The following is a 288358-nucleotide window of genomic DNA, read 5'->3' on the forward strand; positions in this document are numbered from 1 at the left end:
ATTTTATATTGACCTGTCAATAAAATTGGTTTTAATCTAATATGTGATCATGTGATTAAAACTAATAAACCAATGAAAAAGGAGGCGACTTATGAATTCTTAAAAATACTATCAGTAAGGATTTGTTCTTCAAGACCCTGTGTACACAAACCTATTGTGTATGACTTACACTGCCTGGCCAAAAAAAAAGTTGCGTTGTGCAACAAGGTACCGCTCCACCCCTGATATAATTATGAACTGTTCATGACAGGAATTTGCATATATAATTGAATATATATAATTGAGCTGTAGCCTGTCAAGTGCAGATCATAATTAAAGGTGTGAAGCGATGTCTACCAATGGAAGAGCTACCAGAGGAAGAGATGTTAGTGCCTTCAAGAAGGGGCAAGTCATTGGATTGCATCAGGCCAACAAATCGACCAAGGAGATAGCCGAAGTAACTGGTATCGGACAGAGAACTGTTCAGCGTATCGTACGAGCATGGCAAGATGGTGGAGAACCCCCTCCAACCGTGGAAAGTGTGGGCGTAAGACTATACTCGAAACTCGAGGTCGTAGGTCCCTAAAGCGACTGGTGAAGAATAACCGCCAGAAAACCACCTTTGAGCTCACACAGATGTTCAACTCGACGGAGCGACACATTTCGGAGCAAACAATACAACGAGAACTCAAAGGAATGGGTCTCAACAGTTGTGTCGCCACATGAAAGCCATTGGTGACAGAGACCAACAGACGTCGGCGCCTGTCATTTGCAAGAGACCACAAGGATTGGACCCTAGAGCAGTGGAGAAAGGTCATGTGGTCAGATGAATGACGTTTCACATTGTTCCAGAGTGATGGTCGTGTCTGGGTGCGACGAGAAGCACACGAAACACTGGAATGTGCTGGAAAGGAACCTGTGCTGTCACTCACCACCCCCAATGAATCTGCGCAACCTGGGCTCCCTGATACTCGAGAAATGGATCAAAATCCCTGAGTCTATACTACAGAACATTATAGACTCCATGCCGAGACGGATGCGTGCTGTTATTTGTGCTCATGGTGGCCCAACTAAATATTAACACTCGTGACTTGTATCTATTGCATATGAATCCACAAGAGGAAAATTGTGGTCTGTTCAATTGTATGCTATATTGCAGAGGTCCAGTGGCTTTTATGGGACTTTTTGGGAAATTTATAAATATCCCCAGTGTTGGTGAAGCGTGCATCTCATTTATGATAAGGCATTCGACTTTTCATAATGAGGTATACAGCCCCTCAGGCCAGGCACCTGGAGTGAAATTTGTACCAGGTCATAGCTAGTAGGGCTGGGCAATTATGACCTAAATCAAAATTAATTTTAATTGAGAAATTACGATTAATGGTGAATATGTAAGTCACACAACATTTAAAAAAAACACTCCTTTTACTGTTTGAGCATGTGTTGGGCAAACCTCACGAGATTTATCTTGTGAAGTTCATCTGGCAGTTTCATTCAGACTGAATGTGATCAACCATTATAAATAGTACAATTCATCTCTCCTGGGCTTCAGCCCTGTCCTCTTCAGCATTTCTTCCTGATGTGAAGGACCACTGAGCTCTGTGATTGGGCCTCAGCAGTCCCTGATGTCAGGGATAGCAGGGAGTCACGCTGGAGACCAGGGTAGGTGAGTAACACTGTTTTTTAATCTTTGATCACCTCTCTTAGGCCACTGCTTATTATACTCTGGAGTCTGAATCACGTCGGTTATCCTGGTTTATGGTTGTTGTTTTTTTTTTGTTTTGTTTTTTTTTTACAAAAGGCATTTAAAAAGTCACAAAATTGAGAAATAAAAATGCATTGATACTTACCCAAATCTTCCCCTCAGTTCCTGTACTGGACCAGCCATCTCCCCTGCTATGCTGTAGCTGCAGCAGTGATATCACTTTGATGAGACAAGCATTCACTGCTCTGAGCTGTATACTGTGCTCATTGGCTGCAGAGATTCTGTCAATGTGATGTCATCGCCGCAGTGGCTCTATATACTAATAGAGCAGCAGAAGAAACAGCGCTGGAATGAAGCGGTGAATGTATTTTTATTTTTTACACCTCTACTGTTGCCTTAACATAATGTCCCTTATATAAATGATACCCCTTTACTGTAAATTGTCACTGCCCCCGATGACCCCCGCTATAGTCATAAGGCCCCCTAAATCAATATTGCTGGCATATCCATGACTATCCAGAATGTTGTGCTGCCAATAATATGCATCTTTTATACAGGATAAAAAGATGCAGAATATTGGCAGCACATCAGTGGCCTTTGTATATTCCCTGATCTCTCGCTTCCCGGAGACTCTAATATTCTGTAACAATTTTCTGTCAACTAACTTCCATTCATTGCAGTTTCCATAAAGCACACACCCAGTGCTGTACAGGTAATACGGGGACAGGATCCCTCCAATATAGCGGGCAGAAATAAATATGTACAACATTTAACATTTTACAAAGCCAATCATTATCTTCTATATTCTTACATCAGTTTCTTTCTTTAATATTAATGTACCATATAAATACTGTATAGCCCAAATAGGATAAGAATGAAATGCTCTGTAGAATTTTCAGGGTTTTTATTTCATTTTGAACCTGTATGAATATAGTAATTCAAAATTTGTTCACCTATTGACAGCGAATTAGCATACGTCTCCCACGGCCATTTGTTCAGATGTCTCAGATCTTTTTTTTATACACTTCTCAATTGGGTCTGTGGTGAACATCCAATAAAATGTAAAAAAAAAAAAAAATACATATAAAGAAATAATTTTATTTGTGTTCTGCTTATTATCATTACACGTAATTTAATGTGCCTTGCACAGGATTTAGTTCATGTTACTTCTCCTACAAATTAGAATAGTTCCTCGGGTGAGACACTGATTTTTGTTTTTGCCGGTTACATGAACTGAACCTTTAAAGTTAATTAGAACATGACAGCGAACTGAATGGCTTCTAACTATGGACTAATGCAGTTTTCATCTGTAACATGGATACACCTATTAGATTATCTTATATTTCTCATACTAACTCTAATCCATATTATTTAACTTTTGTTTGGAAACAGGACATTCGAATATTTGCAATATACTTAGAATTTCTCAGTACATGAACTGACAACATAACAAAACAAAAAAATGTGTTAACATGATTTTGCTTCCATAATAATAAGATAATCCTTTAATAGTCCCACCTTGGGGAAATTTCAGATGCATATTTAAACACATATTTACAGTTGTATTAGTGTTAGGAATAAATCTTATTGTTAGTGATAGGCAGTGATTTGGACTGTCTCTAGGGGAAAGCAATGGGTGCCACCAATTTTTGTAACTGGGAAGGGGGCACATGAGTAGCAGGATTCCTTGGTCATCAAGTAGTGTGCTTATCATTATGTGTAATCTTATTGTATTACATTTTAAAAGAAAAACAGATACAATATATCATTGTATCTGTTCATCAAACATTTCCAAGCATCAAATGTATAGACAGCAATACTAGAAAGCACAAACAAAATTGTATGGTATTTACGGTACTGACCATAAGAACCAGAGAGATTTCAAGTTTCTATGTAAAGGCCATAATGATATTAAAAGTCCAATATATAATCTGATGTGAGAAACTAGAAAAATTACAGAAATATTACTCAGATGGTGTGCTGATAAAACAAATGGAAGCAAGTGAAAAGAGTACCTTGTATGAACCACCTCCAAGCTCCATTTAGTGTGAAGGTCTTGACAAATCCACTACCCTAGACCTCAGGAAAATCTATCAAGCTACTACCCTACCCTAAACAGTTATCAGCGATTAATCCATCTAATACATCTAATTGGAGCACCACATAGCTACTAGTTTAAACCAACAGGGATAAAATAATAAACTCTTCATTACCCTTCAACACCAAGTAAGCCTACATTTCAACTTGATCACCAGGAAAGAAATCATTAACGCCTCCAAACCAACAAAAGAAGTTTAAATTAACCATATATTCCACATTAAATCAAATCAAAGTCGTGGTTAAAGGGATCCTATCATTCAATCACTTTTTCTCCATAACACGTTGTAATAGCCTTAAGAAAGGCTATTCGTCTCCTACCTTTCGTTGTCTTCTCCACGCCGCCGTTCGTCTAAAATCCCAGTCTTTCTCGGTATGTAAATGAGTTCTTTTGCAGCCACTGGGGGCGGGCCCCAGCGCTCAAACAGCACTGGGGCGTCCCCAATGCTGCCAGAGAACTCTCCAGCACCGCCTCCATCTTCTTCTGGAATGAGGTCTTAACCAGGTCTTCTTCCAGTGGCGGCTTCTAACTTCTAGGCCTTGGACCTAGGGCAAAGCCAACTGCGCATGCTCGCTGGCCACAAGAAAAATGGTGGCTTACATAGTATTCAGGAACTTTGAGCCTCCTTACAATATAATGCTCTACATGGTATATAATACAACATAAAATGCTCCCCTGAGCCCCTGCACAGTGGCCCCACATGATATATAATGCTATATAGTGGCCCCACAAAGTATAAAATGCTCCCCGATCCCCCAATAGTGGTCCCACATGATATATAATGCTCCCACACAATATAATATTCTCCCCAGAGGGCCCCCAGTATAATACTCCACGGTGTCCGCCACACAATATAATATGCTCCCCAGAGGCTGCCCCAGTATAATATTATAATGCTACGCAGTGGCCCCACACAGTATAACATGCTCCAAAGAGACTCGAGCCTAATCCCATCAATGTTACTAGGTTATAATCTTTCTATATTATATAGCAACGCTCACAGTATGTTGCCAGATGAAACAGTTGCTGCATACGTATACTCTTAGCTATTACCATTACATTTTTGGTAAAGTTTAAAAAATGTAAAATGTTGATAATCTGTCATTTTGATCTTTTTGGTGCAGTACAAACCACTAACACAATTAAGCGAACAGCGATGGGTCAGGTCATACAGTATAAGGGTCAAAACTAAGTTTTTAAAAGATGGAAATCCCATGGAATCACCCCATTTAGTCTTGTGGCTGAGAACCAAATAGATGTGGCAGAACATATATGTGTATATACAGTGTTGGCCAAAAGTATTGGCACCCCTGCAATTCTGTCAGATAATACTCATTTTCTTCCAGAAAATGATTGCAAGCACAAACTCTTTGGTATTATTATCTTCATTTATTTTGCTTGCACTGAAAAAACACAAAAGAGAATGAAAAAAAAGTCAAATCATTGATCACTTTACACAAAACTCCAAAAATGGGCCGGACAAACGTATTAGCACCCTCAGCCTAATACTTGGTAGCACAACCTTTAGGCAAAATAACTGCGAACAACCGCTTCTGGTAACCATCAATGAGTTTCTTACAATGCTCTGCTGGAATTTTAGACCATTCTTCTTTGGCAAACTGCTCCAGGTCCCTGAGATGTGAAGGGTGCCTTCTCCAAACTGCCATTTTGAGATCTCTCCACAGGTGTTCTATGGGATTCAGGTCTGGACTCATTGCTGGCCACTTTAGAAGTCTCCAGTGCTTTCTCTCAAACCATTTTCTAGTGCTTTTTGAAGTGTGTTTTGGGTCATTGTCCTGCTGGAAGACCCATGACCTCTGAGGGAGACCCAGCTTTCTCACACTGGGCCCTACATTATGCTGCAAAATTTGTTGGTAGTCTTCAGACTTCATAATGCCATGCACACGGTCAAGCAGTCCAGTGCCAGAGGCAGCAAAGCAACCCCAAAACATCAGGGAACCTCCACCATGTTTGACTGTAGGGACCGTGTTCTTTTCTTTGAAGACCTCTTTTTTTTCCTGTAAACTCTATGTTGATGCCTTTTCCCAAAAAGCTCTACTTTTGTCTCATCTGACCAGAGAATATTCTTCCAAAACGTTTTTGGCTTTCTCAGGTAAGTTTTGGCAATCTCCAGCCTGACTTTTTTATGTCTCTGAGTAAGAAGTGGGGTCTTCCTGGGTATCCTACCATACAGTCACTTTTCATTCAGACGCCGACGGTTAGTACGGGTTGACACTGTTGTACCCTCGGACTGCAGGGCAGCTTGAATTTGTTTGGATGTTAGTTGAGGTTCTTTATCCATCATCCGCACAATCTTGCATTGAAATCTCTCGTCAATTTTTCTTTTCCATCCACATCCAGGGAGGTTAGTCACAGTGCCATGGGCTTTAAACTTCTTGATGACACTGCGCACGGTAGACACAGGAACATTCAGGTCTTTGGAGATGGACTTGTAGCCTTGAGATTGCTCATACTTCCTCCCAATTTTGCTTCTCAAGTCCTCAGACAGTTCTTTGGTCTTCTTTCTTTTCTCCATGCTCAATGCGGTACACACAAGGACACAGGACAGAGGTTGAGTCAACTTTAATCCACTTCAACTGGCTGCAAGTGTGATTTAGTTATTGCCACCACCTGTTAGGTGCCTCAGGTAAGTAACAGGTGCTGTTACTTACACAAATTAGAGAAGCATCACATGATTTTTCAAACTGTGCCAATACTTTTGTCCACCCCCCTTTTTATGTTTGGTGTGGAATTATATCCAATTTGGCTTTTTGACAATTCTTTTTGTGGTTTTCCACTGAAGACAAATTAAATGAAGATAATAATACCAAATAATTTGTGATTGCAATCATTTTCTGGAAGAAAATGAGTATTATCTGACAGAATTGCAGGGGTGCCAATACTTTTGGCCAACACTGTATATATATTGTAAGCCGATGGATGGTCAGGTAATGGAGGGGGTGTACATCTCACCCAGACAACTCAGGTTGGTGAAATGAGAAAACTCCAGAAGGAATGTTTGTTCTCAGCAGACAACTTTCTTCTGCTGAGCATTTTGGTAAATGCTCAGTATTGGGCTGGATTTTTAGGAATGACAGGTAGGTTGGTAGTGGGACCTGTCATTCCACCCCCCTCCAGTCCACACTTTGGGGATGTTCCGGCAGTGACTCAGCTGTTGAGAGTCTGCTCATCAAGGAGGCTTAAGAAGCCAGCTCCAGCAGCAACACTTTGGCAGAGCTTGACTGGAGTGCCAAATGGAGAGGTCATATTTTTGGAGCTGTGTCCTGAATGATTCTACTGTCTTTTTGATTTCTGTTATTCTAGGTGAGGTAACCTATTCTATGTTTAGTTAGAGCCTAGCTGGGCAGGTATTTATCTTTGTATTGTTTCCTTTTGTTGCTGCACTACCTTTTTTGAGTGAAAATAAAACTCTACTATTGTTTTGGACTAAAGAAACTGGACTTGTGTGTCTATGCCACCCTATCTAGCAACCCCAGACCCTGACTATATATATATATATATATATATATATATATATATATATATATATATATATTTCATTTATAACCATAAGTATAGTTTTAAAGAAAAGCGCAGAATGTCAAGCAGGCAGCAGAGTGATGAAATATGCACCAAGTACATGAGGAAAGTACATTGTTATTATATTTTAATCAATTTATTTACAGCCGAGTATGTGAGAAGCAGTTTGCTTTATTCTGAACAACAAATAATAACAACTCCCATTTGTCTTCCTGCACAAAAGCAGAACGATATTTTGCTCTGGGAGTGCATATGAATAGAAATATTCATTACCTTTGAAGTGTATTCTTATTTAATTCAATATAAACTGACAGCCCAAATGCTAATAAGACTTCAGTTTAGACATGAGATGGAATGACTAGCATTTGTATTTACGACTGGTACTTTTTCCTGGATTTCCTTCAGTATATTTTTCAAGGTTTTAAATGATCACATTCAAATTTATGGCATATCTAACACAGATCAGGCGTGTTACCATTTATTAGGTACTTGCTGAAATAAAAGAGACAAATGTGCACTGTGATCACCCTGCCTATTGCATCGCGGTTCTTTTCAATTCAACTTGATCATATTTATTTACATTTTATGATGATGTTCATGGTTCGGTCTGTTGTTTTGCTCTATCGATTTTGCATTTGTGGGGTTTTATTCTTTTTAATAAAGTAGAAAGAGTGCTTGTATTGATTTACATGGAGAATAAATAGGACATAATGTAAGGAAATCTAATAATAACTGGCAGCAAATGCAATCTGAAAGTAAAGACTAGAATAAGTCATGCACTTGTATTATAAGCATTTGCCTGATTTACTGCCTAAAGAATTATTTTTTGTGTGTTTTTATATATTATATTATATTTGTATTGGTTCACAATAGAAAATCAATTTTATTGTGCAAAGTGCTAAAATATGTTCCTGGGGTGCAGTGGGAAGGGTTGAGTGCTAGGGCCCATAATAAACTATGGCCGACATCAAACTATGACTGACTTTTAAAACCCCATTGCTCATCTAGTCTGCCCCATTTATAGTGAGAAGAAAACAGGCCTTAAAGGGAATGCATAATCATTTAAAAAAAATATATATATATATTAGGTGACTGCTGGAAAAAATCCTTACATAATTGGCGTCAGGCTATTATTTGGCTTAGCGACCAGAGCGAAAATTGAACGATATAGTGCTTTTTCAAAAATATAAATAGTGACATGGAAAATTCTTTAATACATCATGGAACATTTGTTAAAGGATATGTTTAATGTGAAAACTTGTGTGTTTTTTTTTTTTTTAATTACAATAAAAATTGTAAAGTATACCACAAAAAAGAAACCCACACAAATCTAGGAAAAAATATGAATAAATTTATTGATATACAATAAAACAAATCCAACACAAATAAATAAGGCACAGGATTGCACACAAAATAGGGAGGGACTTGGATACCAGAAATACCATAGATCATGGTGGAGAGGGACAGTCAGGGGTGAACCTACCCATTTCGTTGCCCGAGGCGAACTACAGAAAGCCGCATTGTAATACATTGCATTATTGATCAGACCCTCTGGGGTTCAACACCCCTAGGGGGTCTAATAAATGCAAAAAAAAAATTAAAAAAAAAAGTAAAAAAAAATATAAAAATTTAAATTACCCCCCTTTCCCTAGTACACATATAAAAGTAGTTAAATACTGTGAAACACATACATGTTAGGTATCCCTGTGTCGAAAATTTGAATAAAAAGTGATCAAAGCAATAGCATTTCCCAAAAATGGTAGAACTAAAAAGTACACCTGACGCCTCAAAAAAAGACGCCCTATGCATCCCCATACACGAACGTATAAAAAAGTTACGGCTGTCAGAATATGGCGACTTTTAGAAAAAAAAATTGGGAAAACCTGATGCGGCCCAGCCTCACCCAGACTCTACCTCCAGCGTCCCCGGGGTACATTGAGTTTGAGACCCCTGTTATAGGGAAACCACCATTGTTTCCGTAGGTATAATTGACATGTTGTGATTTCCAAAACTGCAACAGTTTTGGAAATTTCAGAGCGTCCACTGCGTGTATTTTTCTGCAAAGTGTGGATGAGATTCGCTAGAATGCAAGGACTATAAAATGTTGTGTTTTTCTGTGGCATTTATGCCACGTGCCGCCCTGGCTTTAACCATTTTTTTAATGAATTAGCTATTATAAATTAGCAGACAGCTTTATAGTCGCATTGCTCTTAGTATAAAAAAATACCCTCTACTGTATCTTTGTATACAAGCCTTCTTTTTTTTTATTTCATCTGTTGGGAATCCACTCCCAGCATGCCACTGGCTGTCAGGGCAGTTTTCCAACAAATGGTGGGTCTCAGCTGGGAGACTACAACTCTAGGTAAAGTGGATGTCACCTTATTACATAGTAGTTACAGGCCTGAGTATAATTCATTAAACATGCTTCAACCTAATTTGTTACACCAACATACAATTGTATCCAATGAACAGTGGATACAATAAGTAACTACAGTATAAAATTAATATTGAGGAAATACTTGAATGTTAGACGTACTGAGCAGAGTCATCAAAATAACAGTATATTGTACAAATGCATTTTCTATTCATATTCCAACAGACCAAGAGGGTTGGATAGAGTGGGTTGAAGAGACTAATAATTGCATAAACATTGGGATTTTGGATCACTAAGATTTGTATATATTAATTACTTTAATACATTGCTGAAATGCTTTCAGATTCATTCCAAGCAATTTAATTTCATGTTCCAAATTCACTCTTGAGGACATCTTTAAAATGCAAGCACTATTTAGAATGACATGCATTATGATGAATAATATCAATGCAGTTAAACATCTCCTCTAAGTAAGCTAAGCAAGTAGCTAATCAAATCATTATGCTCACTGATTTAATCTGAGCTGAATATTTATCAAGGACACTGTTTATATTAAGAAAAGCCACATGCATTTTAGAAGAGAAGCGAAATAATAAAACAAAAAAAAAAAATAATTTCATTAGTTACTAATATACGACAATTACATAATGATCATTTGAAACATATGTCAAAATACCGTGTTTAATTGCCACATTTAATCACATGTCTACAATTTAATTAAAAAAAAAAAACAATATTACTTTTGGGTTTTTGATAGACAATTAACCAACAATAAAAATACAGTAAGTAATTAAACGAAGAACTTCCAACAAGGGCAGATCTAAGAAACCATATATGTGTTACACCACCTTAGCTTGATAAATGTTAGGCCTTATTCACACATCTGATAGTACACAAATATATGCTCTCCGTGTTCTCCTTGGACAGCACAGAATAATTGGCGGTATGCATTGGTCTGTGGAAAACTATGACTTATACTGAGGCCACACTTTGAGGAAAAGCATCAGCCAGGTGTGATTTAGCAGAAGAGAGAAGTAATAACTTGATTTTCCCCATTACCTTTAAAGCCACTTCTGGCTTAGATTTAAAACAAACAAACAAAAAATCTGCAGCAAAAGCCAACAGCTTTTCCATCTGTTTTGTAAACCAAACGCTCATTGAAGTCTATGGGTCTATGAAAATCACAGACAACACACAGATGCCATCTGTATGTGGTCCATTTTTCACAGACCCAATATATTGAAACGTATTTAAAGTTGTATAGTGGTGAAAAACCATGAACAAAACACATCCTAAACTCAGACTTTGGCAGATCCAAAACTCAAATGAACACGACAAACCGAAAGTGTCAGGACTCCTTCAGCTCTGAAGGAGTATGTGCGCTTGGGGTCACCCACGGTTAAGTCATGACTATGAGTAACCTCTGGAGTGCAAAGAAAGGGTTAAGTTCTGACTGCAATTAACCCTTTCTTGTACAGGCATTACTTCAGCTCTGAAGGAGTGTTTGAACTTGACTTTATCATGGTCTAGTCATGACCATGGATAACCTCTGCAGGTTGCAGTATAACGTTTAGTTTAGCCAAAGACTAAGCCAACATTTTCCAGAGCACTGTACAGATATTCTCATCTGTCACCATACCAAATATGTTTTATAAACTAATAATTCCCTATCACTATGTCTTTGGAGTGTGGAGGAAACCCACACAAACACATGGAGAACATACAAACTCCACTTATGTTGTCCTAAGCTGGATTCAACCCAAGGACCCCAGTGCAGAGTATGATCAGATTCAAGTTGAAGAATGCTATCCTCTGTAAATAAGACAACAGTATTATGCATATTACAACATAACATGCATGCATGCACACAAACACAGACTCGCTACAATCACACCTTACATATATGCATGTATACTTACACACGCATAAATCAATAATAAACTGCCATTAATCTTATACATTTCTTTAGTTTGGCTTGCAAGAGGAGGGTTAGCAGTGTTGAGGTTGCAGATAGTGTTAGGTGGATGAGGAGATAGGCATAGTGGTGAGTTGTTATTTTCTTAATACACCTTTATGGTAGCCAGCTGTCATAAATCATCACTAGCTGCCAAGCATTATATACATGTTAATATAACAAGCTCAAGTATATAGTGATAAGTAGACACAGCCTTATGCCCAGATGTGGATATAGAGGTCACCTAATGGTGTTATATTTGAAGGTCAAATGTCTCTAGGGATATGTGCTTTAGGGTACGCCTTGGCAAAGGATCAGAACAACTGGCTGAAAAACTGTCCGAATGATTGATGTAAATGGAAAACTTTCCATTTCTTATCAGTCATGACTTACTGCCATGTTAAGAAAATAGAAAAAAAGGTCCTTTCTATCTGTAAAACGATAGTGTCTAAGACACCTAGAAACAGCAATAATGCTATACATAATCTAGATTAGCTATAGGTATATATGAATAAAATGCATTTTGTCAAATGACAAATGGTTAAATATCACCATATTTATCACCTATACCTTAACTTATTATATAGAGATCTCGTCTGCCACCTCTAAGGTAACTCTAAGGTAACTAATAATAGATAATTATAATCAAACCCTGATAATTGTGTCCGTTAATATGTCAATCGATGGGGTTCCTGGATTGTTAACTGTTTTTTTTTTTGGTTTTTTTTTTCGGTAAAATGAGACACAAACATCACACTGTATATTAAAAGGGGCGTGCCACCCTCTGATAAAAAATTGGAAATTGCATAAGCTGTTGTACATGTAATTAGTTAAACAGGAGATAGTTTATGTCCAGACTAAATGATATCCCTGCTTCTTTTACTGGGGATGCAGCAGAAGCTGTACTGTAGTCTACTTAGTATGTATAACTTACAGAGCCTCACTATAATGACATGCACAGACAGGGTGGAAATGAGACGGAATCCACAGCAAGGAGGAGAACGAAGGCGAGATCAAGTTGGCCTCTATGGAGAACCACTGTGTGTTGCCATGGTAGCGCCAGTCAAATAGGCGAAGCAGCACCGAGGGGCAGTAATATAGTCGAACGTCTGGCATGGCCCGCGCCCCCTCTATGCTTGCATCGAGATAGAGTACGATAATTAAGCCTACTCCGCGATACGCCCCACACAAACCTCCCAAATAACAACTGGACCCAGGCCAGAAAGTTGCGCGGGAGCGGGATGGGAAGCTTCTGGAACAGATATAAAAACCGCGGAAGCGGGTTCATTTTGAGGGCGTGAATATGCCCGAACCAGGAGAGGGACCGAGCGCTGTAAGAGCGCAGGTCAGAGGTGACCTTAGCAAGGAGCGGGAGATAATTAAGCCGGAATAGGTGGGAGGGGTCAAGGAGGATATTTATCCGCAGGTATTTAATGGAAGTGGGCTGCCAGCAAAACGGGAAATTACTCACGAGGAAGGCGGCCTCCGCAGGAGGGTGTGAGACATTAAGAGCTTCGCTCTTGGAGAGGTTTACTTTGAAGTTACTGAGGAAACCGAAACGATAAAACTCACGCAGGACGGCAGGAAACAAGACACGCGGCTGAGAAATATACAAAAGGAGATCGTCTGCATACAACGCTGCCTTAACTATACAGGTGCCCATATGCAGACCATGGATCTCTGGGCAGCGCCAAATCACCATCGCCAGGGCATAACTAGGGCATAAAGCAGCGGCGACAGTGGACAGCTCTGGCGAGTGCCATTTCAAACCGAAAAAGGGTCCGTGCGCCGTCGCGTCGCCATAAAGAGTGAGCACCTTGCTCAAAAAGCCAGGGCTGAGAGAGTCTCCCAGAGAAACCCCAAATGCCTTTTCAGTGTCGACCGAGAGCAAACAAAGGGACGAATTGGCAGAACGAGCCACCGAAATGGCCAAGACAGTCTACGATACAACCCCTTTAATAATTATTTATCAGACATCCTAATAAATGATTTTTTCTAATACAGTGGTTCCTTAGCAACAGGCACAGTCTGCACTGGGTGACAATGCTGTCTTTCATGATACCTTGGAAGAATATGCAAGTCTTTCATGATACCTGCAGAAATTAGTATAGCTCTCCTCCATTCTATTGAATGTCTAGTGCAGAAGTCAGCAACCGTTGGCACTCCAGCTGAAGTAAAACTAGAACTCCCGGTAAGCTCCATTTACTTCCATTGGAGTTCCAAGAACAGCCAAGAAACTTTGCATATAGTTTCACAACAGCTGGAGTGCTGAAAGTTGCTGACCCCTGGTCTAGAGGTGTATAATGCTGACATCCTAGGGTCTGTTCTGGGAAGACATATCTTGCTCCACAGCATAAGATATACATAGAAATATATGTTTGTTTTATTACAATTGGTATGACTGCAACATGTTCTCTATGTACTCTATGTACAGTAGAATTCTTTCTAAGTTGCTTTTCACTATATTTTTTGTTCCAAAGAGTAAGTCGTTGTTATTATTAGAAACAAAGTTAGCAGCAGCACTAAAACAGACATAGACATGAGCAGGAGTCACAGAATTGGGAAACACCCAGACAGTAAGCAGAACTGGAGTCAGAATGTAGACAGGAACAGTAACCAGGAGACACATAGGAATTGCAACATGTACAAGACAGGTACATGTATTAGGAAAATACTATTATACGGAAATAAACATTGCAATAGCTTCTACCAATACTCTGAGGTTTAACCTCTTCATGTCTGTGGTACTTCAGCAAAACCATTTCATCTAATTGACTCAGCCAACATTTTATAATTTACAGTTGTTAAAGACATTTTCAGTCCTCATGCTAAGTAACTGGTGGAACCTCATGATGGGCGTAAATGCCACCATGCCACCGCTGATAGTAGGCAATAACTTTACTACTTCACTTGGTAAAACCGAAGGCACTTTTGTGGAAATATGAGCATCGATAAAGAATGTTGTGTAACTTTTTTTAGGCCTTATTTATGAAAACCATCTCCTACTGAGACTGTTTTTGTTGCTCACCACTACCAATCACAGTGAATATAGCGAGAACCACAAAATAACTCAAAGAAATTGGGTAAAAGTAGCAGGAACTGCACTCACCCAGAGAAAGTAGTATAATCCAACAATCCTTAATTAGTAATATCACTGTGACCAAGAATGTTCATATAATCCTTTAATCTTCAAAGGCCATGTTCATAGAGGTGGCACTGAAGCAAGTGTAGCTTTCCGCCACTTGCACTTCCCCTGGGGGTTCCAGGCCGATTTCAGACCTAGGACATAAGATTCGAACCAGCACCCAGCACCTAGTTATTATTATTATTATTATTGTTTATTTATATAGCACCATGAATTCCATGGTGCTTTACATTTGAGGTTTACATACAGTACACAAAATATATAGGTAGATATAATACTAACAATAACCGACTGGCACAGTGGGGTAGAGGGAAGGGGGTAGAGACAGAAGGAGAGGGGGAGACTGTACAAATGGCAGTGAGGTGATAGTGTTATTGGGGGTTGTAGGCCTTCCTGAATAGGTGAGTCTTCAGGGCCTTCTTGAAGCCTGTGATTGTGGGGGTCAGTCTTATGTGTCATGGTAAGGAGTTCCAGAGTATGGGGGATGCACGGGAGAAATCTTGAAGGCGGTTATGTGAGGAGCGGATGAGAGCAGAGCAGAGTAGGAGGTCATTGGAGGATCTGAGGTTACGTGTGGGCAGGTAGCAGGAGATTAGTTCAGAGATATATGGAGGGGACAGGTTATGGATGGCTTTGTATGTTAAGTTAGTAGCTTAGCAGACGATGAGGATCGGGGGGTGAGGTGGATTAAGCGAGCAGCACAGGTTAAGGTGGACTGGAGGGGGGTGAGGGTGTTAGCTGGGAGTCCATGGAGAAGGGTGTTGCAGTAGTCTAAGTGGGAGATTATGAGGGCCTGGACGAGCATCTTGGTAGATTCCGGGGTGAGGAAGGAGCGGATTTGGTGGATATTCTTGAGCTGGAGGCGACAGGAGGTGTTGAGGGTTTGAATATGTAACTTGAAGGATATGTCAGAGTCCAGGGTTACTACAAGGCATCGGGCCTGTGGGACAGTGGTAAACCTAGTTGCGCCACCTACTCTCTCCTGTTTTCACCACTAGTTACTTATGAACATTCTTGGCCACAGTGATATTGCTAATAAAGGATCGTTGGATTATATTACTTTCTCCGGGTGAGTGCAGTTCCTGCTACCTTTACCCAATTTCTTTGGGTTATTTTGTGGTCCTTGCCATATTCTTCAGCGATGACCTAGGATGATGGTGGGATCCTCCTGCTGACGAACCTAGAGAGGAACCCTCTAAATAATGGGTTCCAATGTTCTTCATGGTGGTTGTAGCTAATTTCACAACCCATTAAGGTGAGAGTTCTACCTATACAACTTATTGTGTATACGTCTCATTTGCGGTCTTACACTATGCACTGCTCAGTGCTCTGTTTGGGTTTTATTTGAGCTTATCAATCACAGTGAGGCTATCATTTCTGAAATTGCTCTTAAAATATTAACACTATGCTGTAGTTGGCAACAAAGAAAGTTTTATTGTTAGACAGTTTTGATAAATTAGCCCAAATGGTTCAACTGCAACTGTACCAAGAGTCTCTGACATTATAAGTCTTGGTTCACATTTTTGCTATACACTTCACATTTTTGGTATACATTTTTCTTTGAAAACAGGAGCATGAACTGTTTAGTAAAAAATGCAATATGAAACTAGCCTAAAATGGAGCCTCCCATACATATATCTATGCAACTGCATGCACTGACAAATTGCAGGCACCGGCATATCAACACTACCTGCCAGCAGTCATAAGCAGCTTTTAAAGGAGAAATTTTGACCACTTTCATACCAAAGAGTGTCAGTATTCCATATACTCTGTTATTACAGGTTTATTTATATTATTCTATCATCATAATCCTTTTATATATGTGGTATTTTCAAAACAGTTTCCATATGAGAATAAACCACAATTGCGGTTTTCTTAAAAAGGGCTGCTTCATGGAAATGAAAATATACTTCAAAGTTATTCTTGGGGTCCTAACATAAAAAAATTGTGTCTCTCACTGATCCTTTGCTTCTTCAGTTATGATGCTGGCCATATCCCTGCTGTTCTGCACTTTCTCATGTCTATTGACAGCAGTGACCCACCTCAGACAGAGAAGGCATCTCCAAATATTTTCTATGTGTGTGACAGAAACCAGGATGTAAGGCCAGTGGGGGTTGTGATAAAACCTTTATTATCACCTTTCCTAAGGCTTGGTTCACATTTGCATTCTTTATTCCATTCGGGGAGTCCGCATGATTCGTGCGGACACCGAGCGGAAACCACACAGACCCCATTATAGTCTATGGGGTCCATGTGGGGGTGTTTTCTGGCCATGGATCCAAAATGTCAAGATTTTGTTCACTGAGCCACTTAGTTGTTACTTTTGCCTTGTGAGGCAGGGTTGACACCAGTTCTTGTACTACGTTCTGGGATTCAGTTCCCCTATTTGCATTTTTTGCCCTTTTCGAGTGGAAACCAAGCAGAAACCATGCAGACCCCACTATTGTCTAAGGAGTCCACGAGTTACTGCGGGTAACCGCTTTTTTAAGCGGATTAGGTTTCCGTTCAGGGGCTCCCCATGCGGACCCCGAGAATGGAAGCTCGAATGCAGATGTGAACCTAGCCTGATATGGTGCTTCATCATGCTGGAAAAATTATTGTTCATCCCCAAATTTCTCCTGTATTGTTGGGAGAAGTTGCTGTTGGAGGATGTTTAGATACAACTCTTAAATCATGGCAGTGTTATCATTGTGAGTGAACCCAGTCCTTTGGATATAAAGCAACCAATTAAATGGTCTTAGGATGCTTTACTCTTGCCATGACACGGAACTCATGGTAGTGATAATCGTTTCTACTCTGGATGATCAACCATTGTTCAAGAAGCCATTTCTTTCCACGAAAACCATCAACGACAGATTGGCAAAAGCAGGAAGTACAGGAATTGGACTGTAGAGGACTGTGGTAAAGTTCTATTCTCTGATGAAGCCCCTTCAGACTGTTTGGGATATCTGGAAGAATAATTTCACAATATACTATACAGTTATATTGCAGTGTATTGTATGAGCGATGAGACCACATAGGGTTCAAGTCCCCAAAAAATAACAGCTAAAGAAAGTAAAAAAGTTTAGAAAAAATAATATATATAAAAATTAAGATGCCACCTTTTCTTAGATCACATTAAAAAATAAATAAAATAAACATGAACATATTAGGTATTCCCACGTCCGAAATCCCTGAACTATAAAAATCCCAAATATTTATACCATATAGAGAACATCATAGCAGGAGAGAAAAATTAAAGTGTCTAAGGGCCTGTTCACACGGGCACAGAGGGGGCAGATTATGATGTGGATTACAATGGTGGTCTATGGAGACCGCTAGCATTCTTTTTTCCGCTAGCGGCTGCCCTTTCTTCAGGCGAATTGTCCGCCTGGCGGCAGCAACCTCCGGTGTCGGCCCATTCATTTGAGCTGACTCCAGAGGGGGAAACCGCGACAGTCGTGGCAGGCGGGTTTTGACCAGAAAGTGACACGGCTCCCCGAGTCACTCTCGTTGCCAAAACCCCCCCTCCCCCCATGTGAACTAGCCCTAATATTTTCACATTTTTATTTCCTATATATATATATATATATATATATATACAGTCCTATGAAAAAGTTTGGGCACCCCTATTAATCTTAATCATTTTTAGTTCTAAATATTTTGGTGTTTGCAACAGCCATTTCAGTTTGATATATCTAATAACTGATGGACACTTTCAGGATTGAAATGAGGTTTATTGTACTAACAGAAAATGCGCAATATGCATTAAACCAAAATTTGACCGGTGCAAAAGTATGGGCACCCTTATCATTTTATTGATTTGAATACTCCTAACTACTTTTTACTGACTTACTGAAGCACAAAATTGGTTTTGTAACCTCAGTGAGCTTTGAACTTCATAGCCAGTGTATCCAATCATGAGAAAAGGTATTTAAGGTGGCCAATTGCAAGTTGTTCTACTATTTGAATCTCCTCTGAAGAGTGGCATCATGGGCTACTCAAAACAACTCTCAAATGATCTGAAAACAAAGATTGTTCAACATAGTTGTTCAGCGGAAGGATACAAAAAGCTGTCTCAGAGATTTAACCTGTCAGTTTCCACTGTGAGGAACATAGTAAGGAAATGGAAGACCACAGGGACAGTTCTTGTTAAGCCCAGAAGTGGCAGGCCAAGAAAAATATCAGAAAGGCGGAGAAGAAGAATGGTGAGAACAGTCAAGGACAATCCACAGACCACCTCCAAAGAGCTGCAGCATCATCTTGCTGCAGATGGTGTCACTGTGCATCGGTCAACTATACAGCGCACTTTGCACAAATAGAAGCTGTATGGGAGAGTGATAAGAAAGAAGCCGTTTCTGCACGTACGCCACAAATAGAGTTGCCTGAGGTATGAAAAAGCACATTTGGACAAGGCAGCTTCATTTTGGAAACAAAAATTGAGTTGTTTGGTTATAAAAAAAGGCGTTATGCATGGCGTCCAAAAAGAAACAGCATTCCAAGAAAAACACATGCTACCCACTGTAAAATTTGGTGGAGGTTCCATCATGCTTTGGGGCTGTGTGGCCAATGCCGGCATCGGGAATCTTGTTAAAGTTGAGGGTGGCATGGATTCCACTCAGTATCAGCAGATTCTTGAGAATAATGTTCAAGAATCAGTGACGAAGTTGAAGTTACGCCGGGGATGGATATTTCAGCAAGACAATGATCCAAAACACCGCTCCAAATCCTCAGGCATTCATGCAGAGGAACAATTACAATGTTTTGGAATGGCCATCCCAGTCCCCAGACCTGAATATCATTGAACATCTGTGGGATGATTTGAAGCGGGCTGTCCATGCTCGGCGACCATCTAACTTAACTTGAATTGTTTGTCCAAAATACCTTTATCCAGGATCCAGGAACTGATTAAAAGCTACAGGAAGCGACTAGAGGCTGTTATCTTTGCAAAAGGAGGATGTACTAAATATTAATGTCACTTTTCTGTTGAGGTGCCCATACTTTTGCACCGGTCAAATTTTGGTTTAATGCATATTGCGCATTTTCTGTTAGTACAATAAACCTCATTTCAATCCTGAAATATTACTGTGTCCATCAGTTATTAGATATATCAAACTGAAATGGCTGTTGCAAATACCAAAATATTTAGAACTAAAAATGATTAAGATTAATAGGGGTGCCCAAACTTTTTCATAGGACTGTATATATATATATATATATATATATATATATATATATATATACAAATAAAAGCTCTATACATAGAAACCATACAGGTGTCACACAAATACATTTTTCTATTGTTCAAAGTTTATATTATCACGTATTAAAACAAAGACACGTAAAAAAAAATTTGGTATCACCGTTGTCACGATGACCTCCAGACTCTAAGTCACGTGTCACTTTCACCACATTTCCAATGCTGTAAAAGCAAAATTAAGAAAATGGCATACTTACTTGTTTCCAATTCCACTCCATCCTGAATTTATTTTACACATTTCCCGTACATTGTACAGAATGTTAAATGGTGCCGTTGTGAAGTACTATTTGACCTGCACAAATTAAGCCATCTTACGGCTCTGTGAACTGAAAAATAAATAAAATGATGGCACTTACATTTGGGGGAGGAAAAAACAGAAATATGAAAATTGGCCTTATCCTGAAAGGACTAATTGATAGTGGACAGATTCAGATGGAGAGGAAGGAGAGAGGGGATGCCAAACTGAATCTATTTCTCGGGTGAAGAAAAGCCTAGCTAGGCCTCTGAAATGAGACACTATCATGTATAGTATTCTTATACAGTGCATGGGCCGTCTACTACCTTTATATCAAGGCACCTACAGTATTATTCCATTTGTATGGCATCAGAAAAATAATTGTGTTGTTTCCATAAATGAAGATATAGATATAGATGAAGTTCAATGAAGACTGTACAGCAGTGTATAAAGGCTGTAGGACTCCATACTAAAGCTGTACAGATTACATTCACCGGCCACTTTATTAGGTACACCATGCTAGTAACGGGTTGGACCCCCTTTTGCCTTCAGAACTGCCTCAATTCTTCGTGGCATAGATTCAACAAGGTGCTGGAAGCATTCCTCAGAGATTTTGGTCCATATTGACATGATGGCATCACACAGTTGCCGCAGATTTGTCGGCTGCACATCCATGATGCGAATCTCCCGTTCTACCACATCCCAAAGATGCTCTATTGGATTGAGATCTAGTGATTGTGGAGGCCATTGGAGTACAGTGAACTCATTGTCATGTTCAAGAAACCAGTCTGAGATGATTCCAGCTTTATGACATGGCGCATTATCCTGCTGAAAGTAGCCATCAGATGTTGGGTACATTGTGGTCATAAAGGGATGGACATGGTCAGCAACAATACTCAGGTAGGCTTTGGCGTTGCAACGATGCGCAATTGGTACCAAGGGGCCCAAAGACTGCCAAGAAAATATTCTCCACACCATGACACCACCACCACCAGCCTGAACCGTTGATACAAGGCAGGATGGATCCATGCTTTCATGTTGTTGACGCCAAATTCTGACCCTACCATCCGAATGTCGCAGCAGAAATCGAGACTCATCAGACCAGGCAACGTTTTTCCAATCTTCAATTGTCCAATTTCGATGAGCTTGTGCAAATTGTAGCCTCAGTTTCCTGTTCTTAGCTGAAAGGAGTGGCACCCGGTGTGGTCTTCTGCTGCTGTAGCCCATCTGCCTCAAAGTTCGACGTACTGTGCGTTCAGAGATGCTCTTCTGGCTACCTTGGTTGTAACGGGTGGCTATTTGAGTCACTGTTGCCTTTCTATCAGCTCGAACCAGTCTGGCCATTCTCCTCTGACCTCTGGCATCAACAACGCATTTCCGCCCACAGAACTGCCGCTCACTGGATGTTTTTTCTTTTTCAGACCATTCTCTGTAAACCCTAGAGATGGTTGTGTGTGAAAATCCCAGTAGATCAGCAGTTTCTGAAATACTCAGACCAGCCCTTCTGGCACCAACAACCATGCCACGTTCAAAGGCACTCAAATCACCTTTCTTCCCCATACTGATGCTCGGTTTGAACTGCAGGAGATTGTCTTGACCATGTCTACATGCCTAAATGCACTGAGTTGCCTCCATGTGATTGGCTGATTAGAAATTAAGTGTTAACGAGCAGTTGGACAGGTGTACCTAATAAAGTGGCCGGTGAGTGTATGTTCCAAGGTCCATGAGCCGTAAGGATCCTGTCAACTAGGTAAATATAAATACCTGCCCTTCTGGTATATGCTTATTCCACAAATATGTCATATAATAACATAATAATAGTAACAATAATTTCACTGGGAAATGAATGCTCTGATGCTTTAGCCAAATGTTCTCAGGGACTAAGAGGAGAAGTAAAACTGGAGTTTCCCCATAAATATACTGTATGGGTAATATATGTCTTTAGTGAAGATGAGGACACATGCACTAAATTAGCACTTGTGTAAACTGTAGACTTTGTATCACAAATCGACTTATTCATTATTACTTTTGCCATCTCCAGATGTTTTTTCATGATGCTATATGAATATAATTGTCCTGGTTCCTCCACTCAGTACCCACAATTAAATACATCATGACACCCTTGTGTCTTATGTATTAGATGAAAGTACATTGCACTAATGGCACAATCCCATTTACTGCTAACCAGCGACAATTGGAAATGGTTAAACTGATTGAGAAAGAGTCTGAATGCTCCTCTAGACTTTAAAGATGCAACTTCTGCCATGAAGACACATTTGTGCTTAAAGCGCTATCAAAATTAAGCAAAGAAATGTAAAAATTATAGTTAAAAGTTAAACAATTTTCTAATATTATCTAAAATTATCTCTTATCTTATATATGTTTTTGCACCAATTCTTCAGCTTTCAAGATCTGAGATTAAAGTCATTGAATTGGGACCTTTACTATCTATTTTCGAGGGGTCCGGTTGTGCAGTGATGTTATGAGGACACACTGCACGGTAACAATCCATGCACCCGACCAGAACTGATTTGGGCCTCTTAGTAATAATAAATATTATTAATATTATTTGCTGAAACTGGAATCCCCAGTTAGGTTACATGCACATGTAAGGCGAAGGCCCCACGTTGCGGAAACACAGCGTTTTTTGTTGCTTTTTTTTGAGTCAAAGCCAAGAATGACTACAAAAGGAATGGGAAATATATAGGAAGTTCTTATACTTCTACCATCTGCTTAATCCGCTCCTGGCTTTGGCTCAAAAAACGCAACAAAATGTGCATGAAAAAAAGCTGCATTTATGCAACACAGGATCATAGCCTAAAAATATTTGCTCCGTAGTTTTTGCACCAAATTATGCAGCAAAAGCTGTGCAAAATCCACTTATGTGAAATCCGCAGAAAGAATTGTAGTGTGCTGTCCATGCCATATATCAATTTCCACGCAGAATAAACTGTAGTGCATGTTATATTAAGATAATCTCATTGATAAGATAAGATATTCCTTTAATAGTCCCACAATGGGGAAATTTCAGTGATACAGTTTCATAGATGGTACAGTAGTATATAACAAGAGAGAAACACATAGAAGCTCATCGCAGATAGAGAAATCCTAGGAATCATAGCAACTAAAAAAGAAAGAAACAGACACACTGTAGGATCATTTAGTTCTCTGTGCAGATTGGTGTTAATAATAATAATTATAATAATAATAATAATACAGCCGACTTGGTTGTAGGACACGAGGAGGGGGGTCACAGCATGTGGATATAAAATAAACAAAACAAACAAACTACTAAAACATACTACTGTATAACGCTGTGGATTTTCCACAGGAAAATCAGCTTGGAAAATCTCTACATCACCGGCAATGTGTGTATGTAGCCTTTTATTGCACATTAGTCTTTAAAATGGGATACGGAGATAAAAAATTGCTAAATAAGATTCCTGCCATATATTATTCACATGATTTCTTGGGATTGGTGATAAATGTTTTTTATGACGTACCCATATTCATTGACGCGGACAGAGGACTCCTACGTCGATGAACCACATATAAGAATTGTGTGTAGGATTGAAATGAATTTCACAGATCTTTGTAGATCCCGGATATACCAAGGGTTAAATAATTGCAGAGCTGGGAAGGAACATCCTGAGTGTGTGCTACTGTGCTCAGCATCCTGAGTTCCCATAGCAACCCCAGTCTTTCTGTCATACTCCTCTGCAGCTGCAGAATATCTGAAGTGCAGCACACTGGGCTTTTCTCAGTTCCAAATGCAGCACTGGTCTCTCTTGAAGCAACCATTAGTCTTCCCTGGAATGGAAATTGCCTCTAGGGAAAGGCTGAGCGGTATTATGGCTCTTCTAATTTTGGAATTCATTAGACACATCACCTCGCTCTGTTAAAAAGATGCTGCACTGTCAGTTAACTAAACGCATAGGGATGTATATGACAGCCATGCTGTAAAAGAAAATATCACAAACCAGAAAATTGTATACTAAATATGAAATTAGAATCTTAGCTGCATTAATACTCCGTCTTAAAAGATTTGTTGAAGTAATCCCTTAAAATGTAAATGCCTATGATTAGTATAGGAATCTTCCTGGCAGCAGAACAGGCTCTACCATAAGCAGTGCAGTGACTGTGGCAGGAATTATAGCACTTTATTAATTTGTTATGTCCCACTGCTGAAGGTTATGTAATGTATAGCTATTTACATCCATAAACGCAGTATATAACCCTGTGTCTGTGCAATAGCTCGGGATATTTGAAATTATTCCTGCCTGCCCCGTTTCCTTGGTAGTTCTGGGCGGAAAGCCAATGTTGTGTTAGGAATGTCAGGGCCCCAACTGGGTCAGACATATGCAGGCTCCCAAGTTAGGACACCAAGGAGTGAATAAGCCATTCGAATGGTAATAAGCGTAGCCCCCAAAAGACTTGCAGGAAATAGATCTGGGTACCATGGCCAAAGTGCAAATATGTGGAATGCAGATCTATATCGACTGTCAACAAATATATGATGAACTTTCCTGTGTGGGGCCTGTACTTACTTCTCTATTTGTTCTCATCTGCTGTACTTTTCAGGAGAGCAATAAAGTGCATTGCATTAGTTGAGTAAAAATGATATATTCTGGATGCATCACTATGCATAACAGAAGTCTAAAAGAAAATAGAGTACACAGAATTCTCTTCTAATCTGATAGAAGATTTACAATAATTTCTGAGGGGCCAAGAGTCTAGAAACCTGCTGAAAGCTGGAACACAATCGCTTAGGCACTAAATGGCCGGGATTACACAGGGTATTTTAGACCGGAGGCCGCCTCAGGTTCCAGTCCAAAATATGGGTAGCCACGACTGGATGCACCGGCATCCAGTCGCGTGTTCCGCTCCAATTTAGGCCCAATGAATGGGCCTAGTCGGAAGTGTCTTCAGGCGGATTTGCGAGGAGAATGAGCATGTCACTTCTTTTATCTGGGACCCGGAACAAACGGCTCCTGGAAAAAAGAACTGATTGGCTCCCATTAATTTCAATGGAAGCTGTCTTTTTGGTCAGGATTTTGAGGCGGAATCGACCTCAAAATCCTGACCAAAAAACTATGTGTGAACTCAGCCTATGGGCACTCAAATATTGTCTTCATTTCACTATTTTCATTTTGTAGTCCTCTGCTTTAGCAATTGTTAGGGTACCACTGGATCACCAAACCTTTCTCCATGACACTTTCAGACATGTCTCTTCACTGTTCATTATGTGACAGGTAGGGGTCAGTTTACTGAACTCCTCAGAGATTTGGATAATTGGGTTTCTTGACCACATCTTCACAGTAGGAAAGCAGGTCCTGCTTTTGCGTCACCCTCCATTGTGGTTGAGGTTTATACAGAAAAGGTGGAGCAAGCTTACCCTGCTCTCTATTAACCGGTTAAGGACCAGGCCTAGAAGTACATTAAGGACCGGGCCTCTTTTTTCAAAACTGACATGTGTCACTTTAAATGGCAATAACTTTGAGACGCTTTAACTTACACAAGGGATTTTGAGATTGTTTTTTCGTAACACATTATACTTCATGTTAGTGGTAAACACTAATCAATATTTTTGTATTTATTTATAAAAAAAACTAGCAAATTTGATGGAAATTTGGAAAAAATTGCAATTTTCAAAATGTGAAATTCTCTGCTTTTCAGGCAGATAGTCATACCATTCAAATACATGAATAAATATTATCTCCCATATCTCTGCTTTATATTGGCATCATCTTTTGATTGTCTTTTAATTCATTTTGGATGTTACAAGGCTTACAAGTGTAACAGCGATTTTTCAGATTTACAAGAAAATTCCTCAAACTAATTTTTTAGGGAACACTTCAGTTCTGAAAGGAATTATAAAGGCCTATATAATGGAAACCCCCATAAATCACCCCATTTTCAAAACTGCACCCCTCAAATTATTCAAAACAGCATTTGGGATGTTTGTTAACCCTTTAAGCATTTCATAAGAATAACAATAATATGGAGGTCAAATTTAGACATTTCATTTTTTTTCACTAATACATTCATTTAGACCTAAAATTATCACATTCACAAAGGGTTAAAGGAGAAAATGCATCTCACATTTTGTTATGCAATTTCTCCCATGCACAGAAATACCCCACATGTGGGTGTAAACTGATTTTTGGGCACACGGCAGTGCACGAAAGGGAAGGAGCGACACTGGGTGTTTGAACAGCATATTTTGCTGGAATAATTTTCAGGCACCATGTCGCATTTGCAGAGCCCTTAGCGTACCAAAACAATGGAAACCCCCCAAAAGTGACCCCATTTTAGAATCTACACCCCTCACAGAATTCATCAAGGGGTATAGTGAGTATTTAGACCCTACAGTTGTTTCACAGATTTTACTAACATTGGGATGTGTAAAAGAAAAATTACTAAAATGTCACTTTATCCCCAAAGTTTTCATTTTCACAAGGGGTTAAAGGAGTAAAAGCCCCCCAAAGTTTGTTAAACAATTTATCCTGAATACGGCAATACCCCATATGTGGCCATAATCTGCTGTATGGGTACATGGCGGGGCTCAGAATGGAAGGAGCGCTATTTTGCTTTTGGATGGCAGATTTTGCTGGAATAATTTTTAGGTGCCATGTCGCATTTGCAGAGCCCCTAGAGAACCAATACAGTGGAAACCCCCTAAAAGTGACCCCATTTTGGAAACTACACCCCCCACAGAACATATCAAAGGGTAGAGTGAGCATTTCGACCCTACAGCTGTTTCACAGATTTTATTAACATTGGGACATGAAAATGAAAATTTACTTTTTTTCCAACAAACTGTCAATTTAGCCCCAAATTTTTCATTTTCACAAGAGGATAAAGGAGAAAAAGCTCACTACAGTTCGTTACACAATTTCTCCTGAACACAGAAATGCCCCATATGTGGCCATAATCTACTGTATGGGAACATGGCGGGGCTCAGAATGGAAAGAGCGCTGTTCGGCTTTTGAAGGGCAGATTTTGCTGGAATATTTTTCAGGTGCCATGTCGCATTTGCAGAGCCCCTAGTGTACCAATAAAGTGGAAACCCCCTAAAAGTGACCCCATTTTGGAAACTACACCCCTCATAGAATTTATCTAGGGGTTTGGTGAGCATTTTGGCCTCACAGCTGATTCACAGATTTTATTAACAATGGGACGTAAAAATGAAAAATTACTTTTTTTTCCAATTAATCGTCCATTTAGCGCCATATCTTTAATTTTGCAAGTAGCTGAAGAATTAAAAAAAAAACCCAGAGTTTGTTACACAATTTCTTCTTAACACGGCAATACCCCATATGTGGCCATAATCTGCTGTATGGGTACATGGTGGGGCTCAGAATAGAAAGAGCGCTATTTGGCTTTTAGAAAGCAGATGTGGCTGGAATAGTTCTCAGGTGCCATGTCGCATTAGCTGAGCCCCTAAAGTATCAATACAATGGAAACCCCCCATTGTGACCCCATTTTAGAAACTACACAGGTGACAGTAAACTAGAATTCACCAAGAAGTGACCCCATTTTGTAGAGACAATTTTAGGGCCTCTGCAAATGTGACGTGGTGTCCAAAAACAAAGAATCTAAATCTGCACTCCAAAAGCACATATCGCTCCTTCAGATCTCCGTCCTGCTGGGTACCCAAATAGCGGTGTATACCCACATGTATGACACTGGTGTACCCCGGATAACGGACTTAATGCCATATGTGGGTATAAATGGCTGTTTGGGCACAGCCGGGCACAGAAGGGAAGGAGCGCTTTTGGTTTTTGGAGCATAGTTTGGTTTTTGGACGTCATGCCACTTTTGCAAAGCCCCTGAATTGCCAATAAAGTGGAATCTGCAGACATGTCACCCCATTTTGGACACTACCCCACTCATGGGATTTATCAAGTGGTGTAGCGAGCACTTTTAACCTGAGTGTTGCATTTATTTAGTTTCCAGAAATGAAATCACAGCTGATAATGAGAAGTTAAAAATGAAAATTTTCCAGAGATTCGTCATTTTAGTGCCCGATATGTTGTGCCCAACTTATGTCAGCAGAGACACTCCAAAAACTGGTAAGCGGGTATCCTGGGCACAACAGCTTTTAGAGCGTTCATCTCTGATACAAGATGGGCACAACATGTTACGCACTGAAATGACGGATTCCTGGAAAAATTGTCATTTTTCACCTCTCACAATCAGCTTCGTATTCATTTATGGATAATAAGTTATAGCAACACTTGGGGGTTAAAAATGCTCTCTCTACCCCTGGATAAATCCTTCAGGGGTGTAGTTTCCAAAATAAGGTCTCATATCAGGGGATTCCACTTTACTGGCGCTTCAGCTCTGCAAAAGTGTCATGGCATCCAAAAACCAAACCGTCTGTGCTCCAAAAACCCAATAACCCTTCTTCCCTTTTGCGTCCAGCTGTGCCCTAATATCAGTTTATACCCACATATGACATTACGTCCGTTATCCTGGGTACACCAGTGTCATACATGTGTCATACATGTGGCATAAACTGCAGTTTGGGCGCACAGCAGGGCGCAGAAGCGAAGGAGCGCTATGCGGCTTTTGGAGCACAGATTTGGATGTTTGGTATTTGAACGCCATGTCATGTTTGTAGAGCTTGTAAGGTACCAGGAAAGCGGATTCCCCAAAGGAGTGACCCCATTTTGAAAACTGCACCCCTCAAAGAATTTATCAGGGGGTGTAGTGAGTATTAGTATTGCAGGCGTGACTGCACAGCGGATGGCGAAGAGGGAATATATAAGCTGTGTGGAGAACATTGCAAACACCAAATTCCCTACTATGTCCCAGTAGCTCCTATGATTGGGGGAGTCACTCTGGGGGTCACTTCTGGTGTCTTCTCCCTCATAAGCTGTAAATCTGGGGTGTCCCCTGATATTCGCTCGCACAGCTTATATATTCCCTACCTGCCGCAGTCAGTTGTGTTCTAATAATTTGGCGATTTTTGGGGGTTTTTGCCTTGACATTGCTAGATGCTATAATTTCTTTATTTTTCTGGTGACGCGGCCATATAAGGGCTTGTTGTTTGCGGGATGAAATGCATTTTGTAATGACACCATTTTTGGGTGCCTACAACTTATAGAATACATTTTATTAACTCTTTCTTGCTGGATTAAAAAAAAAAAAATCAATCCTGCATTGAGTTTTACCTTTTAAATTTTTCACCATGCAGCGTACAGTATAAGTGACATGTGTCCTTTATTCTGCGGGTCAGTACGGTTACGGCGATATCTCATTTATGTTATTTTTTTATGCAATACTAAGTCTGCTGAACAAAAACACATATGGGGACATAAATCAATGTTTTTTGCATCGCCATCTTCTGAGAGGCGTAACATTTTTATTTTTCGGTTGACAGTGTTGGTTGAGGGCTTATTTTTTGCGGGAAAATGTGCACTTTTTATTGGCACTGTTGTGGGGTGAATATGACTTTTTGATCACTTTTTATAGCATATTTTGTAGGATGAGATGACAAAAAATCATTACTTCCGGCGAGTTTTTTCCGTTTTTTTTTTCCGACGTTCACCATGTACATTAAATATTATTTCAGTTTTATTGTACAGGTTGTTACGGATGCGGCGATACCAAATATGCATTGCTTTTTTTAATTTTTAGTGCTTTTTTTATATAATTCATTTTGTATAGAAAAAAGAGATTTTTGGACTTTAGAACTTTATTACTTTTTTCATACACTTTATTTTTTTTTAACTTTTTCATGTCCCTTTAGGACACTTGAATCAGTTGATGCTTTGATGAAAGCATCAACTGATTCTGCACAATAGCAGACAGGACACGAGCAGGACATGAGCCTGCTCGTGTCCTGTAAGCTGCAGAGGAAGTGAGACACATCGCTCACTTCCTCCACCGCCTGGCAGGATCACCAGGTATGTGGGGGCTCCGGTAGTCTGGGGTCACTGGCCAGACCCCAGACTACCTTTTACTGACATCGGCACCCCCCGATCTCGCCGCGGGGGGTGCCGATCCCTTTCAATTGTCGGCGGATCCCTTTCGATCGCGCCGTGATGTTTGACGGCGCGATCGAAAGGGTTAACACGTCCAGTCGGACTCAGTTCCGACTGGACGTTATGGAGGAAGGGGTTAGGTGTTAGTAACACCTAACCCCTGTCCCCCCCGGACCCCTCCCCCCGCCAGAAAGGTACCTAAAGGCCGGACGTATTTCGGCAATAGTCCGGTCTTTAGGTACATGAGGCCGTAAATTTACGTACGGTGGTCCTCATGTGGTTAAGACTGTGAGATCTGCACCACCCTTTCTTATTTCTATGGATGTTACAAAGGTTGAGTGCACTTGCTTTAAATCAGTATGCCATAAATATTATATGCGGTAAATAAAGCGCTGAAGAGGACTTGCCAATTCTCCAGACATGAAATAACAATTCTGGAGCATCTTTTCATATAATTTCACTGTAATATAATACTCAGAAAGAAGAGAGGTCTATTCTATCTGAGTATTATATGACATTTATGGCACGTTATACCCTTTATCTTTTATGTTTTCTATCTTTGAATTTCATTGTAGTACAATGACTGCAGATATGTGTGAATAAACTGACAAGTGAATATAACCAGTTATATGGGGTGTCCCTTCATAGTCTAACACTGCCCAGTCAGTTCTCAAAACTGTTCTCAAACTTTGACAAGGAGAATGATAACAACCAGTTGTTGCTTCATTAAAAAATAAGATTAATTAAAGGAATAAGAAGAATTGTACAAGGAAGAACTATTTTTAAAAAAATATTTACTAAAATAGATAAGTCAGGAGCAGAGACTTTCACCGCCTCTGCCAAGTCTAGTTCTCTGCTACATTTAATAGGTACTGCTCCACTGAATCTGGTACAGTTGGAATCATGCCTCTATCCCCCACCATTCCCAAGCTCATATTCAGTATAGGCTCTCTAATGTCAGATGGTTGATGTCAGACCGGACCAGGCAACTGGTGTCATTCTGTGCTCTAAGGACTCGTTTACATGGCGTAAAATTTTTCCACCGTGAGTTTTTCTGGGGCGGCTAGCCGCGACAGGATGCCGATGCAGTGCATTGGCATTCTGTATTGGCATCCTGCTACTGATTGGGCCTGAATGAATGGGCCTAAACTGGAGCGTGTCTTGGGCAGCAGACGCCGCAGCTAACTCAGCTGCGGAATCCGCGGCAAGATAGGTCATGTTGTTTCTTTTTTCTGCTACTAGCTAGCAGAAAAAAAGTAAGTGGCTCCCATTGAAGTCAATGGCAGCAATTTTTGCAGGCAGATTTTGAGGCAGATTCTGCGTCAAAATCCGCCTGCAAAAAATTCCGTGTGAACGTACCCTAACACTCTCTGGCTTTCATTTCAGCTCTGAATAACACCTCTTGCATGTTCCTGAGTGACACCTACTACCTTACAGTACAGTACAGCAGGAACATCACAGCATGCAGCACTATTTTTGACATCAAAATGATGGTAAGATCATCTGAACTTGGACAGGCCCTATTGTACGCCATCTTGGGTCCATAAGGTGCTACTGAGATCTGCATGGCATTAATATAAGGTCTAACGTTGACATTTATATGCCATTTGGCAGCCATGCTGCTGAGAATGGTGCGTTTCTTGAAAAGTTACCAAAAGTTACCATCAGGCACCAACACTAGCTACACTGATACAATGCTACACAGGAATGGTAGGAGCTAGAGAAAAAATTCCAATGGTGCCAGAATCAGTTGAGCAGCACCTATTAAAGTACCTTTCCAGTTCTTTGTATCCTTCAATAGGTACTGCTGAATCCAGTATAGCTGAATTTTTTTTTTAGCCTTCACCATTCCGGAGCAATCTGTGCAGTTAGATTCAGTTCCTGCAGAAATCAGTGAATGGACACCTATTAAAAGATGAGAAGAGCTCAAGTTAGTGGAAATGGTGAAAGGTTCTCTTTAACAAATGCCAAGAACTGGAGTTGGTAGAGGTGGTGAAAGGTCCTCTTTAAGGCCTCATTCACATAAACAATGTAAATATGGACACATCATATAGACTATTTTGAGCATATTACCTTCCATATTTATGCACGGACTGATTTTTTTAAGATCCATGTTATTTCTATTTGTTGATGCCTTATGCCAGGGGTAGGGAACGTATGGCTCTCCAGCTGTTGCAAAACTACAATTCCCAGCATGCATACTTGCTCTGCTGTTCTTGGAACTCCCATTGATGTGAATGTAGCATGTTGGGAGTTGTAGTTTCACAGCAGCTGGAGAGCCGAAGGTTCCCTACCCCTGCCTTATGCCCTTTCTTTAATCCTTTAATAAAGTTTTGTTGATTTAAAAAAGATCCATGTTATTTCAGAAGCATTTTAGCTTCTTTTTTTTTTACATTGTCTATTCGCTAGCATGGATCAAAATGGACATAAAATAAAGATCTAAATAAAAGTGTAAAGGATGTATGGATGTAAAGTACAATACAATAATGCTGGTCATACACTTAAAGCAGTTGTGAGTTGAAGGCCTGTTCATCCAATAATTATCTTACCTAACTCATCCACACACAACGCAATAATTATTTTGCCTAACTCAACCATGCACATGCATTCCTGGCTTGGCCAAGCAGTATGTGTAATGAAGTAGAAGAGTGGATGCCTCTGGCAGTGGATTGGGGATTGTCTGGCCCCAAAACGATATTTCATAAAGATGACCAATCTTATCCTGTGGATTGGTCATCAGGATTAAAAATCGATCTGTTGCCGGACAACCCCTTTAACTGTCTGATTCTTATCTCCTCTTTCATCAAGGGAGACAATTAGTGTCACGTTTAAGGTCTTTTAAATATATAAGGCTATGTTCACATATGGATCTCGAGTTTTAGGATCCGCCACCTGCAATTTCATCACCTTTTGCAGCAGGAACATCACAGCATGCAGCACTATTTTTGATTTCAGAATGATGGTAAGATCATCTGAACTTGGACGCCATCCTGGGTCCATGAGGCGCCATTAGGAACTGCATGGCATTAATATAAGGTCTAACGTTGACATTTATACGCCATTTGGCAGCCGTGCTGCGGAGAATGGTGCGGTTCTTGAAAAGTTAGGAAGTATATTTGGGATTGATCTTGAAGGCAGACTGATCTATAAGGTGTAGTTGTAGCTTAGTAATTAAATTAGCACAATAATATCACAACACAGTTACGTCCTCTTACAATGATGTCAGCATGATTGCGGTATATGGCATATAATGCCTCCAGTATGTATATACACCCGGCTACTCACCCCTATGATATAGGGGAAGCTATACAGTGCTATCTGCACTTCATGTTATTTATTAGATCACTGTTGTCACTTTTCTTCTAGTAAAAGCTGCTTTTAAAGGAAGTGCTGAGGATAAATAAATGTCTATGACAGTGTGTATGGGCAGCAGTAGCAGCAGGACAGCCTTGACATCTCCAGGCGGGCATTCTGTGGGTGTAGCCTCCTACTCCTCAGGGTGGGAGCAGGGAGGGGTTCACTAGGAAAAAAGGGGATCTCGGACAGCAGCAGCAGCGACCACTCGGCTGAGCTAAATGCAGTATATACGGGCATATACTTAGGCGGGAAGGCTCCTGCGGCTCCCTTATACAGACTGCTAGAGATAGAAGACATCCCTGAGGTGTCCAGGCCACAGACAAACCCCTGCACCGAGGGCTCAGCGCCGTGGGCTGTCTGCATCCCCCCAGGCTGGGGGTCCCCGTGTAACTCGATGCACGCTGCTAATGCTCCCAGTATATTGTCCTCTCTTGTTTATGAAGCCTCCACCCACCGGCCCACCCTAGATTTAGCAGATCACGTGATCCCGGTAAGTCATTTGCAAGTACAACAGTTCTCTGTGTGCCCCCATTCATTTCCTGAGAACTGCATTGAGCAGCTGAGGGAGTCTCTGTATGTGTATGTGTGTGTGTGTGAGAAAGGCACAGAGAGGGGATTCTCTATAAGGCACACGAAACCCTTTCTACTGCTCTGCAGCTTCTACTCAGGTCTGTGACTCTTCCATTTCTTACCAGTACATGCATTTACATCTGTGCCCGAACACAGTCATGTTCTGTTCTCCATACCTGTGTCATCATTGCACTTGTCACTGACCAGATCAATAAGTGACAATATTGTCTTCTGCTGATCATCTGTCATTATGGTGCTGGGCATGGTGGAAACTTGCAGATCTGCTCATTTGCATCCTCTGTCATCTGGGGACTGGGTAGCCTTAGCTCTATGGGGTCACCAAGGGCTTAGTACTTTCTTGTTGTGTTTTGGAAGAAAGTGCTGCTGACCTGCTTGTCATAAGCACCCCTCCCTCACCCCCCCCCCCCTACTCATCATTGTCTGCATGGTAATGATGTAGAACTGTCACTTGCCTCATAAAAGTAGTCAGAGGGCTGGCCTATGGCAGTAATTCTCTATTAAGGTGGAGGTGGTCTGAGCTGACAGCTTCTAAGTTTGCATGTTGATTTAGCATGGTCTTCTTAGGAAGCCAGGACTATACAAAGAGCAGCTGCTGTCCTGGCTCTATAATGAGACCACCGAGGACTGACCCTGTCACATTAGTTGGTGGCACTGTGGATTTGCTGAGAAAAAAGTGTTAGGTGCATCTGATCTGTGATCTTCCTTTGTGTGCACAGAGGCTGCTTGTGGCTTTCCTTCATAGGGATACAATAAATTCTGTGTATTTTATGTAGCTGATATTTATTTACTATGTGTATGTTTGTTTTATCGAAATGTAGCCACATTTATTTCAAGAGATGCATAAATAATCCTATATGCAGAATTGATGCTATTCTAACTGTTACTGTGTAAAATTCTATACTGATGCACTGAAAAAGTAAATTCTGTATAATATAGGAATATAGTTTATATCATGTGCTGCACACTGTTATGTTGTTATTGTTACAATGTGGCTTCTTAATGATCACTAGTGGCTAGCATATAAAAATGACCACAGCTTTATCTGCATGACTTCAGCCTTGTGGTGACATCATGCATATCATTTCTAATATTCATCCAAGGACGTATTTTCCAGTGCGTGGAGTTGTTGGTTTGCTTTGCTTTGTAATTACTGACGTAATGTCAAAGTTAGGCATAAAATAAGAGGTAGAAAAACATTGGATGGTGTGGGGAGTGACTGAGCCCCCATCTATTGTATATAGCGTACAAAGAGCCATTACAAGGCAACGGACAGTATCTTTATAGATAGCAAACCCTGCCACAGTACATAGCCCTGGCTGATCACCTTAAGTGTTAGCTGCTTATAGTCAGCTGCTAAAAGCTGTGTTCAGTTTGAAGCATTAACACAGACAGAAATCTGTAATCTGGATAAAAGGACATTTAGCATAGCTGCTTGGTTGGAGATATTTAAAGGCTGCCTGTGTGTTGAATGGATATTTAGTAGTCTTGACTAATGATCTGTTTAGCAGCAATAGCTATTGGTTATAAGATTGTTTCCTCTCCATCATTTGCTCCTGTCATGGAGAAAGAAAAGAGCCATTTACAATACAGGCATGTGCAATGCTAGTCCCAACACAGACATCTGTCACTCAGGGAGACGTCACCGGGCTAATCCATTGTGACTTCTGCATTCCTCTTTCTCCCCGCTTTTTACTCAGGTCTGTGTCGTCATGGATCTGTTACTATATCTGTATGTGGTGCAGAGCCATGTGACGGGTTACACATTCTATTGCATGCACTGCTGTAATGAATATAAAAATCCAACATTGCACTGGAATCGCTTGGAATTTCTTCAACAACGTGTGTTTGTTTACAAGATATGGCTGCCTTTTAATAGGGACAATCTTTTGTGAAATATGTTTGCCTGCCATATAATTGCAATTTTAATTTTTCAACTTTTATACGTGTGTTTTTCTTTACTAGAATCCTTCAATAATAGAAATATGTTGACACTTGAAAAGAAACATCCATAGTTGCAGATGTTTATACATTGTTTTTAATCTAACGTCTGGATAACTATTGGTTACATACATTTTCTGTGGCATTTTTTTATGTTGGTATGGACAAGAGATTATATTTTTAAGTTAATATGTATGGAATGGAAAGATGACCAATATGTTTAATACTATTTTTAGAGAAATTTTGGTTATATCCAAATACATTTTTTGTTAGGTATGTATTCGCCATATCTGCAGGGCTTGTGGACGAATTTAAAGGGGTGTTTAAGGTATTTGATTAGTGATGACTTCTTCTTAAGATAAGTCATCAATATCAAATGTTCCCTCAAAATTTCCAATGACTAGCTAATTCATGGACCTACCAGTGCTAGAATTCTACAGTAGACAAAGCCTGAAGCAGATGACTCCATCCACTGTGTAGTGACTCTTTGTACTTACTGCAGCTCAGCTCTTCTGCCAGTGAATGGGATCCAAGCTGGAGTAGCTCAACACTGCAGTTACTCAGTGGCTGAAGCAATGTGCTTCCATGAATAGGAGCTAAGCTTCAGTAACCTGGCCCTATCGCTAGACCGTGGATGGATCAGTCTGTTTTCAGCTCCACCCACACTATAATTCCAGCTCTCTCCGGATGAGCTGATTGGTGGAAGTAGTAGGAACCACTTATCTCGCTGATCTGATATTCTTGATCTATCCTGAGAATAGGCCATCAATATCAAATACCTGGAGAAGAACCCTTTAAATTTCCCTAGATTAGCCCTTTACTTCCTGGCTTTCATAGATGAAATGGGATTTGCCATTAATAATAATATATAAGAGAAATATTATACATTCAGTTCCCTGATATGTTTCTTATAGAAACCTAAAGGCATGTTGACACTATGCAAATTTGTTGCAGAAATTTCTGTGATACATAGTCAGTTCCTCATATCTGAATGAGGTTGTGTCTGCAGCATCTGCATGAATTTCTTCAAACCCCATTCAAATGAATGAGACAGTTGCAGACATTTTTGCAACAAATCTGCTGTGTGTAAACATAACATAAATGTAGGGCTCCACTTTATAGAATAAGGTCATTTAAGACTGCTAACTCGTGAGAACTTTAGTTTGAGGTTACAAGGTTTCACCTACTGCTCACATCTGTACAATAGTACAGGTAGTAAGAAACAGTGTAGTAAAGACGTAATGTAATGCAGTGTAGTTACAAATTTGCAGATGTGTAAACTTAAAAATACTGTTTAGAGGACGAATTCTACCCAAGTGCAAGCGACTTTCATATAGGAACAGTACTAAACCACACTAAATAGTAAAAATACAAAAAGTCTACTAAGGATATGGTTTACACCATAGTGTTAAGTTTTGCAGCTAGTGCACATTAGTATCTCCGGTGTTGCTGACAGTTGTGCAGCCACATACAGTAGGCCTGAGAGCTAAATGTGGCTCCTGTATATTGCATTATATTAACAATATACATATGATTAAAGGAGTATTATTAATTTAGTTACAGGTATCTTCCTTTTACATATTCAGTAGCACTTTACAGATTTTGTCATCACTCAATGTCCCCAATAGGACTCACAATCTAAATTCCCTATAAGGCTAAGGCCCCACGTAGCGGGCCACAGCAAAAAAAAGCACTGCGGGAAAAACTATGGCGGTTTTTGTCGCAACATTGTTTACAGAGACTTTCTACTTCAATTAAACCTATAGGGAAACCAATGGTGTTTCCATAGGCATAATACACATGACAGCATGCCCACTGCATGTATTTTTCTGCAATGTGTGGATAGGATTCACTAGAATCGCATCCACTATGTAGGGACTGTAAAACACCTTTTTTTTCCCCGCCATGTGGGGCCCAAGCCTTAGTATATATCTTTTCAAATGTAGGAAGAAACTGGAGTAACCCGAGGAAACCAACACAAGCACAAACATACAAACTACATGCACATGTTGTCCCTGGTCGGATTCAAATACAAGATTTCAGTGTTGCAAGGCCACAGTGCTAACCACTGAGCCACAGTAAATATTATTTAAGCGTCCCATTGCCCTATTCAATTACACTTGACCAAGAGCTATGTAACGTGTATGATGAGTTTAAGTGATGCAGAAAACTGATGTATATGGTCCTGTTTGTCAGACACTTCTATAGTGTGATAGTTGTCTTATTCTTTAAAATATGTTCAATCTTCTCAAGTAGATATTTCTGTGATTTGTTTTACCAGCATTATGAAGTTGGTAGGGCAAGCTGCCGACATTGACTCCTGCTCTGGCTTTAATTCCTTCATAAATGGCTGACAGCCATGGTCAGTCACAAGCAATAAAGGTCCTGTAATTGGTTTAAAAAAATGGGATTGAATTCAAGAAACTATTAATGAAACCAATTATACAATATTAATAATGACTTAAAAATTTTATTTATTTTATTGTAGATTGTGAGCCCCATATAGGGACCACAGTGTACTTTTTTCCCCCTCCTATCAGTATGTCTTTGTAGAATTGGAGGGAATCCACACAACAGGGGGAGAACATACAAACTCCTTGCAGATGTTGTTCCTTAATAATTTTATGTTGAAGTTGGAGTCATTAACTTTCTTCTAAATTCAGCCAAAATTGGTCCTGACTCCAACTCCACCATTCTGACTCAACAGACCTGTTTTTTTTTTTTTCATTCAAGAAAATTCCTATCTAGGGTTTATGTAAGTGTAATATAACTGTATCAATCAATGTTTTGTACACAATATGTAATGATATGTTGTTAGGTGGGTAGCAGATGGTGAGAGCAAGTAAAAGGTTCATTTCTATGGTTGCGCAGTCCATCTCCAGATGGATAGGGCAGTAATTTTCAGAGTGAAAGTCAGTTTATTAGAAGGAGAGGGAAACTTCCTTATATGAGCATAAAGAGGCATTTCTCTCTGATAGGATGTATGACAAAGTTTCTTTTAAGCACTTGTATTATTTGTACCATTCATCCATGCAAAATTAAAATGACAGGGCCTATTTCAAGGGATAACATTTGACAGGCAAAACCAAATAATAACATAAATGTTACAGTACTGTGAAGAGACATTGCACCATATTCTTAGTTTTCCCCTGCTATTGAAGTGGAATTAAACAGAATTTACAGCCAAATGTAATAATGACATGTTAGGACTTGCATTGGTTGAACTAATCTGTCCATGTACTCTTGTTAAAGGGGTTATGTAGGGAATGAAAACTTTTCATGGTGTATTCTCTGCACTTGATAGCCATCCTAAAGATGAGGGCACCCCATTTATTAGATTTGCAGAGTGCAGCAGGTGTGCCAGGAGTCTCTGTGCTCAAGCGTTATGCTGACATTGTGACTCTCGGTCCCATGACCCACTCTGCACTACTCTATATAAAAGCAACAGGAGAAGAGTGGATTCAGTGCACTCAAAAAGACCTGGAGTAGCAGCAGGGAGGGCTAAGTACAGGGACTTATGCTCCCCCTCCTACTGTCCCCTCACAGATATGTTGGCCATATTTTGTCTTGTATAACCCCTTTAGGATTGTGCGTCACACAAGCACTATCCTGTTTTCAATTAGCAATTAAAGGTAACATAGACACAGAGGAACAGAAAGAACCATTGTAAGGATCTGTTTGGAGTCATCTTGCATGACAGTGTATAGTTACATGTGAACATGTTTTCTATAGATGGAGTTCCCTGGTGTTCCAAGTATCATCCTATTAATATTATAAATGTGAAAGTTTGTGAGTTTGGATGATTGTGGGTTTGTGTGTTCGGATGTTTGTTAGTCAATCACGCAAAACCCGCTCGACCGATTTGGCTGAAATTTTCCACAAACATAGTTAATACACCCCATTGCGCAATAGGCTACTTTTCATCACAATAGCGCACATACGTTTTTCCCAGGACCCCCACAAACCCCAAACTCACACCACCATCTCTGCAATCTCACACACTTTGGACCATAGCAAGCCACAAAATTCACATTCCCCCCCCCTACAGCCTCGCCCCTAACCCCACACAATCACATATACATATACTTTACCACTTTGCCCCTCAACTTAAAGAGGACCTTTCACCACTTTTGGGCACATGCAGTGTTATATACTGCCAGAAAGCTGACAGTGCGCTGAATTCAGCGCACTGTCGGCTTTCCCGATCTGTGCCCGGTGTGAAGAGCTTACGGCCCGGTACCGTAGCTCTTCTATGGTCAGAAGGGCGTTTCTGACCATTAGCCAGAGACGTCCTTCTGCCTCGCGGCGCCAATCGCGCTGTGCTGTGGAGTGGGGAGGAACGCCCCCCTCCCTCTGCTCACACAGCTCGTCCGTAGACTAGCATTATCAGGAGAGGGAGGGGGCGTTCCTCCCGGCTCCACAGCACAGCGCGATTGGCGCCGCGAGGCAGAAGGACGTCTCTGGCTAATGGTCAGAAACGCCCTTCTGACTGTAAAGCGCTACGGTACCGGGACCGATAGCGCTTTACACCGGGCATGGATCGGGAAAGCCGACAGTGCGCTGAATTCAGCGCACTGTCAGCTTTCTGGCAGTATATAACACTGCCTGTGCCCAGATATGGTGAAAGGTCCTCTTTAAGGATACTCCAGGAGGCTCTCTTTAACGCTACTGAGCAGCCATGTTTGCCAACCCCCACCTCTATGACAATCCGCGACACCGCCCACCCATGTCAATACCCCTAGGCGGTCTAATAAATGCAAAAAAAAAAGTTTAAAAAAAGTAAAAAAAAATATTAAACAAAAAAAAAGGATTAAAAATTCAAATCACCCCCCTTTCCCTAGAACACATATAAAAGTAGTTAAAAACTGTGAAACACATACATGTTAGGTATCCCTGCGTCCGAATTCGCCCGCTCTACAAAGCTATACAAATATTTTTCCTGTTCAGTAAACGCCGTAGCGGGAAAAATGGTCAAAAGTGCCAAACCGCCGTTTTTTCACTGTTTTGATACTGATAAAAATTTGAATAAAAAGTGATCAAAGCAATAACATTTCCTGAAGATGGTAGAACTACAAAGTACACCCAGTCCCGCAAAAAAGACGCCATATACATCCCCATACACGCACGTATAAAAAAGTTATGGCTGTCGGAATATGGCGACTTTTCAAAAAAAATTTTATTAACAGTTTTGGATTTGTTTTTAAGGGGTCAAAATGTAATTAAAACCATATAAATTTGGTATCCCCGGAATCGTAACGAAACACAGAATACAGGGGACATGTCATTTTGGTTGCACAGTGAACGCCGTAAAACCAAAGCCCGTAAGAAAGTCGCAGAAATGCATTTTTTCTTGAAATCCACCCCATTTTGAATTTTTTCCCTGCTTCCCAGTACATTATATAGAATAATTAATGGCGGCATCATGAAGAAAAATTTGTCCCGCAAAAATTAAGATCTCATATGGCTCTGGGAGCGGAGAAATAAAAAAGTTATGGGGTTTAGAAGGAGGGGAGTCAAAAACGAAAATCAAAAAATGCCATCGGCGGGAAAGGGTTAACTTCAAATACCTCTGTCCCAAAGTCACTATGTAAAGTTTCTCACAACACTGTATATATAGCAGCTCAAATACAAATTAACTTCAACACAAAAGTCTCACGTATTCTCAGAATTACAGCAAAAACAAGATACAAACTTACACTTCATATCCCATACCTTATACACACTACGAAAACCTTACCCGCGCCTGTATATACCCACTGCTACAATCACCGCAGACGAAGTCACGGGTACCAGCTAGTAATTTATAACTGTAGATTTACACTGTTCATTTTCCATAGAGACTTCATCGAGAATTTATGTAGCATCTTCCTAGTTCTGTTCTATAGCTAAGGGTACAATGAGTACGTGAAGTACATAGTGAGACTGGGGTACAGGTATTGCAGAATGGCCATTATTGTTAATATTTGAAATGTTTTTTTCCTTAAACCCCCAATTTTTAATCAGCTCTGTAATAACTGACACGTGACATCGATAAATCAGTTTTTGCTTCTTTGATTTCTTTCTAGTATTGCTGCTGTTGTTCTAGTCTATGTGACTGCTGAATAACAGGCTTATTGTACCAACAGACACTTATTGCTATTATTATGTCTACAAACAACCTAGAAATGTGAAAATCTGCGGCATGCACCACAAAAATTGTTACTGAATAAAAGTGACACATCATGGCTAGAAAATGTGCGTTACATGTAATGTAATATATACCGCCATTTAAAAATTTTGAAGAAGTGTTCCCTATTTAGAACTTTGGCCAAAACTAAAAAGCTATCTCTGTCTGGAGGATGAGGCACACCTATGCATCCATATATACAGCCCATTGACACCAGTAATATGCTGTATAATACCTAATATCCAGGGTGTTAGTAACATTTAAAGATAGCTGAGGCAATGGCTCCATCTACATTAGTGCCTTGGTTGAATTAGTAGTCACCTGATCATCAGCCCCCTTGATCTACTAGTTATGGTCCTCTACTAGTTATGGTCCCTGCACAAGTACCTCGCTAGTATGTTTAGTTTTGCTTATACAGTCCTATGAAAAAGTTTGGGCACCCCTATTAATCTTAATCATTTTTAGTTCTAAATATTTTGGTGTTTGCAGCAGCCATTTCAGTTTGATATATCTAATAACTGATGGACACAGTAATATTTCAGGATTGAAATGAGGTTTATTGTACTAACAGAAAATGCGCAATATGCATTAAACCAAAATTTGACCGGTGCAAAAATATGGGCACCTCAACAGAAAAGTGACATTAATATTTAGTACATCCTCCTTTTGCAAAGATAACAGCCTCTAGTCGCTTCCTGTAGCTTTTAATCAGTTCCTGGATCCTGGATGAAGGTATTTTGGACCATTTCTTTCTACAAAACAATTCAAGTTCAGTTAAGTTTGATGGTCGCCGAACATGGACAGCCCGCTCTCAAATGATCTGAAAACAAAGATTGTTCAACATAGTTGTTCAGGGGAAGGATACAAAACGTTGTCTCAGAGATTTAACCTGTCAGTTTCCACTGTGAGGAACATAGTAAGGAAATGGAAGAGCACAGGGACAGTTCTTGTTAAGCCCAGAAGTGGCAGGCCAAGAAAAATATCGGAAAGGCAGAGAAGAAGAATGGTGAGAACAGTCAAGGACAATCCACAGACCACCTCCAAAGAGCTGCAGCATCATCTTGCTGCAGATGGTGTCACTGTGCATCGGTCAACTATACAGCGCACTTTGCACAAATAGAAGCTGTATGGGAGAGTGATGAGAAAGAAGCCGTTTCTGCACGTACGTCACAAATAGAGTTGCCTGAGGTATGAAAAAGCACATTTGGACAAGGCAGCTTCATTTTGGAAACAAAAATTGAGTTGTTTGGTTATAAAAAAAGGCGTTATGCATGGCGTCCAAAAAGAAACAGCATTCCAAGAAAAACACATGCTACCCACTGTAAAATTTGGTGGAGGTTCCATCATGCTTTGGGGCTGAGTGGCCAGTGCCGGCATCGGGAATCTTGTTAAAGTTGAGAGTCGCATGGATTCCACTCAGTATCAGCAGATTCTTGAGAATAATGTTCAAGAATCAGTGACGAAGTTGAAGTTACGCCGGGGATGGATATTTCAGCAAGACAATGATCCAAAACACCGCTCCAAATCCTCAGGCATTCATGCAGAGGAACAATTACAATGTTCTGGAATGGCCATCCCAGTCCCCAGACCTGAATATCATTGAACATCTGTGGGATGATTTGAAGCGGGCTGTCCATGCTCGGCGACCATCTAACTTAACTGAACTTGAATTGTTTGTCCAAAATACCTTTATCCAGGATCCAGGAACTGATTAAAAGCTACAGGAAGCGACTAGAGGCTGTTATCTTTGCAAAAGGAGGATCTACTAAATATTAATGTCACTTTTCTGTTGAGGTGCCCATACTTTTGCACCGGTCAAATTTTGGTTTAATGCATATTGCACATTTTCTGTTAGTACAATAAACCTCATTTCAATCCTGAAATATTACTGTGTCCATCAGTTATTAGATATATCAAACTGAAATGGCTGTTGCAAATACCAAAATATTTAGAACTAAAAATGATTAAGATTAATAGGGGTGCCCAAACTTTTTCATAGGACTGTATGAGTATCTGAACTGAAGCAGCTCTGCAAATAGTTTATTAAGACTCTCTTACTGTATTAGGTTCTGTTCACATGGGGAGTGGAAGGGCGGATTTTAGCACTGAGACTGACGTGGGGAGCCGCGTCATTCTCGGGCCAAAATATGCCTGCCATGACTGTCGCGGCTTTCAACAGTCGTGTCTTCCCCCTCCGGAGTAGGCTCAAATGAATGGGCCAACCTGGAGGTTGCTGCCGCGAGGAATCCGCTTGAAGAAAGGGCAGCTCGCTTCTTGTTGCTGCATAGACCATCATTGTGAGGGAGCGGATTATGACTTGGATTCCGCGCCATATTCCGCCCCCTCTGTGCCCGTGTGAACTAGCCCTTATGTCTACAGCTCCTATGCAAACCTTTGTCTTTCCATGGTTATAGTCTCCAAAGAAATCCTGATCTGTTTGATCCTGTAGTCGTGTATTTCTGATATCTATTTCTCTGCTACTATTGTAGTTATTGGAAAATCACAGGTTGGCTTAGGAGCTGTGGACGTAAAACAGTGGAAGAGTTTTACCCTGTTCAGAAGGTTTTTTTTGCTTCTTATTTAGAGGCACTGGGGCAGTAACACAAAGTGGTTCATATCCTGAAAACAACTGTGAATAAGTAAATGCTCATTTATTGGTTATCCTGCTAACGTATAGTAGTGAGTGAGTATTTTCTAGTAATTGCATTACTGTTATTCAATTGCTTTAGGGTCAGCATAGTAAAGCGCTAAACAGTCTTTTACCAGGCAACATGGAAGGCCACATGATAATGTGAAGCTTTTATCATAGCAGGATATGCAAGCTACCACATCATAATTGCTTGTCTGTAAAACCATAATGCATCCGGGTGTGTATCTGTGCTCATTGCCATTTATTATAATGGGCTGTGTGAAATCATTGACAGATAACTGTGCATTTGTTATTGATCTGCTATGTGTTTATCTCTACATACAACACTGTTCATGTATAGTAGAAATAGTGAGTTTAAGGACGTAAGCGGAGAAAGCAAGAGGAGATCTTCTGTATTATATTACCAATGCTATTCTTCCTAGGTTATACATTTCACTTTCTTCTATTTACCCTGCTGCTGGAAAGATATCTATTTTTAGGCCCGCTGACCTATGTCCTCTGAAGTTTAGCTTGTTCTTTGTCCTACTTAAGTTCATTTAGTTGCATTTATACAGAAATATGCATAGTGTGGCAGGGTACTTTCTTCTTTCACGGAACCCTTGTGTTTCTATAGTTGAATATAGTATTTTACACATGATATTCCAAATTGCTGCATTATTAATATTACTTCCAGATAAACTAATAGTGACCGACTAATCGGAAGTAAAGGCCTTTTGCCTCCTGCCTATAGTGAAGTGGAGGGTCACAGACAATTTTAGACTACTGAATACCACAATAAGTGTATTAAAGGGATTGTCAATCAAACAATCCTAAATTATAAACATTCAGTAGGTTGTACAATAGTAAAAGAAAGCATACACATCTCTCACCGCTCCCTACTGTTCTGGTTCTGAATCTCCACTAACCTTACTTCCTGTTGTCTCTGGACACAAAGGAATTGACTGAAGATGTCCTTTTAGTCAGTCATTCTTTACACTTCACTTGTCTGTGCATGGTCACTAGGCAGTGTACAGAGCTTTCTGCTTTTTAACTACAAACACTGCAGATGCAGAGACTGCAATGGTGGATTGGCAGGGGTGCTAGGTGTTGTTCCCCCACTAATTTGATATGGGTGACCTGTCCTAAGGAGAGACTAGTGATATCTACTCTTGGCCAACCACTTTACGCGAACTCACCCTTAGTTTATGTGCGTGTACACATTGGACTGCCTGCTGGCTTTCTGAAGAATTGATTGGCTGAACAAAAGTATAGAAATGATCCTTGAATCAAGAGCTTGTCGGTTTGCCAATATATATCTGCCTGGCAAACTTCAAAATCACTGTGGTTGAAGACACAAATGAGATTATGAAATGTGTTCAAGGCGTGTGTTGTATTGGTCTTGCTTCAGAGAACTTTAAAAATAGTTCTTTGGGCTGTATAAAGTATATTGTGTAGCTCACTGACTACTTTCTGAGGAGAGATGATAATGTGAATTGGAATTGAAGAGGCATAGTGCTTTTGCCAAACTTCTGTCCCCACATTCTCATGATTTGTGGGAGTAGCGGCAGCGAGACCCAAACTTATATTATATAAAATTGTGACATGGCAAAGATACATCTGAGTGAGAAGTACTCTTTTACATGTGAATAAGAGTCTTTTTTTTCTTTTTTTTTTTTGTCAATGTGTTGCTTTAAAGGGGTATTCCCACGTCGCATACTCACCAGTCTTTGTTGCTGTAAATTCTTCTGTCTTCCGGCTTTGTTGCGTCATTGGTGGGCGGGGTTACATATGCAAAGTCAAGCGGCGAGATGCCGCTGGCCCTGCGTGCACGCTCATAGATAGTGAGACCAGTGTAGCCTTCACAGTGCGACTACAGACCTGGCATCCGCTGTAATAGAGAAGCGGATGCCGGGGAGTGTAGACGCCAAAACGGATGCCTGCCCTGCATGAAGCCAGCAGCGGCAGGAGCTCCTGTTATTCCGCTCCTCCGCCCCCCCCCCCCCCTCCCCTCTGAACTAGCAGCATCGCTCCTGCCGCTGCTGGCTTCATGCAGGGCAGGCACACAGCGATGTTGCAGGCACCTGTGCCGGCGTCTACACTCCCCGGCATCTGCTGTAATAGAGAGGCGGATGCCGGGGAGTATAGACGCCGACACAGTCTGTATTGGTGGCCCCTTCCCCCCAAAGGGTAAACTACACCCCCCCCCCCCTCCAGGCTCGCTCCCGTAGCCCCTCCTCCCTCCCCCTGAGAGCAGCAGATACATCACTTGACTTATGACCAGATAAGTTAAGGGATGTGTAAAAAAAAAAAAAAAAAAAAAAAGAATAAAGTGATATAGTGCACAAACAAAGCAGTTTTGCTGAAGCAATATATTTAGGAAAAGTCTTACATCCACATTATCAAGCAGTATAGATAGGATCCTTGTGATGGGACAACCCCTTTAATGTTTTTGTGACAGTTGAGCTATTAGTAGACAGCCTTAAAAAAACATGACTATTCATTTCAGGCCTATAAAACAAATTTCTAACATCCAGACCAGAAGCATAACTTTATTTCTCCATGCAAAATCAGTGAAAAGGCCCATCTAACCCTCATAAGGTATTGTAGTACTAATATAGTCGGTGTGTGATAGGGGGTCATTAGTCCTCGTATTATACGAGAGCCTGGGTGTAACTTCTTGACTGCTTTGGCTCAGACCCAAGCCAGCATCTTACAAGAGGCAAGATAGGTCGCAGTTTTTTTTTTTTTTTTTTTTTTTTTTTTTTTTTTTTTTTTTTTTTTTTTTATATTTTTTACTAGATAACTTAGTGGCTCGGGGGAGTGTAAAGTAATATATATATATATATATATATATATATATATATATATATAAAAAAAAAAGTAAAAATTTAAAAAACAACCCAAAATAATATACACTTATCTCAAGTTCTCCATTCAGGCTGCACATCCCTAGTCCCTGGCCAGCTCAGAAGTGCAGAGGCTAACATGACTGCTATGGTTGATCACCATCGTCCGTGGTCACAGGTTGGGTACTACTGACATCTCTTCTTTTTCTGTATGAGTAATAAGACTGTGAAACTCTGCTTCCTGGAATTTTCTTGTTTGGAAAATGCGCCTGTGATGTTGCTGAAGGTTAATGGAACTTTTTGTTGCCATATTCCCTCATAGATTGATAGCTGGAGGACCAAGCAGTGAGGCCTCTACGTTATCAACAAGGAACCTGTATAACAAAATGGGAGCAACCTCAGCTATTACAGGCCTCAGTATGCAGTGTATCCTGACTGGTGTCAGTATATAGAGGTTAGATCTCTGCTGATCAATAATATGTGTCACAGCCTATAAATGTGTTATGATTTACTATAAACCCTATAACCAGAGGGCTATAGTGCTAACAAAGCACATTGGCCCCTTTTTAATTTTTTTTTTTTTTTTCACACAACACCTCTACTGAACTAGAACACAAAATCTACACCTCAGCCCTTTTTCTTTTAAATGGGGCTTTATTGCAATTGTACACACAATGCCTAGTAGTAAGTGGCACCTTGCAGAAAAAAAGCCATCCTTGATAGTTGTAAGAAAAATAAAATCAACTCTTGATAAGTTAAGGACGATCATGCTCATGTGTCAATCTATTTTTGTCAGGCTTCAGATTCTCACCCTTATGTTTACTTCCCATGCAGACTGATCTAATACTCTATGTCCACTGGCCCTGACTAAGATTTCATGTTTGTATAAAATTACATGTTATCTGCCACTTTGCTGTTACACCACCCTGTGCATTTCAGTCAGATGTTCTAGTATCCCTTTCACTTGTCCATTAGTACCCCATCAAAATTGTGTTACCACATTGAAGATTGGATCTTACTGTTAAATGTGAATTAAAATAGTGAGGATTATATATATATATATATATATATATATATATATATATATATATATATATATGTTAAAACTATATGTAAAGGTGTATTCCTACTTTGCACATCTATGGTATATCAATAGGATATGTCATATGTGCTTGTTGGGTACAGCTCTCATCAGAAATCCATTTAGGATAAATGCAATAGGTTTATACACCCAAGGAAGAAATTGGTGTTTTATATTTCTTTAGCTCTTCATTTCAGAAGTCATACTTTAAAATTTAAAGTAAAGGCTAAGGCTACATGTAGCGAAATACAAAAAAAAAAACTGCTGCAATCCCCCAAAAAACATGCATTTTTTACTGCTCTTCCACTATGTTTTGCAGCATTTTTGCCATACCCCTTATCTAGGAGGAAAATGCAGAATTTTTGCAGAATGGTAATATTACAAACATTTTCAAAAAATGCACCAAGATTTTCAGCCATGTTTTTTTCTGCAGTGTGGTGTTGAGATTAAATGTGATCTCATTGCTGACACTGTAAAATGCAGAATTTTTTCCTGCTGCGTTTCTGTAATCCACAAAAATGCTCTTCAGCATAGGCCTTAACCTAAGGCTGAAATTACACATGGTGGATAAGCTGTGATTGACTGGCAATGTTTGTTGTGGTTTTTTGAGTCCTATTTACCAGAAGGAAAAAAGTATAAGCGCTTCCTATTAAACCACTCTTGGCATTGGCTCAAAAAACAGTAATATCCTTTATCCACAGCATAGGACGTAAGTGTCTGATCTCTGGGGGTCCTACTGTTATAATTCCTAATGTGCCCGTTTCCATATAGAACGTAACACATCTGAGAGGGCACCCTACCAAGATATATACATATTACCATTATACGGTGACTGTATAATGGTAGATACCATATATAGTGACTTACAGATGACATCTCTGGCTACAGCAGCTCACCCGGGGCGCCACGCGTCGCATATGTGGCCTCCTGAACATGCCGGCATTGGAGGAGGCCGGCGAACATCGGTAAGTCCGGCCGGGGAACCAGGAACTGGCACATACCTCCCTAAAGAGCCGTCTACCCATGGCGCCCCGTGCATGGCTGTAGCTTCTGCGCACCACAGTCAGCACATCCTATGCGCACACAGTCTGGGGGTAAACCGGGGTTGTGGCAGCGGTAGGGGGGGAAGAGGGGAGGTGAAGTCGGCGTTGCGGCAGTGGGGAGGGGGGAGACAGAGGTCACCGAAGGGGGGCCCAGGGTCGCGGCAGTGAGGGGGGGGGAGCAGGGTCGCGGCAGTGAGGGGGGGGGGAAGCAGGGTCAAGGCAGTGGGGGGAAGCAGGATCAGGGAGGAGGGGGGCGGAGGTTGGGGCAGGGTTGCGCCACGGGAGTGGGGTTTGGGGGTGGATGGCCACAAGGGCTGCGGCTGGGAGCCATGGGGAGGGGGAGGCCGTAGTCGGGGTACAAGTCAGGGGGGGAGGAAGGGGAGACCGGGGTGGCGGGGGTGAGGAGCACGGGGTTGTGGGTAGAGGCGGGACAGGGGAAGTGGGAGGGGAGGCCGGGGGGAAGGGGGGAGGCAGGGTTTTGCGGCAGGGAGAGAAGAGGGAGGCCGGGGTAGCAGCAGCCGTAAGGCAATAGGGGAGGGGCCAGAGCCGCGCTACAGGTGAGCCGCGCAAGGAGGGAGGGGGTCACGGACGAAGTTGCAGGTATTGCTAGTAAACATTATAAAAAATCCCCTGGAAATGAATGATAATTCGTGTGCATATTTAAATTAATGATGCCTCTGTATGTCCCCATTAATAATGCATCTGTAATTAATAGTGTTCCCTAATTAATAATGCACCTGAGTGCTACATTAGTACTGCTCAATTCCCTAGACATTAATAATACCCCCTTATATTAACTATACCCCTGATGCTTACATAAATATTACCCCCTGGAAGGGGCTCTATCACTGGGAAAAGTCATTTTTAACTAATCACATCCTTGCATAGCCTTTAGAAAGGCTATTCTACACCTTCCTTTAGTATGTAGATTGCCTCAGTGGTTTCTGAATAAGTCCGTTTTTATTAATATGCTAATGAGATTCCAGCCAGCACAGGAAGTTCCCAGCTGCACTGGTTCCTCCTATTATCTCCTATGTGTGTGTGCAAACAGGAAGCTGAGTCATCATCAGCAGCAGCAGCCTCCCATAGAAAACAATAGCAAAGGGGTGCACGATGTATTGTGCACCACTCTAATTAGCATATGAATAAAAAACGGTCTTATTCAGAAACCACTGAGGCAATCTACATACTAAAGGTATGTGTGGAATAGACTTTCTAAAGGCTATGCAAGGATGTGATTAGTTAAAAATGACTTTTTCCCCAATGATAGAGCCCCTTTAATATTCCTCTTATATTAAAGAAGTTATCTGCAATTTTTTTTGTTATGGGTTATCCTTAGGTTAAGCCACAAATATCTGATTATTGGGGGGTGGACAGTTGACTCCTGCATGGATCAGTCATTTAGAGATGTATCCGGTACCTGAAGTATACAGTGCATGGAGCCAGAAACTGATAGCTCCGTATGCTGTATAGTGGCCCAGTGGCATGGCTGCATCACAGCTTCTTCTGATGTCACTAGGAGCAGTGATGCAGTAATGCCGCAGGGCCACTATACAGTGGCTGTGGTTAGGACACCCTGTAGGCCACGTGTCTGCAAGTAGCAGTGGTAGTAAAGGAAACCATTAGAGCTTCCTACTCTACCATGCATGACCACTGTATTGGTGTAGTTGTAGACGCTGGTATAGTTGAAATTGCTGCGGCTCCAGGGTGGGTACTACAGAGTAAGGGGGCCACATCTGCGGCCTCCTTTGTGCAACCCGCTAGCCACGCCACCAGCCTGAGATATAACTGTTTTGAAGTGATCCTCCCCATCCCTTATTTTCTCTTTATTGCACATAAAGATAGGGATAGCCTGCAATAGAGAAGTTAGGAAAAGAATAAAAAATTGCACAATTTCACAGAAAGGAGCCAAAATATATTTATGAAGTAAATTACAAAATTTATTAATAACAAGTTTTCCGAAAGTTTAGTTCCGTTTTAATTTATCTGTATGGAGAACACAATATCACACCCTTTTCTAATATACATGGATTTAAAATTTTGCTCCCACATCTTTATTTTATCAGCACAGTAGTCTGTCTCTAAAGGAAAAAATGATATGGTCTGTTTTTAGTTCTGTGAAATGCATCTGTAGAACTGAGACAGGCTCACACGTGTCATGTAACTGCCTGGCAAATAGTGAATTGTCCAAAAGACAAGTTATTAGTAGTATATTGAGGTGCAGACCAGAAGAAGTATTACTACAGGATCTTATTATCATGTCTGTCAAACTTTGTTAATAAAGTATATTACAAAATGTATTAATGACAATCAATGCTTTTCTTGAACAGAAAAATATTACAGGTTACAGGTGTTAGATTTTTGGTGAGGAGAAGTTGATCTGAGGTTTAAGGCCTGGTTCACATCTGCATTTGGTATTCAGTTTGGGGAGTCCACATGGGTACCACCTGAACGGAATACTGAACGCATTGACAAGCGGTGAGCAGTGAAAGCACGCGGACCCCATAGACTATAATGGGGATCCTCTGCTTTTCACGCAGAGTCCGCACCAGTCATGTGGACAGGAAAGTAGTTCATGAAGTACTTTCCAGTCTGCATGTTCTGTGCGGACACGGCGTGGAAAACACACAAACCCCATTATAGTCTATGTGGTCTGTGTGCTTTCATAAGCTCACCACTTGCCAATGTGTTTGGTATTCCGTTTGGGGGTCCCCATGTGGACTCCCTGAACGGAATACCGAACGCAGATGTGAACCAGGCCTTATAATGATTGCTGGATTTAGAGTCAGAAAGCATTTTTTCCCCCCCTGCCATGGGGCAATTGGCATCATCTTCATAGGGTCTTCCTCTGAATCAATATTAGTCACCCTTTAAGGGCCTTTTTACACAGACAGATGATCAGATTATCTCATTTCCAATAACTGACTTGAGTAAAAGCTCATTTTGTGGTCATTAACTGTGTTACCCGGAATGTGCTGCCAATGAAACTGGTTGGGGCTTACCTTTATTGTTGCTTGATCAATGTGGTTACGGGGCAGAATATCTGCCCATGTATAAATATAATTGACTCAGTGGCTAAAGATGCCATTGTGTGATATGCTGTTTTATCTGCCTTGCATTATTTTATTAGAAGTGAATGTGCTACCTGACACAAAATAGTTACGCAGTTTACAATTGATGTAAAGGAGCAGCTCATCGAGGTGAACATCTGATATGTCTAGCAGTAAGCACTTAATGGCAATAGCGGTCTTAGTACTAATGTCCTCAATGACTGAAGTAGTAATCCTAATCGTACGAACGAACGCTGAGTAAGAACTGCCTCACATTTATGTAAGGACGATTGACCAGTTCACATGGGCTCTATTTCTGTGTATTCTTCAACCAGCAGGGCACAAAGGGAGGTAGCACCCCTGCCCCTGGGTATACTTTAAAATGCTGCTGTATACAAGAAGTAATGGAGGATGTACAGAAATCAGTCAGTGTATAACTTTGTCAAACTCTTTAAAGGGGCTCTATCAGCAAAATATGCTTGAAGGCTATTCAGGCACCGATAATCTTATTTTTATCCCCCCCCCTACATTTTAAAATAATACCCTAAAAACGAATATGCAAATTATACTTACTGTGCACGGTGGGCGGTCGTGCACTGACGGATGTCATCTTGCTGTCACGCCTTCCTCTTCTTTCTTCTTCCATTGACGTCCTCCTGTCCTGGCTCTTCCCCGCCTTGATCTTCTGTTCTTCTAGCAGGTTTGGTTGAAATCCTGCGCGTGCGCAGTAGCGCTCCCTTCGGAGAGCTACTGCGCACACTCCAGGGCCATTTTTGTAGTAGTTCTAAGTTCCCCTTAGAACTACGCAAGCTGTGCAGTACGCTCACGAACCTCTTCTTTCCGGAAGAACAGAAGAACAAGGCGTGGAAGAGCCAGGACAGGAGGGCGTTGCTGGAAGAAGAAAGAAGAGGAAGGTGTGGACAGCAAGATGACACTGGACAGTGCACGACCGCCCAACGTGCATGGGTAGGTATCATTTTCATATTTGTTTTTAGGGTATAATTTTAAAACGGGAGAGGGGGAGTAAAATAAGATTAGCGGTGCCTGAATAGCCTTTTTAAAGGCTAGTCAGGCATATGTGGGGCTCATACAGCATAATTTTGCTGACCGAGCCCCTTTAAAGTACTGTCTGCACTAACTTATTCTCAGAGCATTGATGTCTGTGTCTCCAGCTGCAGAGGAAGTATCTGCCCATGGAGGAGTCATATATAAACAAGTACTGTGTATGGGCTGATTTACTTATATAACTCTCTCCCCAATGTCCATGTTATGGAATTAGGACCTGATTTGTTAAATCAGTCACATCCACTTTCTTCCTCAGAAGCCCTCTAATATGATACACCATTTCTACTGTTACCTAATTTTTTACAGCTTGTATTAGGCCCGGTTCACACCTGCGCATGGGTTTCCATTCGGGGAGACCGCTAACCTAATCTGCATAAAAGAAAGCAGTTATCTAAGGAAACCTGCAGACCCTACAGACTATAATGGGGTCCATGTCGTTTCTGCACGAAAAATGCAGAAAGAAAAGTGCTGCTTTTTCATGCGGAGAGGGGAGCGGAATGGCCCGAATGCAGATGTGAACCAAGCCTTAGTCTTTCTTTGCTACAATCAATAAAAAGACAATTTCCTTTTTAAAGTTTATAAGGATGAAATACGTTGTGTGGTTGAAAGTACCAGACCTGACAGGGATCCCACAGTGTAGAGCTGGCTAGGGAGCGGAAGGGGGGTATAATTCATTGACATTTATAATATATTCCCTTACAACAAGACAGGTCTGACAAGGAGATGGTATGTGACGCACCACTGGATTTACAGTATTTCTTCATTAGTTACTGGTGCATATAATTGTGGTATGTAATATGCAAATTATTATTGTTGTGTCTCGGTTTAAAAAAAAAAAAAGGGAAGATTTGGACACTTTGAATTGCATTGGGAAACTCCGTTGTTTTTGTGACATTTTTCTAAAAGTCTTCTCTAATTTTAAGGACCTATTTATCAATGTAATAGTGTTTTCAAGTGAACTATACCGGGTTCATCTGCTGTACTACTGTATTGGTATGTTGCAAGTTTTGTATACCATGCAATGTTAGGTATTCTGTACGCAGCTATGTGGTGCATTGTCTTGTGTAGATTTTTTTGTCCTAGGGAAAAGCTTAGAGATATATTTGTTGCCTGCTTATACCTCTATTTGAATAAGCCAGTATTCTTACTATGTACATATTACATCTTCACTGTATGTAGTAGGCAAATGAAACGTGAAATATAAGTTTTGCAACATAGTACTTACACCTTATCTATTTTAATTTCAATCTATATACTCTTAAGAAAATTCACTGTTATTCTGCAAACAGATTTTATAACATTAATAAATGTATCATGAACCTCTCAATTTCCATTTTGAATGAAACAAACATTAATATATTTGTGTTGAGATAAATCCTTGTTTGTCATATTGAGCATCCTAAGTCATGTCAGACTACCTGTGATGTAGGATGTATGCGGAGCAATTCTGCGACCAGTTAATGAGTCCCACGAGATCCCAGTTCCCATGTCTTCAAATTAAATCATCTTCCTCCATTATATTCCCACTCCCCTTTAATCTAGCCTCTCTCTCCAGTAAATGTGCTTTGTGCTGCAATTGGCTTCACTCTCATTTGGATGTTTAGTGTACTAAAAAATATTTAAGATATTCAAAGCACTGATGAAAAAATATTTAATATAAACCCCTAAAAATCAGGACTATTCATATACAGTACGAGGGAACCACAATGGTGGAAATATTACCAATAAACGGAGACAGGTGGTATTAAGGCAACGTCACAGGATGCAAATACAAATTGGTTCAATCTTACCCCTTCCGACGTCACCAAAGGTCCCAGTATACCTGAGTTTCCCTGTGCTCACCCTGAGAAACTTTCCCTGCGGACCCCAAAAGAACTCCTGCCCTTACAAGGGCAGAACCAAATACTAAAACCCTATTTATCCCTATGTTTCGAGGTACATAGGTACCTCTCATCAGTGGACCTTTCTAAGCTAGTATTTAGAATGACTTTCAAAATTTGAGAGGTAATAACGCATGTCAAGTAGATATATTACCAGAGCACAGTGGTGCAAAGGCAAAACAAACTCCAAGAGTTAGGAGTTTAACCAGACTAGTGTGAGGATGCTGTCCTTTGGTTGGGAGGGGATATTTGGTTCTAAGTAACTCCCCTCACTCCTATCATTTGGAAAAATCTTACTGATTAATAAAAAGCCTGAGGCCTCATTCACATCTATGTCGGTAAACCGTTTCAGGGAGTTTGCATGGGGACCCCCCCGAATGGACTACCAAACACATTGGCAAGCGGTGGCCAATAAAAGCTCATGGCCCCCATAGACTATAATGGAGTCTGTGTGCTTTCCACACGGTGTCCGCATGAGTCATGCGGAGAGGAATGTAGACTACTTTTCTGTCCGCATGTTCGGTGCGGAAAGCACATGGACCCCATTATAGTCTATGGGGGCCATGTGCTTTTACTGCACGCCTCTTGCCAATTTGTTCGGTAGTCCATTACCAATGCAGATAAGAACCAGGCCTCGAGTCTTCATTTTGTGGCATGTATACTTATGTTAAAACCCCTTTTTTGAAAGACATAGCACTGACATACATTACTTAGCATTATACTGGTGCTAACGTGTATATCAGTGACATACTGTATGCGTAGTCTGATTCCTGGAGCTGTGGGTCAGTATATTGTGACCCTTTACTGAAGATATAATAGATCTCCTAGATCTTCACTGCTCACATTTTGCATGTTTGATTTTTATCTTTTGGAGATGATTAATAATTGTACAAGTAAAACCTCTCAGTCATGAGGGTTTGGGCAAAGTCATCTCAACTGTCATTTTGAGCAGCGATTCTTATCTCATATGAACAATGTATATGCAGCTTATGACTGCTGTAGCTTTTCTTTTCATTCAGTGTACTACTATATGCTGTGGCTTATATGCCTTTTTCTCCTTCCTATTAAGCAACTAGTGAAAAGAAAATTGAAGGATGATGCAAGAAAACAGTTGGATCTAAAGCCACTGTGTTCTCATTACTTCGCAAACCAGCTGGGCCTGTGCATTTTTGCAAATTTGTCTGTATCAGTTATTTCATTAAATATTGTCATGCTATTTCCATACTTTGTTGGATTTTAGCCATAAAATGTTTCTACTGAAAAACAATCCTATATGATATGATCTACTGTATATACAGTGCTTTCCCCCAATCTGATTCACTCAGCTCTTGTAAGATACTGTATACATGTGAGTGTATTCTATGTGAATGCGTATATACTGCATATATACGTGGGTTTATATGAATATACCCATACATATACACAGCAATGTACAAAAGTTATAGGCAGGCGTGGAAAATATTCTGGAAAGTAAGAATGTTTTCAAAAATAGAATGAATCATTTATTGTTGTTAATTAACAAAATGAAGGAAATGCATAAAAAAGAAACCTATTTCAAGTCAATATTTGGCATGACTACCCTTTGTCTTTAAAACAGCATCATTTTTTCTAAGTACACTTGCACACAGTTTTTAAAGGAAGTGGGAGGTGTCCTGCATCTTGGAGAATTAACCATAGATCCTCTGTTGTAGGCTTGCTCAAATAATTCTGTATGGACATGGTGGCTCAGTGGTCCGCACTGTTACATTGCAGCACTTACCTATTTATTTTGCTTGTATGGTACCATCATACAGCGCTTTACAGACATTGTCAGTCACCATCCCATCACTCACAATCTACATTCCCTATCAGTATGTCTTTAGCGTGTTGGAGGAAACCAGAGTACCCAGGAGAACATACAAATACGGAGAGAACATACAGACTCCTTGCAGATGTTGTCCTTGGAAGGAATCAAACCCAAGACTCCAACCCTGTAAGGTTGCAGTGCTAACCACTGATCCAAGTCATGGTGGTGCACTTGCAGTTCAAATACAGCCAAGGACAACCTCTGCAGAGGCTTTAGATTGTGAGCCCTATATTGGACAGCATTGACAATATCTGCAAAGCACTGCGGAATATGACGGTGCTATATTAGTAGGCAAAATAAATAATTCTGCTTCTTCATGTAAAGCCAGACAGACATGATATTGAGGCCAATTCTCTGGGGGGCCATATTATCACTTCCAGGACTCCTCCTCCAAAGGGCAGTCACACTGAATATTGATTTGAATTACAGTTGTCTTTTGTTCATCTACTTAAAGAGGACCTGTCACGTCCTCAGGGCACATGCAGTGTAATACACCGCTAGAAAGCTGACAGTGAATTCAACGCACTATCAGCTTTCCCGTTCTGTGCCCCCGGTAAAGAGCTATCGGTGCCGTTACCGTAGCTCTTCAGTGTCAGGAGAGCGTTTCTGACAGTCAGTGACGAACACCCTTTTTCACAGTAGCGTCTATTGCGCTGCACTCAGAGAGGGGACGTTCCTTACCGCCCAGCCATGACGCTGAGCAGTGAGGAACACCTCCCACCCCTCCTGATAGTACTCATTTCTAGATGAGTACTAGGAAAGCGTTCCTCATCGCTCAGCGTTATGGCTGGGCGGTAAGGAACACGCCCTCTCGTAGTGTAGCGCAATAGACGCTACTGTGAAGAAGGGCGTTCCTGAGAGACTGTCAGAAACGCCCTTCTGACACTGAAGAGCTACGGTACCAGCACCGATAGCTCTTCAGCAGAGGCACAGAACAGGAAATTCAGCGCAGTGTCGGCTTTCTAGTGGGGTATCACACCGCATGTGCCCTGATGACGTGAAAGGTCCTCTTTAATTTATTTTTGGCAATTAACAAAATTATTATCACTTTTACTTTTGAAAGCATTCTTGTTTTCCGGCATTTTCTTTCCATTCTTGCCTAAAACATTTGCACGGTTCTGTAGTACGCTGGTAAGTAAAGACCATCGGTCTGTACTTGATTGAGATCCAATCAGAAGCAGCAGATTTTATTCTGGGAAATGACATTAGAACAGCTTGTGTTGTAAACCCAATATTCTAGTACTATATACGAGTAGATCACGAATTCCACAAAGCCTGATAGGAAGCTCAAAAGACAATTGCAAAGTGAGCCAGTGCTATAGACGGATATTAATACCTGCACATTCATATTTGTAAAAATACATACATAATAGGAATCAAATGACACTCAGTGTAGATGAATATTTCATCAGTCCTGGCTTTCATACAAGGCGACTCCTTTGCACTCACTCAGTATTCTTTTGTACAACCCAGCAAATAATGTTCTGTGAACTCTACTGTAAATGACCAGTTTCCTAAACATGTAAAATTAGGGCATTTATACCAGTGACAAGTAGACAATGCGCCAGCACAGTTAAGTGAGAGTAGGAGTATGCTAATTCCTTAATTATGTTTTATCTCGGATCATGTCTTATTTAATTGGTTTAAAATGGCATTTTATTGACTTTAATGGATTGGTACTGACTAATATATCAGAAAAGGCAAAGAGGAGAGAACCCAGGGGGCTCCGCGTCACGCTGACTCTGTAAACAGCATGTGCCAAATTATTAGATTTTCTTGTTGTATTCATCGTTCAACTAGAGAAAGTTACTTTTTTTTTTTTCAGGTGACTGCTTTTCCAATAGTTTTTGTCTTATTTAAATGTTTCATGTAGACTCTGTAAGTCGCTGAATGACTTTATAAAAAATAATTGCTTTTTTTAGTATTTTATCTTTGTGTAATGTTTTAAAGGGAACTTCTAAGGACTGTTTTAGCTTCGATACAGTATATTTTAGCAATATAAACTCTGTTTCATGCAGACAAAGCATGTACAATTTAAAGGAAATGGTTACATAGACTCTCTTGTTTGGACATAAAAACAGATCTAATGTCACAATAGTCCATACTGGTGAATCACATCAATGGGTACACAGTAGCTAACTCCGGAGAACAATGGGGCAGATTTAACAGTCTCCTACGCCAGCTTTCTGAAGTTAGAAAGCCCTGCGGGTTTGCAAATTTTTAAACACCATTACAGAAAAATTGTGCAAATAGTGTTTTTTGGCTTCACTTGCCACTTGCAAAAAGGAGGCGTTGTGTGGGCCACGGGGTGGGACCACTGGCCCTGCCAGGTTTATAATTTTTTTTTTACACTTTTCATTAGTAAATGATGGTGAAAAAATGTTTCTCCAGCAAAAATAGATAAAATATAACTTTTACTTAAAATTTTTAAAAACATACATAAAAACATGTACAAAAAAGTGGATCCATATAAAAATAGAAACAAGCCAGTCAGCAGTCCAGAGTCTCTATATATACAGCTCATGCATATTTATATATACACCAGTTTTGTAGTGGTAGAGCTTCACCAATATTTTCTATATATTAGTAAATGATGACTGAAATGTACACCAACTACAAATTGGGGTAGATTTCAGCCTAGGCACACAGACTGGTAGAGAATATGCTTAAAGGGGTTGTCTGGGATAAACTAAAAAATTTCCCTAAACCATACTCCCTCCCTGCCTAACTTTTAATATACTTGTGTAAAAAAAAAAAAAAAAAAGAATAATTCCCTACTTTATTGGGTAATCCTGCAATGTCGCTTTCTAGTAATCCGGTGACATTTTGTTTCACCGCTTACGAAATGGAATGTCACCAGTGCTCTCTCTCTCCCCCCCTCCAGCCCCATCAATACTTATGTGTCTTCCTGTGTCCAGGAACGGCTCCTCCTCTACTCCTCTCTTGAAGCGCCTTTGCAGTCTGGAGGTGAATGCAAGACATGCAGTCGAGATGGCAATAGTAGTTAGTTACTTGAGAAGGACTAACAGTGGGCAGGATAGCTTAGCGTAGCTTAGCTAGGGAGACAGGTAGGGGGTGTAACAGAGTGAGAGAGGAGTGACAGGGAGGTAGTGTTACATAGTAGGAAGCTAAACATGTACACAAATGCAGAAGATGCCAGGAGCTCTCACAGAAACCACTCAAAACACTGCTAATAGAAATATGGGTGTAATTTTAACCCATTAATAGCACTAACAGACTTTAAAAAAAAAAAATATATACAGTATATAGTCTAAAAACTCCATTAATTTATGAAAAGGTGTGTAGTATTAGGCACATCCTCTGGTGGTGGTATGTGTATATGACATTCTCCCCTAGTGATTCACAGGGCATTTTGGCTCACTTGTGCTTGCCATTGTTATAAGAGCACAAGGTGTAATCAGAGCAGACTATCCATGATACATCCACACTGTTCCACCTTTGCCATGGATGATGACCACCGTTCTAAAAGATAAAGTTTGTGAAGCCCCTGACTAAACCTTTTTTATGTTTAGGTCATACTCGTGTGATAAAAAGTTAGCAGCCTTGGACTAAGGCTTAATTTGCAATTGTATTAGGAATTCTATTTTTCTGTTCTGTCATAGGAGCAGAAAAAAACTGAATTCAAGCATGTTACTGTAATACAGTAGTATCCATCATTTTACCATAAAAAAAACTGTGATGTGTGCTTTTTCTCTGCAAACGACTTCAGGTGCTATGTTCACAACTTCATTGGGGGCTCCATTTAAACCTTTTGTTACAGATTCAATCAAAAAGCAGGAAAAAATAGTGTAGCATGCATCACGCTACAACACCACAATGAATACCCAAGAGTGCAGCATTCATATAACAGAGTCTTGTCTGATCGGGATCTCTTTCTGGATTTTAATGTGCTGTAAATAAAATTCAATACCACTTTACCTAAGTAGTGGACTGAAATTTTGTCCTATTGACCATAGTGGACATCTGATGAACCCCATGAGAGTTGATGTATCCTATTGGGTAACCTTGGTGTCCATCCTGTAATGGATTTGGCACTACCATTGCTGGAAATAGAAGCACATCTGTGGCCCTAGCAATAGACGAAAGTGAGCAGAGTGAAGTCACGTGGAGTTGTGGCTATGTGATGTGGGCACCGTGACTGTCATTCCTATGACTATGGGGACATAGTGGCTGGTATTATTATAGGTAATTGCTGTTTTTGTGTCAACAGTAATATCTATCCAGTTTGTTCTTAAAAAAATGTTTCTGTACTGTTGCTTGAGGAAATGAGGACGTCATGATTGTGCTATAAATTTTCCATACTTTTGCTATATGGACCATGCTTGCTGCTTATTTCTGCATGTTTTCATGTATGTACTGTAGCTCGTAGTTAAATTAGTAGACAATCATATGATTGTAGACACAACGTATGGATACACATAGTGTACATGGTTACTGCAGGCCTATGCAGCTTTGCAGTCATCTACCATATTATTACATCTGTGATGTTCTTATTCATCCTGTAATTGCTTGAATATTTTTTTTCTTCTCTCCCGCTTGAAAAGTGATTACTTTACTGATGTGCATGTGTAATGGATCCAGTTATCTTTTGCTACTGAAATGTTCCAAGCAATGAGCCATGTCATTTTGTCTTCTAAGATAATCACTAATCTTTAACTGTAGATCTTACACTTGTGTGTAATGTGAATTTCATTGCTATCATCTATATTGTACTTTCAGACTGTCAAGTTAATGCATATTTGTATAATCTGGTATTATTGAAAATCATACGAGATATTTCCCACACAATGTTTTTTTTTTTTTTTTCTTTTATTTAGCAATGCAAAAAATAGAAATGGGGGAATTCTGATATACATGTCATGTGATCTATATAGACTATGTTACAGTAGTGTGTAATAGAGGCCCTGAGACAGTGATCAATCGACCTAAATCCAAAGGGTCACTGGTAGACGACTGATTTTATTTGGCTTGTTTGGGGTCTGCTAGTTTTGAAGGCAAAGACAGTACTACAGACCATGTTATTATTGCCTTAAAAATAGTAGTGGAACGATTGTCCGGACTCCTGATGCAGAGTTGAAATCCAGGATTTAATAGAATAAGTAGTCAGTCACGCGATATACTGATCAGCTGTTATATACATAGTGTGCGTAGCTGGAGAATGATGACTTTATACACTTACTATATAGTACTGTATTATTATTAATGCTCCCATTCACTTTCTCCTTATATTCTGTAGATATTAGCTGAACGATGGCCTGCCAGGTGCCAGACTCTTTCTTATCCAGTACTGATGATCTATTATAAAGATACACCATTCAGATCTGGTTGTGACCAACCCTTTAACTACAGCTGTGGCTTTGGCACGCCAAACCACAGACTCTGACTACTCCATTTTTCCACAACCCAACTCTGACTCCCGCACTGACTCCGTCTCTTAAATGTCATAATTGGCCATGCTCAGTCAAAAGCAAAAAAGAACTTTTATTTAATTAAAAAGCCCATGATTGAATTCTTATGAAAGTAAATATGTAGCAAATGCTCCATCTAATTAATTGTACGATATTAATAATCATATGAGTAATTAAGCATTATTAATTTTATTTTGAAGCCAGAGCTGGTAACTCCATGACTTACTCCACAGTCCAGTTTTCTAGTATCCATCCATAAGAACTTTGTTACCCCCCCCCCAAAAAAAACAAAAAAAAAAACAAAAGTCCCCACTTAGCAAATGAAGCTAAAAAATTCTGTGGATATTACTTTTCCTCTTGATATGTTTGTATTTGATTTGGTTATTTGCTTTTGCAATGGCTTAGGGTGGGTTCACTCCAGTGCCGGTCTCCCCTTTGCGGGTTTCAGTCTTCTGCCCCAGAAACTGAACAGGAGACGGAAACCCGGCAGTCAGTTTTCAAACCCGTTCATGTGAATGAGTTTGCAAAGTGACCGCCCATGAGCTTCTTGTTCCTCTCCGTGGCGAAACCATTTTTTTTTTTTTTTAACTGGGCACAAAGCCCTGCATGTCCAACTTTGTGTCTGGTTAAAAAAAAAATGGTTTCGCCGCCAGAAAACGCTCATGGGTGGACACTTTGCAAACCCATTCAAATGAATGGGTTTGAAAACTGACTGCCGGATTTCTGTCTCCTGTCCAGTTTTTCTGGGCAGAAGACGGAAACTGGCAGGATTGGCTAAAGCGGGCGCAGATGTGAACCCGCCCTTAACATGGTTCTTATTTGCTTTTCCCTTCAAGTTATGTCTTATTATTGTTTTGTAATGATCTTTAGTTGCATTTCGCTATGTTGGGCCATCGCCCATTTTGCTTTACTCTTCCTCTCTCCATCACTGCCACTTTTTTACCATGTGTATTGAATAAAGGATGGTTTTTAAATAACATTCATGGTGAGTGCCCCTCTATTTTTTTTTTTTTTATCTCTTCGAATCATATTGTGTTTTTTAGACTAGTTTTACTGGGGTGTCTATTTATAATGTAGGTGCACCTCCTTGTGAAACGTGCATTGTGTTAGTTTAGATGTGTCTTTATAAGGGTGAATTCACACTGAGTAAACGCTAGCTTATTCTGAACGTAAAACACGTTCAGAATAAGCGGCGTCTAAAGCAGCTCCATTCATTTCTATGGGAGCGGGGATACGAGCGCTCCCCATAGAAATGAATGGGCTGCTTCTTTCACTCCGTGCAGTCCCATTGAAGTGAATGGGGAGTGCCGGCGTGTACGCTCCGGCATGAGCAGAGCTTGCCGTATACGCCGGCACTCCCCATTCACTTCAATGGGACTGCACGGAGTGAAAGAAGCAGCCCATTCATTTCTATGGGGAGCGCTCGTATCCCCGCTCCCATAGAAATGAATGGAGCTGCTTTAGACGCCGCTTATTCTGAACGTGTTTTACGTTCAGAATAAGCTAGCGTTTACTCAGTGTGAATGCACCCTAAGCTAGCGTTTACTCAGTGTGAATTCACCCTAAGTTTGTCGCTTTTTTTTTTGTATATAAAGGTGTAATTACCCCTTTTTAATGATGTCTGACCTGACTTTTGCTACATATTTGCTAGATTTTTTACATTGCCCATGTACTGCAGTGCGTTTGACTTTTTTGCTCCTTTTTAAAGTTGCAAGTGATAAATTCTGTGCTGTGCAATTACTTAAGGTTTTTAGTGGTTGGTGTTGTTTTTTGTTTCTTTTCTTGCTGATGAATTGTGACTTTACACAGGATGGTAAAGCCTGAATATATATATATATATGTGAGTGGCCAGTGTGGTTATGTCTCCTGGCATTACCAACACGTATTTTGCCTTTTAAACCCAGTAAAGAGAGCTTCTGTGTGGCCACAGTTGAAACAACATATTCTAGTTTCAGAGCAATTTGCTTTACAGCTGGTGCTGCTAAATACAAGCCAGGAATGCTTAGAAAAACAGTCCCCTCAAGGATATTTTCTCTACAAACACTACAAAAGAAGAATTCCTTTAAAATGCCATCTGCATTTAAAATTAGTTTATTTAAAAATTATCTTATTTTACTTTATTAATTTTTATTTTATATACTTTTTTTATTCTTCAGGTCTAAATGGTATGGTAACAAGTATTACCAGGTAGTAAGGGTTGCTATTAGAGATGAGCGAGTAGTATTCGATCGAATACCTCCCCTGCATAGTTATTGGTGTAATCGGTCAATTTCCAAGGGGTTAAACGAAGTAAAAATTCGATGCCCCTCCCACCTCCCCTGACGCTTTTTTACACCAATAACTATGCAGGGGAGGTATTCGATCGAATACTACTCGCTCATCTCTAGTTGCTACCTATTCCTTATGGGATTTTCTGATCTAGACAATCCCTATTGAAATGACTTATTAGGACATATTGTCATGAAATATGGACCAAAGAGGTTATTATGGTGGCAAACTGAATCTAGGTATAACATGTAATACTACGTGTAAGTTAGCGGTTTTCTGGAGGTCTGAATAGCTTTTGCCGTGACTTTTTGTCATGCCATATTATAACTTTGTATTGCTATTGATTTAGGGCATGGGATTTCACCATATGAGGGTAACCATACCCTTTGGTATGATTTACCACTGTCTGATATAATTATGTATCTATAGATTGTATTTCATATCTATAGCATACATTGATTTTCATAGATCAAGGACAACTCCTATTAACCCCTATGAACATTATTTTCCAACATATTAAAGTGTACCTCCATTTAATAACATAGAAGTCTATGAGAGAGGTGGGGGAGACTGCTGGAGAAGACAGATATATAGGCAGCTTCTAAGTTCTGCTAAACTTTGTTACCAAGATAACTATTTTGATTCCATCTACTATATCTAGTGAGATTATCTCCTACAAAAGGGGCAATACATCAATTACTAGCTGCTAACAGCCTCCCCCTACTCCATATTTATAGACTTCTGTGTATGGGGCTGGATTTGGATACAGGTGCCATTAGAGATAATAGTCTGATTGAAGAGATGGAGGAGGAGGAAAACGGCCTGATAAGTGGAGAAGGAAACCTTATTCCTTACAAAGATATATCATAATAAAGCTGGACTGGAAAATCTCTTTAATGTATTGCTGCAGTGGTGATAGATTTAAGGATGTGATCCTGCTAGTTTCCATACAAGTACATTACATTTGTGATCTGTGTTATTAGCCTGTAAAACATTTATTCTTCTTTGACATATTCTAATAATAAATGTGATAGAATATTCAAATTCCAAACATACTAGACGACATAACTAAACAATAAGTAAATATATCTACACCAACATTAAACATTGGATGAATACTAAGGGTATGTTCACACAGGGGGAATCTACTACGGATTTGAGAGCCAATTCTTGAGCTTGAAATATATACAACCATACATTGATGGCTTTGTGGGCATTTGAATATTAGTGTGGTTATAGATCATTCACACTTTATCTAGTAATACTCCTGAGAAACATCATACATCACATTCATACAGTACGTGTGTGAATCTATCTATCTATCTATCTATCTATCTATCTATCTATCTATCTATCTATCCATCCATCCCTTGGGGTTTTGTTTTGTTTTTTATCAACAAGTGGGAATTGCCATCCAGTAAGATCTTTGATATATACAAGTATGTTTAACGTTTTCTCTGAACTGTGGGAAAGTCTTGGAATAACACAATTTCACTTGCTTCTCTAGTCATTTGTTTCAGTTTTGAGCTAACAGAAATGGGTGATCTGTATTCTGATGACTGAAAATAAAATAAGATAATCCTTTATTAGTCCCACCATGGGGAAATTCAATGTATTACAGCAGCAGTAATATATTACAAGAGAGAACACATACAAGCATAGCAGATAGAAAAAAGTTACTAGGAGTCATAGCAACTAAGAGGAAAAGAAAGACTTCAGGAGCATTTAGTTCTCTGTGCAGATTGATCTTTGCTTGGCCTGATGTTGATTATACAGCCTGCGGTTGGGAGGAAGGACCTCTCACGTTCCTTCTCACACTTGGGGTGAAGCAGTCGGTCACTGACGGTACTGCCCAGTGCTATCATGGTCTCATACATGGGATAGGAGTTGTTCTCCAGCATGGAGCTCACCATGGACAGTATCCTTCTGTCACTGACCACCTGTACTGGGTGCAGGGGGCTCCCCAGGACAGGGCTGGTCCTTCTAATCAGTCTACTTCTCTCCATTGCTGGTATGCTATTCCCCCAGCAGGTCAGTCTAAAGAAGATGGCTGATGTTTAACATGTCTCAAGATTTCCTATAATATAACAAAGTGCTAGCATTCCATAGACACCCCTATTCTTTAGATAAGTTTGGGGACCCACATCTATCCATATGATATGCCAAAAATGTCAGAGATGGGAAAACCCCTTAAATATAGAACATAACAAATCAAACTCTTGTCTTTTGCTTCTGTTGGGATACACTACACTGCTGTAACAATTAGGTTACCAGATCTAGGTGCTGCCAAATGATTTTTGCTATTTTTGATAGAGCCCACTGAAGCTAGTCTTTAAGGTGGCCATGCATGTTACATAATTGTTAGCTAAAACTACCAATTTCGGCAGGACCAGCCAGCCTTCAAATGAGTATCCTCTCATGGCAGATGTTGGGGAAGATGAGATCAAGGCTCTGATTCCAACTGCCCAATCCTTATGTTCTTAGAGAGATAAGCTGCCACCAGAGGAGTGAAGCAGCTGCTTTCTCTACTCTCCCATTCAGTACATATGCGCTGCTTGGCTAAGCAGAGTATACGTGTGTATGGGAAAATCGGCCAACAACTGTGTTATGTGTATCGCCGGCTGTACTTCGTCATGTGGGAAAGCAGAAGTTACATGATAAAAAGTTAAGTAATGCACTTTTCTAAATGTAGCAATTCTTGTTTACATGCTGCAGACTTAAATGATCATGACGGTAATAGGTTCACCAAAAATTACAAACACATGGCGCCATGTAATGTGAATATTATCAAATTAATACTGGAACTAATAGAATGGAAAAAATCACGCTATTACTAGGAAAGTAAAAGGACATTTATGCTGTTTATAGCTTTTCATGAAGTTATTGTATTTATTAAAACCATGCTCTTATAAAAACCATGCTACTCAAGTAGGATGTGTGATGTCATAGTAGTGGGAGGATCAACTCTCATTGCATAAGGTGAGGTGTTAGGAGTCTGAATTGCAAAAGCAGTGCAACCAAGGCTATAGGCTGGGGAAAAGGGAAAGATGGGATAAGGTTTTTCAGTGAGGGCACCAGAAGGGGGACATGAAATGGTGGAGGCAGAAAACTGAAGGGGCGATCAGGAGGGTGACTTGACACTGTGGGGGCAACCTGGTTCAGGGTCATGAAACTGTGGGGGCAAACTGGAGAGTGAGGAGACATAAAGCAGTGGGGGGGGGGGGGGAACCTGGATTGGGGGCATGAAACTGTTGGGAAGCCTGGAGGTGAACATTATAATATAATGTCTGAGGGACCACGGTGTGAGGGAGGGGGAGGTGGGACAGGTTAACGTCTGAGGGGTCATGGCAGTGGGAACAAGTTGAAGTGTTATGCATGCAGGGGCATTTGATTGTAATGGGCCACTGAGCCATATTATATTTTATGGGGCTACTAGTGAGGTATTATACTGTGTGAGGGCTGCTAATGGGCGTTATACTATGTGCAGGTCAGGTATTCCTAAGTGGTGGTGTTGGGGGGGGGGGCACTTATGAAACTTTTGCACAGGGCCCACCAATATGTTAAAGCGGCCCTGCTGGCAGCCATAACATGTCTATTTTGCAAAGACAACCTCTGGATATGACGTTGAGCATGGGCTTTCAACTTCTTCAGTTGACCACATCGAAGCCTCTTGAGAGTGGAACTTATCTTGTTAAACCACAAGGTCTTGGCCACCATGCTGCAGCTCAGTTTCAGGGAGTTGACAATCTTCTTATAGCCTAGGTCATCTTTATGTAGAGCAACATTTTATTTGAGATCCTGAGAGAGTTCTTTACCATGAGGCGCCATGTTGAACTTGCAGTGACAAGTATGAGAGAGTTTGAGAGTGATAACTCCAAATTTAAGACATTTGCTCTCCATTAATACCTGATACCTTGTAACACTAATGAGTCACATGACACTGGAGAGGGAAAATGACTAATTGGCAAAATTTGTCCATTTTCATTTGGAATGTACTCACTTTTGTTGCCAGGGATTTAGACTTTAATGGTTGTATGTTGAGTAATTTTCAGGGCACAACAAAATTACACTGTTATATAAGCTGTATGCTGACTACTTTAGATTGAATCAAAGTGCCATATCATGGGTGTTGTCCCATGACCATATATAACGAAATGATTACAAAAATGTGAGTGGTGTACTAAATTTTGTATACTCTCTACCAGCTCACCTGTTACACTAGTCTGCATGGGAGTGAAGTAACATTCTGCAAGTCACACATCCACACACTCAGCTACCGTTACTCGCCACTGAAGAGTAGATGAGACACCAGTATACCCAAACCATGCACAACTAGCATCCAAAAGGGTAACACAGCTAAGCAGTATTTGTCATTGGAATTATGGGCACAATTAAAGCCAAAAGACAATCTTATTAACTTTTCAATTTATTATACAAAGGGTACAATGCTTTAATAAAAAAAAAAGCTGTAAAAAAAGACACATACATAGAAGCAATGTCAACTAAAAAGGAATAATGTGCAGACCTGTTTGTTTAAGTATTGCAGTGGAGCGCTGCAGAAGTCACCCCAGATGTGGCTCCAAAGAATCTGACCAAGAGTTCCAGTGCTTCATAGCTTTTTATGGATCCCTTACCCCAAGCTTCCACCTTAAACTTCCTACCTGTGACTAGGCTGTCATAATTTTCCTTTGTTGGAAATGTTGGGCTTTTGATAAGCAATCTCTCAGATGATCCAGAGTTGCAATGTCTGCTACGATCAGCTCATCTGGCTTGCTAATTAGAGTGACCACAATATAATTAACACCGGGGACTTATTAAAGGGATCCTATCACTTACACACAATTTTTTGTAGGTACCACGTCGGAATAGCCTTAAGAAAGGCTATTAGTCTCCTACCTTTCGTCGCCTTCTCCACTCCGCTGTTCGCCTACAATCCCTGTTTCTCTCGGTATGTAAATGATCTTTCTCGCAGCACTGGGGGCAGCCCCAATGCTGCGAGAGAACGCTCTCCAGTGCCGCCTCCATCTTTGTCAGCAGCGCTGTCTTCATCCTCTTCTTTTGGCACAGGTTTCCGACTTCTAGGCCTCGGGCCTTGTGCAGAGCAGACTGCGCATGCCCACAGGCCACGAGAAAATTGCCGCTTCCACAGTATTGTAAGCGGCCATTTTCTTGTGGCCTGTGGGCATTCGCAGTCTGCTCTCCCCAAGGCCCAAGGCCTTAGAAGTTACAAGCCACCGCTGGAAGAAGAGGCTGAAGATGATGATGATGCTGCTGAAGAAGAGGAGGCGGCGCTGGAGAGAGTTCTCTTGCAGCATTGGGGCCACCCCTAGTGCTGTCTGAGCGCTGGGGCCTGCCCCCAGTGCTGCGAGAGAGCTAATTTACATACCGAGAGAAATTGGGATTGTAGGCGAACGGCGGCAACGAAAGGTAGAAGACAAATAGCCTTTCTTAAAGCTATTCCAACGTGGTACCTTCAAAAAATTGTGTGTGAGTGATAGGATCCCTTTAACTATCTGTATCCTGTGGATTGCGAATTGTAATTAATGTACATAGGAAATACTCTAGTTTATCATATACTTTCTGACATATTGAAGCAAAACCCCCACTATGACAATGCACACAATAGTTTAAAACATAACTAGACACATAACTTATTGAGTATAATATATACATATTTTATCACATACAGTATGTATTATTGGGTCTCCTGCCTATATAAATTTAGTATTTCCTGTGTAACAATAAATACAAATACTGCCTATTTTAGGACTGTTAAATATCAATCTAGTTAGTAGTGTTGTCAGGATAACCATATCTTTATAGAGTTAGCAGTGTCATGCTGTTAGCACCCTGATGAATTCTCACCAGCTCTTCCTTTTTGTTAAACCTTCGGAGCTGTTACAAAGCGGAGAACCTCTTTAATTCTACATTTGATATTGCAGAGCATGTCCATAAACAAGGTATAAATCTGATTATATCTGACATCTAATTGTATTGACTTTGCTCTTTATGTTTGCATAAAATGGAACACTTTTATCCATCAACAAATAAAGTATTAGTGACTATCTCATATAATATAGATGTAAAGTTTATCTTTACTGGAAACAATATTCACATTCTGCTACATAGCAGCATGTGTGAGTGAGGTCATCGCTCAGCTCTATTTTAGGGCACTAGCTCAGTGCACAGAGACAGCTTGTGCTTCATGCTGGAAGAAAAAATAATGCGGAATAACATCAAGACAGGGAGGAAATGAGGGTAAAAAAAACACAACATAATAATGACTTCACTTTCTGACATTCAGTCTTATTGAAACAAAATAATCTCCCCTTCTATTGCATTGGTTGACTGTAAAAATGTATCAATCCCATAGAGAAGAATAGGAAGGAAGGAAACAAATAGCTCAGGTGCTTATCCATGTGTATTACTGTAGCTGTATCCTTACTTTAAGGTTTGCTGTAGATGATTAATTACATTCTTGTCCTTTCTTGACAGGATATAAACAGTAACTTTCTACATATCTGCCATGTTTTTTTGTTTTTTTGCAAGTAAACGAAGTGAAACATAAGGTTTTTGTAGGAACACTAAAGTAAAAGAGAGCTTTTTCCATGTATGTTTGTTGTCTGGAGCAGTTTTGAAGATGCTGAATAAGGCCTTATTCACACATCCTCATATCATGTACACGTGACATGCAAGTTTTGCGCATCCTTTTTTCACTGATGAATCATGGATTGATCACATTAATGAAAGTCTGAGTCGGTGAGAGAGACATACATATTCTAGAAAATGAACCACAGTAATAGGATGGGGTGCTGTCTGTGAATAGCACAGATTTCACATATCCACAGATGCAGATCTGATGCACAAGCTTTTCAAACTTCAAGTTGTACAACCATTAACTGATGTCCCTAGACTCCAATGGGACCCTGTAGTACCTCTTAGTTTACCTAAAAGTTGTGGCATTTGGAAATTTATACCACTTACTCCACTTTAATAAGCTAGGTATAGCCTGTCTAGCTGACTGCAGACAAGATTTATCAAATGCAACCTTTTGCACATTAACTCCAGTAAGGGTCAGTTCACACAGAGGTTCTTGACCCGGTATCCGCCTCAAAATCTGCCTCCAAAAACTACCTCACAATAGAGTCCTATGTAATCTGTTAGCCTTTTTTTACACTAGCGTTTTTTTTCTGCTAGCAGAAAAAAGATACGAACTGACCTTTCTTCAGGCAGATTCCACCTGAAATAACCAACGGTAGTCAATGGGAGGTGGAAAAACCGCTAGCAGTTTTTGACATGGTTTTTTCAAGGTCCATACACTGTGCTGGAGGAAAAAACAAAACAAAAACTTAAAACACCTCAAAAAACACTGCAAAAAACCATTTCCTAATTCCTGAAGCAGATTTTTTTCCTCTCCAAAATCCTCACCAAAAAACTCTGTGTGAATGGATCCTGTGAGGGTGCATTCACATAGAGGAAAATGGTGAGGAATTTGGTGTGGAATTTCAGCGCTGAAAAAAAAAGCCTCCCATTGACTGCTAGCAGAAAAAGGAAACCAGTGAAGTCAATAGCAGGCTTTTTTTCTGTGTTGAAATTGCACACCAAATTCCTCACCATTTTCCTCCATGTGAATGGATCCTAAGGGGGGGGGCATGAGAAGTGGATTAACTAGTAAGTAAAGATAAGCCTCATTTTTCAGACCTCTCCTGACATTTAATAAATTTGCAGCAAAACTGCCTAAAAGAATACCCTCCTAATTCATTTCTCCAGGTGGCTGTTAGGTATTACATAGTGTGCCGTGTTATAATTCATCACAAAGAGGGAAAAGAAGGGTGGTTGACCTTTTTGTTTCTGCATTGAGGGAGAATATCTGGCAGCAAGTGTTCAGTTTCCTTGCAGTATTGCTGCAGGTGACATGACACGTTATACAGTTGAAAATATAGTAATGGGCTATCCATGATAAACATGAACATGGTAGAACCTGCGCTTACTAATCCTGAAATTCATAATATAATATTCTGAACTAGCTCTTCGTTCAGTCTTACCTGAGGACACAGGTGGTTTCATATGTTAAAGTGATGAAGACTTTATTTTTCAGTTGTAAAGAATTGTCCTATGGGGAACTGCATTGTGGCTCTGTATGTAAAAACCACAGGTGTTTTCTGATATGTGTTTTTTTTCTGTGGCTACAAATATGATATGGCTCAGCTCTAAGCTGCATATTGCAGGCAGGATTTCAATAAAATATTTAACATCTGGTCGCTGTGGTTAAAAAAGAAGAGAAGCTCGCACTGCCAGAGCTCGCTCAGATTGAGGCCTTATTGTAATTGTATAGAAAATTGAAAACACAGTTGTAAAGACTTAGAATAAAGTTTATTTTCTTAAATATGTCATTGCTGTAATAATCTACTTATAACATATTTAGTGCTCCAGTAAGCTGTAAACCCTGTGCATTAAACTATTATATTTATATATAACCTTCTATTTTGGGATCTTTTAGCTACTAAAAGGATGTGTTACACTTTGAAATCACTTTATTTAAAGGGAGTCTACTATTAGAAAAAAACCTTTTTTATAACTAATGGCAAGTAGGAATAGCCTTTAAAAGGGCTTTTCTACTCCTACTTCCCATTCTTTATTTCTCTCCATTGTTTCTGATAAAATCCGTTTCTTCTGCTGTGCTAATTACAATCACTGAGCACCTGGGGAATTCTCCTGTGCTCCGGGCACCCCCTGCGTCATAACTTTCCACCTTCCCTTAGCTCATTGTGTTCACTCCCTTCTTCCTCTTCTCCGTATCTTCTGCCTTTCGCAGGCATTGGATGTAGTGCTGTAACAGACCATCAGAAATGCACAGTCGGCTCTGCTCGGGCTGCCATTTTCCGGTGGTCTGTTACAGTGCTGCATGCCATTAGTTGAAAGTTAGTAATAACATTATTTTTAAAGATGTAATAGCGTATAAGATTGCACTGGGGCTGAGGGATGGTGCTACTTCTGGTCTTTCCATGACTACATTGCAGAACTAGTCTTTTCAAAAGTGTGCTTTAGTCTCCTTAATCCGCAAAATACCTGCAATGTGCTGGTGACCTCTCACCCATTGACTTACATAGGAGCGGTTCTGCTTCCGACCTCATAATTAGTATACGGTTTTTGGCAGCTACATCAACTGATAGGTTTGGGCTTTGGGTGCCACACCCCGACCAAATCTGTTAAAACACCTGTTACTGATGATCTAGTCTGTTACTGATGATCTAGTCCATGGATAGGTCATCAGTATCAAAAACTGTTCAGATCCTGGACAACCCCTTTTAATGTCTGTTGCTCTCATCTGGAGGGGCTTTGTCTGTGGCCATTACTGTACTACTGTTGATGTGATCCTATGAGGGAGGACATCATGGACTGTAAAAAAAAAAAAAGGAAATGTGATTATACCTTTAGATTTAAATGGAAATTGAGATTGAAAACCTTTTCATCTTAAGCAGAGTTGAATTTAGGCTTTCTATAACCTTAGGTAAAAAATCTGTTCGCTTCCCTAGCCCTGCACGCAGTACCAAAAGCAGATAACCTGCAAGCCATCACCATCTATGTTCCTGCTCTCTGGCTCCCTTGTTAAGTTGGCAAACACCAGTACTTTATTGGGATATGCTTTAACTGGAAGTAAAACTCCTAAAATTGTAAAGTAAAATGGCTCACTATGGAAGAGAAGGGTAAATTGAAGGCTAGATGAAGAGTTAGCCAAATATACTAAAATAAAATGAGGATTCATTGTGAGAGGTTATGTGCTGTTTTAAAGTGCCAGCATATTTACCTTTTATCACTTTAAGCAATCTGCTGATGTGCTGACATGTCCAGGAAAGTCTGACAGTACATTGGAACAAAGGTTGAAACCGAGCAGTTTTAATAGATAATCTAAAGCAGTGAGCCAGAACACTTTACACATGGCTGAATGGAGCTACAGCAACTGCAGATGGACCTATATAGGATTGTGCATGTAATCAGAATGGCAGCTGACCAAGCGGTGTGCTAAATACTTGCAATGTATAAAACGGGGCAATAACAAACAGGACCCCCTGGTTTACCACAGTCTACAAAAACAGATTTATATACACTTATTATTATTATTATAGTGTCCAGAAAATATTTCTATACTTCACAAAATACTTCCATACTGTGTCTAAATAATATTACTGTATAGTGCACAAATAACACTGTCATATGTTTCCCAAAATGCAGCATCCAAATTATTCTCTTTTAAAAAAAACGGTACTATTCCGTTATCGGGCCAGCAGAGCTGTTCAGCACTAGTATCGGGACAGCAGCAAGCAAGGCCGCATACCCGCATCGCAGTACAGTTCCGGACAGCATCGCGCATCGCAGATGAGTTTGGGACAGCATCGGGTTCAGCAGCATTCACACACACACACACACAGCTAATTGTAAGTGGATATACTTTATTTCGTAATTGCCGGCAGAGATGCTCAGCACTAGTTATCGGGACAGCAGCAGCATCGTAGTGAGAGAAATGGACGTGTCGGGCTGTGTTATATAACTTGTCTTAAACAGGAGGCATGAAATTAGCGATCTCTTTTAACAAATCTGTGAACATTGTTTCTTTGGAATGATTTTGTCGCCACATAAATTCGGCTAAGTATGACTCCAGATGCTGGCGGGCTGTTCCGCGCTGTCTTTTATTGCGCCATTTAGCACTTCCCCACAAACGTTCCACATTTTGCGTGTGGCACTGAGTGTTTGGGTCAACAAAATTGTACTTGTGGTTCACTGTTAAATGGTCGTAGCCAGCAGCTTTTAAGTCTGTAGTATTATACCCCTTCCAGCAATCAGAGTATATTATACTCCCATCTGCCACGTTGGCTTTAATAGAAGCTATCAATGTTGTAGCTGATCTTTCTGGGACTGCAACAACAAAACACTCCTTAGTCTCACGGCACAATCCTCCAAAGATCCATTGTGGTGGCAGAACCCGGCCGCTGTTGTTTTTCCTTTTTGTAAAAAGGCTTTCATCCACCTCAACCACTTTGTTTAGGCCTCCTATTTTTGTAGAAGGTCGGGATATTAAGGCACTTGTACACACTTCGCGGAGGTAATTATTCCAATCTACGAAGGTGTTGTGATTCATCTTCAATTGCTGTTCACAAAACTCTACGGATGTCAGCTCTTGGCACCAACAATATATGAAACGGGCAGCCGTAAGAAAAGGAATGCGTGAGTTGGCAAACCAAGTTTGCGATCTCACACCCTTTTTTTCGTCACACGGACGTTTGCTGCACCGCCATTTTGGAGATGCTTTGGCCAAAAAACACATTTTCATCTGGTGGTTACGAACACAAAACCGGCTCTTATGGATCAGACCATTGGCTTGGAACAGTTCAATTGCTGATTTTTCATCTGCAGGTAAATCCCACAGCGTGTAATCCATCTGACAAAACTGCTGAGAACTGTGACTGAAACAATGGTGAGTACTGTGACTACAACTACGAACACACTAATTTGGCGCCCAATTTTTCTGTCAGCATCGGACCAGCCCGGCACGTCCATTTCTCTCACTACGATGCTGCTGCTGTCCCGATAACTAGTGCTGAGCATCTCTGCCGGCAATTACGAAATAAAGTATATCCACTTACAATTAGCTGTGTGTGTGTGTGTGTGTGTGAATGCTGCTGAACCCGATGCTGTCCCAAACTCATCTGCGATGCGCGATGCTGTCCGGAACTGTACTGCGATGCGGGTATGCGGCCTTGCTTGCTGCTGTCCCGATACTAGTGCTGAACAGCTCTGCTGGCCCGATAACGGAATAGTACCAAAAAAACTTCATGTTAAAGGGAGTGCCCTCTATTGGGTTGCATGACTGAGGCTCTGTCTTCTTAATTACATCATGGAAGTCAGATTTGCATATTCTTCCCATGTTCCTTTGTACAGTGGAGCACTCATGGCTTAATAAGACTCCACACACCTAAATGGTGATCTCTCCCTATGGAGTGACGATATCCCCCAACCCTGTCTAGAAGCCTCTCACCTCTGCCAGGTCAGTCCTCTCTGCGCCAAGCTGACGAGATGCAAGAACATCGAAACAGCTGTCCTTGGCTGAGAGACTACCTGGAAAAATCCCAACATCATTGTAAACAAAGGCCTCTGAGAAGGTCGGCATGATGTTAAAGGGAGCACCCTCTATTGGGTTGCATGACTGAGGCTCTGTCTTCCTAATTACATCATAGAAGATAGACTTGCACATCCTCAGGGAGCGCCCTCTATTGGGTTGCATGACTGAGGCACTGACTTCCTAATTACATCATAGAAGTCAGATTTGCATATTCTTCCATTGTCTAATATATTCATGTAGTTTCGATACAAGGAGGTTGAAAATGTTTCTGCCTCCATCTCGCAAAAAAAAAATGAACACCAACTTTCTATATACATGAAATTTCATGCAATATATGCCTTATAGATTGTACTGCATCTCACCAGATAAATACTATTCATAGTATTAGGCCCTTTTATTTAAATATGAAGTTATGCTTTACCTTTGAGGTGTGTTCATTGTATCTGTTATGTAATGTTAAAGTAATGTAACAGCTTTGGAACAAACATGGGACTAATGGACGTCATGCCACATGTATTGGAGTGGAAATACATCCCTTGGGGAAGAAATGCCTCATGCAAGGTGCCATTGAGTAGCTATTGTGGAGTATGAGTTACTGTCAGTGTAGGCCCAGGGTTTTATATTGTGTGCAAAACATTAACGTATACTGTGCTGGATGGTGTTGCACCACCTCTGGCTTTTATAACTGCTTGCAGTATCTGAGACATTGACTTAATGAGTGATGAACAGTACTCTTCAAAGATGGGATTTATATACAGAAAAGCTAAAAGAAAGCCATCACTAACACCTAAACAGAAAAAACAAGGTTACAATGGGCTAAGGAAAGGCAATCGTGGACTGTGATGAAAGTCATATTCAGTGATGAATTGGGCAAGGTGATGATGCTGGAACTTTTGTTTGGTGACCTTCCAATGAGATTTATGAAGACTACTGTCTGAAGAAAACATGCAAATTTCCACAGTCATTGATGATATGGGGCGGCATGTCAGGTAAAGGCACTGGGGAGATGGCTGTCATTAAATCTTCCAATAAATGCACAGGTTTACATTGAATTTTTGCACACTTTTCTTATCCCATCTATCGAAAGGATGTTTGGAGGTAATGAAATAATTTTTCAAAATGATAATGCACCTTGCCATAGAGCAAAAACTGTGAAAACATTCCTTGGAGAAAGACACATAAGGTCAATGTCATGGCCTGCAAACAGTTCGGATCTCAATCCAATTGAAAATCTGTGGTGGAAGTTAAATAAAATGGTCCATGACAAGGCTCCAACCTGCAAAGCTGATCTGGCAACAGCAATGAGAGAAGGCTGGAGCCAGATTGATGAAAAGCCCTGTTTATCACTCATGAAGTCAATGCCTCAGAGACTGCAAGCAGTTATAAAAGCCAGAGGTGGTGCAACAAAGTACTAGTGATGTGTTGGAGTGTTATTTTGTTTGTTTTTCATGATTCCATAATTTTTTTCCTCGGAATTGAGTAATTCCATAATTTTATTCCCTGTGCTTGTTCTAAAAATCTAACTGTTACTGGCTACCTTAATTATTTTTCTTGGTTTATTTTAGTGTTTCTTTAAAGGCAGAAAGTTTCCATATGAAATGCCTTTAGTTTTTTTTCATAGCTGTGATCTGCTTTTTTTTCTACAAAATTAAACAACTGAAGGAACATCCTCAGGGACTGGTGATTCCATAATTTTTGCCAGGGGTTGTATACCATTGTTAGCTAGCAAGTGTGAGTAAGTATCACTGTTTCAATGTGTGCCACTGCAGGACTTAAATGGCGCCAAAAAAAGAGTAATAAAGTTACAACCTGAGCTGTAGTTGTAAGTCTCATTCCAGGTGAAGGGGATCATCCCACCTTTGCCAAAGTATAGCGTGTATCTGCCAATAAAGCAAAGTGAATCCATGTCTGAGAGGCAGTGTGTAGTCAAGCCAGAGCTGAAGCCTCAGTGTGAAGTAGAGTGCCACATCTGAGATGGCCAGCGGACTGTTGCCTGTGTCTGAAGGACTGTGCCACAATGACTGGGAAAGATTGATGGAAGTGTACAGCACTTCTAGTGGGACTGCATTGTCCAGACCAATGTTTTAATGCCAAGCAAGGGTGTCTATGACAGACAGGTTGTGGCCAGCTTGAGTATAACAATGACCTGCTGTTATAGGGACTGTCATAAACTAAGGAGTTGCAAGTGCTGGGACTGTGTCAGAACTATCTGCAAAGTGTTTCAGGTACCTGCTGCCTCTTGTAAATTTTGAAACCACCACACTTCCCTGGCTTGCACACCAAGCTCCGTGCCTACTTGTGAGTGTAGTTCTCCAGTTAATGTCTGTGTTTCAGCAGAGTCTTTATGCCAACCCTGTGAGGAACCAATCTACAACCAAGAGGTCATTTTAATTGTAATTGTTAAAGAGGTAACCCATCCCAACCAACCAAGCCTTCTACTTCAATAAAATACTGTAATTTGGTTCTCATTGTCATTGTACAGTGGCAAACAATGGTTAATTTTATGGGTTAATTCTAATTTATTGCCACGTAGAGCATGGCCAGTAGCGTAAAATATTTCTCCACTGTCTACTGTCCAGCCATTGGGGATTCCAAGCATTGCCCAGTTTGTCCTCATCCTTACAGTACATAGATACCTGTACAGGGATGTTTTATTCATAGTTTTGATATTATACAAGATTCATTGCAAATGAAAGTTATGCTTAGGTTGTTTTTCAGTAATGGTTTTGTTACAAAAAAAAAAACAGGTCACAACAAATTTGACTTATTTCTAAGCTATTCAAATTCATTCTGAATTGTGCCACTTTTTATTACTTTTAATATTATTTTTTATTAGTCTTCACTGGTTCTGTTGTGATCTTGAGTGTAGTCAAAAACCCATCTAAAATGTAAAATGTCATTGTTTTCTTACCTGTAGTCCTTTTTACATTCTAACCAACCTTTTCTGAATTGTGTTGGTCCCTTACATCAGGAACAAAAGATAAATGAAAGCCAATGCTCGCATCTGTTAAAGTGCTCCTAGGGGTTGCCATCCAGCTTTCGGTAGGCACCGAAGGACATATCCCGTATATACTCGAGTATAAGCTGAACTTTTTAGCACAGTTTTTGTGCTGAAAAAGCCCCCCTTGGCTTATACTCGAGTCAAGCAAAAAATTTTTTTTTTTTTCAGAGAGGGGGTCTATGACCAGCCGCATAGAATCTCCCATAAAATAGTGAAAAAAAAGAAGCTTTAAAAAAATATAATAAAAAAAATAAAGTAAATAAAAGTTCTAAATCCCTCCTTTCCCTAGAATACATATAAAAGTAAAAAATGACTGTGAAACACATACACATTAGGTATCCCTGTGTCTGAAAGTGCCCGGTCTACTGAATATAGGGTATCTGCAGTGCTCCTGTTCCGTCGGGAAGGGGTTACTAGGAGCACTGCAGATACCCTATATACAGCCAGGCTAAATTCCAAGTAGGGGAAAAAAAAACTCAGTCCTCAAGCTCAGCGAAGGGGCAGACAGACAACCAAAACACCCCCTTCCCTAGCACCCAGCAACTACTGCACCCAAAAACTCTGACCATTTTAATTTTTGAAATTTTCCAGTAGCTGCTGCATTTCCCCCCCATGGCTTATACTCGAGTCAATAAGTTTTCCCAGTTTTTTGTGGTAAAATTAGGGGCATCGGCTTATATTCAGGTCGGCTTATACTCGAGTATAAGTAAATCTACTTCAGGGACATAACATCTGCCTTCATGAGTGCATTTGACTTTTTGCTTCAATACATAACACAAGGTCTCAAAAGCAGGATATGCTTTAGGATAGTATGAAAGCAGAGATGGAAATTTTATTACATTCGATACACAGAAGCTAAAATTCTTTGCAAAATGTGAAGTTAAGCTGGTGCTGCTGCAGGAAGCGTGTCTGGTGAGAATCACATACATAAGGAGTGGGTGTACGCTGCCTCATTACAGTGGAAGAGTTATCACTTCTAGACAGTGTTACAGGCCAAGAGCATGCGGGTGCACTCAGGGGTCATGACAGCATGTCATGATTAAAACTGACTGAGCAATGAGACTATAGCGACAGGAAGTTACTTTGTTTACAAGAAGTCAAATAACCGCAGTCTTGAGTTGAAATTCCATGGCTGCTTTCGTTTTGAGTAGCAGAAAGCTGTTTCACACACCGAATAATGCCAGCTCATAGTCTTCTCATTAGGGTTTCCTCTCACAATAACTTATTCCTCTTTTGACATGTTCCAGATTGAGATATTTTTTGTGTATTTTTTTTACAGTTGCTGTAAAATTATATCAGTTTTGTTACTGTAACTTTTTATTATGTCATAAGTAAGACAAGCAAGCATTTTTACATTATTATACATTTTCCGATAGATAGATAGATAGATAGATAGAACAGATCTATCTATCTATCTATCTATCTATCTATCTATCTATCTATCTATCTATCTATCGTGGTACTTGAAAATTTGTGAACTCTTCACAAGTCAAAAGTTTTCAATTAGATAACACTCAGGTGTGAGAGGGTGCAAAATGAAAAAAAAACAAAAACAAATATCTGCTCACCCAGTCACAAGATGTGGTAGTAAGCTTATTCCAGTGATCCATGCACAAAACTTTAATCTGGTTGCAGGTAAATGCAATATAGAACAAATGGTGTAATTTCAGCATCTAGATAAGTTATTGTTATTTAGTCATTTTATTCCAAAAAATATTTAAAATACAGGCCTTACATAGCAAGACAACATACTGTACCATTGCCATACCATGGATCCCCCTTCTGATATGCTAGACTGTATCTTTTTACTTTGTATTCCTAGTATAAGGCCGACCTGTTTTATTTAAAGAACAGGAATCTATCAAAGCTTGGTTTTCACAACACGCTTATGAAAGTGTTTCATGGCACGAACAAAAGAGATTTTTGAGAACCTGAAAAGAAGAGTTCTCATCAGGATGGAAAAAGGTACAAAACCATCTCTAAAGAGTTTGCATTCTACCAACCTACAGTCAGAGACTTTATGGAGAAAAAGAGGAAATTCAGGAACATTATTACCATCCCTATGAGTGGTCAACTAAAAAGCATCACACCAAGAGTAAGGTCTATAATGGTCTGCAAGGTCACAAATGAACCCAAGGTAACCTTTAAGCAACTAAAGACCTGTCTCGTTAGATTATGTTAATGCTCAGAAGTCCATCATTGAAGAAAATTGAAGAACAATGGTGTGCATGGCAGGACTGCAGAGAAAGCTGACTCTGTCCAAAAAACCAAAAACATTTCTACCCCTCTGCAGTTATCTAAAGGTTACTTGTAGAAGTCAAAAGGCTATTAAAACAATGTTTTGTGGACAGATGACACCAAAGTAGAGCTTTTTAATTGAGAAACTTTGATGGGAAAACCCTACATTCCAGTATACCAACCTCATGTGAACCATGATGGTGGCAGAATGGTTTGAGCTTGTTTTGCTGCATCTGGGCCAGGACTGCTGGCTATTATTGATGCAACAGTAAATTCTGTATTATAACCGCAAATTTTAAATGGAAATTTCAGGGCATTTTCTGTTAGCTGAGTCTCAGGAGAACCAGGGTCATGCATGAAGGACCCTAAGCACACACGTTGTTCTACAAAAAAACATAATTAAAGAATAAAGTTAAATTTGTAGAGTGACCAAATCCTGACTTTGATCTAATAGAAATGTTGTGAATGGACCTGAAGTGAGCAGTTCATGGGAGGAAACCCAACAACATAACAACAGAGTAGAAGCTGTCTTGTATGATGTAATAGGCCAAAATTCCTCCAACCTGACGTGCTTCATATCTATTCTGTATATTCCTTTGTATGTTGTATACACTATGTCCATAGGTGATGCAAGTAATCTCTACTTTAGACATTAATTCGGTTTTAAAAGATTAGACAATGGATTTTTTTTTCTTTAATAAGAAACAGCATTGTATTATTCGCTTTTTGGGGACTAATGGAGCTGGCCTAGTACAGCATTTGTCCAGTCCAATAGAAGTGGAGTGATGTTCATGCTTGTGCAAGCACTAGTTAAAGCCCTATTAACTTTTATATACTGCACATGTATTCAGTAGATAGGAAGAGTATCCTGAAGTTTACTGTTCAGTACAATAAAATAGCAAGTGTTAAATGCCTTTATCTCCGAGTAAATATTCACTGTGGTGTTGTGAGATGAGGGGTTATTTTTACTCATTCCAATCAGAACTAAGGAAAAACATTCCCAAAGGAAATGTTTGTATGTTTTCCTTTTTCTGGGATCCTTTCCAATACTGTTTACATAGAATGGAAGTATTAATGCAGCCTTACAAAGATACTGTAAATCTGCACTAACTGCAAGGTCATAAAAGTCATAGCCCAAAACACTGGAGAAGAAAGTATCAGTCACTCAAACTATGTATACTCATTGCTGAAATGTAGTCACCTACTTGCTCTTGTACTTTATAACCTGTCCTCTTAACAATGCCTTATATGCTGTCCAAACAGACGCGAAAAGTTGACACAGCCAAGAAAGTAGGAGAGAGTACAGACCTTGTTTATATATTTCTAGTCTTCTCTCTGAATAAAACCAGTGGTAAAGTATGACATTCGGAGCACAGGGCAGGAAATCACTTGTATAGAATCTGGTGTATCTGTGTAACCACTGAAGCTCTACAACCAGAATCTAGACTTCCCTACATTCCTCCAAAAGAGTCACAGTGAAATGAAGAATATTTAAGAAATTAAATTTTAGCCTGGACTCTCCCTTTAGGGGAGTATTCTGGGACCTAGAACCCCTCTTCATTATCACTCACTGTCCAGAACAAACAATCATTCAATATAATTGATATTAACAAAAATGTACCTTTTTACGCGCAGTGAACCTGTCACATAAATGTCCACCTTCTTCTCATATCTCTCTCAATGAGTGTCTCCATCTCAGTATATGGCTTTGCCTCCCACACATAACTGTTGACAGACCTGTTATATCATAGCTCTGCTATAGCTGTACTATCTGTCTTAAAAGGGTTGTCCCATTACAAGGATCCTATCTATACTGCTTGTTAATTTGGATTTAAGACTTTTCCTAAATACACTGCTTCAGCAAAACTGCTTTGTTTGTCCACTATCTTAATTTATTCACGTCATTGTTGACACTGCGTTTCTATGGACCTTGGGATTATCTGCTCAAATGTCAAGTGACGTAGCTGCCTGCTCTCAGGGGGGAGGGAGGAGGGGCTAAGTGCACGGGAGCGAGCCTGTGTCTGTAGCTGTCCCTGTGTCTGCACCACACATGTGACCTAGCTTCCTGCTCTCAGATAGAGGAGTGCTGCTTTCTTATATAACACAGTCTAAATCCTAGTGGGCTAAAGGACCTGGTCCCTCTGCTCACTAGGATTTAGCTTTCTTATATAGAGCAGGCTAAAAGCTAGTGGGCAGAAGGACCTGGTCCCTTAGCCCACTAGGATTTAGCCGACTATATATAGAACAAGCTAAATCCAAGTGTTATAAGACCTTTGATGACATCACAGGCCCTTCAGACGTCCCATAGGATCACGCTATGTGGTGGGTGGAGCTCCACACTAATTTGGGGGTGGAGCTAAACTGAAGGTAGTCGGACAGTATGGCCTTGCATATTAAACCCGCCCATCAATTGATGTCGAAAACCAGGAAGACAGAAGTCTTTGCAGCAGCGAAGACTGGTGAGCAAGGGACATGGGAATACCCCTTTATCACAGAATTTCACCAAAAGGCCCAAACATCTGGGTTTCTTTGTAATAGAGGACAAACAGCAGTGCTCGCCCTTCTTGCTCATGGAGAAGGGTTCTGAGTGGGCGACTCTCCTCCTTTGTGTGTTACAATAGGGGATGTGGACATGGGTTGTCTTTATTAGAACTCCTTATTTACCTACGGCAAAGGTCAATGAGGTGAAAACCCTGTACTGTGCTACATTAAAGGGCTATGCAATGGACATTATTGATGCACCATCCATAGAGGATAAGTAATTTTTCCACATTTGAATGTAAATAAACACACATCAAGGTAATTGAAAGTCTAAGTGGTTTAACCCACAATGATCAGCAATTTATCCCCTATCCTGTGACTAGGGAATAAATCATTTTTGTGGTTTAAACCCTTTAAATATTAATATAAAAGACCATGACCGTAGTGACTGATAGAAATAGAGAAATGGTTAATGTAACGCTTTTCAATTCCATATTTTACTTTCTATTTATATTGTTTTTCTTTCTTTCTTTCTTTCTTTTTTTTTTTTTTTTTTTTTTTTTTTTTTTTTTACTATAAGCATAGGGAAACATTGTACGCTGGAGATATTTCTGTGCACAGATAGGGGGCTGTGAGATTGCGTACTGTGAAGTGAGCTGTTTACAGTTAGGTATCTCGCGTATAATTTATTGCTATACAGAGATGTTACAGCCAATGGAGTATAATTCTATTTGGGAAAGGTCACATAAAATACTAGTGTACCAACTGCAAGGACCTTTGAAGTGACCTAGATGTGCCAACATTAGACTATTCCCTGCATCCGGAAACTTCATCTGACAAGGATTAGCAGGAGAGTCTCCCATAGTCAGGAAATAGATGAAGCTGAGGGGTATGCCATGTTCATTTGGGAGCTTCCTCTTGCCTCTGTTTTTAGCTGTGTAGTGTAATGTTACATACTTCCCTTTAGGCACTTCAAAGTTTCTTCTGTCTTTCTGATGTTCCCTGTAGTACAGTACAAGCCAAATCAGCTTTATACTGTAACAATATTGAGCTACCGTGGATTTAATAATAATCTGTATATAGCTCTAGCAGATCATGCTGCACTTTACCACTGGGAAGTAACAAACCAGTAAAATAATAGGAAGTTGTTACAAAAACTAGGTGACTGAAATAAACTTTTGCAAGAGAATGATAAGTGCTCACACCACACTGAAAATCTGTTCCAAAAATCTGAATTTCTGGGTTATCCCAGTAACAAGCACATTCAGTGAAATACAGTATATAGACAAAAATATTGGGAATGATCAAATTCAGTCCCATAGCCACAGCTACATAAAATCCAGCTCCGAGCCATGCAGTCTGCCTTTACTAACATTTGTGAAAGAATAATTCTTTCTAAAGACTGATTCCAGCATGGTACCGTAATAGGATGTCACCGTTGCAGCAAGTCATTTTATGAAATTTCTTTCCTCCTACATATTCCACAATCAACTATGAGTGGTATTATTGTAAAGTGGAAGCGTTTAAGAACTACAGCAACTCGATGACTCCTCTGCCATTAACATCAGCACAAAAACTGCATCTGGAGATTCATGGCTAGGATTTTTATAGCCAAAAGGCTGAAGCTAAATCTTATAGCGCCAGACACGATGCCAAATGTAGTGTAAAACCAGTCTACGTTACGAGAATGCCAAGAGAACATTACTTACGGTCATGTGAATAGCCCCCATTCACTGAAATTGTGGTTAATGCTGCCATGTGACGTCCTTTTTATAACAGGTGACCAGTATTCACGGTCTTGCAAATGTAGCCTAAGGGCTCGCTCACACGGAGTAAACGCGCCGCGCATTGTGGCGCGTTTACAGTGCGTGTACGCCACGTTTTTTTACGGTGCGCGATTATGCCGCGTTAACGCCGCGTTTACGCGGCGTAATTGCGCACCGTAAAGTAACACGGTGTACACGCGCCGTAAACGCGCCATAATGCGCGGCGCGTTTGCTCCGTGTGAACGAGCCCTTTAATATACAAGACAGTTTGTGTATGTTTCCAGTTCTTCAGGAATAGTTTGGGGATGGCTATTTTGTATTCCAGTATGATGGTGCACCATGCAAGGTCCATAAAGGCATGGTTGGTTGAGCTTGGTATAGAAGTTCTTGTCTGGGCCAGAGTCGTGACCTCAACCCCACTAAACACTTTTGAGATAAATTAGAATGGACAATGTAAGTAGAAGTGAGCAGACTGATTTGTTATTAACGAAGTCTGACCCGACGAGTCCTTGTTTTTAGTTTTTATTTTGCTTACTTATATAGCACCATCATATTCCAGAGTGTTTCACAGACATTGTCAATCGCTGTCCGATATAGGGCTCATCTGTGAGGTTTTTAACTAAACCCAACAAATACTTGCAAACTAAATTGGCCGCTGCCTCATGTGTTGCACAAGAAATATATACAGTCCTATGAAAAAGTTTGGGCACCCCTATTAATCTTAATCATTTTTAGTTCTAAATATTTTGGTGTTTGCAACAGCCATTTCAGTTTGATATATCTAATAACTGATGGACACAGTAATATTTCAGGATTGAAATGAGGTTTATTGTACTAACAGAAAATGTGCAATATGCATTAAACCAAAATTTGACCGGTGCAAAAGTATGGGCACCTCAACAGAAAAGTGACATTAATATTTAGTAGATCCTCCTTTTGCAAAGATAACAGCCTCTAGTCGCTTCCTGTAGCTTTTAATCAGTTCCTGGATCCTGGATAAAGGTATTTTGGACAAACAATTCAAGTTCAGTTAAGTTAGATGGTCGCCGAGCATGGACAGCCCGCTTCAAATCATCCCACAGATGTTCAATGATATTCAGGTCTGGGGACTGGGATGGCCATTCCAGAACATTGTAATTGTTCCTCTGCATGAATGCCTGAGGATTTGGAGCGGTGTTTTGGATCATTGTCTTGCTGAAATATCCATCCCCGGCGTAACTTCAACTTCGTCACTGATTCTTGAACATTATTCTCAAGAATCTGCTGATACTGAGTGGAATCCATGCGACTCTCAACTTTAACAAGATTCCCGATGCCGGCATTGGCCACACAGCCCCAAAGCATGATGGAACCTCCACCAAATTTTACAGTGGGTAGCATGTGTTTTTCTTGGAATACTGTTTCTTTTTGGACGCAATGCATAACGCCTTTTTTTATAACCAAACAACTCAATTTTTGTTTCCAAAATGAAGCTGCCTTGTCCAAATGTGCTTTTTCATACCTCAGGCAACTCTATTTGTGGCGTACGTGCAGAAACGGCTTCTTTCTCATCACTCTCCCATACAGCTTCTATTTGTGCAAAGTGCGCTGTATAGTTGACCGATGCACAGTGACACCATCTGCAGCAAGATGATGCTGCAGCTCTTTGGAGGTGGTCTGTGGATTGTCCTTGACTGTTCTCACCATTCTTCTTCTCTGTCTTTCTGATATTTTTCTTGGCCTGCCACTTCTGGGCTTAACAAGAACTGTCCCTGTGGTCTTCCATTTCCTTACTATGTTCCTCACAGTGGAAACTGACAGGTTAAATCTCTGAGACAACTTTTTGTATCCTTCCCCTGAACAACTATGTTGAACAATCTTTGTTTTCAGATCATTTGAGAGTTGTTTTGAGTAGCCCATGATGCCACTCTTCAGAGGAGATTCAAATAGGAGATCAACTTGCAATTGGCCACCTTAAATACCTTTTCTTATGATTGGATACATCTGGCTATGAAGTTCAAAGCTCACTGAGGTTACAAAACCAATTTTGTGCTTCAGTAAGTCAGTAAAAAGTAGTTAGGGGAATTCAAATCAATAAAATGATAAGGGTGCCCATACTTTTGCACCGGTCAAATTTTGGTTTAATGCATATTGCACATTTTCTGTTAGTACAATAAACCTCATTTCAATCCTGAAATATTAGTGTCCATCAGTTATTAGATATATCAAACTGAAATGGCTGTTGCAAACACCAAAATATTTAGAACAAAAAATGATTAAGATTAATAGGGGTGCCCAAACTTTTTCATAGGACTGTAGAAGAGAACTTGTTTTTTGAGTTTGTGTGGTATAATAATAAAAAATAAATAAATAAAAGTTCTGACATCAATAGCAAATAGGCATTGGCAGGTGGATACCTCACTGTCCTGATGTCACATACACTATATAAGGTGCTGTGAGCATGATCACAAAGCATTTGCAGTGATGGTGAAGAAAGAAAAGGGATCTGTGATTCATCTCACTGCATCCTACCGAGAATTTTGAAAAGCTTACAATTGCAAGCAATAGAATCTTAGTAGTAGGATAGTTTAGTTAGATAGAATAGTGATAGAATAATAGATATTAGGAGTGAGGGAAAATATTTGTGTCGCTGTTGCTGCACTAATACCCATACCCAGATATTGTATGCTATGCAATAGAGCAGTTTCATAAACACTTCGGAGTATTTAAACATAATTTTTACCGACAGTCAGTTCTGCTACTGAACAATCTTTTACTTAGGCTTTTTTGGCAAGAATTTATTTATTTTTATTAAACAAATAGAAACTGCTCTTCTAATAGCAAATCTCTGTTATTTAATACTGGGGTCACACCTGTGCCTGTTCTCTGTTCCATTCCCCATTCCGTTTTAAAAATGTGGAGAGAAAAGTTCTGAGGTCCAGGGGTCTCCATTGGTAACCGCTTTTTTAAGCGGATTAGGTTCCCAAACACAGGTGTGAACCTAGCGTAATTTTTTTTTTTTTTTCCTGCTCTGCTAATCCAATACAAAGTGTGATGGTGTGTGCTAATGTAAAAAAAAAATATTCTTAGCATATGAGAGAGAGAGAGAGAGAGAGAGAGAGAGAGAGAGAGAGAGAGAGAGAGAGAATGCAGCCTGCACTAATACAAAAAAAAACCTAAGGTTTTTAAGACTGATTGACACAGTTCTAATAGTACCTCCCATAGGTAAGACATGGACAGTTTATTGCCGTCCTTGCCTTCCCGATTGCTGTATGCACATCTATGGCAACTGCTAGGATGTAATTCCACTTCTGGCCCTGCAGTCACTTGACTTCTAGGGCCCAGAACCTGTGTGAGTGTTAGAAGACCCAGATCAGGTCTGTAGTATAGCATAGGAGGCTGCAACTGGGACTAAAAAAAAGTACTATTAAAATGTTCCCCAAAAGTCTATTATGACCATATGGGGATACAATTGGGGATACAATTTATAGAAAATGAAATTAAAAAAAAAAAAAAAAAGATAAAAATACAAAAAAACAAACAAACATGCCTGTATCATCCCAGTTGTAGCCCCGTACCTGGAGAAACAGCAAAAGGATAGGGAAAACTATTTTAGGCTAAGGCCCCACATAGTGAGCTGTAGCGAAAAAGCGCTGCAAGAAAAAAGGAAAATGCATTATGGTTTTTCCCATAGCTATAGGGAAACTGGCGGCGTTTCTGTAGGTATAATTGGCATGCTGGGATTTCCAAAAATGCAACGCATTTCAGCTGCGTGTATGTTCCTGCAATATGTGTATGAGATTCGCTAGATTCACTTTGCAGAGCCTGTAAAACTAAGGCCCCATGTATTGAACCGAAGCCAGAAAGCGCTGCGGAAAAGACCGGGCTAGAAATGCATTGTGATATATTTCCGCAGTACTTTTCACAGAAAGTCTGCAGAGTTTTCCACTGTGGACTTTCTGCCCCAATTATACCCATACGAAGAACTTCAGCGTTTCCTTTGGTATCATTGACATACCGCAATTTACAAAAACACAACGATTTTTGAAATTACAGTATTTCCGAGTAGATATTTTTCAGAAATGTGTAGATGGAATTAGCCAGAATCCCATATACTTTGCAGGTACTATAAAACGTGGCGGTTTTTGCTGCATTGTCTGACATGTGGATCCACGGCCTGAAAAATTTTTAGTAGCACTTTTTCAAATTCTTCTTCCTTCTTTATTTAAATTTTCTCGGATATGAAAATAAAGCAAAAAACATGTAATAATAAAAAGAGACAAATAAATCCCTGTGTGTCACCAAAAAAAAAAGACGCAAAATTTATTTGAATAACCCAAAAGAACAAAAAAATTATAGCCCTCAAAACTGCCTGTACGAAAAACAGCAAAAATGTGTTTGGTCCTGCACTCGGGAAATCAGGCCGGTACCCCTGTTAGTAACACCTAGTTGTCAATTTATCTACAAATTTCTTGTAGGTATGGAGAGGATCAGCACACTGCAGTGTTCTAAAAATAAATGTTCTCAAATTTTTCTTTTATGACAAATATGAGTTTTTACGAAAATAGACATGTCAGGAGCGATGACATTTATTCATGAAATATTCCATATACATAAGGACACCCTTTCAGGTACGCTGATGCTGTTTTTGAAGCCAAACCAGGAATGGATTGAAAAAAAAGAGAAAAGAACTGCATACCTTTTTTTAGTTACACATGTTACTATGCATTTCACCTAATGGTCATAAAACGTAAAACCTCTGGTTTACTGGCATAGTAAAAATGTGCTACAGAGCTGAAATGCGTAGTAAAATGTGCTACTCATTACTGCAGTTAGAAATGTTACAAAAAAACTCATTGTGTGAACCCAGCCAAAGGCCTCATACACACATCCACATCCGCGTCCTGCTTTTCACGGACAGCACATCACCTTGCTGTGCTGTTTGTTGATCACATTTTTTTCATCATTTTCTATACTTTGTATGTCTCTAGGTCCATGAAAAACAGATGACAAATGTCATCCGTTTTTTTTTATCACAGACCCATAGACTTTCATTGTTGTGCTGCATCAGCATCCATAAAAAAAGGACATTTCAGTGGACCTACTGTCTGCAATAAAATACTACCATCTGAATAAACACATTAACATGAATGGATATGTATGACAAGTGCAAACAATGCATGTGTATAAGGCCTAAGGCCAGGACCCCACGTTGCGAAAACGCTGGGCAAAAAAAAGGTAACATTTTACATTACCTGCAAAGTGGATGTGATTCTGGATAATCCCATCCACACATTGCAGGAAAAAATTAGCAGCGAAAAATCTGCGTTTGCTAAAAAAAAACCTGTCAATTATGTCTATGGAAATGCTAGTGTTTTCATAAAGGTGTAAGGGTGCATTTACACAGAGGAAAATGGCGCTGAATTTGGTGTGGATCTGCCTCAGATTCAGCGCTGAAAAAAAACCTCCCATTGACTTCAATGGGTTCCTTTTTCAGCAAAATAAGGCACCCATTGAAATCAATGGGAGGCTTTTTTTTCAGCGCTGATTCTGAGGTGGATTCCATACCAAATTCAGCGCCATTTTCATCCGTGTGAATGCACCCTAATAGGAACAGAAAGTCCGCTGAGGAAAACGCAATGCATTTCCAATGTGGTCTTTTCGGCAGCGTACTTTCCACAATTTGTGGATTATTATTTTATTTAAAGCTTTCTAGATAATAGTTCTGATTATCTCATATTAATGTAATGCATATTTTCCCAGTTCAGAAAATTACAGCATGAAAATACTAGAAGACTTCTGTGATACTTGGATCCATATTAAAGTAACAGATATTGAAATAGCATAAACATGGGATTTACATATAGATAGAGTGGATTTTGAAGGGTTAAATACATGTTTAGTCATTGGTGGCGGTGCTTATGTGTTTTTTTTTCTGCGTTTGCCTTGGTCATTTCTCTTCTTCTGAATAATTCTCAGTATTTTTAGATCCGGTGATGCGTTGTCTGACATCTGTATCAGATGTGCGGTGGCGTGTACTGCATTTGCATGATTAATCTGCATACAAACAGCTGACTACACTTTTTATGTGCAATGTAACTAACAAGTATTCCCCCATGACTTCAACAGGCGAAAATCCCCATTCTTGAACCGCCCTTTAGCAAGAGCTCTAGTTTATTTGTTACCTAAGTCACTCTGGGAAGAGAGATTGCAGGGATGGACTGCGTCTGCTAATATGCTGCCCTCTGCTGTCAGAAAAGCTTTTTTTCCTGATGATAAAGTGATCTTCTGCCCTCTGCCTTACTAGTTCCAAAATTCTTAAGTGAATCTGCAGCAGTTTCCTGATCATCTTTTCTTGCTGGAAGTTTAGTATACTTTACAATCATTCTATCCTTGTTGTAATTTCACTATTTATGCACCGACTTTCTGGCAAGCATGTGATAGATTTGTATTTGTATACAGCAGCTAGTAAGACCAGGCAGAGCCAAAAGCAGAGGAAACAGCAACTGGAACCAATGAGACAGGAGGTGTGTCTCAGACTACTTTACTCTACCTGTACAGACTGTAGCTAAACTATAATCAAGAATCACAGGGCTGCCTTAAAGGAGATGAGCTACAGTACACAGCATCCAAGCAGCAACATCTGAATTGAATATATAGGAGGCATTCACCCTTTATGAGCACCGACTTATATCTAATTTTTGAAGATATAAAATGGACAGTCACTTTAAAGGGATCCTATCATTCAGACAACATTTTTTCTAAGTACCACATCGGAATAGCCTTAAGAAAGGCTATTCATCTGCTACCTTTCGTTGTCTTCTCCGCGCTGCTGTACGCCTACAATCCCGATTCTTGTCGGCATGTAAATTAGCTCTATCGCAGCACTGGAAATAGGCCCCAGTGCTCAGACAGCACTGGGGGCGGCCCCAATGCTGCAAAAGAACTCTCTCCAGCGCAGCCTCCATCTTCGTCAGGAATGGCCTCTTCATTCTCTTCTTCCGGCAGTGTCTCCTCGGGCAGAGCAGACTGCGCATGCCCACAGGCCCCAAGAAAATGGCCGCTTACAGTACTATGCAAGCGGCCATTTTCTCGTGGCCTATGGGCAGCCGCAGTCTGCTCTACCCAAGGCCGGAGGCCTTAGAAATTACAAGCCACCGCCGGAAGAAGAGGCTGAAGATGATGCTGCTGAAGAAGAGGAGGCGGCGCTGGACAGAGTTCTCTCACAGCATTGGGGAAGCCCCTAGTGCTGCCTGAGCACTGGGGCCCGCCACCAGTGCTGCAAGAGAGTTAATTTACATACCGGCAAGAACCGGGATTGTAGGCGAACGGTGTCGCGGAGAAGACAACGAAAGGTAGGTGAAGAATAGCCTTTCTTAAGGCTATTCCGACGTGGTACTTAGAAAAAATGTCGTCTGAATGATAGGATCCATTTAAGTTCTTACCTTTCACTATATAAATGTGCATCTGTCTATAACATTTAGCAACTAATTTTCTCTATTCAGACAAATATTGTGTCACGTTGCGGAAATGCAGATTTTTTTGCATTGTTTTTTTAACCAAAACCAAGAATGGGTTAAGCAAAAGGTAGAAATATAAGAACGTCCTATATATTTCCCATTCGTTTTGTAGCTATTCTTGGCTGTGGCTCAAAATCTGCCCAAAAAAAAAAAAAGCTGCGTTTCCGCAATGTGGGGCTTTAGCCTTAGGCTAAGGCCCCAGGGGCCGGAACTACCGCGCTAATGCGCTGTGGGAACAACTGTGGCGTGAATGCATTGTGGTTCTTCCCACAGCACTTTGAAGAGAAAGTTCACAGAGTTTTCCTCCACGGACTTTCTGTTACAATTATATCTATGGGAAAGCTGCCGGCGTTTCCATAGATATAATTGACATGCTGCGATTTTCAAAACCGTGACAGTTCTGGAAGACACGCTGTGATTTTTTTTCTGCAAAGTGGGCATAGGATTCGCATGAATCCCATCCACTTTGCAAGTACTGTACAACGCCACGATTTTTCCCATGGCATTTCCGCCGTGGCCAAATCGCGGCGTTTCCGGCCCTAATGCTGTTGAGGTAGTGACCTCCGCCAGAATACTGGTCACTTCCAGTGGTCAGTCACCTGCTCCAAATCAATCATGCATGTGCGCGCTGATTAAGATGAACTCCGACACAGAAGTCAGTGTTAATCCCAGTCCATGCAACAAGGCGCTGTGCCTGCTCACACAGTACTGAGGTTTATTGAGAAAGTCACAAATCATATACAGGAATGCAAGAAAGATAAGATAACGGCAGTCTGTAAGCATATACGTCTTGTATCCGAATACACTGGCGATCAGTCATTGGCTTTTAAGTTTCAACATCTCTTAGCTTTCGATTTCCAGAGAAATGATACTGTCTTTCTTGTAAACCACATGACGATCGTGTGCGTCAGCCTCTGGGTGCGGTACCGGATACAGGCGCCATCTTAATGTATATAAGGTGTAATAAACGTTGCACAAAGAAAAATATAATTTCTTAAGCAGTATAAAGCATGTATAAAAATAAGAATGGACATGGTTTACCTTCACAATGCAAAGGGAAGTGAAAGCTTCCTAAACATGTCCTTATTTATATTGATGGGAGGCATTTGGATGGTAGCCAAAATTATAGAAATGAATTCCACTCATTTGTGTGCGCTTTGTAAAGAGGTTTTTCAATGCTAAATACCGTAAATAAGGATTGGAGACCATGGCATAATATAAATGTTAGACATTTCTATATGGTAGAGCCACTAAACCTCAATTGCTGGTATATCCTGCACCTTTTCTCATGCCTGTGGGGTTTTATCTAAATTACTTCTGATTCTGTAGTGATGATGTCCTATCAGCGAATTGCTGATAACTTAGTTTCATAGTCTATAATATGGATCCAAACCACAGCTTCCTCGTAAGTCATTAAAACAGCACTGCATGAAAGATGTTCCATATACTAGGTGCACACTAGCAGAGCAGAGATGTCCTTCCTCCCATAAAAATACAAGCACTCACGAACCTCTGGTGATAACCATAACCTCACATAAATCAGTATTGCCCTATTAAATAATCTTCGAGTGTGATCTTTGGTCAACATGATTTACAAATGAGATATGAAATAATTTGAAAATTGCTTTGCTTTAAGTGAGACGCTCCAGGAGGATCTGCTTGAAATTCCTAGCACATTCAGGTCTCCGGAATGAATCACCAGTTATCTGATGTGCTTCTGACCATTCATTAAATCTTCTTTGTGCACAGGGCAGTGACAGGTCACCATAGGGCAAGCATTCAGTTGAGAACCTGTCACATCTTATTGATCTGCCTGTTATTTGTTTCAGCTCAGCTTGACATTATTTCCTCATAAGCAGGTTTGCTGCAGTCCAAGTCTTTAGTATATAGACATAAGTGGTATATAATTTGCTTTGTCCATTAGTGTAGAATTAGATGCAGAAAAGTTCTGCCTAACATTGAAATATGGATCAAAATATAATGTATAGAAGTGAACAAATGACTGTAGACTTTCGGAGCCTGTTAGACCATTCCAGAAGTCAATTTGATTTATCTCCAGGCAATAAGAACTATAATATATATCATATAAAACTCCTTGGTGAGAAGCCAGATCTCTAAAAAAAAATTGTAAAAATGTAATATATTTAACTTGAAAGTTTAGTTTTGGTCCCATGTTATGTCTCACTTTTGGATCCATTATGACCTGTGCATAGGCTGGGCCTCAATGATATTGCACCCATTGTAATCTTATAATGGTCACTTAATTGAACTCCCATGCTGAAGAATAGCTTGAAGTCCCTGGCCACTACCTACCTTGTGCCATTCAGAATAGTGGTATATTTTATGTGACAGAAGGACCATTAGGACCCCCTGAGGGTCCAGCGCCCAGTAGCGACTGCTACCTTTGCACCCCTTATAGTTATGTCTCTGCTCCCATGGTGGTAACGTTCAATTCCTCACTGTGATGTTTTAGCTATATTAGATATGTATTATAAATTGTAGCACTTAATGGAATTATATGTTGGGCAGGATCATATAATGTCATAATGACCAATGTGACTGTTTCATAAATATTTTCTTAGATAAAAAGATCACTTTTTATGCACTCTGCATGCTGTACTATTCTAGTTGCCATGTAGTTCACTAACTTATCCATAGGATAGGTCCCTAACATCAGACCAGTGGGAGTCCCAAAACCTGCTTACTTCCTTTTAAGTTTTCTGAAGAGACTGCAGCATTTAGATGAATGATGGGGCCACTTCACAACTTATCGGGCTGTGCAACCAAAGTCTTATGGCCTATCAAGTGGAAGCATCATTCACTGGAATTCTGCTGATATTTGGGGGTCCTAAGTATCAAACCCCCCAATCCAATATTGACAACCTTTCTATTGGCCCACACTTGAAGCCATCACTAGGAAAAGGTAAACGTACCAGACATTATTTCTGTTGTAAGTGGGAAGGGAGAGGAAGACTCACATCACAGTGACTGGCATGGAGAGGAGAAGAACCAATAGTACTCAATGGCATGGCCCCATAGGAGCTAATGTTGCTGATGAGAGTTCGCTTCCTATTGTGTTAGAAACTCAAGTCTAAAGCACATATGATTTAGCGGCATGGGGTTATTACATGTAAGGATTTGGAAGGACCATTAAGTTATCCTGTTTGGCAGGAGGTATAATTTTAGTGATAAGACAGAAAATTGTAAGTCACAACAAAAGTTCTGGGAAAAAATCAACAACAAAACACTTAAGTTAAAAGTAAATGTATAAAACATTGAAATATAGCATAAAATGGCAAAAATGTATTCCTTTTCTTGGAGATATTTTTTTTTTGAAAGGTGAAACCTTGCCTACAGCACATTGTTAACATCACAACCAGGACATAGACATTTTGTTCGTTCAAGATTAAATTATATCTCTAGAAGAAGGGACAGCAACAGAATGCCTTTAACTACATCATGTCTTTGTGATACCTCTCGTACTGTGTGATCACACCTGTATTCACAAGGAATAACCTTTAGAGTTCTTGCTGTACATACATAACATATTTCTTGGGAGGACTTCATAAAAGAAAAATGTTTCTAGTGTTTCTATAACTTTTCAGAAAATATTTATTCTAATATTTATTCACACAAAACCAGAATTGTAAAATAAAACATCACAATAATAATATGCCCCATACATTATACCACCGCTACTTATAATAATATAATTTTCTGAAATAATACAACTGCAATAATGCGTAAACATCACCTTCAGACAGTTTGATTCAAGCAGAGCTTGGCACGTAGAATCAAAAAAAAAAAAAAAAAAAAGAAAGTTCAGGATGTGCAGAGTTCACGTGTGTCACCTATACAGATATATTCTTATTATATGCACCAGAACTAAACTGACCAAAAGCCCTTGTTATTAAGAGATGATGGTAAAAACTGTGATCTTCGTTCCAGATTTTAATTGGAGCTTTCCCCTTCCCAAACTTCCATTACACAGAACCGGGAAGTTAAATTTATAGTTGCATTAGTATGAAACTATAGAAGAGGACAGTACTACTTGTAATGGTCAAAGGACCCTGGACTTTCATCTGAGATACACATTTGATGTCTAAACCCAAGGGTCGATTAGACTGTGTTATTTGGGCACTGTATAGTTATATTGTGTGGGTATTATAAGATGCACCATAAGTGGGAACATCAGTAGAAGCAGTGATGTAACTAGGAATGGTGGGGCCCCGTGGCAAACTTTTGTCATAGCCCCCCCAACCGACGCCCACTGAAGACCCCAACTGACCTCCCCCCCCCCCTGCATTCCTGCGCTCTCTATTATGCCCTAGAGTGGACCCTGCACACACTATTATGCCCCATAGTGGCCCTTGTACACACTACTATGCCCCATGGAGGCCCCTGCACACATTATTAGGTCCCATAGTGGCCCCTGCACACACTATTATGGCCCACTGTGGACACCCATGAACAGTTATTATACTATGGGGTCTTTTCAGACCCCAGAGTATAATAATTGGAGACCAAAGGGGATATCAATATAAAAAACAATGTTGCTTACCTATCCCCAGCCCTGCTGCAGTCCTCAGTGGTGTCGGCCATCTTCAATGACGTCCAGGACGTCACGTAACCCGGGACGCAGGCCCCAGTCATGTGACGTCAGGGAGAGTCACAGAAGTAAGTCCGAAGCCTGCCCGGAGAGGTAAGTAACATGGTTTTTTATGTCATCTTACCTCCCCTGGACCTCCGATCATTATACTCGGGGTCTGAAAAGACCCCTGAGTATAATAATGATGTTTGTGGGGCCCGTGGCGTTATTTACCGATCTCAGCCACTGCCAGGATCAGTAAGTAAATAGAGCCTGTTACTGGCTGGAGTAACTCCAGACGGTAACGGCCTATTAAGAAAAGAAAAAAAAAAAACGCAGCGGTAGTGGCTGTCATGGGCCCCTAATGTCCAGGGCCCTGTGGCAGCCGCTACCCCGATAGTTATGCCACTGAGTATAAGGTACTGCACAGATAACTAGCCAACCCAAGGCTAGTCCTGTTTAGAAGTCTAATGGAAATTAAGTTATAAAGGTTTAAAGTTACCTAGTTATAAGTTATTATTCTGTAAATGTATTGTACAGGACATTCTAATGTGTAGTGAACACTGCAACCACTCACTTTATACAGGTGCATAATGGTTCCCCCTGCTGGATATATGGTTGACAGTCTGACCTGCTGATTCACACTCCATCCCTAAGTCACATTGTTAGTTTATGAGTGCCCGGTTGTTACGTTCTAATAGACTTCTAGAATTACAGCGCTTAGAAAAATTGACTTCCGACTATTGTGTGAATTGGCAGGTCGGTCTGATCACATGACCATCTGGGGCACCTTTACTGCACATGAATAAAGTGAACAGTGTGCCCAGTGAGCGAGTGCATTGTTCAGTATGCTCTGTACTACAGGCCTAGAGAATAATAATAAAATACAATAATACATTTTCCAAAAATCATCAATTCACTCAATAGAAATTAGGTCCCTGTTCAGAAGAGCTAACAATCCAAGAGGGAAAAATAAAATTTGCCGGACTGGGGCTTTAATGTAATATGTGTGATGGAGTCTTGAAATCACCCAATCACAGTTTGGAACCTGATACATCCAGTATTTTATATGCCTCCTTATTGAAACAGCAATTCTTAGGAATTTCTTGAATACAAGCTGATATACTTCAGGATGCCAAGACCTATCTTTTCTGCCAAATGTGTGCTTTCCGATACACCAAGTCCTGTGCACCAGAAAGTTATGGTAATGGAGAGATGAAAGGGTTAGTTGAAGATTTACACTTTTGAAACTCTTACTTATATTTGAAGCAAATATTGTTTTCATTGGAGAATAACAGTGCTTATAATAAAAAGTGTTCTCTGTGATTCAGACTCAACAATGGAAACTATTTGCTCCTGATCCTCTGAGCCGTCTACACACTTTACAAAAAACAGTCTCTGGGGCATCTATGAAAGATGAGAAGACTGGATTGATTAGCTGTGAAATGGATTATGTCTTGTAACACAACATGCTTCATGACCGTTCACCAGATATTACTGTAACTGAAGTAGTTTCGTTACTGCAAATATGCAAAGCATATTAGAATAGCTAAACAGGCCTGGAACCAGGAGCCTAGGATGTAGCTTCCTCCCTTGCCTAGGTGGTGTGTTATAGTACAGTGCTCACCTGCTGCTCCTGATATTCCTATGTGAGTGCTGTTACATAGTGATCAGAGAAGAAACAGAAAATTATATGAGAATCCCATTTATCTACTCATATATTGCTTCCTATTTTTAGAGGTTTGTTAAGGATAAGGCCCCATATTGCGGAAAAGATGCTTTTTTGTTGTTGCAGATTTTGGAGTGTTTTTTGTTTTTTTTTTAGCCAAACTCAAGACCACCTACAAAAAGAATGGGAAATACACAGTCCAGTCACATTAATGTGACCACCTGTGAAAATCCAGAATAACCACCTTTCACAGAGGGGACCGCTGCGAGAAGTGCAGGAAGAGAGGGGATATTGTGATGATGTTCACTGGGATGTTGAGCCATGCCAACTCCAGTGCCGTGGCCAGCTGGGCTAGGTTACATGGTTGAGCATGCATTGCACAAACAACCCGATTGAGGAGGTCCACAGATTCTCGATTGGGTTCAATTCTGGGGAATTTACTGTCCAAGGGAGTACGGTAAACTCATCCTGGTGCACCTCAAACCACACACGTACACTGCGAGCTTTATGACACGTCGCATTGTTCTGTTGGTAGATGCCATCATCCTGAGGAAAAACATTTCGCATGTGGGGGGAACATGGTCCGCAAGGATTGATGCATACTTGTGTTGCTCCATCGTGCCTTCCACAATGATGAGTGCACCCAGATGGCTGATGACACATGCCTTCTGCGATTGGTTATTTAATGTTAACATCAAAAGTAGGCGGTGGTCACATTAATATAAAGAAAGCACTCACACTTCTCTCTTCTGCACAGTCCACTCCTTGATTTGCCTCAAAATCACAGCACAGTCTGCAACAAATGAAAAAGCATCTTTTCCGCAAGATGGGGCCCAACCATTCGGTTTGATCCAGAGGAAAAAATAGGCGATTGCATATTGCCCCATCACAGGAAAAAAAAAATCATTCCCTACTTCCCATATAGCAATTGGATGAAATTCCTGGATCAATATCTTATTCCAAATTTTCTAGCTCCCAAAACCTATGATATTTTTCTTTTCAAGAAAGTCATTCAGACCCATCTTGAACTTTTGCAAGTTATCAGTCATCACCACATCTAGCAGCACTGGATTCCATTGTCTCACTACTTATTATTTAATTACAGTATACGGTGGCATTTATAGGTAAGGGATAGTGGTACAGTCCTATGAAAAAGTTTGGGCACCCCTATTAATCTTAATCATTTTTAGTTCTAAATATTTTGGTGTTTGCAACAGCCATTTCAGTTTGATATATCTAATAACTGATGGACACCGTAATATTTCAGGATTGAAATGAGGTTTATTGTACTAACAGAAAATGTGCAATATGCATTAAACCAAAATTTGACCGGTGCAAAAATATGGGCACCTCAACAGAAAAGCGACATTAATATTTAGTACATCCTCCTTTTGCAAAGATAACAGCCTCTAGTTGCTTCCTGTAGCTTTTAATCAGTTCCTGGATCCTGGATGAAGGTATTTTGGACCATTTCTTTCTACAAAACAATTCAAGTTCAGTTAAGTTTGATGGTCGCCGAACATGGACAGTCCGCTCTCAAATGATCTGAAAACAAAGATTGTTCAACATAGTTGTTCAGGGGAAGGATACAAAACGTTGTCTCAGAGATTTAACCTGTCAGTTTCCACTGTGAGGAACATAGTAAGGAAATGGAAGACCACAGGGACAGTTCTTGTTAAGCCCAGAAGTGGCAGGCCAAGAAAAATATCAGAAAGGCAGAGAAGAAGAATGGTGAGAACAGTCAAGGACAATCCACAGACCACCTCCAAAGAGCTGCAGCATCATCTTGCTGCAGATGGTGTCACTGTGCATCGGTCAACTATATAGCGCACTTTGCACAAGGAGAAGCTGTATGGGAGAGTGATGAGAAAGAAGCCGTTTCTGCACGTACGCCACAAATAGAGTTGCCTGAGGTATGAAAAAGCACATTTGGACAAGGCAGCTTCATTTTGGAAACAAAGATTGAGTTGTTTGGTTATAAAAAAAGGCGTTATGCATGACGTCCAAAAAGAAACAGCATTCCAAGAAAAACACTTGCTACCCACTGTAAAATTTGGTGGAGGTTCCATCATGCTTTGGGGCTGTGTGGCCAATGCTGGCACCGGGAATCTTGTTAAAGTTGAGGGTCGCATGGATTCCACTCAGTATCAGCAGATTCTTGAGAATAATGTTCAAGAATCAGTGACGAAGTTGAAGTTACGCCGGGGATGGATATTTCAGCAAGACAATGATCCAAAACACCGCTCCAAATCAACTCAGGCATTCATGCAGAGGAACAATTACAATGTTCTGGAATGGCCATCCCAGTCCCCAGACCTGAATATCATTGAACATCTGTGGGATGATTTGAAGCGGGCTGTCCATGCTCGGCGACCATCTAACTTAACTGAACTTGAATTGTTTGTCCAAAATACCTTTATCCAGGATCCAGGAACTGATTAAAAGCTACAGGAAGCGACTAGAGGCTGTTATCTTTGCAAAAGGAGGATCTACTAAATATTAATGTCACTTTTCTGTTGAGGTGCCCATACTTTTGCACCGGTCAAATTTTGGTTTAATGCATATTGCACATTTTCTGTTAGTACAATAAACCTCATTTCAATCCTGAAATATTACTGTGTCCATCAGTTATTAGATATATCAAACTGAAATGGCTGTTGCAAATACCAAAATATGTAGAACTAAAAATGATTAAGATTAATAGGGGCGCCCAAACTTTTTCATAGGACTGTATATACTTTGATGTACGGTATATCAGTAAATATCTATATGGATTGTGTTTGATATGGAGGTGGGTGGCAGCCAATGGAATTAAGTGTAAGTGGGGGAGTCTTCTAACTGAATCTTTGCTCTGGGTAAATGAGAACCTAATGACACCTATGGTATAAACAAATGCTAATTTTTAATAGAGATATAACCTATACCATTTAGCCTTATACTTGCCTGTGCTAGTTATAGTTTTGACCTCTTCTGAGAAAAATGAGTGATAGTCAATGTGCTGGTATCCCTCTGAATTTTCACACTGATTTTCCATACTCTTGAATGGAAAGTCTGCCTAGTAGAGATGAGCGAACACTAAAATGTTCGAGGTTCGAAATTCGATTCGAACAGCCGCTCACTGTTCGAGTGTTCGAATGGGTTTCGAACCCCATTATAGTCTATGGGGAACATAAACTCGTTAAGGGGGAAACCCAAATTCGTGTCTGGAGGGTCACCAAGTCCACTATGACACCCCAGGAAATGATACCAACACCCTGGAATGACACTGGGACAGCAGGGGAAGCATGTCTGGGGGCATAAAAGTCACTTTATTTCATGGAAATCCCTGTCAGTTTGCGATTTTCGCAAGCTAACTTTTCCCCATAGAAATGCATTGGCCAGTGCTGATTGGCCAGAGTACGGAACTCGACCAATCAGAGCTGGCTCTGCTGGAGGAGGCGGAGTCTAAGATCGCTCCACACCAGTCTCCATTCAGGTCCGACCTTAGACTCCGCCTCCTCCGGCAGAGCCAGCGCTGATTGGCCGAAGGCTGGCCAATGCATTCCTATGCGAATGCAGAGACTTAGCAGTGCTGAGTCAGTTTTGCTCAACTACACATCTGATGCACACTCGGCACTGCTACATCAGATGTAGCAATCTGATGTAGCAGAGCCGAGGGTGCACTAGAACCCCTGTGCAAACTCAGTTCACGCTAATAGAATGCATTGGCCAGCGCTGATTGGCCAATGCATTCTATTAGCCCGATGAAGTAGAGCTGAATGTGTGTGCTAAGCACACACATTCAGCTCTACTTCATCGGGCTAATAGAATGCATTGGCCAGCGCTGATTGGCCAGAGTACGGAACTCGACCAATCAGCGCTGGCTCTGCTGGAGGAGGCGGAGTCTAAGATCGCTCCACACCAGTCTCCATTCAGGTCCGACCTTAGACTCCGCCTCCTCCAGCAGAGCCAGCGCTGATTGGCCGAATTCCGTACTCTGGCCAATCAGCACTGGCTAATGCATTGTATTGGCGTGATGAAGCAGTGCTGAATGTGTGTGCTTAGCACACACATTCAGCTCTACTTCATCGGGCTAATAGAATGCATTGGCCAGCGCTGATTGGCCAGAGTACGGAACTCGACCAATCAGCGCTGGCTCTGCTGGAGGAGGCGGAGTCTAAGATCGCTCCACACCAGTCTCCATTCAGGTCCGACCTTAGACTCCGCCTCCTCCAGCAGAGCCAGCGCTGATTGGCCGAATTCCGTACTCTGGCCAATCAGCACTGGCTAATGCATTGTATTGGCGTGATGAAGCAGTGCTGAATGTGTGTGCTTAGCACACACATTCAGCTCTACTTCATCGGGCTAATAGAATGCATTGGCCAATCAGCGCTGGCCAATGCATTCTATTAGCTTGATGAAGCAGAGTGTGCACAAGGGTTCAAGCGCACCCTCGGCTCTGATGTAGCAGAGCCGAGGGTGCACAAGGGTTCAAGCGCACCCTCGGCTCTGATGTAGCAGAGCCAAGGCTGCACAAGGGTTCAAGCGCACCCTCAGCTCTGATGTAGCAGAGCCGAGGGTGCACAAGGGTTCAAGTGCACCCTCGGCTCTGCTACATCAGAACCGAGGGTGCGCTTGAACCCTTGTGCAGCCTCGGCTCTGCTACATCAGAGCCGAGGGTGCGCTTGAACCCTTGTGCACACTCTGCTTCATCAAGCTAATAGAATGCATTGGCCAGCACTGATTGGCCAATGCATTCTATTAGCCCGATGAAGTAGAGCTGAATGTGTGTGCTAAGCACACACATTCAGCACTGCTTCATCACGCCAATACAATGCATTAGCCAGTGCTGATTGGCCAGAGTACGGAATTCGGCCAATCAGCGCTGGCTCTGCTGGAGGAGGCGGAGTCTAAGGTCGGACCTGAATGGAGACTGGTGTGGAGCGATCTTAGACTCCGCCTCCTCCAGCAGAGCCAGCGCTGATTGGTCGAGTTCCGTACTCTGGCCAATCAGCGCTGGCCAATGCATCCCTATGGGAAAAAGTTTATCTCACAAAAATCACAATTACACACCCGATAGAGCCCCAAAAAGTTATTTTTAATAACATTCCCCCCTAAATAAAGGTTATCCCTAGCTATCCCTGCCTGTACAGCTATCCCTGTCTCATAGTCACAAAGTTCACATTCTCATATGACCCGGATTTGAAATCCACTATTCGTCTAAAATGGAGGTCACCTGATTTCGGCAGCCAATGACTTTTTCCAATTTTTTTCAATGCCCCCGGTGTCGTAGTTCCTGTCCCACCTCCCCTGCGCTGTTATTGGTGCAAAAAAGGCACCAGGGAAGGTGGGAGGGGAATCGAATTTTGGCGCACTTTACCACGCGGTGTTCGATTCGAACATGGCGAACACCCTGATATCCGATCGAACATGTGTTCGATAGAACACTGTTCGCTCATCTCTACTGCCTAGTAATGCAAAGCACCATGGAATTAATGGTGCTATATAAATAATAATAATAGTAATAATAATAATAGTGTCCAGCATTAATAGAACTGAATTATCAACAAGTAATTTCCTGGTGCTTCAGATGTTTTTAATGTTTTCATTTTATTTTTTTATTTTTATTTTCTTAATCATTTGTGAGTTGATAGATGTTAGAAGCCAGGTCACAAGGTCAACAGTTGTTTCTATAACTAACAATGGCTTGTACGCTTTGTGTTCTTGCCTCACCATTCTGTATAGTTCTCTCCATTAGTGCCCATCTATTTTAGAGGAAACAGGTAACCGCTGCTAGTTAGGCAGGGATTGGTTACAGCGGATGTTGTTGAATACCCCTGTGATGGTCTTGTTCACGGATTTCATTCTGATAACTGGTTTAATTCTTCTGAACCTAGGAAGAAACCCTAGACAAATTGGAATTGCACAGCCCTGCAGGTTTATTCGAATTGATCATACTTACGGAGAACAATTTCTAATATTTGTATTGTAATGGGAACAGCTAATACTGAAAATACTTAACATAATATGAAAGTGACTGCAAATAAAACCTTTGATGGAGAGGTGGCAAGTTTAAGGTAGACAAATATAATAAATATAAAAGGTAAAATACCTGTTAAAGCTCTGTTTACACCACCATCAGACATATTGGACCCTCTGTTGGCTGTTTCAGCAGACTTCATGGGGTCATAGTGCTGCATTCAGTGCTATTCTTCCTGTCACATTTATGGAAACCAAGATCGAACTTGGCGGACCATTGTAAGTGAACAAGATCCGTGGGGAACCAGTGGTGTCCATTGTATAACTGATCCAACAGAACAGTTACTTTTCTTATAAATGCTAGCCACAATTGTAGTGCCAAGTTCCAACAGAGCACAAAACTAATACTGAAAGCCTTTGGGATAATGGTAGACATTAAATGTGACTTTAGCAATCAATGCCAGTCAGCTCTACCAAAGTCAAATAAAATTGTTAAATGCATTAAAAGATCTAGGTGCACATGAAAAGAGAACACATGTAATATTATGTATAGATTTGTGCACTAGAGTCTACTGGTTGTTTATTATTATTATTATTATTATTATTATTATTATTATTATTATTATTATTTATTTATATAGCACCATTAATTCCATGGTGCTTTACATTTGAGGGTTTACATACAATACACAAAATATACAAACAGATATAGTACTAACAATGACCGACTGGCACAGTGGGGTAGAGGGCCCTGCCCGCGAGGGCTTACAGTCTATAAGGGAAGGGGGGTAGAGACAGAAAGTGAGGATAGAGACTGCTCGGATGGTGGTGTGGTGACAGTAGTGTTATTGGGGGTTGTAGGCCTTCCTGAATAGGTGAGTCTTCAGGGCCTTCTTGAAGCCTGTGATTGTGGGGGTCAGTCTTATGTGTCTTGGTAAGGAGTTCCAAAGTATGGGGGATGCACGGGAGAAATCTTGGAGGCGGTTGTGTGAGGAGCAGATGAGTAGAGCGGAGTAGGAGGTCATTGGAGGATCTGAGGTTACGTCTAGGCAGGTAGCGGGAGATTAGGTCGGAGATGCATGGGGGGGACAAGATGTGGATGGCTTTGTATGTTAACGTTAGTAGCTTGAGCTCAATACACTGGGCAATGGGTAACCAGTGGAGGGACTGGCAGAGGGGAGCAGCTGATGAAGAACGGTGGGGCGAGGTGAATTTGCTGGGAGTTCATGGAGAAGGGTGTTGCAGTTATTTAAGCGGGAGATTATGAGGGCATGGACTAGCATCTTCGTATTTTCTGAGGTGAGGAAGGAGCGGATTCGATGGATGTTCTTGAGTTGGAGGCGGCAGGAATTGTTGACGGTTTGAACATGTGACTTGAAGGATAGGTCGGAATCCAGGGTTATCCCAAGGCATCATAGATAGGTCAGGTAGATGGGCTGTATGGGGTGGGGCGAAGATGATGAACTCCGTTGTTTATAATTTCTCCAAGTATTGATATAGCTAGATTAGTATATAGTATATTGATGACATCATATTGAGTTTAAGGGCCAGGATATCTCGTGCAAAAATGCACATTTCAAATTAAAGTGATAGTTATTTTTAGTAGCATGGGATGACTTTGAGGTCAGTTTCCTGTGAACTGCTTTAAAAATAAGACTTCTTGTAGTTTTCACTTGAAAATCATTTAAGCTTCCGTGAGATTTTAATAATTTTGTCCCACCATTGTCTTAAAATTATAAGTAAACAATCATTCGCCATGGAGGAAATTGTCTTGGTGGATTTTTTCAACTGTTGTTATCTGAATCTATGTGTTAATCGCATGATGGATTTATTAATCATTCCTCACTGTGCAAGACCGCTGGGTCCTTGTGTTTTTTTTTTTGTTTTGTTTTTTTTTTGTTTTTTTTAAACTCTGTTCCAAGATCTGCCAGTTTCATTTGGTTTGTTAATGGCTGGATCATTTAGACCACCACTCCAATGTGCAATACAATTGATGGCCCATATTCTGGATAATGCTGATCTTATGTGTCTGGCCAGCTTTAAGTTGATTTCTCAGGTGTTTTGTGAACGTTAGTGTTACAACAATTTAAAGGGGTTATCCTGTTTTTAAAAGTATGGGCCAAATAGCAGGATACATTAATACAAAACACTTTCTAATATATATCCTGTTTAAATTAAGCACTGTTTATCTGATTTATTTTCAAGTGGTTGACCTCATCTGTGACATTTTGTTTGCAAGCTCACTATTCCTCCCTGTGAGCAGTTCAGACAGCAATCAAAATATCTAATCTCAGCAACACAAGACCTCAGATTCAGGAGTGGAGAAAGGAGGGGTACACAGAGAGTTAGAGCAGGCAGATGAATCATGGGAAATGTGGTTTGTCCAGTTCACTGCACATAAATAACAGTGATACAAGGAGCAGCAAGTAAAATAAAACCAAGCAAAGGGTGCACAAGGCAAAAGTGAATATTTAGCACTGCTGTAGATGTATTAGCAGATCATTTTTGAAAGCTGGATAACCTCTTTAAGGGAATAGAGTTGCATTGTAACCCTGAGAATACTGCAACTTCTATCCACAAAAAATCCAGCAGTGTTCTGACTAGAAGTAAGGGTTGCTGATTCCTTGGGTTGAAAAATATGTCTTTTCACATATATTAGTAAAAGATTTGCATGGCAATAATGTCATGGTCCGAATTATTGTATAGTCCCAGTCTTAAGCAGTCTTGAAAATTTGCACCTATAATCTGTGACTGCCATTCTACTGACACCCCGAGACAAGGTAGTGCCAATGTTCATGTTCACTACTAGTGTGTATATTACATTGATTTTATCACATTTACAGCGAGACAATTTAAATGTAAAAACTCTACTTGAAGTCACTGTGAATGACTAAACAAGAGAGTAATGAAGACTTGTGTGACCTATAGGGTCAGTCATGCAGGAGATGAATGACTATAGGACGAGGATCAAGAGACTGTGATGCTCGCTTGTACTTTAATTGCTCCACTTATAATTGAATAGCGGGATGTTCTCGAAGATAATGCTTTATGTCTGTTTTATAGTACAAGAGGGATATCTAATGTGCAAGAAATAAGATGCCTTGTAAACACTTTGGTAGATTCTCCATTTAATGTTTTGCTTGTAGGGCCGTCAGCCATATATGAAGCTGGTAAAGGTATATTCCTATAATGAATTGATAAATTATTTATTTGCCATGGGAAATATGTGGTTAGCCACAGCATAATAGAGTACTGAGAGATAGATGTCTGGTTTTAGTCAGATAACAATGTGCTCAGGCAGGTATTGAATTCTTACATAAGATGTATTGACATGGGCATGTCTGCCTCAACCTTTGCATTTCTCTTGCCTTTAACATTTATTTTCTATTTAACTCTTTCTCCCTAACCCATAATGCAAAGCAACATCAGATGAAAACACCTAGCGATTGGGTGCCTGAGGTCCCCACAGATTACTAGGCTAAGATTGCTTAGGGTGTTGCTCCTTTACACCTTTTGATATGGCACATTGGCTCTCCTTAAATAGATGAAATATACTGTATTGGTGTGCTCTGAAAAGGCACAAAGCTCAGATGAGTACTTCTGCTTCTTCGTTCTAGTGATCAGCAGGTGTCCTGACATTTGGATATCCACCAATATAATCCTTTGATATCCCTCTATAATATATACAATAGCACCTATTAGTGTTAAAAACACTAAGTCAAAAGCAGTCCCACGTTTGACCCATTGTGAGTCTTCCACTATCTGATGCATTTGTGTATCATCTTAATCTGACACTTGGCAGCTATTATAGTGCCCATAGCAGACCCAGGTATCCATACATTATGCCACTGGTCCTAGTGTCAGACATATGAACAAGTAAAGTTTGAATGCACAGTGTCTTTGGTTTCGCCCAGATAGGGGTGTCATGCAGTGCATGGGGAGGCAAGATGAATTGCTATCATTAGCTAAGCAATGGAGTATATGTTCCTGCAATTTATGGGATCTCCTGGAACTGGAGATAAATTTGGTGTCGTGTGAAGGATTAAAATTAGAAATGGTATAAAACAAGATAGGACTTTATTATAATGGCACATAACTACTAACATTGCCCTAGCTGCTAATATGCATCATAAATCATTTTTTATGCTTCTCTTTGGTAATTGCATATATGGTTAAAACATGCTGAACAGTCTAAATGGCTGCTTGGCCTCTAGTGAGTCACCTCTGGAACTAGAAAACAAAGACCAATAATAGGTTCATCTGTCAAGCATTGCACCTGCAAGTATATATTAAGCCTGCTGCGACATTGCTCTCCTGTAGTGCAGGGTTACTAGTTTGGCCTTCTAGCTACTTGTAAGCGTCTGGCTATTTCTCCAAAGAAAATAACATTTAATTATACTGGGAAAGAGAACGCTTAATGTCACCACCATTTATGCTATGTGTACAATAGAGAATTGTTGGAGTCTTCACTTATACTTTACAACTGTAATAAAAAATGTATAGGATATTAATATGACCTCTGTAGACATGGCTCTTGCTGACTGAATTCCTCAGGTATATGAACAGTGTAGGATGTACTTGTGCAATACATTGTATCATGAGGTAAATCATGTCACCTCTAGACCTGTTGTAGTCAGACATTGGATATCGGCAGGGTTTGTGTCTCCCTAAGGAAACATTGTACCCCTTCTGACATAAGATTACTACTTGTACTTCTCTTACCATTACTTCATAGAGGAAAGAGAACACATACTATGGCGTCTATGACGTAGTGAAAGATGGCTGTATTGTATGCAATGTGTGTATGGTACCTATGGATTAAGTGAATTCAGTTTGCTAACATAAATATACATACTTGTTCAGCATCTTCATATGTAATGATTCTTTTAGCAGACACCTTTATGCAAAGACTATCAGTAGACTATTGTCTTTTATTCCAAATAATTTATTGTTTTAATTGATGTAGATGTCAGTGATGTCAGAGATGCCTCGCGAAATCCACCTGACGACACTCCCTCCCGATCAGGCCCATTCATTTGGGCCTAATCTGGAGCGGAGCGCACGACTGGATGCCGGTGCACTGCATCAGCATCCAGTTGCAGGTACCCGTATTTTGGACTGGAACTTGAGGCGGCCTCCACCTCAGCTTCCTGTCCAAAAGACCTTGTGTGAACTTACCCTTAATGGTCACCTTTTGGGACCTGATTACAAACAGGAAGGATTGTCATTGTACTGTATAGCAAAGCATGTGTGTGTGTGTGTGTGTGTGTGTGTGTGTGTGTGTGTGTATATGTGTGTGTGTGTGTATATAGTGGATTCTTCTGTTACTCGTTTACTTCATCACCAGAGTCACGTCTCTTTTTAAAAGGGGTTTCTCGGATATCATTTTTGTTTTTCATTTAACCCTCTTATTAATTAAAAAAATCCCATCAAAAAATGTTTATCGTTTACATAATGTAAACTGTAGTGAAATCAATCTTCTTGTGGTTGTATTTTCAGGATATCTAATTCATTCTTTCACATGACCAAAAATAAGACTCTCCACTGTACACACTGGGATAGATTTGATACTCTCCAAAGCTAAGGCCCCATGTTGATGCAAAGGCCCCATGTTGATGCAGATTTTTTTTGTTGCAGATTTTACTGCAATTTTTGAGCCAAAACCTGGAGTGGATTGAGCAGAATTTAGAAGTAAAGTACGTCCTAGATATTTCCCATGCCTTTTGCCATCATTTCTGGCTTTGGCTCAAAAAATGAAGCAAAATCTGCAACATAAAAAGCTACATTTCCGCAACATGGGGCCTCAGCCTAAAAGTTAGACAGTTCAAAGTTAGTTTAGACAGACTTAAATGTTTCAGATTTCTCACAGTGGTGATCACATGTACCCAAATACCAATGTCACGCAAGTGACAGTTCGCAGTTCACAGAGATAGTCTGCTGAGTGTTACAATATATTAGGTGTCCTGTACATTGCTCAGAGTGAAAGACCATGTACAATCCTAAGCACAGCTGTTATAATTTTATGCTGCTCACTCAAGTCAGCAGGAGGCTTTTTTTTTTTTTAATTTTAATTATTTTTTTTTTAACAAATGTTTCGGGACAGCTCTTTTATTCCTAATGAATAAAAAGGCTACATAAGAAAATTTATATCACAGACAATGCTTAACATCTTTCCTTAGTGGTGACCTAAAGGTCTTAGTATATATAAATGGTACAATGGCCTACTTATTATCCTAAACCATGGATTTTTTTCAACAGATTAAAAACTTAGTCATAAACTAATACAGATTTTTATTACTAATTACATTAATTCACCATTTCAAAGAATTGCTATTCCGATTTTCATCAGAATCATTATGAAGAACATTTCATCAAACATTAAGCCCATGTATGGCTCTGTGAATGGAAAAATAAAAGTTAGAGAGTTTGGAAGGCAGGGAGTGAAAAATGAAAATAAAAAATGACCTCCAGTGGGACGGAGTTAACGTGTATTCTCCCGACAGCTATCTTACCCAATTCTCTGACATTCATTCACTTGTGGATTTACTGATCAGTACATGTGAACTGCACTGAAAGAGGGGAAACGTTGTTGCCAGACTTTTCTGCCAGGGCTTTATCTCTCAGAGAGCGAAAGGATTGGCTAGTTAAACCTCATCTGCATGATCCTTACCTCCCTTGACATTGGATATTGAGGGAGAGTCAGAGTCCGCCCTACACATTGAATTGGTCAAAGTCAGTGGGTTTGGAGGATGGGTATGGCAAGCTTTAGACTTTACTATAAATGCTTCTAGTATATTTTGTTATAGCCTAACCAATAGTAGTAGAGAGCTGTACTGTGTTATCAGTGACTACAAACAGGACAATCTAATTAAGTGATGCATTTATTGACTAAAGGAATGGATTAAAGGTGCATGTTTTTGAGACCACTCAGGTCAATTTGTCAAGTACTGAGTGGACATGTGTCTTGCATCTTTAATCTACTTAGGCATTAAAAAGCATCACTTCACTTCAATTTCTAAACCTGAACCAATACTTTTAAGAATGTAGTTTTCAATGTATAGTAGCATATTCCATTGGAGAATTTCTTTGTTTAAAGGGGTTGTCTGACTTGTTCATGCAGGCTGCAAATAGTGTGAATTAATAAAAAAAAAAATAACAAAAAAACCAACAATCACTGGCCTCAGCAGTAACCTGTACAGAAGTGGCATATTACTGCCAGACCAGTCGGCCATGTGCCATGTGACCACAGACCAGTCGGTCATGTGGCATGTGACCATTGAGGCCAGTGACTGAATGCAGCATATATAATGTATTCAAGTTTAAGTGTTGTGATGAAATACAAACCACGTCTTGTACATATGACAGATGCTACTATTGACTGACAGGCATTATTGGCTTATAATACGGTCTGTCGAGTGCTGTTGTGGGGTTATTTTGATGAATAATATAGCGCTCCATGCAGCACTATTTTTGCTGTCAAATATGGCCTTCAACGCAAATGTAAACAGCTTAAACGTAGCCCATGAAAGTGCAATGTAATAAAAAGAGAACGTTCCATAATTAAATATGCTTTTCTATCAAGAACCATGCTGTTTCTTTTTCTAACCTTATTGGTATTATAGTAGATGACAGTAAACGAACAGTTAAGCTTTATGATTAGTAAATAGCCACAAAATACTAAAAGGCACATTAAGCGCTAATCATATTCTACCAGTTCATTAAACCTGCCTTTTCTGAAGTGTTCTTTGTGTCTACTTTATCTCTTCATTGTTCCAGCACAAGGTAGGATAATCTGTGTGCTATCTAGCCTTGGCCTCCTCTGGGACATATAGCAGCCTTTGCTCATCCTTCTTTGTCTGCAAACTAGTCAGCCGTAGGGATGTTTTATTGCATTGTGCCAGTGATCATGCAGTAAAACTTCACTGCACTTCTTAAATCACATGTAAAAAACGGTACTGTTCCCATACACTATGCTGTCGGGGCTTCCAAACCGCCAAACGGTGAAAGTTTAGTTTTTTGGATCACACTAATATGCGGTACTATGCGAACACTAATGAATTGCTAGAAAGAGAGTAAATCAGCAATGAACTTTGGAGATTACATTCTATACATCAAGGCCTAAAAGATCCGCTTCTGGCATAAAACACTGTTCAGTACAATGTAAAGAATTATGCTGCACAATATGTTTATGCGTGTGACCTTAGGCTTCGGCAGTAGTCAACGTTAGACTGACCCACCAGGGTACCAGTGGGGTTAAAGGTCCAGCAGAAGTCAATATCACCTAAAGCTGATTACTATTACTTGTTTTTAGGGGCATTTTTTATGGAGTTACTGTATTTTAATGCTATGATCTGTATGACCGCATACAGATGGTACAATTTAGGATGTCATTAAATCTAGACATACTGAGGCACATTTACTAATGCGGTCTAGTTTTGCCACTTTTTGTTACATTTATAGTCATGTCCTCATTCCCATTAGGGCATTCCCCTTTTCACTATGTCACACTCATTATCAGACAAGTTATAAAAAGTTTCTCAAATGATTGATTTCTGTAGTGCATGGCAAGTACACCAGAATTCTGGGTTTGTAGGGGCATTTGCTTAACTAGTTTCTGGAATTTTCCTTATCTATGTATTGACTATTAGGCTGCAGTAAACTCACTGAGGCCGAGGCCCCACATGGCATAAATCCTATCCAAACATTGCAGAAAAATAGGTGCAGCAGTTATGTTATGATTTTGGAAATCACAGCATGTCAAGTATACCTATGGAAATGCTAGCGCTTTCCCTATAGGTATAACTGAAGCAGAAATCAGCAGAGGAAACTTTCTATGAAAAGCTCTGCTGGAAAAACCGTAATGCGCTGCTGTTTTTCCGCAGTGTTTTTTTTTTTTTCCTGCGGCCCGCTAAGTGAGGCCTTAGACTAAATGACAGTGTATAATAGCAATCTCTTGTGCTGCTGCAGAATTATTCAGGCTCAGTATAAATGGAATATTCTGAGTGAGACTTTATTTTTAAGCTTGTTACAGCAATGATGTTTGTATTTCTTTGCTTCCTTGCAGATAACTAGATTACCAGAGACATGAAAACAATACTGTGCTGGATAAAAAGTCCATTCTTTCCGCACAGAGCAAATGACTGTATTACAATTACCTGGCTAAGTGAAAGGGTGATGTAAACTGAAACACCTAGTAACAGGCAGCACCAAGTAAAATGACATAGATTATGTTACCCTTTGTGTTGTCCTGCAGGTGAACCATTCTTGCTATTATTCCAGTGACTCCTTCATAATAGGAGGATATATTTGTTTGTTGGTGTATGAGATAAAAATCTAAAATATTATCATAGGAATAAAATGTAGAGTGACTAAAACATATGCAGTGCACCCCAAAGGGAAATTGTTATATATTTTTAATAATATGGTTAACCCAGCTTTCTACTGTCTGTGCTGTTTTAATACTGGTTATGGTCATACAGTATCCTGTGTATGCTGATACCCTGTTTCCCCGAAAATAAGTCATCCCCCAAAGTAAGACATAGCAGAGGTTTTGTTGAATTGTCTAATATAAGGCACCCCCCGAAAGTAAGACATCCCCCAATAATAATAATCATTCTGTGCAAAGATTGTATGAAGAAAAAATTGCAGCCGGCTGAACACTGTGCGTGATGTCGCTGACGCTGCTCCGATACGTTGTATCCACTGTTACTGCTGCTGTAGGATGAGCTGGGAGATGCCCGTGGACATACACTAAGCATCGTATGCAGTGGGGGGTCCACTTTCCCAGCTCATCGCACAGCAACAGGAACTGTGGATACAATGTATCACAGCAGCGGCACAGAATGTTTTTCTTCATACAGTCTTTGCGCAGCAAGCACATCTCAGCGTAGTGCGGTGGTGGCAGTAGCACACAAAAATAAAACAAGACATCCCCTGAAAATAAGATGTAGCATATCTTTAGGACCAAAATTTAATATAAGGCACTGTCTTATTTTTGGGAAAACATGGTAGGTATAATGGACAAGCAAAAAAGCATAGCAGGTGACACTATGTTAAAGTAAATCACTACCCAATAGAATTCTGTAATAGAGGGACGCTACAGTTGCTATGCATTTACTTTATACGTTATATCTACATTGTATATTACACAGTCCATTATATTACTTGTGTTTATGAATATAAATGTTTCTGAATTCTCAGCCGGTGTCTTTAATTGCAAAAGTAAGCTCCTTTTTTTTTATTTTGAAAAGTCCTTTCAGTTCAGTATGAAAGTCTTATTTGTAATTAGTTATTGTTTTATATGTATATGTGTAATGGTTCTGAAGTACATTAAAGATGTTGGATCAGCAAAACAGAAAGTTTTGTGGCCAGGGTTCATAAGTGAGGAAATGCACAAGAATACTTAGGTCTACAGGTCCTGTTCTTGAGGTCAGAAGCTCCTTACTGCTAAACATCTGCTTCACCAACTGTATAGCCTCAGGACATGCTGAACAGTCTGCAAGTGAGCTTAGAAAGACTCACCTTATCATGTCCCCTATGTATGTGCCCAATAGGATTTTTGCAAAATTGCCACAGATATACATTTTTTTTTCCAAATGTAACTTCTCTCAGCACTAACACTTATATTAAATTAGGATAAAACCATTGCAAATAGGAGTATACCCTCTTCTAGATCCTTGCTGCAAGTATTGAGGATTGCCTAATTTAAGGGGAGAGAGGTAGGTCTTAGATGTATGTGATATGAGAATCCAGGTGCAACATTGAGTAAATCCCCAATGAAAACCAAAATACTATGTAAACAACTAGTTAAAAGGGTTGTCCCATCACAAGGATCCTATCTATACTGCTTGTTAATGTGTAAGACTTTTCCTAAATACACTGCTTCAGCAAAACTGCTTTGTTTGTCCACTATCTTACTTTATTCAATTCATTGTTGACACAGCCCTTGACTTATCTGCTCAAAAGTCAAGTGATGTATCTGCCTGCTCTCAGGGGGGAGGGAGGAGGGGCTAAGTGCATGGGAGCGAGCCTGTGTATCTAGCTATTCCTGTGTCTGCACCACATGACCTAACTTCCTGATCTCAGATAGGGGAGAGGAGCTGCTTTCATTTCTGAACGTCTTCTGTTCTCCCAGTTATCAGGCTAGCTAATTCAATTGTGTTCATTATAGCAGAGACAGGCAGTGTCTGTATGTAACACAGAATGGAGTTGCTCCTGCCTGTACTTCATAGTCCAATATTGTGATTATAGTGTTTAAGGACCTTTGATGACATCACAGGCCCTTCAGCCACCCCATAGGATCACGCTATGTGGTGGGCGGAGCTAAGCGGCAGGTTGCATGTGAAACCCCGCCCACCAACTGATGCAAGAAACCAAGAAGAAAGAAGATTTTACAGCAGTGAAGACTGGTGAGTATGCGAAAGTGGGAATACCCCTTTAAAAGATTTTCCAACAGAGAAAATTGTTTATAATTAAATGCCTAGATAGCTGAATATTCAAAGCCTAGATACCTCCTTTAGAATGCCATTGCCTGCAGTTTCTATAAATAGCCTTTAACAGTAAGGCCAGGGCACCACTGGCCAGAAACTCCACGATTTGCCCACAGCGGAAACACCATGGGAAAAATCACGGCGTTTTACAGTAACTGCAAAGTGGATGCGAATCCCATGCCCACTTTGTGTTTGAAATGTGGTTTTGGAAATCACAGCATACCAATTATATCTATGGAAATGCTTTCCCCTAGATATAATTGTAAGGGTCCATTCACACAGAGGAAAACGGTGAGGAATTTGGTGTGGAATTTTAGAGCTGAAAAAAAAGCCTCCCATTGACTTCAATGGGTTCCTTCCTCTGCTAGCAGTTCTGCTGAAGTTCCACACCAAATTCCTCACCGTTTTCCTCCATGTGAATGGACCTTTACAGAAAGTCTGTGCAGGAAAACTCCATGAACTTTCTGTTCAAAGTGCTGCGGTAAGAACTGTGATGCGTTCCGCACTGCGGTTTTTCCCGCAGACCTTTAGCGCTGTCTATTGTCCTGTGGGGCCTTAGCCTCAATGTGCAAAACATGCATCCTCAGGAATACCTAATTAAGTACAATTGCAGTAATGCAATATAATTCTCTTATCACTTGCTGCAGTAACGGTCGGCTCACCACACAAAGCATCCCACTTCATAGTTGTTGAAACCAAGAGAGAAGTAAGACTAAGCATGTGTGTCCACCTCGGCACATTTATGGACATAGTAAAGGCTCTTCATACAAACAGCAGGTGGCGCTATTTGAACTTTATTCCTGAAATACCTAAGACAATAAGATTTTTTATTTTTTTTTTGAATAAAAACAATATTTGTGAACTAGAATTGTCTATATAAAATATTCATAAGACAACACATAACTAAACTGTACAATGTCAGTTAGTTTAAGTGAATCTTCAGCAGCCGTCGGTGTAATAAATAATACAGTAAAATATTGAATGATCTTAATATAATGGTAGTTCGGTGAAATAAGTAACATATCAGTGCTGCTACTTATCCAGATTTTTTAATGATGACATTTTTGATCCTGTTCAATATGCAGAGTAGACCTAAAATAACCAATGACCTACTTCACTCTAAAATCTGTCGACCGTTGTGATAAATTTAGAAAGGTCAACAGTTAAAGCAGATAAAAATCTTGCAAAAACTGAGAGATGACTTGATGAAGTTTGTGCAAAATAAAGTGTCCCATTTAAGGCTTAATTGAAGAAGCAGAGAACAGGATGTGAAGCCAGAATATTAAGGTGAGATAGTGTCTGAATCAGGTCAAGTCCCTGAAATCCAGCCAAACTTGCAGTGCTGAGTTGTCACATTGTCAGGGATATTAAGCTCTTGCTAAGACATGATCGCTTTGGAGTAGATATATAATTGCCGTTCTGTAGCACACTGCCTGTGAATTATGGGTGCTGTACACTTGAATGCGCTGGTACAAATTACTGCAACCTCCCATTAAGTACAAATAGCAGATAATACAGAGCTCTCACTTTATATTGCCAGCTTAAAGCATCCTCACTGTGACATATAAGGGTGTTCACTTGGATTGCGTTTTGGTGTGCTGCAAGATATCTGCTAGGAAGAGGGTGATGTTAAGGAAATGGTTTGATATGGGTTTCTAGAGAAAGAACATTTTCTAACCTAAGGTTATCAGTAAGAAACATACAATCAGAATACAAGAATAGAAGGGACTACTCTCATCCCGCCAGGACAACATTACCATCATTTAACATTCTGGCATATTATGTAGATGACCTTGGATAAACTCCAATAGACTCTAACTGCTCCAGCTTTTTGGAATAGAAATCTGCATCAGCACTTGCTGCAACTTTTAGTTCTAAATAATCATTTTCTCAACAGTGCATTCTGTAGTTCAGTATTATTTCATATGCATATTTTTTTTTGTCTTGGTCATTGGCTGTGCATGCTAATATTGTAATGTGCCAGTGACAGCTAAGGCACTAAGTCCATGTATGCCCGCACTAGTGCTTCATGTGTTGCCTTATGGTGCCTCCTTGGGTTATTTATTCTCTCCAGGGCATCTAGAGGAAATACTATTCCTTTTCTATAAAGAAAATCTTTGTATTTCTCATTTCATGACATCAAAGACACATGGAGATACAGTATGAGCCCATAAATTAGTTGGGGAACTATGAATCCATTCAACACGGATATATAGTGCTGTCATTTGCATTAGGATGTAGTGGTCACATACAGAAGTCCATATTGATTGTTACAGGTGTCTACACTGGCCATACATGTTCAATGCCCTTGGGAGAAGAGGGAATTCTCTTTCTGGAAACATAAGTTTAACCACTTTGTGATCGAGCCATTTTTCCTGGATCATGGCTGGACACAATTTTGTATTTTTTTTTGTACATGTGGATTTGACGGCTGTAACATTTTTGGGGATTATTGTAATAATTTTTGCTTTGTTTTGGTGATACATAGGGCTTTATTTTTGTATAATTTTTAGTTTTTTTTCTTAATAGATCGGAAAGTGTACACTGTAAAAGTATAAACATGTCTGGTGTTCACATTTTTCATGTTTTCTTTTTTAAATAAAAAAAAAATAAATTTCTTTTTTGTTTTCCTTCTCCTTTATGATAATTTTTATGTAGTTCACACGCATTATTTTTGTTGCAGGGACGGAGCTAGAACTTGTGATGTAGGCAATGGAGAGACATTTGTAGAGTTAGGCTGGGTTCACATGGGTATTTTTGGACTGAATTTTACCGCAGAATCTGCCTCAAAATCTGGTCCAAAAAAACACCTTCCATTGACTTCAATGGGAACCATTTACTTCTTTTCTTCACTAGCAGTTTTGTGCTGCTCGCGTACAAAAGAAGCAACCTGTTCCTTCTTGCCACGGCGTCTGCGGCGTGAGACCTCCCTCCAGACTAGGCCCATTCATTTGGTCCTAATCTGGAGCGGAATGCCGCAACTGGATGCTGGTGCACTTTTTTGGACCAGATTCTGAGGTGGCCTCCGCGTCAAAATCCAGTCCAAAAATCCTCCTTGTGAAACCAGCCTAATCACTGGGAGCTGGCTTACAACACACAGACACCCCATAGAGAGGGCAGTAACAGTTTTAGACCATCCAATTGAAATATATACAATGCTCAATGTATGGGAGCTGCCATAAGGCAGCCTCTGTTCTAGTCTGGAAGTCATGTCATCCGCTGGGTGCCAAAAACTGCAGGATCTGTTGGGTCCTAGGGGACCCAGATCTGCTTTGCAGTGTGCCTCCAGAGACTGTATTCCTCCTGTAACTGAGACTAATACAGCAGAAATCAGTATAAATTAGTTTATTAAAAAAAAAAATTAAAATGCCCCCAATAGGTTTAACATGACATATTAACGTGTAAAAATGAAATAAATGCACCACCCTGGCAACAAAAAAAAAATGTGTCAATTGCATAAACATTACCATAACGGAGAGGGAAAAAAAAATAAAAAAAAAAATTTAAGAGCACTTTTATGCTATTAAAAACATGAAAAATGTGAACATACTATCTTTACACTCCTTTATTGTTTAAATTTTCTGATATAATAAAAAAAGAAATAACCCAGCATAAATATAAATGATATAAAAAGCTCTATGTATCACCAAAAAAAGACTCCAAAAGTATTTGAATAACCCAAACCAAAAAATGGTGCAGTTATCACACCCACATGTACAAAAAAAAACAAAAAAACAAAATTGCGTCTATCAAGAACCGGGGATAATGGCTCGATCATAGTCAATTTCTTTCCAGACAGTGAAGGTCTATTATTGGTTGGCTAAAATGTTCATTGTTAAATTTCACCAACAAATGATTGTTTTCGTTAAAATTCTCAGACCCCATAGACTATAATGCGGTCCGTGTGCTCTTTGCAGTGTCCTCATGGAACACACACGGACAGAAAAGTAGATTGTGTTCTACTTTCATGTCTGCATGATTCATGTGGGCAGCGCGCAGAAAGCACACGGACCCCATTATAGTCTATGCGGTCCGTGTGCTTTCACTGCACACCACTTGCTAGTGCATTCAGGGAGGGGGGTCCCCATGCAGACTCTCCGAATGGATTACCAAACGCAGATGTGAACGAGGGTTACACTAACGCCCATGGCCACCATTAGGTCACTAAATTGGACTAATAGGTGTCATTAAGGCTAAGGTCCCACGTAGCAAGCCGCACCCAAAAAGCGATGCTGGAAAAACTGTAGTGGAAACGCAAACACATTGAATAGATGGCATTAGCCAGAACCACATCCTCTTTGCAGGTACTATAAAACACTGCAGCATTTATTCTACATTGGGCCCTTTAAAAACAATCTGTTCTAAACTGTTTCTCTCTATTACATGTTGCCTATAGGTTGGTAAATCCATGAATAACATGCTGTGATATTGCAGAGTACTACACGTACATTGTGGAATAATAATGTAGAACAATGCGAGAAGGGTTATTCTGAAGAGTTAAATGACAAGTTGATGCTTGTACTTGGAAGAGTTTGTAGATATGATTTATTTTACAAAGTTAAACAGACAGTTAGAAAATTCTATTTTAACTTGGGTATTGATGTAACATGATCTAGTCTGAGATATTTCAAGTAAACACTGTAAATCATACTTTAATATGCATAATGGAAAAAAATCCCCATGGAGTTAGAGTTGCAGTATTGACTTGCAGTGGAAGTTTCCATAGTCTTTTGGCAGATACTCCGAATCCATCTTTGATACATGCTGTTGATAATCCAAGGAAGGCTGGAAATGTGTCCTTAACTCACACAACGACCTCTACATGACATTGAACTGAAATTTACATAACATTTTTAGTTTTTCACTTTTTTTTTTATTACTCGATAAACGTATTGGTTTGCTGACATTGTATCTATTCAGTAGTGCTTGTTTTCTATTATGAGGTGGGATTTTTAACCATTTGTGTTGCAAGTGCAACATTAATATTTCAGCTAAGGTCAGTTTTGCACAAGTAAAGTGCTCATGTATTATAGCTGAGTAGGGGTCCTGGCCTGGCTGTGGACCTAATGATTTTGACTTAAAGGGGTTGTCCAGGTAAAAATGGCCAACTCTTTTAACTTTTAAATCAGACAGGGCATGAATTTTCTTAAAAAAAAATTCATATTCCCCTATCCCTGATGCACTGGTGTCCTCCCAGCACGTCCAGGTTCTTCTGTTCCAGCGGCTTTCCTGGGTCTCTTCCGGAGTTCTGCTGAAGCTGCTGATTGGCCTCAGTGGTCACATGACCGCTGAGGCCAATCAGCAGGCTCAGCAGGTCTCAGGATGTCACATTGCATGCCATTCCCTGATTGACCTCCGCCTAATTTGTGCCTGGACAACCCCTTTAAAGCAACATAGTGGGTTTTTTGTTGTTGTTTGTGTTTTTTTTAAGTTCGGGTCATTACACCCATGTTCAGGTACGGACTTCTGATCGTATTATCAGTGCTCATAATGCGCTCAGGTGAAATTGACATAAAGGATGAAATATACTGTGTCAACCTCCAGAATGGTGCAGAATTCATTGGTGTACCGAACCAATGCAAGAGAATGCACTTATTTGAAAAAAATAATAATAAAAAAAAACTAAAATAAAATATATATGTTATTGGTATATGTGTGTATAATATATGGATTTAAACGGATCTAAACTTTTCATTTGTGTGGCAAAACAAAGTCTACGCTTTGGCATGTTTTAGGTAATGGATACTTTATACATTGACATTCTTTTTTTTCTCTCTCAAAAAACCTATTGTGCCGTTGCAATTCATAAGCATGGTGGGAATAGATCCATATCCTTGGTGTTACAAGCATTTCATAATACAGTTACTGATTATTATATTAAAACAAAAAACTCATCTTTTTTCAGCTTCTTTTATCTTTTTATTTCAAAAATATTTGAATGAAGTTTAGATGAAATATAGAATGTAATACAGGACATATTGGCTGACACGATTCATTTTTGTGCCTTGTAGAACAGACTTCTTTGAAAGCAGAATGTTAATGCTGGACGGGATGCCGGCAGCAAGAGTCAAAACCGAGCTATTGGAATCCGAGCAAGTGGTAAGTGGATACTGCAGTCTATTGTACAGGAGCTGCCTTGTTTCTGTGTGTATAGTATAAAATAGTGACATTGCTGAATGAGACCAATGAGAGACCTGCTTCTGTGTATACTAGTGGGTGCTATGGGTATAGCTAGTGCAAAGTGCCCTTTTTCTTTAGCTAAATTTGATTATCTGGTCATTAATTGGTTCATTCAAGGTCCATTAACAACTACATTTGGCAATTGAAAAATTCACCAGGGGAAAAAAGACAAGTATATTTTTTCAACAGTTTTTGCCAAAAGTTTGTGCCCATCTTCACATGGAGATGAGCATTGTCATGGGGGATATATTTGCTATAGTTTTCACCCCACTATGTGTGTTATAGGCTAATAGGACAACGCAGTATTATGTGAATGGATTAACACTTAGTATTTTAGCAGTGGTAAAACGCTGTTGTTGTAACACTGTTGTAATTCAATCTTGGGTATCCCTAGGTATTTAAAAATAATGAAAGTTTTCCAGATTTTGGTTACAACATGTGGAGAGCATTATAGAAGCTTTGTATTCTGCAGATAAATTATTTTAATGTATCCACTAAAATATTATCATAAGAATTTCTAGGGTTTTTTATCAGGACTCTTGAGTTTAAGATTTCTTAAAGGGGGTGCTTAAACTAAACAAAAGTCTGCTTTTTCACAGAAATAGCCCAATTCTTGCCTATAGGCTGTGCTTTGTATTTAAGTGAAGCTTAATTTGAGTGAATGGGGCTGAACTGCAATAAAAGATGCAGACAATGGATGAGCGCAGTAGTGCCAGTTCTGGAAATAGAGTAGGCCCTTGTGTACACTCAGAATATCACCAATCCTCATAAAATCATGCATAACTTCATTTAATAATACTTTAGTGGTTGCATTAACCCTCTAAGGACATGCACCATGCTATTCCAGCCTTTGCACTATAACGGATGTCAGGGTTTTAAAAATGGTGTTCGCGCAGGAGCTGAGAGGCCTTAGTAGCTCTCGGGTTATTTCATGAATAGTTTGCTCATATATGTTTTTTCTATTAGGCCTGAAGGCTTGAGAATGATCCTGCAACCTTACTATAAAGTTTAAATCATATCTGAAAAATTAATTTTTATTGATGTCAATTAGAAAAAGGCAAATATTACATTTTCCAGATCAGATTTGAATAATTTTAAATGGAAATGACAACATCTATGTAGGAAACTGTATCTCTACACTGTCTTTATGAGCATTGATTTACTTTGATTCATTTCTTATCATAAAAGTATAATTTATATGTTTCCATATCCCTTTCGTGAGGTATAAATTCATGGGCTATAAAGTTATTTAATTTATTTATCATTTGTTGAGATGGGAAACCAGCAGTGTTAAGATAACCACATTATATGGCTTTCCTGGTACAAGTAAGCTTAAAGTGGTAGTCTTGGCGTTTATATAGAAGACCTCCAGCAGGAAAACAATGTTTCCATGTTTTCTGTCCTCACATTGCTGTCTGTCACTCTCTGCACTTCTTCCATCCATACTATATTTAGTTTTTGCACTGTGGTCTTTACTCTACTTCTAATCAGAGTCTGCCTTTAGATTTCATTTGCTTCTTCTCCCTATATGCTTTTCTATCAATCCCATGATGCTTCATCACAATATCACATCTGCAGCTAGATCCTGTACCATCTCTGCTTGCTGAGGGGACAGTGTGATTATCCTTCATTTTATAATCTCATGAACAAAGAGAGCCTGTACTCAGTTGATGTGTGGGGTATTGAATCCCTATAATTCACGTAACAATGACCTGTCCTAAGGATAAGTCACAGTGGCTCAGTGGTTATCACTGTAGCCTTGCAGTGCTGGAGTCCTAGGTTCAAATCCTGCCAAGGACAACATCTGCAAGGAGTTTGTATGTTCTCCCCATGTTTGCTTGGGTTTCCTCCGGGTACTCCGGTTTCCTCCCACACACCAAAGACATACTGATAGGGAATGTAGATTGTGAGCCCTATATGGGACAGTGACTGACAATATCTGTAAAGTGCTGCGGAATATGATGGTGCTATATAAGTAAGCATAATAAATAAATAAGTCATCCATATTTAAGTGCTGGAAAACCTCCATAGGCTGAGGTCCCACGTCCCATCCCCACTTTGTGATAAAATAAGTATAGTTGCGGTTTTGGAAATCGCAGCATGTCAATTATACTTATGGAAATGCTGGTGGTTTCTCTCTCAGTATAATTGAAGCAAAGCACTGCATTAGAACCGCGATGCCTTGCCGCCCCTTTTTTTCCCATAGTGCTTTTATGCTGTGGAACGCCACGTGGGGCCTTGGCCTAAATGTCAGACATATAGATACTCAAAATCAAGAGATGGATATGAAATTTCTATTGCTTTGTCTTCAGTATGTGGAGCTTCCAGTGTAACTATTAAACTAGGTATTAATGTGCAGCTGGGAAGGATGGAAATGAGGATCATGCATACTTAATCAGGTTATTTTCATCACGGTTGTGTGGCGTAAAGTATTTCATTGTGGTACTTTAAAGAGGCGACTTAACTGTGCCTGAATTGCTATTTATTACAGGCGGAAATAAGTGTTTTAATAAGTCATTATTTAAAGCTGACTGCCTTGATGGGTTTCCCTCTCGCCCTATTACGCTATAGACATATTAGAAACTTCCAAATAATTTCCTCAATAAAAAAAAGCCCATTTATTTCAATTTTCTGAGCAGTAAATATATGTTTAAGAATGCGCAGTAGATGGTAGCCTGGTTGTAGCACTGAGGAAGCTCATTACACAGTAACATCTATTGAATTTTATTGTGATGTAAGAAGACTTATATTATTTTACAAATAATAGGGAAACAAACATACCAGAACATAACCACATTTACATTACAGAGAAAATGGCTTTTGCATAAACAGAAATTATTTTTTATCAAATAAATCAACACTGTGAGATACTGATAAATCTAAGGAGGAATGTTATAACTTTGATTTCATGAAATATACGTTATGGAGGTTTTATTCTTGACTTGTACACAGATTCTACTTTAAAACCAAAATGAAAAAGTGGACATTTATTTTGAAGGGGATTTCTCAGTTTAGCAACTTAACCCTTATCCACAGCATAGGGGATAAATGGCATATGGATGGGGTCCAACTGTTGTTACACCCACTGATAATGAGTACAGTTTTGCCTCCCATTCTGAAAGATGTGGTGGCGTGCTTGTCTGCTCAGAATAGCAGGCACAACATTTATTTCTTGTAATCTGTAGTGGCGCAAGCGGTCAGACCCCCACTGATCTGAAACATATCCCAACATTCTTTGCTGAATGATTTCTTAATATATCTTTGGAGCTCTGTTTTTCAGAATAGATCCAAATCTTCAGAATAGATATAAAGTCGATAGACTTCTGCCATAACTAAGCAGAGTTTAGGAGCTTATTCTGCGTTTATATTTTAGACAGCAGACTCCTAAGCTCCCCCTAAGGGCTAGTTCACACGGGGGGCGGTATGGCGCATCTTGGTCGGGAACATGCCGCTCACGGAAAAAAGTAAGCTATCGGTCTGCATAGACCTCTATTGTGAGGGGGCGGATTATGACGTGGATTCAGCGCCAAAATCCACCCCCTCCTGCCCTGTGTGAATGAGCCCTAATGATTACAGAATATTAAGTATTTCACTTCTATGGTTGCACAGGATACAAAACTGTTCAGATGACTTTTCAGAATAAACGGTTTGTGAAATGAAGAGTACGGCTGCATTTCACATGAACATGTGCATCGTAGGATCCATAGACCAAAATAGGACCTGCCCTGAGTTTTGCACCAGGGCTCACATCCGCCTACATGAACCCATGTTAATACACGAGTGTGTGTATGGGGCCATAGAAAATAACTTGTCAGTGTGCTAACTGTGAAAAACACAGTTAGCACACTGACAAAGCACACTTTCATGTGCATGTAGCCTAAAAGTGTTTCTGGACATTATATAACTTGTATTCTCCATTTTGTTAGCAGTCTTCAAACTCCAGCTCTAATTCTCAGTTGTTCCTGTTGTGCTATGATGGCTCCAATAGACCAAACAAACAAGAAAACAGGAACTCCTGCTCCCTAATTCTTTCCCACTCAATCAGAACAAGCATACTTAGTGGATATTATAGAGTAGAACAGAGCAGTATTTATATAAATAAACCCTGGACAAGATAGAAAACTTATTGTTAGCTGCAGCAGCACATCTATTGTTGTCTATGTGACTTGACTTCTTCTCCTCCATAACATAGTCTTCTATGGTCCGCATGTAATCTTTCCCTCTGAGAGCTGATTAGATGTGAGCAGTTTAGAAGGAGGGAGCAAAGGATGCTGTTTTTGCCGATAAGGTATATAATTAACTATAGACTCCATATCCTTGTGCCATTAATTTATGTAGAAATGCAATGAAACAATAGCTCACAGGTCTGTCAGTCTAGCCCATATCCAATATTGCATGGCAGACACATGCCACAAAAAATCCAACGCAATAAATTTAGGTACTGACCAACTTTAGATGATGGTTGGCTGCATGGGACAAATTGTTGTAGGTTTATATACAACCAATCAATAACAGAAAGTCCAAAATCTGCCACTTTAGTAGTCTAAAATCTAATGTGTGGCCAGCTTTACCCATATTTCACAAATTACATTCAGAAATATGTATAATATCTGCATGGAGTTAGTTTAATTCGCTTAAAAAATGCTTGTATTCTGTAGAATGTCCTACCCAGCATGTAGTATAGCACATCCTCGGATTTACAACCACATGATGGGTAGCCTAATTTTATGGTATTATATTATGCTGTTTTTGCCGATGACACTGCACTAATTGTTGCAAGTAATATTCTCTTCTTCATGTCTTTTCCCTTCCTTCGTTGTCCTAAAAGCAGATTACTGGAGTTAACATATTTCAGATAAGGGTCTTAGCAAAGGAGGGAGCATTCAATTCTATGTACATCATATTTCCTCTGTTTAAGCCTATTACTAGCACAGGGAACATTTCAGAGAGTCCAAACTAACAGAGAACAATAGCTTAAACTTAGCAACAAAATCCAAGAACTATAAGCGTTTGTTCTATCTTTTTTAATATCCTTTACATTTTGGATTGGTAACCATTATGACTGTTGCTTTCTAATGAGGTTTTTCTTACATCTTAGTTTATTTAAATATAGGGGCGGCAGACAGAGTCGGGTTGGGTGGTAGAGGAGGAACAAGATGTGGGTCTATCGTCTTATCACTTTAAGGCCCTGCATTTATAGCATTAAAGGGCTGTTCCATTATTCCCATATAAATAGGGGAGAGATTTCAGAGACTATGCTATATGATAATTTTAACTTATATAGGGAGTACTGCTTCTAATAAATATGTATTTTTAGGATATTGTGATGTGTACGGAATACATCCAGGGGCAAAGGTCAGCGATTGAGAGTGAACAGTTTGCACATTTTCCATGTAATAAGGTCTAGCCTTTATGTTCAGCATTATTCATCATTTCTTGCACTTTTGTGTATACTCAAGTTAAAAAGCAGTGGTTTTACCCTTCAAATATCTATTAGTGGAACAACATGAGAGAGGAAATGTCTGCATGTAATAGACAGATTGTCAAGAGAAGACAGGCATGGAGGAGAATTAGTCACAGACTGACAGCTCAGCAGAATAATCTATGTACTATGATACAAGGTCTTCAGAAAAGAGTTTGGGGATAAATATGATTTTAGGAACTAAACTATAAGAATCTCTATATGGCTTCAAATGTATTAAATTTAGTTTAGGGAATATGATAAACTGAAAATTACATTTTGGTATGTACTATGTTCCTTTTATTTAGTATACAAAACACAACAATCTAAATAAATTACAATAAATATAAATGAATACATATATGTATAGATATACTGTACTTATGTAGTTTGGTACACCTTGTAGTGTGCACTGACAAGAGATACCATATCATTTAATATCAAGAGCCAACACCACGTCTGCCAGACACCAGTGCCAAACTATTTGTATTATATGCTGGATTAAAGGTATTTCTGGACCAGCAATTCGTAGGTTATCACTCTGTACTTAAAGGGGTTTCCAAGACTCAGTATACATGGTTTCTCCTTGAAGTGACTGTGCCATACGGGTTGTAGCTGCGCTCCCATTCAGGTAATCCGGATTTACCACTATGCACTATATGAAGCCCACAATTTCTGTTTCTATACACTGTGTTAAAAAAAAGGAGATTGATTGAGTTCCAAGCATCCAGTATTGATGAACTATTCTAAGAACTGGTCAACAATATTGAGTTGCTGAAACCCCTTTAATAAAGGACCTTCCACCAAGTCCAGTTCTTTGTAGCATGCCAATGCATTTCCTGAGAAATAAATGCAGTTAGCTTTGGTGGCTGATATGGTGATTTGTCTCATTTGTCAGGTGAGCGGTATGGGGCAGGACGAGGCGAGGGGTTTTGATTCTGAGCTCTGACACTATTCAATTCTTATTAGAGCTCTGAATATTGCTCCATTTCCTGCTGTTGCCTGACACTGCCTACCTGGCAGTAGAGAGCCTATTGTGCAACTAGCAGCATTGATTGCTCAGGAATAGTGGGGGCTGGAGAAAAAAATTCCAATGTGTCGAACTCTTGAGCGGCGCCTTTTACATGATGCTAAGAACTAGAGTTGGAGGAAGTGGTGAAATATCCTCTTTAAATGAAAGATCCTTTTAAAAAGTAAAAAATTCCATAAATCTCAGTCCCTTATACCCTATTATAATCTCTAGCTATCATATCATCTTGTGTCCCCTTTACAGATTGCAGGCTGCCATTTTCAATATCCTGTAGTCACCAGACTGCAGAAAGAAGCAGAGGGAATTTGAAACTCCTCATTTTTCTTCATGTTAATACTGCAAGTCTTAGGTAGCTAAAAATAACCCTATTATAGGGGATTTATACTTATGAAATTCCTGTATGAGTGCGCCAAAGGCAGAGCTTCTCTGTCTATGCATTTCCCTCATGAAATAGCGAGATCTGCTGTAGAATCCTGTCCCTGTTTAACTTGCATATGACTAAAGTTGAAGCACCAACAGCTTTAGAGTTGGTTTTGAGGAGGCTGAAACGTAATGTACATGAACAGTTCTAGGGTGGGATTGCGTTCCCATGGAAACAAAGTAGTTCTTTAGCTAGAGAAAATCTGCAATGACGAAAAGGGTGGGAAGCAATTAAATAAAATCATATCTTGTAAGGGAAAAGGAAGCACACGGTTTTAATAATCTGCATTTCCTTTGTGATTTAAAGCACAGTTTCCCCATAAATCTCATGTATGAAAATCTCAGTACTTTAACTCAGTTCATGAAAAATTAAAAAAGCATTTGAGGAAAAAAAAAAATTATGAAAGGAACATTGGAAAGTGTTTATGTCCTTTTAATAATTTATTTGCAAGAGTGGTTTGGAATGAAGTGAGAAGGCTGGCAAATCCTGGGAACACATATGCCTGGAGTTTTCTCTTACATCTGTTTTTACACTTAGCCTTACAAGACAAAGCAACAAACAGACTAGCAATGTTGTCTGGCATATGTCAGCAGGATAAACCGAATGTGTGCGCCATTCAGTAAATGGAGATAAAGCAGTAGTTACTATGAGTAGGGTTTCCTCATCGTCATACAGAAATCTGGAAATCCTGCTGTAATTGGCCTGCAAATAGAATATTTATGTGGGGGCTAAATGCCTGGTTTTTGCACTGTATTTTCTAGAGATGAATAGTTTTTCCATCTAGTCACTAGTTATACAAGAATGCTATAAGTATCCATTAAAAATAGTTTTAGACTTTCTTTACATTGTTTCAGAATTCTGTGACAATGATACTTTGCACCTGTTTAAGCTTGGGTGGGTCTTGAAGTCTCCTATGAAGTCTCCTCCCTCTCTATTACATCCATATTCCCTCATTTTACATTCTTAACATATTTAGCATTTGTGGGTGTGTAAAGCTATGACAGCGCAGACTTTTATACCGTGTCACCTTCAGTTTTATCTGTTAATAGAAAGCATGCTTAGACCTCATATGTAGCTTATTGATATATGTTTGTGTGACCATTGCTGTAAAAATTATATAATATTGCATGTACATGTAGTGTATTCCTATGGACTGCAACAGCTTAAATGGAAATCTAAAGGTCTGTATACTGGAGTAATATATCTGCTGTATCATTTTAGTTTAAAGATCTGCCCTTCCTTAAAGGGAGTCTGTTAGCAGGAAATCCTACTAATATTATAAGTGTGAAAGTTTGTGTGTTTGAATGTTTGTGAGTTTGTTTGGATGTTTGTTCCTCAATCACGCTAAAACGCCTGGACGGATTTGCGTGCAATTTTCCACAAACATAGTTTTCCCTTAGGATTGAGTCACAGGCTACTTTTGGTGCAACTAAACAACATGGCTTCCTAGCAGGAGACTCACAAAAGCAGGACTCCTAGCCCCAGCTATAGACTCACACACACTGCCTGGCATTTCTTGCCTCAACCTGCCTGCACACTCCTTACTGTCACCTCAGGAGAAGCCCTCACTCTACTCACTCACATTTACATATAGGTTTCCACTATATAACAGATCACATTGTCTGTATCACTACATACACAATACAACGCATCACATTGTCTGTATCACTACATACACAATACAACGCATCACATTGTCTGTATCACTACATGCACAATATAACACATCACATTTTCTGTATCACTACATACACAATATAACACATCACATTGTCTGTATTACTACATACACAATATAACAGATCACATTGTCTGTATTACTACATACACAATATAACACATCACATTGTCTGTATCACTACATACACAATATACACTACATACACAATATAACACATCACATTGTCTGTATTACTACATACACAATATAACACATCACATTGTCTGTATCACTACATACACAATACAACACATCACATTGTCTGTATCACTACATACACAATACAACACATCACATTGTCTGTATCACTACATACACAATACAACACATCACATTGTATCACTACATACACAATACAACACATCACATTGTCTGTATCACTACATACACAATACAACACATCACATTGTCTGTATCACAACATACACAATACAACACATCACATTGTCTGTATCACAACATACACAATACAACACATCACATTGTCTGTATCACTACATACACAATATAACACATCACATTGTTTGTATCACAACATACACAATACAACACATCACACTGTCTGTATCACTACATACACAATACAACACATCACATTGTCTGTATCACTACATACACAATATAACACATCACATTGTTTGTATCACTACATACACAATATAACACATCACATTGTCTGTATCACTACATACACAATACAACACATCACATTGTCTGTATCACAACATACACAATACAACACATCACATTGTCTGTATCACTACATACACAATATAACACAACACATTGTCTGTATTACTACATACACAATACAACACATCACATTGTCTGTATCACAACATACACAATACAACACATCACATTGTCTGTATCACAACATACACAATACAACACATCACATTGTCTGTATCACTACATACACAATATACACTACATACACAATATAACACATCACATTGTCTGTATTACTACATACACAATACAACACATCACATTGTCTGTATCACAACATACACAATACAACACATCACATTGTCTGTATCACAACATACACAATACAACACATCACACTGTCTGTATCACTACATACACAATACAACACATCACATTGTCTGTATCACAACATACACCATACAACACATCACATTGTCTGTATCACTACATACACAATATAACACATCACATCACATCACATTTGCTTGCCCACCAAACTTTGTAAAGCACTTTTACAGTTTCACACGTCTGTGTCCGCCCAATTCTCAAATCACCGCAGACGAAGTCGCGGGTAAAAGCTAGTTGGTTATAAATCTAATCCCAATACCTTGTAGAAGTGACTCTTCAGTTTGCAAATATGTCTCTGCTATTCAGCTTTATAGCCCCATTTTCTTGTAATGTTTTGTTATGGGGAAATTGCTTTGCTAGAAAATCTAAAACTGAGACTGAAGTCCAAGTGAGCTAAGCATGGGTTCACACCAGCACATTCCGTTCAGAATCCAAGAACTTTTCTCTTTGTATTTTTCAGGTGGAAACCCGGCAGACCCCATTATAGTCTATGGGGTCCACGGGTTTCCGTGGATAACCGCTTTGTAATCAGATTGGTTTTCCATTTTTCAAGTCCCCAAGCAGACCCGAAGAATGGAAACCCGAGTGCAAATGTTACGCATGCTCCTAATGGTTATTTTCCTTAATTCTTATATGAAAAAAGCCAACTACGTACATGAAAATGTGGTCCAAAGATGAATGAAACTGTAGAATCACCTCTACAAGTTACTGTGATTAAGTTTGTAATAAATTTACTGCTTACAGACTCCCTTTAACCTGTCATCATATATGTATCACTAGACCAGCTTTTGAAGACAACATGATTTTGTGATATTGTGTCATGAAGTTATAAGCTGTATATATCTATGGGGCCACCCAGAGTTTGTTGCGTAGACGTTTGACAGCATGTTGTGTGTTACTGAATTAAATTGGCTTTATGAGAAATTGGCGTTCTTAACCAAATTCAAGCTAAATTGAAGGAGTATTCCAGTTTTAATTTCTTAAATATACCTGTGTATAGATTTATTTATTTACAATTCTGCTCATATGCATTTATTATATATGTACTGACCTGTCTTCATTGTAGATTTATATAGACTTGTGTAATGCATCCATAAGCAAACAGAATAAGACTACACATGATGTCAGTCGTGTGACACATCATGCAATCCTCTAGAATTTAGTAAGTCATATTTGTGTTCTCCGCACAGATAAGTTAGGTCATAAGACCACGAATACCTCTTTAAGGGTTAAAATCCTACAGCTGGGGCTACATAAAGATGTGGGTAGCACTAAAGGTTGGATTTTAACCGTTGTACAAAATACATAAAAGTTGATTGTCACTCTATCTTGGTTAAGTTCTTTAGGCCTCGTTCACATCTGCCTCGGTAATTCATTTGGGAAGTCTGCATGGGGACGCCACCGAATAGACTACCAAACACATTGGCAAGCGGTGTGCACTAAAAGCACACGGACCCCATAGACTAGAATGGGTTCCATGTGCTTTTCGCATGGTCTCCGTACGAGTCATGCAGACAGGAAAGTAGATCGTGAACTACTTTTCTGTCCGCATGTTCCATGTAGAAAGCACACGGACCCCATTATACTCTATGGGGTCTGTGTGCTTTCACTGTACACCACTTGCCAATGCGTTCAGTAGTCCATTCAGGGGGGTCCCCATGCGAACTCCCCCGAATGCACTACCAACGCAGATGTGAACCAGGGCTTACATACAGGTGGAATCAAGAAACTGAATGTTACGACGATTAGGGCAATTAATTGAAAAATGACCAAAACCGAAAGTCAGCTCAATTAATCAATGTAAACTTAATCTGATCGATTATTTTATATCCATGACATCCTGTCTGACACTGCCATTGGCTAATGGATATGTCACTAACTGTACACTATCCAATCAGGATTGATGGTAGGTGAATAACCAAAAAGGAAAATCCAATGACATGGTGTGACATTTAAATATAAATGGAAGAATGGACCAGCCTTACAGAGGATAGGCAGTAAACCAGCGCTCACCCAATTATAAATTCAGAAGACAACTTTATTTGGGGCAGGATTTGTATTGCACTTGAGAAAGGGCTCCAATCCCCGGAACGCGTCATGCCAAATAATGTTGTCTTCTGAATTTATAATTGGGTGAGCTTTGGTTTACTGCCTATCCTCTGTAAGGCTGGTCCATTCTTCTATTTGTTCTGACGTCCCCATGACAGTTAGCAGCTGCCCTCCAGTACCAAATTGGTTTCTTGGTTATCACGTCCATTGGTTGTTGTGTCACACACAACCAAATCAGGTGAGCGGAGGTGAGTCTTCCTATCATTTCCCTATATACTAAGGGTATTACACAAGGAACGGCTCGGTGCCATGTGTTTTTTCCTTTTTGACATTTAAAATATAAGGCATGTTTTGTAAAGAGGGAGTTTCCTTAAATAACCGTTCATTAATCAAAATTGAGGTAAAATGTTCAATCAATTGTGATTTTTGATTTATCTCATAATTGCCCAGTCCTACTGAATCATTTATACTGATGACCTATCTACAAGGTACCTCCAGGAAGCTGCTAGTGGGGCTGGTAGGTGGGGAGCACATGCACCACTGCTTCTATACAAGTAATAAGAGCAGTGCTGCATTTCCCTGCAACCATTTCTATAGAGTGGTTGGGGCTCCTGCACTGTTCCTATTACTTGAATAGGAGTGGTGCTGCGTGCTCTCTATCCACCAGCAGCTTCTAGACTGCTGGGACAGCTGATCTGTGCGGGGTCCTGGTGTCGAACCTCACAGATCACATACTAATGAATTATCCTATGGTTAGATTCATCGGTATAAAAAATCAGTTTGGGCCCAGAAAGCCCATTTAATGGGCTACTTATTTGAACTTCAGCTTGCCATAAAATTGAAGTGCAGTCCTAGTAAGAGCCTGTGTAGCTCTAGGCTTGGGATGGGGCCGTACAAACTTTTTGTAGCCGGAGAGATCCTATTTACACACTGTTGATTTCAACATACACTCACCGGCCACTTTATTAGGTACACCATGCTAGTAACGGGTTGGACCCCCTTTTGCCTTCAGAACTGCCTCAATTCTTTGTGGCATAGATTCAACAAGGTGCTGGAAGCATTCCTCAGAGATTTTGGTCCATATTGACATGATGGCATCACACAGTTGCCGCAGATTTGTCGGCTGCACATCCATGATGCGAATCTCCCGTTCCACCACATCCCAAAGATGCTCTATTGGATTGAGATCTGGTGACTGTGGAGGCCATTGGAGTACAGTGAACTCATTGTCATGTTCAAGAAACCAGTCTGAGATGATTCCAGTTTTATGACATGGCGCATTATCCTGCTGAAAGTAGCCATCAGATGTTGGGTACATTGTGGTCATAAAGGGATGGACATGGTCAGCAACAATACTCAGGTAGGCTTTGGCGTTGCAACTATGCTCAATTGGTACCAAGGGGCCCAAAGAGTGCCAAGAAAATATTCCCCACACCATGACACCACCACCACCAGCCTGAACCGTTGATACAAGGCAGGATGGATCCATGCTTTCATGTTGTTGACGCCAAATTCTGACCCTACCATCCGAATGTCGCAGCAGAAATCGAGACTCATCAGACCAGGCAACTTTTTTCCAATCTTCAATTGTCCAATTTCGATGAGCTTGTGCAAATTGTAGCCTCAGTTTCCTGTTCTTAGCTGAAAGGAGTGGCACCCGGTGTGGTCTTCTGCTGCTGTAGCCCATCTGCCTCAAAGTGCGACGTACTGTGCGTTCAGAGATGCTCTTCTGGCTACCTTGGTTGTAACGGGTGGCTATTTGAGTCACTGTTGCCTTTCTATCAGCTCGAACCAGTCTGGCCATTCTCCTCTGACCTCTGGCATCAACAACGCATTTCCGCCCACAGAACTGCCGCTCACTGGATGTTTTTTCTTTTTCGGACCATTCTCTGTAAACCCTAGAGATGGTTGTGCGTGAAAATCCCAGTAGATCAGCAGTTTCTGAAATACTCAGACCAGCCCTTCTGGCACCAACAACCATGCCACGTTCAAAGGCACTCAAATCACCTTTCTTCCCCATACTGATGCTCGGTTTGAACTGCAGGAGATTGTCTTGACCATGTCTACATGCCTAAATGCACTGAGTTGCCGCCATGTGATTGGCTGATTAGAAATTAAGTGTTAACGAGCAGTTGGACAGGTGTACCTAATAAAGTGGCCGGTGAGTGTATATGTCATTTATTTTTCAGCCAATATCTTTCTTTACTTAAATTCGTGTTGGGCTATAAAAAAGTCTGCATGTAACCCAATTGTAAAGATTATCAGTCATAGTGACATATCTCAAAATTTATGTATTGCATAGAAAGCTCATATAGTGCACATAACAGGGAGCATTTAGTCAGTTCTCCTTTAAATGAAATGCTAGTAATACGATTTCCATTGTTAAAATCCGAAAACAAGCAGCAATCGGGATGTATAATGTGCTATAAATACCCAAATTGTTACCAGAATGCTTTAAATAATAATACACTCGCATTAGACACTCCTGGCATTAGTAGAGATAAATGAGTTCACAAATTTAGGGAATTTTTAGACAATTAGGACTGAAGAGATTTCCATAGCAACAAGAAGGTGTTTACCGATGCCTCTGTTCCTAAACTTTAAGCAGGTTATTATAGGTTGCTTGTTCTCCAATCTGTAATTATCATCAGGTAAAAAAAAGGTGCTGAACGTGGGTGGACTGTTTGGCTGGTATTTTTTTGACTGATTTGTTTAGCCATCTTTTCAGATGCAAATTTCGGTGAATAATATAAGTTGCTTTTAGATAAAGCCAGTTAACTATTCCTGTACTTTATAGTACCAGTTCTAGAGCACTCAGTGCCTGCACAGGAAGGGCTATATGTAAAATATCCAAAAGTGCAAAAACTGTGTACCTTCTGAATGTAGGATCTGAGGGAGTATGACATCATGAATAAAACAAAGTATAAATGGCTAAAAACTCATGTCATATTAAGGGCGGGTTCACACCAGCGCCTGTTTTCCGCTTTAGCCAATCCGGTGGGTTTCCGTCTTCTACCCGAGACACTGGACAGGAGACGGAAACCCGGCGGTCAGTTTTCAAACTCATTCACTTGAATGGGTTTGCAAAGTGTCCGCTTGTGAGAATCTTGTGACTCTCCGTGGCAAAACCATTTTTTTTAACCGGACACAAAGTCTGACATGCAGGACTTTGTGTCCGGTTTAAAAAAACAAAAAACTGTTTCACCGTGGAGAGGCACAAGAAGACGGAAACTGGGAACTGGTGTGAACCTGCCCTTAGTTATTTGATCTTGTCATATCTCATATTGCAATCAATATATGAAAAAGAATAAAATGAATCCAATATTGTTGTATCTACCGCATAGTTACCAATAATTAATAGTTACCTATAGTTACCTATTATTAATAGGAACTTTTAAGTCTCAGTCTATTCCAAACTGGCTGAGACCTGTGTGGGCTGGAGTTCTTCTAAGCTGGTCAATTCCGGACATTTGGCATCCACACTGTTTTGGTTTTACCTCCTTTTCACAACCTCAGATCATGGTAATTCAGAACACAAACAGTTTTTGCAATGTGAACTGATCAGTTTATTGGTGTCCAGTGTCAAACTTAATATGTACATTTTGGGTCTTGATGTACAGTGCCTACAAGTAGTAGTCAACCCCCTGCAGATTTAGCAGGTTTACACATTCAGAATTAACTTGGCATTGTGACATTTGGACTGTAGATCAGCCTGGAAGTGTGAAATGCACTGCAGCAAAAAAGAATGTTATTTCTTTGTTTAATTTTTTTTTAAATTGTGAAAAGTTTATTCAGAGGGTCATTTATTATTCAACCCCTCAAACCACCAGAATTCTGTTTGGATCCCCTAAAGTATTAAGAAGTAGTTCAGGCACAAAGAACAATGAGCTTCACATGTTTGGATTAATTATCTCTTTTTCCAGCCTTTTCTGACTATTTAAGACCCTCCCCAAACTTGTGAACAGCACTCATACATGGTCAACATGGGAAAGACAAAGAAGCATTCCAAGGCCATCAGAGACAAGATCGTGGAGGGTCACAAGGCTGGCAAGGGGTACAAAACCCTTTCCAAGGAGTTGGGCCTACCTGTCTCCACTGTTGGGAGCATCATCCGGAATTGGAAGGCTTATGGAACTACTGTTAACCTTCCACGGCCTGGACAGCCTTTGAAAGTTTCCTCCCATGCCGAGGCCAGGCTTGTCCGAAGAGTCAAGGCTAACCCAAGGACAACAAGGAAGGAGCTCTGGGAAGATCTCATGGCAGTGGGGACATTGGTGTCAGTCAATACCATAAGTAACGTACTCCACCGCAATGGTCTCCGTTCCAGACGAGCCCGTAAGGTACCTTTACTTTCAAAGCGTCATGTCAAGGCTCGTCTACAGTTTGCTCATGATCACTTGGAGGACTCTGAGACAGACTGGTTCAAGGTTCTCTGGTCTGATGAGACCAAGATCGAGATCTTTGGTGCCAACCACACACGTGACGTTTGGAGACTGGATGGCACTGCATACGACCCCAAGAATACCATCCCTACAGTGAAGCATGGTGGTGGCAGCATCATGCTGTGGGGCTGCTTCTCAGCCAAGGGGCCTGGCCATCTGGTTCGCATCCATGGGAAGATGGATAGCACGGCCTACCTGGAGATTTTGGCCAAGAACCTCCGCTCCTCCATCAAGGATCTTAAGATGGGTCGTCATTTCATCTTCCAACAAGACAACGACCCAAAGCACACAGCCAAGAAAACCAAGACCTGGTTCAAGAGGGAAAAAATCAAGGTGTTGCAGTGGCCTAGTCAGTCTCCTGACCTTAACCCAATTGAAAACTTGTGGAAGGAGCTCAAGATTAAAGTCCACATGAGACACCCAAAGAACCTAGATAACTTGGAGAAGATCTGCATGGAGGAGTGGACCAAGATAACTCCAGAGACCTGTGCCGGCCTGATCAGGTCTTATAAAAGACGATTATTAGCTGTAATTGCAAACAAGGGTTATTCCACAAAATATTAAAGCTAGGGGTTGAATAATAATTGACCCACACTTTTATGTTTAAAATTTATTAAAATTTAACTGAGCAACATAACTTTTTGGTTTGTAAGATTTATGCATCTGTTAATAAATCCTGCTCTTGTTTGAAGTTTGAAGGCTCTAACTTATTTGCATCTTATCAAACCTGCTAGATCTGCAGGGGGTTGAATACTACTTGTAGGCACTGTAAATGTCTTAAAGGATAAGATCCAATTGCTCCAGCTAATGAGCTCCAGAGAGCGAGGCTACATTGCAGAAGGTTCTGGCTCCCAATGCTGTGTCCTGGGGTATGGACAGTTTGTTCAGTTTGGTTGATTTGAGTATGGCTATTTAAGTTAATTAATTCTAATTACGTTAATTAAGTAGCTATGTTAGCCCCACATTGCGGCAATGTAGGTCTTTTCTTCTGCTTCACATTCAACATGAGCATAGCCAGGCTGAATGTTGGCAGGACTGGTGGTGTTTGGCGCTCCCATTCAGTTCATGCCAGAGATAGTTGGGTGCTGTTCGATTATGTTTGGTTCTCCCATTAAAGTCCAGCCCACATTGTGCCTGGCTACACTCAGGTTGAATGTGGAGCAGGAGAAAGGTCCTGTAGATTTCTCTTCATGGAACAAACCCTTTAAGTCTCTGAATTAAGATGTCATGGTCAGCTGTGTCAAATGTCTCCTATAGATGTAAGTGTTTTAGGATGGTGTATTTGCTCCAGTCTCTTGCCATCAGTAGGTCATTTAGTACTTGTGTGTGTGCTGATTCAGTTTTTGTTTTTTTTTGTTTTTTTTCCCCTAAAGGACCATCACTGGATTATTAGAAAGTGTCCCTGGGGTAGTCACATGACCGCCCCAGAGATATGAGTAATTATAGATTTTTTTTTTTAATAGAAGTAAATTAGAGGTTAGGTAGGGGGAGGAGGTTTAGTTTAGGGGTTAATTCTGATTTTATTCCGGACAACCCCTTTACCCACATTTTTAATATGAGGCTAGAAAAGGTGGAAAAACAAAACAAAACCTAGTCACCTGTCCTTGGTTCTCTGGTGTCACCCATTCCATGTCTTGCTTTGGTGGAAGTCAGTACTGTGCTGGGAGACACCTGAGCACCGGGGACAGGTGAGCAAGGTTTTTTGGTGGAGGAAAACATCCTGCACTGAGGACTTTTTCCTTTGCCAGTTTCAGTTTAAAAACAAGAGATCTCATTGTAGTCAATAGGCTCTGCCGGGCTCTGTGTGTAACCGTTGTTTTAGTAATTGGACCCGAACAACGGAGATGCACAGCTATTGTGAATCTAGTGTAAAATGAGCTGTAACACTAAAGAGCTGAAATGCACACGAGGAACCATAAGGAGTTCTGTCCCAGCAATATTTACTCGAGCCATATATTCAAAATCTGCAATAAAAAGGTGAATATTTGGGAAGGATTTTTGTAATTGTAATATGACTTTTAAGGGTTTCATTTGTTTGTGTAGAGAACAGGATATTCACATGACATGTATATACTGTATACTGACATGTCTTTATTTTATCAGTGCAGTAGAATGTCTCTTAAGGAAAAAAAATGGTCTGGCCCATGTTTAGTCCTGTGAAATACATCTAAAGGAAAACTGGATAAGACTAAACATGGAGACGCAAATACATCTCCTCATCATATCTGTGGAGCAGAAAGTCTCATATACAGTATCTTCTTATCTCTCCTCTGGTCATTTGATTTTTTTTTTTATTTTCAGTTAACTTTATTAACAACATTAAAATTTTATCTAGAGACAAACAGCAACTTGTTGGAACGCTGTAGGTCTTCTGTAATTTTGCTATGCAAAAGTCTAAACCATCAAAAGAAAGATCGAAAACCACGGGTGAAATTCACAGCTATAATTGATGTTCCCCCACACGTATAATAGCCCTTTATGTCCCTATAAAGTATAACAGACCTCTTGGCCCCCATACAGAATAATTATCCTCCTTATGCTCCTGTATGGTACAGTGGTCCCTTATTTCACCATACAGTACAATGACCTTCTTATGGCCCCAAATAATGGCACCCTATGCCTCCATACAGTAAAATGTCCCCATATAATCGCCACTTTATGCCATGTTACGTAGGGTTCACTACACAAGTCTTATATGTGGGCTTTAACCAGGGGCGGATTGGGATCTGAAAGTGCTCCCATTTTATAGCCAAACTCATGACTCCTCAATCTAGAAGCTCTCAGGATTTGGACAAACTACAGAGGGGCCTGTGGCAGATGAACCATAAAAAAAGAAAAACATACTCCCTGGTACTATGGTGTTCACTGTCACAGCCCATTTGATCGCACACTCTACTTCGGAACTTATGCACCCCACCTGACCATTGAGGCCAATCGACAACCTCGGCCTTCTCTGGAGAGGGGCTGACAAAATATTTGAGTGATATCACCGGCCCCTTTCTGGTCATGTAGGGTGCAGGGAAAATAAAGTAAAATGCGCAACTGAAAGGGCTACAGAGTCATACACTAGACAGCTAAGTATGTTTTTTTTTTTTTCTTAATGTTACACCTGACGCAGCTCCTCCAGAGTTTTTCCAATTCCTGGAAATCCTCTTTAAGAATAATGTTCCATAGTGCACAAAGTATAATGTCTCATAGTAGCCCCTCCACACACTATCATGACAAACAGTAGCCCCTCTACATAGTGTAATGTCTCATGGTGGCTCCTCCACACAATCCTTTCATGTCCGACTCTGTGTCCGGTTCAAAAAAAAAACTGTTTTGCCATGGAGAGCATAAAACGCTGACTGGCGCTCACGGCCGGACACTTTTCAAACCCATTCAAATGAATGGGTTTAAAAGATGCCGGCAAGTTTTCATCTCCTGCCCTGTTTTGTGCAGGAAACGGAAATCTGCATAACGGAGTCCCGGGCGCAGATGTGAACGAGCCCTTAGCTGTGGCTAGGTTCAGATCTGTGTCAGAGTCTCTGTTGTAGAATCCGCTGCAGACATTACCAAAAATTGGTAGATAGAAAAGTCTTGCATAGGGACTTTTCTCTCCGCCGGTTCCAGTATAAAAATGACGGAAACCCAACAGACAACATTATTGTATATGGGGTCCACAGGTAACCACTTTTTTAGCTACCAGTTTTTCCGTTGTTCAGGTACCCTGGGGGAATCAAACGATGGGGAGCCCAGCGCAGTTGTGAACCTAGCTTTACATGGGTTCCACTTCTGTAGCTATAAAATCAACCGGTGACTACGACATCAGAAATGGAAAACTGGATGGAAGACCTGAAAGGTGACTCTTCCGCCTGGCACAAGTACTAGGGGTCAGGCTGTAGTATGCAAAGGATATACCTTAATCGGCACAAAAACATCACCTGGTGCAGTGGCAAATGGCGCAATAGAGTTCCTACTCTTTGTAATCATCACAAAGCCCTCTTTGTAGAAAAAGCTACATGGAAGAAGGTGCAGTGACTCAGCAGCATACATTTTAAGTCACATTAGCGCAATATACACAATGCAGCAAAGAGTCATCCTGGTTAAAGCATGTAAACAAATGCACATTATGCACTGTGATTTACCTCTCTTACCTTATCTCATGTATAAGCTTTAGATGACATCTGTGTTCATTACCTTTTTTCTGTTCCATTATCGGAGAGAAAGAATGGAAATGAAGTGTCACCACAAAACATACACCAAGTCCAGTCAACAAACCCATTCACTTATAATGGGCTCAAAGGTTTAACTTGAAGCTCCTGGACCCCAGGGCAAAATATGTAACTAGGACCTCACTAAGCATGTGCTGTCTTTAATGCTATTATGGTCTAGAGAAGCCTCTGGTCCCTTAACCAGTTGTTTCCTTTGCACCCCATATAACTACACCTCTGAATGGGTTAATCGGGTTCTGCTGCATTGTCCTTCATATTAATGGAAAACATGACAAATCTGTGACTCCAATGCAGTTGTGGACACCATGTGGAGTTTATGATTTTCCATTCATTCCGTTTATGTGGCTGAGGACATCAGTTGTTAAAGTAAACTGATGCTCCTTCTCCCATCCCAATGAAATGGTGGGCTTTAACCTCGGGAGCCTAAAAGATGGCTGCTGCTAATTCTGCTGGGTGTAGGTAATAAACAAGCTGTATTTACAAACAGACAAAAATACCAGGCACAGGTTGTTTTTTTTGTGGATTTTCTGTTTTGCTGAATCTCTCTTCACTGAAGTATCAACATATTCCGTTTCTAAGTAGGATTTCATGGGTTCTAGAAATAACTTGAAATCATGGCTAAGCAGTTCCTGCACAGAACAAGCCAGAGGATATTTATTTCTTTGAATTTAGCTGATGTTATATAGATCTGTGTTAACACTTCCAGCAATAGCAACATGCAATGTATATAGAATATTACTGCATACAGAGTATATAGCAATTTTCAGGATTTAACACTAACAGTCCATTTAAAACTATTTAAAGGGGTAGAACCAAGTTACCAAATTACCACAAATCCACAGTTGATGTAACACCTATAAGTTACATATCAATAGGCGACACTTTGCTGATCAGTGGGACCCCTTGATCCAGGGAACTGGGTCCATTTTCCCCATATAAATGTGCTTGCAGGTCTTTCAGGCACATCACCACTTTATCTATAGGGAAATGCCAGGGATAGCAGATTGCGATCTGCTGTTCCATTCAAGGTTTTTTTACCACATAAACGTCTGTAATGACTGTATAGGTGAAGAGATGTTCATTCTCAATGTGTAATTTTTATTTTGGTACTCATTGGCACTCTCCCACAGTCAGCTTTGATGGATATGGGAATCCTCTCTTATTATATCTCTTAGCCCAGGAGTCCTGGTTATGCAATAAAGGAAGTCTGTCGCTAGAACCCAGCACATCAACAATGCAGATAGATAGTTTAGGATCCCGGAATCAAACAGTGTGAACCAGGGCCTCAATATGACTGTTTTTGTCGTGCAAATGAGCACTTTAGAGAAATGAGGTTGTGGCTGTTGATCCAAAAAGCAGCAACATCCCATTTGCTCCAAAGAACTCATTTGGATATTGACAAAAACAGTGATGTCTCAATAACAGTCGTACTGATTCACAAGTGACCTATGCATCTGTGGGGCTGGACTGGTGTGCTGGGTTCTGGTGACAAAATATCCTTTAACCTGCAGCCTCCAGTGCTGGAGTCCTGGGTTCGAATCCCGCCAGGAAAAACATCTGCAAGGAGTTTGTATGTTCTCCCTGTGTTTGCATGGATTTCCTCCCATTCTACAAAGACATACTGATAAGAAAAAACTAAATATCCTTTAACATATAGTGCACAGGCCCCTTGCAGGCGGTCTGTGTGAGATATCATTCAGTGCCAGGATGAAAGTTATATATTCAGATTTGGCGTTTTTTCACCTCTCCATTCCTTATGGTGGTTTGGGGGGAGACAGTTGTGCCATAATGACAGACTATATTTAAGTTGGTCATAAAGTTGTTCTGTTATATATAAAGTGAGTTCATATATATGAATTGCTATTTTTCAGTAAGACGTCATACTAAGGATTATTGCTGATTTGTAAGTGGTCTGTTACTGCAATGTTCTGTGAATGTAATATGTTCTAGCTCCACCAAGTGTTTATTTAACAGCACTACAGCATGTCAACATTGTTTTGTTATGTTGGTAGGCTGACAAATCGAGAGGTTGCTTGCTTTATGTTAATATTATAGTTTTGAAATGAAGAAAACACCATGACCAAACAAAATCAAGTATATTAAACACACAAGACATATCACAATTTCTGTGTTATTTCTTTTATTTTTCTAACCATGTGACTTCTTAATGTTTTTTTTAATTTCTATTATTATTATAGCATGACTTACTATATATACCTACATATATATATATATATATATATATATGTGTATATATATATATATATATATATATATATATAAATATATATATATACATATATATATATATGTATAATATATATATATATATACAGTCCTATGAAAAAGTTTGGGCACCCCTATTAATCTTAATCTTTTTTAGTTCTAAATATTTTGGTGTTTGCAGCAGCCATTTCAGTTTGATATATCTAATAACTGATGGGCACAGTAATATTTCAGGATTGAAATGAGGTTTATTGTACTAACAGAAAATGTGCAATATGCATTAAACCAAAATTTGACCGGTGCAAAAGTATGGGCACCTCAACAGAAAAGTGACATTAATATTTAGTAGATCCTCCTTTTGCAAAGATAACAGCCTCTAGTCACTTCCTGTAGCTTTTAATCAGTTCCTGGATCCTGGATAAAGGTATTTTGGACCATTCCTCTTTACAAAACAATTCAAGTTCAGTTAAGTTTGATGGTCGCCGAGCATGGACAGCCCGCTTCAAATGATCCCACAGATTTTCAATGATATTCAGGTCTGGGGACTGGGATGGCCATTCCAGAACATTGTAATTGTTCCTCTGCATGAATGCCTGAGTCGATTTGGAGTGGTGTTTTGGATCATTGTCTTGCTGAAATATCCATCCCCAGTGTAACTTCAACTTCATCACTGATTCTTGAACATTATTCTCAAGGATCTGCTGATACTGAGTGGAATCCATGCGACCCTCAACTTTAACAAGATTCCCAGTGCCGGCATTGGCCACACAGCCCCAAAGCATGATGGAACCTCCACCAAATTTTACAGTGGGTAGCATGTGTTTTTCTTGGAATGCTGTTTTTTATTTGGATGCCATGCATAACGCCTTTTTGTATGACCAAACAACTCAATCTTTGTTTCAAATGAAGCTGGCTTGTCCAAATGTGCTTTAGCATTCCTCAGGCGACTCTGTTTTTGGCGTGCTTGCAGAAACGGCTTCTTTCTCATCACTCTCCCATACAGCTTCTCCTTGTACAAAGTGCGCTGTATTGTTGACCGATGCACAATGACACCATCTGCAGCAAGATGATGCTGCAGCTCTTTGGAGGTGGTCTGTGGATTGTCCTTGACTGTTCTCACCATTCTTCTTCTCTGCCTTTCTGATATTTTTCTTGGCCTGCCACTTCTGGGCTTAAAAAGAACTGTCCCTGTGGTCTTCCATTTCCTTACTATGTTCCTCACAGTGGAAACTGACAGGTTAAATCTCTGAGACAACTTTTTGTATCCTTCCCCTGAACAACTATGTTGAACAATCTTTGTTTTCAGATCATTTGAGAGCGGGCTGTCCATGCTCGGCGACCATCAAACTTAACTGAACTTGAATTGTTTTGTAAAGAGGAATGGTCCAAAATACCTTCATCCAGGATCCAGGAACTGATTAAAAGCTACAGGAAGTGACTAGAGGCTGTTATCTTTGCAAAAGGAGGATCTACTAAATATTAATGTCACTTTTCTGTTGAGGTGCCCATACTTCTGCACCGGTCAAATTTTGGTTTAATGCATATTGCACATTTTCTGTTAGTACAATAAACCTCATTTCAATCCTGAAATATTACTGTGTCCATCAGTTATAAGATATATCAAACTGAAATGGCTGTTGCAAACACCAAAATATTTACAACTAAAAATGATTAAGATTAATAGGGGTGCCCAAACTTTTTCATAGGACTGTATATATATATATATATATATATATATATATATATATATATATATATATATATATATTAGTGTTATAGCCTCCCTTTTTTACATTAGACCAAACAATGTACGGTAATAAGCTGAGCCCCATGGAATGAGCCAGGGTAGCATTCTTTTCTTCTTACCCTACATTATTAATGACATGAATTCTGCTGGTAACTGAGCAGTGAAGGGCCAGCACCCTGTCTATTACACTGTAAAGTCTGAATGTCATAAGAGTTGTGTATATCTGTATGATCCACCTTTGCAAAAGGACTTGACTAAGGACTGGACTTACCACTGTATTACCTGGGAACCATATTTTCTTATTGTATGGAGTATGTGCCAGGACTGTGGATTTGGAGACTGGGTCTGAGTTGGGGCCAGCTTTGGGTGGAGTCAGAAAAAGGTTGCAGATTGGCTTCAAGATAAAATGAATAATTATTTTAAATGGTATTATACAATTAGCGGTATTTTATGATTATATAGATCCATAGTTTGTTGCATATTTACTTTATCATGAATTCAGCAGGTTTGGGGCCCAGCCACCTACCCAGACCAGTCAAAGTGGGATTCCAGCCCAACAGAGAACTTCCACCTGGAGTTCTGCAAATACCTGCTCCATGTCCATCGCAACACCACCAACATGGCCTGCAGGGCTGAGCTAGGCAGACTCCCCCTATGGCTCATCATACAGCAGAGGGCGCTAGCTTTCCAGGCACACATCCAGGGGAGCAAGCCCGACTCCTACCACCACCAAGCATGGCTAAGCCACCTGAGCAAACCAGACACTCACCAACCAAACAACAGCCAACCACCAAACCAAAACACCAACAGACGATAACCAAGGCCGAAATAAAGGCGACCACAGAGGCAAACAGAGAGCGGTACATTGAAGAATGGAGAAACGAAATAAATAACTCCAAGAAACTCACCGTGTACCAATCCCTACAAAGAGACTACACCATGGCCACCTACCTGGAGAGAATACGCCACCCCAAGCACAGACAGACCCTGAGCCGGTACAGACTGAGCGCCCACAACCTAGAGATAGAGACGGGGCGATACAGGCAGACGTACAAGCCACGGGAGAACAGACTGTGCCAGCACTGTGACCAGGGGGCCCCAGAAGACGAGACCCACTTCCTGCTACACTGCACCAAATACTCAGCTGTGAGGGCCGTCTACTACCAAAGACTTTCTGCCCACATCCCAGACTTCATATCTGCAGACAAGAAGAGGAAACTCTACATCCTACTTGGAGAAGAAGAGGCCACTGTGGAGATCGCTGCCCAATACGTGTCCAGCTGTCACAAAATAAGAGGAAAATGAGACTCCACGGACTATTATATTTATCCCAATACCCCCGCCCCACCCCCACGTCACCAACGAAGAGGAAGATGAGACTCCACGGACTGTTATACCCCAAACCAACCGCCCCGCCCCACCCCACCTCCCCATATAACGGTCACCAACGAAGAGGAAGATGAGACTCCACGGACTGTTATACCCCAAACCACCCACCCCACCCCCACCATACCCACCACTCACCCACCCGAGTCCAACTCCCCCCCCCCCCCCCCACTTTACTAGCTTTGGCAATGCCAAATATCTATTCGGATGTGCCAATAAAGCTTTTTTTTTATTTTTTTATTTGATTTGATTTGATAACAATCTGCAATTAATTTATTAAATAAACCACACCTTACATCCCCTCTGCGTTGAAAGTTTATGCACTGCACTCTGCTCCGAAGCATCATATCCTGAATGTATGAAAATTTCCATTAATAAAATGTAATGTAATTTTATTTTCATATGAATTGTACTTCCAGAACATCTAGAGCTGCTTCAAGCCCCAGTAAATGTTTATTGGGATGTATATATATTGCGCATAAAACATTAACTTAAACAAAAAAGTGACCCATGTGAAATAAATCCATTCAGGTCAATAATGCTTACAACTGCGCTGAGTCCACTTGCTGATATATTATTGGTCTTGTGATAATATTTTTATCGTGTTTTTAGATAGTTAAATACAAATGATTATAAATATTCCAATTAATTAGATGATTTTTCATATAACTGTCATATGAAACTGCACGTAATACAACCCTTCAAGTTTTATAGGTTCGCTTGTAGGCCGTCTAGAGAACAGTTATATAATCTTAATTACAAGCAATATAAATCACCACTAATAAGATTTTTATTGGAACTTTTTCTGAATCCTAGATATGATATTAATAAGCTTATGCTTTTTCTGTGGTATATTGGAACATTGACTATTTCTAATAATAATCTTTTTTTTCCTCTTTTATTCCAGTCTCCTAAAGTCCACAGTTACCAGGATATGGAAGCTGTCCCCCTCCTCCTGAACAATGTGAAGGCAGAACCTCCGGAGGACTTGTTAGCAACCGACCATTATCAAACACAGACAGAACCAGTGGACTTGTCAATAAACAAAGCTAGATCCTCACCAAGAGGAGTGTCGTCTTCTCCACTTTCCATTACCACTTCAGTAGCCTCACCTTCTTCTAATTCTTCATCTTCATCCAGCCGTCCAGCTTCTTCACCAACGGTGATCACATCTGTACCCTCCACAGCATCTGTGCCAACAGTATTGACTCCAGGGCCCCTTGTTGCTTCAGCATCTGGAGTTGGTGGACAGCAGTTTTTGCACATCATTCATCCCGTCCCACCTTCTAGTCCTATGAACTTGCAGTCTAACAAACTAAGTCATGTTCACAGAATACCGGTTGTCGTACAGTCCGTTCCTGTTGTTTATACGGCTGTGAGGTCACCAGGAAATATGAATTCTACCATTGTGGTACCTCTGTTGGAGGATGGAAGAAGCCATCTTAAAGGTAACTACCACAGATAAGCCTTTAATATGGAAAAGTTGCTTATATTTCTTAAATATTGGATAGTATAATATGTTATGTAAACATAATTGTAGCATGAGTCCAGGGGATAAGAAGTCATCTGGTCATCCAAAGAAAAATTTCAAAATGGTTTCCATTAGCCTAAATTATATTGATATATTTTACATTTATACAGCTCTAAGTACATAAAATAAAAGCTGCCACATTGAATATGCAGTTTAGTGTAATCTGTGGGCAGCATGTTATAGAGCAGGAGGAGCTGAGCAGATTGATGTATAGGTTCTTTTGGGAGTAAAGGATTCCACGTGACCAGTAATTTATTCATTTATATATTTGCTTTTTCTTTACTTAGAATTAGTTATCTAGCCAATGGCAGTAATTCCATGTATGACTGGGAATACAGAGATCACTGTCAATCACTCCTAGGATCACCACTATGGCTCATTGACTGTTTCTAAGCATACAATGAATAAAGATTTAAATGAATAAATGACAAATTGTACTGAATCTTTTCCCACAGAATTATATATATATCAATCTGCTCCGCTCTCCTGCGCTATGACATTCGGCCTGCAGATTGCATTGCATGATCAATGTGGCAGGTTCACTTTAAACAAGATTTCTGGGACTTTAACATTGATGACTTTTCTTTAGGATAGATAATTAGATCAGTAAAGTCTGATACTTGGGACCCCTGTCAATTAGTAAGATATTGTGGCATTTGGATGCGCTCCTCTTCCTCTTGTCAGGAAAGTTGCATCACATCTATTGGCCACATGGCCATGCTGGATGGTGCTGAGCTGCAGTACCAAGCACTGCCACTGTACAATGTAGTGTGCTGTGCTTAAGGCCTCGTTAACATCTGCGTCGGTAATCAGTTTAGGAGAGTCCGCTTGGGGACCCCCACGAACAGAGTACTGAACGCATTTGCAAGCGGTGTGCAGTGAAAGCACATGAATCCCTATAGACTATAATGAGGTCCGTGTGCTTGCCGCGAGATCTCTGCAGGGAACATGCGGACAGGAAACTAGTTCACAATCTACTTTCCTATCCGCATGGACCCCGCATGGGGTCTGTGTGCGGTCCGTGTGCTTTCACTGCACACCGCTTGCAAATGCATTGGTTAGTCCGTTCTGGGGGTCCTCATGCGGACTCCCCGTACGGATTACCAAATGCATATGTGAACCAAGGGTAACAAGGAGTGAAAGGGTCACAGCACTTACCCAAATGCTGCAACCCCTTTATAATTCGCTAATATGTGGGGGTTCTAGGTCTTTCTTCTGCACTGAAATAATTCATCACTAAGCACAGGTGATCAATGTAATCATCCTGGAAAAACCTTTAAGGTTAATTTCACATGGAAGAATTTTTTAAAGGCTGAAATTCAGAAGTAGAATTTTTCCGCTTTATCTTATCAGTTGCTGAAACTGCTGCGAAATTCACCATTGAATTTGCAAATTCTGCATCAAATTCTGCCATGCAGTGTTTTTCCACCTCCTATCCATTTGAAAGGGAGTACTCTACCTGAAGATGATGATGAGCATGATGCATGAATATACCCATAGGGAGCTGGGAAGCAGTTCTCAGAAACGAATGCATTGTTAGAAAAGTACAAAGGAGGATTATATGAACAAAGGTGATCTGTATAGTCAGACCTATAGTAGGAGTCAAGTCTTTTGAAGGTATTCAGTTTTCCATCCCCTTTTAATGTATCTCTGTCCATTGCCTATGCTACAGTTCTTTCAGAGGCTTTAGGGCTAGTTCACACGTGAGTATAAGGGGAGGTTTTTGACAGCGGATTTCGCGTCCAAAACCTCCCCTTATAATGGTGGTCTATGGAGACCGCCGGGCTTCTGTTCTCCGCTAGCGGCGAGCTGCTGCTAGCGGAGAAAAGAAAGGACATGTCCTTTCTTCAGGCGGAAGCCGCGCTGTCTCAGTCGCGCGGCTTCCGCCCCCGGCAGCTCCCTCCTATGTCGGCTCATTCATTTGAGCCGACAGCAGAGGGTTAAGCCGCGACAGCGATGGTCGCGGCGGGCGGGTTTTGACAAGAGAGAGACGCGGCTCGCCGCGTCTCTCTCTGTGTCAAAACCCGCGCGGGCAGTTCACGTGTGAACTAGCCCTTATCCTTCCAATAAACCTTTAGCCCCTATTATATATAATTCACCAATGTTAGCCATTACTCATTGACAAATATAAACAATGCACAATAAACATTTTTTATAAAAGTTATGTATTATATGGTAAGCGTTGTATTGGTTTGTGTGAGGACAATGTCAATGGTGTGTTATTTAGCACAAATACTAGTTTTAATAACTATTATTATTATTATTATTCATAATAATAATAATAATAATAATAATAATAATCATTCATTGAACATATTGTGTCAGCAGTCATTCACCATGGAAGCTTGTATCGCATATTAAAGTAGCAGTAACCTGTGACTAAGATGTGAATTTTGTTCCTATATTTAGAGTAGGTGTAATGGATGATTTGTGCAGAGCTGGCAAAAGAGAGCTAGGGATAAATCATGACAAAGGCTGAGCATTAAACCTGGGGAATTGACTTTCATTTGCAGCTTTTTTCTAAAGGGAATATTCAGAAGATGTGTGTTGTGATACAATGTTAGAGATCGATTAATACCAACAGGAATTTTCATGTAATCTGAGGGAGCATTGTACTTGTAGTGCCAACCTAAGTGAAAACAGGGCTAAATCACTGTGGACATGCAGAGACATTTTAACACTAATTTCTCATTGCATATATAGACATGACAGTGTTTTTCCCTTTTTTCATTGAATGGGTTGGAAAGAGACCTGTCAATTCAACTGAGGTCTAGACTTCACTCCATGGTGTTAAAGGGGTGTCCAACTTTCTTAAAATATTCACATTCCACCAGTGAGTGAGGTCATCTAAAAATTGTGGGGGTTGAAGGGGCAACATGGTGGCTCAGTGGTTAGCACTGCAGCCTTGCAGTGCTGGAGTCCTGGGTTTGAATCCTGCCAGGAACAATATCTGCAAGGAGTTTGTATGTTCTCCCTTTGCTTGCGTGGATTTCCACCCTTGCTGCAAAGACATACTGATAGGAGAAAAAAAAGTACATTGTGATCCCTATATGAGGCTCACAATCTACATATATTTTTTAAAAAAATTCTAAGGGTTGTATTTCTATGGTGCCCAACTTGGCTAAGGTTTTTTTGTAGGCATTGGCAATGATGAGCATAAGTATGAATAGGAACGGTGCCACACTAGTGCTGGTGAACACTCCTGGTGTTCAAAGCATTCCTATGTAGCTTTAAATTTCTGTTTTATTCCTATTTTCCTTATTCCGTATTCCAAACTCCATTTTGTTGTAGCTCTCTATATAACTAAGCATACTGAGCAGTATGCTTATTTCTATAGAGAGCTACAACAAAATGGCGCTCCGACATGCGCAGTACTGCTCTGAACGGAGCGGAACCGCGCATGCCTGAGAACTCAAATGCAACAGCGAGATCTGACTGGAAGAACATCCAGGGAGGAGGAGGACAGATGGGGAACAAGTAATGGTGGGGTGTGAATAAAGGTATGACGTGGGGGGTGCTTGATGGGCTCATTTACATAAAGTAATTAACCAGGATTACAACAGAACAGCGGGGAGAATCGAAAAAAAAAGAAGGTAGTAGTAGAATAGCCTTTTTATAGGCTATCCAGGCATGTCTTTATCTCAAAACCACTGACACCAATGAGACAATCCCTTTAAGAGACTGATGTAGGTGACTGCTGAAAATGATGTTGTACAGTTAAATGAATTGTAGGCAGTAATATACATTTATATACAGCATTGATAATATATTAACTGTAGTTGATCTAAATAAAATATTCATTCCTTCTAATACAAAGATTTTTTTTCCATGTTACTATATATAGATGAAGTGTAAAACAGCCTTATACATGTTGTCTGCTTTATTTCACATTTGAGAGGTTACTGAAAACATGATTGAAGTACGGACCCCCAAGGCTATCTTTTTCACAGAATGTCTTTTATGTTTGTGTTTCTCAAGTGGTACAGTGCACACCACTGGGTTTGATGTGTTATATAAGTTGCTTCTAATGCAATGCTTTATGTTGGTTTTGAGAACAGTGAGTATACTGACAGCAGCGGTTACAGCATCACTATTTCATGTTCTCATATCCATTTATGACACTTAAAGGGAAGCTGTCACATCCAACGAGCAGTCCTATCTGTAGGCCGCATGTTATAAAGCAGGGGGAGTTGAGCAGACAGATATATAGTTTTATAGGAAAATATTCAGTCTAAGTTGCAATTCATTCATTTAAACATCTGCTTATTCTGGGCTCATTCTTAGTCAAGTGGGCGGTCCTTGTAGGAGTGTGTATACAATGTATGAATTGCACATTTTTCCCTATATATCTATATATTAATCTGCTCAGCTCTCCCTGCTCTATTACATGCTGTCTGTAGAGTTCACTGTATTTTCAGTGTCAGTGACAGGGTCACTTTAGGCAGTTTCCTCAATGGTGAATTAGCTGGAACATTCACATATCACATTGATTTACATTAATAGGCAGCAATAGAGGGCATAGAAGACTGTGTATTGGGACGTGACAGAATAGGTACTCATGGTACAAAGCCTTGCAGGAGAATGTGCTTTGTGCACTTAACAATCCGCTGAGAAGAAGAAATAAGCTACATTGGTTCCATTTACTGAGCTGGTGATTGCACAACATGTAAAGAAAGATGAAGCCCTGGCTTCCTATACATACACTACATTCTATCTATACACTGTACACCAATCTGGAAACAGCAGCCCGGGGGCACATGTTCTCGTCAAACTATTTTTAGGCCTCCCTTGATAAACTAGAAAACATTGCACAACTGCTGGGCTCTCACATCTGACAAATAAGTACAAGCATTGAGCAGTGTGTATGAACACAATAGACTTGCTTTCAGAGCTGGTATAGTACATTAGCAGAGCAGCTCCAGCAGTGTACGTATTATTGCACCGGACCTGATGTAGTTGTGTATGGAGGACCAGATTTTCTGGACATCCCCTATGAGCACTTCAAAGTTACCATCAGTAGTTATCATGTCACCCAGCATTTTGGGATGCCTAGAAATGTATGACGGTTGTCTATGGCATGGAGCCTCTAATAGCGACAGTATATTGTTCCAATTAGCTTGCAAAGGGTAAATTTTATTGAAAAAAAACCCCCTTTTTCTCTAATTCATGCATTACCCTAAGTGTTTACAACTGTGTCAGCTCTTTATTAGAATGCATAAACACACTCCATTAAATTGCGATGGGTCACTGAGTATTTCATTTAACATGCTTGTATGGATTATGTATGGCAAGTATGTACTTACATCTAAACAGCACAGAGCCATTAAATACAGCCACAAGGGACAGCAGCGCTTCCTATTTACTTGTTATACCACTATCTCTTATTTATAAGCGCACAGTCTGCACATTACAACCAGTCACTAGTAATTTATGCGTTGCTTTTTCAGCAGCAATATAATATCTGTTGAATAAATAAGAAGAATATAAGGCTATATACATAAGGCCATACAATTGCAGTTTACCTGCCAGATAACCATGCAGATATTGAAAAGCAATCCCTGCCAAATAACCAGATACTCTAAAATAGTCAACAGTGTTGGATGTAGTACCTTTTACAATTAAGGCTATTTTACAGATGTTCTCGTCAGGTGCAGAAGTCCTTACTAGTAACATATTATCATTTTATTCATACTTTATCTTTGTCCTACCTGGGACCTTCACAATAGCTCAGCTATTAAGCTTTTGTCTACACAAGACTGCAAGTCTCAAATGAAATATAAAAAAAACAACAAAAAACTTGCAAGTCTTCAGTGGGTGATACCTTTTTTTTAATGGCTAACTCATAATGATGACAGAATATGATGTTTCGAAGCTTACTCTGGACTTCTTCATCAGCTATATCTAAAAACACTTTCTGCAGGCTGCATATTTATGTATAACTGGACACATAGGGATAGGATTACAGGAGGGAGGGGGGGGAAAGAGGCTTATTACTATATACATATAAAAACAAATAATCAATTCCCAGTTCCCAGGTTCTTTATCTTTATGGCTGTCTTAGTTCAGTGATTTGTATAGAATGACATGAACCCAAGTGATGTATTCATTCCATTGTCCAGAGTCTTAAATAGGGTCATGCACTTGTATTCATAAATCAGTCGCTGTTTTCTTGATTTAAAATTCCAACTTAAAATCAAAATTTTCATGTCACTGGTGATATTATGATCTTCCTGGCAGAAATGTTTTGGCACAGGAAGGTCTATTCTCTGTTTAATTGTATGGCGATGTGAATTAATTCTCATTCTGAGTTTCTGGCCGGTCTCTCCAACATACAGATTTTCAGTGGAACATTTGGTGCACATTATCAAATACACTACATTAGGTGTGTTACAGGTGAACATACCTGGGATTTTATATTCCCTGTTAGAGTTTGGTATCTCTATCCTGTCAGTGGTCAGTATGTGAGGGCAGGTTTTGCACCTGGGAACGGGGAATTGATTATATGTTTTTATGTGTATATAATAAGCCTCTTCCCCCCTCCCTCCTGTAATCCTATCCCTATGTGTCCAGTTATACATAAATATGCAGCCTGCAGAAAGTCTTTTTAGATACCGTATTTTCCGGACTATAAGGCGCACATAAAAACCTACGATTTCCTCAGAAATCGTAAGTGCGGCTTATAGTCCGGTGCGGCTTATATATGGATGGAAGCGGCGGCAAAGTCTGCGTGCCGCTTCCATACATACATAAAAGGCACCGTAAGGGTGCATTCACACTACAGAACGCCGGCGTGTATCACAGCCGTACACGCCGGCGTTACAGCAGGGCTGCCGGACACTTCCTATTCATTTCTATGGGAGCCGGCATGCGAGCGCTCCCCATAGAAATGAATGGACAGACACTTCCCATTCATTTCTATGGGAGCTGGCATGCGAGCGCTCCCCATAGAAATGAATGGAAAAAAGCAGCCCTGCTGTCCGGCAGCCCTGCTGTCACGCCGGCCTGAAACAGACCGTGAAACTTACCCAGCGGTGCAGGGCGGGCGGGCATTCAGGCCTCCTCTTCCTCCGATGTTCCGTCCTTCTCCTCCGGTGCTCGCTGATAATGGCCGGGGCGCATGCGCAATATCATAATGCTTCTACTACGGCTACGCATGCGCCCAGGCCATTATCAGTTAGCGAGCGGCGGAGGAGGAGGACGGAACATCGGAGGAAGAGGAAGCCTGAATGCCCGCCCACCCTGCACCGCTCGGTAAGTTTCACATTCTGTTTCAGGCTTTTATTTTAAAGGGGGGGGGGGGGTAGTTTAATCTAACTTTTACGGTTGGGCTCTATCAGCATGATTTTGCTGATAGAGCCCCTCCTCGCCTGCCGAGCGCTTCCAATAGAAGCGGCTGGCACGCGGGGGGTTAAGCGGCCGCTGGCAAAGTCTGCCTGCCGGCGCTTTCAATAACATATAATGCGCACCGGACTGCACCTTATAGTCCGGTGCGCCTTATATATGAACCGAGACGGACTATAAGGCGCTCATGGGCAATGCGGCTTATAGTCCAGTGCGCCTTATAGTCCGTAAAATACGGTATATCTGAGGAAGAAGCCCAGAGTAAGCTTCGAAATGTCATATTCTGTCATCATTATGAGTTAGCCATTAATAAAGGTATCACCTACTGAAGACTTGCAAGTTTTTTGTTGTTATTTTATATTTCATAACCACTGGCTAACACGGTACAAAAACAAACATTTTCCTAGTCTCAAATGAGTGAGTCTCGCAGTAAATCTGGACTGTGTAAGAAAATAATCATAAGGGACATCCCCCCCCTTTATCAATTGTTCTGGGGATCGGGGATCACAATGGTTGGGCCCCTACTGTTCAGTAAGAATAAGCATAGTTTAGTGGTATGGAGTCTCTTACATTGATGATAAGTTTTCCTTCTTTTTCTTTCTTACACCCTCAAGTCACATTTACCATTTATAGAGCAGGTACCCTCTACCTAAACGTTGGAAGGAAGGAGGGCAGTGGCTGGAGATGGACGTCTTACACATCTGACCTCACCTGGCAAGTACTTGTGCACCTGAAGAAGAGCTTGTGGAGCTCGAACCGCTATGTGCAGTACATTTTTGTCCAATAAAGGTCATATACTTTATTCACTTTGTCGACACTCCAATCTGTGGACCAGAGAGCACAAACTTCCATCTCCAGCCGCTGGCCTCCTTCCTACTTACATCCTGTGGCTATAAAGAAGGCCATGCAACATACTGGCATCATGTTCTAGAGCAGCCGAGCAGCTAACAAAGAGTTCTGTTGGATTCAGAATAACTTGTAGCTTATTGACTGAAACCCCTGCTCATTCTTGAGTCTACTGTTAGAAAAGCATATTACATATGTTGTTTCTATGCTTAGGAGTCCAGTGGGTGGTCTTGCACAATGATTGGCAGCCTTCCCTATATGAACTTGTATTCAGAGATAGCAGGTAATCACTGACCACCCACTGGACCCCTTAAGATAAGTCATACACAATCTTTTACAATAAAACTATACAACCATCTGCTCCACTCATCCTGCTCTAAAACATGAGTCTGGTAGATCAGACCGCATGATAGCTTTGCAACTTATCACCTATCAAGAAGATTATGACAACGGAGTCCCATGTCCCCCATTTGAATGGAACGAAATTCATACATGCATGCTGCCATCAGAGTCTATCAAGATAACCTAGCATTGTACTTGGAGAGACTGTGAATGGAGTGACAACACGATGCACAACTCGTGCTGTATTTAAATGGCGGGGCAGGATCTCCCTTCCAGAAATTTGTAACAAATTGTAGTTTCTTACTACACTACACACTACACTACACTACACTACACTATACCCATTCGTTATAAACTTATCCTTATACTGTATTTGTAGGTATTTTACAAATTAGACTTACAAGCAGGTTCCCGTCATGCAGTACTGCATGCTACAATGCGGTTTTCTAACTATAGAGCAGTTTTTTTTTTTTAACTAGCAGAGCAAAAAATTATAGCTCTATGGAGCCCAGAAGATGGTGCCTATAGGAGGGTATATAGGAGGCTATATTATAACTGGGGAGCTTCTAATAAGCCTTATTATGATAGTAGACAGTACTGTATGACAGTGGCGGATCCAGGGTTTGCGGGGCCCTGGGCAATTGACTTTGGCGGGGCCCTACGCGCAGCGTGCCACAGCAAATTAGTCCCCGCCCACTTTTATGTTGACTCCGCCCATTCTCATTCATTTTTCATGTGATTCCACACAATATAATCCTCCTACAGTCACCCGTAAATTATATGTCCCCCCTCCATCTCTCCCCATTTTCATATACACCCTTCATCGACCCCTAGTTTCATGTCCCCCCCTCTATCTCTGTCCCCAGTTTCATGTCCCCCTCTCAATCTCTGTCCCCAGTTTCATCACGTTCTCCCCCTTCATCTGCCCACAGTTTAATGTCCCCCGTCTCTGCCCCAGTGTCATGCTGTTCCCCCCTCCCCTTCATTTGCCCCCCAGTTTCTTTGGGCCTCCTCCATCTCTGTCCCCAGTTTCATGCCGTTCTCTCCCCACCCCCTTCATCTTCCCCAGTGTCATGCCGTTCCCCCCTCCCCTTCATCTGCCCCAGTGTCACGCTGTTCCCCCCTCCCCTTCATTTGCCCCCCAGTTTCTTTGGGCCCCCTCCATCTCTGTCCCCAGTTTCATGCCGTTCTCTCCCCACCCCCTTCATCTTCCTCAGTGTTATGCCATTCCCCCCTCCCCTTCATTTGCCCCCCAGTTTCATGGGCCCCCTTCATTATGTTCCACCTTAATATTTAATACAAAACAAACACACTCACCTTCTATCACTCACCTTCCATCGTTCTCCTGACGCTCCTCTCTCTCACGCCAGTCACATACGCGATGCAGGAGCTGTGACCTCAGCTCCTGCTTAGCTGCGGCCCGGCTTGCGTGTGTAAGCGTGATGTGATGACGTCATCGCGCCTACACACGCAAGCCGGGCCGGAGCTTTAAAGCAGGAGCTGAGCTGACAGCTCCTGCTTTAATCGCGTATGTATTCAGCTCATCGGCGGATGGACGCCGATGAGCTGAAATCGTGACAGGCAAGTGCCGGGGGCCCCCAGAGGCTCTGTGGGCCCCGGCACTTGCTCGACTATGCCGAGCTGACCGGGACCATTTTGTTAGGGCGGGGCCCTGCTAAGCGCGGGGCCCCGGGCGGTTGCCCGGCTCGCCCGGCCCTGGATCCGCCCCTGCTGTATGTCATACGTTGCTTAATTTGCTGAATTTTCATATCTTGCTGGAGTTAATTTTTGTATAAATTCATATACAAAATGTACTTTTAAGTTCATCCCAAAATCTGAGTTACTGCAACAAGGGACTTCAGTGACTGTTTTTAATATATCTAATATACAGTTCACCATACACTTACTATTTTTCTTTTATTTTTCTTCAGCACATGTGGATCCCCGGGGATTGTCTCCCAGACAGATAAAAAGTGATAGTGATGATGACGACCTGCCAAATGTAACCTTAGATAGTGTCAATGAAACTGGATCTACAGCTCTTTCCATAGCACGGGCAGTACAAGAGTAAGTATCATATTCTTACACTGAGATGGTGATGACCATGCCTTCTGAGGCTTTGGGAATTGGAGACTCTACTGACCGCAGAGTAACCGTAACGGGAATGTTTACTGTCACTAGATAAGAGATCTGCAGTGAAAAAAAAAGTATTTTCAGTGATCTTTTTTGGCAGATCTGGCTTCTCATTGCCCTTAGTTTAGGAATAACTGAATTTAGACTTGCATGTCCCCTGCAGTTGCTGCACTAGCTCTGCCACAGCAGGAGTAAGTTCATAGTGGCTCTCTGTTTTACCACGCACTGAACTCTGAGTGGGTATCCCTTCTATGAAATGTATATGCACTAACAAAGCATGGGGCAGGGGTCACATCTACTGGTATGGGTAGTATATGGAAAGGGGTCACATCTACTGGTATGGGTAGTATATGGAAATGGGTCACATCTACTGGTATGGGTAGTATATGGAAAGGGGTCACATCTACTGGTATGGGCAGTATATGGGAAGGGGTCACGTCTACTGGTATGGGCAGTAATCAAATCAAATAGGCTTTATTGGCACGTCCGAATGGATATTTGGCATTGCCAAAGCTAGTAAAGTGTGGGTGTGTGTGTGTGTGTGGGGGTGGAGTCGAGGGGGAGAGTATGGGGGGGGTGGGGTGGCTGATTTGGGGTGTAGTAGTCCATGGAGTCTCATCTTCCTCTTAGTTGGTGACCGCTCTATGGGGAGGTGGGGTTGGGTGGGTGGTTTGGGGTATAACAGTCCGTGGAGTCTCATCTTCCTCTGGTTTGGTGACAGCTGGACACGTATTGGGCAGCGATCTCCACAGTGGCCTCTTCTTCTCCCAGTAGGATGTAGAGTTTCCTCTTCTCATCTGCAGATATGAAGTCTGGGATGTGGGCAGAGTGTCTTTGGTAGTAGACGGCCCTCACAGCTGAGTATTTGGTGCAGTGTAGTAGGAAGTGGGTCTCGTCTTTTAGGGCCCCCTGGTCACAGTGCTGGCACAGTCTGTTCTCCCGTGGCTTGTACGTCTGCCTGTGTCGCCTCATCTCTAGGTTGTGGGCGCTCAGTCTATACCGGCTCAGGGTCTGTCTGTGTTTGGGGTGGCGTATTCTCTCCAGGTAGGTGGCCATGGTGTAGTCTCTTTGCAGTGACTGGTACACAGTGAGTTTCTTGGAGTTATTTATTGCGCTTCCCAGTATATGGGAAGTGGTCACATCTACTGGTATGGGCAGTATATGGGAAGGGGTCACATCCACTGGTATGGGCAGTATATAGGAAGGGGTCATATCTACTGGTATGGGCAGTATATTGACGATTCCTTAGTCATCTCTAGAGATGAGGCCCATCAGTTTGTTGCATACAGATCTAGCACTTCTGCTATTGGTTAAACTGCTGTAGCATGATACTTTATTACATAAGACTACAAAAAACAACAAATTAATATTTTTAGTAACCTTGGATTGCTTTTTGTTGTTTTCCGTGAATTCATATTATGCAGCTGCAGTTTAATCAATTTCACAAGTTTGCTATATTATTATCTTATTATCTTATTAATAATCAAGTTAATCTTAGGTTCACATCTGATGTGGAGTCAAATACTGTGTCACTTCTTTATTTATTACTTACTGAACACATTACATAGAGTTATTTTTACTGAGACATTTAGGAAGCCAATTAGTGGTAATAAACTACAGTTATTAGCATCATTAAGAAGTATTTACCTGTACTTTATAGAGTTGAGGTTTTGGCACATATCCTACAGCGGGGCACCGTTTGATTCCAAGAAGAGCCAGGTCTATTGGTAATTTAGTGTCTCCTATTGTTTGTAACACTATGTCGGTGTATTCTAAGTTTAGTTGGCTTGCTACAGTAGAACCATGTAAGTGTGGTGTAAGATGATGTCGATTATGTAACTACTGTAAATGACGGAAGAAAAAAGTGCAGCATACAGTCCTTTATCAATGATGCCTCTACCCATGTACTTTATTTGGCTACTTGTTCAGTGTGCCAGTTACAGTACATGCCAGAACAATGCATGTCTAATTTGTCAGGACTATCCCAACTTTTTTTCCTGTCATTAAAACAATGTCACCTATTTGGAAATTTCTGGCATAAAAGGGTTAAGCCCCCTAAGTGGAGTGGGAACTGGGAGCTTGGTATTCACATTAGAGAAGCTTTTGGTTTTTCCATCTGGATACTAGAACACCCAAACTTTGAATAGTAAAATCGACCTACAGTTTTATTGTGGCTTATTAATGTTGCTTGAATATACTATTTGTGGCCATGTACAATGCATATTACAGCATATTGGGGTCATGCCACAGAATATAAAATGTTTTTGCTGCTTTAGTTTGTACTTTACTCTTAGATTGTAAGCTCCTGTGCGCCCGTTGTGTGAAGTGACTATTTCTTTGTACTGTATCTCTTTGTCTGTACTTGAACCCTACAAATTGTACAGTGCAGCAGAATATGTTGGCGCTATAGAAATAAAATATATTATTATTATTACTTTAACCATGGCATGAACTGGTGAATCGGTTAGAAACGCATTGGTTTTAATGACATACATCCATTTTCTTAAATCTCCATGGAATAAATTTATAGGTATTGCCTAGGTCTATACTGTACTTGCATAACCAAAACCATTTCCTATTTCATTGTATGCACTTGCTTCACAGTTTTCACACTAGTATCAAATGGGAAAATAAAAAAATCCAATAAAATTCCCAAGTAGTGAATATTGAGTATTCAGTAGAATATCAACATTACAGCACAGACCAATGTATCACATTTTAGATATTGTTTATGTATTCAGTACTTTTGTTCTACACAGCAAGCGCTCCACCTAGTGGCTACATTCATTACTACAAGGATCATACTATAGTCTAGATGAGTATCTATTAAGTCACCTGACTGTTTTGAAGAAAATACATTAAATACATATAGACACGTCCTTTCCTTTACATAATTGATTGCTGAGGAAACCTGAAGTATGACAAGAAATATGGCCACAATAATGAATGATGAAGTACTAAGATATAATATTAAAATATGTTCTTTTGTTCGTTTTAACTTTACTGAATGGTTGTCTTTCACCCATGCATTTGGAAATGTGTGAATTTGCCCTTTGTAGTGATAGCTACAAACAATGTAGTTATATATATTTATTGCTACTATAGATAATGTAGGCTACTAGTCGTCCTTAGACCTGAATGATAGACTGCAAGTCCTCGCGGGCAGGACCCTCTAACCCACTGTGCCAGTGGGTCATTGTTAGTATCATGTCTGTTTGTACATTTGTGTACTGTATGTGAACCCTCAGATGTAAAGCACCATGGAATTAATTTTGCTTATTATTAATAATAATAATAATAATAATAATTAATAAAAATGATTCTGACACTAAATTTGTTGCAAGTGTTCTAGAAGAGAAAGAGAAGACATCTCTGACTTAAAGCGTACCTCCAGTTATACCTTTCCATAAATCAATAGTACAGGTTAAAATATGAAACTTATATCTTATTAACTCTTTCCCGACATCTGCTGTAAAAGTACGCTGTACGATGTCAGGTATTTAAATATGGCAACTACCATTGCCACTGGGCATTAAGGTCCCTGGTCCCTCGATCATAACTGACCGAGACGTAATGTCCATTCAACAAACTTGTAAAAGTATGTTTCCCATATGGTGAATGCCATAGTAGGGAAAAAATCAAACTGCCCAACCATCGTTTTTCACTGTTTCACCTCACTTACAAATTTAGAAAAAAAGCAATCAAAGCATTAGACATTCCCCAAATTAATATAAATAAAATGTACATCTTACCCCCCAAAAGAGAAACCCACAGGAATATTAAAAACAAGATACTGGTGTCAGAATATGGGAAAAACAGGAATTTTTTTTATGCACAGTTTAGGATTTTTTTTTTTAAACTATATAAAATTTGTATCCATGGCATTGTACTGACCCATAGAATACAGGTAACATGTATTGGCTGCACAATGATAAAAAATAAATTAAAAAAAAGATATGGGGTTATTGTAAGTCAATAATAAAAATTAAGGAATGTGTTGGGAAGGGGTTAAAGCAATATGTTTTCATCTCCACTTTTCAGGGAGTTACTTTCTCTATATTAGTCTATGTAGAGAGGAAAAGAGATAAAAAGACACTGATATAATTTTTGCTGATACACTCTATTCCTTCCTTTTTATTGTAGCACTGTTATGTTGTAGATAAGAGGCTGTGAGAGCAAAAAATGAGGCAATAATTGAAGTATCCAGAAGGCAGGAGAATCTTACTCCCTCCTCCCCTCTCTATAGAGGTCTATGTGTGAGGCTGAATACGGAGATGAATATAAGGTACACATAACAGTCAGACTGAAGATAAGTGGCAGGAGAATAGCTTAATAAGTGCTGAAGGAAACAGTTCTCCTTAATAAAATATATTACAAAGTTTCTTATTTTCACCTGTATTATTAATATATGAAACATTGTTTATAACAGGAGGTAACACCATGAATGGTTGGCATGCTCTGCTGGGAACAGAAGGTTCCATTGGCATCACTTCAGTAGAATCTGATAACATGAAGTTTGTGCCCAAGAGAAAGAGGAGACCAAACATATAATCTGATTTCTAGCAATGATATCAGCGGATCATCTCTCTCTTAATAACTTGTAAAGTGATATAAAGGGGTTACATACAAAGAGCTCACAAAATCTAATTTAGATGTTAAGCTTACACCATGAACCTCCACAGCAGAGTAGAGGACAGCAGTGAGAAGAGGTTTCAAGAGGTTTTCCCATGAACATAACTGTATTGAAATTGGCAGACGATTAGAAGTCACACATTTTTGCAAATATAAATAATTAAAAAATGTTGCAGAGTTTTAAATTTTTAAATTATGATGGATCCTTGGATGTGAAGAGCTCCGTCCTGAGAACTGTAGCCGCTCCTGTATGACTGTAGCCAGTCCTTGCTCTCTTTATGTCTTGACCCACACTGTGTAGACAATGGTAGAAGAGTAAGGCTAAGGCCCCGCATTGCGGAAACGCAGATTTTTTTTTGTTGCAGATTTTACTGCAGTTTACAGCAGAGCCAAAGACAAGAATGGCTACAAAAGGGATGGGAAACATATAGGACGTTCTTTTACTTCTCCCTTCTGCTCAATCCATTTCTGGCTTTGACTCAAAAAACTGCAGCAAAATCTGCAACAATAAAAGCTGCGTTTCCTCAATGTGGGGCCTCAGCCTAAAGGGGTTTTATAGGCTTTTAGTTTTTTGAGAGGTTTTTAGTTTCTTTGTAAAGCCTTATGCTAGTTTCATACCTGCGCCTGGGTTTCTGGAAAGCTAATCCACTTAAAAAGCAGTTACAAGTGGAAACCTGCACACAGTGGCGGATCCAGGCTTTGCGGGGCCCTGGGCAATTGACTTTGGCGGGGCCCTACTTACCGGGAGGTCTGGGGGTATGGAATACCCCCCAGGGGAACGGGGGGGTCTGGGAATCCCCCCCCCCCCGTTTTTTTTTAAAAAAATTGCCCTAAAAATGCCCATAAAAGTTTTTGAGGCATTTTTTTAACTAGTTAGCTGTGTTTGACCAACTGGGAGGAGGGAAATGGGCCAAGTACACGGGAGTGAGCCTGTTCCTGTGTCTGCACCACACATGTGACCTAGCGTCCTGCTCACAGATAAAGGAGGGGGGAAATGAGTGAGGTATGTGAAGGCTGGGGGACTGGTCTCACCATCTATTTATAGAGCTGTATGTCTGATGCCTAGCTTCACCTATAATTAAAAAAAAAAATGTTATCCTGCACACCCCCTTTAATGTTCCCCAGGCTATTGGCTTCCATCACTGCACTCCCATGGTTTAATGTCCTCCTGCAGTGACCCCCATTATTTAATGTCCCCCTCCAGTTTTCTCCAGTTTAATGACCCTCTTAAAGAGGACCTTTCATCACTTTGGGCAAATGCGGTTTTATATACCGCTAGAAAGCCGACTTTCATGATCTGTTCCCCATGTGAAGAGCTATCGGTGCTGGTACCGTAGCTCTTCACAATCAGAAGGGGCGTTTCTGACACTCTGTCAGGAACATCCTTCTTCACAGCAGTGCCTATAGCACTGTACTGTGAGAGAGGGGAGGAGCGTTCCTCCCCACGCTGCTGTGAAGAAGGACGTTCCTGACTGACTGTAAAGAGCTACAGTACCGGCACCAATAGCTCTTCACCTGGGGCACAGATCATGAAAGCCGACTGGCTTTCTAGCGGTATATAAAACCGCATGTGTCCCAACCCAACCCACTCTTTAATGTCACCCACATTTTAAGTGCCCCTTTCATCTGCCCCCCGTTAAATGTCCCCCTCCATCTCTGCCCCCAGTTTCATGTCCCCCCTTCACCTCTGCCCCCAGTTTCATCCCCCCTTCAGTATTATATACTTCACAGTGGCCCCTCACACAGTATTATATGCTCCATTTTAGGCCCCGAAACAGTATTATATGCTCCACTTTGGGCCCCCACACAAAGGGTTATATGCACCACAGTAGACCCCCACATAGTATCCCACTCAGTATTATATGCACCACAGTAGAGTCCACACACTCAGTATTATATGTACCACAGTAGGGCCCCACACTCAGTATTATATGCACCACAGTAGGGCCCCACACTCAGTATTATATGCACCACAGTAGGGCCCCACACTCAATAATATATGCACCACAGTACACCCCCACACAGTATCCCACTCAGTATCATATTCATCACAGTAGGGCCCCCACACCCCGAGAATTTTACTTACCTGAAGTTCCACATGACATGTCCCATGAAGAGCAGCCAGCGTCCTCCTCCATGTTCTGGCTGCAAGCGCTGATGACGTCAGTCCCTGGCAGGCGCTGCATCAGTCACTCTATAGTCCGTGCAGGCTGTGGGCCGTGCGACCACAGCCTGCACTGACAGCTTTCAGCGGTATGTGCATTTGCACATATTGCTGAAAGCAACGATCGCTAACTAATGGGAATTCCAGTACAGAATTCCCCGTTAGTTCTGTGCTGGGGCGGGCAAGTGTCGGGGGCCCCCAGAGGCTATGTGGGCCCCGGCACTTGCCCAACTATGCTGTGTGCTGCCGCTGGCAATGCGACCTGTGTTTCGGGCTATGCCGCGGGGCCCCTCCGGGCGCGGGGCCCCGGGCGGTTGCCCGGCTTGCCCGGCCCTGGATCCGCCCCTGCCTGCACAACCCATAGGCTATAATAGAGTCCATATGGGTTTCTGCCTGAAAAATGTGGAGAAAAAAGTCCTGCTTTCAGAACTTTTCTCGGCGCATTTTTCAAGTGGATTCAGGGACGGAAACCCTGAAAGTGAAATAGGCACAGGTGTGACCCTAGACTTAGTGAAATACATTCCATCTGATATCTCATCCATGGGACCACATTGTTCTGAATGGAAACAGTGACTACAGGACAAACATAGATGTGCTAAAGATGGACATACACATTAGACAAGAGTAGGTTGATGGTTTAACAGTTATTGTATGAACAGTTGTTTGTTAAATGGTTATTTTGCTGACGCTGTGGTATACATTTTATTCCATATTAGACATTAAAGTTGTTCAAACTGCTCACATTAGTTCAATGACATCGGGCAAAGGGCAACTTTTTTCAGTAAGTGTTCTTTAAAGGAAATATTGTTCTTAGATGCTTACAAAACATCTTTTGTCCCTACTGGGCAAAAATCTCAAAAATGGTTGACTTCTTTCCAGTCAATGACTTCTTGTCATCAGTAAGCTAAAACGATCACTCATTGTTAGATTTCACCATAGCTGTCATAAGTTTTGCAGCAACACATCTAGTGACGTTTGTCCATTTTTGTAGTTTAATGTGTACTGGCTTGCTGATTTGTTCCAGCAACTATTCTTTCCAACTTCCCCATACACATGCACACTTCGTTCAGACGAGAGTGTATGTTTTCTTCAATGGAGTGAAGTAAGCTTCTCCCAGAAACTTTTGGCAGCTTATCTCCAAGGAGAAGAAAAGATTAGGGTTCTTGAATTCCAGAAGCTTTATCTTTCTATTCTCTGACATCATCTTTCAGACAAGAAATGGATGGCTCCCATATGCATAAGATAGTTGGCTGATCCTTCTGAAATCAGAGGGTTTAGTTGAATTTTCTCTAAAGTATTTGGGGGCATTAGGAGTCAGAGCTCAGAGTCATAGTGGTCACAAGGGGATTGTTATTGTTTATACACCACTACAAGATTGTATACCTGTATGTTGTGTCGAAAACTGATCTGAATACCCCTTTAACTACATTTACATATGCCCCATGCCAAGACTGTATAAATATCCCACATGACATCCTAGATCCGTGGTGGTGAACCTATATCACGTGTACCAGAGGCAGCACTCAGAACCCTCTCTGTGGGCACACGTGCTGTTGCCCCAATCAGGCTCCTGGATCGCTCGATAATGGGGAATCTGGCAAGCGCTTCTTTCAGGTGTATTAGTGTAGGCCGCTGGTCTGTGTGCCCCAACGCAGGCGTGATGTAGTCATTCATCAGTTCTTGCTTTGCGTTGGTGGGAGGCTGCCCTTCTCTACGTGGGAGTGCAGGTAAGTACAGGAGCATGTTATACTGTGTGTGGTCTACTGTGGAGTATATTATGTTCCACAGTACCCCGCACACAGTATATTATACAGTGTAAGGGCCACAGTGGAGTATATTATATTGTTCAGGGTTAATGTGGAGTATATTATACTGTGTGGGGGTCCACTGTGGAGCATATTACACTAGGTGGGGCCATTATAGAGCATATTATACTACATTGGGGGCCACTGTGGAGCAGATTGTACTATGTGGGGGGCATTGTGGAGCAGATTGTACTGTGTGGGGGCCACTGTGGAGCAGATTGCATTGTCTTGGGGCCACTGTGGAGGAGATTGTACTGTGTGAGGGCCCTTCAATATTTATTTCATACAGTATCTATTTTATAACAGACATAATTTTAGTACAGGCTGTAGTAACACTGCACAGTCACTATAAAAGAGATTCTGTGTGATGTAAATAGTGAACATCAATTGTGCAAAAACACCAAATGCTAATATTTTCAGTACAAAGTTATTTGTATTATTGAAAGCTCTGTAAAGACCCATTCACACAACTGTATTTTGCGAGTCCGTAATTGTCTGCAATTGTGCATCCGCAGAGTATTAAGGTTAAATTGTCATTATGGCACTTTAAGAATAGTTAGTGGGTTTTGGTTTGCAGTTTGGGCACTCGGTCTCTAAAAAACAAAGAGTTGTGCAAATGGTAGATAGGATTAGAGAAAGTCAGTTTGCAGTTCTTATGTTACTGTACTGCATGTGTTGTGCTTGCACTTTTCTGTGGATCTTTATTGACTTTTTATTGCTGTTTTGCAGCTCCGTCTCACCATTTAGTATTGAAAGCACAAGACGCCAGCGAAGGTCAGAATCTCCTGACTCCAGGAGGAGAAGAATACATAGGTGTGATTTTGAAGGATGTAACAAGGTCTATACAAAAAGTTCTCACTTGAAGGCACACAGACGAACTCACACAGGTAGGTACTATCTTCAGAATCAGTCTTATATTTCTCCAGCATATATAAACTTTTAATTAATGGTGGCTAATTGGATTTGAAGGTGTTCAGTGTTCTTGTTGCTCTGACAGTAAGTTTGGAAGAATACTGGGGCAGATTTACTAATATTGTTTAGGACAGTGAATATTTATACTAGACAGTGAAGACATAGACTAGACAGTCCTAAACTGCACCAGATTTATCTCAGTGGCTGGTTTGTCAAATCTGAAGTATCTTTAGGCTGTCTAGTCTAACTTTACATCACTTATTAGTTGGCTTTGTTTGCTACAAAACATTTCTGAAATAACACACCCACATGACAGACAAGGCACACAAACTATGTGAAATTGTCAATGCTCAATAAATGAGGTGTAAGGTATATACATCAGGTTTTTTTAAGAAAATTCCACCAGAACTCAAATTATTAAATACAGTACTGTGCAAATGTTTTAGGCAGGTGTGGAAAAAATTGCTTCAAAGTAAGATTGCTTTAAAAAATAGAAGTGTTAATATTTTTTGTCAATTAACAAAATCAAGTGAATGAACAAAAAAGAAGTCTAAGGTTGAGGCCCCACATTACAGAAATGTAGCTTTTTTTTTTTTTTTTTTGCGTTTTTTTTTTAGCCAAAACCAAGAATGTCTTAAAACGAATGGGAAATATATAGGAAGTGCCTATACTTCTCCCTTCTGCTCAATTCACTCCTGGTTTTGGATCAAAAAGCCGCAACAAAATCTGCAACAAAAAAAAAAAAAGCTGTGTTTCCGCCTTAATCACATTAATATTCGGTGTGACCACCCCAGAGAGAGCTCAGTATTATCCAGTCTGTCTATAATTACATGAAGAGAAGGATCTGAGTAAGCCAACATCCATAGAAGATCTGGACTTAGTTCAGGTTCCTTCAAAAACCGTGTGCAAATATACCTCGAAGAACTGATGCTGTGTTGAAGGTAAAGAGTTGCTTCTTGCAACACTGGAGGCGTTCCCCAGTACTCAAACAGCACCGGGGGCATCCCCTGTGTTGCTAAAAACTCTCCAGTGACGCCTTTGTCTTCTTCTGAAACGCTTCTCGCCACATCTTCTTACACCACTAGTCTTCAAAATCCTAGGCATGCAGAGTTGGCTCTGCCAACGGGTGTCGGGCAGAGCCGACTGCGCATGCATGCGGCCATTTTCTTGTGGCCGCTTACACGAGACTACTGTCTAAAGTCGATGATGCAGTAGATTTATAGCTGTAAAGGTAGTGAAATGAAGGCAATGAATAGTATATGGTTTGATTATGAAAGTGGAATTGGCCAGCGATGCCCCCAGAAAACACTTTTATCAAATTAAATTCTTTGCTAGAAAACAGTGCAATGACTCCATCTGCCACTAGATGGTGAACTAGAATTACATATGATAGCATAGTGTTGGTTACAAGAGGTTTATTTTGATACTGAAACAATAGGGTTTTTTATTTTAATTATTTTGTTTGATCTAATTTTCTTACATCATTGCTATTTTTACTGAAAACATCAAACACGATTAGGCAAATACATAATGCTGTGAATGCCTGGGGTTATATAGTCATTTTGAGGTTACAAATTCCTTACCAGTCCATGAGAATGATCTCTTCAACTCACGTGTCTCTTTTCCTTGCTTTTATTTCTAGCCTGTAATGAAAAATAAAAAATAAATCAATAACCTGTTAATGGAGATGTATTTAAGAAAGCAGAAGAAAGCCGCAATGTTCTTAAATAACAAATGCTTTTGTCCATTCACCAGTTTTACTGTCTGCTATTATTTTATATTATTCAAATTAAAATTCTCGAAATTCCTTTTCATTTATTGAACAGTAAATATCCGGATCCACAATAATACTTAAAGTGTAGCTAAACTTTATGGCAGCTTTTGATTTTCTGGCAGCATTTGTCATTAATAAATTTTGTAATATACTTTATTAACAAAAGTTGGCTCCTTTCTGTGAAATCCTGCATTTTTTTTCATCCTTTCCCTTGCTTTTCTATTGAGATCTGCCCCTGCTTCTTATTGTGTATGGAGTATGGGGCTGTGTGAACTAAAGAGAAAATAAGGGTGAGGGAGAGTCACTTCAAATGACTATATCTCAGGCATTATAAATGTAGAAACTTGTTTTTGTTGCCATATGACAGAGGAGATTCTCATCTTTCATATGTCACTAAGTATAGATATAAATATCCTATTTACGTCTGTATTTTCAACACAGTGATATCTCTGGAAATCATACAGGTAGAACTGGATCCTTAGTGTAATGGAATATGAGAATTTCCTCTTATGACATCAAAAGCTTCTATTGTATATATTATAATGCCTGAGATGTAGTCGCCCGAAGAGACTGCACCCCCCCCCCCCCCCCATTTTCTCTTCGCCTCACACGGCCCCTTCTCCCTACACAATAAGAAAATGAGAAGCTGGGACAGCGCTCAATTGCGAAGCAAGAAAAAAAACAACGAAAAATGCAGGATTTCTGAGACAGCTTCCAAAATTTGTTAATAAAATATATAGCAAACTATGTTAATGATGCAAGTGCTGCCAAAAAATCAAATTGTCCAACAGTTTAGTTACATTTTAAACTAATGTGATCTTCATCTTTAATAACAATTTTTCTTGTCTGTATCTGTGGTAATGATGTGCATTAGATTTAGCTGTACCATCAGAACTGACCTTTCATCTTGAGATTATTATCTACGCCTTAATGTTTATAGGCTTACATCTTAAAGGGATATTCCCATTTTAGTGTTCAGCACTTGTGCTTAGTTGTTGGAAGAGAAAGGAGAGAGCTGAGTGTGCATTGCCACTTCTCCATGTACAGCAATTGTGGGACAGGGGGCTGGAGACCTCCATTCTAGAGGTAGATGCAGGTCTCAGAATTGGACATACCATAAATGCCTAAGATGGAAAGATCTAAATGGGTTCTAACTAGTTCTGCTGATAATTTCTTTCTTATTTTTTTATAGGTAAGTATCAATTTTTCAGGTACAAAGGTCTAAATTCTCAAAGGGGTTGTCCAACATTGATTGATATTCTATCCTTAGGATTGGTCATGAATAAGATAAGTAATTAATAACAGGTTGGTGGGGAGTCAGGATTTTGGGGGTCCACTGGTCACCTGAATCAGCTGCTGTTGGAACAACAGAGTATGCAGAGCCAGAAGCAGACTTAGGTGAATGAAAGCTAAGTAAGGTAATGTGCCACAGATTCTTATGAGGCGCAGCATTTAAAGAAGACCTTCCACCACCTCCAACAAATCTATTTCTTCACATCATTTAATAGAACGCAGCTCCACTGATTCCAACATAGTTGGAATTTTTTCTTTAGCACCCATCTTTACTGAACAACCAATGCTGCTATCTTTGTTGTATGATATGGTATTTAGACTCTGTACTGTCAGGAGGATGGTGTCAGGCAGGATCAAGCAAGGGGCCTGAGCTCTGACTCTTGCTGCCTCTGATTGGAACTCTGGATCACACCTCTGTGCCTTAAACCGACCTTCTGACAGCAGGGGCTTAAATATCACTTCAGGCACCAAAACTAACTGCACTTGTTGTTCGGGAACTGAGGAGGACAGAGAGAAAATTGCAACTGCGCAGGAGTCAATGGAGCAGGACCTATTAAACAGATGCTAAGAACTTGAATTGTGATGGTGGTGTAAGGTCCTCTATACGTAGATGTTTAATAAAAATGCTTTTTATTGGGGTACTCATCTAAGGATGGTCATGTACAGTAGATGTTTGGCAAGTGCACTAAATTTCGACAGCTTGCCCATCAAAGTTGATCTTGTTTTGTTTAGTTCACATAAAGGCTGATATTCTTGTAAAATCACCCACAATAAAGACATTATCTATGAAGCTGCATTGTCATTAAAGGGATCCTATCACTCAGACACGAAGTACCACGTTAGAATAGCCTTAAGAAAGGCTATTCTCCTCCTTCCTTTCATCGTCTTCTCTTTGCCGCCGTTCACCTACAATCCCGGTTCTTCTCTGTATGCAAATTAGATCTATCACCGCACTGGGGGCGGGCCCCAGCGCTCAAACAGCACTGGGGGCGTCCCCAGTGCTGCGAGAGAACTCTCTCCAGTGCCACCTCCATCTTCGTCAGCAGCGTCATCTTCAGCCTCTTCTTCTGGCGGTGGCTTGTAACTTCTAGGCCTTGGGCCTTCGGCAGAGCAGACTGCGCATGCCCACAGGCCATGGGAAAATGGCTGCTTACAATACTGAACCATATCTCTGGTTCTATGGATGTGTATTCTAGTTCAGTGGCTTTATGCCCTGTTCATTGATTACTCTTTTTTATAATTCCCTAGTGTATAATGTCTTTTTTCCTCTCCTGAGCTGATTCTGGTATAAAGATTTTGCCACATTAGTATGTTCTTAAGGGGGTTGTCTAGGCAAAAATGGACAATCCTTTTAACGCTTAAATGTACTGGGGGCAGTGACAAAATAACAAAATGCATACGCACCTGTCCCCAATGCTCCGGTGTCCTCCTGTTCCTCCCAGTTCTTCTTCTTTGGCGGTGTCTCCCAGGTCCTCTTCCGCCGTTGCGCTGAGGCCGCTGATTGGCCTCAGCAGGCCTCAGAAAGAGGACCCGTGATGTTACAGTTAGTGACATTCAGGCCCTTCACTGATTGGCCTCAGCAGTCTGGAGACCGCCTTACTGGATTAAGCAGAACTCTGTAAGACACCATCAGAGCAGAAGAACTGGGATGCGCAAGGGGACACCGGAGCAGTGGAGACAGGTGAGTATGAGTTTTTTTTTTTTTTTTTTCACTAACCCCAGCTGATCTAAACATTAAAAGGGTTGTCCATTTTTGCTTGGACAAGTCCTTTAATGTCAACCTCTCCTCTCTGTTGGCTGAATAAACTGCATCAAAAAATGCATGGTTGGCTCAGTTACTGTCAGTCACATGTACACAGTATGCCCACCCTTGACATCAGGTCTGACCTTTATTATTGCATTTTTCTGCACACTATAGACTTTATTATGTAGTTTTTAGAATACTGTAAATCTGAGCATAGTAAAACTCCCAGCACAACTTTCTGATATGTCTTGGTTGTGATGACAACTTGCAGTAGTAGCACATGGTTACAATGCTTGTAATACAACTGGGAATAAATATACTGTACTTGTGTTGATATGATATATCAGTACAACACCCTTCTTATGTCATTTTTATCTATCAACATTAAGCACATTGAAATAAAGCCAAGGCAGAAAAACAACGGCTGAAGTTACATTTAGAGACAGACCTAAGTACATAGACGTGAAGTCGAGTAATTAGCAAAAGTGCTATTAACGCATTAAATATAATATTAGAAGGAGGGTGTGCCGAGCCATATAATCATATTCCTTTTCTTCATTTAAAAAGACACAATTAAGAAGAGCATCCCTAATGCTCTAAAAGGATACAAGTGCTACCACTGAAAACCTTTTATGTCAACTCTCCTTTCTAGAAGATCCATTAGCAATGTTTTGTAGAACTGTAAAGCTTTGGCTTACGTATTGTTCAAGTTAAGTAGAGTTATTTATCACTAACCCATTCACTTTGCCTCCTGCATATGAATTATCCGAAATAAAGAAATAAAATGTATTTGTGGTTTTTGTTTTGTTCAGAAATCTGTTGATCTGTTTTCAGCAGTGAATAGTTATACTGCTCACAGGTAAATTAGTAGTTATTAGTATATGTTGTTCTCAAGGAACCCCAACAGTACATGACATGACGTTTCTTCCTTGTAATGTGCCACACATGTAGTAATCATTGATTTTGCAATACTTAATATATCATCTGTGCCAAGAAATCCTCACAATAAGACCTGGTGAGGTTCCTTGAGGCCTGGAGTTGAGAAATCCTATCTTTAGTGACAGATTATATTATCAGAGTCTTTGACAATGACAATCCATTCCATGTACATGACTCTATTCACAAATATTACTAAGGTCACGGAGAACAGCACAGCAGATCAATCATTAACTGTAACTTTTTACAATTCGCACATAGTTATACTGTAATGGATTTTACGTTAAAAAAATAAATAAAAGATACGGTTTTGTAGGTCAAACTAAAGTGTGGAAATAGTATATAGATTATTTTCTAAAGCATTGCTGCTATCTAACCTGAGCTGTAGGCCACTTTACCCTGTGCTCTTAAGAAACTGTCCTTCTCCTTGGCTTTGTCTACATGAAATTATGACAAGTAGTGTTCATATCTTAGGTTTCCAAGGAGACTCTCAATAGTTTATGTATAATCACTCCTAGACTGTTGGTACTGTTAGGCCTAGTGCACACAAATGGGTATAATCCATTCTGGTTTTCATAGACCTCTGCACAACAGACGTGTTCATGTAGCTTTTACAGTAACTCGAATTCAGAAGCTCACAACAGAGTTTGGCGTCGGCCACCCCACAAAGTGGGAAGTAAGTTTATCTGTAGTAATGGCAATTGCTTTTCCTGAGCACCATTAAGGGACCTTATTAATGTCATATAGTAAATATACAAAAGAAAATCCACATAAGGCTGAGTGCACATCGGGTTTTTTGGTCCAGAACCTGAGGCAGAGGCCGCCTCAGGTTCCGGTCCAAAATACGGGTAGCTGCAAATGGATGCCAGTGCAATGCATTGGCATCCAGTCGCGCACTCCGCTCTGAATTCGGCCCAAATGAATGGGCCTAGTTGGGAGGAGGGAGTGTCTATAGGCGGATTCACCTGAAGAATGAGCATGTCCGTTCTTTTTTCCAGGAGCTGGAACAAACGGCTTCCGGAAAAAAAGAACTGACCGGCTTCCATTGATTTCAATGGGAGCTGTCTTTTTGGTCAGGATTTTGAGGCAAATACAGTCAAAATACTCTGTGTGAACTCTGCCTTAAAGAACCAGAAAGCAAAAAAGAAGAATCTGGAATTACATATGGTGGCAATGTGGGCAAAGGCAGTCACCTGGAAAGGTGCAGAACTAAATAGACAACACCAAGTGTAAACTTTAAGTATACCTGAGCTCAGCGTTTTCTCACAGGGAGGTTAAGTGCTTGAATGAGTCTAAATGCTCGGGGCGCACTTAGCATTAATACCACGATTTGGCCGCAGTGGAGACTGCGGCAGAAACCTTGGCATTATTCAGTACCTGCAAAACAGATGGGATTCTGGCTAATCCCATCCACTCATTGCAGGTATTGTAAAATATCCAAAACACAGCAATGTAAACAATCATTGTGTTTTTGTAAATCACAGCATATCAATTATACCTACGGATATACTAGCGTGTTCCATATAGGTATAATAGGGACAGAAGGTCCTCAGAGGAAAACTTGGCAGACTTTCTGTGACAAGAACTATGCTTTTCCGCCACATTTTTTTCCACAGCGCTTTTTGCTTCTGGCCACTACATAGGGCCTTAGCCTAAAGGGGTTTTCCAGTCCCATATTAATTTTTCATACTGAATGCACAGATGGCACACATTGTGGAATAGAGCTAATTGTAAACAATGAATGCAATGGTGTCTCAGAAACAGTACATTACAAGTAATGTAAGCCCTTAGTACAAACTCATGGTTTCATCTAAATCAAGATGGTTACAAGGATTTCAGATGCCGAGATGGCAGGGAAACTTTTCATACAGTATACTACAGTTGTTGTTCCCATCCTTAATCCCCACTTTCCTTATTTTATAAGACATTCTTTGTTCCCATGTTTGACAGCAAATGTATTCATTCCCAAAATTTCCATTGGCTTATTTTATAGTAGCCTCAATCTTTCATTTTTTCAGCGATGTAACTCCACTTCTTTAGCAAGCTATGCTGCTTGTACAGCCGATAACAGATACACAGTATAACACACCACGCATCATAAGACTGTGCCTAATGCATCTATTCTCTGTTACCACTTAAGGCCCCATGTGGCGTAAACACCATGAGTTAGCCATGGTGGAAATACAGTGGAAAAAAACCCGAATCTAGCGAATCCCATACACATTACAGAAAAATACACACAGTAGACACGCTGTGATCGTCAAAACTGTTGTGTCTTTCAAAATCGCTGCGTGTCAATTATTACTTCAGAAACGCTGGCGGTTCCCCTATAAGTATAATGAAAACTCTGCGGATGAAAAGCAAGTGCAATAAATATTCCACAATTGTTCATGGGTTGTGCGTGGCACAACAGTGCACAACAGTACACAGTTGTGCACTGTGTAACAGTGCTCCATTGAAATAGGCCAATCATGGACAATCCCTTTATATAGTATATCTGTTTTCATACACTTGACATTGGTGATCTTTTATAGCAAATGAATCCTTTATTTACATACAAAGGCACTTTTATATGATCAACATGACACTGTAAGTAAATGTTATTTTCCTATATCTATAACGCCCATGATCTTCCATAGGGTACAAGTTACTGCACTTCTCTTTTTGCCCGCATGTAACAGCTCCAAAGTTTCATCACTTGTTTGAGAACATTTCTATTCTTCCTTATTAATTATATGATAGTCTTTTTTGACCTGCAGGTATTTCTGTACATTTTAGGATTGCATGTTTTTTCGGCATAGGCCCAAAATGTAATTAACATTGTTTTTCTGCTCTATAGCTATGCGACTCCCTGCCCAAGAGCCAAATCTTTGTGTGTGACTAGATTTTACTACTTAGAACATCATTAAACAGTGTCAGTCATCTAAGATGTGGGAGATCTGCAGAGCTACTTTATGTTCAGAATCTGACTGTTTTTTTCTATTGTGTCAGACATGAGAATCTCAGAGTTTTTCCCTGTTTTTAATGAGTCTGTATACAGCCGGTGCCAGGATGAAGTTAACTGTAGTGTTTGAGTTGCTTGTCAGGCAGTTTAGAACCATTTCTTAGCTGTAGACTTCCATGCTGGGACAGGTTTTAAAAAAACAGCCCGTGTTTGCTTTCCTTTTATTACACAGTAACCGCACATATGTTAAACAAAGCTAATGTGTTTAATGCAACCGAAACCAAACTTTATTGTAAGACAAGACAGCGGCTTTGTTCAGAGTTTTGAGTAACCCTTTCCTCTTTTATGGGTGGCTATAAAAGCATCGCGCCATTCATAATATCAAGTAGTTTGAAGACGATTATATGCAATAGGTGTAACCAAAATGAATGATGGCACTTGAAGTAGCCGATCTGAACGTAGTTAAAAGTGTATCCAACTGGAGAGTTAGAACACTATGGGGACAAATACCCATGACATTATATCAGCTTGAACTCATTGAACATTAGAGTATATCCTTCAAACGCAAAGTCTTAGCTGTGTAAAATGTTGTAAAATCCCCTACCCCAATGATAGCATAGAGGAGACAACAAGGTGGTGGTGTGATCTGCCCTGTCCTCTGTATAGAAAAATACTTGTGTAATATATAAACTCTGTAAAGTATTACTCCACTCCACTTTCTCCAGCAAATTCCCAGGCTCTAATATGACAAAAGGTTATCTATAGCCATCATATGGGGAAGCTCAAGCTGTAGGATAGTGACAAGGCATTGCTATTATGTATTTGTAGTCACAATATTACTAGACAGTCTGTCATACGTAGTGTCACTAATCATCACCGATTGCCCAAACATGTGTAATGTTTATTAGATGACAACTCTGAGAGCCACAGTTTAGAGTATTCCGGGACTATAATACTGAGATCTACTTCCTCTTTCTAGGCCAGTGACCTCACGTGTATTGGTGACATGTCCGTGCTGCAGCTCATGTCTATGTTGCAATACCAAGCACAGTCACTATACATTGTACAGCATTGTGTTTGGTATATAGTGAAGTGGCCACTGCCATAAATATTATAGTCCTAGAAATCCCCTTTAAGGCTTAGTCACCATGTAGCGGGCCGCAGCAAAAAAATGGTAACACAGAGTTTTTCCCATAGTGCTTTTCAAAGAAAGTCCGCAGAGGTTACCTCTGCAAACTTTCTGCTTCAATTATACCTATATGGAAACTACAGGCATTTCCATAGGTATAATGGACGTCCTACGATTTCCAAAACCGCAACGCGCGTAGTTTCCCGCAGTGCATGGATGGGATTCAGTAGAGCCCTGGCTTAAAATTGTAAAGTATATTGTCAAATTAGGCTTTTTCTCAAGAACACAGATTATAGCAAGACATAAAATATTCTTGTATCCAGTCGTATTCTAAATGTATATATTTAGTAGTAGGATCAGATGATACAATGAAATTCACTGATTTGCTTTTACCAGTGATATTACTACCCCGAATCGATGAGGGATTTTATAATATACTCTGTATATTCTTTGATATAAAACATCATAATTCTTTTCATAAATATGATCTTTGACAGCTGAATGTTTTATGGTGGCCAGCAGCTCAATACAGTATAATACACCATTGATGTCTATTATATTTTAAGTGTAACTAAAATGTTATCTTTCTTTCCTTTCCTCCTCCTAGATTTTACCTCCTCTTCTGTCAACCTGTTTTGGGGTCAGGGTGTGACTTAGACTACTGTTAGTTTTAAATGGAATAAATAAAGAATAGTCATTTTAATTGTCCTCTTCAGGCTATATATTAGCTCTTGTTTGAGCACAATAATACTTCATGCACTTAAAACATGTAAAGTTTATATTGGAAGGAACTGATAGATTTAATCTTTAATAAAAACAAACAGGCCATGTGAACAGATAGACGGATTTACAGAATGGATTAGTGCAAACTCTTGTACCTTTTGCAGTGCTATGATGACAATTATTGGACAAGGCCTAGATAAAGAAGACCTATCAGTTCTCCTGACATATCTGTTTTAGCAAACACTTGTATTTCCAATAAGTCATCAATTCTAGATGATCTTTTCTAAAACTTGGCGCTGTATTATTCCTTGTAGGAGTTTGGAAAAAGTTAAAGGGATTCTACCATTAAACTACCTTTTTTTCTAATGAACATGTCGGAATAGCCTTAAGAAAGGCTATTCGTCTCCTACCTTTAGATGTGGTCTCCGCCGCGCCGTTGCGTAGAAATACCAGTTTTAACCGGTATGCAATGAGCTCTCCGCAGCAATGAGGGCGGGCCCCAGCGCTGAAAGTCCGATGAGTGCATCTCCATTGCTGCCCGAGAGCTCTTTCCTGCGTCGCCTCCTTCTTCTGCAGCAACTCCGCCTCTTCTGGCTTCTCTTGCTCTTGTAGTTCTATAGAGGAGCATAGAGAGGCCACCCCAAAATGGCCGCTGGCTGGCTCCTGTATTGAACTGCAAGAGTGGCTACCCAAAAATGGGCGCCGGCCGGTGGCCATTTTTGGGTAGCCGCTTTTGCAGTTCAATACAGGAGCCGGCCAGTGGCCATTTTGGGGTAGCCACTCTTGCAGTTCAATACAGGAGTTGGCCGGCGGACATTTTGGGGTAGCCGCTCTTGCATTTCAATACAGGAGCCGGCCGGTGGCCATTTTGGGGTAGCCGCTCTTTCAGTTCAATACAGGAGCTGGCCGGCGGCCATTTTGGGGTGGCCTCTCTATGCTCCTGTATCGAACTACAAGAGGAAGAGAGGCCAGATGAGGCGGAGTTGCTGCAGAAGAAGTAGGTGGCGCAGGAAAGAGCTCTGGGCAGCAATGGGGACGCGCTCATCGGTGTTTCAGCGCTGGAGCCCGCTCTCATTGCTGCGGAGAGCTAATTTGCATACCGGTTAAAAACGGTATTTCTACGGAATGGCGCGGCGGAGACCACGTCTAAAGGTAGGAGATGAATAGCCTTTCTTAAGGCTATTCCGACGTGTTCATTAGAAAAAAAGGTAGTTTAATGGTAGAATCCCTTTAAGAACTTGGTGTTACTAGTAGGGGTGTGTTCCTATACAGACTGACACTGTTCTATCAGGCATGAGAGGGCAGGGACACACCCCTTTGGCCACACCCAGTTGTCAGGTTATTTTTCAGTTTCTAGGAGGAACAACAGGGGAATGTAGAGTTCTAAAAATATTCCAGAACCATTATGTCAAGAGAAAAACAACAATTTAATAAAATAGATGTCAGAAGAGCCAACAGGTCCTCTTTAATGGGATATTGTTAACTTATACATTGATATGCATAATAAATTTTAGGAAAACAAGTAATATTTTTCTTTTTTTTTTTTTTTTAAGGAGAGAAACCTTACATGTGTACCTGGGAAGGATGCACCTGGAAGTTTGCACGCTCAGATGAACTAACAAGGCATTACCGCAAACATACAGGAGTGAAGCCATTCAAATGTGCAGACTGTGATCGCAGTTTCTCTCGCTCGGATCACTTAGCATTGCATCGACGGAGACACATGTTGGTCTAAGCCTACAGTCCTTCCAAACATACGGAAAAGCGGGTTCTTTTCTTATTAATCTATTCAGCAGGGCTGAATCCATCTACAGTGTTATCGAAGCAGGATGCCCACAGGTGATCCAAAGTGAAGGAGCATAACGGGAAGTGCCCTGCTGCTCTAGTTTCTAAAGAATCAACTCCAAGCATGGAATCTCCAGTACATGTCCATACCTCAGATCCAGAGACTTTCACACTGAGGACACAGGCACTTTTTATGGGCCATGACCTGCATCATTTTACACAGCATCTATTGTACATTTCCCTTATATATGGACAGATCTTTTTGAAAGATTTTCTCCTAATTTTCAAAAATGATGTATCGTAGACTGTTTTCAAGATCATGAAATGCTCAATTGATTGATACTTTTTTTTTTTCTTTTGGGAAATGTTTTTGTAAAGTAACCATCAAATAGTGGACTATTTGCGACAGGTACATGTATAGAGTGGACTGACAGCAAGTTCCTTCATCAGAACATGGGATTTTGCAATAACCGCGATGGTAATGAGATGTCCCTCATGATTTCCATCAAGCAAAGCGGGCATAATATCATACTCCTTCTTTGAGTATTCAGATTTTTTTCTCTTTCTTTGTTGTTTGTGAAAGTATATAGGCCGGTATCTTAAGTGAAGTACTGTTTGTGTTTGTGAATTGACTTGGCCTTGCCTAAAGCCTTCTTATATTTCCTCCACATTTATACATCAATATCCAAAACAATTGCACAGGCTCTCAGTATTATTCTGTTTTATAGAGTTAAAGAACACAATGTGAGGTATTATGGCGGAGTTTGGCCCCATCCTAAATAGGGATACGGGGGGAATCAGATAGCACAAACTGGAACGGTTGCACTTCTTGCTGCTATTTAGCAATAATGACTGTCTTATATGGATTTACTATAGATCAAGTACTTAAACTGCATTTTTTACCACATCACAGGAGGCCTTTGTCGAAATATATTATATTAGATATTAAAACCCTAACACAAGTTTAAAAGGCTGCTCATGGTAAAATTTGACAATTTCAAATGTGAATAAAATGTACAGATAAACCATTATCCCATCAAAGTCAGTTGGAGTCTGGCCTTGAGATCAAATATATTTTGTAGTTTTTCTGCATATCAGAATTTTTTGTGGAAGAAAAGGGAACATTCACCAGCTTTTACCTAGGAAGCAATGTATTATTTGCTTCACAATGGCATCATTATTATTCTGCAGTTTGCTCTGTATCTGTAATGGCTTTATGTTGAGTGAGAAAGCAAGCAATATAGGATCTGAGTAAACTGATACATATAATGTGATCAATACCAGTATTAATTGCAAATAAATGCATGGTCGTTATATGCATTGAGATCTATTTTTAGTATTGTATAGCTATATACTATCAGTATCGGAAATGCCATATCATAAACATTCAGCTGTCTAGCACTAAATTGAAGATTGTATTCTTCTACAATATTAAGCACACTCATTCCTTATTATGATATTGTTTTAGTGACAAGCAATATGGTTATGGTAGTTTAATCTATATTACTGACAACCACATTATAGCTCATACCAGTAATGATGGCCCTGTCGTCCCGGAAGCTTTACTTGGAGGTTTTGTATTCTAACATCCAGCTAGCCTGCCCCATTACACAGAGGAAGGGGAAAGGGTTAAGATCCTAAGAAAAAATAATTGACGTGAAACATTAAAAAGATGTAAGCATGTACAGTATATGTCGGTATATACAACTTGTTTTATAACTGATGGGGTACATGTGTTTTAAAGTTTGTTTAGTGTGACTATTTTTTTTTTCTACTTGTGTTCAGTGATGTTCCTGAAATGAAGTTTTGTGTTTTATGTTTGATGCCTCTTGATATTATCTGTAATTCAGAATAGCAAAAACAACAAAAAAAAACTTCTTACGAAATAATATTTGCACACAGTGTATAGCTAACCGGATATGAATTCTAACAATGGCAAATGAAACCCTCTTCCTTCAAGGATGTCTAGAAAAGATATAAAGGATGCAGCAGAGCTGAGCTTAGCACTTTGACCAAGGGGGCCATTAATAAAACATACTAGTACAATTTTGTTGTTATGTTGGTGCACTTTCTTAATAAGACACGTAAAACCAGTAAACGTTGCATTACATATTCAGCACTTTGTCAATACATCCTTTCATTAGGTATGGGGATATTCAGTAGTTTTGCAGCAAAGGTGTATACCAGGTATCTGTTGGTAAAACAAAAGTTTAGTTGTACCTGTCATTGTTTAGACAATTATTAGACATTTTTGGGTGTTAATGACAGATTGCAAGCTTTCGAGGCTCTAGGCCTCTTTCTCAGGCATAGTATGAGCCTCGAAAGCTTGCAATCTGTCATCATTTTTAGTTAGCCATTAAAAAAGGTATCAACTACTGAGGACTCTCAATTTTTTATATTTCATATCCACTGGCTAACACGGTACAAAGATATTTTTTCCTTATCAATAATTTCTCATAGCTATACTCTTCTATGTAGTACTTGCACCAAATGCTATTTATAAGCACACCCCTAAAATATATGTCAGAGTCTTTTATAAATGAACCCTGTTGTGTTTTAGGATAAGTTCAGCTCTTCTGCATCTGTAGGAGGAAGAAATAATACACTGATTCTCAGTTGTTGTCTATTAGGGCACAAAGAATACAAGATTTTGTATGAAAAGTTTAGTATAAAATCTCTTATGTATTTACCGAATATTTAAGAAAATAAAGCACAACAGATGATTTTAGATCTATAGGAAATGTTTTATGGAATATTGTATTGATAAATGTATGTGAAAAGCATTTTTCCTGTTTTTGTTATTGCAGTATATCCATTTTAATAATACTATACAGTGAATAACTCATGAAGCATACCCAGTAATGTAATAAGACAACTATGTATAGGATAGCCTGTGGTATATATTCAAAGAACTTAGACTCATTTTACCAGGTAGACTGTGAGCCAGTTCATTATGTATAAATAATGATTCTGTATATGTTGAAGGGGAACCATAAACAGTGTTATGCAGCATAAAGTTCCCTATTATCATAACATTGTTTCTTCCTCAAAACCTTTCCCTCATGACAGTACTCCTGGTCTTGTGCTTCCTCCTTGCTGAGTTGACATAGGGAACCTTACGTGGATGCAAATCATGAACCACATCAGTATTCACATTATAGCACACAAAATCACTGATCACAGGGTCAGAAGTGTTGTCGCCAGTGATGTGGAAGCCATTAAAGCCTTTACGTCTATACTTCCTATACGACTTCTATAAATTACATCTCCATGCAGAAATATAGTATTAAACATTTTCACAACTATACAACGACATTCCCACCTTCTTTCCCATTTTGCAGAGATTTGCAATTGAACCCTATAAAGTGAAGGAGTCACAGCTCATAACTAGAACTAGGGATTTTGGAGTCCTGGCACTTTTTCCTGAACCAGTTAGGAACTGATCTCATATTCCAGCAATATGTCTAATAGTATTGCTGTTAAGTAGGGTTGAGCGATCGGGATCAGAAAAGATAGGATCCTGATTGGCGATCGAGTCAATTTTACCATCGTTCGGGATCCGATCCCACCTAAAAAAGATCGGGAATAGAATTCTGATCCCGATTACTCAACCCACTTACCTGCACAGAACTGCTGCCGCTCCCCGGAGCTCCGGGCCGTTGTTCTCTCCACTCTTTCTTCGCACGCTGGCAGAGCGCTGTGTGCGCCCCGCCTACCTAGGCTAGTGGTACTGCTGGGAGTAGGCGGGGCTTGTTGTGGCTTAGGAGAGTGTGGGCGGGTACAGGAAGGGGAGACATGAGTGATGCACTCACGTCTCCCCGCCCTGTACCCGCCCACACTCTCCTTAGCTACAACAAGCCCCGCCTTCTCCCAGCATCAGTCACACCAGCCTAGGGAAGCGGGGGCGCCCGGAGCTCCGGGGAGCAGTGTATACAGTGGGAGAGGAGGCGGCAGCGATTCTGTGCAGGTAAGTGGGGAGGACTAAGTTGCTGGTGGATTTTTTAATCACTACACAGCATGGAGTCCAAAAATTGAAGCCTTCCATTTTTGGACTCTTCGCTGTGTGTAGTGAACAGGATAGTTTTTAAAATCTGATTTTTGGTCAGTAAAAAAATCCCATTGACTTACACTAGGATCAGAATTGGGATCGGGACAGGGTTCAAATGGAAAATGATCGGAAATCGGATTTTAAAATCGATCCTGAAATGTCAAGATCGGCTCAATCCTACTGTTAAGGAATATGGATATTTTCCACATGGAAAAAAAATCTGAGTTTCATGCTGCAATATTTTTGCTTATTTATTTACAAACCTCTGATATGCAGTTTGCAACTTGTGTCTAGTTTCTGCTTCTGATGTTCATGTGGTCCCTTCTAGTAATACATGTGGGATGTGAAGTCTGTGTATCCAGGATGCTGCAGCCATGAATAGCGCTAATATATCAGCTCATCTTCATTCTTGTATTTATTTTCCCTTAAGTGGGATCCCCTCTCTCTTTTGCTGGCAGACACTGATGCTAAGAAATGTGTGGTTTCCTTCAATATCCCACTTGAGTCTACCATCGGTGCCCTCCCAGCCTTTCTACATATACACACAAGCTGTGTACCCCTATAGACTACACATCAGCTCTCTTTCCTATCTATATCCTGATTCAGTACTGTGTTTATTGTTTACCCTCTCTACAGAGTTGTATGGATTGACCTCCCTCAATTGAATGATCTGCCACATATATTGTTACTCCATCTTCCTGCTGCTACCTCTAACACAGAGAATGGAGAGCAAGTCAAAGAGGGCCAACCAAGTCAAGAGCTGTGTTTTGTCAGGTTCACTGTAAGTTAGAAGCTCCAGGACAGCCAGTTATATGAAGGTGTTACATAAGCTCTACAGCCGTAGTTAATATAGACCAGAAAGCAAACTAACAAAAAAAAAATTCATTGCTTAGGAGTCAATAGCCTTAAAGTACAGTTTAAAACTGAAAAGTTAATTGATTCTCAGATATATAGCACATTAATATTACTAATTTTGAGCACAATGAGTATTAAAATGTGATTATCATGTAGAAATTGTAACATCCTTCTTCAGTAAACAATTCCAGACTTGGGAATCGAACACATGCATAGCCCTACCACATATGTTTGTGATAGAACCTATTGACCAGAATGTCTGGCTACAAATTTAGCCCACACAGGACAACTCCCAATGAGAATGAAGACTTTAACTGCAAACTGATATATGGCGAGTGGGTGGATTGTCTCTCTGGGGACAACTAATATATACAATTTGCATCAGCTGCATCAAAAAACATTAACATTCATGTCTTGAGTAGCTGAAAGTAAGAACATGGTGTGCTTGGAGAATTAAGTTATTGTATAAAAGATAGCACTTGGTGGCCCTATCCGATAATATTTGTGGATTTAGTTGTGAAGGCACATATATGACCAATATTATTAATAACAAGGCACAATTGCTGTAGTCAGCATATGACTGGTGGCAGGTATCAGTGGATGATACTTGTACTTTTCCAGGAACAGTATGTATAATTACCAGTACTATTTTATCACCTATGGTCTTTGCTGTGCTTTTAAGTAGGAGATCTTCTCCTTTGTAAGGTGATTTCTCTTTATTAATAGGTCTTCATCAGTACATTTATAATAAGAATATAACAGGAGATTAACTGAGATTACAATCAAAGGATTCTGATGTATGATCTTTTTGTATAGTAACGTGATACCATTAGTATTGACCATATGCCATATTACTCCATGCCTTGGAGTTAAAACAGAGGTGCTTCAAATAATGAATGGCCCACTGGATATACTACCAACAGGATTTGATCTGTCCTAATATTTCAATAAATTAACTCACACATGTAATATGGTGAATTTTTTTACATATAGATGGGAATATAACTTAAGCAGTGTACACGTTTTATAAAGTGATTCTAAAGGTCCCATATACATAAAAGAAAAGTCTGTGAAATTTGCAGATTTTAGCAGGACCAGCCATCTATATTGTGTTTGGAGACCTCCTAATGGAAAATGTTGGGGGAAAGAAGGATCAGACATATTGAATATTACCCTTTGCATTTCCAGGTGATAAGCTGCTGCCATAGGTGTCTGCCATTGACTTAGTCTATTTCCCCTATTAAAAATACATGCTTCACTGACTTGTGTGTTGTATCTGGTTGAGGAACTGTCTAGCTGACAGCAATTGAAAGTGTATTGGGACCTTCACAGCAAAAATAGAAGAAGATTCTTTTATTATTATTCACACAATATAGTTTCTAAATTTAGGAATAACATTATTGTAATGGCTTAGAAGAAGCATAACCATAACCAGATATTCCGCATGTTAAGCATATTACAACAACCACCATCATATTGGGTTTATCTAGCACTTATCTTAATAAAGAATCCCCTTTTTAAAAGTTCACCTTAATATAGTTTTACATTTCAGCCCTTTTCTCCCACATTTGTCTATGGGCTATAGTACATACGGTATTGTTTGTTAATATAGATTCCACTCTTAAAACTTCCAACCATACAGTGATTTTATATTTCAGCCCTTTTCTCCCATATTTGTTCATTGGCTACAATATATCTGGTATTATTGTTCTGCCTCCTTTATTTCATTCCAACTAACCAATCCAATGGAATTGGAGATATTGTTGGAAAGGTCCCTTTACATGGTTTGAGTTCTGAAACCACTAGTGATTGATCAATGGTCGGAACAGGCGGTGAGGATCTGATGTACAATGAGCAATATTCATTGCTTAGGGAGGGCCTAAGATGGGTTCACACCTTGCACCCAGTCTCCGCTTTGCAGGAAACAGAAACAGGGCAGTAGATGGAAACCCAGCAGTCAGAGTGTCTGCCCGTGAGCGCCTTGTGCCTCTCCGCAGTGAAACCGTTTTTTTTAACCGGACACAATGTCGGACATGCAGGACTTTGTGTCTGGTTAAAAGAAAAATAGTTTCACCGCAGAGAGACACAAGGCTCTCATGGGCAGACACTGACTGCCGGGTTTCCGTCTCCTGTCTAGTTTCACAGGCAGAAGACAGAAACCCACAAAGCGGAGACCGGGTACAGGTGTGAACCTGCCCTTAGTCAAGAGCCTGTGCTGTAAAGCTGACTGTAAATATCAGTAATTGTAATACTTATTTGTATTTGACCAATATGACCAATCAGTATATCTTTTGTCATTGAGCTTTTCCCTGTATTCTGATTCCCCAGTGATATTTGGTTAATGTAAAACAGGTATTCCCATTTTAGACATTTATGTCTCTCTCCATTCATTTTTATGGGGCGGATAAAAACCACTGTGTCTTCCATGGAATTGAGTAGAGAGAGCTACACACATACATATCCACCTTCCATTTCACTCTCCATCTATGAAGCAGCCAGTGGCTCCTGTTATGGGTATAGGTGTGGATCTCCAGTAATAGAGCCCACATGTATCAGATATTTATGTCACATTGTATAAAAATGCCATAAATGTGTAAGAATGGGAATACCTCTTTGAGGTTGTTTCCAAGATTGTTAGGTTTCCTTGTGCCTTGACTGTTTAGGTGTGTTTAGAAGTCAGTGATTTCGTTGTCCTTGCAAATATGGTCTCTAAATGCAAAACAATGTTACCTGCGATATGGTTACAATCTATTAATAGGTTTCTGTCACTAGAAGTAGAAATATTTTGACAAATGTGACTTGTATGTCATCCATTGCTCGCTTTGAGTGTATGTCAACAGACATGGATTGGTCTATTTTAGCTGGTCTACAGGCATTTCTCTGTCAATGATTTGCTACCAGTCAAACTGGAATGGCCCGGTCTTTTTGTTGAATGGAAGCAGGTGACGTGTGTTACTGGACCTCATTCCAAAAAAAGTCACTCGGTCTTACAAATGAAACTATGTTGTTTGAGATTTATGTACTGGTCATGGCACACCCTGAAAAAAAATATTACTTCTAGAAACCCACAATGATAGTAATACAGTGCTATATTAAGTCATGTATAGTGCGCATATCTTAGATAAACAAACTTTTGTACAATCTTTGGCACAACCTCTAACTTACTACAGTAGTTAACAATATAAAAATTGCTTGTATTGAAGTTGTTTTCTGCGTCTGGATAGTGATGGCCAATCCTTAATCCCTTCATCACCGAGACATTTTACCTAGTTCATGCATGTCACCTTATTTTGTGCTTGAAAGCTATTTTTATTGTTATGGTTGGAGGTACATGTCTGTTTTTCACATATTTCAGGTTTTTATAAGTTCTACTAAAAGGGTTTTTTTTTTTTAGATAGTTGACCCCTCCACTATGATAATTTTTATGTGGGTGGCACATAGTTTTGTGTTATTGGGGTGAGGCTAGAGCCTGAGATGTGATCATGGCAGTGGTGTTCTTTTTGGGAGTTTTATTTTGTTTTACAGATTATACGCCCCCCCCCCTAAAAACCCCCCAACATGCTAGACCTTGGGAGGGGGCATTTCAACAATACATTTTTTTGTCTGCTGATTTCTCCTGTAACTGGGGTTGATATATTAGGTCTGGTTACAGTATTAATATTCCCTTGTAGCATACACCTCAGAGCTGATCTGTTTCCTCTAGAAAAAAGCAGTCTTTCCAATGTCCATTCAGTAGGAGAAAGCTGCAAAATGGCAGGCTCCATAGCTGTATACACAGTGCTTACTGAGTACTGAGTCCCGCTGTCACTGACTGTCAATTTCCTGCTCCTGCAGCTGTAAATTTCTTGCACCTAAAAACTCTGCAAGTAAGTATCAGTATGTCCTTGCAGACTTATATGCCAACCCCATGGAGGTATATAGTCAATAGGCTGTTGGCAAGTGCTTAAGATTGGTCATCAATATCACATCTGTGGGATTAATCATCCAGCACCACCGCCGATCAGCTGTTCAAAGAGCACTGTAAAGAGTAGGAAGCAAATGGAACAGGAACTGCAGTGATGTGATGCAACATCTACACAGTGTACAGAGCCATCTTCTTCTGACTCCTTAATACTTGCTAAGAGCAGCTGATCGTTGAGTATGAAAGAAATTAGACCACCAACGATCTCATGTTGATGGCATTTCCTTAAGATAAGCCATCAAGATCCAGTCATGGAGAACCCCTTTAACTAGTGATTTCATGGCTTCCAGGAATTAGTAGACATATTATAGCCAGCATGGTTTCTATTATATAACATGCAACAGTCGTATACAGTATTGAAAACTGTAGTTAGCTAGGCCTGAAAATTGGTATTTTCTATATAAACATTGAAACACAGTGTCCAGAAACCAATGTGTATAATTTACTATAAGTAGAAAGGGGCAGTAACATAATTGAACAATGAGGTTTGAGTTAGATCTGTCTTATTATGGATATATATGCAGTGATCACTCTTTGTACACAGACACAAGACGTCAGTGACGGAGGAACATGGCACCCTTTTAAAGGTTCAGTTAGATAACTAGTTTTTGCATAGGCAGCAAGTACAAGACAAAACAGCATTGTCTTTAAACTTTGCTTTTCTAGAATTTACAAGCACAATTTTGCTGCAGCTTATATTAAAGTGAAAATTCTGTAAGAGACTCTGTAGTACGTTTGTCATCTGAATTGTGCATACAAACCTTCTTGTATCTAATACATTTATAAAATAACCAAATCAATCCCGCTGGTAGATCTATTACATTTTCCAGCATTACATCACAGTAGCTTAAAAACTAGAAGATGACATATGAAGCTATACATCATCATCTACCTGATATAAAATGTAATGCTAGACTAGGAGGTATAAATGGGTATAAATACTTGTAATAATTGGAATAAGAATACTTTCATACAAAATGTTATTGCCGTGGAAAATCATCTTTTTTTGCATGGCAATAAGCAAAGCACAAAATGACTGCGACACAAAATATTTTCTTATTTAAGTAAGCACATTACGTTAGATTGCTGAGGATTAAGTTATGGTATAAGAATATTACTAAAGGAATTGTCATTTTATGCTATTGGATATTGGAAGTTAGTACTTTATAATTAAAATGTCTTTTTATTCATTTGTCTTTAAAATTTTGAGATATATTTCAGCTCATATGGTTTGCGTAAATATTAAGATATTGCCATAGAAATATTCACAACCAAATTATTACGGTATTGTTTATTAGCTCATTTACAGTGAAATGAAACGTCTATCTGAAGGTCTAGAACACCTATTGTAATAACCTAGTTGTTAAATAAGTCTCCCTTTAACATCTCTAGGTTGTGTGAGCGGTGAAACCCTTTGGTCTGCCAAAATGTCTTTGAAGATGCATATATTTCTTTCATGCACAGAAACTTTGACAACTTAATTAGATGTCACATTTATTTCAATAAAAATCTTATCCACAGTAACTTTGCTCTAAAAAAAATATGTTCCTATATTACTTTGATCTTTGTGTTTGAGATCTATTCCTAGCACCTTCTCTTAAGAGTATGCCCTGGTACCTTCCCTTGAGTTCTCGTGCAGATACCTTCTACCTAGTAAATAAAGCTCATGCCAATTACCTTGTAACTTCTCTACAGTTCATGTCTTTATATCTTATAAATTATACGCTAGTACCTTCTGCTAATTCATTTTATTAAGACTCCACTGACCCATTGACCTGTGTTTGTGGTCGAGTTTGAATGTCGAGTTTGGGATGTTATCTTGGTAATCTCTAATGTAGAAATACAGTTTTTACATAAAGAATTATTGTTACATGATAGTGGGAAAACCAGACTGGACCCCAAAATGAATTAAGACCTCTAAATTTATTTAGATCTCGGAGTAGACCCTTAATCCCATTTATACCCTAGATTATACCCTAGAACATACCGATAAAATGAATTCAGGCCCCAGGATAGTCTACTAAAATTAACTCATTGTCCAGACCAGACATCAGAAAGGAAATATGTATACTGTACTTTAAGCACCAAGTTCCTATTAACTTCACATTACATAAGTTTTGACAGGACCTTTGGGTATTGGGTTGTGGTGCTACTTCTTCTCCAGATGTCAGACTTGCTTTCGTATCTATGACAGGGGATCTGCTGGATCTGAACAAATGGAATCTCATGTCTGGATTTGGATTGTGGTCCACCAGTTTAGATCATTACATCATCCCTGTCTTCTAGCTGATCCAACAGGATCTTCCCTATAGGTGATACTATACTATCTTCTCTTCAAGTCATAGATATTATGGAGTGACAGATATTTTAAAGAGCGGTTCTATAAAAGATCATAACACAATTAAAAGTAGTACAATACGTATCTTTGTAGCAAAGGATTGAGTACAATGACCACATAGGCACATATTCATATACATATGTACAAGTCCAATTGTAACCATTACAAAAAGAAAATCATAATTCCCCAAGTCTCTGTAGCCCAATGAAAATCTGTCGAGGGAGGGTATACTCTCTCTAAATGTTAAGCTTTTCTCTAGTGGTGGGTACACATACATCTTCCACCGAATGATCCGGAGATACATCTCACTATGCAATGGGGCTTCTTAGACAATTTGTGGACCTTGACAACTGCTTTATACTGGTGACATATGGAAAAAGGCCTCTTGCATATCAGGTGCCAAATTTTAGGATACTTTTGTTCTGTAGGCCAGCTCTAGCGATTGAGCTCTTTCCACCATAGAGAAAAAAGAAACCTTTATATCTGTAGATAATTGTTCAATGGCTAACAAAAAAGAAATATATCGGAATCCAGTATATGATAAATGAATACTAAAAAAAGCTTTGTATACTATTTATAAAAGCGGTTAATATGTCCTTAAAATACTATATAAATAGAGAAGAAATCCTACCAAAGTGTTAACGTAGACAAAAAGAAAACCCATAACTGTGTTCTTACCTAATTTTAGAACTTTAATGTTAGATAGATAGAATATTAATTTTTGTGCATAGGTCTATAAAGATTGCAAACGTCTGATCTGTCGTCTTATTTGAAACAAATATATGGACAAGATAACAAGCACTGAAAGCAAAAATAAAAAAAACTATGAAATCTATCATTTTATCTTGCAAGACTTCTAACTCCATCCACAATGGAAATCACCTTACTTCCGGCCCCGTGTGTTTTCTCTTCTCATCATATACTAAGTAGAATTTAGGCAATACCTTTGCTCTAAGTTAATAATATGATGTAAGTGTTGTTCTTGTATTTATGTAAAGTGTACGTATTGTAAATAGAATAAGACTTCTTTTTCTTTTACTGTACTATGGTGATTTTGCCCTATGTCACTGTAAAAGGGACACCTATTAAAATTCTGTCAGAGGATGAAATTTCCAGTCTCTGCTCTGAGACTTTGATGAACAAGTGTTATCGTTTTACATAGTGTCTCAGACCTATTTTGTTGGTGCTTTGCTTTTCTGTATTCAACTTTCCTATGGATTGAGCTGTGAACTGAAATCTAGTTTAAACACTTTCAATGTATGCATTTGTATAATTATTTGAATGGAGGCATGAAGGTAAAACATCATTTTGTATTGAATAAAATTAACTTCTCTGAACGGTTTTATTGTTTTTTTGTGTACACTTGCATAATGTAGTGCATGATATCAACTTGAGTGTGGAACATGTATACATAGCTTTTAATTTCTATCATTCTGTCTGCATATCAATTTGTAATATGCATTTTTCTAAGTGGCTACTTATACACTTGACAAACATGTCACATTCAAGGCAATGGTATAAGCTATGCCGATCACCTACTTTAGCCATACACATTATCAGCTGAAAGCCTACTTTGGCAAGACCAGCTGACTGTGTAATGTAAGAATGATCAGATTTGTTGGATTTCAAAATGTCCTATCCTATGAAGTACCTCATTAGATATAGATATTGCTTTTACCATCAGAAATTATTTATTATGATTGTTAGAAATCTATAATAATCCAGATCCAAGAATATGCACAAGATATGTATATCACTATCATGGTAGAGTTCCTTGTGAAAATTTCAGAAAATAGTAGGATCTGGCTGATAACAGAAAACAGTAGAATGAGCTGTCTAAATCCTATACAATGCTGAGAGATAGGTCCAGAAACCCAAACGCCCTCACAAGCATCAGCTGCAAGGCCAGGTGGAGTTTACTGAATTTGGGTTCAAGTTATCACCACCAGAAACTGTACAAGAAATAAACACTTCACTAATTGAAATTAAAACCAGAACCCATGAACTTACAGGGCCATGCCAATGGTCAATACTAGGAGGTCACATCAGAGGCAGAATCAGGAAACAAATGGATAACCAAAAACAAGCCTAGGGTCAGAATACAGCAGTCCAGAATACACAATCTGGGTAAAGCGTCTAATTTGAGTATAACTAATTGTAACTATTCTGGAGACTCGCCTCTAAATCCACTGTTTATGCAATGGTCCAGAAGGTATCTCTAAAACCTGAGACAAGCTCTAGCATTATAAAAATGATGAATGATCACCAAAGAAATTTGGTCACCCAGGTGGAACCTGAAAATCTGTGTGGAGCCATCTTTCAGCACTTAATCAGAAGAACTGTAACTGTTTTTTTCAGTTTTTCTCCCTTTTATTTTACAACTGTTTGCTTGTTGTATGTCACTTTTATTTTGTTTGGTTTTGTAAGCGCTGAACCTTTTCGTTTTAAAGTGTTCACTTTAATGTTAGTCCCTGTATGACCTATGGATCTATTGCCTTTTAAGTTTGTTTGCCATGTGACTGCTGGGAGCAGTGAGCTTGTGTAGGTTGTATTCATATTGGTCCTGAATGCATTAGATGGTGACCACATGTATCTGGGGCGTGTGGACTGTGTTGAGTGTGATTTAAAATTAGCAGCCTGGGTGGAGGGTGTACGCAATATTGAGTGCAGAGAATTAATTCCTTACAGCCACATCCACATCATGTGACACACGGGTAGGATTTGTTAAGAATTATTCTTGCTTCACAAAATGGGCATAATAAGTCCCTTCCAGACTTCTCTTTCCTGATTGTGATATAGTGATAACTTTGCCTGCACACATATACAGGACTTTTGCTCACACCATACCCATTCTGTAAATGGACCTGCCAGGAATGTCCCCCATCACCCCTGTTTTTGACATAGCTTTGGATCCACTGGTGCACAAATGGGAGACAATCATAGGGAGCCTACGCGCGTATCACATTAAAAGCAATAGGTAAAAAAAAAGCCTCCCATTGATTTAAATGGGTAACGCGCGTATGCAGGCATTGATAGAATGTTTACGTTCAGAATGAGCGGAGCGTAAACTCCGTGTGAAGGCTCCCTCAATTTAAGAGGATTGCAGTGGGTAGACATAAGGTAAAGCCCACTTTTTTTTGGCCAGCAAAAACCTTCTGACCTTCTCTAAAACTTACAGGGAGCTCTGGAGAGAATTCTTTAGGCTGTCAAACATTTTGGCAGCTTCTCAAAGGGTTAAATTTTGGAGTTGAGCACCATATACCCCTTAATGTTTTGGGAATTAAAAAAATATTAGTACATTCTTGTTTTAGTACAATAAATGCTTTCTATTTATCACTCATTTTATCCCATATCATTTTAGTTAGCTACAATGGATTTCTATGATTTCTAACACTTATTACAATGAGGTATAGGTTTATCACTCACCCTAGTTAGGATGTTTTTGAAAATGTTATTTTCTTTGTACTTCCTTCACTTTGAGGACGTTGTCCCTGTTTATGCTCTAAAGATCCGTTCTTACGTACTAAACATCTAATAAAAGTGTAAATAAAAAGTTATTATGTTGTGTCACTATTACCTGGATGACCACCAACTTCCACTTTTGATAGTCTGTAAGGTTGTAAAAGGTGATTGTCTTGTTTAACTGACAAAAACCTGTTCTTTTTGTTGGCCCTGCAGGTTTCTACCTCCCAATTTATATCTGGGTAGTTGGAATCCCCCATAATAATGACCTTATTATGTTTTCCAACCTAATCTATTTGTCTTATTAGTAAGACAAATTATTATTGTAACAAACTCCTGTGATTTTATTATTCTTTATCCTTTCCCTTATTTCACCCATAAGGGCTCTGCATGTTCATTTTCCTTGCCAGATTAAGCCAGGATTTTATATATAAGCAAATTCTTCCCACTTTCCTATTTGTACACTCTATTATTAGCAGACTGTACCCCTGTATTTTGACATCCCATTCATAGATAGAGCCCTATGGTTTTAACTTCTGCTGGGATGAATGGCATGCCCAAAATGCAACAGATATGTGGCATGGAGTGTGGTCCTGTATGCATGCATACAGATTTTGGAGGGTGGTGGAAGAACACAAATACAGTCTGGAGATGAACGCTACGGACTCATTGGAAGCATTGGGGTCACCCTGTATATAGGCAATGGAGGTCACAGACACACTAATATTATCAAGTGGTGGATATAACAGAAAGGGGAGTTCCTTGAACTTCCGACAACAAATCAGATAGCCCTATTGAGTCAAGAATACTTGTATGGAAGGTTCTGCTCTCTCTCTTCTTTTCCCCTAATTTTCCTCTTATTAACTCATGGGGGACACTGATGGTCCAGGTTGTGATAGGCCATAGCGCAATGTATAAAATTATATTGACCTGCTGTGTAATAGTTTTACTATGTTGTTTGATTTATTCTGTATATTTTCCCCTTTCTCCCTCCCTTATTTTTCTCTTTCTCTTTGGTTCCTCTTTATTAATTTAATAAAAAGGCAAACAATAATGATAGAATTGTATGTTTGTATTGTATTGTTGTGCCATAATGACTCAACTCATGTAAGAGTTAACTAAAAAATGATGGTATCATTGCTGGTTGCAATTTTGGGGGAACATTTTAGCAGAGCAGCTTGTTGTACAGCAGTGTTGCCTTATAGTGCTGGAGTCCTAGGTTCAAATCCAACTATGAGCAGTTTCTCTAAGGATTTTGTATATTCTCCCCATGGTTGCGTGGGTTTTTCTGGGTACTCTGGTTTTCTCCCACGCACAGACAGTTTACATTATGAACCTTTTATGGGACAGTAACTGATAATGTCCATAAAGTGCCGTGGAACAAGCTTGTGCTATACAAGTAAGAGAAATAAATAAAATATAGTGCACAGATGTTACAGGTTAGTCAATGGTCCTATTTGCATTTTGCAGTTCATAAACATTCCTACAAAACCTTATAAAAAAACTATTGAGGGAATTTATTGAGAATAGAGTATAGTGCATAAAGTTACAAAACACAGTGGGGCAGATTTATTATGCCTTGTATGTCAGTTTTCTGTGCCTTTTGTAACGGGATTAGCTCAGGGATCGCCGTCTCCTCAGATAGACGAGCACTTTTTGGCACAATAATGATAGTCCAGTCCAGCCAAATGTGGTGCAACTGGCCAGAACCAGTTTTCCCCCTACGCCCAAACAGCAGCACAAGATGGGGTATTCCTGCCCCTGTGTACTGTTAGGACAGGTGGAACTTTTAATAAACTAACAAGTTCCCTCCCATAAAAGGCCCAGGAGACCTCCCCCTCCCTGTGTTTTTTTCTGTCCTGTTACCAGGACAGGTGGAGGGAGAGGTCTCCTTTCCTCTCCCACAATTTAAATTTTTTTTCTTTTTGAGATTCCTAGGGTCCCCCCCCCTTTGATCTTACCTGGGGTAGGGGGATCCTTTTCTGCTCCGCTCGTTTTCTGCTCCCCCGCCGCCTGGGTAGTGATGCCCCGGCGGTCGGGGGGGAGGAGTAGGGCTTGCGGCGCATCCTTCTATTCTGCGGGCTCTGCAGTCTGTGCCCGGCGGTCTTCTGGCCCGCCGCGCTTCCCCCGCCGCCTGGACGTGGAGATGCTCCAGCGGCTGGGGGAAGAGGAACCTTGCGGCGCTCTGTGGTTTCTGCCGCGGGCACTATCGGGTGCGCCGCGGACTTCCGCAGTTCACCGCGCATGCGCGGGGGGACTTGCTTCGCGCATGCGCGGCCTTGCCGGCTCGCGCATGCGCACTTCAGGGCGCTCCGTATCTGCGCCCGGGGCCTCCTTAGAAAGGGTTTTCTGGGGGACATAGCCTGCCTCTGTCTTGGCCATATTAGGCTGGGGAGGTTTTGGTAATCCCCAGCCTTGGTAGGAGGCAAGAGAGGTGGAGAAGGCGGAGCTAACATAACTCCGCCCCCCCTTTCCCTTATTTAGCTCTGGTCTGCCCAGTGTAGGTTGCCTGTCAGCTCTAGCTTGCAGGTTCCTACTGTTCCTGGGCAACCAGAACCAGAAGGTTGAATTTCCCTACGTTTGGAGATTTCTGAACCAAAACCAAGGTGATGTATGCCCCCTGGTGGGGCCTGAGGGTAGAAGCTGGAAGGTAAGAGAAATAATGAGCAATATGTTTCTCTTTAGATGTCATCTTCCTCCTCTGTTGCTGAGAATCCTAGGAGGAAAGCTTCCAGCAAACGTCGTCACCTTGCCTGTATTAAGTGTGAGGTGCCTTTACCGGACGGCTACGCCTACCAGTGTTGTCGTGGGTGCCGAGGTCCCCCGTCAGAAGACACTTCGGTCCGTGACGTGGTTGGTTGGGTGAGAGAATTTGTTGAGGAGTCAATGAGAGAGATGAAGGTCTCAATCTCTCAGCTGTCCAAGAGACCGCGTATGGAGTCATCACCCCCTTCCCTTCCACCAATGGAGGCGCTGCAAATTTTGGATGAGGTTTCCTCAGAAGAGGACAACCTGGACCCAACTAAGCCGGTCTTCTCGGTGGATAAGATGCCCAAGTTGCTTAAGGTCTTACGGGCCAAGGAGATAGAGGAGGCTACTGAGGAGACTCCATCTACCTCCCTCAAATCCTTTAGGGCCAATTCTGACATGGTCAAGAGGTTTGAAGCTGAATGGAGGTTCCCTGAGCGTCCATTCAATGCTTCTAGGCGCTTTAGGGCGCTCTTTCCCTTGGCCGAGGCCCAGTCCAGCTCCTGGGGCCCCCCGCCCAAGGTCGACATAGCGGTCTCCAAACTATCTAAACGCACCGTAGTGCCAGCGGAGGATGGCTCTAACCTCCAGGATGTGATGGATCGCAGGGCGGAGGGGTCCCTGAGGCGTATTTACGCCTCCTCTTCAGCCCAAGCCTCGGTGGGCATCGCGGCTAGTGAGGTAGTCGCTAGACTGCGATCGGAGGTCTCAAATCTGGAAAGGGACATCGACTCCGGTGTCCATCGGGACGATCTGTTAAAGGCTATGACAACCATTAGCCTCATGTTCGACTACCTCTCTGAGACCGCTTTCTATCAGACTAAGCTGGCAGCGAGAACCATGGCATTGTCTACCGCTGCGAGGCACCCCCTCTGGCTCAAGCCCTGGAAGGCAGATAACGCCTCAAAATTCAATTTATGCGCCCTGCCCTTTGAGCCAGGCAGGCTATTCGGGAGTGAACTTGACCGGATAATGGAGGGTTTGGCCGATTCAAAAGGTAAGAACCTGCCTCAGTCAACAGGATCCAGGCAACGATCCTTTCGTGGCTACGCCCCCGCGAGAGGCATGTCAAGAGGCCAATTTCGAGGGCGTCCCTCTGGCCCAAGAGGCGGTCGAGGTTCCTCCCGTGGTGGTGGGAAAAGATCCACCTTCTGACTATCACGATTCCCTCGCCTGCAGGGCCAAGGTGGGGGGTCGGCTTTCTTTACATCTAGCCGCCTGGCACCATTATATCCAGGATCCATGGGTTCTCCAGCTTTTACGGGAAGGCTACAAAATAAGCTTCCTTTCCCCCCCTCCAGACAGATACAGGAGGACCCACCCTCTTCAGGGCACCAAACAGCTTCATCTTCAAAAATCCGTGCAGGAGTATGTGGACAAGGCTGCGTTGGAACTCGTTCCTCTAGACGAACAGGGTCAAGGCGTCTATTCACCCGTGTTTCTAGTACCAAAGTCCACCGGAGGGTGGCGCATGATTATCGACCTGAGGTATGTAAATCAATTCATCCGCAAGGTCCGGTTCCGTATGGAGACCATAAGTTCGGTTCTCCCCTTTCTGCAGCCAGGAGATCTATTCGTCACCTTGGATCTGAGGGACGCATACCTCCATATCCCCATTTATCCTCCTCACAGGAAGTACTTAAGGATTGCCACGTATTTAAACGGAAGATTACATCACTTCCAGTTTACAGCTCTCCCGTTCGGTATATCCTCGGCCCCCCACACCTTTACAAAGGTAGTGGCCCCGGTCATAGCCGCCCTGCGCCTCCAGGGGATATTTATTGTCCCTTATTTAGACGACTGGCTGATAAAAGCTCAGTCAAGGGAGGTTTTGGCCACACAGTTGGGTATCACAGTGGCCTTCGTGAGCGAGCTGGGCTGGCTGATAAACTGGCAAAAGTCGGTAGTGGTTCCATCAACCCGGATTCAGTTCCTGGGGTTCAACTTGGATTCTCTCAGTATGATGATCTCCCTGCCCTCTCCTCGGAAGGAGAAGATTGGTCGAGCGGTTCACCACCTATCCCGAACCAGGAAGGTTACAATCAGGACAGCGATGAAGGTCCTAGGTCTCATGTCCGCGACCATCGAGGCAGTTCCTTGGGCACTATGGCATATGCGCCCCTTACAGCTCGAGATCCTGAGAGTATGGAACCACAGTCCTTCGGGACTTCAGAAGCCTATCCAGCTTTCCATCAGTACCCGTCGATCACTGGAATGGTGGTCCCATCTCAAGGACGGGAGGTCCACGGTCCAGACCTCCTGGACCCTGTTGACCACATATGCCTCCCTTACAGGCTGGGGAGCGCATCTGGGGGAGACCCTAATACGAGGAACCTGGAACCAACAAGAGGAAACTCGCTCCTCCAATTGGCGAGAGCTTATGGCAGTTTATCTGGCACTACGGACTCTGACTCCCCACCTTCAGGGGAAGGCTGTCAGAATAAGGACAGACAATTCAACGGCCGTTCAATATATCAACAAACAGGGAGGCACCAGGTCTCCCTCCCTGATGAGGGTGACCAACCTGATATTCTCCTGGGCGGAGAAGAACTTGTCCCGGCTGTCAGCGGTGCATATCAAAGGCCACCTCAATGTCCTGGCAGACCAATTAAGCAGGGGACTAGTAACAACAGCCGAATGGTCTCTGTCCCCGGAAGTTTTCCAACAGCTCACCAAGATGTGGGGTCTCCCCGAGGTGGATCTGATGGCCACCCAACACAACGCCAAGACGGGACGGCAATCCCTTGGCGATCGATGCCCTGTCAATACCCTGGAGCTTCAAACTAGCATACGTTTTCCCTCCGATTCCAATGATTCCCAGGGTATTGGCGAAACTCAGGCAGGACCAGACATCGGCCATTGTCATCATGCCGTTCTGGCCGAAAAGGGCATGGTTTACCCACCTCATGTTAATGAGTCGAGGGACCTACTGGAGGCTTCCGTGTGTCCAAAACCTGGTAACTCTAAACAGTCAGCTCTGCCAGGATCTGGACAGGTTCAACCTCACTGCCTGGAGGTTGACCGCACCGTACGTGGAGACAGAGGATTGTCCCAGGCCGTCTTAAGGACATTGGCCCACTCTAGAGCGGACTCAACCAATCGCAGTTACCAGAGGATCGCTCAAGTATTTAAGGATTGGGGGGCCAGGAGACAGTGTGATACATCGTCCATTGAATCTGTCCTGGAGTTCTTACAAGAAGGGTTGGACAAAGGATTGTCCCCAGCCACCTTGAGAGTTCATGTCTCGGCGCTATCCGCTCTATTGGGGACTAGATTGTCTCAGAATCCTCTCATAAGGCAATTCCAGAAAGGGGCCTCTAGGCTCCGACCCCCGGTACGGCCCCCGGCCCCCCAATGGGACTTAGCTGCGGTCCTACAAGGGCTATGTGGCCCTCCATTTGAGCCCTTAACAGAGGTGGAGTTCAAATACCTCTCATGGAAAGTAACCTTTTTACTGGCAATCACATCTGCCAAGCGAGTAGGAGAGCTCCAGGCCTTGGCGGCCTCAGAGCCATACACAACCTTTTTTCCGGACAGAGTCCAGCTCAGGTTTATTCAAGGCTTTCTGCCTAAGGTTCCATCAGTGGAAAACATAAACCAGACTATAACCTTACCTACCTTCTTCCCCTCTCCTTCCTCGGAGTGGGAGGAGAGAATGCACAGTCTGGATCTTGTGCGAACACTGCGGATATACCTGGACCGAACAGGCCCGTTCCGCAGGTCAGAAAACCTACTTGTCAATTTCTTTGGTCATAACAGGGGTAAGAAGGCGTCCAAAGCTACTCTGTCAAGGTGGCCCTTCAAACACAGGGCCTGCCGGTCCCAGAATTTTTGCGAGCCCACGCTACGAGGGCGGTAGCTGCGTCCTGGGCAGAGAGGCAGTCCCTCTCAGTAGACCAGATCTGTGCGGCTGCATCTTGGTCTTCCCACTTGACTTTCGCCAGGCACTATAGATTGGACTGGCATACTTCCAAGGCGAAGTCCTTTGGTTACTTTGGATCCTTGTCAGGATCGCCCTCCCTAGAAGGGGTATTACTTGTTAAATCCCCATCTTGTGCTGCTGTTTGGGCGTAGGGGGAATGGAAGATTATGTAGATAATCTGTTTTCCCTTAGCCCAAACAGCAGCACAAAGCTCCCTCCCTTGGCTTGTTAAATTATATGTGGTTTTATGCTATATGGTACTTGGAGACTAACACAGGGAGGGGGAGGTCTCCTGGGCCTTTTATGGGAGGGAACTTGTTAGTTTATTAAAAGTTCCACCTGTCCTAACAGTACACAGGGGCAGGAATACCCCATCTTGTGCTGCTGTTTGGGCTAAGGGAAAACAGATTATCTACATAATCTTCCATTATTACAACTTGTCAGGGTGGGCTCACATCTGTGCCCGGTCTCCGGTTTAGCCCGCGAAACTGGACAGGAGACGGAAACCCGGCGGTCACTTTTCAATCAAAGTGACTGCCTGTGTGTGTCTTCTGCCTGTCCGCGGTGAAACATTTTTTTTTTTTTTTTAACCAGGCATTAAGTCCGGCATGTCCAACTTTGTGTCTGGTTAAAAAAAAAAAAAAAACAGCGGAGTGTGTGCCTCATTTATGAAGAGGCTAATCATGCAAGTTTTCATAACTTTGCAATTCAGATTCATGGACAAGACATAGCTCTGAACTATACAGAATATGTACCAAGCCCTTGGTGATGTGATGTGTTTGAAAGATTTTTACATTGGAAGCAAACATTAAGGGCTAGTTCACACAGGGATTCCGCGGTGCATATTCCGTCGTGGTGGATGCCGATGCAGTGCACGGCATACCATTGCGGCTTTCCGCTCTGGATTAGGCCCAAATGAATGGGCCTAGTTAGGACCGTGCTGCCGCGAGTCGGACGCCGGGGCTAAATCAGCTACAGAATCCGCCTGAAGAAAGGGCAGCTCGCTTCTACATAGACCGCTATTGTGAGGGGGCGGATTATGACGTGGATTCAGCACCAAAATCCTCCCCCTCTTGCCCGTGTGAACCGGTCCTAAGGCTGCGGTTTCCCTGTGGCAGAAATGACACGGGAAAAAATGTGGAGTTTTACAGTCACTGTATAGTGGGTGGGATTCTAGAGAATCCCATCCCCGCAGTGCGGGACAATATGTGCTGCAGACCCCTACATCACAGTTTTGGAAATCGCAGCATGTCAACTGTCAGCGGTTTCCCTATAGGTATACAGTAATTGAAGCAGAAAATCCATAGAGGAAACCTCTGTGGACTTTCTGTGAAAAGCACTGCTGGAAAAATCATGATGTGTTTCTGCTGCATTTTTCTGCATACCTTTTTTTGCTGCAGTACGCTACATGGGGCCTTAGTCTACAGGTTTCCACTAATACTATGAATGCAGTGGTGAACCCTGCCTCTCTGCTGGCTGTGGCAGATGATGAAAAGACGGGGGGGGGGGGGGGTTGCTATTGGTAACATTACAGTGAATACAATGCAGTATTATTTTGTAGAGTAATACCCACATTTCCTGTCTCTTCCCTTTGAACCGCCATGACCACTTCTTCCAGCTGTGACTTGACTCTGTAAAGTTTGCAACATATATAAATCTTATGTCCCACAGCGACCCCTATAGCCTATATTATGCCCCACAGTGGCACAATAAACTGTGGAGCGTAATAAAGGTTTTAGGGGGCCACTGTGCGGCATAAAAGAGGTTGCAGGGCCCACAGTGGACTCTGCAAATTCTATTATGCCCCACAGTTGCCCACTCAACTCTTATGCCCAATAGTGGCCCACCCATGAACCCCCGAGTAGAATAATCAGAGACCCAGGGGAGGTGAGGGAACATGATAAACAGTTTTACTCACCTCTACGAGATCCAATGTTACTCCTACTAGGCTTCGGACCCGTTTGGTAATATCCCATATGTCATGTGGTCTGGGACATTACCATACAGGCCCGAAGCCTGTGCTAGCAGTACCATACAGGCTCGAAACCTATGCTAGCAGTAACAGCCTGTTACAGCTAGCACAGGCTTCTGGCCTGTATGGTAATGTCCTAGATGTCATGATGCTAGCAGTAACAGGCTGTTACTACTAGAACAGGCTTTGGGCCTGTATAGTACTGCTAGCTCAGGTTTCGGTCCTGTATGGTAATGTCCCAGACCATGTGACATCTGGGACATTACCATACAGGCCCGAAGCCTGCTAGGATTAACATACTGCTCAAAGCCTGCTCCGATTATTATACTTGGAGGTCTGAAAAGACCCCCGAGTATAATAATAGCAGTATAAGTAGCAGAACGGGAAGCGGGGATCGGCTATGAGAAGGCTCAGGGAGGGAGGTAAATAGGTCACTAACTGCTGGGGATACTACAGCAGGAAGCGGCTTATTATACATATAAAAAAAAGTATGTTACTTACCGACCTTACCACGGGTGCTCCTGCTGCTACTAATAGCAACCACAAAAAAGAGGTAAGTATGACATCTAATATAAGTATGTAACAACAAAATGTATGCAACGTACTAATAAAAATCTCAAAAAATCTTTATTGTTAATAATTTACCACATACTAAAGATAGGACAATGTTAAAGAAACAATGTACATATACAAAAATGGATGTAATGGGATGCCTCAACAAATTGCAGTCCCTGTAGATACTGCTAGTTTTCCCTACAAAACATCAATAGTACAAAATATACTCATATCATGTAGTTAAACTTACATAGGTGAGTGTTACTGCCTATCAAATAAAACCTTATAGGACCTAATTGTGAACCCTAATGTTTGTATTCATACATTGAAATGGTCAATGAATATTATGATACCAAAATTATAGGTCCTGTTTAAATGTATCTTACTTCCTATACACAAAGAGCGGCACAAACATTGCCCTCAAAGGCCCAGTAACCAACACTTATTAGGAAGCGGACACGTTATACATTTAGACATAATAGTGTGAACACTCACCCATATGGAAATTTGTAAGCAGATCACCAGGGACGGGCACCCACCACCCAAACCCCGACGCGCGTTTCGGCGCAGAGAGCCTTCGTCAGCTCCTGCTGCCACTGCCTCCTCCTTTCACCCAGCAATAAGACGTCTGCATCTCAGCGCAGGCGGCGTGATGACGCCGCCTGCACTGCGACGCAGAGGTCTAAACCAGTTCAGGATAAGGCTGCTTGGTTCATTTTCATGGTGGCCCTCTCCTGCATTAGTTTAGAAAAAAAAAAGGAAAAAAAACCCTCAAATTTCCGCAGCTGCAGCGTGAAGCCTCTGCCTCACCCCGCCTCATTAGAGGTGTGGCGCTGTATGAAAGATATAGATGACAGTAAGCTGAGATCATGAAAAATATGACGAATTGAGACAGAAAGCATTTTGAAAAATTGTATAACTTTCCACCATGTGAAGAATACCCATTACTTGCTTAAACCAGCATATAATGCTTTAAAATTTCACTTTCATAGCTCAGCACATCCTTAGAAATGATTTTCCTCCTTTTCACTAAAATGGTTCTACTTACAGGATTTTATGTTTAAAGAAAATGAGTTTTCATCCCCTGAGGCCGGTTGGATAAACTAAAACAAGCTAATAACCATAATGAAATATAGCGAGCATCAATAAGCGCTTATCGTTCACTTCTATCTTGCTTGTATGCTGCTTTGTAGACTTTTTTCGTTCTCAGTACGTATGGTTTTCATCTTGGCTACCAAATACTTTTTACTGTGTGAACCTACTTTTTATTTCACAAGTGGTGGGATCCCAACCTACACACAAAACGTGGAAAACATCTCTAGGCACTTATCTGACATGCAAAGATATGACTGAAACAGCAACCAAGTGAAATATTTAATGCTTTCCTCATGTGCACATTTGATGCAAGTTAAACAGCCCACAAATGATTAGTTACTCTCTTCATGTCCTGAGATCTCTTGCACTGTAGGGATTTTGTGCAGATTTAATAATCTCGCCCACCACTCCATGTGATATCACTTTCCTTATTTTTTCAACATCACTGTTCCCACACTTTTACAATATACCAAAACTAGTATTGGCAACAATAAGACTATATACATGTACACATATACTGGCACATATAGAGTTAATACAAAATATATTTACCACATATATACTTATATATAAAATTATATTTTTAATATATTATTCTATTGAAGTTACTGCACATGGGTGAAAATTTTTAGATTAAACAAGTTTTTCCTGTTACAAATCACTAGATTATGTGTGGGGGTCATTACCAGGCACAATGTTACCGTATGTTGGCTACATATATAACATAGGTCTACATGACCAATTCAGGAATTCTGTGGGTGAAACTTATTTGATCCCTAATTTATTTATTTTTTTAAATGTTTTAAAAAAAATAAAAAATCCCTCTAATGCAAAGAAAGCAATGACTTCAAGCTTCAGAAAAAAGCTGAATATTTTGTAAAAAAAGAACATATCCTTTGTAAAGCTTGCAATGTCAAAAAGTCTCAGAAAAAGTCCACTGGCTACAAAGTCTCTGGGTGGGACTTAGCCTAAAGCCCCAGATAGTGAAACACAGCAAAAAAAGCGATGCTGAAAAAAATGCAGCAGAAATGCGTTTTTTTCTGTGTGTTTCTCTATGGATTTTCTACCCTAATTAAACCTATAGGGAAGATGCCAGATTTCCGCTGATATAACTCACATATTGCGATTTTCAAAAAACATTGGTGTTTTTAAAAACACAGCTTTTCCGCAGCTGATTTTTTTCTGTAATGTGTGGATGGAAATAGCCAGAATCTCATTTACTTTGCAGGTACTGTAAAACACTGCATTTTTTTGCTGCAGCATTTCTGTAGGATCAAATATGTAGCGTTTTCAAATCAAATCAAAGGAGCTCTATTGGCACGTCCGAATAGATATTTGGCATTGCCAAAGCAAGTAAAATGGGAAGGAGAGTTGGGGTTGGGGGGAGAATGGTGGGTATGGAGGGGTGGGGTGGGTGATTTGGGGTATTATAGTCCATGCGTCTCATCTTCCTCTTAGTTGGTGGCAGGTGGACACCTATTGGGCAGCGATCTCCACAGTCGACTCCTCTTCTGCCAGTAGGATGTAGAATTTCCTCTTCTCATCATCCAATCAGATCAAAACAAGTCAGAAGAGCTTTATTGGTGCCAGAGGGAATGGTTGGTATGGCGGGGGGAACATTGGGACGTGTGGGGGTGGGTAATTGGGGGGGGGGCAGAAATGTCTGGGGGTGAATGGGTGATTAGGGGGTATAACAGTCCATGAGGTCTCATCTTCCCCTCATTTGATGACAGCTGGACACATATTGGGCAGAGATCTCCACAGTGGACTCCTCTTCTCTGAGTAGGATGTAGAGTTTCCTCTTCTCATCTGCAGATGTGAAAGCCTGGGATGTCGGCATAGAGTCTTTGGTAGTAGACGGCCCTCACAGCTGAGTATTTGGTGCAGTGTAGCAGGAAATGGGCTTCGTCTTCTAGGGCCCCCTGGTCACAGTGCTAGCACAGTCTATTCTCCCGTGGCTTGTACGTCTGCCTGTGTTGCCTCATCCGAATCTCCAGGCTGTGGGCGCTCAGTCTGTATCGGCTTAGGGCCTGTCTGTGTTTGTGTGGGGTATTTTTTCCAGGTAGGTGGCCATGGTGTAGTCCCTTTGCAGTGACTGGTACACAGTGAGTTTCTTGGAGTTATTTATTGCTCTTCTCTATTCATTCGATGTACCACTCTTTCTCACTCTCAATGGCCCCTTTTATTTGAACCTTGTTCAGGGCATGTTGGGGTTTTGGTTTGGCAGACGGCTGAGGTTGTCTAGGATAAACTAAGAATTAACCGCTCAACTAACTTCTAATTTACTTATATTAAAAAATCTATAATTAACCATATCCCTGGAATGGTCATGTGACCACCCCAGGGACACTTTCTGATAATCCAGTGACGTTCTGTTTCACCTCTTCCAAAATGGAATGTCACCATTACTCCCCATCCCCATCATTACTTACCAGCCTGCCTGTGTCCAGGAATGGTTCCTCCCTTCTTCCTCTCTACTAGAAGTAGGTGAAATAGCTTAGCTAGGGGGGAGGGGCTAATGCTAGTCGGAATAGCTTAGCTAGGGAGACAAGGGGAGGTGGAGGGGCTAGTAGTAAGGTGAGATAGGTTAGCTAGCAAGACAGGAGGAGGGAGAGGGGCTAGTAGTGGGCGGGATAGCTTAGCTAGTCAGACAAGGGGAGGTTGGAGGGGCTAGTAGTGGGCGGGATAGGTTAGTTAGGGAGACAGGGAGGGTCGGTGTAACGGAGTGAGAGGGGAAGGGATCTGAGTGAAAGAGAACTAATCTGGAAGATACACAGTAAGCTGCACAGCAGGAAGTTACAACATGTAGACAAATGCATAGGATGCCAGGAGCTCCCATAGAAACCCAGAAATCACTCAAAACACTGCTAAAGGTATATGGGTGTACTTATTAACCCATTACTAGCACTAACACACCTTTTAAAAAAAGATTTTTTGCCCAGAAAACCACTTTAAGCCTTACAGTGTAAAAGTGTGAAGTGCTTTGTATAGGATGTCTTTGATACCACATGCCTTCTTGAAACACCTCACCGGACTTCCCAAAGGAGAAAAATAACAACCTTTTCATTAGTGAAGACTAAAAGGTATATTCACTACACTGTTATTACATGACACAGAACCACAATGGCTGACTGATAACGAATTAGGATCTGTTTTCAATCTAGGGCCTGAACAATATGCTCAGTACACTAGATCAATTTGGAGGAATCTAAGCAGAACTTTACCAGGTTGTTGCACACTAGTGTTGAGCAAACCCGTCAAAGTTCGGGTTCGATGAGTTATTGTCACTGCGCTAGGAGACGGTATGGGTTTACACACACAGTTTACTGTCACTGCCCTGAAAAGGGTAATTCTTATTTCTAGGCTGACTGTCCCTCACAGTATCTGGCTCCTCTCACTACCTAGTTGCTCTGCCCTGAAAAAGAACAAGGCCCTGAATCTCCAGATGCAGCCTCTCCCTACCTAGCCAAAATGGCAACGGTACCTGTGACCCTGCTTCTTAGACAGTGGGCTCACATGTCCCACCTGGCCAATCAAAGCCATACTGAACTTGGCAGTCAACCAGCTTTAGGGATGTGCCAAACCCAAACTTCAGTGCTGAAGTTTGATTACCCAAACCCACAAAGTTCGGCAGGGACCCAATCTTTGCACTTTGGGATCGCACATCACTATTCCATACTTATTTATTTAGATTACTTGTATAGGGCCATCATATTCCATAGACATTGTCAGTCACTGTCCCATATAGGGCTCACAATCTATATTTCCTATCAGTATGTCTTTGGAGTGTGGGAGAAAATGATTAAAGGGATTCTATCATTGTACACAGGGGGAGCTGAAAGCACGGAGGCTGATGGGTTATCATCATTAGCAGCAGCTGCAGCCTCCCTGCTCTCACCTCCCCCTGTGAAGTGCTCAGTGAATTTCCGGTGCTCGTTGCTGGCTAATTACCATATCGATAAAAGGGGATTAACAAACAAAAAGTATGTCTGGAATAGACTTTCTAAAGGCAATGCAAGTATATGCTTAGTTAAAAATGAGTTTTCCCAATGATAGAATCCCTTTTTTCATTTATATCCAATCAATAGCAAAAAGAATCATAATTATTTCATAATTCACATCTTAGTGCATAAAATGCAACCAAAGTGCATGATTTATCCAATAGTGCATAATGATATCTATCTATCTATCTATCTATCTATCTATCTATCTATCTATCTATTGTGAGAGAGTGAAGGGTGTGGTCTGGGAAGACAGGTACATTCCAGCCAGGCAGCTAAAGTGTGTTTGGTAAAGATTCACACCAGGGAGGTCAGCTGACTAATCAGGCCCTAATAACAGTCTGTGTGTGAGGACTAGCAGGGTGGCATCACACTGACAGAGCTGACCTGTCCAGACCGGACCTCCAAAGCAGGTACTGTGCCACCCATTGTTGTTGCCAAGGTGGGAGACTGGTAGCCAGTGTCCTGTATAGTCAGGGAAAAGTTTACTTACGTTTAAGTTAGTTTTCTCAGGCGAGAAGGGGTTTGTTCTGTTTATTCTGTGCCTCTGCAAAGGCAGTGTATGCGCTACATGTGAATAAAGCCTGAGCTTGTGTGCATTCCAGTGTCTGTGTCCCTGTTTCCTGCACTGTATCTCTCCACAATGTATTGTTCTTTTTATTCTGTCTGCAAGACACTTACATTTCAGTGGTTTAGTTTACATTCCATTATAGAAGGGTGGGTAGATAGATAGATAGATAGATAGATAGATAGAATAAAAGGCAGCACTCCAAGTTTCAAAATTACCAAAACTATATTTTAAGGTAACGTTTTGGTTCCAACAGTGATCATACAGGGGTCACATCAAGTAAGGCCATTGAGATATATATATATATATATATATATATATATATATATATATATATATATATTGTAGGGGGTTCAGCTCGCACGGTTGGGAACGGCAATGACACCATGCAGACCGGTAGTAGGATAAACAAGTCCAGAGTGTTTTATTTGGAATTTCAGCATAAAACAAAATAACAAAAAACCTAAGCCTTGTCCGGCTCTACCTATACAACAGGTAGCCTCTCTGATCTAGAGCAGGTTGTGTCACCACATTAGCAGGTCAAAGTCCACACTATACCTGTTTGTCTCAGGAGTGTTTTCCTCACACACTCCGTGTGTGTATCAGGCCCATAACTGAGCTTCCTTCCCCAGTAAATAGCCCTAAGGAAGCCTCACCTGTGAATGCCCCGGACTCAGGGCAAAACCCGTGGTGGAGTCAGGGTGTGGACTGGAAGGCTCCCACTACCAACCTGCCCTCCAGTCCAGAAAAGCCAGCCCATAATATAGAACAAGAGCTCTAGCAAACTATGCTCTGCTAGAACATGATTGCTCTGGCTTTCCTTTATCTCGCCTGGCTGAGGAAACCAGGAGAGAGATACACTGCATCCACCACCTTACTGTACACTTTACCACAATATATATATATATATATATATATATATATATATATATGTATATACATATATATATCAATGGCCTTACTTAATGTGACCCCTGTATGATCACTGTTGGAACCAAAACGTTACCTTAAAATATAGTTTTGGAAATTTTGAAACTTGGAGTGCTGCCTTTTATTCTATCCATCTATCCATCTATCCATCTATCCATCTATCCATCCATCTATCTATCTATCTATCTATCTATCTATCTATCTATCTATCTATCTATCCACCCTTCTATAATGGAATGTAAACTAAACTACTGAAATGTAAGTGTCTTGCAGACAGAATAAAAAGAGCAATACATTGTGGAGAGATATATGATAATCATAAAGCAATTCTTCTATAAGGAGCAGAACCAGTGCCCGTATTTCCATGTTATAATGTGCAGTATTTCATCCAGGCTGTCACCGCCCCCTTGATTAACTGTTGGAAAGGATTCCCACATCATTGAGTCCTGTAGGAGTAAGATTGTGTGTGGTTTTACAATGTTCTATAAACTACACAATGTCCATCCAGTCTTATTTTAATGGTGTTCACATGTCTTAAAATGCTATGGTTTAATGCTCTTTTATGGATACTGATACACATGTGAAGGCACATGAGAATACTCACTAATATTTGCTTTACTATTTATGAGTGTCCTGTTCTTTCTCTTAACATTACTGCTTTTGGTTATAAATGTTTCAACGTTTCACAGCAATAAAGCTATAAAAATTATTTTGTAATTAAAGAAATTAAAAACTTTGACAAAAACGATATAGGTGATAGAATACTAGGCTGACATGCTAGTAACTTCTCATACAGGCTTTTAAAATGAGACTTAGGATGCATCATATATCTGAGAGTCGAGAACTCATTAATGGTGTACGTCAGATCCTAGGTATACAGTTACTTTACAAACCTCTGGACTGGGGTTCATAAAGTCCTTTACAGGAAATCTTGAGGACTCGCCCACCATCTATATAGAATGTTTGTATGTCCTCTTTTAATTGCATCATAAACTTTGATGTTATAACACAGCACAGTTTTACTAGTCAACAAAGTTCTACCAAGGACAGAATTTATCAAAAAGATTATTTAAAACTGCTGTTGTAAATGAATTACAATTTCAAGTGATTTTCCAGTTCTCTGATATTGGTGGTCTGTTCCTAGGATATATAATTGTTGGGGTTTGGACAAACTGGTAATCCCCACCATTTGGCTGTTTAAAGAGATTGCAGTGTTTGGATGAGTGCTGTTACCTCTTCACTGCCTATCAAACAGTAGGTTATATATCAGCCATGCATCTCCAGCACATGTACTTGTACTGGTCAAGTGATAGGTGACCCTATCACAACTGTCACACAGTCTAATGACAAGGGTACTGGTGACAGACCCCATTATCTGATATTGATAACCTATCTTGACGATAGGTAATCTCATCAATACCTGAAGTACTTAATGTCCTGGAAAACCCTTTTAGGCTGGGGCCCCACAGCTTTTTTTTTTGTTCCCGAATTTGCTGCAGTTTTTCAAGCCAAAGCTAAGAATGGCTACAGAAGGAATAGGAAATACATAGGAAAGACTTATATGTTTACCGTCTGCTCAATCCACTCCTGGGTTTAGCTCAAAAAACCACAGCAAAGATTGCAACAAAAATGCCTCATCTCCTCAGCTTTAAAGGGGTTTTCTGGGCAGAACCTCACTAAACGTAGCCCCTTCCACCCATTATTAGCCCCTCCCTTATCTCATTACGACTATTGAGTCCACCCATTACTAACCTCTCCCACCCTCCCCCGTCTCTCTGGCTATCCTATTCCACCCATTACTAGAAGACAGGAAGACAGGGAGGAGCTGTCCATGGACACAGGAAGGCTTGGTAAGTATTGATGGAGATAGGGGATGGGGAAGTGATATTCAGTGTCAGAAGCATTGAAACGGAACATCACCGGATTATCAGAAAGTGTCCCTGGGGTGGTCACATGACTGCTCCAGGAATATAGAGTCCTATGAAAAAGTTTGGGCACCCCTATTAATCTTAATCATTTTTAGTTCTAAATATTTTGGTATTTGCAACAGCCATTTCAGTTTGATATATCTAATAACTGATGGACACAGTAATATTTCAGGATTGAAATGAGGTTTATTGTACTAACAGAAAATGTGCAATATGCATTAAACCAAAATTTGACCGGTGCAAAAGTATGGGCACCTCAACAGAAAAGTGACATTAATATTTAGTAGATCCTCCTTTTGCAAAGATAACAGCCTCTAGTCGCTTCCTGTAGCTTTTAATCAGTTCCTGGATCCTGGATAAAGGTATTTTGGACAAACAATTCAAGTTCAGTTAAGTTAGATGGTCGCCGAGCATGGACAGCCCGCTTCAAATCATCCCACAGATGTTCAATGATATTCAGGTCTGGGGACTGGGATGGCCATTCCAGAACATTGTAATTGTTCCTCTGCATGAATGCATGAGGATTTGGAGCGGTGTTATGGATCATTGTCTTGCTGAAATATCCATCCCCGGCGTAACTTCAACTTCGTCACTGATTCTTGAACATTATTCTCAAGAATCTGCTGATACTGAGTGGAATCCATGCGACTCTCAACTTTAACAAGATTCCCGATGCCGGCATTGGCCACACAGCCCCAAAGCATGATGGAACCTCCACCAAATTTTACAGTGGGTAGCATGTGTTTTTCTTGGAATGCTGTTTCTTTTTGGACGCCATGCATAACGCCTTTTTTTTATAACCAAACAACTCAATTTTTGTTTCCAAAATGAAGCTGCCTTGTCCAAATGTGCTTTTTCATACCTCAGGCAACTCTATTTGTGGCGTACGTGCAGAAACGGCTTCTTTCTCATCACTCTCCCATACAGCTTCTATTTGTGCAAAGTGCGCTGTATAGTTGACCGATGCACAGTGACACCATCTGCAGCAAGATGATGCTGCAGCTCTTTGGAGGTGGTCTGTGGATTGTCCTTGACTGTTCTCACCATTCTTCTTCTCTGCCTTTCTGATATTTTTTTTGGCCTGCCACTTCTGGGCTTAACAAGAACTGTCCCTGTGGTCTTCCATTTCCTTACTATGTTCCTCACAGTGGAAACTGACAGGTTAAATCTCTGAGACAACGTTTTGTATCCTTCCCCTGAACAACTATGTTGAACAATCTTTGTTTTCAGATCATTTGAGAGCGGGCTGTCCATGTTCGGCGACCATCAAACTTAACTGAACTTGAATTGTTTTGTAGAAAGAAATGGTCCAAAATACCTTCATCCAGGATCCAGGAACTGATTAAAAGCTACAGGAAGCAACTAGAGGCTGTTATCTTTGCAAAAGGAGGATGTACTAAATATTAATGTCACTTTTCTGTTGAGGTGCCCATATTTTTGCACCGGTCAAATTTTGGTTTAATGCATATTGCGCATTTTCTGTTAGTACAATAAACCTCATTTCAATCCTGAAATATTACTGTGTCCATCAGTTATTAGATATATCAAACTGAAATGGCTGCTGCAAACACCAAAATATTTAGAACTAAAAATAATTAAGATTAATAGGGGTGCCCAAACTTTTTCATAGGACTGTATATATCATAGATTTTTTAAAATTGAAGTAAATTAGAAGTTAGGTGGGGGTGGGAGTTTAGTTTAGGGGTTAAGTATTAGTTTATCCTGGACAACCCCTTTAACCCCTTAACGACCGGCCCATAGGGAATCTACGTCGGCACTTGCAGGTCCTTCCTGACTGCCCTATAGGAAAACTACGTCGGGCAGTCAGGGAAGGATTCCCTGTAAGTGCCGACATAATTGGATGGGATTTTAGCTGTATCTAACAGCTAAGACCCCATTCCATAACCCCCCATCGGAGGGGTCTCCGATCGGGGTTTTTTAACCCCTTCAGTTCCGTGATCAAACATGATCACGGAACTGAAACGGTTCCGTGACAGTGCCGGCGGTATCGGCACCCCCCGCGGCGAGATCGGAGGGTGCCGATATACAAAACATGCAGTCTGGGGTCTGGCCAGTGACCCCAGACTGCTAAAGACCCCCCATACCTGGTTGATCCTGCCCGGGGTAAGAGGAAGTCAGACGCAGGCAGCCCCTGCGTCTGACTTCCTCTAGACGCTGCAAGACACTGACAGCTGTGTCCTGCAGCATCTAATAGAGAATTAGTGATGCTTTTATCAAAGCATCACTAATTCAAGTGTCCTAAAGGGACACATGAAAAAGTAAGAGAAAAAAAGTGAAAAATAAATAAATAAAGTGTCTGATAAAAATGAATAAACTTTATAAAGCCCCAAAATTCCCTTTTTTCTATAGAAAATGAATTATATTAAAAAAACCTAAAAGTTAATAAAAACAATACATATTTGGTATCGTCGCGTCCGTAACAATCTGAACAATAAAACTGCAACAATATTTAATGCATACGGTGATCGTCGGAAAAAAAAAACGGAAAAAACCCGCCGGAAGTAGTGATTTTTCGCCATCTCACCTTACAAAATATGCTATAAAAAGTGATCAAAAAGTCATAATCACTGCACAACAGTACCAATAAAAAGCGCACATTGTCCCGCAAAAAATAAGCCCTCAACCAACACTGTCAACCAAAAAATAAAAATGTTACGCCTCTCAGAAGATGGTGATACAAAAAACGTTGATTTATGTCCCTAAATGTGTTTTTATTCTACAGAATTAGTATCGCATTAAAAAATAACATAAATGAGGTATCACTGTAACCGTACCGACCCGCAGAATAAAGGTCACATGTTACTTATACTGTACGCTGCATGGCGAAAAATTTAAAAGGTAGAATGCAATGCCAGAATTGATTTTTCTTTAGAAAATCCAGCAAAAAAAGAGTTAATAAAATGTATTCAATAAGTTGTAGGCACCCAAAAATGGTGTCATTACAAAATGCATCTCATCCCGCAAACAACAAGCCCTTATATGGCCGCGTCACCAGAAAAATAAAGAAAATATAGCATCCAGCAATGTGAAGACAAACAACCCCAAAATCGCCAAAATCATTAGAACACAACTGGCTGTGGCAGGAAGGGAATATATAAGCTGTGCGAGCGAATATCAGGGGACACCCCAGATTTACAGCTTGTGAGGGAACAGACACCAGAAGTGACCCCCAGTTTGACTCCCCCAATCATAGGAGCTACTGGGACATAGTAGGGAATTTGGTGTTCCCAATGTCCTCCGCACAGCTTATATATTCCCTCTTCGCCATCCGCTGTGCAGTCACGTCTGGGATACTAATACTCACTACACCCCCTGATACATTCTTTGAGGGGTGCAGTTTTCAAAATGGGGTCACTCCTTTGGGGAATCCACTTTTCTGGTACCTTACAGGCTCTACAAACATGACATGGCGTCCAGATACCAAACATCTGAATCTGTGCTCCAAAAGCCTCATCGCGCTCCTTCCCTTCTGCGCCCTGCTGTGTGCCCAAACTGCAGTTTATGCCACATGTATGACACATGTATGACACTGGTGTACCCGGGATAACGGACGTAATGTCATATGTGGGAATAAACTGATATTAGGGCACAGCCAGACACAGAAGGGAAGAACGGTTATTGGGTTTTTGGAGCACAGACGGTTTGGTTTTTGGATAACATGACACTTTTGCAGAGCTGAAGCGCCAGTAAAGTGGAATCCCCTGATATGAGACCTTATTTTGGAAACTACACCCCTGAAGGATTCATCCAGGGGTAGACAGCATTTTAACCCCCAAATGTTGCTATAACTTATTATCCATAAATGAATACGCAGCTGATTGTGAAAGGTGAAAATGACCATTTTTCCAGGAATCCGTCATTTCAGTGCATAATATGTTGTGCCCGCCTTGTATCAGAGATGAACGCTCTAAAAGCTGTTGTGCCCAGGATACTCGCTTACCACTGTTTGGAGTGTGTATCTCTGCTGACATAAGTCGGGCAAAACATATCAGATACTGAAATGGCGAATCTCTGGAAAACTTCATTTTTAACTTCTCATTATCAGCTGTGATTTCATTTCTGGAAACCAAATAAATGCAACACTCAAGGGTTAAAAATTCTCGCTACACCACTTGATAAATCCCATAAGTGGGCTAGTGTCCAAAATGGCGTGACATGTCTGCGGATTCCACTTTATTGGCAATTCAGGGGCTTTGCAAAAGTGACGTCCAAAAACCAAACTGTGCGCCAAAAACCAAAATAGCGCTCCTTCCCTTCTGTGCCCGGCTGTACCCAAACAGCTGATTCTACCCACACATGGCATTAAGTACGTTATCCAGGGTACACCAGTGTCATACATGTGGGCATACACCGCCATTTGGGTACACAGCAGGGCGCAGATGTGAAGGAGCGCAATGTGCTTTTGGAGTGCAGATTTAGATTGTTGGTGTTTGGACACCATGTCATATTTGCCGAGACCCTAAAATTTCCCCTACAAAATAGGGTCACTTCTTGGCGAATTCCAGTTTACTGTCACCTCCAGGGCTCTGCAAAAACAACATGGCGCCCCAAAAGTCCCTCTAACTCTGTACCCCAATAGCTAAAAAGCGCAGTGCTCCTTCCCTTCTGCGCCCTGCTGTGTGCCCAAGCAGCAGTTTACACCCACATATATATTTTTCTGCCCCTCGGGATGGCCCCTTAATAGTTTTAGGAGTGCAGGTCTCTGACAACACAAAGTGGGTGCAACGTATTGGGCACCGAGATGGCAGATTTCTTTAAAAATTTCAATTTTCATTCTGTACATTAATTTTTGGGAAGCATTTTTAGGCTCAAAATGATAATACCCCTTGATACATTCCTTGATGGGTGTAGTTTTTAAAATGGGGTCACATCTGAGGACTTTCCATTGTATTGGTACTTTAGGGGCTCTGCAGATACGACATGGCACCTGAAAACTATTCCAGCAATATCTGCCCTCCAAAAGCCAAATAGCGCTCTTCCCATTCTGAGCCCCACCATGTTCCCATACAGCAGATTATGGCCACATATGGGGTATTGCCGTGTTCAGGAGAAATTGTGTAACAAACTGTGGGGGGCATTTTCTCTTTTAACCCCTTGTGAAAATGAAAACTTTGGGGATAAAGGGACATTTTAGTAATTTTTAACCTACACATCCCAAGGTTAGTAAAATCTGTGAAACGGCTATAGGGTCAAAATGCTCACTATACCCCTCAATGAATACCTTAAGGGGTCTAGTTTATAAAATGGGGTCATTTATGGGGGTTTTCAATTGTTTTGGTAACTCAAATCTTGTTTGAATGTGCAATGGGCCTGAAATATCTGCAAGCAAAATTTGTGTCTTGAAATCCAGTTGGTGCTCCCTTCTTTTTGGGCCCTGCCGTGCATCCGTACATAGGATTAAGGCCACAAAGTGTACATTTTTGAACATGGGAGAAATGGGGCCATCTATTTTGGGGTGTTTTTCTTAATTTTCATGCCTTGTGTGCAAAAAAACTGCCTTTAAAATGACTCTTTTGTGTAAAAAATATGAGAATTTTTTGTTTGACGCAAATTCTTTTAAAACCTATGGGGTCAAAATACTCACTATACCCCTCAATGAATACCTCAAGGGGTCTAGTTTATAAAATGGTGTCATTTATGGGGGTTTTCAATTATTTTGGTAACTCAAATCTTGTTTGAATGCGCAATGGGCCTGAAACATTTAGAAGCAAAAATTGTGTCTTGAAATCCAGTTGGTGCTCCCTTCTTTTTGGGCCCTACTGTGCGTCCATACATGGGATTAAGGCCACAAAGTGTACATTTTTGAACACAGGAGAAATGGGGTCATCTATTTTGGGGTGTTTTTCTTCATTTTCATGTGTTATGTGCAAAAAAACTGCCTATAAAATGACACTTGTGTAAAAAATATGATTTTTTTTTTTGTTTGACGCAAATTTTGTCAAAACTTATGGGGTCAAAGTACTCTCTATACCCCTCAATGAATACCCTAAGGGGTCTAGTTTATAAAATGGTGTCATTTATGGGGGTTTTCAATTGCTTTGGTAACTCAAATCTTGTTTGAATGTGCAATGGGCCTAAAATATCTGCAAGCAAAATTTGTGTTTTGAAATCCAATTGGCCCTCCTTACCTCTTAGGCCCTACTATATGTGCGTACATAGGACTAAGGCCACAAAATGAACATATTTTAACACGGGAGAAGTGGGGTGATATATTTTGGGGTGTGTTTCTTCTTTTTGATGTGTTGTGTGCAAAAAAACTGGCTTTAAAATGACATATATTTGAAGAAAATGAAAATGTCATTTTTTTCATCATTTGTAATAATTCTTGCAAAACAATATTTATTTGATCAAAATACTCACTATACCTCTCAAAGAATACCTGAAGGGGTCTAGTTTTCCAAATTGGGTTATTTAATGGGAGGTTCTGTCATTATTCCACCAATTCCTGTCTGTAAACAGAGCTTGGTACAGGAAAAAATGACAAACTCAAAATTTCCAAAATTTGCTTATAAACTTGATAAACTTGTAAATTGTCTAAGTTACTCAAATATGCTAAAATTATTTCAAATATGCTTGAAACACAAAAGGGACATTTGGAAGTATATAACTACTAACTTTTTTGCCCTGTATTATTGTGTATATGTGAGATATCGCAGCTAAAAATGGAAAACATTGAAAAATTTTCAAAATTTTCAGCATTTGCCAGTTTTTAAATAAATTTACGCAAGTTATATCAGTCTAATTTTACCTTCTCAGTAAAGTACAACATGTCACGAAAAAACAATATCAGAATCCCTTGGATGCGCTATACTGTTACAGAATTATTCACTGATAAAGTGACACAGGGCAAATTTCCAAAATTTGGCTTGGTCATTAAGGTCCAAAATAGGCTGGTCACTAAGGGGTTAAGATTAGAGATGAGCGAACACTAAAATGTTCGAGGTTCGAAATTCGATTCGAACAGCCGCTCAATGTTCGTGTGTTCGAACGGGTTTCGAACCCCATTATAGTCTATGGGGAACAGATACTCGTTAAGGGGGAAACCCAAATCCGTGTCTGGAGGGTCACCAAGTCCACTATGACACCCCAGGAAATGATGCCAACACCTCTGGAATGACACTGGGACAGCAGGGGAAGCATGTCTGGGGGCATCTAACACACCAAAGACCCTCTATTACCCCAACATCACAGCCTAACAACTACACACTTTACACACTCAATACCACCTCTCTGACAGTAGGAAAACACCTTGAAACATGTGTATTTGGCACTTGCAGTGAGGAGAGCTTGTCACCAGCAGTGAATTTGGCCCTTGTAGTAAGTTGAGGTTGGCACCAACATTTGTTTTGAAAATCAGGGTGGATTGAGCCTCTAACCAGCAGAGTTTGGGCAAATTCATGGTGGAGGGAGCCTCTAAAAACCCCAGTTTGGACCAATTCATGGTGGAGGGAGCCTCTAACCAGCCCAGTTTGGGCAAATTCATGGTGGAGGGAGCCTCTAAAAAACCCAGTTTGGACCAATTCATGGTGGAGGGAGCCTCTAACCAGCCCAGTTTGGGCAAATTCATGGTGGAGGGAGCCTCTAACCAGCCCAGTTTGGACCAATTAATGGTGGAGGGAGCCTCTAACCAGCCCAGTTTGGACCAATTAATGGTGGAGGGAGCCTCTAACCACCCCAGTTTGGACCAATTCATGGTGGAGGGAGCCTCTAAACAGCCCAGTTTGGGCAAATTCATGGTGGAGGGAGCCTCTAAAAAACCCAGTTTGGACCAATTCATGGTGGAGGGAGCCTCTAACCAGCCCAGTTTGGACCAATTAATGGTGGAGGGAGCCTCTAAACAGCCAAGTTTGGACCAATTCATGGTGGAGGGAGCCTCTAAAAACCCCAGTTTGGACCAATTCATGGTGGAGGGAGCCTCTAACCAGCCCAGTTTGGGCAAATTCATGGTGGAGGGAGCCTCTAACCAGCCCAGTTTGGGCAAATTCATGGTGGAGGGAGCCTCTAAACAGCCCAGTTTGGGCAAATTCATGGTGGAGGGAGCCTCTAACCAGCCCAGTTTGGACCAATTAATGGTGGAGGGAGCCTCTAACCAGCCCAGTTTGGACCAATTCATGGTGGAGGGAGCCTCTAACCAGCCCAGTTTGGACCAATTAATGGTGGAGGGAGCCTCTAACCACCCCAGTTTGGACCAATTCATGGTGGAGGGAGCCTCTAACCAGCCCAGTTTGGACCAATTCATGGTGGAGGGAGCCTCTAAAAAACCCAGTTTGGACCAATTCATGGTGGAGGGAGCCTCTAAACAGCCCAGTTTGGGCAAATTCATGGTGGAGGGAGCCTCTAAAAAACCCAGTTTGGACCAATTCATGGTGGAGGGAGCCTCTAACCAGCCCAGTTTGGACCAATTAATGGTGGAGGGAGCCTCTAAACAGCCAAGTTTGGACCAATTCATGGTGGAGGGAGCCTCTAAAAACCCCAGTTTGGACCAATTCATGGTGGAGGGAGCCTCTAACCAGCCCAGTTTGGACCAATTAATGGTGGAGGGAGCCTCTAACCAGCCCAGTTTGGACCAATTAATGGTGGAGGGAGCCTCTAACCACCCCAGTTTGGACCAATTCATGGTGGAGGGAGCCTCTAAACAGCCAAGTTTGGACCAATTCATGGTGAAGGGAGCCTCTAAAAACCCGTTTGGACCAATTCATGGTGGAGGGAGCCTCTAACCAGCCCAGTTTGGGCAAATTCATGGTGGAGGGAGCCTCTAAACAGCCCAGTTTGGGCAAATTCATGGTGGAGGGAGCCTCTAACCAGCCCAGTTTGGACCAATTAATGGTGGAGGGAGCCTCTAACCAGCCCAGTTTGGACCAATTAATGGTGGAGGGAGCCTCTAACCACCCCAGTTTGGACCAATTCATGGTGGAGGGAGCCTCTAAACAGCCAAGTTTGGACCAATTCATGGTGGAGGGAGCCTCTAAAAACCCCAGTTTGGACCAATTCATGGTGGAGGGAGCCTCTAACCAGCCCAGTTTGGACCAATTAATGGTGGAGGGAGCCTCTAAACAGCCAAGTTTTGGGAAATTCATGGTGGAGGGAGCCTCTAACCAGCCCAGTTTGGACCAATTCATGGTGGAGGGAGCCTCTAAACAGCCCAGTTTGGGCAAATTCATGGTGGAGGGAGCCTCTAAAAAACCCAGTTTGGACCAATTCATGGTGGAGGGAGCCTCTAACCAGCCCAGTTTGGACCAATTAATGGTGGAGGGAGCCTCTAACCAGCCCAGTTTGGACCAATTAATGGTGGAGGGAGCCTCTAACCACCCCAGTTTGGACCAATTCATGGTGGAGGGAGCCTCTAAACAGCCAAGTTTGGACCAATTCATGGTGGAGGGAGCCTCTAAAAACCCCAGTTTGGACCAATTCATGGTGGAGGGAGCCTCTAACCAGCCCAGTTTGGGCAAATTCATGGTGGAGGGAGCCTCTAAACAGCCCAGTTTGGGCAAATTCATGGTGGAGGGAGCCTCTAAAAAACCCAGTTTGGACCAATTCATGGTGGAGGGAGCCTCTAAACAGCCAAGTTTGGACCAATTCATGGTGAAGGGAGCCTCTAAAAACCCGTTTGGACCAATTCATGGTGGAGGGAGCCTCTAACCAGCCCAGTTTGGACCAATTAATGGTGGAGGGAGCCTCTAAACAGCCAAGTTTTGGGAAATTCATGGTGGAGGGAGCCTCTAACCAGCCCAGTTTGGACCAATTCATGGTGGAGGGAGCCTCTAAACAGCCCAGTTTGGGCAAATTCATGGTGGAGGGAGCCTCTAAAAAACCCAGTTTGGACCAATTCATGGTGGAGGGAGCCTCTAACCAGCCCAGTTTGGACCAATTAATGGTGGAGGGAGCCTCTAACCAGCCCAGTTTGGACCAATTAATGGTGGAGGGAGCCTCTAACCAGCCCAGTTTGGACCAATTCATGGTGGAGGGAGCCTCTAAACAGCCAAGTTTGGACCAATTCATGGTGGAGGGAGCCTCTAAAAACCCCAGTTTGGACCAATTCATGGTGGAGGGAGCCTCTAACCAGCCCAGTTTGGGCAAATTCATGGTGGAGGGAGCCTCTAAACAGCCCAGTTTGGGCAAATTCATGGTGGAGGGAGCCTCTAAAAAACCCAGTTTGGACCAATTCATGGTGGAGGGAGCCTCTAACCAGCCCAGTTTGGACCAATTAATGGTGGAGGGAGCCTCTAAACAGCCAAGTTTGGACCAATTCATGGTGGAGGGAGCCTCTAAAAACCCCAGTTTGGACCAATTCATGGTGGAGGGAGCCTCTAACCAGCCCAGTTTGGGCAAATTCATGGTGGAGGGAGCCTCTAAACAGCCCAGTTTGGGCAAATTCATGGTGGAGGGAGCCTCTAACCAGCCCAGTTTGGACCAATTAATGGTGGAGGGAGCCTCTAACCAGCCCAGTTTGGACCAATTAATGGTGGAGGGAGCCTCTAACCAGCCCAGTTTGGACCAATTAATGGTGGAGGGAGCCTCTAACCACCCCAGTTTGGATCAATTCATGGTGGAGGGAGCCTCTAACCAGCCCAGTTTGGACCAATTCATGGTGGAGGGAGCCTCTAAAAAACCCAGTTTGGACCAATTCATGGTGGAGGGAGCCTCTAAACAGCCCAGTTTGGGCAAATTCATGGTGGAGGGAGCCTCTAAACAGCCCAGTTTGGGCAAATTCATGGTGGAGGGAGCCTCTAACCAGCCCAGTTTGGACCAATTAATGGTGGAGGGAGCCTCTAACCAGCCCAGTTTGGACCAATTCATGGTGGAGGGAGCCTCTAAACAGCCCAGTTTTGGCAAATTCATGGTGGAAGGAGCCTCTAACCAGCAGAGTTGTGGGAAAGCAGGGTGGAGGGAGCCTCTAACCAGCAGAGTTGGTGGAAATCAGGGTGGAGGGAGCCTCTAACCAGCAGAGTTGGGGGAAATCATGTTGGAGGGAGCCTAGTATTAGCAGAATTGTGCAACGCTTATGGTGGATGAGTATGAGGATGCGGAGGAATTGGAGAGGTTGAGTACAGACATGGAGTTTCATGTTGGGGTGCTTTACACAGGTGGGCACAAAAATGAAGGCTCTATCCAGTGGTGGTTCATTTTTATCAAAGTGAGCCGGTCGGCACTCTCAGCTGACAGACGGGTGCGCTTGTCAGTGATGATGCCACCGGCTGCACTGAACACCCTCTCAGATAGGACGCTGGCGGCAGGACAGGACAGCACCTCCAAGGCATATAGGGCAAGTTCAAGCCACAGGTCCAACTTCGACACCCAATACGTGTAGGGCGCAGAGGGGTCGGAGAGGACAGGGCTGTGGTCGGAAAGGTATTCCCGCAACATGCGCCTATACTTCTCACGCCTGGTGACACTAGGACCCTCCGTGGCGGCACTTTGGCGAGGGGGTGCCATCAAGGTGTCCCAGACCTTAGACAGTGTGCCCCTCGTTTGTGTGGACCGGTGAGAACTTGGTTGCCTACTGGAGGAACTGCCCTCCCTGCCGCCAACGTCACATGCTGGAAACATCTCCATCATATTCTGCACCAATTGCCTGTGGCAAGCATTGATGCGATTGGCCCTCCCCTCTACCGGAATAAAAGACGAGATGTTGTTTTTATACCGGGGGTCAAGGATAGCAAAGATCCAGTACTGGTTGTCCTCCATGATTTTGACAATACGCTTGTCGGTTGTAAAGCACCCCAACATGAACTCAGCCATGTCTGCCACAGTGTTAGTTGGCATGACTCCTCTGGCCCCACCGGAAAGTTCAATCTCCATTTCCTCCTCATCCTCCATGTCTACCCATCCGCGCTGCAACAATGGGACGATTCGAAGTTGCCCGGAAGCCTCCTGTATCACCATCACATCATCGGACAACTCTTCTTCCTCCTCCTCCTCCTCCTCCTCCTCCTCCATTAAACGCAGTGAAGCGGACAGATGTGTGGACCTACTCTCCAGCTGTGACGGATCGGATGCTATCCCTAACTCCTCTGTGTGATCTGAGTTATCCCTGATGTCAATCAGGGATTCTCTCAGAACACACAAGAGCGGGATTGTAAGGCTCACCATCGCATCCTCAGAGCTCACCCTCCTTGTGGACTCCTCAAAGACCCGTAGGATGTCACAAAGGTCTCTCATCCATGGCCACTCATGGATGTGAAACTGAGGCAGCTGACTTTGTGGCACCCTAGGGTTTTGTAGCTGGTATTCCATCAAAGGTCTCTGCTGCTCAACCACTCTATTCAACATCTGAAACGTTGAGTTCCAGCGTGTGGGGACGTCGCACAAAAGCCGGTGTTGTGGCACATGCAGGCGTTGCTGGAGAGATTTTAAGCTAGCAGCGGCTACTGTCGACTTGCGAAAGTGGGCGCACATGCGCCGCACTTTCACCAGTAGCTCTGGAACATTGGGGTAGCTCTTTAGGAAACGTTGCACCACTAGGTTGAAGACGTGGGCCAGGCATGGAACATGTTGGAGTCCGGCAAGCTCCAGAGCTGCTACCAGGTTCCGGCCGTTATCACAAACAACCATGCCTGGGCCCAGGTGCAGCGGCTCAAACTATATTGCCGTCTCATCGAGGAGGGCATCCCTCACCTCGGAGGCAGTGTGCTGTCTGTCCCCCAAGCTGATCAGCTTCAGCACAGCCTGCTGACGTCTACCAACGCCAGTGCTGCAACGTTTCCAACTCGTAGCTGGGGTCAATCTAACAGCGGAGGAGGAGGCGGTGGCGGAGGAGGAGGCGGTGGCGGAGGAGGAGGCGGTAGAGGAGGAGGAGGAGGGGGGTGTTCTTCTCGTGTCCCTGCCAGGAATGTTAGGCGGGGAGACGAGGTACACCGGGCCAGTTTGGGAAGCAGTCCCAGCCTCAACTACATTCACCCAGTGTGCCGTCAGTGAAATGTAGCGTCCCTGTCCGCATGCACTTGTCCACGCGTCGGTGGTCAAGTGGACCTTTGTGCAAAGCGCGGAACTAAGGGCCCGCCTGATGTTGAGTGACACGTGCTGGTGCAAGGCGGGGACGGCACACCGGGAGAAGTAGTGACGGCTAGGGACGGCATAGCGAGGTGCCGCAGTTGCCATCAGGTCCAGGAAGGCGGGAGTTTCAACAAGCCGGAACGCCAACATCTCCTGGGCCAGCAGTTTAGCGATGTTGGCGTTCAAGGCTTGCGCGTGTGGGTGGTTAGCAGTGTATTTCTGCCGCCGCTCCAATGTCTGAGAGATGGTGGGTTGTTGTAAAGAAACGCCTGATGGTGCCTTTGATGGTGCAGGAGAAGGAGATAAGACAGGACCAGGGGAGGATGAGGTAGAAGTCAACAAAGTGGCGGAGGCAGATGAAGTGGTGTCCTGGCTCGTCCTCTGGAGTGCATCGCCAGCACAGTCAGCAGTGGCAGTGGCAGAGGCAGAGGCAGTGGCAGAGGCAGTGGCAGTGGCGTGAACGGCAGGCGGCCTTTGTCCTGCCGTTGCTGCCTGCCACTGATTCCAGTGCTTGGATTCCAAATGACGGCGCATTGAAGTGGTGGACAGGTTGCTCTTCTCAGAGCCCCTAATCAATTTCGAGAGGCAAATTGTGCAGACAACACTATATCTGTCCTCGGCGCATTCCTTGAAAAAACTCCACACCTTCGAGAAACGTGCCCTCGAGGTGGGAGTTTTTCGGGGCTGGGTACGAACTGGAACATCTTGGGAGATTCCGGGTGTGGCCTGGCTTCGCCTAAGCTGCTGACCTCTGCCTCTGCCTCTAGCTACCCTTTTTGGTGCTGCACCTGCCTCAACATCCACACTACTTTCCCCGCTTGACATCCCCCCTGTCCAGGTCGGGTCAGTGTCCTCATCATCCACCACTTCCTCTTCCAACTCCTGTCTCATCTCCTCCTCCCGCACAATGCGCCGGTCAACTGGATGCCCTGACGGCAACTGCGTCACATCATCGTCGATGAGGGTGGGTTGCTGGTCATCCACCACCAAATCGAACGGAGATGGAGGAGACTCTAGTGTTTGAGCATCTGGACACAGATGCTCCTCTGTTAGGTTCGTGGAATCGTGACGTGGAGAGGCAGGTTGAGGGACAATGAAAGGAGCGGAGAACAGCTCTGGGGAGCAGGGACAGTTTGGGTTATTGTTCTGTAAAGCTTCGGAATTTTGGGAGGAAGGAAGACAAGACTGTTGGGTAATAGGAGGAGAGGAGGCAGAGTCTGACTGGCTGCTGGACAATGTGCTGTAAGCGTTCTCTGACAGCCATTGCAAGACCTGTTCCTGGTTCTCGGGCCTACTAAGGTTTGTACCCTGCAGTTTAGTTAATGTGGCAAGCAACCCTGGCACTGTGGAGTGGCGCAATGCTTGCTGCCCCACAGGAGTAGGCACGGGACGCCCTGTGGCTTCACTGCTACCTTGCTCCCCAGAACCATTCCCCCGACCTCGCCCACGGCCTCGTCCACGTCCCTTTCCGGGAGCCTTGCGCATTTTGAATTCCTAGTTAGAAATTGGCACTGTATACCAGTAGTAAAAATTGTGGGTGCACGTAACCCCAATATATTCTTTGAATTCCCAGTCAGACACTGGCACTATATGGCAGTAGCAAGAAATGAGGGTATTTGTATTCCCAATATACTCTTTAAATTCCCAGTCAGACAATGGCACTGTATACCAGTAGTAAAAATTGTGGGTGCACGTAACCCCAATATATTCTTTGAATTCCCAGTCAGAAACTGGCACTATATGGCAGTAGCAAGAAATGAGGGTATTTGTATTCCCAATATACTCTTTGAATTCCCAGTCAGACAATGGCACTGTATACCAGTAGTAAAAATTGTGGGTGCACGTAACCCCAATATATTCTTTGAATTACCAGTCAGAAACTGGCACTATATGGCAGTAGCAAGAAATGAGGGTATTTATAACCCCAATATATTCTTTGAATTCCCAGTCAGACAATGGCACTGTATACCAGTAGTAAAAATTGTGGGTGCACGTAACCCCAATATATTCTTTGAATTCCCAGTCAGAAACTGGCACTATATGGCAGTAGCAAGAAATGAGGGTATTTGTATTCCCAATATACTCTTTAAATTCCCAGTCAGACAATGGCACTGTATACCAGTAGTAAAAATTGTGGGTGCACGTAACCCCAATATATTCTTTGAATTCCCAGTCAGACACTGGCACTATATGGCAGTAGCAAGAAATGAGGGTATTTGTATTCCCAATATACTCTTTAAATTCCCAGTCAGACAATGGCACTGTATACCAGTAGTAAAAATTGTGGGTGCACGTAACCCCAATATATTCTTTGAATTCCCAGTCAGAAACTGGCACTATATGGCAGTAGCAAGAAATGAGGGTATTTGTATTCCCAATATACTCTTTGAATTCCCAGTCAGACAATGGCACTGTATACCAGTAGTAAAAATTGTGGGTGCACGTAACCCCAATATATTCTTTGAATTACCAGTCAGAAACTGGCACTATATGGCAGTAGCAAGAAATGAGGGTATTTATAACCCCAATATATTCTTTGAATTCCCAGTCAGACAATGGCACTGTATACCAGTAGTAAAAATTGTGGGTGCACGTAACCCCAATATATTCTTTGAATTCCCAGTCAGAAACTGGCACTATATGGCAGTAGCAAGAAATGAGGGTATTTGTATTCCCAATATACTCTTTGAATTCCCAGTCAGACAATGGCACTGTATACCAGTAGTAAAAATTGTGGGTGCACGTAACCCCAATATATTCTTTGAATTCCCAGTCAGAAACTGGCACTATATGGCAGTAGCAAGAAATGAGGGTATTTGTATTCCCAATATACTCTTTGAATTCCCAGTCAGACAATGGCACTGTATACCAGTAGTAAAAATTGTGGGTGCACGTAACCCCAATATATTCTTTGAATTACCAGTCAGAAACTGGCACTATATGGCAGTAGCAAGAAATGAGGGTATTTATAACCCCAATATATTCTTTGAATTCCCAGTCAGACAATGGCACTGTATACCAGTAGTAAAAATTGTGGGTGCACGTAACCCCAATATATTCTTTGAATTCCCAGTCAGAAACTGGCACTATATGGCAGTAGCAAGAAATGAGGGTATTTGTATTCCCAATATACTCTTTAAATTCCCAGTCAGACAATGGCACTGTATACCAGTAGTAAAAATTGTGGGTGCACGTAACCCCAATATATTCTTTGAATTCCCAGTCAGACACTGGCACTATATGGCAGTAGCAAGAAATGAGGGTATTTGTATTCCCAATATACTCTTTAAATTCCCAGTCAGACAATGGCACTGTATACCAGTAGTAAAAATTGTGGGTGCACGTAACCCCAATATATTCTTTGAATTCCCAGTCAGAAACTGGCACTATATGGCAGTAGCAAGAAATGAGGGTATTTGTATTCCCAATATACTCTTTGAATTCCCAGTCAGACAATGGCACTGTATACCAGTAGTAAAAATTGTGGGTGCACGTAACCCCAATATATTCTTTGAATTACCAGTCAGAAACTGGCACTATATGGCAGTAGCAAGAAATGAGGGTATTTATAACCCCAATATATTCTTTGAATTCCCAGTCAGACAATGGCACTGTATACCAGTAGTAAAAATTGTGGGTGCACGTAACCCCAATATATTCTTTGAATTCCCAGTCAGAAACTGGCACTATATGGCAGTAGCAAGAAATGAGGGTATTTGTATTCCCAATATACTCTTTGAATTCCCAGTCAGACAATGGCACTGTATACCAGTAGTAAAAATTGTGGGTGCACGTAACCCCAATATATTCTTTGAATTACCAGTCAGAAACTGGCACTATATGGCAGTAGCAAGAAATGAGGGTATTTATAACCCCAATATATTCTTTGAATTCCCAGTCAGACAATGGCACTGTATACCAGTAGTAAAAATTGTGGGTGCACGTAACCCCAATATATTCTTTGAATTCCCAGTCAGAAACTGGCACTATATGGCAGTAGCAAGAAATGAGGGTATTTGTATTCCCAATATACTCTTTGAATTCCCAGTCAGACAATGGCACTGTATACCAGTAGTAAAAATTGTGGGTGCACGTAACCCCAATATATTCTTTGAATTACCAGTCAGAAACTGGCACTATATGGCAGTAGCAAGAAATGAGGGTATTTATAACCCCAATATATTCTTTGAATTCCCAGTCAGACAATGGCACTGTATACCAGTAGTAAAAATTGTGGGTGCACGTAACCCCAATATATTCTTTGAATTCCCAGTCAGAAACTGGCACTATATGGCAGTAGCAAGAAATGAGGGTATTTGTATTCCCAATATACTCTTTGAATTCCCAGTCAGACAATGGCACTGTATACCAGTAGTAAAAATTGTGGGTGCACGTAACCCCAATATATTCTTTGAATTACCAGTCAGAAACTGGCACTATATGGCAGTAGCAAGAAATGAGGGTATTTATAACCCCAATATATTCTTTGAATTCCCAGTCAGACAATGGCACTGTATACCAGTAGTAAAAATTGTGGGTGCACGTAACCCCAATATATTCTTTGAATTCCCAGTCAGAAACTGGCACTATATGGCAGTAGCAAGAAATGAGGGTATTTGTATTCCCAATATACTCTTTGAATTCCCAGTCAGACAATGGCACTGTATACCAGTAGTAAAAATTGTGGGTGCACGTAACCCCAATATATTCTTTGAATTACCAGTCAGAAACTGGCACTATATGGCAGTAGCAAGAAATGAGGGTATTTATAACCCCAATATATTCTTTGAATTCCCAGTCAGACAATGGCACTGTATACCAGTAGTAAAAATTGTGGGTGCACGTAACCCCAATATATTCTTTGAATTCCCAGTCAGAAACTGGCACTATATGGCAGTAGCAAGAAATGAGGGTATTTGTATTCCCAATATACTCTTTGAATTCCCAGTCAGACAATGGCACTGTATACCAGTAGTAAAAATTGTGGGTGCACGTAACCCCAATATATTCTTTGAATTACCAGTCAGAAACTGGCACTATATGGCAGTAGCAAGAAATGAGGGTATTTATAACCCCAATATATTCTTTGAATTCCCAGTCAGACAATGGCACTGTATACCAGTAGTAAAAATTGTGGGTGCACGTAACCCCAATATATTCTTTGAATTCCCAGTCAGAAACTGGCACTATATGGCAGTAGCAAGAAATGAGGGTATTTGTATTCCCAATATACTCTTTGAATTCCCAGTCAGACAATGGCACTGTATACCAGTAGTAAAAATTGTGGGTGCACGTAACCCCAATATATTCTTTGAATTACCAGTCAGAAACTGGCACTATATGGCAGTAGCAAGAAATGAGGGTATTTATAACCCCAATATATTCTTTGAATTCCCAGTCAGACAATGGCACTGTATACCAGTAGTAAAAATTGTGGGTGCACGTAACCCCAATATATTCTTTGAATTCCCAGTCAGAAACTGGCACTATATGGCAGTAGCAAGAAATGAGGGTATTTGTATTCCCAATATACTCTTTGAATTCCCAGTCAGACAATGGCACTGTATACCAGTAGTAAAAATTGTGGGTGCACGTAACCCCAATATATTCTTTGAATTACCAGTCAGAAACTGGCACTATATGGCAGTAGCAAGAAATGAGGGTATTTATAACCCCAATATATTCTTTGAATTCCCAGTCAGACAATGGCACTGTATACCAGTAGTAAAAATTGTGGGTGCACGTAACCCCAATATATTCTTTGAATTCCCAGTCAGAAACTGGCACTATATGGCAGTAGCAAGAAATGAGGGTATTTGTATTCCCAATATACTCTTTGAATTCCCAGTCAGACAATGGCACTGTATACCAGTAGTAAAAATTGTGGGTGCACGTAACCCCAATATATTCTTTGAATTACCAGTCAGAAACTGGCACTATATGGCAGTAGCAAGAAATGAGGGTATTTATAACCCCAATATATTCTTTGAATTCCCAGTCAGACAATGGCACTGTATACCAGTAGTAAAAATTGTGGGTGCACGTAACCCCAATATATTCTTTGAATTCCCAGTCAGAAACTGGCACTATATGGCAGTAGCAAGAAATGAGGGTATTTGTATTCCCAATATACTCTTTGAATTCCCAGTCAGACAATGGCACTGTATACCAGTAGTAAAAATTGTGGGTGCACGTAACCCCAATATATTCTTTGAATTACCAGTCAGAAACTGGCACTATATGGCAGTAGCAAGAAATGAGGGTATTTATAACCCCAATATATTCTTTGAATTCCCAGTCAGACAATGGCACTGTATACCAGTAGTAAAAATTGTGGGTGCACGTAACCCCAATATATTCTTTGAATTCCCAGTCAGAAACTGGCACTATATGGCAGTAGCAAGAAATGAGGGTATTTGTATTCCCAATATACTCTTTGAATTCCCAGTCAGACAATGGCACTGTATACCAGTAGTAAAAATTGTGGGTGCACGTAACCCCAATATATTCTTTGAATTACCAGTCAGAAACTGGCACTATATGGCAGTAGCAAGAAATGAGGGTATTTATAACCCCAATATATTCTTTGAATTCCCAGTCAGACAATGGCACTGTATACCAGTAGTAAAAATTGTGGGTGCACGTAACCCCAATATATTCTTTGAATTCCCAGTCAGAAACTGGCACTATATGGCAGTAGCAAGAAATGAGGGTATTTGTATTCCCAATATACTCTTTGAATTCCCAGTCAGACAATGGCACTGTATACCAGTAGTAAAAATTGTGGGTGCACGTAACCCCAATATATTCTTTGAATTACCAGTCAGAAACTGGCACTATATGGCAGTAGCAAGAAATGAGGGTATTTATAACCCCAATATATTCTTTGAATTCCCAGTCAGACAATGGCACTGTATACCAGTAGTAAAAATTGTGGGTGCACGTAACCCCAATATATTCTTTGAATTACCAGTCAGAAACTGGCACTATATGGCAGTAGCAAGAAATGAGGGTATTTGTATTCCCAATATACTCTTTGAATTCCCAGTCAGACAATGGCACTGTATACCAGTAGTAAAAATTGTGGGTGCACGTAACCCCAATATATTCTTTGAATTACCAGTCAGAAACTGGCACTATATGGCAGTAGCAAGAAATGAGGGTATTTATAACCCCAATATATTCTTTGAATTCCCAGTCAGACAATGGCACTGTATACCAGTAGTAAAAATTGTGGGTGCACGTAACCCCAATATATTCTTTGAATTCCCAGTCAGAAACTGGCACTATATGGCAGTAGCAAGAAATGAGGGTATTTGTATTCCCAATATACTCTTTGAATTCCCAGTCAGACAATGGCACTGTATACCAGTAGTAAAAATTGTGGGTGCACGTAACCCCAATATATTCTTTGAATTACCAGTCAGAAACTGGCACTATATGGCAGTAGCAAGAAATGAGGGTATTTATAACCCCAATATATTCTTTGAATTCCCAGTCAGACAATGGCACTGTATACCAGTAGTAAAAATTGTGGGTGCACGTAACCCCAATATATTCTTTGAATTACCAGTCAGAAACTGGCACTATATGGCAGTAGCAAGAAATGAGGGTATTTGTATTCCCAATATACTCTTTGAATTCCCAGTCAGACAATGGCACTGTATACCAGTAGTAAAAATTGTGGGTGCACGTAACCCCAATATATTCTTTGAATTACCAGTCAGAAACTGGCACTATATGGCAGTAGCAAGAAATGAGGGTATTTATAACCCCAATATATTCTTTGAATTCCCAGTCAGACAATGGCACTGTATACCAGTAGTAAAAATTGTGGGTGCACGTAACCCCAATATATTCTTTGAATTCCCAGTCAGAAACTGGCACTATATGGCAGTAGCAAGAAATGAGGGTATTTGTATTCCCAATATACTCTTTGAATTCCCAGTCAGACAATGGCACTGTATACCAGTAGTAAAAATTGTGGGTGCACGTAACCCCAATATATTCTTTGAATTACCAGTCAGAAACTGGCACTATATGGCAGTAGCAAGAAATGAGGGTATTTATAACCCCAATATATTCTTTGAATTCCCAGTCAGACAATGGCACTGTATACCAGTAGTAAAAATTGTGGGTGCACGTAACCCCAATATATTCTTTGAATTACCAGTCAGAAACTGGCACTATATGGCAGTAGCAAGAAATGAGGGTATTTGTATTCCCAATATACTCTTTGAATTCCCAGTCAGACAATGGCACTGTATACCAGTAGTAAAAATTGTGGGTGCACGTAACCCCAATATATTCTTTGAATTACCAGTCAGAAACTGGCACTATATGGCAGTAGCAAGAAATGAGGGTATTTGTATTCCCAATATACTCTTTGAATTCCCAGTCAAACAATGGCACTGTATACCAGTAGTAAAAATTGTGGGTGCACGTAACCCCAATATATTCTTTGAATTACCAGTCAGAAACTGGCACTATATGGCAGTAGCAAGAAATGAGGGTATTTATAACCCCAATATATTCTTTGAATTCCCAGTCAGACAATGGCACTGTATACCAGTAGTAAAAATTGTGGGTGCACGTAACCCCAATATATTCTTTGAATTACCAGTCAGAAACTGGCACTATATGGCAGTAGCAAGAAATGAGGGTATTTGTATTCCCAATATACTCTTTGAATTCCCAGTCAGACAATGGCACTGTATACCAGTAGTAAAAATTGTGGGTGCACGTAACCCCAATATATTCTTTGAATTACCAGTCAGAAACTGGCACTATATGGCAGTAGCAAGAAATGAGGGTATTTATAACCCCAATATATTCTTTGAATTCCCAGTCAGACAATGGCACTGTATACCAGTAGTAAAAATTGTGGGTGCACGTAACCCCAATATATTCTTTGAATTCCCAGTCAGACACTGGCACTATATGGCAGTAGCAAGAAATGAGGGTATTTGTATTCCCAATATATTCTTTGAATTCCCAGTCAGACAATGGCACTGTATACCAGTAGTAAAAATTGTGGGTGCACGTAACCCCAATATATTCTTTGAATTCCCAGTCAGACACTGGCACTATATGGCAGTAGCAAGAAATGAGGGTATTTGTATTCCCAATATATTCTTTGAATTCCCAGTCAGACAATGGCACTGTATACCAGTAGTAAAAATTGTGGGTGCACGTAACCCCAATATATTCTTTGAATTACCAGTCAGAAACTGGCACTATATGGCAGTAGCAAGAAATGAGGGTATTTGTATTCCCAATATATTCTTTGAATTCCCAGTCAGACAATGGCACTGTATACCAGTAGTAAAAATTGTGGGTGCACGTAACCCCAATATATTCTTTGAATTCCCAGTCAGACACTGGCACTATATGGCAGTAGCAAGAAATGAGGGTATTTGTATTCCCAATATATTCTTTGAATTCCCAGTCAGACAATGGCACTGTATACCAGTAGTAAAAATTGTGGGTGTATATAGCCCCAATTCTATTGCTAGGGGACTTGCAGGGTATTTCTGGGGTGAAGGTGGGGGGGCACACCGTTGGAACGGGTATCGGGGTATATATCGGGTATACGGGAATACACTGACAGTGTATTCCATTCAGGATCCTGGGAAAGCTGGGTTGCGGCGATTGAGCCCGTCAGTGCCACGTTACACTGACAAGCTTCTCCCTGGAATTTAGCTCTTACAAGAGCTGTTGGTTGTCTTCTCCTTCCTATCCTAGCCTGTCCCTGCCTACCCAGAATCTAAGCCCTAGCTAGCTGGACGGAAACCTCCGTCCTCGGTGAATTGCAAGCTCAGAATGACGCGAACCTGGGCGGCGCTGTTCTTTTAAATTAGAGGTCACATGTATTCGGCAGCCAATGGGTTTTGCCTACTTTTTTCAACGTCACCGGTGTCGTAGTTCCTGTCCCACCTACCCTGCGCTGTTATTGGAGCAAAAAAGGCGCCAGGGAAGGTGGGAGGGGAATCGAGTACTGGCGCACTTTACCACGCGGTGTTCGATTCGATTCGAACATGCCGAACAGCCTAATATCCGATCGAACATGAGTTCGATAGAACACTGTTCGCTCATCTCTAGTTAAGATCAACTTTACAGAGCCATAATGTGACCTGCTGTAGCTGCAACCCTTGATCCAGACTTTGGTTCATTAGTGCCATGAGGTTTTAGGTTTTTGAGTCATATGAGGTAACCTTTAAAAGCAGATTTTACTATGGCTATATGAATCTGGTGTTACTTTCATTCTGAACCCATTATTGTACTCTTACGATACACTGTAAGGCCAGTCCAACCTTGGATCACCACAAGTTTAGTTATTTGTTCTTCTTGTGATCTTTAATTCTCAGAAACAATGGGAACATTTACTTTGTTGGAATTATGATTTAATTGCTAGATCTTTTTAATTTTTTTCTTAAAGCTAAGTAGGATAGTAATCCCAATTTGGCATATATCTCAAGACAACAAACAAATTACTTGGAAACACACCTCCATGCAATCTACACCTGCAAAGATTCTTTCCATGCTACGTTCATAACAATAAACAGACCTCCAGAGAAGTTGCCTGCAATGAAAAAAATGTGATAAGGGTCTTGTAGGCTCAAAATTCTTCTTGTGCTTATTGGGCAGTCACCCAGGAATCTGATCGGATTATTTATTCAGAATCTATGCTGCTTCTGTCAAAATAACTACATTTTAATTTAGTCCAGGTGATGTTCCACAAAAGGGAAATTCTCTTATGTCCAGTAGTATTTTCTTTGTTCCTGCAGTTTTCTGTCTGGCTTTCTATAAATGTCTTTATTATGTTTGTGTAATATTATATCAAAAGTCAATAATAAAAAAACAAAAAAACATGTCTACACGATGTACTGTCCCTTGACAACTAAATGTGAAAATAAGTTGAAACTTAGCACACCCTTTGTAATGGACATTAATAAACCAGTTGAAAAGTAAAACATTTATACATTAATTTACAAAAAAAAACCCCACACCCAGAAATCCAGAAATACTGGGTTACTACTAGAGATGAGCGAACACTAAAATGTTCGAGGTTCGAAATTCGATTCGAGCAGCCGCTCACTGTTCGAGTGTTCGAACGGGTTTCGAACCCCATTATAGTCTATGGGGAACATATACTCGTTAAGGGGGAAACCCAAATCTGTGTCTGGAGGGTCACCAAGTCCACTATCACACCCCAGGAAATGATACCAACACCCTGGAATGACACTGGGACAGCAGGGGAAGCATGTCTGGGGGCACAAAAGTCACTTTATTTCATGGAAATCCCTGTCAGTTTGCGATTTTCGCAAGCTAACTTTTCCCCATAGAAATGCATTGGCCAGTGCTGATTGGCCAGAGTACGGAACTCGACCAATCAGCGCTGGCTCTGCTGGAGGAGGTGGAGTCTAAGATCGCTCCACACCAGTCTCCATTCAGGTCCGACCTTAGACTCCGCCTCCTCCGGCAGTGCCAGCGCTGATTGGCCGAAGGCTGGCCAATGCATTCCTATGCAAATGCAGAGACTTAGCAGTGCTGAGACAGTTCTGCTCAACTACACATCTGATGCACACTCAGCTCTGCTACATCTGATGCACACTCGGCTCTGCTACATCAGATGATGTACATCTGATGTAGCAGAGCTGAGGGTGCACTAGAACCCCTGTGCAAACTCAGCTCAAGCTAATAGAATGCATTGGCCAGCGCTGATTGGCCAATGCATTCTATTAGCCCGATGAAGTAGAGCTGAATGTGTGTGCTAAGCACACACATTCAGCTCTACTTCATCGGGCTAATAGAATGCATTGGCCAGCGCTGATTGGCCAGAGTACGGAATTCGACCAATCAGCGCTGGCTCTGCCGGAGGAGGCGGAGTCTAAGGTCGGACCTGAATGGAGACTGGTATGGAGCGATCTTAGACTCCGCCTCCTCCAGCAGAGCCAGCGCTGATTGGTCGAGTTCTGTACTCTGGCCAATCAGCGCTGGCCAATGCATTCTATTAGCCCGATGAAGTAGAGCTGAATGTGTGTGCTTAGCACACACATTCAGCTCTACTTCATCGGGCTAATAGAATGCATTGGCCAATCAGCGCTGGCCAATGCATTCTATTAGCGTGAGCTGAGTTTGCACAGGGGTTCTAGTGCACCCTCAGCTCTGCTACATCAGATGTACATCATCTGATGTAGCAGAGCCGAGTGTGCATCAGATGTAGCAGAGCCGAGTGTGCATCAGATGTGTAGTTGAGCAGAACTGGCTCAGGACTGCTAAGTCTCTGCATTCGCATAGGAATGCATTGGCCAGCCTTCGGCCAATCAGCGCTGGCTCTGCCAGAGGAGGCGGAGTCTAAGGTCGGACCTGAATGGAGACTGGTGTGGAGCGATCTTAGACTCCGCCTCCTCCAGCAGAGCCAGCGCTGATTGGTCGAGTTCCGTACTCTGGCCAATCAGCGCTGGCCAATGCATTCCTATTGGAAAAAGTTTATGTCACAAAAATCACAATTACACACCCGATAGAGCCCCAAAAAGTTATTTTTAATAACATTCCTACCTAAATAAAGGTTATCCCTAGCTATCCCTGCCTGTACAGCTATCCCTGTCTCTTAGTCACAAAGTTCACATTCTCATATGACCCGGATTTGAAATCCACTATTCGTCTAAAATGGAGGTCACCTGATTTCAGCAGCCAATGACTTTTTCCGGTGTCGTAGTTCCTGTCCCACCTCCCTTGCGCTGTTATTGGTGCAAAAAAAGCGCCAGGGAAGGTGGGAGGGGAATCAAATTTTTTTGGAGTTTGCCACGCGGTGTTCGATTCGATTCGAACACATCGAACAGCCTGATATCCGATCGAACATGTGTTCGATAGAACACTGCTCGCTCATCTCTAGTTACTACAAATCTTGACACTGAGTTATGTAGATATGTAAATTATTACATACACTGGGTCTGAGGTGTGTATAAGTATTTCCCCCGCTGCTACAGAAAAGGCTCTCAAGGGCTACTTTTGGGTAGTGTGCCTCACTAGATATGCCTCGACACACTGAAATACACTTTTCCAAGTTTAAGAAGGAATGCATCATTGGCATCTCTGGACTAAGAGAATCAGGATGGCAATTTTAAAAAAACGCCTGCCATTAGACCATTCTGACGTAGTTGTTGAGAGCCTGGGAGAGGTGGTTACACGAGGGCATGCACACGTGGGTTACAGGCCGGGAAGGCCCAGACAGACTCAGTTGAGAAGTTTGTTTGAGTCGTGAACAGGCATCTGAAATTTGTTTCCAAGTGCTTAGTAGAAGGAAATATGATGTCTCGGTGTCCATTAAAAATCTTGCCGTTGACAGCAATCTACTATTGCCTTTGTAGTGGTGTTGTGAATGAGCAAATCTGGACTTATAAGGACTGGGACCTTATTATCTTACACAACCAATTTAGGTTGTTTTGGATATGACGATGTTCTATCCTGTCTTTGCTGTGGAGCAACACCTTGCCCCAACTGTGATGATCTGGGGAAACATCGCGTACTGCAATCCATCACCCCTAGTAGAGATATGAGGGAAACCAAGAGCTCCGTGATATGTGCAGGATATCCTGTGGCCATGTATGTTGCTTCTTATGGCAGGGCTTTCACCTATCATTTTCCAGAGGGATAATGCTCGCGTTAGCACAAGTGTTTCCCATGAATGTCTCTGCCAGTTTGCTTCATTTGCCTGCTCAGTCCCAGATTTTTTTGTCAATCAAGCATTTCTGGAACCAGCTTCAATAACCTACAAGCATCCTGGATCTAGAGGCATATCCATATCTACAGGCACAGCTGCAGCATCTGTAGGCAAATGTTTAATATTTTACCATGCAGAACCTGTATGCCTTCATGCTCAGTTGGATCTCATTTTTATTCCAGGCAGAGGGTGGCTTAACAGGATTCTAGATCCTTCTTTTAATTGTACACAATTTTTTTCAGTAAACGTATCTTTTGCTCTAATGTAATTACTTACATATATCGTCATTACATTCAGACTTCTGTCAATAGAAAAATAAAAATGTTACACTTCTCAGAAGATCCTGATGCAAAAACAATAGGAATTTTTTTTACCCAAATGGATGTTTATTATGCAAAATTAATAATGCATAAAAAAACTATATAAATTAGATAATGCTGGAATTGTGCCGATCCATAGAATAAAGGTAATATATTATTTGTGTTGTATGGCAACATAGTCTAAATTTCACCTCCATACTGTTTTGATTCCTCTGAAATGCTTAAAGGGTTAACAAACTTCCCAAATCTGGTTTTGATATTTGGGGGGCGCAGTCTTGAAAATGTTGTTATTTATGTGGCTTTTTAATATATAGGCCTACAAAATCCCAAAATGGTCCCTAACAAATGGGTTTGGGATATTTTCTCATTGTTTACACTCCGTTTCTATGGCCCTTGGGCTTATCTGCTCATTTGTCAAGTGATGTAGCTGCCTGCTCTCAGAGGGGGAGGGAGAGGCTGGGAGCAGCTCTAAGCTGTTTGAGAAGCTCCGCTACTTAAATGACACAGATAGGGAGCTCTTCTTTCTGAGCTCTTATCAGTCGGTTTAATTGAATTTGGCTGATAAGGACTGAGATAGGGAATCCATTACCTCTGTATGTAATGCAAACTGATTCAAATCCAGCTCTGCTACATCAGCTTCACACTGTGGCAATTCATTTACAACCAATCCCGTGCAAGTGAAACCCGGCCCACCTATGTGCCGAGAGAAGCAGGAAGTGAAGAGAGCACAACAGCCTGCAGGTTAGTGAACAAGAGTCATGGGAATACCCCTTTAAGGTGTTTTTGGGCCATATTCTTATAGGGTTAAACAAAATATTTGCCATATGTTTTATTGGGGGGAAGTTTTCTGCTCTTAGGGTGCATTCACACTGAGTAAACGCTAGCTTATTTTGTAAAGTAAAATTACACTTGTAAATTTTGCTATCCCATTGACTTCAATGACATTTTACAGGCGTATTTTTACAGGCGTATTTTTACAGGCGTATTTTTTACAGGCGTATTTTTACACTTGTAAAAAAATATCATTGAAGTCAATGGGATAGCAAAATTTACAAGTGTAATTTTACTCTACAAAATAAGCTAGCGTTTACTCAGTGTGAATGCACCCTTAGGCTGTTTCTCTTTCCCCACTCTGTCTGCTAAACTGATTTTCAATATAATAATTCTGCTCTATTCATCTTAAAATGGATTGTGATTCAAATGATACAGATTACACATGTCTATAGAAATCTATGGAGAGAGAATAAGAGAAGGTTAGTGTTTAGCTTTAGGGTGATGCTGGAGCTAATAGGAAATTTCCATCACATTAAAAGTACTTTATTGATATTAGTACAAGTCAGTACTTCTCCAGATATGTTCTATATTAAACTGTTAAGGTTTCTGAGAGTGTCAGTGAGATAGTTATAGAGCAGAGTCTCCTCTACTTATTGTGTGCAGGGTATGGCAGTTAGTTTCCACCCATCAGCTCAGAGAGACATGCAAACTACAAAGCCTACGAAGGGGAAACTGATAAATGATGCAAATTACTACACTGTAAGTTCTATAATGGCCAAAAATAGTGTTACTACTAGAGATGAGCGAACACTAAAATGTTCGAGGTTCGAAATTCGATTCGAACAGCCGCTCACTGTTCGAGTGTTCGAATGGGTTTCGAACCCCATTATAGTCTATGGGGAACATAAACTCGTTAAGGGGGAAACCCAAATTCGTGTCTGGAGGGTCACCAAGTCCACTATGACACCCCAGGAAATGATACCAACACCCTGGAATGACACTGGGACAGCAGGGGAAGCATGTCTGGGGGCATAAAAGTCACTTTATTTCATGGAAATCCCTGTCAGTTTGCGATTTTCGCAAGCTAACTTTTCCCCATAGAAATGCATTGGCCAGTGCTGATTGGCCAGAGTACGGAACTCGACCAATCAGCGCTGGCTCTGCTGGAGGAGGCGGAGTCTAAGATAGCTCCACACCAGTCTCCATTCAGGTCCGACCTTAGACTCCGCCTCCTCCGGCAGAGCCAGCGCTGATTGGCCGAAGGCTGGCCAATGCATTCCTATGCGAATGCAGACTTAGCAGTGCTGAGTCAGTTTTGCTCAACTACACATCTGATGCACACTCGGCACTGCTACATCAGATGTAGCAATCTGATGTAGCAGAGCCGAGGGTGCACTAGAACCCCTGTGCAAACTCAGTTCACGCTAATAGAATGCATTGGCCAGCGCTGATTGGCCAATGCATTCTATTAGCCCGATGAAGTAGAGCTGAATGTGTGTGCTAAGCACACACATTCAGCACTGCTTCATCAAGCCAATACAATGCATTAGCCAGTGCTGATTGGCCAGAGTACGGAATTCGGCCAATCAGCGCTGGCCAATGCATTCTATTAGCCCGATGAAGTAGAGCTGAATGTGTGTGCTAAGCACACACATTCAGCACTGCTTCATCAAGCCAATACAATGCATTAGCCAGTGCTGATTGGCCAGAGTACGGAATTCGGCCAATCAGCGCTGGCTCTGCTGGAGGAGGCGGAGTCTAAGGTCGCTCCACACCAGTCTCCATTCAGGTCCGACCTTAGACTCCGCCTCCTCCGGCAGAGCCAGCGCTGATTGGCCGAAGGCTGGCCAATGCATTCCTATGCGAATGCAGACTTAGCAGTGCTGAGTCAGTTTTGCTCAACTACACATCTGATGCACACTCGGCACTGCTACATCAGATGTAGCAATCTGATGTAGCAGAGCCGAGGGTGCACTAGAACCCCTGTGCAAACTCAGTTCACGCTAATAGAATGCATTGGCCAGCGCTGATTGGCCAATGCATTCTATTAGCCCGATGAAGTAGAGCTGAATGTGTGTGCTAAGCACACACATTCAGCACTGCTTCATCAAGCCAATACAATGCATTAGCCAGTGCTGATTGGCCAGAGTACGGAATTCGGCCAATCAGCGCTGGCCAATGCATTCTATTAGCCCGATGAAGTAGAGCTGAATGTGTGTGCTAAGCACACACATTCAGCACTGCTTCATCAAGCCAATACAATGCATTAGCCAGTGCTGATTGGCCAGAGTACGGAATTCGGCCAATCAGCGCTGGCTCTGCTGGAGGAGGCGGAGTCTAAGGTCGCTCCACACCAGTCTCCATTCAGGTCCGACCTTAGACTCCGCCTCCTCCGGCAGAGCCAGCGCTGATTGGCCGAAGGCTGGCCAATGCATTCCTATGCGAATGCAGACTTAGCAGTGCTGAGTCAGTTTTGCTCAACTACACATCTGATGCACACTCGGCACTGCTACATCAGATGTAGCAATCTGATGTAGCAGAGCCGAGGGTGCACTAGAACCCCTGTGCAAACTCAGTTCACGCTAATAGAATGCATTGGCCAGCGCTGATTGGCCAATGCATTCTATTAGCCCGATGAAGTAGAGCTGAATGTGTGTGCTAAGCACACACATTCAGCACTGCTTCATCAAGCCAATACAATGCATTAGCCAGTGCTGATTGGCCAGAGTACGGAATTCGGCCAATCAGCGCTGGCCAATGCATTCTATTAGCCCGATGAAGTAGAGCTGAATGTGTGTGCTAAGCACACACATTCAGCACTGCTTCATCAAGCCAATACAATGCATTAGCCAGTGCTGATTGGCCAGAGTACGGAATTCGGCCAATCAGCGCTGGCTCTGCTGGAGGAGGCGGAGTCTAAGGTCGCTCCACACCAGTCTCCATTCAGGTCCGACCTTAGACTCCGCCTCCTCCGGCAGAGCCAGCGCTGATTGGCCGAAGGCTGGCCAATGCATTCCTATGCGAATGCAGACTTAGCAGTGCTGAGTCAGTTTTGCTCAACTACACATCTGATGCACACTCGGCACTGCTACATCAGATGTAGCAATCTGATGTAGCAGAGCCGAGGGTGCACTAGAACCCCTGTGCAAACTCAGTTCACGCTAATAGAATGCATTGGCCAGCGCTGATTGGCCAATGCATTCTATTAGCCCGATGAAGTAGAGCTGAATGTGTGTGCTAAGCACACACATTCAGCACTGCTTCATCAAGCCAATACAATGCATTAGCCAGTGCTGATTGGCCAGAGTACGGAATTCGGCCAATCAGCGCTGGCCAATGCATTCTATTAGCCCGATGAAGTAGAGCTGAATGTGTGTGCTAAGCACACACATTCAGCTCTACTTCATCGGGCTAATAGAATGCATTGGCCAGCGCTGATTGGCCAGAGTACGGAACTCGACCAATCAGCGCTGGCTCTGCTGGAGGAGGCGGAGTCTAAGGTCGGACCTGAATGGAGACTGGTGTGGAGCGATCTTAGACTCCGCCTCCTCCAGCAGAGCCAGCGCTGATTGGCCGAATTCCGTACTCTGGCCAATCAGCACTGGCTAATGCATTGTATTGGCGTGATGAAGCAGTGCTGAATGTGTGTGCTTAGCACACACATTCAGCTCTACTTCATCGGGCTAATAGAATGCATTGGCCAGCGCTGATTGGCCGAATTCCGTACTCTGGCCAATCAGTGCTGGCCAATGCATTCTATTAGCTTGATGAAGCAGAGTGTGCACAAGGGTTCAAGCGCACCCTCGGCTCTGATGTAGGAGAGCCGAGGGTGCACTTGAACCCTTGTGCACCCTCAGCTCTGCTACATCAGAGCCGAGGGTGCGCTTGAACCCTTGTGCACACTCTGCTTCATCAAGCTAATAGAATGCATTGGCCAGCGCTGATTGGCCAATGTATTCTATTAGCCTGATGAAGTAGAGCTGAATGTGTGTGCTAAGCACACACATTCAGCTCTACTTCATCGGGCTAATAGAATGCATTGGCCAGCGCTGATTGGCCAGAGTACGGAACTCGACCAATCAGCGCTGGCTCTGCTGGAGGAGGCGGAGTCTAAGATCGCTCCACACCAGTCTCCATTCAGGTCCGACCTTAGACTCCGCCTCCTCCAGCAGAGCCAGCGCTGATTGGCCGAATTCCGTACTCTGGCCAATCAGCACTGGCTAATGCATTGTATTGGCGTGATGAAGCAGTGCTGAATGTGTGTGCTTAGCACACACATTCAGCTCTACTTCATCGGGCTAATAGAATGCATTGGCCAATCAGCGCTGGCCAATGCATTCTATTAGCGTGAACTGAGTTTGCACAGGGGTTCTAGTGCACCCTCGGCTCTGCTACATCAGATTGCTACATCTGATGTAGCAGTGCCGAGTGTGCATCAGATGTGTAGTTGAGCAAAACTGACTCAGCACTGCTAAGTCTCTGCATTCGCATAGGAATGCATTGGCCAGCCTTCGGCCAATCAGCGCTGGCTCTGCCGGAGGAGGCGGAGTCTAAGGTCGGACCTGAATGGAGACTGGTGTGGAGCGATCTTAGACTCCGCCTCCTCCAGCAGAGCCAGCGCTGATTGGTCGAGTTCCGTACTCTGGCCAATCAGCGCTGGCCAATGCATTCTATTAGCCCGATGAAGTAGAGCTGAATGTGTGTGCTTAGCACACACATTCAGCTCTACTTCATCAGGCTAATAGAATACATTGGCCAATCAGCGCTGGCCAATGCATTCTATTAGCTTGATGAAGCAGAGTGTGCACAAGGGTTCAAGCGCACCCTCGGCTCTGATGTAGCAGAGCTGAGGGTGCACAAGGGTTCAAGTGCACCCTCGGCTCTCCTACATCAGAGCCGAGGGTGCGCTTGAACCCTTGTGCAGCCTCGGCTCTGCTACATCAGAGCCGAGGGTGCGCTTGAACCCTTGTGCACACTCTGCTTCATCAAGCTAATAGAATGCATTGGCCAGCACTGATTGGCCAGAGTACGGAATTCGGCCAATCAGCGCTGGCCAATGCATCCCTATGGGAAAAAGTTTATCTCACAAAAATCACAATTACACACCCGATAGAGCCCCAAAAAGTTATTTTTAATAACATTCCCCCCTAAATAAAGGTTATCCCTAGCTATCCCTGCCTGTACAGCTATCCCTGTCTCATAGTCACAAAGTTCACATTCTCATATGACCCGGATTTGAAATCCACTATTCGTCTAAAATGGAGGTCACCTGATTTCGGCAGCCAATGACTTTTTCCAATTTTTTTCAATGCCCCCAGTGTCGTAGTTCCTGTCCCACCTCCCCTGCGCTGTTATTGGTGCAAAAAAGGCGCCAGGGAAGGTGGGAGGGGAATCGAATTTTGGCGCACTTTACCACGTGGTGTTCGATTCGATTCGAACATGGCGAACACCCTGATATCCGATCGAACATGTGTTCGATAGAACACTGTTCGCTCATCTCTAGTTACTACTCATGTGAGTCACCAATAAAATGTTTATGTCAGATGGATATTACCTTTGCAATGTGGCCAACAGACATGATGTCACTGTATGAAAAGAGAAAGTGAAGCACTTTTTGAAAAAAAGCAAAAATATTTTCTATTCGTGGATGAAACCTTTAAGTTGGCAGTATTTTAGAGACAATTCATATTCCTGGAATTCTCTTTCCCAGTATCGGAATAGTCTGCACTTCCAAAACCTACTCCCTCACTTTTTCATATAAGTAAGAAAGTGAATGTTTTCAGAATTATCGCCTAGTGGCATACCAAAAATATTGGGGTACAATCATTAGACTATTAAAGAAGTTTTCTGGCAGTAAAACATTGATGACTTATCCTTATTATTAAGCCCATATTTGCCCATAGGTTAAGAAAAATGTTGGTGGGAGGCCAAAATATGCCCACAATTCCACATATAGAATTCAATCATCTTTGGCATCTAAGGAAGAATTCATTTTATGCATCCCACTCAACTCTAGCTGTTAATCCGGTCTAGCCTTTGTTTTAGTAAATCGGCTAAATTATATGTCTTGATATTTAAACTTCAAACCACAAACAGATTCAGTATTCACAGTGAATTCTTGTGTTTCCTTGACATCCATATGAAAACCAAAAAAGAAGAATACAATTAATAAGTATTCCTTTACTTAATTATCAAGGAATTATCTGCTTAGGATATAGGAGTTTGGAAATGCTTAGGATTTTTAAACAATTATGGCTTTGGCCATTAGTGGATATTGTGGAATTAATGCAATTTGTCATATATAGCTATTGCTCCCATAGTGTCCCTACATCTGAAGGTTGCATCCTCTAATATAGGGGTTTGCACCTCAGTCTGTAGACTGTATATTGTATTTTAGAGTGCTTGCTGCTATCTATTTTTTTAATTCTTTTCCTCCCCTAAGTTGTTATCAACCATATGATAGCATCGCAGTATATTTGAACAATTATCTAACATGTGACTGATGACCATCTCTCTTTTAGATAAACATAGTGTTTATTTTCTATTTCTATTTCTCTATGTGCCTATTCAAAAAGTAAGTTTTCATTTTTTAGTATGGCTGCTATGTAGCTTTGGTATTGCAATGCGTATGAACCATATACACAGTCCAGTCACATTAATGTGACCACCTGTCAAAATCCAGAATAACCACCTTTGGCAGAGTGGGCCACTGCGAGACGTGCTGGAAGAAAGGGTATGTTGTGATGATGTTCAGTGGGATGTTGAGCCATGCCGACTCCAGTGCCGTGTCCAGCTGCGCTAGGTTACGCGGTTGAGCATCCGTGGCACAAACAACCCGATTGAGGTGGTCCCACAGATTCTTGATTGGTTAAAGTCCGAGGAATTTGCTGGTGCTCCTTGAACCACGCACAGACACTGCAAGCTTTGTCATGCTGGTAGATGCCATCATCCTGAGAAAAAACAATTGCATGTAGGGGTGAACATGGTCTGCAAAGATAGATTCATACTTGTGTTGATCCATCCTGCCTTCCACAATGATGAGTGCACTCAGATGGCTGATGACACGGGCCTTCTGCGATTGGGTATTTAACGTTGACGTCAAAAGTAGGCGGTGGTCACATTAATATGACAGGACTGTGTTATATTGCCATCATATGATCAGTCCTTTTTCCTATATTAAGATGATGCTGATTTGGCACTGCTTTGTAATGCACATGTGTGCGCAAGCTCAATGGGTTAGTACTATTTCTCCCTTTCTCTTTCCCCATAGGTATGCATGTTTTGTGATGATAGACAATGACTATTTGGTGGTTGCTCACAGGAGGTAAGACAGGGAAGATTCTCACTAATATGTCTATTTATGTAAAATAAATCAATTTAATTAAAATTGTAATGAATTGAGTAATGGTATAGGTAGTTGAGTTCTTATTTTATGCCCAGGGGATCCTTATTAAACTAATAGAGACTAGACTGAAAACATGTTCTGTGGCATATTTGTATGTCTCTGCATGTACACTGTTTATGCATTAAGAAAGCTGTTAACTATGTAGAAACATAACACTTTAAGCAAGTTTTTGCCTGATACATTGGAAACTTTGGAAGGCAAATGGTAGTTATTAAGAGCAATGTTTTAGTGGGGACACAATTATTTTGCTACTGGTTTAGTTCTTATATAATGTGATCAGCCACCCATATATACGCTAGTTGTCACACTGGTCACTGGAGCTCACATAACAGGCTGGTATTTCTTATTAAATGCAGGTCACTTTCTGTACAGTGTGAGGTAGAGTCAGCAGAGACATCTCATTATGGTGAAAGAAGGATTTATAGAGGGTTTCCCATGAATATAACCAGGTTTAAATTTGTTGACAATTAAAAGTTACATGGGATTCTATCATTGGAAAAAGTCTTTTTTTTTTTTTTTTTTTTTTTTTTTTTTTTTACTAAGGGCACGTTGGAATAGTCCTACCTTTACCTTTTTAATTCCTCCCCCTGCCGTTTCTTCATTAATTCTTCTCCTATGGCAATGAGCACTCCGAGAACCAACTGCTCCGCCCTCTCCCCCACGTCACACATGACCTCTGACGCAGCACAGTACCTACCTGCGCAATAGGCTCTGCCACTGTGGGTTCAGGCAGAGCCAACTGCGCTGGTATGGTCAGTTAGACCACCAGAAAATGGCTGCTTGACATGTAGAGCCAGCTGTGCATGTCCGAGTGCATGTCTAACTAACCATTCAATCACAGTCGGCTCTGACCGAACCCACAGTGGGGAGGAGCTAGAGTGGGAGTGTTTCATGGGCTACTATCTTTTCCTAGCTCATTTAGATACCTAGCAGTGCTAGATCTCACAAACATCATTGTGTCCTGCACTTTGGAATATGCAATTAAGGTTTTCTGTGAAACTATAACACGGCCACGACGTGAATAGTTACAATGTAACGCCTGTATGCTTGCCTAGAGTTGGATCTTTCTCAGGGCTCGTTCACATCTGCGGCCCGGTCTCCGTACTTAGGTTTCCGTTTCCTGCCTAAAACAACATACGGAAACCTGCAGGAGTCTTTCTCACCCATTCATTTGAATGGGTGAGAAAGCTGTCCGGCCGTGCGCGGCGGTGAGCGTTTTGCGCTCTCCGCCGCGAAACCGGGTTTTATAATCCGGACACAGAGTCGGACATGCAGTACTCTGTGTCCGGATAAAAAAATCCGGTTTCGCGGCGGAGAGCGCAAAACGCTCACCACCGCGCACGGCCGGACCCGGTCTATGGTTTCCGTCTTCTGGCATGCAGAAGACGGAAACCATAGAACGGAGACCCCAGACGCAGGTGTGAACCCAGCATCCTCTATATAACCCTGACAATCAATTACTAGCTGCTGTGTGGCAGGTGCCCTACGGCCCACTTTATTACAAGTGGTGTTTAGTATCGACACCTCTATTGTGACAGATAAAGTAGGGGCGCACACTTGCCCTGATTTTATCCAGATATAATAAAAGTTATTTTTTTTTAAATTTCATTTCGGGGGGCACTCCTGTTGATTATATTAGTTTGCTGGTAGTCTCAGATCTACTGTGTATATACATGCTCATGTAGTGGTAAGTGAATATGGCCAAAACCCTGCCTGCATGCAGGCACCATTTTGGATCATTATTCTTATTGACAGGGATATTAGCATGACAAAGTAATGTAAGGGTTTCAAATAGTAGAGGTAAAAGTGGTGCTCCCACAGGTGTGGCCCCAGCCTGAATACACAGAGCATCCCATTTGCATATAGAATGAAAGTAGAATTTCTCGGCAGCCAGATTGCATTTTGACACAAGAAAGATAGGTTCATTATGTCAATAACCAGCCCTACAACAGCACATGATTGATTTAGAAGTAATTTTGGTGGTGGCAGACTCCCTTTAACTCCCATTCATGTCATACCAGTAAGTGGGCACATACAACACAAAGTACATACACACCCCACACAGGAAGTTTTTAAAGTCAGAAGCAAACTGTTACAACACACAAAGTATCAATAGATCTATAACTAATTTATGAAACTAAAATGAAATCTATGAGACATTCCCTTTGTAAAGAAAGATTTTAATGGGTGTACTAGCTTTGGTATACTGATACAACTAAAGCATCTTCACAACCACTGTCTCCGCTCTGTGCGACTGCAGAGCCTTGTATGAGCTCCAGCATAAATATTCTTTGAAAGACAGGTACCTTTGTAGTTGAAGCAGCTATCGTCAGGGCTGTAAATATTTGTAACCACATCACTTAAAGAATGGAAACCACTTAACCTTCACAAACTTATTAAGAAGTCATTTCAAGGAAGGAATTCCTGAAACCAGGTGAAGATCAACCACTTCACTCTGTAACGGTTGTATTTCCATTATTATTAGGGGAGATGAGAAAACAATTCCCTCTTTATTGAGCTTATTAGTAATGAAATACTTTGCCGTCCTTTGTAACTATAGTGAGTGAATGTTTCTACTGTGGGAACAATGCTGAGAAATCTTTTATGTGTTCGGTGGGATGACATCACTACTGGCCATCTACAATGGATTTACTTACAGATCAAAGTAAACAAGGAGACTATTGCTGACTATTGTTAATGCAGCTCTTTGTATCAAGAGAGCATAAAAGAAAGAATTACAGTAAATTGACATAATATGGACAATTCTTTGTCACAGCATAAACCATATAGCAGAGCACCACATTAAAGATGTACATTAAACCGTAGCGCATATCATATTTTGTACATTGCATTCAGGTCAGTCAATAACTTACTCCCATAAGTGGATAATGCAGTTTCTTTCTAGATTATAGTAAAGCAACATCTGCTCTAAAAGAACAGAATTTTTGTGATATACAGTAAGGGGGTGTTCATACTACCGCTGCTGTCTGTCCTGGGGTTTCTGTCCTAAACCCTAGGGAAACTGGAAAGGGGATGGCTTGCTAGCAGTCAGCTTTAAATCCCATTCATTTGAATGGGATTTTAAAAGTAACCCCCAGTATCCGTATGCAGCCTCTTCACCTAGAAACCATTCTTTTTGCACGGACACAAATTTGTGTCCCTGCAAAAAAAGATTTCAAAGCTGAGAGGCTGCTATGGACACTGGCAGTTGCCACAAAAACCAAGCCCTTTTTTGGCCAGAACGGTATTATAGCAATTCCCGAGGCTTGGTCCTGTCTTATTTTATCAATACCTTTGGTATGATTGGAATTGGAGGGAAAATGTAGAACAGCCTGAACCTCCATGGAATGGACAGGGCATCCCCTGCCAAAGGATTGTCCTCCTGGTACAGAGAGCAGAAGGTCCCCACCTTGGCGTTGAGTCGGGTTGCCATAAGATCGACCTCCGGGAGACCCCATCTCTGGACGATCTGTTGAAATACATCTAGACTGAGAGACCATTCACCAGATACAGCGATACCCCGACTCAACTGATCCGCTACTATGTTCAGGGAGCCCTTGATGTGAACAGTGGATAACTGGGTCAGATTCTTTCCTGCCCAGGAGAATATAAGCTTCGCCTCTCTCAGCAGGGCTGGAGATCTGGTGCCGTCTTGTTTGTTCATATAGATTACAGTGGTCATGTTGTCTGAACGAACTTTCACTGCTTTGCCTCTGAGATCCTGAGCAAAGTGAAGAAGCGCCAGATAGACTGCTCTGAGCTCTTTGATATTGGACGTTCCCAACTCCGGTCTCCTCCAATGACCTTGCACAGTCTTGTCATACAGATGGGCTCCCCATCCCAGATGGGATGCATCTGTTGCCAACAGGGTCCACACTGTCGGGACCGAGGACCTTCCGTCTTTTAGGTGTATCACCATCTGAGGGAAAGACGGGTACTGGGAGAAAAGCAGATCTTCTTCTGCAATCCCTGTGGAGAGCCATTCCAGGTTCTCAACATTCTGTCTGAAGGGGACGCAAATGCCATAAAGCCCAAGGGACCACCCTGGCCGAGGATGACATCAGGCCGAGGACTCTCATGGCGGTGTGGATGGTAACTCGCCGGATCCGAAATAGGAAGCGGGTGGCAGCCTCTATTTTCAACCTCCTTGGGCTGGAAAGGAAGATCTGCATCAACTCTGAATCCACAATGAAACCCAGGAACTTCTTCTGGGTAGCTGGCACGATCTCTGATTTCTCCCAATTGACTATCCAACCTAACTTCTGTAGGAAGTTGATAGCTATCTGGAGACGATGTTGGAGGTTTGCAGTAGACTGAGCTTTTATGAGCCAGTTGTTCAAGTAGGGAATGATGAATAGGCCTTGTAGTCTGAGGGCGGCGGTGACCAGAGCAACCACCTTGATGAATACGAATGGGGCTGAGGAAATGCCGAACGGCAGTGCGGTGAATTGATAATGCTCTCTGTGGTGGGCCATATAAATGACGATACTGGGATACTTCCTGTGAAGACGAAAAATAGGGACATGGAGATATGCGTCTTTGAGATCTAGAGTGATCATTACTTCTCCCTGCTGTAGAAAAAACTGTTACAGAGTCTATAGACTCCATCCAGCCGGTCGGAAGGTAGATGATCAAACTCTATAGAGTAACCGCGTTCTACCACCTGTAGAACCCAAAGATCTTCTATGTGGGTTCTCCATGATGCTGAAAAAATGGAAAAAAGACGTCCTCCAACATAAATTATTGCAAAAGATAGAAAAACACCGAGCACACTTTATAGTGTAGATAGTCTATTCACCTTTTTGGATAATTGTAATGAATATATCAGACCTGGTGGCCTCTCACCTGGTTTTGGTTGTGACAGCATTCACAACTCCGTACTAAGGTGTATATGATACCAGGTATGGGGAGCAGCACGTCTCAAAGGCACCAGTTGTGTCAACCGGGGAAACAGCAGAGGAAAAGGGCAGGACAGCGCTCACAGGTCCAATAGATTTTATTAATAAGAAGAATTGCAATTCTTCTTATTAATAAAATCTATTGGACCTGTGAGCGCCGTCCTGCCCTTTTCCCCAACATAAATTATGGCCACAGAGAGTGGTGCCCCATAAAATTCAGGCTTCTTTTTGGGGACATCCCCGGATTACTATGACCTGCGCTTCTAGGACAGTATCTAGACCGCCGTTGTTGCTGGCGTCTAAGGCCAGGTGTTGACCCTCGACCCCTAGGAGGGGGAGGTCTCCTTCCTCTGGAGGCTTGCGGCAGGGATTTCCCTTTTCCATCAACTAGACCTTCCATGAGGTCATCCAGCCCTTGGCCGAATACCTTCCCAGGCTCAAAGGGAAGGGAGCAGAGCACAAATTTTGAGGCGAGATCAGGGTTTTAACCATAGAGGCCTCTTGGCGGCCGTTAGACATAGCCATGGAACTGGAGGCGAGCTTTAGTTGTTGTCTGGCTGAAATGTAGTCCATTGCTCTATGGAGGTTACTGCTCAAGTTGAGAAAGATGGGTCAGCAGATAATCAGACACAGCAGTTGAGGCTATGGCTACTGAGGCCTGAGCTGAACTGGCAGAATACACCTTCTTTAGGTTGGAGTCCGCTTTGCGATCCAGTAGGTCCTGAAGATTTGAGCCATCTTCTAAGGGGACTACAGTCTGACATGATAGTTTAGCCACCACGAGGTCCACCTTTGGGGGAGGCCCCCATTTGTCCCATTGTGATGGGTCCATGGGTAACAGGGACCTGAAGACTCTCATAGAGGAATGTCCCTTCTCAGGTTGTTTCCATTACTGATGCATGATGCTGGCCAGAGATGCATCCGCATGGAAGGTAATGTGCCCCCCAGAGGTGGACGTGGAGTCTTCCCCTCAACATCCAGGTCAACTGTAGACCGGATGGACTTCAGCAGCCTTGTAGTCTGGTCCTAATAGAAGATAGGTCTGCTGGAATGAGTAGATTCATTATCAGACAATCCTGAGTCGTCACCCACCTGGAGCCTCTCCATAGATGGGAGTGACAGGGAAAGCCTTTCAGGGCATGGCTTCTTTGCGAGCTGTTACAAGGAAGTACGGATGTCTGCCAGAAGTGAGGAGATACATTCACTTTTATTCCAGATCCATACTCACCAAACCACCTCCTTGAGGAGGGTCTATAATCTGCACCAGCAATATGCTTCTGCTCATGATGCTCCTACAGGAGCAGAGGTAGCAGGTACTCAAGGCAGGTAGCCACCACTAAGAGGCCAGTAGGCGTGTCAGGCAGATGCTGCTGATGGCTGCCCAAGTAGGCAACAGTGAGATGAGCCAGGTAGTGAAGCCAACACAGTAGGTGTTAGTCAGGCAGCCCACAGGCAGATGCCGCAGATGGCGGCAGGCAGATCTAGCCTTTGGGTAGAGTACAACCAGCATAGAACTCTAGACCCGGTGCACTCAACTTAAAAGTCTGTTTCCTTACAGACAGAAACACAAAAAAACTTTTTTTTTTTTTTTTTTAAAGGGACTTGTTCACTCACAAGTAGTCTTGGTGCACCTTCAGCTTGCCTCACTTGAGCTGTGGGAGTTGCTGGAAAAACTCACTGCCATCTCACAGGCTGCTGTTCACATTAGCTGCGCTTTAGGGCAGCGGGCGAAGCCGGGCCAGATAGGTGCGCACAGGCCATCGCAATAGACATAAGTGCTCAGACTATGCACTATGCATAAAGGGAAAGCTAAAAGCTCCCACACAATTTCCATGCCTGTGATGGTAACACAGACAGGCATGCACAGGCCACAACAGAAAGGAAGTTGACAGAGTGCCCATAGCAAAAGTATCAGTGCTTTTAGTTTGCACTAAAACACAGAGGAAATCTGGAGAGGACTCAGCTTACCTTACTGGCCAGTGAATGAGCTGTGCACAGCTAAGCCATCAGAACACCCTGCAGAGCAGGTAAGACAAAACCTAAATCTTTCTCTCAGGAAGAAAGAAAAAGGAAAGAAAAAAAGGGAAAGAAAAAGGGTTAACAAACACCTTCTTCCAACTCCTACAGGAGGCCACAGGGCCTCCTCATCACCTGTCCGGTCATACAGGACAGAAAAAAAACACGCAGGGGGGGAGGTCCTTGTGCCCTCTTATAGGGCAAGCCATGATTAATTAATTGGCTAATTAAAATTCCGCCTATTCTACCAGCACACAGGGGCAGAAATACCCCATATTGTGCCGCTGGTAGGACAGAGAAGCATGGTTCCATTAACTTCGATAAGTAGTTCAGATTGAGGGGCCTTACAAGGTGGGTGAAGATGATGAACTCTGTTTTCTCCATTTTAAGTTTCAGAAAATGGGAGGAGAGAAAGCAGGCTATGGCCACTAGACACTTTGAAACTCTGGCCAACAGAGAGGTAATGTATGGTCCAGAGAGATACACCCGTGGACAAAATTGTTGGTATCCCTCATTTAATGAAAGAAAAACCCACAATGGTCACAGAAAAAAATTGAATCTGACAAAACTAATAATTAATAAAAATTCTTGACAAGACACAAAGTTTCTGGGAGAATGTCCTATGGACAGATTAGACAAAAATCAAGGTTTTTGGCAAGGTACATCAACTCTATGCTTACAAATGGAAAAATGTCCCTACTGTGAAACATGGGGGAGGCTCTGTTATGTTCTGGGGCTGCTTTGCTGCATCTGGTACATGGTGTCTAGAATCTGTGCAGGGTACAATGAAATTTTAAGACTATCTTGGGATTCTAGACAGAAATGGGCTGCCGCTTGGTTTCAGCCGCAGGTCATGGGTCTTGCAACAGGATAATGACCCATAGCACACAACTAAAAACACCCAAGAAGAATGGACTATTCTGAAGTGGCCTTCTATGAGCCCTGATCTAAATCTTATTGAGCATCTTTGGAAGGAGCTGAAACATGTCATCTGTAAAAGGCCCCCTTCAAACCTGAGACAACGGGAACAGTTTGCTCATGAGGAGGGGGCCAAAATACCTGTTGAGAGGTGCAGAAGTCTCATTGAAGGTTACAGGAATTGTCTGATTGCAGTGATTGCCTCAAAAGGTTGTGCAACAAAGTATTAAGCTAAGAGAACCATCATTTCTGTTCATCAGTTTTATTTATAAAAAAAATTCTGTGGAAGCATGGTTGAAAAGCAATGTCTGACTTTCATTTGTTAATTTTCATAGAATTTTTATTTATTATTATGTTTGTCAGATTCAAGTTATTTCTTTGACCATTGTGGGATTTTCTTTCATTAAACGAGGGGTACCAACAATTTTGTCAACATGTGTATATTTGAGTGTCGTCAGTATAGCAATGGTCTTGAAAACCATGAGATTCTATGAGTTGGCCAAGGCCGAGGGTGTAGATGGAGAAAGGGAGGTGTCCTAGGACAGAGCCTTGGGGGACACCTATAGAAAGAGGGCATGGCAAGAAGGTGGTTTGCGATTGGGAGACACTGAATGTGTGGTTGGCGAGATATGAGGAGATCCAGGAAAGGGCTAGTTCTGAGATTCCGAGGGGTGAGAGAGTTTCTAACAATAGGGAGTAGTTAACTGTGTCAAAGGCAGAGGAGAGGTCAAGGAGGAGGAGAACAGACGCTTGACGCTAGTGACGCTTGACTTTGACAGTTAGAAGGTCGTTGGTGATTTTGGTTACGGCAGCTATCTTTCCAGGACGTATCACTGAAAAAGATAGATCTTGCTGCCTTCATAACTGTCTTGCTGTGCACCACAATATCCTATGAGAGTGGTGATATGAGGTGAATGGAAAACCAGTAGGTGGTCATACAAATTTGTGTAAATGTCTTATGATGGTTTGTGTTGTGTTTGCTGCCCTAGACTTGGAATGTGATGTCCAATTTCACTTGCAGAATAGAATGGATTACTATGTGAAAATATGATCGTTTGTAGATCTTAGTGATACCTGAAACTTCCAATATAAAATCTATATAGTTTGATTGCACTATGTATGATATGTTTGCATTGTGACATGCATATGGTGCAGTTTTCCCCTTAAATGGGCTGTACCACTGAACCAAGAGTAGAGATATGGTAAAGCTCAGGCAGTAAATTCTGGAAGGGAGAAGGAAACTGGGAGTTTCCTCTATTACTTGAAGTAGCATGAAAATGCAGAGATGAGAGCAACTGAGCTATAGCTTTTGTTAGTCTGAAGACCAATCAGCCAGCTCATAGTATGCACAAATAATAGGAGGAAGACCTGATGACCCTGCTTCCACCTTGTGCCTGTGGCTACTCTACGATGTTTTGACCTTGTTATTGCTTAGTTATTACTCTGTTATTACTTTATATCTCTATACACCGATTTCTCTACTATACAACATATGTGGTACTCCTGTCTGTTAGGGGCCAACCGGCGCGGCGTCCCATTATTGCTCCTCATCACTTCCCCACATTAAGTTAAGTTACAGATGTTGACACTCCCCACTTGCCCCGTCCTTTCCCCTTACCCTCCTTTCTCCCATACAACATCCCCCACGCCCTGCCTACCACTCCCCCTCCAATCCCCATCTCCCACTCCTTCTCATTTAAAATGGAAAATTATGTATATGTCTACTCTGTGTGCCGCCACGTTTAGATTGGTGACGCATCATTTCTGGGCTGTTTTCTCTTGTTTTCTTTGCACTTACCGATTATACGTTAAATAAAGAATTGATTAAAAAAAATTCAAATGGAGGCACTGCGTGATGAAGCTGGTGAAGAGGTCAGAGTTATAGCCATTGCTGTAGTCCTTCAACCCCCCTCCCTCAGTGGAAACCCTCAGAGGGGGTGTTACATCTGTAATAAGCCTCAAAAGCCTGCTGTCTGTATTATTCTCTGGTTCCCATATTTCCCCATTATAAATGGTTTCCTATTAAAATGGAAAAAATAGTGGTCTGTTTATTTGTGCACTGGCATGGATCGGATCACACAGCCTGATTTAACAGATCAGAGGAAAAGTATATTTTCATTTACTCACTCATCTCTACATTCAACACTAAAACTACAGTTTATGCAAAGAACTTGTTCTGGATATTCTATTTACAAGATATATTAAATCATTTCAACTATAAGTGGTTTGTGCTTACACTGATAACCAGATCGGTGGCCCCATTACTCATTGCTTACTATACGGCACCCCCTTCACTGCTGAACAAATACTACCCGGGGCTAAGAACAATAACGGGGAGTAAAATAAACGCCTGCCATCTGTTTCACAGAATTCATAACAAGTTTATGCATTTGATATGGCCGGGTAAGTTTTTACATCTAAGTTCAAGCATCTGTATCTATGAAATATGTCAGATGGTATTTCTGGTAAGAACTGCTCTGCCTAAGTGAGTGTATAGTATAAATGACTAGGCTTAGTAATCTTATATATGAATCTACACTGTGTGATCAAAAGTATCCAGACACCTGGCTGAAAATGACTTACAAGTTGGTGGCGCCCTCCATCGGTAATGCTGGAATTCAATATGGTGTTGGCCCACCCTTAGCCTTGATGATAGCTTCCACTCTCGCAGGCATACGTTCAATCAGGTGTTGGAAGGTTTCTTGGGGAATGGCAGCCCATTCTTCATGGAGTGCTGCACTGAGGAGAGGTATCGATGTAGGTCGGTGAGGCCTGCCATGAAGTCGACGTTCTAAAACATCCCAAAGGTGTTCTACAGGATTCAAGTCAGGACTCTGTGCAGGCCAGTCCATTACTGAGATGTTATTGTTGTGTAACCACTCCGCCACAGGCCGTGCAGTATGAACAGGTGCTCGATCGTGCTGAAAGATGCAATTGCCATCCCCAAATTGCTCTTTAACAGTGGGAAGCAAGAAGGTGTTTAAAACATCAATGTAGGCCTGTGCTGTGATAGTGCCACGCAAAACAACACGTTTTAGCAGACAGCTTGGCAGTTTCATTTAATGAAATCAGAATGTGATCCCTCAGGACTACTTACCTCCACCGTGCTTTGCTTGGTATAACCCTCTCCTTCAGTCATCCACATAGAAGATGAAATACAACCTACCAGTGTTACAAAATAAGACTTAAAGCATAACTAAACTTTTGGAGAACTTTTGATTTTCTGGCAGTATTTCTGTCATGAATACATTTTGTAATATAATTACTTAACAAATTTTGTCTCCTTTTTGTAAAATCCTGCATCTCTCCTGTCTCTCACTGAATGTTACTGTGTATGGAGTAGGGGCTTAGAGTTCGGGCTGTGTAAGATGTACTGAAAATAAGGGGGGGGGGGGAGGGACACTTCAAACAGTTATATCTCGGACATTATATAACATATAACATGCAAACTTGCTTTTGGTGAAATATGAAAGAGGAGATTTTCTGCCACTAAAGTTACAGTATTATTTATATAATTTCCATAGATATTACTAGTTGAAAATACAGTATTATTTAAATATCCCAATCCAAACTGAGTTTCCAATCAATATCTCTGGAAATAATATAGATAGCACTGCAACTTAACGCCCAGTTCACATCTGCATTCGGGCCATGCCATTCCCCTATCCACATACAATATGCAGAGAGAAAAGTCCTGTAAGTAGCACTTTTCTCTCTGCATTTTTCATGCGGCAACCGAGCAGAAACCACACGGACCCCATTACAGTCTTTGGGGTTTCCTTAGATAACCGCTTTTTATATGGATAGGTTTCCATTCAGGGGATCCCCAAATGGACTCCCTGAATGGAAACCTGAACGCAGATGTGAACTGGGCCTAAGACACACGTGAAATAAAAGAAATAAGTTTGAAAGTTTTCCGAGATATAACTGTTTGAAACAACTCCCCCACCTTCATTTTTCTCTATACTTGACACATATACAGCCTGAAAGCCCATACACAGTAACATTCAGTGATTGGTAGGAACAGTTCTCACAAAAAGGAGACAGAAGATGTTAATAAAGTATATTATAAAATTTATTAACTACATAAATACTGCCAGAAAATCAAAAGTTGCCTGAATGTTTAGTTACACTTTAAGCTCACTTTTTGCCTCATTCTTGTGCTCTTGCTGCGCCTTGATAAAGTCATTTTGTGATCGCTTCCTTTTAGAATAAAAGCAGTCTTATTTTGCAACATTGTGTCTGTGGCCTTCAACGACTTTTCATACAAGGGCTTCTCAACACAGTAAACTTACAATACTACATACAGATAGGTAGCACACAGCATCTCAACCACCATATATGACCATATAATAAAGTGGGTACATTTTTTTTATAACAAACTACCTAGTTTATAGTCATACAGATGCATCAGCTAGCTCAGATGGCATCTTACAGAAACAGGTGACCACAATAATCCCTTTCTTCCTCTCATGCCTTCTTGATGTAGCTGCTTGGAGCTTCTTGAGGACTGGTGTGTATTGTCACATATCCCTGGCTCAGAAATAAGTAGACCCTAGTTTAAGGCAAGATCCAGTCTTCAGGCTACTAACAGAGCCCTCAGGACAGAAATAAGCCAGAGCAAGGACTAGACAACAAGGTTTTAGTGTCATCACTCCACCAAGCCAGCAGAGGGCACCAGTATCTTGGTTCAGAGCGCCAGCTAGGAAAGAGTGCCCTTTCTGTCTAAGAAAACGGGGTTGAGTTTGTGGCTGAGGAAGACACCATGGGGGGAGTTATAAAAACTGGTATTTTCAATGCTGGTCTTTGAATCTCCTTTGTCTGATTTATGATGAAACACACATGCCTTCTCATAAATAAAGTACATCTCTTCTTGGGCCGAGCACCTACACTAAAATTTACACTAGGTCATAGTAGGCAGAGATTTCAGGCATACAGCCATGGTGAAGGTAATGAAAAGCTCCAAATGTGACAGAGCACCCCAGGGTGGCATATCAGAACCATTGGATCTAGTTTGAGACAGTATAGTGCCGGAGTCATGGAAAGAAGTAGTTGTCTGCAGAGGAGAGAATGAACGCAAGTTCCAGAGAGACAAGTGCACAGAAGATCCATTACTACATTATTCTTTTCATCCCCAATTACAGCAATTAACGAAGAAGTGTGAGATCTAACATGTAAGAAAAGAACTGTTTTTTCCACGTTTTCTCGCCCATGAGCCTGTGAGTGTTCAAGTTGGCCACCAATGACCATGAACTAACAAATTTTTGTTGTTGCTAAAGACTGCACTCAGTTAACCCTACTGTTCTGTGTTGCTATAGAATTTTGCATCATGTCAACCGGTTATGCTTTGCTTTACTGTTGGACAGACTGAGCCCCAGCATATTTTTGTTCTTTGATACTGTGATAGACTGAGCTTTTGTTTATCTGCTATTGCACGGGATTGTGTATGGTTTATGCATGCTCTAGCGTACTGCAGAAGAAAAGATGGATTGCAGGAACAACCATAGAGAAGATTTGGAGAAACCTGTGGAGGAAGGGGAGTAAAAGCATTAAAAGCATACCCAGCTCTCTGTTGTTCTTCCTTGTTCCGTTTCTATGTGTTCTTAGGCTGCAGCACTTGAAGTCTCGCACCTTACGCAGCCATTGAGGTATATCAGTGGCCTCAGCGATAGCTTCAGAGACCTAGTGACATCACTTACATATGTCACCGGTTCCTTACTAGCGACCACTGTGGCTTCTAATTGGTCACAGTAGTCACGTGAGGCTCAGGGTTTCTAGCATGCAATGGAAAGGGACCTGCACTACATAGGTTGCTTCAAATCCTGGGCAACCCCTTTAATTCTGTAAAAACTTAGTTTTAGCATCCTTTTAGGTATTTGCAAATACATCAGCTAGTATTTTGCATGTGGATGAACAATGGGGGTCTTCAGAATGATTTTTACTAGTGGCTCCTGAGCCTGACATTGCAATAACATAATATATAAGCAGAATGTAACTGTCCAATTAACTTCACTGGTGCATCAAGAAATGAAGTGAACAGCAATAAGAAGTATTGTGGAAGGAGTGCAGGTCATGATAGGCAGTTTATGTGGGGGAAGCCACTTACAAACTACTTATCTTTTCTTTCATCCTTCCCTCTCCTTCTACTCTTGTAATTACATGTGGGCAGTCTGTTGTCTTTAATCAATAAATAACTGCACGGTAAAAGTGAAATTTTATAATTTAATGATTTTTTTTATGTTTGCAATTCTGCATTCATGTACTTGAAAATAAACTTACCATTCAACAAGCTTATACATTGTGACATTTGCCAGGAACTGTAAAACACTTTTTTTTTTTTTTCTAAAAAGTGGATAAGGGAAGTGAATTATTATCAAATGTTTTCGTTTGACAATTTATCTATGTCTAGATAATAAGGCAGAACTATTTACTTCCCCTGCCTGGAGCTATTCTGTATGCTCACCAGGAGATTAATAGGTTTACTGTAATGATGTTACTCTAATTCTGGCTGTAGACCTTCAATAGCTGGCAGCCATGTGCTCACTTACTTGATAGCTATTCCTCCAGGCTCCCCTATGCACATGCATGCTTCTTTTTTCCAGCATGGATTTGGCAATTGGCACACCCTCATACCCATATGACAGTCTAAAGCTTTATTATAGCCCTAACCACAGTACCTTGTGAGGCTAAGGCCCCACGTAGCTGGCGGCAGCAAAAAAATGTACTGTGGGAAAACATGTTGCGGCAATGCATCGCAATTTTTCTCACAGTGCTTTGCACAGAAAGTCTACAGAGGTTTGCTTTAAGGTGCTGTTCTTCTCCATTGGTGTCCAATTTTAGCTATATACAAAGCTGAGCTAAATACAGCCATTGGCAGTATACTGTACAGTCTCAATTGACGTCTAAGGGGCATGTGTATGCCAAAAGTGTTTGCACAGTGTACATTAAGGGGACATTCACACATAGTAAAGTGGCGCTGATTCTGTCCCGATAACTCATGTAAGAATCAGCGCTGAAAAAAAGACTCCCATTGGCTTCAATGGGTTCTGTTTTCCTTGCGGAACACATTGGAGTCAATGGGAGTCTTTTTTTCAGTGCTGATTCTTACACGAGTTATCATGCCAGAATCATCGCCACTTTACTCCGTGTGAAAGCCCCCTTAGCTGAAGAAAAAAAAAAAAAAAAGTTCAATGTCCTTTTAGACAAGAAATATGCACACATTCACTGATGCCAACTGTATCATTATTCTACTAAAGATGCTTATATTTGGAGACTTTCTTGACAGTATACATTCACTGCATTGCCAACTTTTTCTGACTAGATTTGGTGTGAACCTAGTCTTAGGCCACTTTCACACGGAAGTATTTTGGCCAGAACTTTGTATTAGTATATGTAAGCCAAAGCCAGAAGTGAAACATAAACAGAGTATAATGAAGAGATGTGTACTTCTCCTATATTTTGACATAAAAAAGCGATCTGTTTTGTTGTTTCTTTGAAAATCTTCAAAAATCAATAAAAACTACAATTTAAAAAAAGAGTTGGTTAAAAGTGTTTAACCATTTCAGAACTGGCCCATTTTTTCCTGGTTCAGGACCCAACACATATTCTGGTTTTTTTTTTTTCCATAAATGCAGTTATGAGAGCTATAACATTTTATTCCTTTCGGATATGCTAGTTATTTTTGCATCTCTTTTCATTGATAAATAGGGTTTTACTTTTATGTTGTTTACATATTTCCATGTTTTTTCCTTATTATTAGAGATGAGCGAGTAGTATTCGATCGAGTAGGTATTCGATCGAATATTACGGTATTGGAAATACTCGTACTCGATCGAATACCACTCGCTATTCGAATGGAAAAGTTTGATGCAGAACCAGCATCGATTGGCCGAATGCTATACAGTCGGCCAATCAACGCTGGTTCTTCTCCTACCTTTAGAAGTCTTCTCCATGCAGCTTCCTTGCGGCGTCTTCCAACTCTGAATTCACTCTGCCAGGCATCGGGCCTGGGCAGAGCTGACTGCGCATGTCCGCACTACATTTTCTTGTAGTGCGGGCATGCGCAATCGGCTCTGCCCAAGCCCGATGCCTGGCAGAGTGAATTCAGAGCTGGAAGACGCCGCGGGGACGCTGCACGGAGAAGACTTCTTGGAGGATCCAGCCCAACCCTCACTCGTGGACTTGGTAAGTGTAATTTGATTGAACGTTGCCTACCCCTGAATCGAGCATTTTCCCCCCATAGACTATAATAGGATTCGATATTCGATTCGAGTAGTCTAATATTGAGGGGCTACTCGAAACGAATATCGAATATCAAACATCATACTGTTCGCTCATCTCCACTTATTATAATATCTGAGAAAATGTAAACAAAATATTATGGGAAATATGCCTGTTTTAATATATTATTGGTCTGGGGGAAGGGGGGGGAGCATTTTTTTTTTTTTTGTTTGTTTGCTGATTTCCCCTCTAATGCTTTGTTCACATCAGCATCTGCTAACCATCCATCGCCAAACCAGTTTTTGAAAAAACAAATTCTTAAAAAAATGCATACAAACAGTTACCAAAATGTATACCTCAAGAAAAGTTACCAAAATGTTACCAACAGTTACCAAAATGTATACCTCAAGAAAACGTGTACGTTTGGGTCCAGTTGTGTCTGTTTTGCCTATCCATTTTTGAATCCGTTTTTGCCCAATTTTTTCTTCAAATGTGCAGAGAAGAAGCTTCCGAAATAAAACGGATTGTAAAATGGACTTAGGGTGGGTTCACGCCTGTGTCCGGTCTCCGCTTTATGGGTTTCCATCTTCCGTGTCCTTTTAAAAAAAAAAGTATTCGCTGCAGAGAGGCAGGATAGATAGATAGATAGATAGATAGAGAAAAAAAAGTGTAGGTTTATTCCAAGCAGAGAGACATTTTGGATCTTATCAGAACCTTTTTCAAGCTTTTTCAGAACCAAAACGTCACTTTGCTTGGAATAAAACCACACGTTTTCTAATTGTTGGAATGCTGCCATTGTTTCCACTTCTTAGACAGATAGATCGATCGATAGATAGATGTAAAAAGTCCAAAGCAACACTGTATCATGCAAAAAAAACTGGGTGCATGCTGAATAAGACCCTGGAAAAAGACGTTCTCATAAATAAAAACCAAACAAAGATCCAGCATTCCAGGATTTCCAGGATTATGCCAAAAATGAAAAAAACCCTCTTTATTCCAGGTCTACAGCAACGTTTCAGTTGTATACAAGTGGACCTTTCTCAAGTTTTCTTTTGCCAGGGGTCTTATTCAGAGCACACCCATTTGTTTGCATTATACAATGCTGCTTTTTGTATTGTTGACTTCTCTTGCTGGGGTCTTATGCAGCGTGAACCCATTTTTTTTGCATGATACAATATTTAATCTAGTCAACACCAACAAGCCAAGTACAAAGGTATGGTAGTAATTATTAGATCCTGTTTTTGTGCCATTGTGTCATTTTTGACAGATATCACAGATTATCTATTTCTAATACATCCAGATGGATCCCATTGACCCAAAATAGATCCATCACGTTTCCTATTTTTTTCTGGATAACATAGTGCAGCAAGAGCAATGGAATTCTGTCAGAAAAGATCTAACAAACGTGTGACCTGAGCTTTGTATGGCCTTAGGTTAGTTTCATACAGCAATAAGGCAGTCACAATACAAAGACCTCCTGTAGTTCTGCTGAACCAAACTTACATCATGATACAATACTCCATCTCAGGAGGTTCATACGTTCATACAGTAACACAGATGCTGAACGTATGTTCTTCTAGGAACCCATCCTAGAGAAAAGCAGTGAAAAACTCAATCAAGTAAAAATATTCCTCATTTTTGTGACCCTGCAAGGCTGCACCTGTATTTTCCTAAAATATGTTCCATGTTCTTCTATTTATTGATCATGTGAACCACTTCAAAGCTCTAATCTCTCTGTATGTTTTTAGAAATGAAATGTAAATAATTTAGCAAATTATTTTTCTTCCTTCTTTTCCTACTTGCCCCCTTAGATTCTTTTTCACTATAAAAGCAAATTGCAACATCACATCATATACTTTCCAGTTTTAATCATGTAATTTTGTCTTTAATTTGCAGATCTCGGTAAGGTGTAGTGAGCCAATGACAATATCATATGAATATTTGAGACATTACCACTGTTGTCTTTCATCCAGCCTCGATGAGATGTGTATGCAATGTACATCTGAATCTTCAACCCCGGTGTTTGTTTATTTAAGTCTCCTGCCTTTGCACCACGATTGTGTCTCAAGCCTGGACTAAATTAATGTTCTCGAATGAAAACATCCTTGATGTTCAGAAACATGTTTTTTTGGACACTGCCTAGAGAATAAAAGGTAAATTGAAAAAAAAAAAAGCTAATAGAAGCGCACTAAGATATTTCTCAAAACAAAACATATTAACCCCACACTCTGCTGACAGAACAGCCTGTGCTCCACAAAAGCAACGTCTTGGAAGTGTTGTTAAGTGGACAAGGGTTAAATTAAAGGGCAGTCGCAAGTCAAAAGAACCCAGGGAGCATCCAAGGTGAAAAAGCACATGTGGTGCAACCCTTTCAGCGTTTGAAACTATTTTTGGAATTGCTCCCAATGTTTTGTTCACACCAGCGGGTGGTTTAAGAGATAATCCCAGAGAGATTCAGGGGCCGATGTTCAAAAACCAGTGGGTTGTTTATGTAACTTTTTGTCTGAGTTCAAAGTGAAGTTCTGTCTGTGGCATATTGTACCCTGCAGACAGTCCACCTATGATTGAGTACCATAGTTTACAATAATTGTAGCATGGGATTTAAGAGACAAGAGCTTTACAAGATTATTATCCATTAACTAACCCAACAACTCTCCGTGCAGGTGTTTCAGATCTGGCTTCATACTTACGTAGAGTGGTGTAGAGAGACAGAATAAGTATGTAAGAATTTAGTAAAAGATAAGGAGAGATTTGAACGCTAATTGTTTTTTAACCATAATGCTTACATATAGACAAGGAATTTTTAAAAAAGAAATTGCAAACTTTAACTTGACATTTAGACCGTGACCGGAACTAATTTGACATTTTAATGTTTTTTCAGGATCAAGTTATTTTGCTTTGTTTGTAACTGTATTATATCAATACAATTCATATTGAAAAATAGGTTTTAACAGTCTTATGAGACTATAAAAAGAAGATAGAAGGTACTGTATATTGTAGAAGTGCAGATGCTAAGTAGTCAGAGTTTCATAGAGTGATGTCCTGTGGACCAGTAGTCACTCTATGGTTCATTTGTTGCATCAAGTTAGGCCCGGTTTGCATCTGCTTTCAGGCCATTCCGTTCCCCTATCCTCATGAAATATGCGGAGAGAAAAGTTCTGTAAGCAGCGATTTTCTCTCTGCATTTTTCATGCGGAAACCAAACTGAAACTACACGGACTCCATTGTAGTCTATGGGGTCCGCGGGTTTTCTTAGGTATCCGCTTTTTTATGCATATAGGTTTCCGTTTGGGGGTCCCTAAGCAGACTTCCCGAACAGAAACCTGAACGCAGATGTTAACCTGGCCTTAGATGTTAATCAATGTACAGTGTGGACATGTGGTACTCCTGTTCACAATATTATGTGATACTTTCAAGTATAAATTTTAATTATTTTAGACTTTCAACTAATCTTGAAACTTTCAAAAAGTCCAATGGAACCGCTATAAAGCTATAAAAAAACAATGATAAACTTAAAAAGACAGAATGAACAACAAATACGTGGGAACAATAATAGTCCATGGCCAAAGTCATAATGGTTACCAAAACCAATTGTGTATATAAATAACATTAGTCCTTTTCTAATATGAAAGACATGCAGATTAGCAATGACTAAAAAAGATTATGAAAGGGAGAGGACACAAACATGTGGGGGGATGGGGTGCAATTGCCACGAGACCATTAAATTACAGCTCTAGTGAAGACACTTCTTTGCTTGTCATGGTCACCCACAGAACCAGTTTGTCGCTAGCCTTAGTAGGGGACTAGGTAAGAAATCTGAATTGTTGAACACCAGTGGTTAAATCCCATCCTCAAATATCCCCCTATACTGCTACCCTCAATACCAAATTAACTACATTTTGTGAAAGATGTAAAATAATGGTAGCATAGTCAAAACCGAAAAAATTACCACAGAAAAATTAATCTGACATATCATAGTATATCAAAGTATGATACACCTTGTATCTCAATGATTAAAATTAATATACTTCATAGGTTGTATATAAGTAAAACACAACTAATAAGGTACAACATACCTGTACTATAAGAGATTTTTTATTGTTACTTTTGACTTGACAATTGATGTGTTTTTAGTTATCATTTAAGAAAAAAATTACAGATACTTTTACTGAAACTTTTGACACAGATTAAATGTCATCCTTCTTATGTTATTTAAATCTTAGTTAATAGAAATGTCACTTAATGCTAATTCATGAAGATACTATAATTTGTAAATTATACAATTGGTAACTCGATAACTTTAGAAAATTGGTTTTAAGAACTTGTAGGAAACATTTTGTTGACTGGAAACGATTGATCATTTTAGCATAACAGACACATTAGTGTTAGATTTTGTTAAGAACTTAATGGTGACCAGATCTTCAGTCCTTTTCACATATAATCCCTAGTAAAGTGATTGCATTAAAGGCTAGACTGGTAGATCAGACCATATCACCTTGTGCTGTCTCTTATGAATGATCTAATAGTTGTGATGACTGAATCGTGGCTTTCTGAAAGCAAAAAATCTGAAGCTAATAGTGATAATCATGACACATTGTCTTCTGAAAAGAATAGAAAGGATGTGCTATTACAGAGTCACATCACATGTGCCACATAAAAGACAAAGGAGTCTGGAATGATAAAGTATACAGCGATATTATTTTCTCCATTCACTTGTAAGCTGCAAATACAGATGTGCCATAGAAAGTTTACCCATTAGTGAAATGAGAATTTTCAACGCTTTGCTCTTCAAAGTTAAAAAAAAAAAAAAAAAAAAAGAGGGAGGTATGATCCAAACCGAAGTACAAATCTTCACTATTTTCCATCTCCGGCTCTAAAAGGGTTTCCTAGAATAAAAAAGTAAAGAAATGGTAGAAAAAAAGTATGAAAATAAAAAATGACTCACCCATTTAATGCCTGCCATCCAGCATTGATATTTCTGTGATCCTTGCTGATATTTCTTTACATGCCAGTATAAATAACGTGCTACATGTGACAGCTGCAGTCAATGATAATTGATGATAGCATAATCATAGCCCATTTAATATATCTACTCATATTCTTAATAATAGTGCCACTTGTGGTACAATAGTTCTTGCTGTAACCATGACATATTAGTTACATATACAATAATAAGCTAGAGTATCAAAAAGGTCAATAATATTAAAACTGTAAAATTAAAGACAAGATAAATGTTTCCTGAACAAGATCTAATGCTTGTCAAATAGGTGAGAGGGGATAGAATTACTCTGACCTCCACTGGTCAAACACTGATGGCCTAACCAGACCTCCACCGATCAAACACTAATGGCCAAGCTGGACCTCCACCAATCAAACACTGATGGCCAAGCTGGACCTCCACCAATCAAACACTGATGGCCTAAGCCAGACCTCCACCAATCAAACACTGATGACCTAAGCCAGACCTCCACCAATCAAACACTGATGACCTAGCCAAACCTCCACCAATCAAACACTGATGACCTAGCCAAACCTCCACCAATCAAACACTGATGACCTAGCCAGACCTCCACCGATCAAACACTGATGACCTAGCCAGACCTCCACCGATCAAACACTGATGACCCAGCCAGACCTCCACTGGTCAAACACTGATGGCCTAGCCAGACCTCCACCAATCAAACACTGATGGCCTAGCCAGACCTCCACCAATCAAACACTGATGACCTAGCCAGACCTCCACCGATCAAACACTGATGACCTAGCCAGACCTCCACTGGTCAAACACTGATGGCCTAGCCAGACCTCCACAGGTCAAACACTGATGGCCTAGCCAGACCTCCACAGGTCAAACACTGATGGCCTAGCCAGACCTCCACCGATCAAACACTGATGGCCTAGCCAGACCTCCACCGATCAAACACTGATGGCCTAGGTGGACCTCCATGGATCAAACACTGATTGCCTAGTAGGACCTCCACCAATAAAGCACTCTTAGCCAATCCCAATCAAACATTTTTGGCCTATATGGACTTTAACTAATCAAACACTGATAGCCAAGTTGGACATCCAGCAAAAATAAAAAAGTTTGTTGATAAAAAATGATGTTTGTTAACTAGTAGAGATGAGCGAACACTAAAATGTTCGAGGTTCGAAATTCGATTCGAACAGCCGCTCAATGTTCGTGTGTTCGAACGGGTTTCGAACCCCATTATAGTCTATGGGGAACAGATACTCGTTAAGGGGGAAACCCAAATCCGTGTCTGGAGGGTCACCAAGTCCACTATGACAACCCAGGAAATGATGCCAACACCTCTGGAATGACACTGGGACAGCAGGGGAAGCATGTCTGGGGGCATCTAACACACCAAAGACCCTCTATTACCCCAACATCACAGCCTAACAACTACACACTTTACACACTCAATACCACCTCTCTGACAGTAGGAAAACACCTTGAAACATGTGTATGTGGCACTTGCAGTGAGGAGAGCTTGTCACCAGCAGTGAATTTGGCCCTTGTAGTAAGTTCAGGTTGGCACCAACATTTGTTTTGAAAATCAGGGTGGATTGAGCCTCTAACCAGCAGAGTTTGGGCAAATTCATGGTGGAGGGAGCCTCTAAAAACCCCAGTTTGGACCAATTCATGGTGGAGGGAGCCTCTAAACAGCCCAGTTTGGACCAATTCATGGTGGAGGGAGCCTCTAAAAACCCCAGTTTGGACCAATTCATGGTGGAAGGAGCCTCTAAACAGCCCAGTTTGGACCAATTCATGGTGGAGGGAGCCTCTAAAAACCCCAGTTTGGACCAATTCATGGTGGAGGGAGCCTCTAAAAACCCCAGTTTGGACCAATTCATGATGGAGGGAGCCTCTAAACAGCCCAGTTTGGGCAAATTCATGGTGGAGGGAGCCTCTAAAAACCCCCAGTTTGGACCAATTCATGGTGGAGGGAGCCTCTAAAAACCCCAGTTTGGACCAATTCATGGTGGAGGGAGCCTCTAAACAGCTCAGTTTGGGCAAATTCATGGTGGAGGGAGCCTCTAAAAACCCCAGTTTGGACCAATTCATGGTGGAGGGAGCCTCTAAAAACCCCAGTTTGGACCAATTCATGGTGGAGGGAGCCTCTAAAAACCCCAGTTTGGACCAATTCATGATGGAGGGAGCCTCTAAACAGCCCAGTTTGGACCAATTCATGGTGGAGAGAGCCTCTAAAAACCCCAGTTTGGACCAATTCATGGTGGAGGGAGCCTCTAAACAGGCCAGTTTGGGCAAATTCATGGTGGAGGGAGCCTCTAAACAGCCCAGTTTGGGCAAATTCATGGTGGAGGGAGCCTCTAACCAGCCCAGTTTGGACCAATTCATGGTGGAGGGAGCCTCTAAAAACCCCAGTTTGGACCAATTCATGGTGGAGGGAGCCTCTAAACAGCCCAGTTTGGACCAATTCATGGTGGAGGGAGCCTCTAAAAACCCCAGTTTGGACCAATTCATGGTGGAGGGAGCCTCTAAAAACCCCAGTTTGGACCAATTCATGGTGGAGGGAGCCTCTAAAAACCCCAGTTTGGACCAATTCATGATGGAGGGAGCCTCTAAACAGCCCAGTTTGGACCAATTCATGGTGGAGAGAGCCTCTAAAAACCCCAGTTTGGACCAATTCATGGTGGAGGGAGCCTCTAAACAGGCCAGTTTGGGCAAATTCATGGTGGAGGGAGCCTCTAAACAGGCCAGTTTGGGCAAATCCATGGTGGAGGGAGCCTCTAACCAGCCCAGTTTGGACCAATTCATGGTGGAGGGAGCCTCTAAAAACCCCAGTTTGGACCAATTCATGGTGGAGGGAGCCTCTAAACAGCCCAGTTTGGACCAATTCATGGTGGAGGGAGCCTCTAAAAACCCCAGTTTGGACCAATTCATGGTGGAGGGAGCCTCTAAACAGCCCAGTTTGGGCAAATTCATGGTGGAGGGAGCCTCTAAACAGCCCAGTTTGGGCAAATTCATGGTGGAGGGAGCCTCTAAAAACCCCAGTTTGGACCAATTCATGGTGGAGGGAGCCTCTAAAAACCCCAGTTTGGACCAATTCATGGTGGAGGGAGCCTCTAAAAACCCCAGTTTGGACCAATTCATGGTGGAGAGAGCCTCTAAAAACCCCAGTTTGGACCAATTCATGGTGGAGGGAGCCTCTAAACAGGCCAGTTTGGGCAAATTCATGGTGGAGGGAGCCTCTAAACAGCCCAGTTTGGGCAAATTCATGGTGGAGGGAGCCTCTAACCAGCCCAGTTTGGACCAATTAATGGTGGAGGGAGCCTCTAACCAGCCCAGTTTGGACCAATTCATGGTGGAGGGAGCCTCTAAACAGCCCAGTTTTGGCAAATTCATGGTGGAAGGAGCCTCTAACCAGCAGAGTTGTGGGAAAGCAGGGTGGAGGGAGCCTCTAACCAGCAGAGTTGGTGGAAATCAGGGTGGAGGGAGCCTCTAACCAGCAGAGTTGGGGGAAATCATGTTGGAGGGAGCCTAGTATTAGCAGAATTGTGCAACGCTTATGGTGGATGAGTATGAGGATGCGGAGGAATTGGAGAGGTTGAGTACAGACATGGAGTTTCATGTTGGGGTGCTTTACACAGGTGGGCACAAAAATGAAGGCTCTATCCAGTGGTGGTTCATTTTTATCAAAGTGAGCCGGTCGGCACTCTCAGCTGACAGACGGGTGCGCTTGTCAGTGATGATGCCACCGGCTGCACTGAACACCCTCTCAGATAGGACGCTGGCGGCAGGACAGGACAGCACCTCCAAGGCATATAGGGCAAGTTCAAGCCACAGGTCCAACTTCGACACCCAATACGTGTAGGGCGCAGAGGGGTCGGAGAGGACAGGGCTGTGGTCGGAAAGGTATTCCCGCAACATGCGCCTATACTTCTCACGCCTGGTGACACTAGGACCCTCCGTGGCGGCACTTTGGCGAGGGGGTGCCATCAAGGTGTCCCAGACCTTAGACAGTGTGCCCCTCGTTTGTGTGGACCGGTGAGAACTTGGTTGCCTACTGGAGGAACTGCCCTCCCTGCCGCCAACGTCACATGCTGGAAACATCTCCATCATATTCTGCACCAATTGCCTGTGGCAAGCATTGATGCGATTGGCCCTCCCCTCTACCGGAATAAAAGACGAGATGTTGTTTTTATACCGGGGGTCAAGGATAGCAAAGATCCAGTACTGGTTGTCCTCCATGATTTTGACAATACGCTTGTCGGTTGTAAAGCACCCCAACATGAACTCAGCCATGTCTGCCACAGTGTTAGTTGGCATGACTCCTCTGGCCCCACCGGAAAGTTCAATCTCCATTTCCTCCTCATCCTCCATGTCTACCCATCCGCGCTGCAACAATGGGACGATTCGAAGTTGCCCGGAAGCCTCCTGTATCACCATCACATCATCGGACAACTCTTCTTCCTCCTCCTCCTCCTCCTCCTCCATTAAACGCAGTGAAGCGGACAGATGTGTGGACCTACTCTCCAGCTGTGACGGATCGGATGCTATCCCTAACTCCTCTGTGTGATCTGAGTTATCCCTGATGTCAATCAGGGATTCTCTCAGAACACACAAGAGTGGGATTGTAAGGCTCACCATCGCATCCTCAGAGCTCACCCTCCTTGTGGACTCCTCAAAGACCCGTAGGATGTCACAAAGGTCTCTCATCCATGGCCACTCATGGATGTGAAACTGAGGCAGCTGACTTTGTGGCACCCTAGGGTTTTGTAGCTGGTATTCCATCAAAGGTCTCTGCTGCTCAACCACTCTATTCAACATCTGAAACGTTGAGTTCCAGCGTGTGGGGACGTCGCACAAAAGCCGGTGTTGTGGCACATGCAGGCGTTGCTGGAGAGATTTTAAGCTAGCAGCGGCTACTGTCGACTTGCGAAAGTGGGCGCACATGCGCCGCACTTTCACCAGTAGCTCTGGAACATTGGGGTAGTTCTTTAGGAAACGTTGCACCACTAGGTTGAAGACGTGGGCCAGGCATGGAACATGTTGGAGTCCGGCAAGCTCCAGAGCTGCTACCAGGTTCCGGCCGTTATCACAAACGACCATGCCTGGGCCCAGGTGCAGCGGCTCAAACCATATTGCCGTCTCATCGAGGAGGGCATCCCTCACCTCGGAGGCAGTGTGCTGTCTGTCCCCCAAGCTGATCAGCTTCAGCACAGCCTGCTGACGTCTACCAACGCCAGTGCTGCAACGTTTCCAACTCGTAGCTGGGGTCAATCTAACAGCGGAGGAGGAGGTGGTGGCGGAGGAGGAGGCGGTAGAGGAGGAGGAGGAGGGGGGTGTTCTTCTCGTGTCCCTGCCAGGAATGTTAGGCGGGGAGACGAGGTACACCGGGCCAGTTTGGGAAGCAGTCCCAGCCTCAACTACATTCACCCAGTGTGCCGTCAGTGAAATGTAGCGTCCCTGTCCGCATGCACTTGTCCACGCGTCGGTGGTCAAGTGGACCTTTGTGCAAAGCGCGGAACTAAGGGCCCGCCTGATGTTGAGTGACACGTGCTGGTGCAAGGCGTGGACGGCACACCGGGAGAAGTAGTGACGGCTAGGGACGGCATAGCGAGGTGCCGCAGTTGCCATCAGGTCCAGGAAGGCGGGAGTTTCAACAAGCCGGAACGCCAACATCTCCTGGGCCAGCAGTTTAGCGATGTTGGCGTTCAAGGCTTGCGCGTGTGGGTGGTTAGCAGTGTATTTCTGCCGCCGCTCCAATGTCTGAGAGATGGTGGGTTGTTGTAAAGAAGCGCCTGATGGTGCCTTTGATGGTGCAGGAGAAGGAGATAAGACAGGAACAGGGGAGGATGAGGGAGAAGTCAACAAAGTGGCGGAGGCAGATGAAGTGGTGTCCTGGCTCGTCCTCTGGAGTGCATCGCCAGCACAGTCAGCAGTGGCAGTGGCAGAGGCAGAGGCAGTGGCAGAGGCAGTGGCAGTGGCGTGAACGGCAGGCGGCCTTTGTCCTGCCGTTGCTGCCTGCCACTGATTCCAGTGCTTGGATTCCAAATGACGGCGCATTGAAGTGGTGGACAGGTTGCTCTTCTCAGAGCCCCTAATCAATTTCGAGAGGCAAATTGTGCAGACAACACTATATCTGTCCTCGGCGCATTCCTTGAAAAAACTCCACACCTTCGAGAAACGTGCCCTCGAGGTGGGAGTTTTTCGGGGCTGGGTACGAACTGGAACATCTTGGGAGATTCCGGGTGTGGCCTGGCTTCGCCTAAGCTGCTGACCTCTGCCTCTGCCTCTAGCTACCCTTTTTGGTGCTGCACTTGCCTCAACATCCACACTACTTTCCCCGCTTGACATCCCCCCTGTCCAGGTCGGGTCAGTGTCCTCATCATCCACCACTTCCTCTTCCAACTCCTGTCTCATCTCCTCCTCCCGCACAATGCGCCGGTCAACTGGATGCCCTGACGGCAACTGCGTCACATCATCGTCGATGAGGGTGGGTTGCTGGTCATCCACCACCAAATCGAACGGAGATGGAGGAGACTCTAGTGTTTGAGCATCTGGACACAGATGCTCCTCTGTTAGGTTCGTGGAATCGTGACGTGGAGAGGCAGGTTGAGGGACAATGAAAGGAGCGGAGAACAGCTCTGGGGAGCAGGGACAGTTGGGGTTATTGTTCTGTGAAGCTTGGGAATTTTGGGAGGAAGGAGGACAAGACTGTTGGGTAATAGGAGGAGAGGAGGCAGAGTCTGACTGGCTGCTGGACAATGTGCTGTAAGCGTTCTCTGACAGCCATTGCAAGACCTGTTCCTGGTTCTCGGGCCTACTAAGGTTTGTACCCTGCAGTTTAGTTAATGTGGCAAGCAACCCTGGCACTGTGGAGTGGCGCAATGCTTGCTGCCCCACAGGAGTAGGCACGGGACGCCCTGTGGCTTCACTGCTACCTTGCTCCCCAGAACCATTCCCCCGACCTCGCCCACGGCCTCGTCCACGTCCCTTTCCGGGAGCCTTGCGCATTTTGAATTCCCAGTTAGAAATTGGCACTATATACCAGTAGCAAAAATTGTGGGTGCACGTAACCCCAATATATTCTTTGAATTCCCAGTCAGACAATGGCACTATATACCAGTAGCAAGAAATGAGGGTATTTATAACCCCAATATATTCTTTGAATTCCCAGTCAGAAACTGGCACTATATGGCAGTAGCAAGAAATGAGGGTATTTATAACCCCAATATATTCTTTGAATTCCCAGTCAGACAAATGCACTGTATACCAGTAGTAAAAATTGTGGGTGCACGTATCCCCAATATATTCTTTGAATTACCAGTCAGAAACTGGCACTATATGGCAGTAGCAAGAAATGAGGGTATTTGTAACCCCAATATATTCTTTGAATTCCCAGTCAGAAACTGGCACTGTATACCAGTAGTAAAAATTGTGGGTGCACGTAACCCCAATATATTCTTTGAATTACCAGTCAGAAACTGGCACTATATGGCAGTAGCAAGAAATGAGGGTATTTGTAACCCCAATATATTCTTTGAATTCCCAGTCAGAAACTGGCACTGTATACCAGTAGTAAAAATTGTGGGTGCACGTAACCCCAATATATTCTTTGAATTCCCAGTCAGACAATGGCACTATATACCAGTAGCAAGAAATGAGGGTATTTATAACCCCAATATATTCTTTGAATTCCCAGTCAGAAACTGGCACTATATGGCAGTAGCAAGAAATGAGGGTATTTATAACCCCAATATATTCTTTGAATTCCCAGTCAGACAATGGCACTGTATACCAGTAGTAAAAATTGTGGGTGCACGTATCCCCAATATATTCTTTGAATTACCAGTCAGAAACTGGCACTATATGGCAGTAGCAAGAAATGAGGGTATTTGTAACCCCAATATATTCTTTGAATTCCCAGTCAGAAACTGGCACTGTATACCAGTAGTAAAAATTGTGGGTGCACGTAACCCCAATATATTCTTTGAATTCCCAGTCAGACAATGGCACTATATACCAGTAGCAAGAAATGAGGGTATTTATAACCCCAATATATTCTTTGAATTCCCAGTCAGAAACTGGCACTATATGGCAGTAGCAAGAAATGAGGGTATTTATAACCCCAATATATTCTTTGAATTCCCAGTCAGACAATGGCACTGTATACCAGTAGTAAAAATTGTGGGTGCACGTATCCCCAATATATTCTTTGAATTACCAGTCAGAAACTGGCACTATATGGCAGTAGCAAGAAATGAGGGTATTTGTAACCCCAATATATTCTTTGAATTCCCAGTCAGAAACTGGCACTGTATACCAGTAGTAAAAATTGTGGGTGCACGTAACCCCAATATATTCTTTGAATTCCCAGTCAGACAATGGCACTATATACCAGTAGCAAGAAATGAGGGTATTTATAACCCCAATATATTCTTTGAATTCCCAGTCAGACAATGGCACTGTATACCAGTAGTAAAAATTGTGGGTGCACGTAACCCCAATATATTCTTTGAATTCCCAGTCAGAAACTGGCACTATATGGCAGTAGCAAGAAATGAGGGTATTTATAACCCCAATATATTCTTTGAATTCCCAGTCAGACAATGGCACTGTATACCAGTAGTAAAAATTGTGGGTGCACGTAACCCCAATATATTCTTTGAATTACCAGTCAGAAACTGGCACTATATGGCAGTAGCAAGAAATGAGGGTATTTGTAACCCCAATATATTCTTTGAATTCCCAGTCAGAAACTGGCACTGTATACCAGTAGTAAAAATTGTGGGTGCACGTAACCCCAATATATTCTTTGAATTCCCAGTCAGACAATGGCACTATATACCAGTAGCAAGAAATGAGGGTATTTATAACCCCAATATATTCTTTGAATTCCCAGTCAGAAACTGGCACTGTATACCAGTAGTAAAAATTGTGGGTGCACGTAACCCCAATATATTCTTTGAATTCCCAGTCAGACAATGGCACTATATGGCAGTAGCAAAAATAGTGGGTGTATATAGCCCCAATTCTATTGCTAGGGGACTTGCAGGGTATTTCTGGGGTGAAGGTGGGGGGGCACACCGTTGGAACGGGTATCGGGGGTATATATCGGGTATACGGGAATACACTGACAGTGTATTCCATTCAGGATCCTGGGAAAGCTGGGTCGCGGCGATTGAGCCCGTCAGTGCCACGTTACACTGACAAGCTTCTCCCTGGAATTTAGCTCTTACAAGAGCTGTTGTGGTTGTCTTCTCCTTCCTATCCTAGCCTGTCCCTGCCTACCCAGAATCTAAGCCCTAGCTAGCTGGACGGAAACCTCCGTCCTCGGTGAATTGCAAGCTGTTCTTTTAAATTAGAGGTCACATGTTTTCGGCAGCCAATGGGTTTTGCCTACTTTTCTCAACGTCACCGGTGTCGTAGTTCCTGTCCCACCTACCCTGCGCTGTTATTGGAGCAAAAAAGGCGCCAGGGAAGGTGGGAGGGGAATCGAGTAATGGCGCACTTTACCACGCGGTGTTCGATTCGATTCGAACATGCCGAACAGCCTAATATCCGATCGAACATGAGTTCGATAGAACACTGTTCGCTCATCTCTATTAACTAGGTAAAAGGGGATGAAGCTATTGTGATATACTGTATTAAGCACAAGTAGGTGAAAATGGTTTCATAATAGACGCTATGTCCACTGTTACTAACTTGTAGAACATTTTTGTGTTTAATGTCTTTTAAGCTTGTTTTGCTAATTGGTTGGATGCCAGAGGTAGGATCTCCTATGGTTAAACACGAATGGCTAGTGGGATTTTCACTGATCAAGCAGTAATAGCCTAGTCAGTTCTTCATCTATCAAACTGCTGAGAGAGGCAAATCTCGCATGGTTCACCCAACAAATACTCCTAATGCCACAGCTTCAGAGATTTGGCAATTTGCCACCTGAGGCCTCATGGCAGATGCAGCCCTAGGACTGTCCCAAGGGACCCTCCGCTAGCAAAAGATCAAGTACAAGTGCAATGTTTGCTTTATAGAAAAAGCATCCCTGGCTTAAAGGGCTGAAAGATAAATGAAGAGGACAGCAAATGAGCCAAGGAGAGGTGAGGGTATTCCATTTATTAGGTTTCTGCACCTCCCCTAGGACTCCAAGTATTATACTATAGAGTCTAAATAGGATATGATAGTGATTCATGGGTGGTGAACATCAAAGGTTCGGGGTTCACATCAAAACCCAAACCTTTGGAAAACTGGGCTGAATCCGCACATCTCTACTGCTGGCCAAATATTTCCTTTCCATGTCATGATTGTCTGGCTTGGACACTAATAATAATAATAATAATAATAATAATAATAATAATAATCCTACCTATAAGTAATATTCGTCAAGATATAACTGTGATGTGAATATATTTATAATTCAACTGTTTTAAAGTGAATATGACATCAATTTATTTTTTAATCTATTAAAGCCAGATTGCCATTTTGGCAGGAATGGACTCTATGGGAGGGACATTTTCTATTGTTAGTAGTGGATGAAATAATGGCTCAGCTGTGTTACCTATGGAGGTGTTATCTTCTACTGTAATCCTATATGTGTTGTAATTGAAATGGCTTCTTCAAAGAAAACCTCTACAGAATTGGCAAGTGTTAGTTTATTATTAGGCTCAGTGGCAAGAATAAAAATTTCAGGATTCACAACTTTTTCTTAAAATATAAAGAGTGGCCAGGAATAGTCCATAAATTTCATCAAAAGCTGTTAAAAATGTTTAACATGAAAACTTGGTTTAAAAAATATGTCATTTTCTGGATATTATTTATTTGACCCTTGTCCTTTACAGCTGATAATTTCTCATTACCGCCACCTACCTGAACTAAACTGAACTGCTCCTCAGCACCTTATACATTTTTCACCTAGTGTGCTCATGTTTCCACATGGTGGGTATGCTACAATTTTTGGATAAAATAGGAAATGCCTGTCAAACTTAAGTATGACTTATGTGAGTCTGGAGCCCCACGCAAGAAGCTTAAATGACATATAGTAATCCTGCTAGAGGCAAACATAGCTGCACATTCTAAGCAAACAGTTCTGAATGTCTCAGAGATAAGTCAGAAATGTCAGCTTAGTTCTTTTGAACAGAAATGTCAACATTTATACATTACCAATGACGAAAACAGAGCTAATTCTGATCAAAACCGGTTCAGTCATACAAGTAAATCAAGTTTTAGGTAACTTGCATGGTCTATAGAAGGTGTGTCTGACCATTCTCTATTTTTACAGCTTTACTAGACATTGACAATGAATTTTGCCCGGGGTGAGTTTTTGGTGGAATTATTGATAAGTCACCTGTGAGAGAATATTAATGGTAATACGGTTATGCAATTATTGCTCAATGCAAGTTTCTTCAAGTCCCTCATCCTTTACTTAGAAATATCCTCTATACACGCATTTTATGGGATTTTGAGTGCCACTGAAACTATCTTAAAGGAAACTTTAAATCTCGCTGGAGTCGAAATAAGAAGCATATAGAAAGCTTTATAAACCCTGGGCTTATACCTAGATTATTCAGGGTCTATATGGTGTTACAGGTGATACACATTTGTCTTGTTCCCACAGTGGGATGCTATTTAGGTCGTCATATTAAATAGGCGGAAGCTATTTGATTGTTGGGTTTATGACAATAGACAGTTAAAGTGAATTGTAACAAAAATAACCATGGGAGGTCTCCATGAAAGAGTTATGATGTCCCAGGATTCACATAAAGAACACAGAGACTGGATCTGGATCTCTCCCAGAATCATAAAATTAACATCAGTATTTCGTGCTCAGTGTAATTACATTTTCATGTGGTCTATTAAGTTTTTATTTATTACTATCTCAAAATCTTAAGTAAAAGTATAACTCTGTGTTTTGAAAGTATTAAACATTTACATAAATCTTGACAGGTCTAAAATTCTAAATTAAAATTTTTATTTTCTTAATTGTAACCAAGTCCGGCATCTTGGAAGCTCTAGCATGTTAATGTGTGACCCTCTTATATCATATACTTAGTCATTTAGGATTCATGTACATGAAAATTCACTTGAGTATTAATTCTGTTTGTACGTCTACATAGGGTAGAGATTAGAGATGAGCGAATAGTACTCGATCGAGTAGGTATTCGATCGAATATTACGGTATTCGAAATACTCGTACTCGATCGAGTACCACTCGCTATTCGAATGTAAAAGTTCGATGCAGAACCAGCATTGATTGGCTGAATGCTATACAGTCGGCCAATCAATGCTGGTTCTTCTCCTACCTTTAGAAGTCTTCTCCGTGCAGCCTCCCCATGGCCAGAGGTGAATCTACCCCTTTCGCCGCCCGAGGCGAACTACAGAAAGCCCCCCCCCAGGAGGGGGCATGGCGGAGTGAAGTGGGTGTGGTGAAGTGAAGGGGCGGGGCTTAGCACCGTTCACAGGCAGAGAACAGGCACGGAGAGGACCTGCTCTCTGCCTGAGCGTGAGGGGAGGCTGCTGGAGCGGCGCTAATCCAGTGGCCTCCCCAAACCACCTCTCGGTGCTAAGCCAGTCCAGAACAGCTTGTCCTGGACTGGCTTCAGTAAGCAAAAATGCCGCCCTCCCTGGGGCCCTGACATAGCGCCACCTGAAGCGGTCGCTTCAGGTCGCCTCATGGGAGGTGCGAGCTGCCCATGGCGTCTTCCGGCTCTTCATTCACTCTGCCAGGCATTGGGCCTGGGCAGAGCGGACTGCACATGTCCGCTTGTAGTGCGGGCATGTGCAGTCGGTTCTGCCCAGGCCCGATGCCTGGCAGAGTGAATTCAGAGCCGGAAGATGCCGCGGGGACGCTGCACGGAGAAGACTTCTCGGAGGATCCAGCCCGACCCTCACTCGTGGACTTGATAAGTATAATTTGATCGAATGTTGCCTACCCCTGAAACGAGCATTTTCTCCCCATAGACTATAATAGGGTTCGATATTCGATTCGAGTAGTCGAATATTGAGGGACTACTCGAAACGAATATCAAACCTCAAACATTTTACTGTTCGCTCATCTCTAGTAGAGATGCTTTGGATTTTCCTATGGAATTTTCAATGGAAACCCTTTGGCAGTGTGTATGAGTCAATTTCTGCACATAAATTGACCTGCAATGTAAATTTTTATCAATCTGTAGAATGTCATAGATTTGTTTTGTAGCTTCCCTTCAGAGATCAATGAAAAATTCTAAAAAATTTTGGGAAAAAAAGTGCTGCATGTTTTGCTGCAGGAAATCCTGAGCAAAATCTGCAAATCCAGGTGAAAATGCAATACAACACTTTAATTGAAATTAAAAATGATACCTCAATATAGGAATACTACTTTGGTCCCCGGCCTATACACTTGGCTTCCAATAATGTATTTGGCTGCAGCAATTTGTATACCGTAACTGGGCTTACAGTATTACGGATATAAGTTATGCCTTCAGCATTATTGATCCACTCAAACAGGTAGTGATAAAAGTGAAAAGTTTATGAACTCTAATTTGACAAATGCTTTCTAGCTATAACATCTGGCTGCAAAAGATTCCACTGACAGCTGCAATTACTGTTTTACATATTCTATTGGGATTTTCCGTTTAAACTGCTGTAGACCTGGCTCGGACATGTTTTTGCTTATAAAAGAGTTTGTTGTTTGCTACTATTTGCAAGACATAACATATATTTCCCATAAGGAATTCAAGTAAAATATTAATGTCACTATTTATGCACTACTGACATTCTCACAACAAAATAGGTTATAGGAAAAAAATCATTATACCTTTTATTTATTAACTGGAAAGTTTTCAGTTCAAGATATTGATATTGATTTTCAAGTCAGAATTGAAGGTATGTGATGATTTTTTAAGATGCATTTTAAAGAATAATGAAACTTTTTTGGTCTATCGCTAAGGGCTCGTTCACATCTGTGCCCGGCATGCCGTTATGCAGGTTTCCGTTTCCTGCATAAAACAGAGCAGGAGACGGAAACCTGCAGGAGTCTTTCCCCCTACGCCCAACAGCAGCACAACTGGGGCATTCCTGCCCCTATGAGCTGTTAGGACAGGTGGAATATTTAATTACCTAACAGCAATTGACCCCTATAAGAGGCCGGAAGACCAACTCCCCCTTGTGTTTTTTTCTGTCCTGTGGGACAGGACAGGTGGACAGGGGAGAGGTGCTCCGGCCTCCTATAGGGGGTCCCCTCTCCCCCCTAATTGTACCTGGCTGCGCGGCTCCTGAGGAGGTCTCCCTCGCTGCTCTGGTCCGGGTCTCCCTCGCTGAAGCTGTGTGCCTGCAGCGTCTCTACATCAGGTCTGTTGCGGAGCCCGGCGGGTAGGAACTTCCGTCCTCCGGCGGGGCCTGGGAATCAGTTTGCGGTTCCCAGGTTCCGCCCGAGCCGAGGACCGCTTCCAGGTAGGCCGCGCATGTGCAGTCCGCGCGACCCGTTCTAGGGGCCACGGCTGCAAGGGGCTAAAGAAAAAGTAGCAGGTAAGAACACTGCTGGCTGTATTACCCCTCTCCTGTGTAGGAGGAGCGGGGGGGGGGGATTGTTTGGGGCACAGATGAGTGATAGTAGGAAGAAAGTCGGACCTGAGTTTAGGGAGGCGTGGTTTCCCCGCCCTCTGCCTCCCCAGCCCGCCTATTTAAACCCCCCTCCACCAGAAAAGGGTACCTGTCGCTCCGGTTACAGGTACTTCTGAGTGCTGCTGCCTCAGGATTAGGATTACCAGTGTTGGAATTGCGATTCGCATTATCAAGGTTGGTGGAGGGGAGAGGGGCTGGGGCAGCAACCTAGGAGGTCCGAACCCTTATGCTATTTTTGTGTGCATGTCTCTTCTCCTCTCTTCCTCCTTACAGAATGTCTTCCTCATCCTCCTCGACCCTCCCTCAGAGGAAGACCACAGCTAAGAGGAGACATTTGGCTTGTGCACGGTGTAAGATCCCCCTCCCTGATGCCTGTGAGTACAGGTACTGCCAGGGATGCAGAGCCCCCCCCTCTGAGGCTACCCCCATTAGGGAAGTAGTCTCCTGGGTGAAAGACTTTATGTCCCATTGTATGAAGAAGATGGACGATACCATCTCCCATCTCGCCAAAAGACCCCGGCTAGAGGTATCTGAGCCCTCCCTCCCGCCTTTGGAAAGGCTACATATTGGGGAGGTGGAGTCCTCTGAGGAGGACGTTGTAGAGGTGGAGAAGGAAATATTTCCCCTCAATAGGATGGGCAGACTTTTTAGAGTCATCAGACCAAGAGATCGGGAGGCTGGTGAAGGTCCAAGCAGGAGGGCGAAGTCCTTTAAGGCCAGTTCAGACCTGGTCCAGGTAATGGAGGGAGAGTGGAGGCATCCAGAGAGAGCATTCACACCTTCCTCAAGGTTTAGGGCTCTCTTCCCGATGTCGGATTCCCAGGAGGGGGCCTGGGGGCCACCACCCAAGGTAGACGTGGCAGTGGCAAAATTATCCCGCTGAAC

General features: G+C 41.4%; 1 protein-coding gene across 3 annotated transcripts; it reads left to right on the forward strand.

Moving 5' to 3' along the window:
• The first annotated feature begins 33960 nt into the window (after positions 1-33960).
• KLF12 (KLF transcription factor 12) lies at positions 33961-186467 on the forward strand. Of its 3 annotated transcripts, none has more exons than XM_075265422.1 (6): positions 33961-34286; positions 124269-124356; positions 151103-151643; positions 162187-162322; positions 171719-171876; positions 183998-186467. In XM_075265422.1, the coding sequence occupies exons 2-6, from the start codon at positions 124291-124293 to the stop codon at positions 184177-184179; spliced, it is 1083 nt and encodes a 360-aa protein (XP_075121523.1). In that variant the 5' UTR covers positions 33961-34286; positions 124269-124290; the 3' UTR covers positions 184180-186467. The 3 variants fall into 3 exon arrangements, with proteins under 3 accessions (XP_075121523.1, XP_075121524.1, XP_075121522.1); XM_075265423.1 differs by having other exon boundaries at positions 33961-34108; XM_075265421.1 differs by lacking the exon at positions 33961-34286 and adding an exon at positions 35685-35906.
• Positions 186468-288358: the final 101891 nt, after the last annotated feature.

The sequence above is a fragment of the Leptodactylus fuscus genome, chromosome 2 (genome assembly GCF_031893055.1).
Source record: "Leptodactylus fuscus isolate aLepFus1 chromosome 2, aLepFus1.hap2, whole genome shotgun sequence".
Taxonomy (NCBI): Eukaryota; Metazoa; Chordata; class Amphibia; order Anura; family Leptodactylidae; genus Leptodactylus; species Leptodactylus fuscus.

Excerpts from the sequence above, each read along its gene's own strand:
- KLF12 (XM_075265421.1), top strand. The coding sequence starts at position 35,809 with ATGCTAGTCCCAACACAGACATCTGTCACTCAGGGAGACGTCACCGGG. Across the intron at positions 35,907-124,268 it reads TCTCCCCGCTTTTTACTCAG|AACAGACTTCTTTGAAAGCA; the intron begins GTCTGTGTCGTC and ends TGTGCCTTGTAG. Across the intron at positions 162,323-171,718 it reads ATAGCACGGGCAGTACAAGA|CTCCGTCTCACCATTTAGTA; the intron begins GTAAGTATCATA and ends GCTGTTTTGCAG.